Source organism: Desmodus rotundus, chromosome 7 (genome assembly GCF_022682495.2).
Source record: "Desmodus rotundus isolate HL8 chromosome 7, HLdesRot8A.1, whole genome shotgun sequence".
In the NCBI taxonomy this organism is placed as follows: Eukaryota; Metazoa; Chordata; class Mammalia; order Chiroptera; family Phyllostomidae; genus Desmodus; species Desmodus rotundus.
This window is the reverse complement of record NC_071393.1, coordinates 14,945,570-15,177,955: the sequence shown is the minus strand read 5'-3', so window position 1 is coordinate 15,177,955 and position 232,386 is coordinate 14,945,570. Positions and strand designations below refer to the sequence as shown.

Genomic DNA, 232,386 nt, shown 5'->3' with positions numbered 1-232,386 from the left:
CACACGTGAAACTGAGCTTCAGAGTCTGGTAAGAGCCAGAGTCAGGATTTGAACCCTTATCTGTCGACACTCAAGGTTTGGATCCTTAACCGCCACCTGTCCCGGCTCCCTGAAGGTAGAATGTTCTAGCTGAGGTCTAAGTAAGAGCACTGCCCTGGGTGAGGGGTCCTGGATGCCCCTCAGAGGAGATGGTGTTTGAGTTGGGCCTCTAAGGTGGGAATAGGGGGATGATGTTCTAGATGGAAACGCCCCCAAAGAAACTCACAGACTGGGGAGAGACATGCCACAAGGACAAAGGGCTCAAAAAATTGAGGTCAGGTCATGAAGGAACTTCAGGCTGTGCTGGGGACTTTGGGCCATGTGCCAATCAAGATGGGGAGAAGTTGGAAGTTTTAGAGGAAGAGACAGACATGATTGCACCTGTGCCAGGAAGATAAGCCTGGGCCCAGCGTGAAGAACGAGAGACAACAGATTCTTCAAAGCAGGGAAGCTGGTTAGGAGGCTGTGGCACAAATTCATGGCAGGTGTGGGAGGAGACTGGGGAGGAGCAGGGTCAGGGGCAGGTCAGAGCCTCACCTCTGTTCGGGGCAGAGCCTGGAATGGATGCTTTGAGTGGGACAACAGTGTAAGAGGAGGCAGGTGGGACCAGCTGTGAGCCAATGGCTCTGGCCTTCAGCCTGTTTCCAGGGAGTGTGGCAAAGACGGATGGATGTTAGAGAGGATGAGGTGGAGAGTAGGGTGGGACAAATCGTGGGCCAAAGGACCAGACCTAGGAAGACCCCTCTGTCCTTGCCTTGGCTCCCCAGTACCCACCCCTTGTCCACTGGGATGCAGGCTATGGGGTATTTCTTTAGCTGGCCCCCGCCCGCAGCTCCTTGGCATCTTCTGTGCAGGAGAACAGGGAAGAATCATGGAGGATGAGAGGAACCAGATGATGGGTTTTGGAATCTATTGAGTAAACTTATTATCAAAATTCTGGAACAGATTGTAGGTGGTGAGCCCTTGAAAATGAAGTCCTGGGAACATACGTAGGGGCTCCGAGAGCGCTGCCTGCCGAATGCCCACATTTCCACGTCTGGGCAGGATTGCCAGCCAGCAAAGTGGCCACTTAGGGAATATGGCTGTCAACGGGGGCTGCCACTCTGCGAGCAAGCTGGGGAAACGCGTGTGTGAATGGTGGATAATTAGACAGAATCTCAGTTGACCACACAGCCAATCCCAGGGCCTGACCCCGGACACGGCCATCCCAGTGGGGCTATTCGGCCTGTGGGGCTCAGTGAGGGGCTGGATCTGAAACCTTAATCAGGAGCTTGGATGGAGACTCAGACAGTGAACCAATTCTCAGATACCCCAACACTGGGAAGGAGTGTGTCTGTGTGTGTCTGTGTGTGTGACAGGATCGAGGATTAAAAGTTCTTTCTCGACAGGGAAAGTGGTGAGGCTGAATTTCAATTTAGAGTGTCGATGGCACAGCTGCTTGCTGGATAACTGTGTTAACCATGGTGTTTATTTTCTATATTCTGATGCATTGACACCTAGGGCCTCGCCGATTCTGGAGAAACAGTCCTTCCCAGGAATTGCCAATTCCTAGACAGGGTGAATAGCTCACCCATGAGTGGGACCGGGACGCATGTTGAGGCACCCACTCTGGCCCCTTTTCAAACACAAACCAACTAATATAGAGCCCACACTGCAACCACCTCCTCTATTGAGCTCTCACACTTGGGGCCACTGTCTGCCTGCCCTATTCACCCTATAGCCAGGTCACCAGACTCCCAGGGACAGCCCCAATGCCCCAGAGCCCACGGAACTTATTCCAGCTACCTAACCCTAGGCCTGCTTCCCCTGCCTCGCTGATCCCTTCCTGCAGAAACCATAACTAGTGCTTTTGCCACAATTCCTCCCTGTCCCGCCACCTCGTGACCGACCCCAGTGCTTCTCCCCCTGGCCCCTATGGTGCAGCATGCCCCCTCCTTGGGGACTGTGAGTAATACACTATCTTTCCAATGGCAATTGTTTCCTGTATCTGTTGGAAATGCCTCAAAATTTTTATGAGTACAATATATTTTAGAATAATAACTCACGCCTTGGGGTTGGTTCATGAAAGTGGACGTAGAGTTTTCGCTGAGCTTGAGGTCCCTGGAGGTAGTAATGGGGATAGAGTGTCCGTGTTGCCCTGCTGTGGTCCTCTGGCCACCACTGGGCCATTGTCCCGGCAGTTCTTAGATGCAGACCCATGGTGACAGATGGGCTGAGACCAGCTGTTGTAGGATCGTGTCCCTGGGGAGGTTGAGGGTTATGACCTGGGAAGGCTGTGAACTCATTGTGGACACAGCAATCAAAGAGGCGGGTGTGGGAACCCTGCAACTCACCTAGAATTTCTCCATCTTCTCCGTGAAGTTTTGGTCCAGAAGCAGCACCTTCCAGGTGTGGCTATTGTGTTTGGAATGAACCAGATTATAGGTGTTGTCAAACCTTAAGACATTTGCATTGAGGGTGTAGGGTAAACGGAGGCTCCCTTGCCCAGTTTTCTGGGCAATAAGGGAAGCAGTTTCCCATAACCTTGAGAACAGACCTGATAAAAAGTGTTCTCATAGCCCTGCAACTGGGTCTGATAAATGGTTCCCATAACATAAAGTGGGCTCGCATGCGCAGAATCTCGCTGTGTTACACAATATATTCTGGCACCCTGCCGGCTTTGTCTGTATAAGGGAGTGGGGGCTTCCCACTGGGGACACACAGCTTGCAGTGTGCATGGGCCACCCACCCTCAAATAAAGGGCATGTCAAGCATCCCCACAGCTCCACGACTTTTCCTTCCGTCTGCCCGAATCCAGAGTGAACCTGCTGGGCCTTGACCAGCTGCAAGACAGAGGGGCATTCAGACAGGATGCCCTCCCTACCTAGGACCTTGGCCTCCATGGTGGTAAGTCCCGGACCTGGGAGCCATTGCCATGACTGAGAGCCGACGGCCAGCTTCACTCTGTGCCTGTGTGATCCAGGCACCTTACCTAGTGGGACCTGGACGCATGTCGAGGCGCCCACTCCTGCCCCTCAGCTGCAGCTGGAGCTATTTCCTGCCAACACTTACAGACACCCACACTGAAGAAGGTGAGGCTCCAGCCCTTAGGCACCAGGTGGGTGTTGTAGCACTGGTTGGGCAGCACCTTTGTCACCTCCCCTACCCGTCGCTGCTCCCCTTTCTGGATCCTCAGAAAAACCCCAAAGCCAATGTCTGTCCCAGCTGATGTGAGCTCCCTTCTGCAGGGGACAGGGCCCCGCTGATAACCATCTGCCTGGGCTCCAGGCCCCTCCCCACGGTGCCCACGAGCACCGTCCCTGCCTGAGCAGGCAGACCAGGAATACGATCTCCTTCTCCAGGTGCAGGGGAAAGCCTTGGCCCACAGTCGCCGTGTGCTCCTACTGCACCCTCGCCTGGTTATGCAAGTAGTAGCTCCTGGCACCTTGCCCCCATAATCGATCTGTGTGTGAGGGTGGATGTGTCGGCACTAGACCACGGCCATCGCCCTTCTGTCCCTGACCTCTGGGCAACCTGTACCTTGATCAGGTACTTGAGGTTGCCGTAGGGATCAGTCGTGGTGCTCCCAGACTCCACAGGTAGCTGATCAGGGCCAATGTACTTTGGCAGCTTTAGCTTTCAGTTGCCTGTGGGAGCAAGAGGGGGGCTTGATGGAGGTTCAGAGAGGCTTGACAGAAGGCAGGGGGGCAAGCCCAGGGCTGTCCTGTGGCATACTGTTCCTCCTGTCTGGTGTGCTCCTGGTGTCTGCCAGGACGGAAGGTGAGAGGCTCTTGGTCTAGATTGAAGCCTCAGGATATATTCCTGTGTTGACAAGTTCCTGCCCCCAAGCCTGCCCCTCCAGACTGGTACCCTGCCCCAGCTGTCCAGGTGGTGGCCCACAGGGCCACATTGGTAGGGACTCAGACCAGGACCTCCTGGAACCTGAGGCTAAGGATAGGTTGACTCTGACCTGGGCTTCCCTTTCCCTTGATGATTGAAGTCAGCCCCTGCCCTCAGCTCCTGCAGCTCCAGCACCCTCAGAGCTGGGGACCAAGATCGTGTCAGCTCCACCGCCACCAAGATGCTCTGAGATAGCAGGGTGGTCCACAGGCATAGGGCATTGGGGGAACAAAGTGGAAGAAAGCAGAGGTGAATGCCCACATACGCTAAGATAGGTATGGACTGCTTAAGCATAAAAGTAACCGAGAAATCAATGGGAAAGCCCCCCAAATATGACAACATTACACTGAGTCAAAAATTTAAAATAACAGGCAAACTACAAACTTGGGAAAGTGTTTGCCACAAATATGACAGGAAAGGTCAATGTGCTTAATATGTAAACAGCACTTATAAATCAATAAGAAAAATACTTTTCTAGAAAATGAACAAGAGACTCTGGGAGGCAATAAACAAAAAAAAATTAAAGCATTAAAAAATTCTAATCTCACCAGTCAGAAAAGAAATAATGTAAAACAATAATAAATATCATTTTCCATTTTAAAGATGGGAAATGTCTTTTAAATGATTAATGGATAGCCCTGGCTGGTTCAGTTGGTTGGAGCGTCATCCCATACACCAAAAGTTTGCAGGTCCAATCCCCGGGTCTGGACGCGTTTGGGAAACAACTTTCCTTCCTTCCTTCCTTCCTTCCTTCCTTCCTTTTTATCACCCATCTTTCAACATTTATGAAGAGCTAAAGGTGTGCCAGGTATTGGCCTGGGCACTGTGGGCTGATGTGTCAATAAGACCCGGTCCCAGGAGAAGTCCACTCTTGGGAGCTTGCAAACAAGCAAATCGACAGTTCTGGCCCTGAGTGAGCAAACTGAGATGGGGGAGCCCGGAGGCCCGAAGCTAGCCTGAGGGCTGGGGTATCGGGCAGAATGCCCAGGAAACAGCAGGGCTTGCTTTGAAAACACGTAGCAGGATTAGGCCTGCAAAGGGAAGGGGGCCTTATGACAGGGGGAACAGCATGTGCAAAGCCACAGATTCGCTCAGCTGCAGGACTCCCCGCAAGGGTGAGGGGGGATACGGGGGGGCTCCAAGCAGAGGAGAGATTGGCTGCAGGGGGGAGGTGGCTTGTAGGGGTGAGCCTGGGGAAGGGAAGCAAGGGGGGGCAGGTGAGGGGCAGAGGCCTGACCTAGGGCAGGGAGGGGGCGTGAAGAGTGTGTTAGCGTCCAGAGAGGCTGCTTAAAGTTATGGTTAGAGTGGCTCAAAACAACAGAAATTTATTCTTTTACAGTTCTGGAGGTGAGAGGTCTGATATCAAGGTGTTAGCAGCGCCATGTTCCCACTGAAAGTTTAGGTAGAATCCTTCCTTGCCTCTTCCAACTTCTGGAAGTGCCTGTTGACTTGGCTTGCAGCTGCCCCATACCGATCTCTGCCCTTATTTACTTGGCATGGTCCCCGTGTGTCTGTCTTCACATAGCATTTCCACTGCTTATAAAAACACTGGCCATATTGGAGTATGGCTCACCCTCATGACCTCATCTTGATTACATGCACAAAACCTGAATTTCCAAATAAGGTCAGTTGGTCAGTTATAGGGAACTGGGGAGGTTGGCACTTGAACATATCTTTTTAGGGGATACAGTTCAACCCATAACATAGAGGAACAGGTGAGGTTGTCCCACTGAATTTCTCCCCCCGGGGGTGGGGGGCAGCCCCGTCAGACCTACATGTGACTGGTCACCGTGGGTGACCCCAGCTAGACAGAAATGTCGGGACTGACCAAGACCAAATTTGGAGCCATGGCGCCCCCTGCTGCCCAGTGTAGCAAGAGCAGCCTGGTTCCTGCAAGCTACAAGCAGCAGAGATCCTTGGAGACCTCATACATTTTTTTTCTTTTGTTTTTTAGAATCTTGTCATTTATTTTCATATCTACCTTCCCTATAAATGGATCTCTTTTTTAAAAACGGACTTTAAGGAATCACAAAATTGATGACTAATGGTTTTCATATTTCAAATTACATATTTCTTTAATTTTCTTAAAATAAGTATATACTATTTGGAATTCACACACACAAATGATTAAGAATAATAACTCCAATGCAGACTCATTCCTACCCATCCTGAACCACAACAGTCTGTAGAAATAATAAGCCCAAACCATCGACATTGATAATCAAATGAACATCCAAGGTCAACAGCACGGCTGCTGGTCTGACCAGCACACCTTGGAGCTGACCACGGAGCCACATTTCCCAGCCTCTGAAGTCCCTGAGAAAGGGCCATACGGGCTCCTCAGCCAACTCTCGCTGTGACCAGTGGCTGAGAGCTCCCTCTAATGGCAACATGGGTTTTCTTTACTGATGGGCGCTGAAGACAGCACCCTTAAACACCTGCAGGAAGTCAGACTAAAGGCAAGCCTGGATTTAATGAGAAGGCAGATGATAGGGCAGTTCTGCAACTTGCTGCGAATGAGCCATGGTGAATATTATTATAAAGATGCAAGGAACTGGGCAGGGAAGGAAGCAAACGGTGGTGGTGGCAGACTGTCTTAAAATTCTTTATAAGGCCAAGATAGACTTAAATACGAGCTAAATTTAGATATAAATAAGAGGCAATTAAGAAGTTAGACCTTAAGTGGTCTCTAGGGTATCAAAACTCACCCTGGAGGTGACAAGGGTTCCTGTACAAATTTGTGGGTCTCTGAGATACTGAGCACTTAAAGACTATGCTAATCAATGGTTTAAATGAATATAGATGTTAAAATGCGCGCATCCTAATAACCTCCTTCACGTGATCTGTTAAGAAGCTGGTATGCACAGTACTGTTTGAAATTCTGCCTCAGTAAGTATCTCACCATCTTCAGCGCAGAAATAGTATGACCCAGACTGATCATCCTTGTTTACCAAAACCACTTCCAACCTGGAAGATAAGGAATCACCACCACCAGGGAGAAGAGGAAGAACAGATTTCCATCATTTTTCCCCCAAAGCCGTCTGGGAGAATGGTATCATCACCAGCCTCCTGTGCACCTAGGAGACAGCACTAAATGGCACAAAGTTGTCCATATGTACAAGTTCAGGTCCAGCCACCCAAAGGCAAGAACGGGCCTTTTCCGGTGCCCTGCCAGGCCTTGTACAAGCAGCCTGGTGCCCAGCTCTGCCCAGCCGTGTCTTCAGTCTCAGATGAGGAGTCAATTAGGACAAGTCCAGTTGGAAAGAGGCCCCAGGAGAGGCTTCTTAGATTTGAGAGCAACTTTTTCAGCATAAAACAATTGGATTAAAAAGAAAGGCCCTCGAGTCCCAACTTTCATCTGCTGAAGCTGATTAAATTTAAAGACCAAACGTGATCTTTTAACACTTGACCCACAGCCATAGAAGAGAACTAAGCATCCCGTGGTCAAGGGATGGGAACAACCATGGGGCTGTGACCAGAGGCAGGCAGACCCCACCGGCCGGGTCCCCCACCCCCAAGGTCATCACTAGGAGAGGATCGACGTGTGGCTCCAATATCTGGTTACATTTGCAACCCCGCTGACCAGCCTTCCTTCCTCCTTGGCATGTTTTTGTGGCTCTACTCTCCCCATTTTTTTTATCCAGATTCCAACAACCAGGTCCTTGAAGAATTTTTTCTGAGGAGTCAACTGTATTCTTTGTTTCAATGGCATACAACGTTTTCCCTGCTGCTTTAGAAAATAAAACACAACATATGATTAAGCATACAGCAGACTAGGGTAAAACTAGGTCGTGTAGCTTAAAGAAGGGACTTAAATTTACTGAAAGCACATCCACAAATTATACAGGAGACAGTTTGCTACATAAGGGCACTGCTGTTTGCAGCCACAAAACCACACCAGCCTTCAAGCTCCTTCCCTCATTAAAAACAGCAGTTCGTTTTTCGATAGAGTTTAAGTTGGGGGTGTAGTTTCTCTTTACATGTTTCCTCAGTTTCTCTTGCTCCAGTTTTCTCTGATGCTCCAGGAAGTTTGTGATTATAATCTGTTGTGATGTAAGGTATTATCCCTTTCAGCCCGTGCTCTTGAAGACACATTGTGGACTGGAAATGGCTCTGACCAGCAAACAATTCATACTTCTTAGCTCTTCCGGGGGCACAGGAGTGAGAACGGGTAAAGCCTCTTCTTCACGTCAGTCCTTCTACAAACTCTGAACTCCACATAATTGCAGATTGGAGTCTGAGCCAGCAGGATGGACCCATTTGCACATCCTCTGACGTCATCCAGGATCTGGCAAAGACCAGCCCAGCTGGCATTCTCAGCATGCAGTACGCGGGCAGGAGTCACACTGGCATGAATGATCCAGAGGGCAATTGCTTGGGAAGGGACCTGATAGAATGTCAGACTACGTGAGGCATGAGTGGTTTTGGCCCTGGGGGTTGCAGCTGGCCAAGGTTACCTAACACGGCCTGTCACAGAGAGCTCTGTTACCCGAGTCTCTGGTGCTTGGAGTTTTTTCTAAACACTAAGTCCAGCTGGAAGTGCATCAGTTTACGTCCAGCGAACACCATCAGACTCTTTTCTTTGTCAGCAAATTCCAATTTCTCTGCAAATTCGGCCAGGTGGAAACTTTTGTTTCTGGTTTTGGATTTGCTTTTTGTGTACAGGCCGTCGCTGTCGCCGACACAGTCGGAGGAGAGGTTTGGCGTCTGTTTCCCTCAGCCAGACCCGAACTGAACACCGTGGCTGGGAGGCAGCGATCTGATCGGATCCGTGAGGAGCACAAGTCCATCTGTCGCCCGGCCCGTTGCGCTGCAGATAAAAAGGGACTCTGTCTTGTAGGAGCTGAACACATACTTTATCATCTTATTGTAATTCTTATAGTTGCTTTTACAAACAGGTTTCCTGAAATATACCTTTTTTTTCGTTTTTGTGGTGTCCTCTGGTGGGTGAAAAGGTGGTCCTAGAATTGGTTCTGTAATATTAAGTCAAGAAACGCAACCGGGAGGGGTAAATTCTGTCTGTCCCAGGTCACATTCCAAATAGTCAACACAGGAGAACTATTTAACAACTGGTGAATCGGGTGTCTACTCAATGTTGCTTTTCCAGCGTCCTGAGATCCATAAACCAGAATCATAGGGCAGAATGACAACATCACAAGAGACTTCGACTAACTTCAGGGCTTAAACAAAGGCCGTATTTCCGCCCCCTCCTCTTTTCTCATGCCGACAGACCCGAGGCCAAAAATGCTCGGTTAATTTAGAGAGTGGGACTCTCTTGCAGGAAAATGTAAAATAAACGTGGATGGCTGATGATGAAGTTTACAGTGGAGGTTTTCAGATTTTCTAGCTTCACAAAGGAACCCAGATGAGAAAAATTCTTCATCAACCAACATCTGTCAACCCGGTTAAGATGAGATCTGAGCAAAGTTTGGGCTTCCCTTTCATCCCCTTGCTTTTCTCAGGATCGAGTCATGCGCTGCACTGATAGTGAGCTGAGAGCGGGTGCAGGAAGATGAGACATCCCAGGAAGGCCGACCTTGGCTAATGGTAAAATCGAACACCTCCACGCGGCCATAAAGGCAAGTCACTGGACAGATACCCCTAAAAGTAAAACTGTGCTCAAGCAGCCGCAGCGGCAGCAACACGAGGACAGGCCAGGTTCCCTCTGGCGAGATGCGGAGGCCTCGGGGCAGGGTCCTCATCAGGGTCAGGCTGAGGACCCCGGTCCAGGCAGCCCCCTCCTGCCAGTCCGCGCATGGCTGCCCCACAGCAGCCATCACTGCAGCCTCCTTGGGCCGCACCTTCCCGGGGTCCTGAGCCCAGCACAGGGGCAGGAGGATGAGAATGATGGGGGCCTTACGGGCTCCCATCCAAGGGGAGCAGCAGGGCCCTTGCTTGGGCGCAGCAGCGAGTGTCCCATGCTGGCTCAGAGACCTCAGGCTTTTTCTGCCACAAAGAGCCTCAGTCCTGAGGTTGAGGTGGCCAACTGGAATGGTGCTGAAGACCTAGAGGCCGCGAGGACCAGCCTTGGCATCTGGTTGACCTGGTTTTGCATCCTGTGTCTATGGCGGCCTGGCTGGGTGACCCTGCTCTGATTGCTCAGCCTCTCTGTTTCAGCCGCCTCCTGAGCGAGCAAAGGGGATTGTGTGCACGTTCCCACAGGGCACAGGGCTGGGCACAGAGTGATCGCACAGTACCTGCAACTACTGCCTATGACGGGATTAATTATGTTAATAAATGAGTTAGTAACTATAGGAAATGCTAATGAAGCAACATATTCTTAGCATCTACTACCTGCCAGATTTGGATCCCTAAGGGCCTGGAAGTGCCAGGATTAATAATAATAATGTGATCACACACACATATATATATATATATTTTAAAAAGCTCATAGATATGGAGAACAGATTGGTGGTTGCCAGAGGGGAGGTGGGGGATAGGAGAAATGGGTGAATTGTTTTTTTAGTTTAAATAAATTTACTTTAAAAACTAATATATAATAATATTATTATTATTGGCATTTCTAGGCCCTTATTTGTCCAAGGAAATATAATTTCAGGGTTCCCACAAACCCACCCAGGATGTTACTGTATTGCACTACGTCACATCTCTCTCTAATTAATAAAAGGGAAAGAATATTATTTCATGAATTTGAGGTCACTAACATCTTTTCCTGAGAATAGTCTTAAGCTATTGCCAGTTTTATGTATTTATTCATTTTTGCTTAGTTCTCTCCATATGGATTAAATGAAGGCTTCAAAGGCATCCTTATTTCCTGCTGGCAAAGAACACTAATGAGGGTACAGGCAATGAAGTGGGGTCTGACTGCTCCCAGGCTGACCCCCTGTCCTGGTGGCCCAGAACTGAGGAGTTTCCTAGGATGTCAGGCTAAAACTGGGACGGTCTCAGGAAACAGACCCTTGGTCACCCTAACCCCTTCCCGCCCTGCCTGGGCCAGAAGCTCACTGCCAGGGGAAAGACTGACTGAAGCCCAGGGAGGGGTTAAGAGTTGATTGATCTGGCTTTGCATTCTGGCTTTGGCACTAATTAGCTGTGCGACCTTGGGTAGGTCACTTAACCTCTCTGAGCTTTGGTCTATATAACAGGAGTGTGGCAAATATTCTAATAAGGTGTGTGAATACTTGTCTTGCAGCCTGGAACAAACAGGTCTCCAGTAGAGTCACACTGTGGTTTCTGTCTTTCACATCTGGCTGCTGGCCCCTGGTTAGAGACCCAGGAGTCCCAGAAAGGGCCTCTGCCCCCCTGGGGAGACTGAAGGAGGCAGGTGGTTGGAATGGATGTGTCCCCACTCTGATGGTCATACCAGATGTGCCTTGGTTGCTTGGTGCCTCTCTGGACAGGAGCCCAGGCCAGCTTGCTGAGTGCTGTATGGCTGGGGCCAGCTCAGGGCTGGGGGGCACAGCAGAGAGCTGATGAATACCAAATAGTTTTTGGTTAATAAACTGAGCCTAGGGCAGAAGGGGGAAACTCAGGGCCATGGGGATCACAAGCAGAAGGTGAGGCAGGCTGGAGTGGCCAGTGGGGACTAAGGGACAGGTGGATATGGGGTAAACAGGCTCTGGAGGTGGAAGGGGTTTAGGGTTCCAGGGGGATGGGTTAGTTCTGGGTTTGATGCGTGACCTTGGGCAAGTCCCTTCCCCTCTCAGAATGTCAGTTCCCATGTCTGCAAAATGGGAGCATTACTGTGCCTGCCTCAAAGGGTTACTGTAAGAATGAGATTGTGCAAGAAACTTGTAGCCTAGGCCCGGGGCCTGCTGCTCAACGTCCCACAGAGGGCGCCCCAACTCCCTGTCACACACACACATACTTGGACTCTATCCCCGTGTGGCTGTACACTCTGCATGATCCAGTTCCTGCTCCAGTCCTATCACTCACTTGCTGTGTGATCTTGGGCAAATGACTTTCCCTCTCTGAGCTGCCTTCCTTATCTCTAGCATGAGATAATAACAGTCCCCATGTCATTAAGTTTTGATGAAGATGAGCTGAGATAATGCCCACAAAGCACTTAGCCCAGGGCCGGGCACATAACCAGCGTTCAGCTGGAGTAAGCAACTGGTACAGTCCCCTGGAGGATCTCTCTCTCTCTCTCTCTCTCTCTCTCTCTCACACACACACACACACACACAATTTTCCAGGTCCTGGTAGCTTGTGGGAGTCCTTCAACCACACAGGGCTTCAGTATGTAGCAGAACAAATTTTGGTGCACACCAAATCCTTGCCACACCATGGGACTCTGTCCCACAAAAACATTCACACAGGCACCAACCATGCTCTCTCGTGGACCCCCGTCCCCACAGTCACCCCTGACCTGGGCGCCGGCAGTCACCACGACTGAGGCTGATTAACAAAAACACAACATCAAATGCCTTTACTTCTGAAGTCTCCCCTTTCAGGGAAGGCAGGAAGTAGAAACAAGAAAGGGGATTTAATTTTAAAAACTATAATTAATCAAACGCTGATCTCAGGCCCTCTCTGCATGCCTTGGGCCCAGTCCTGGCCAGCTGCATCCCTACGGCAGCCCCACCTTACCTCGGGGACCGAGGTGGCACCAGGAGGGGAACCGGGAGGGCCAGCAGGTTCCTGCCTGGCCCCTCCTCCTCAAGCGAGCAGGCTGAGGGGCCACTGGGGGGCAGGATGTTACCACTGCAGAAAGTCTCGAACGAGCTTCCAGAGCTTGGTGATCCAGAGGTTGACGCCGAGGTCCATCAGGTACTGGATCTCGGGCGTGAGCATGCGACGGCAGAGCTGTGCGTGTCGCTGCCCAATGCTCTTCTTGAGGTTGTAGCCCAGGATGGACTTGGCGCCCAGCGGCTGCCAGGGCTGCATGGCTGAGTCCTGGATGGCAGCGGCATCCACAGCGTGGCCCCCGTCGATGCAGATGCGTCGCATGTGCTCATTGGCACGTCGCAGGGCAGCCACCTCTCGGGCCATGCGCTCCCGCCCGAACGCTTCCACCTTTTGCCAGAAGCTGGCATTGAAGTGGCGGTAGAGGCGGGCATCCAGCACATTCCAGGCCGTGGCACGCCGGTACAGCTCACCCGACAGGCGGGGCACGGCCGAGGCCCGGCGTGCATTGAGCTTGAAGTAGAGCACGTCCTCCAGCTCCCAGCACAGCAGGTCCTTGAGTAGCACCAGTGACTCGTCAAAGTACTCCTGCAGGAGCACCAGGTGGAAGCGGCGCTCCACCTCCAGGATGTGTTCCTGCACCTGCGGGCTGCTGGGGTCCAGGCCGCTGTCGTAGCCCAGGTCGAAGAAGAGCAGGTTGCGGAGGTAGTGGGCGTTGTAGCCGTTGGGGTCATAGTAGCGGTCAGGGTCCTGCAGGAACTCGGCCAGCTTGTCTCGGCCTGACAGCTTCCAGGTGAAGGGCACCACCGAGCCGAAGTAGTGGAAGGAGGACTCGAAGAGGCGGGCGGGGTCACGGAGCACGGTGATGAAGGTGGCGTTGGGCGGCACTAGGCCCCGGACCTCCTCGTAGTGGAAGCGCATGTGGTTGCAGATGATGTTGAAGCAGGCCCCGGGCCGGTAGTCCTGCACCAGGGTGCGGGCGAAGAAGGCCGGGTAGTCGAAGTCGTTGCGGCCATTGGGGAAGGCGAACTTGAGCCCGTGCTTCTGGCCGAAGCGGAACAGGATGTTGAGCAGCGTGCTACTGGCGGTCTTGTGTGTCTTCATGAACACGATGTCGCGCCGTGGCTGGCACCCTCCAGACGAGCCGTTAGCGGTGGTGGCCGTCTCTGGCTCAGCCGGGGCCGGGGAGCAGGATGCTACACCTTCCGGGGTCCTGCTGGGCACAGAGTGGTGGGGAGAGCCTCAGTGGCTGCGGCCTGGTGCCAGAACCTCAGGCCCTGGCCTCTGGACAGCGGGTTTGTAGGGGACACTGGGGTGGGGGAGGAAGCCAGGATGGGGGCCAGACGGGCCTTCATCCAGGCTGCAATGCCTGGGCCGGCGTTTGGCCTGTCCCACCTCACGTTCCTCATCTATGAAATGAGGAACACGGCAGACTCTATCCGTGAGGTCGGTGTGAGGGCAGAGTGAGAGGACACGCTAGTTCTTGTCTCACCTGTAGCCACTGCGTCCTTGTACATTTATCGGGAATTGTCATTCGGTTGAACCACAGGAAATTTTGTAGGCCAAAAATGGTCAATTTTTGATGAGAAATGTCAGTTATCAGTAATTTCTTCTAGTTCAACTTAATGCCACCTAACTAAGGGCACGGGCTGTGCCAGGCCTGGGCTGAGCAGCCGCATGGGGAAGTGCGATAGCCTCATGGTTAGGAGCCAGGCTTGGAGGCTAACAGACCCCAGTTTGAATGGGGGCCCTGTGCCAGCTGAGTGCTCTTGGACAAGCCACCCCCACCTCCCAGCCCCACTGGAGCCTCAGACAATGCCAATCCAAGCCCTGCACACAGACGGCGCTATCTGATTCTCATGCCGCGCAAGGCAGGCTCTGTTGTTATACCCGCTTCATGGGTGAGGACACTGAGACCCAGGGTACACAGTGAGTTCTGTCCTCAGTGGAATTTCTGCCCAGCATAGCACGGTGCAGGGTGTCCCCTCACCCCGCCCCCACCCCTTGGTCGCCCAGGAGGGCCACTCACACAGAGGGCAGGCCAGCGTGCAGCGGGGGTACTGCATACGAGTACAGCAGCAGCAGGAAGCTGGTGAAGAGTGCTCCCAGCACCAGCCCCTTGGCCATGGACTCCCAGCGTTTCCTCTGAGGCAGCGGCATCTCAGACACCTGCGGGGAGCAAAGGGCAGAGCAAGCATCAGAAAGCGGGCCCCAAGGAGTGCCCACCACTGCCCCAGGCCCAGCAGGGTTGAGGGGCAGCCTTCGGTATTGGGCCCTGCCTCCGCCAGCTCTGTGGCCCCCCAGCAGGTCCAGGCAGAGAGATAACCACGTGGAGAGACACGGTGAAGGGCTGCAGACAGATGGTAAAGCCGACACAGGGCCAAGCTGGAGAGTGGGGCAGAGAGAAGTTTCTAATGCCTGGTTCAGTGTTACTTTTTAAGCTGAGTGGGGAGTGGGTACATGGGTGTTCATTAGTTCACTTTCTACACCGTTTTTGGCTTCACTGAAATCGTTCACTAAAAAGGAAATGAAGACCCTGTCCCGTTGCCCGTCCCCCCAGGCTTGGGGCCAGGGCTGCCTACAGGGAGAGGGAGAGGCTATGAATCCCACACCTCTCAAAAGCTCAGCCATTCCCACCGTCCCCTGTGCCGCCCTTCCTGGCTGCCCAGTGATGAGCTGAGGCTCCTGGGCTCTTGACTGGCCGCTGAGTCTGTAGGGGAGGCAGGAAGACACCGAGGCTCAGAGTGAGGGAGGCGAGTGCTCAGGCCACACAGCCAGCCAGGCCCCGGCGCACACACCACCTCTCCTCCAGTTGCCAGCAGGCAGGGCTGCCCAGGTAAATTTGAATTTCAGATAAACAACAAAATCGATTTTAGTATAAGTCTGTCCCAAATATTACACTAAAAATTATTCAGTGTTTATCTACAAATTTAATTTAACTGGGTGTCCTGGATTTTTGTTTGGCATTGGTTTCGGGGTGGGGTGGTAACCCTATTAGCGGGGGACTGAGGTATGAGCCTGCTAATGGGTGCGGGAAAGAGCTGGGACTCGGGGGGCCTGCCCACCTCCCCTGGGCTGCAAGGCTAAGGCACAAAACTTTCCACTCCCGTTCTGGCACATGTGGCACGGGGCCCTGGGCCCCTGAGGCCACGAGAGGTCACGGGTGCTGCCCCATAACTACACGCATTGGCACGTCATCACTTCCCCTGGGGGCAGAGGCCAAATAACCTGCCTGGAGGAGAACCCCACATACTTCCTCCTGGAAAAGTCACTCAAGAGACCCACAGACCCTTCCCGGAGAAGGGGCACTCAGGCCCACTCCACCAGCCACAACAAGCCCTGTGTCCTCTGCTCATCATCCAGAAATGTCCCCACGCAGGAAAGGACATAAAAAAGCGATCAGCAGAGGGAGGATCATACAAGAAGGAACGTGGTCTCCCCCGTGACAATGGCGCATCTCTGTTCACTCAGACGGGCAAGGCAGACGAGGTCGGGTGGACAAGAGTGTGGGCGAGTTTCTGGAGGGCGTTCTGTCAAGGGAGGAAACTACAAGCTCTCCGAATACCAACTATTTTACCGAAACACTTGGGCAAAGTCCCACGTGCAAGAGTGTTCATGGCAGCTTGGTCAGAAAAACAAAAAAGCTGGAAATAACCTTAGCTTGCATCCACAGGGGCTGTTACACAAGTGGCGACCCATTTCCAAAAGGAGTCATTTGTACCCATTTAGAAAAACAAGGCAGGACTAAAGGGCCTGGCTCGAAAGCACACCGTGATTTCCAGAGCACGGAGCCCACAGACGCGCGTACGTGTGAGTAAACACACACGGAGCCCGGACAGAAGCAACTGGGGGGCGGTGTTTTATTAACAGTGGTACCCTCTTCAAAGCCAGGGGAGGGGTACATGCGGAAATATTTTTTCTGTATTTTGCATTTCTGCAATGGTTGCATTTTTTAAAGGGGCATGTATGACCTTCTTGATCAGAAAGACAATCGAATATATTTAATATATTTAAATAATAGATCAGAAAGCTTGTGAGGTGGGGTAAGCCACCTGGGATGGTCTGGTCATGGAGGGGCCCCAGGAGTCTCAGTCACAGGAACCCTTTGGAGCCTCCATTTTCATCTGTAAAATGTGGAGCTGGTAGCCCCTCTCACTGGCTCTTCCTGAGAGAGCCGGGGCAGGCAAAGTGGCTAATACAAAGTAACTAAACACAGAGAGGGTTGGGTTAGCTGCTCCCCTCCTCAGCACCCGGGGATGTCTGGGCCTGTCTCTGTTACCCTCAGGGTGTGCCCCCTGAACAAGGAGTGGCTGCAACGCCCCTCCCCCCCTCCCCCATGTAAAACCTGCACCGTGCCTCAAGTGCCCCCACGGGCCTTCCGTTCCCTGGGGGCCCTGGGGAAAACTAGGCAGAGCCCTAGGTCAGGCCACAGCCTCAGGCGCAGGCCCAAGCCCTGAGCGGGACATTTGAGCCTCAACTTCTCTGACTTTAAAATGGGGAGGGCTTAGGATTCTTGCCATCAGAAAACCCCCAGACCCCCTGCCCCCCACAACCTGAGCAGCCCCACTCACCAGGGTACTTTCTGGAACTCTTGGAAGCTGATGGCAGAAGCTCTGGGGCGAAAGCCAGGCAGTAGGGGGCAGACCAGACTCCAGAGCTATCAATCAGGCTCTGTCTGGCCCCGCCCAGGATGTTCCCCAGCCTCCATCACTGCCTCACTCAGTCACTCATTCATTCTCCCATCTGGGTTTCCTCAAACCGTGCCTGGCCCTGCCAGGGGCCGAGCCCTGGGCCACCGCACCTTCTGGTGTCACTTTTGAGCCCCTAGTATGAGCCAGGTGCTGGGCAGGGGCTCCTCCAGAGCATTTCACTGACTCCACTCAACTATCTTAGGAGGCAGACCCCACTGTCACCCCCATTTTGCAGATGAGGAAACCGAGGCTCTGGAAGGGGATGTGACTTGCCCAGGGTCACTCAGCAAGGCAGGGTTCAGGGCTGGAATTCAAACCCAGGTCTGCCAGCCTCCGACATGCAGCTTCCAGCACTGTGCACGGCAGCCCCTGCCTGATGCGTCCCGGGCCCAGCCCCAAGCCCTGGGGAAGAAGAGTGTGTGCAGCTGGAAGTTCCACCACAGAAGGCTGCGGTGTGGCTGTAGACCTCTGTCGCAGCAGCGCGGCAGGGTCTGGCCTCTGTGGGCTGGGCCAGGGCGGCCAGGATGAAGAGTGGGGAAGCAGAGAGGGCCCTGGTGGCTAGTCCCTCCTGTCTCAGCAGCATGAGACATCCAAGGTTGGTGGTTCCCTTCCTGCCTGGCCGCTGCGAACTTGGGCACATGGCTCACCCTCTCCGAGTCTCAAGTCTCCTGTGTACAATGGACACACAACAGCAAGGTCAGGGAAGACAGTGCCCTTAGTGACCCCAGGCAGAGCCCTGGGTAAACTGAGGCCCAGAGGTGGGCTGGCTGGTGGGGAAATAGTTATGAGGCTATGAGATTTCAATGAGAGAAGGCATGTGCACAGGCGGAGATCAATACGTATTAATGATTATTATCACTGTTGACCAGGCCCCGCTGCAGGCAAGCCCAATGGTGATTCAGCCCCGAACTCTCCGAGCCTGGCACCTGGTGAATGTTTGATAAATGAACCCTCGGGACCCTCAGGGCAGAACGTGGCCAGGGGTAACATATGTGTGAGAGCCACATGTGTCCGTCTCACATGGGAAAGTCACACGGAACCAGCACTTTGGGGCCACGGTCCTGGGTTTGAATCCCAGCTGTTGTTCCCTTGCTGTCTGCCTTAGGCAAGTCTGTGCCTTAATTTCTCCTCCCACATGATGATACGAACTCTCCCTTCATCACAGGGCGGTGTGCAGACCCTCTGCCTCCCGCAAGGAAAGGGCCTGGCACAAGGCTGGCACAGAGCAGACACTCACTGAGCCCGGGCTGCCGCCACTGTTAACATCATCATTACTGTCACCCTCCCAGGGCCCCAGTCACGGCCCTTCGAGGTAGATGCCCACTTACCCACAATGGAGGGTTACAGGCCACTGACATCCCCAGGTCTAAAGCCACGGGATCCTGCAGACAGTCTCAGTGTGGCCCGAGCCTCACAGCCTCCAGTCTGGAAGGCAGTGCAGCAGGAAGGCTGAGGCTCAGAGAGGGCAGGGCCACCCTCAAGGTCACACAGCACGGAAGTAGCAGAGGCAGGACTACAACATGGGTCTCCTTTCTCTGCCTACAGTGGTAACAGTCCCAAGGCAGACGGTCCCCCTTCCCTAGTCCATCCCATCTATTCGTGCCCTTCTGGTTACCCCGGCCCTCCATCCGTGCCCATGGCTGGCCCCAGGCAGGCCCAGCAATCCTCCAGTTTGACTAGACCAGCACCCTCCAGAAAACGAAGGAGAAATCGGACTGACCCCCCACGGCGTGCACACAGACAAATGAAGCCAGGATGGCAAGCTTCCTGTCAGACAGCATCACCACCAGGCAGCTCTTGGTCCCAGGGTGTCCTGCTCCCCCAGGGACCTCTGTGCAGGGGCAGAGGAAGACGCACTTACCTTGGCTCTTGACTGGCTACCCCTTTCCTCTCCCTGCCTGAGCCACGTCTGACTCCCAGGCTGCCTCTGCGGTCACTGGGAAACAGGAACGCTCCAATGACACCCAGTAGTGTGCTGGCTGGCTCCCTCCCACTTAAGGGGTGTGAATATTCATGAGTTCCCTCCCTGGGGATAGCAGGTGGCATGTCCCTGTACCCTGCAGGTATACCCTCTGCCCCCTGGGTGGCCCCTGACCTTCTCTGGACCTCAGCAGCTGGGCAGCTCCTTCATCCAAGGGCTCAGCAAGGTCCCTGGTGTCCTTGGGCCAAGGACACAAGCAGCCGCAGAGCCCTGCAGAGAGCCCAGGATAGGCTCGAAGGCCTCGGGAGTGACAAGGAGGCAACTGGAGTGGGGAGGCGAATTGCTCCTTGAACCACAGCTCGTTTACCCCTGCCCTGTGCATCAAGCACCGCTGTTACCCCACTCCCCAGGTGAAGAAACCAAGGCTCAGACAGGTGAGCTCACTTGTCCAAGGTCACACAGTTAGCAGAGGGCGGACAGCCGGACAGAGTTCAAACGCGGACTTGCCAAACTCCAGGGCTCAGAGATGCCGAGGCATGACCAGAGAAAGGTCTGTTTAAACTCTGGGGCAGCCCAGTCACGGAGCAAATCACCCCAGAAGGCCTCCTTGAGGGCAGCTCCTGACCAGGGCTGGGAGGATGGGCCTGATGACATTTCACCTCTCTGAGCTCCAAATCCTTCGTCACAGAGGTACCAGTACAGAACCCTGCCTGTCCTGCCTCCACCTGTGTGAGGGATGGTGGCACAGGTCACCCTGGATGAGCCTGGAGGGATTTGGGCCAATCAAGGATGCTAATGATCCTTCCTGAGGTCTCAACAGGAAGAGGCAGTTTTAGGGTGCTTGGCCCTAGACCAGAGGGTACCTCGGGCTCGGCGCAAGCGCTGGAACCTCTCACACCCCACTCTTAGCTGGGTTTAGGTCTGCTCTCTCTCAGCTTTGCCCACAGACAAAAGTGCTTGGGAAAGCCCCCTGCATCCTCCCTTCAACAATGATGCCCATAGCCCCCAGCATGGCCCAGGCGCAGGGCTCTCGGTACCCAAGTGTCAGCATCAATTAATAAAAATCATTATCCCACACTGAGCACTTTAATAGGCTGAGCCGCTGCCAGCCCCTCCCAGGGAGCAGCAGGCATCTGACACTTTGCTATGATCTCTCTGCCCCCAAAGCCCCGCCCAGCTTGGGAGCAGCCCCCCATCCCCAAGCACCCATGAGATACCAGAGCTTACAGGACCATGAGGAAGGCCCAGAGCCCTGATCTGAGTGCTGATTGGGACCAGGCACAGGCAGAGTCGTTTCCTCTTTCCTGGATTTAGAGAGCTTGAAGGTGGATGTGTGGGATGAGTCTGGGCAGAGCTGGCATCAAACAGCCAGGATGGTGGTTTATGAACATGGATTGTGGACCACAGTCCAGTCCCACATTCAGGACTTTCCATGCCTCATGCACCCCCATCATCCTCTCAAGAGGTCCCTGTTATCACCCCCACTTTATAGAGAAGGGAGCTGAGGCTCAGGGGTGGGGGAGTGACAAGCCCAGTGTCACACGGGGTTAACAACCTCATCCGGGTGGGAGTGGAGCTCAAGCTCTTGAACAGGAGGCAAGCTCATGGGTGAGGCTAAGAAGAGCCACGTGAAGCAAAGCTTTCCCGAGTAGGGAGCAGTTAATGCAGAACCTGCACCTCCAGCCCCGCCAGGGAGGAGGGCTCTTCCCCGCGTGACATCATCTCTAGCTGGTTCTTTTATTTTTTAAGATTTTATTTATTTATTTTTAGAGAGAGGAGAAGGGAGGGAGAAAGAGGGGGAGTGAAATATCAATGTATGGTTGCCTCTTGCACACCCCCTACTGGGGACATGGCCTGCAACCCAGGCATGTGCCCTGGCTAAGAATGGAACCAGTGATGCTTTGGTTCCCAGGCCTGTGATTAATCCACTGAGCTACACCAGCCAGGGCTGGTTCTTAATTATAACAACAGTCCATGCTCACTGAAAAAAAAGAAAAAACTTTGGACAATTACAGAAAAATGTAAAGATGACAATGAAAAGAGCTCCATCCCCAGACATTTTGTTCCTGTCTATATATGCACATAGATGATTGGAGGGTTCTCTTTTGGAAAGCTAATTTTGTTTAACGTGCTTTTTTCTCACACATCGAAGGACTGTAGACATTGTTTTGTGACCGCAGTGAGTTTAAATTGATCTGTCCCGCAGGTATGCGCTGGGCACCTGCACTGTGCCCACCACTGGGGCTCACGACGCCAGGTGCACAGAGCTGGGGCTCACAGAGAGAGGAGCAGACGCCTGCAGGTGCCGTGATGGAGGACACTTTGGCGGGGCTGTGGGAACACAGACTAAATACTTGATCCAGCCTGGAAGGTGGGAGGGACAGGCTCAGGGAGGCTTCCTGGGGTGGGAGTCTTCAGGGGCAGAAGCTGCTGTTATGTTTTCCAATTTCCAAAGGCAATCAGTTCTTTTTTCCCCTGGGTGCATGGCTGAAGTACGTTTCCCATCCTCCCCTGCCGTTCAGTGTCCTCGTGACTGAATTCTGGCCCAGGGACTGTGAGCATAATGACAGCTGATGGGTAAATGGGCAGAACTTCTGTGGTCTTTCCCCTCCACTGGATGAATGGGGATGGCGTCTAAGGATCTGGAAGTGGGAGGGGCGATAAGATGGGAGGAGCCTGGGTCTCTACATCACTGCTCACCAAACACCGGATTCGATTTTATGAAAATGACAACTAAACTGCAATTGTGTTTAGCCTTTCAAACTTGGGGCTTGTCTGTTACAGCAGCTGGCATTAACTATGCATCTGTTACCCTAAAATGAGTCAGGCAGGAAACAAAGCATGTGCAAAGGACCAAGGCAATTGAGAACGTAATGAATGCTTAGCCTGGCTGGAGAGTCCAGTATACGTGCATGTCAGGGGTTGTGGGGCAGGCAGGGAAGACTAGAGGCACAGCTAGAAAGGGGGCAGGGGCAGGAAGGACATGCAGGGCCTCGGGAAGCATGCTAAGGAATCTGGCCCAGGTCCTGTGGGCAATGTGGGGCCCTGGGAGCGTCTTCAGCAGAGGAGTGAGGAGGTAAGATTGCCATCAGGCTGCTAGACAGAAAATTAACCACAGGGGTGGGAGTGGGAGAAGCAGGCAGGCCTTGACGATGGCTGTTCTGGCTGTCTAGGTGTGAAATCACCCGAACCAACAATGACTCTGGGAATGGACTGGAACCATGGCATGGGCAACATTTGGTGGGTGATGGGAGGTGGAGAATGGGAGGGAAGAATCCCCGTTGGGGTCGCTGGCTGGGGGTGGAGCTAGTCCCTGAGTGGGGGACACTAAGAAAGGAGCAGATTTAGCATAGGGTTGAATGGGCAATGTCACTTTTAGTTCAGGACACGTCGAGTCTCGACAATGCGTGAGATGCTTGCATACTGTGCAAAGAGCACTGGGACCCCTGCTGGGAGCGCAAGAGGAAGATCTCAGGGGACAGAGACTGGGGACCATGTGCACAGAGGTGGGAACTGAGGTCAGAGGAGCAGACAGAGTGACCAGGGAGGCTGAGGGAGGAGAAGAACTTGCACTTGAGAGCAGGAAGGGGGTAGATCTCCCTGGGGAGACACAGATAAAAGGCCCCTGAAGCCACTGGCTGCAGAGCATCCTGTGGAACCACCGTCCCCAGGAGTCGTTCCGCACTGTTTGCACACAGGAACAGCACTCTGGCAGAGAAAGTGGCGGGACGAGTATCCTAGGGCTGTTCCTAGGACACTCTCCTGGGGACACTGGAGGAGACTTTTAAGAGCAGAGCAAGATGACACATTTGACAGCAACTATTATAGTCCTACAAGTGCCCATCCTCAGATCCAGCAACTCCACCTGTGGGAATTTGTTCCAAGAAGATAATCTTGCACAAGATCTCAGATGGAGCATAAAGATGTCTGTTGCGGTATTATTTAGAAAAGGCAAAATTTAGAGACCAACTAAATGTGCAACAATAGAAAACAGTTAAAAATATTAAGTGACATTCACCCCATGGTCTATTATGTACTCATTAAAATGATATGTTCACAACAGATAATAAAATGAAATATATATACACATATATGTATAAACATACACACACATGTAATTTTGTTTTACAAACAGCCTGAATTACTTGGGGAAAAAGGTAAAACAAAAGATGAGGATATTTCCATTTTGAAAAGCTACATTCTGGCTGTAGGAGGAGGGAGAAGCGGCTGGTTTGAACCATGCCCCACCGTGCTGTGTGACCATGGTAGGCACGCTGCCCTCTCTGAACCTCAGTGTCCTCAAATGGGGAAGAGGCAACAGGGCCCGGGACAGAGAGGAGGCTGGGAAGCACGGGCTGCGCAGGTGAAGGTTCAGACAGGAGAGGTTGACCCTCTGACCAGGAGCACTTGGTGCAGAGACTTGCAAGGATCTGGAAGCTTCCTCATTCTGAGCCCCTCTGGAATGTGTTGCTGGAGTAAAGAGGGCAAGATCGCCACGACCGGCGCTTCAGCTGGACCCCTACTTGCTGGCTCCCAGGACCATGTCCACACTGTCAGCCCCGGCATGCTGCTCCTACTGCCCCCTTCATGCGGGGAATGGCTGCCAGCTGGGTCCCAGGCCTGACTACAAAGAGGCCAATGTTCTTTGATGATTCAGAAAGCTATTTTTGATCTTGCAGGGTCACCTATCTCTACCTTTTCAAATGGCAACCACATCTGTGACCCCTATAGGCCCTCCCAGCGTCGCCTGCTAGTCCATGCGGCAGGTGAGAAAACTGAGGCTCAGGAACGTGTGGAGGGGCTAAATGTCAAAGTCAGAACTAGAAGTAAGCTCATAGCTCTTCTCCACTGCCTTGTCTGGGCACATTCACCACCTCTCCTGATGGCACCCTGTCACCCCAAAGCGGCTCTAATTGTGGAGTGACAAAACATAGGTTAACTGAAAAGTCAATCACTTCTTTATTGGCTCCAAAATTACTGAGAACCCTGGAGGTGAGTATGGGGGAGCTGGTAATATCATTCTCTGTACCTTCTAGCATGACTGAAATGTTTTTTAAAGGAATGTCACACCCCTGTTTGCATAAAAACAGGAAACAATGTAAAGGGTTTTCAAAGGTGCTGGGCACTTGCTATGCACAATGCCCTGAATCCACCCACCTGCCTCTCTGCTCCTGCAGGGGCTGAAATGCCCTGGCTATGCATCCCCGCCCCACCGCTCCCCAGCTGGGCCACCTTGGGCAAGTGACTTCCCCTCTCTGAGCCTGTTTCCTAAAAAATGGGGATCCTGCAGCCCTTTCAGGGGCTTGCTGTGAAGACCAAATGGGACGAGGCACACACAGCTGTTTGCACACACCTCAGAGAGCACTGTCATCTCCCCTAGATGCCCCTGGCAGGAGAAGCAGGACCTGCCAGTGCAGACTCCTGAAGGCTGCCCTTCCTACCAAGGGCACCCGTATTCCCAGGCTCCAGACCCAAGGTCCCTAATCCCTAGATTTTGTATCTGAGGAAATTGAGGCACAGGTAGGGAAGGACTCACCTAAGGTCACATGGCAAGTCAGGACACCTCTGGGACCAGGTGTGGGGGTGCCCAACCATACCTCACCTTTGCCCTGGAACCAGCAGGAGGAACAGAAGGTATCGTTTGGGATCCCACGACCTCCCAACCATCACTTCTCACCTGGCAATTCCACCAGCACCCTGCCCACTGATCCCATGGGCACCTCTGCTCTGTCCAGTCTTTCCTGCCTGAAGCAGGAGAGGGCTCCTAAAAGGGCTTGTCCACATTCCTCACCTAGCCAAAGCAAAGCAATAAGCCCTTCAAGAGCCTGCTGCCATGCCAGGGATCCCACCATCTGACCACCATTCTCCCAGTTAATCAATCGCCTCTCTCACTGGGGTGGCACACGCAGTCCCTCAGATCCCAGAGAGAGGGAGGGACCAAGGGGAAACACTCCTCCCTCGCTGGGAGACACGAGGGCATTGGACCCAAGCTCTCAAACATCAGACCCGTGCCCATCAGACAAGGGGATGCGCGGGAAGCAGGCAGGCTTCTTCGTCCACAGGGAGCTTCCTTCAGGGAGGGATCTGCCTGAGAGAAGCAGGGCATGAAGCTGCCCCAGGTGGCAGCTGGGAACAGGGCTCTGTTGTCTCTGCTCCCAGAGTAGCAGCCTGCTCACCCTGCGAGTGTCAGGCAGAGCCGGGAACCAGTGAGGCAGGGGGGTGGGACCCTTAGCTGGAAGTTTGGGGAAGCCCAGGAGGCTCCAAGCGGCCAGGACCCCAGAGGGATGCGTAAGTCTTGGGCAGGGCTGGGATCCTGAGGTGCAGGCTGGGGCCAAATTCCTGTGATTTACAGCCACCTTTGAATTATGGGACCTTGGGCAAGTCCCTGAACCTCCTGAGCCTCATTTTCCCCTCAGGATAATGGGGACAGCAGCGATGTCTCCTTTGCAGGGCAAGGCATAGTGCAGCAGCACGGGGGTGCTCTGGCCCAGGCTTGCTCTCAGCCTTACCCTCTCTGGGCCTCAGTTCACCTCCTGATAAAGGGAGAGACTGGATTCTCCCAACTGGACTGTCGTGAAGACTTCCAAGGCACCTGTCACCTTGGCAACCCAGGAGATCAGGTGTCAGGCCCCTCACCTCCCTCCCTCCCACTGATGTGGGTCACTGCATCGAGATGTGCACGCATCCCCTCTCCTGTTCTAGGCAGGTGAGGAGGGGACAGGGTCCCCATTGGGAAGGGGCCACAGTCTCGCTCTGTGCTGTGACCAAAGTGCTGGCTTGGTACCAGGCTCCTTCCTGGGCACTAGTCCAGAAAACGGGGGAACTGTTGGGTTTTCTAGGGGAGTAGGGTTTGTCCCATTCCCACCAAGCCTCTCCTTGGTGGCCTTGGTCCCTCTGTGCTACAGGACAGGGCCTTCCCCAAGCAGAGGGGTTCAATTCCTTACACGGGCCCCCAATCCCTGTTCTGACAGCCCCTCCTTCTGGGAGAGGCCTGGTGGGAAGCGGGGAGATTCCTGGCCCTCCTCCTCCAGAGCAAAGGCTGTTGTGTCCAAGATTAATCATTAACGGACTTCCAGCTCCAGCCCAGCTCCAGCTCCACCCATCCCACGTCCAGCGACTGGGACAACCCTGAAAATGGGGACCCAGGGGAAGATACCAAAGGCAGGATGAGAACCAGCCTGCGCCATCCTGGCCCCAGCCCACCCACCCGCCGCTGTCAGCAGGAACCCGGCCCCTGGAGCTGCAGTGTAGCACTCCCATATCACTGAGGTCTGAGAGTCTGGGCGGTGCGGTCCCGGTTGGGAGGTTGGGATGGTGTGGGTCGGGACCCAAGGGAGTAGACAGAGATAGAGTGACAGCTGGCAGTGGGTGCTGGGCCCCCAGGACGTACCTTGTCCCCGTTCTCCTCGGGCTTGGCGTGATGGTTCGGCCCGGGCCGCGCCGCCCGGGCGCTTACTAGGCTGCGGGGCGTACCCGCCGGAGCCTCCTGCTCCGCGGGGTCTGAGCCATGCTCCCGCCCCGCCCCCCGATGCCGCTGCGCGGGCTCCAGCCAGGTGCGGCTGTCAGCCTCACCCAGCCCCCTGCACCGCGGCCAATGGGCACTCCGGACCCTAGTCCCCTCCCGACCCTTCCACGCGGGCCCAGGATGCACAGAGGCCGCATTCAGCGTGTCCCGGACAGCATCGCGCCCCCGCCGGCGGCCCAACAAGGCTCATTTGTCTCGGACGCGCCAACAGGGCCATTGTCCCGCCACCAGACCCCGAGGCTCGGCTGAGCTCCCAGGATCTGAGGGGATTCGAGGGTGCCTGGGAAACGGGGTGGCGTGGTGGTGGTGAGGCCTGCCCTGCTCTGGGAAGGAGGTGGCGGCTAGATGAGAGGATTCAGTGGAAGTTTTGGTCCCCTGCTCTAGTCAGTGCTGGCCAGGGACACATTTTTTGATTTCTGAAACACAGATGCGGGGCGGGGGTGGTGCCAGGATTTCTGAGGGTAGCTCAGGGCAAGGGACCCATCTCCAACTGGCCAGCTCTTTGAGGTCTCAGCTGACCCCACCTCTCCAGGGCACCCATCAGCGCTGAGCACAGTGCCATCAGCATGCAGGTGCCCCCCTCCCATCCAGGATGCACCCTTTTCCAGCTGGGCTCCCCTCCTTCACCGCAGAGGGCCAAGGATGGGGACTAATGCCTGTCTGTAGCCCCATGTAATGCTTGGCTTCAGCTGCAGGCAGTGACAAAGTAGCTGGACGCCCAGTGAGGCATGGGCCATGTCAGCCCCACTGCCCCCACCATTACTGGGCGACTCTGGAATGGGGAAAATTCCACATCAGCATGGCTGCCAGATTTTTCCATATCTGATGGGCCTGCTCTCCAGCCCTGCCCCAGCCCCAGGATGCACATGCACCCAGGCAGGCGGCAGTCATGCCCCAGGGCAGCAGGCTTTGGCTCCAGGAGTCCTGACCCTGCCTGTGGAGACACCACCCCACCAGCAGCAGCACAGCAGAATGGAATACAGGCCTCGCCTCCCCTCAGCAGAGACCCAGCCAGGACAGTCCCTGGGGCGTCTGCTCCCTCAGCCAAAGCCTGCCCGAGACCTCACCTTCCCTCTCCACAGGTCGGGCCTGCAGCCACTGCCCAGAGAACGTCCAGTCTGAGCACAGTGAGGGGCGGGGGGCCAAGGCCCTCCCTCAGGTGCCTCCCAGTGGGGAAGGTGGAGCCCAGTTCCAAACCCATACTTCCTTGCCCTGAGCCCGCTCCTGACAGCCCACTCACTGGGGTAACCCAGGGAAGCTCTTCAGAAACTCCCTGCCTCACCTGGGAGGGGTTGTAACCATTCTGAGCCCAATTCTGGCCCAGCTCCTCCGTGAGGCACTGTCAAGAGCGGGTGGGAACCTGTAAGGATGGCCCAGCAAGGGTAGCACCTCAGGCTGCTGCAACATCCATACTGGGGGTTACTCAGCAGTTCTGCCCAGGAGCCCACAAGATAAAGCTCGTTCCCTCAGCTCAGGCACTGGCTCTTCCCTTCTGGGCTGACTCAAGCAGCAGGTAATGACAACCCCAGCTGGTCTGCTGAGTACTTTGTTAAACACCTAACACCACTGAGTTTGCATAGCTACCACAGAGCATCGCCATACGGCCCTGGGAAGCAGGCTCCAGAATTTCTACTCCTGATTTACACAGGGGAAGCAGGTTCAGAGTCTGGAAAGCACAGGGGCCAGGCTGCACACTAAGGGTGGGGTCCCGGCCCAGAGCCTCTGCGCCTACCCTCCAGCATCCTTGGACATCCAGAGTACCCTGACCAATGACCAGGCCCTTCTCTCTAATACCCAGGCCTGTCCAGCCTGAAGCACAGGGCACTAGGTGGCCCTTCTCTAACCTCAAGACGACTCATGAACACAGAATTCAACTGGCTGCAAAACTCTAGCCATTTAGTAACATGCTTCCCCACCTCCCCCCATCACAACACTGGGAAAACCATGGGTCTAACCACGTGTGTGCGGGGAACTGTGAAAGCCAAGGTGAATGGGAGCAGCTGGTGAAGGGCTGGTGGGGCCCTGCTCCCCATGTCACTGACTTCTAGGAGATACAGCTGCGCTGGGCACAGACACCTCTTCTCTGCCAGAGCTCCATCCAAGGGAGGCTGGGGCTGTCCATGGGCGCAGCCAGAGAGCATGAGAGGAGGCCAGGGCCGGCAGGGGGAGGAGGGGAACGAAAACAGAAGACTCTGGGACTCCGGCCTGCCACCAAGCCTGGGTCCTCTCGCCTGCCTGTGCCAAGTCCAGCTGCCCAGAGCTGGCCTGGCCCGTCAAGAGGCTGCTGCCACTCACACTGGCCTTGCCTTCTTGGCCTTCTTCTCAGACCTCACGGCCTCATCGTGGGCTTTCCGCTTCTCCGCCAATTTGTTGGCCTATGAGGAGAAAGAGGGGAAATCAAGCTGTGATGGGGGAAGTGAGCAGGGAAGGAGACTCCTCCCTTCTTCTACTCGAGGACACACCTTAAAAGCAGAGCTTCCAGAAAAGTTAACAGACAATTGACATGGAGAAAAACAAATCTACGTGAACAACCTCAGGAGAGGAAACGAGCCCTCACTTTTGTCTTTAAGACTATTATTTCATGGGCCCACAGCGAGTTAGGAGGATCCCTGGCTCCCAGGGCTGGAGGCAACTGCCCCATTTACCACCTCCCCTTGGGAAAGCTGGGTACCCTGGAGAGGGGTCAGGCTGCACAGTCTTCCCCCAGGGCCATCTGGCACTACCTATTACAAAATAGGCAGGCCTTTCAACCTGGCAATTACATTCCTCAGAACTAATCCTACCGAGACTTTGGGAGGCAGGCAGGGACAGTTCAAGACTGTTTTCTAAAAATGACTAAAAATGGAAAACAGTATAATCCCATCAGAAGGAAACAGGTGCTGTGGTTAAATAGAAAACGCTGCCAGACAATCTGTACAGGGTATGGCAAAAGTAGGTTTACAGTTGTTCCTATGGAAAATAATAATAAATAAGCAGTAACACGAGAATGAATTCTGGTTTGTGTACTCACAATAGTAAACCTGCTTGTGCCCCACCCTACATGTAGCTTGATGGTCCAAAAATAATGTCTATTGTTACATGCACAAAAGAAACCTGGGTGGCTGTTACTACAGATCACCCCAAGGGCAGGCCTGCAAGCCGCTCCTGCGCCCTCCATCACAGAGTTCAAGATGTACACAGAACTTTTATTTTCATTTAATTTTTTTTTTTTTTTTACAATGTACACCCCTTATGTGGCTTTGTAGACAAAAAAAAAAAAAAAAAAAAAAAAAAAAGCAGAAGCTTAACCAAAAACTCTCACAGGCCTCCCTGCTTTAGGCACTTGGGTTAAATGGTCCTTCATTAAAAGCAGGCCGGGTCTCCTGGGAAAGATCCGTCCCCAGGCCTGAGCAGATTCAGAAACAGCCAGGTGTAGGAAGGGGACTGAAGCCTGAAGAGAACCCAGTTAAGAGCGCCAACACCAAGATGCCACACGGGCCTGGGGGAGGACCTCAGAGGCCAGGTGGGCAACCTCAGAGAAAGGCTAGGCGAGAGCCCACAGTCTGTCCAGGGAAGAGCCAGCTGGCCTCAAAGGTCACCTATGTGGCCACACCTGGCAGATGGCAGGAACTCACCTCACGGATTTTGCGCCTCTTGCCAAACATGATCTTGTTGTAGAGGTACTTCTCCCGCTTCTTCATCATCATGATGGCTAGGCGCTTGGCCTCACTCTCCTCCTCTTGGGCCAGCCGCTGCTTGTCCTCCAGCTTCACGGTGCCCGCCATCACCTTGGGCTTCTGGGAACACAGGGTAAATGCTGTGGATGCAAGTCCCCACACCCACCCCTGCCAATCCCCCGGCTCCTGCCCTTCTGGGCCAGGGCTGGCACCAAGATGGCCAGTGGGCTGCTTCCCAGTCATGCCCCGGTGAGCTCCCTATACCTTCCCCTCCATCCTCCGCTCCTCCAGAGCTGTCAGCTGGGCCTCTTCCTCCTTTTCTGAACCAGCCTCCAAATCTTCTTCCTCTTCATCACCATCACTGTTGTTGTCTTCTTCCTCCTCCTCTTCCTCCTCTTCCGATTCATTTAAATTTCCTATAAACAGCCAATGGCTTCTGAATGCCCTGGGAGCCTGCTCTTTTCCTGGCCAGGCAAGAACCGGTGCCAGACCCCACCCTTTTCAGCCCTGGGGACATTCCAAAGGCAGTGCAGGGCTGTCCCAACCATGCCCCACTCTGGCATCTCTCCCCACAGTCCCAGATGCCTTCAGAGGAAATTCCAGGACCTGCTCCCCACTCCTGAGCTACGTATGCCTCCTATGTAAACCACCCCTCTGCTCAGTTACTCTGGACATCAAGAGCTCCTCACTGCACCGACACAGACGCTCTCTTCTCCTAAACCTTAGCCCACGGTGAGTTTGAAGGGGTTTGTGCCTCAGCTGCCCTGCTCTCTGGAGCTTGCCACCTTTGTAGTCAGCAAGGGAAGCAGCCAGCTGAAGCCCAGGGGCAAAGACCAACACGGAGGGGCCTGCTCACCCTGCGCCGCCCCTCGCACTCACCAGGGTGCTCTCCCCGCTGCAGGGCCAGCAGCTTCAGCTTCTCAGGGGGGATGTAATCTCCTTCTTTCTCCAACACGAAGGGTGAGAGGTGTGGGGGCAGCTGCACCCCAGGGAAGTAGTCTGCCACAGGGAGGAGGAGCCGGGCATTCACAGAGTCAAACACCCACTGCGGCTGCACGTAGGACCTGGCACAGAGTGGCGGCAGAGAGGGGTCATGGGGGCCACCGGAGGCCCCACCACACCCGCAGAGGCCTTCAGACAGACCTCCGCACTCAGAACCCCAAACAGGCAGAGGGAGACCAGGGCCCTGGGGGCCTACCTGCCGACGAAAGGCGTCTGCTGCCCGGGCCGGTCAACAATCTGGTGGGTGACGCAGGAGTCCATGACATCATATGTGGCCCCGATGCACACAGACTTGTCCCAGGACACATCCCCTCCAAAACTCCTACAGGCACAAGGGGAACCCACGGAAGTACCCAGGCATGAGGTGCCTACGCTGGGACCTACAGGCCCCTAAGCTCACCCTCCTAGGACATAAGTGTCCCCTCTTTACCCCAGGGTCCCCATGCTGCCCTAAGCTGGTGAGAAAGTGATGCCAGCTGCACCCTGATGAACCCGTCCTGTGCGCTCGGGGTGTGCCGGGCACTTTCCAAGCACCACTTTGTCGATCCCTCACGACACCCTGAGAAGTGGATGCTGACACCATCCCGAAGTCATCGGTGGGAGTCCACGCCTGCGCTGTGCAAAGCAAGACCCCACCCAGAGTGTGGCAGAGCCCGTGCTGTCGACCTCCCTACCTGATGATGAAAGCCAGGGCCTCACGGGGCACCTCGCGGTTCAGGAAGAACTTCAAGCCCTCAAAGAGCTTCTTATGCTTCTCTTGGGCCTCCAGCTCCCTTCTGCGGTCCTCTTCCTGCGCCGCCATCTCCTATAGAGAAAGAGCCCAGGCCTCGAGCTGTCAGGTCTGCCCACACCCACAATGCAGCGCAGGGCCTAGAGGTGAACCGCCCCCCACCCCAGCTTCCTTCCAGATCCCTCAGTCCCAACACCCCTGCCCCCTCCACCTGCTCCTCGAGGAAGGCAACACGGTCCTCACCCCATCAGCAGGGAACTCGTCCACCTCAGGCTCCTCCTCTGCAGGCACCACCACACGGGCCAGACTGGCGCCAAGGGCTGCCAGTTTCTACGGAAAAGAAGCAGGGCTGCTGCTTGCAGGTGGGCAGGGGGGGCCTTAAGTAAGGGGGTAACCTAGGTAGGGCAGAGGTAGCGGTGACAGTTCTAGGACATCAGTGGGATTAGGTTCTGAGGGAAGTCTCGAAACCACAAATGTAGCCGTGCCCACCCCCAGACCACGGATGACCCTTCGGGGGGACGTAGGGCTGATGCCCTGGAAGCCTTTCTCACCTCCATAGAACTCTCAGAGTCCAACGCGTAGCTGTCCTCATGGGCCGTCACCTCTGTGTGGGCCTGCCCCTCAAGCTAGGAGGCAGGGGGAGGTCAGAGGAAGAGGCTGCCCACAGCCCCTGCCTCCATGTGGGGAGAGAAGGGCTGTGCCGCTGCACGGGGAGGAGGAGGCACTGGGCTGGGCCTCACCTTGGGTGGGTAGTGCAGGTTGAGTGACTGGTAGAGGCGGAAGTTGACGAAGCCCAGCAGGGTGGTGTAGAACTCAGTGAAGGTGGCCATGACCCTGTAGTCCACGTCTGTAGGGTGCTGGGGGGCACAGGAGGCACATCAGCAGGGTAGGTGCAGAGATGACGACAACAACCCATGCAAGGTGAAAACTCCTCCAGGGCAGCCCTGCCTTGAGATTCTGCCCCACAGAAAAGGGCTGTATGGCGTGTCCACACCCAGGAGCATTCTGGGCACCAGTGAGGCTCCGGACAGGGGTCCCAAGGGTTAGGGGTGTCCTGGAGGCCTGTGCCAGATCCCCAAACCATGTAGGGGGATCTAGAAGGGAGCAAAGGCAAGCCTTTGTCACGCTGTTCCCAGGACTGACAGGCACCCATCCCCCTACTCAGGCTTTTGTGCTTGCGGAGGCCGCCTTCCCTGACCAGTCTGGTCAGAGCTCATGCCTTCTATTACCCACCCCACAATCTTTGTTTAATGTCTTCTCTGGGACTAGCCCACAAGTGTCCAGGGGACAATATTCCCAGAGCCTAGCAGCACTGCTGGCTTAAGCTCTGGCAGGAGCCTTGGGACAGATATTCAGAACTGAGTGACCCGGCCTCAGACCCAACCAGAAACAAAGGCACAACCCGAAGACATAGACCAGTTAGGGTAGCCACCTGACTCAGCCTCAGGGAGCTCTGGGGAAATGGTGGGCAGAAAAGGGCTCCCCTTAGCCCTTGAGACGATACAGCAAAACAAGGCAAGGATCCGAGAGCCAAATCAGAGCACCTCGACTCGAGCAGCACTGTCCCCCACAACCAGCGAGGCTAGCCCAGCCCTGCTGACCCCCGGGACCGGGACAGGAGGATGTGCCAAGCAATGTCAAAATCAGTAACGGTCACATCCCTTTTGTGCTGGGCGTGCCTGTGACTCTCCATCCTGCCAGCAGGCAGTGACCTGGCTATGCGGGCACAGGGGCTAAGAGGTACCCTGCTTGTGCCCACACTTACACCTCTGTCCTTCCGGAGCATCTGCAGGACCCCCGATGGGCCTGGCATGCACCTGGGCAGCTACGCCATTTCCTTCAGCACAGTGTTGAGTGGGGTTCCGCCCATCTGCCTGGGTCCTACTTTGAGGGGCCCAGCAGTGCCACTAAGGGGGAGGGGACACATCAGAGCCTCACCTACAACCCAGTACTGGTCCTCCATCCTCCTGCTGAGAGGAAGCAGCAGCAGTGAGCTGTCCAAGGAGGAAGGAGAAAGAGGCGGCAGTTCCCCTCCCCCAGGCCAGCTGTGTGGAGGCTGGCCTCCACAGGGCCCTATTCACCCCCGGAGTACACACAAAGCCCAGTCTGAGCAGCACGGGGGTGGGACATCAGAGAGGAGGAAGAAGCAGGAGGGCCAGAGAGGAAGGAGGAAAGGGAGGGTGGCGAGGCAGGAAGGAAGGAGGAGGAGAGGAGGGACAGAACAGGGAAGAGGAAAGACCCACGGGTTCTGGCACACAAGCCTGTCCCAAGGAGTGGGAGCAGGGACTGCTGAGGGCCAAGCCCGCCTCCCACCCACATACAGGCTACAGCCTGCACCAACCGTCACCGCTGCTCCGCACTCAGAGTGGTTCTGGCCCTCGAACCACCATCAGCCCGAGGAGAGGAGCCCAGAGCCTGGCTTTGCCCTGCAGCACCTGATAACCTGGTGGCAGACCCACTGTCCAGCCAGGCTGGCGTGTCTGCTCTCCACTGAAGGCGCCGGTGCACAAGCACGAAACCGGGCCAAACGCAGGCCCACAGAATGACAAGTCAGGTGCTGAGCCTGGCTGAGACCCTGTGGAGGACTAGAGGCTAATGATGCCCCCATAAGGAGGCAAAACCAGGATTTCCCTCCATGGACCCCTGCCAAAAACTTCGGTCTAAAAGAAGATAAATAAGAAGTAGTGCCATGCACTAAATTCTTCCCTGTGTCCACCCTCCCCAATGTCCCCAGCCTCCCAGCCCTGTGTCGGGGATGGGAATGGAGGAAGCTGTGGAGTTAAGCAAAGCAGCTTGGCCAATGTCTGGCAGCTGCCAGCAACAGAGCAGGATGAGGACCCCAGTGGGTGGGAGAATAGGGCTGGGTTTGGCCATGGGCAGACCCTAGCAGCCACTCAATCTTCATTCGGCTCCCCAAAGGGCACCTTGAAATCCTCACAACAATGCTTAGAAGGTGAAAGCACATCATAAACAGAGAGGCACAGAGAGGTGAAGGAACATGTTCAAGATCCACCAACTGGGGGATGCTGGAGCCAGGCTGGCTCGAGTTCTTATTACGATGCTGCGTAGCACATCCCCACCAGACCCCACACCTCTAGCCAACACTCAGGAACCCGGCACACACTGGACTTTGCAGGTCAGCAAACCCCCCCCTTTGCTCATTTGCTCTTATATGTCTGGGAGCCAGAGGAAGAACAGCCCATTACAAGCCCCTCCCCATGGGTACACTCACGTCGTGCGAGAAAGCATAGGGCGTGATCCACACAATGGGCTGTCCTAACACGTCAGCCTGGTAGTAAATGCCTTTGATAGACAGGAAGACCTGCGGGGAGAGGAGGAAAGCGTGGTGAAAACCAAGGGGACAATGAGGAGACAGCAGGTGGGGCCCTGCCAGGCTGCCCTGAGCTCACCTTGCGCAGAGCCCGAGCGGCGATGACATAATGCATGAACTCCACAGTGAGCCTGCGGCACAGCTGAATGGTCTGCACGTGGCACTTGCCGGTCCGAGGGAAAGTGGAGAAGAGAAAGCACATGGAGAGGGCATCGTCCAGGTCCCGAAGGGCGTCTATGAATGTGGGGTACCTACGTGGCCAGAAGGAAAGTACTTATAGGTTCAGCCATGGGCCGCCCTGGAGGTCCCATTCCCCATGCCAGGCCATGTCACTGCCACCTCCTGACCATAAAGCCAGGCAGTGCCAGCTTCCCCACAGCCCTGGGAGGAACCATGGAACCAGAACATGCCCACTTAGCTCTGAGAATCCGAGAAACCCTGCGGAGTCCGAGATACCCACTGCAAACCAAGGACCCGGGCTCAACCCACTACCACACATTGTGGTCAGAGAGGGCAGACTGAGTCGATGGCTCTCTCTCTCTTTCAAGGTGGAACCTTCAGATGAAAGGAAATCTGTCTGGAGGTCCAAGACAGAAAGCAGAAAAATGTGACGCTGCCCTAGTGGACCAGCGTGGAGGGTGGGGGCAGGCCTGTCCTCAGCAGCACTCATCACCAACCACTGGTCACCAGAGTGGGTTGTCTGGCTTCTCACCATCTAGACCTCCGTCTGGTTTATAGAACCAATTAGAACCAAACAGGAATGCTGGAACTCGGCCCTGGCCAGGAAGAGCCAGGGCGATAACATACTTCCAGAAATCCTGTGGCAAGTCAGGAAGCTGACGTGAACAAGCCTCCTTGGCAGGATCCAGTACTGGGTGCTGCCCCGCTGAGGGATGGAGGTGCGGGTCATGGGGAGGACACTGGGGTACAAGTACTGACACCCGAGTTCCTGTCCCGGCTGTGACGTAGGATGGTTCACTTTGTCAAGCTTCATCCCAGCAGTTTCATTTGGAAAACGACAATATTGGACCACACTGTTGGTTTAAAACTGGGCTCTTGCAGCTTCCTGGAAATATTTGGGGACAAGTGGATAGACAAGGCTTCAAGTCTCCCTCTCTCAGCCAGAGCAGCCATCAAAGCCTCTGACATCCACACTACCTTCCAGGAAGCTTCCTTTTGCAGAAAGGGTCCTGTTGCTTCATAAAGGGACTCTCTGAAAGCCACAGGACTAGAGGTGGCCAAGTCCTTCCAGCCCTGGATGGCATCACTCACTGAAAATGAGTCAGGAGGAGCCTGCTGGGTCTTCAAACCCAGACCAAGATGGAAAAAAGGCTGTAGGGACTTCAAGCAAGACAACAGGAGCATCTAGTTTCCTGGCGCAGAGGCCGGAGCCTCAGTTGGCCTCTCTGGTGCCTACGAGTTTCCTCCCTCTCCACCTCCCAGCAAACCCACCAACCCCGGCCCTTTGCAGAAACAGCACCATTTCTGAGCCACCTGTTTTTCTTTCTTAACCGATGGCTAAAGAGATGGGGGGACGGAGAGGGGTGACATGGAATGGGAACACCACAGCCACACTGGCTCTGGGTTTGTGCAAGAATCCAGACACTTGCTTTTTTCTTGTGCATTTATCTTCACTTGTTTCACACAACAGCTATGTCATAGTCGGAACAGGAGCTATGGTCATCTCCCTGTCATAGGGGAGGACCTGCTCAGAGCAGAAACTGTTCTTGGACCACCCAACTCATGGGCTGTGGAGCTGGGGTGAGAACACCAGCTGTTGAGCTCCTACGCCAAGGCTCCCCCTGCACTAGCCCATGGCTGGGCTGGCTCGGTGAAGCCAAGTCTATCTAGCCTGAAGCTACGTGTTCCCAAGCCATCGGCCCCCAAGAGAGGATGGACGTGCACCTAGCCCAGGGTTTCGGAAGCTCAGCACTTTAATGGTTTGGGCCAGGCTGTTATGTGTTGTGGGGACTGTCCTGTGCACTGTAGTGTGTCTGCAGCATCCCTGGCCTCTACCCACTACAAACTAGAAAACCCTCCCATCCAAGTCATTCTTACCCACAGTTAAGAACCGCTGATTCAGACAATGAGTAAGTGGGACTGCTGAGAAGGCTGGGCAAGGAATAGTTAAGGTCAGGTGTCCAACCGTATCCTCCAGGTCTGACCATGCACCTGGTATGCATTCCCCAGGACTCTGGCTCTCTCTTACCCCAGGGCCTTTGCACCCGCTGTTGGCTCTACTTAGACTGTGCTTCCCCTCAGCGAGGCCTTCTCTGACAAGCCTGTGACTACATGTGTCCCCCAGTTGTCATCCCTCATGGCATTCATTATGACTTGCAATCATTATAGAAATTTGGCAGTTTGGATTTTGGTCTGCCTCCTCTACCAGGATGCCAGCAGCTTGGGCGGTCTTGCTCTGGTTCCCCGCTGTATCCCCCCAGTGCTCAGACTGAGCCCCCAGCTCACCGCTCCTTGACAATGTGGTCTAGCTTGTAGTGGGGCTTGTTGTCCTTCAGACGCTCCACAGTGTTCCACTCACTCTTCCCATAGGCCTTCCGCAGCTTGCGGACGAACACCTAGAAGAGAGGAAAAGGCAGCTGATGTTGGGGCCCGTTGGGGCTCCTGGAGACCTGTCTTCCGCATAGGAGGGATGTGTGGGGTAGGAAGATTCTCAAGGCCTCCTGAAGCTGTCTGATTGTGCCATCTGCTCCCTCAGGCCAGGATTTGCAAAACAGCTAACTCTAAGGAACATCAAAACCGACCCCCTCTCCCAAGCCCTGACCGGTGTGGCTCAGCTGGTTGGGCATTGTCCCACAAAGCGAAAGTTGCCGGTTCAAGTCCACATAATGCCGTTTCAGTTGACAGAAGGAATATACGACAGTGGCCCCATAAATTATGACGGAGCTGAAAAATCCCTATCACTATTGATATCCCAGCCATCGTAACGCCATAGCACGATGCAGTACTCTCGCATTCGCGGTGACGCTGGTATAAACAATCTGCAGCACGGGTGTAGAAGTACAGCACGCTGCGTGAAGTACACGTTACTTGGTAACGGTAATGAATGACTGTGTCACTGGTTTACGTGGTCACTATACTCTACTTCCAATTTTAGTTTAGAGTGCACCTTCTCTACCTGTAAGAAAAAGCTTGCTCTGAAACAGTTGGCCACGTTATGCTGGCAGCTGCCTCATACATCTCAAGCTTCCTGTGTCTGTATATTGCATCATTTTCTCTTGGGCTTGACTTAACCTCATGTTTCTTTGCACAGTAACATGCTATAGACTTGTGGCCTAGGAGCAACAGGCTATTCCATATAGCCTAGAACTATATAACAATGGGGCTAAGTCCTGAGAAATTCATCGTTAGTGATCCTGACTGTAGTTTTAAACCCAGCAGCAAAACAGGGCCAGCCACCTACCTCAGTGGACGTAGTTGGACAAGAAGGCCAGCAGCTAGTGGTGGCCGCTAGGTGGCACCCCAGCCCTCCATGGAGGGCCTCAGCCAGGCCCTGCTGTTCTGCAAAGGCTTCAGTAACAGCCGTCTACTTTCAATTATTTGCATTTGGTATAAACAGGTTTTTCCTTTACCTGTGGTATTTGAGCATTTAATGGTTTATGTTTGTGGAATGAAAAGCTTGGTCTCTTCCAAGCAATTCCAGAAAGAATCTGAACAGCGGTGGTGTTTTGGAGCAGAGAACACACCTGAGAGCTCCCGAAACAGCACCATCTTTGTCTCAGAAGTGATACATTTACTCTTTTACAAAAGAACCAGGGGAAAAGTACTACAGGTAAAGCATTAATCATTTGCCAGGTCCCGTGCAAAGTGATCTCAGTCAATCCTTGCAACACTCCTCTCAGGTAGAACTGTCACCCTTTAACAGGCTTGCTCAGAGAGACTAAACCGCCTGCCTGCGGTAACAGCCAGTGGGCCACAGAGCTACGACGGGCCCACCCACACAGACCCTAGACTCGGGCCTCACCTTGTATTCCCGGAACTTGTTGACGATGGGTTCATGGAGGAGGAACTTGATGTCTTTGATAAGGTAAAAAGTCCGGGCGGCCGTAGAGCCCTTGTTAACCTTCTTCTTGTGTTTGGGCTCGTGGGGATAAATGCCCTTCAGGATGCACAGCCGCCTGGAAGACAAAGGCCATTCCTTCCGTCCCTGAACGTGCTGAGCACTGGTCAGGCTGGGACTGGAAAACAGCACTGAACAGGGAATGTGGGGGCCTGCCCTTGGAGAACTCACATCCTAGAGAGGAGCCTGACAATCACCAGTTGCCCAAAATCACATACTAGAGACTGTTACAAACACCGGAGAGGAAATAATCAGGATGTTCAAGGGGCCAGATGTCAGGTACCCCTTTTAGCAAGGTAAGTCAAGAAAGGCCTTGCTGAGAAACCAACATTTCAGCCACATAAAAGTGGGAAGAGCACCCTGAAAAAGACAAAGACTGCAAGGGTGGACAGTGCGGGCACAGGTGAAACACTACGAGTGGGCCAGGTGGCAGGGCCTACCTGCCGTGCAGGAGTCTGGGCTTGACTCGACAGGAGCTGAGAACCCCTAGCTGTAGGGTCAGGGGTCTCTTCAGCCAAAAGGGAGGGGACGAGTGACAAAGACCCAGGTAGAGAGCAGCAGTGTGTTGTACCAGTGGGCTCATTCTGATGACCCAGGGTGGCATAACCTCTGTCTCCTCCAGCTTCCCCATAGACCACACCTGGCAAAGAACAGCTTATTAAAGCATGGCCAGGCGACAACGAGGAGGAATACAAGAATTCCAGACTGAGTTTGTGGCAGCGAAGCGAAGACAGAGATGCATCTGAGTATTCCTTGTGTGACTCACTCCCCAAGCACACCCAAGGCCCCCCTATCCTACTCCTTTCCAACCCACCTGAAGTCGGGCAGGCTCAGTTGCAGCTTCTTCCGGGCTTTGTTTCGGGTGATGTAGTTGGTGGCAGAGCCTCGTTCATACTTAGGGAGAAAAAACAATTATCCATTAGCAATGACTGACATCAATCTCTGGGCATGTCTCCTGCCACAGGCAAGTATCACTCTGGCAAGTGGCTGAGAGGCTCCCGGGATAGGAAACACTGTAGGGAGGGGCCCACCCACCTGAATGAGTTCTCCTGCACTGTCCTGGCAGAAATCAACATAAAGACACAAATATCTGCATGGTGCTGGGGTCTGTGAGGTTGCTATGGATCAGGTGCTGGGCCAAGCATTAGTAACAGCTCTAAGTGTTGGCCATTACAATGAGCGATTTCCACACATTATCTCATTTAATCCCCACAACACTGTGAGGTGGGTGCCATCTAAACTCCCATTTGACATGGGAGGAGATGTCTGAGTAAAACAACCTGCCCGGGCCACATAACTTTTGAAGGTCTGGGGCTGGGAGTCAAACCCAGGTCTGAGTCCAGAACCTGAATGCCTAACCCCCTAAGCCGGTGTTCTCCACTTTTTCTCATTATAAGCACCGCCTACCATCAGAAGTCTTTTTAGACCTTTTCTCCCTTAATTGCTCTCTCTTACCGCCCATGAAATGTCAATACCACAGGAATACTGTAGAACTATTTATGTAATGTGGTCCTTTTAACATCTAAGACCCCCCCCCCCAACAAATTTTTGTTCCCTTAGGGAGAATACGCGCTCTAAGTGGCAAAGCCTCTCCCTTCTCCATTCATTCATTCAACAGACAGTAACAGGACCTCTACTATGTTCCAATCATGAAGCTAGATTCTATGAGGGCAATGAAAACGGAAGGCCTAGTCTGTACCTACTCCCAAGGAGCATATTGTCTCCAGCAACCATAGGGATGTCTACGATGCCAAGATGCTGCCTCACTCTCCCATGTCTGACTCCCTGATAAAGAGTAGCAGGGCACTGTACCAAGCACTGAGCAATGCTAACCAAGTATGTCCTTTCTAAACACGATCTCCCTCTGCAGTCAGACACCAGGGGCCTCCATGGTCAGGAGCACCTCTAAAGAAATAAACCTGCAGCCTCCTGAGGGGTATGTTTATGAATAACACAGTCACAAAACACACCCTCTATTCTTTCCTTCAGACACTTATTGTCTATCAGGCTCATGCCAAGTCCTGGGGATACAAAGATGGGTCTCAGACTGTCTCAGAAAGCTGTCTTCACTAAAAGTGTCTTCCATTGCCCAGTTCTCAACTGGGGTGATTTTATTCCTGTGTATGTGGGGGGGGGCATTTTGGGTAGTTGGGTGCTACTGGTATCTAGTGGGTTAAAAGGTCAGGGATGCTGCTAAATATCCCATAATGCACTTTTCACAACAAAGCCTTTTCTGGCTCAAAACGGCTGTGAAACCCAGCTTTAAAAACTACCATAATTTGTTTACATATCTGCATTTGTGCCAAACAGGAAGACTTTCCACTTTATATCTTTGCAGTTCCAAACACTAGCGTTTACTGGGTGCTCAACAGTGTGTTGGATTAAACACAAATTGGCAAAAGAAACTTTCAAGCTAAAAGAAACACTTCAGGCAACTACATCTTCCTCACCCTCATCCCTTCCCCAACCTTTTCATGACACCCACCTGATTCTCCACACAGCACCAAGAACTCCTTGAAAACTCGATCATGTCACTCCCCATTTAGCTGACTCCTACTGCACTTAGAATAAAATCCAAGCTCCTACCCGTGGCTGACAGGCCTTCCAAGATCCGGTCCCTATCCAAGCCCAATCTCAGCAGATGTCATTCTTCCCTTGGTTTATTGTACCCCAGCAATCACGATGTCCTTCTGATTCCTTGCTAACAGCAACCTTTCCCACCTAAGGGCCCTGGTACTTAGTTTCCCTGCCAGGCTTGTTCAATAAGCATTCCTGTGCCCCAGAGCCCATCTGAGGTTTTCTGGACTTTAGATCATTGAACAATCTTTGAGTTCTATCTGGTTATTTTAGTGTTCATCTTCCCCACTAGAAAATAAGCTCGAGGAAATCAGGTACCGCATTGGATTGTTTAGATTTCCATCCCCAGTGTCCAGGGCAGGGCCTGGTTCCAGAGGGAAGGGAATGACAAGTTTCTGAGATGATGAATTCGACGTAATGGAGAACTTTACAAAGTGTTTATTACTCTCTACTTAGTAAACAGCTGTCCTTCGACTAGGCCTCCTTTTGGGGTAAAGCTATACTTGGTTATCAACTCTCTTACATCCCTACTCCCCGGTTCTTTCCCGGATTTCACCGGACTGATACTGCCTTCCTCGCCCATCCTCGGACCCCTTCTCACAGCTGTCACCCGTCGCGTTGATCCCAATCATTTCGGTACCCACAAGGCCGGGGAAAAGCGCAGTCCCCAGGCTCCGTCGCGCCCCCGTTTCCCACCTCCCGAGGTCCCCTCGCCAACCCGCCCCGGGATCTCCGACTCACCTTCTTCTTCTCTAGGCCTCCCATGGCTCCACGCTGAAAAGGCTATTAAGTCCCGCGCAGACTGACAGCGCCACTTCCTCCCGCACGTGCCCTTCGTAAGGCCCAGAGGCCCCAACGCCGCTGGTCTGCGCAGGCTGCCCAGCAAGGTGCCCGAGCGAGTCTAGGAATAGATGGGGCTTTCCTCCTCAAGATTTAAGGAGGAAAAAATCAGTAAGACTGCTCTTTTGAGTTCTTTCCCATCTATGAGTATATTACAGACAGTTTTAACGTTTAAACGAAGGGAGAGACTCAGGCACTTCCATAATTATCCCGATGACGAACGCATAGCGTCAGAGCCCCCGTTGCATGTCGGGACGGACGGGGCTGTAGGCTTAAAGACAGCGCAGGGACTTCTGGGATGCAGGGGGGGGAGTCACGCTTCGAGGTGCGTGAGCGCGTTGTGTTGTTATGGTAACGTTGCTAGGCGGTGTCGGAACTTAGCACTCGACTCTCAAAAGCTGCCGCTAGGGGCACTAAATGAAGTTGCCTTCGGTTAGTAGCCGGTCACGGGCTTTTCAGTAAGTTCTTCCGATGTTGTGGGGATAAAATAAAGCAAAAGCAGACATTTATCCTACAGAGGCAGAAAAACCTGAGCGGCAACTTATATTTCCTGGTTGAAAAATGACGAAAGGCCAAGCAGAGTTATAGAACTCATAGTATTTTAAATGTACATTTAATACGTTTGCGCTTTTAATATGTACACATGAATTTTGTGCTGTTCCTCAAAAGATAATTACAAAATCTATACAAATATTCTACACCAAAGTGATGTAGTTTCTTAAGTAGATAAAATTTTAAAGTTCTTTGATGTTTTTTTCGTCACTCTTCCAAACTCTGTTTGTAGTTTGCCTCAAATTTTTAAATTTGAGGCCCTTGTGGATGTGACCCGGCCCAAGATCATGGTTATAGAACTTACCCTTTAGAGGAAGATGCATCATTGGCCAATGCTTGCTTTGAACAATGTGAATTTTATTATCTACTTTAAAGCTAAAATAAAATTAAAACCCAAGAACTCCACAGTGAAAAATGAAATGAAAACTGGGGAGGGGAAAGTGAGCTGGCAAAGACTTTGGGAACTACCAGGGGCACGTGGTGTTCACAGAAGAAGACAGAGTGTTTCAAAGAGGCGTGGGGCTGCTGAGGGGGATGGAGAAACAGACGGTGTGAGCCAGAGGCAAATGTTTGGGGGATTCAAAGAATGACAGAGTCCATTAGGACTGGGCGAGAGGAGAGGAATGGATCTGAGAGGGCAGTGGTGGCTGTTTCGTGCAAGGATTACAGGAGCAAGGCCAGCGTCACAGGCATGTGCCCTAGGCAGTCGCCCACGGCCACACGGGGTTGATCCAGTGCTCATTGCTGTCTTTGAAATGCATAACGACTTTTCACCAGGGCACTCTGCATTTCCATTTCTCATTGTCTCTCTCAGATCACGCAGCTGGTCCTGCACAGGCGGGATCCCATTTTGCTCACGCTGAAATTGCGGGGTTGTGGAAGATACAGGCAAAGGTGTCTAGGAAAGTGGCTGTACTTTCGGGTCTGCAGCTCAGGGTAGAGGTGATGTAGTACTAGATTTTACAGATACGGAACTGAGGCTCAGGGAAGTGAAGGGACTCGCCTCAAGATCACTCAGCTGCTAAGCAGTGGAAAATGGACTCTGGTTAGGCAGCCCTGCTGCAGAGCCTGCTGAAACCACACCCCACTGCCTAGTGAGTGGTGGATAAGCCTGGGCGTGCAACACTTAGTTCCCTCCTCTCTGTCTTTGCAGACTGCTGTGTGACTCCAGGACCATGCAAGGCAGTTTAGATATAAAGCAAAGAAGTTTTTAACCACTAGAGCCGTCCACTCACAGAATACTTTGTGACATACCAAACCTCCATCTCCATTATGGTGAAGAGGCCCGGACTCTGCAGGCAGACACACCTGGCTTTACCTTGAAACTATGATCAAGCCACTTTACCTCTCTTCTTCATTTGTAAAATGGGGATGACACCCAACTACATAGGTTGTTGTCAACTTAAACATTTTAAAGTTATTTTTAAAAATAGATAATTGTGGTAAAGGCACTTTGGAAGACACTCTGGCCATTTCTTGCATAGCTAACTGTGGTCTTACCATTGAAGCCAACAATGGCATTTCTAGGTACTTCCTCCATTGCGGTGAAGGCTAAATGTCCACACAAAGTCTGCACATGAATGTTTATGGCAGCTTTACGCAGAGTTGCCAAAATTTAGAAGTAACCAAGATGTCCTTCAATAGGTGAATAGATGAACACACCGTGGAATATCCATGAAATGGAATACTATTCAGCGATGAAAGGAAATGAGTTATCAAGCTATGAAAGACATGGATAAATCTTGAATGCATATTGCTACACAAAAGGAGCCAGTCTGCAAAAGCTACACATAAGACTTCAATTTTATGACATTGTCCAAAAGAAACTATATAGAGTTAAAAGATCAGTGGTTCACAGAGGTTCAGTGCTGAGGGGGATTTTTAAGGTGGTGAAACTATTCAGGACTGGGGGATGTATGACACTCTGCATTTGTCAAAACCCATGGAATGCCACAGCGCGAAGAGCAAATCTTGTATGCAGATCAACAAAAATAACTTAGGAGATCAGCAGAACCCCGGGGTGGAATGCAAAATGTCAACCTAACAGTCTTACAAATGTGTGAAACAACTTCACCGAAGAGGGTGGGCGAAAAAGGTAACGACATGAGTAATTGGTCCGTAATCACATGGCCATATACTATGCGAGGGTTTATTTCTGGTCTCGCAGTTTTATTCTGTTGGTCTGTATGCGTATCCTTATGCCACACTGTTTTGCTCACAGCCACTTCCTAATAAGTTTTTGAAATCAGGAGTGTGAATGTTCTAATTCTGTTCTTCTTTTTCCAGTATTGTTTTGACTGTTAAGAGCCTCTTGCAATTCGACATGAATTGAAGATAAACTCTTTCAGTTTTGCAAAAAAATGCCATTGGAATTTGATTCTGGAGAATGACTGTAGGCTACTGTGGACTTGACCAAGTAGTATCACAGTTGCTGTGGGAATGGTGTTGCTAGAGCAGATTGTTAAAGCTTGAGGCATGTGGTTTGCTGCCGTTGATTTAGTGAGTGCATTTTTTCCCATTCGATTTAGGAAAGAGGATCAGAAACAGATTTCATTCTCACAGAACTGACAAAATATTATTCAGAGTTTTACTTATGGTCATTCTTTTGCCCTCTCTCATAATACAGTCTGAAGAGATCTGGACCACTTGGACAGCCCACAGAACATCACACTAATCTGTCACCCTGGTCTCATGCTGATCAGGCAGGACAAGCAAAGAAAGCGCTCTGCCCCAGGCCCTGGCTGCAGAGCAAACAGCGCCGCCCTTGGACCATCACATCCAGCCAGCCCAATGGTTTGGAGTCAGTGCTGGGAAAGATGCAGAGTGGAGCTTATGGCAAGCCCCAGTGGGAGAATCACAATGCAGAGCTCTGGAATTCTGTGGCAAGGTCATGCCATCCACTGCAGAGAATTATGAACCTTTTGAGAAAGTTCCTGGCCTGGCCCTGGGCCCTGGTGGACACACCATCAGTACAAAAGACAAATAATGTATTAATATTACTTAAAAGTAATTTTGAACTAGCAGACTCCCTAAAAGGGTCTTGGAGACCCCCAAATATCCAAAGATCACACTGTTTGAACCGCTCTCTAGGGTTTGGGACTAAAGATTTTCTTTTTTATTCTCTTTCTCCTCCTTCTCCTTCTCCTCTCTCTTCCTTTTCTTTCTCCTCCTTCTTTCTTAAGTCTATTTTCTAATTTTTTATGCAGTCAACATGTTACTTATGACATTTTTAAAATTTAAGATTAATTATGGAACAATCTGAGAGTAACCAGAGGGGAGGTGGGAGGGGATAATGGGGGGAAGGGGGAACAGGATTTCAGGAACAACTATAAAGGACACATGGACAAAACCAAGGGGGGGTTGAAATCGGGAGGTCGGTGGGGATGGCTGGGGTGGGGAGGGAAGTGGTAGTGGGGAAATGCAGACAACTGTACTTGAACAACAATAAAATTAAAAAATAAAATAAAATAAAAAAGATTAATTATGAACACCTTTCTACATTAAATGGGCTGTAAAATAAGAATTTTGTATGTCTACATATTTAATTAATAAAATGGATATTTCGTATATAACCATGTAGTCATGTAATTGTTATACCTATTCTTCTCACGCTACCTTCCTGCACACAATTTTATTTTTCTCTTTTGAATTCTTTCTTTGGCTTTGTCCTAGCGCAGTCAGCCTGAGGCCCTCAGGAACAAACCTTCAGTCTGACAATTAGCTTTGTTGACACACTGCAATGCTAGAGACTGCCCAGCAGAGGAGCTCGGGGCGTCTGACCACACAAAAGGAAAGAGTATTAAAGTTTTGCAGAGAAGGGTAGGGTTAGGTGAAATGCAAACCAAGTGATGTTTTGATCGGCTCCAGGTGAGCTGCAGGAGAAGGGTCAACTTCAGGTCCGGACATCAAAGTCGACCCAAAAGCCCTGTTTCCTTGAACACTGCAAAGTTGAGATACGTGTGGAATGTTGTTCAGTCCGGAAACTTCTTACCTGAAGCTAGGTTTCTGTGTCACGGTGACTCAGCCGCTCCAGGCGTGTTTCACTTAGTAGTAGCATTTCAAAAAGCAAATCGCTGGTAGTTTGTGATTCTTAGGGAGAAAAAAGGGAAATCTTAATTTTAAAAAAAGGCATAGCCACTCAAATAACATGGCTCTTGGGACAGTTTACAGCTGTAACATGACCTTGGTAGAAGTAATGCTTCCTGCTAGTGTTGCAGCAGCTTTTGAGACACAGGCAGGCGCACTTTCCTTGCTCGCTCCAAGCTCATTTTTCCTATTTCAACTATAGACTCCCAAATACAAATCCTGAACCAAATGATTTAGGCATCTTTTTTTTTTTTCTCACTTTCCCTTACTGCGTTATCTAAAACAGCCCAGCCCACCCTCTGTCATTCTAATGGCTATGAGAAATGCACCTCCTCCCTGATGGTCACTGAGGTACCGTGGAGTCCTCAGGGATCAGAGGAGACCTGCCCAAAGGAAGCTGCTTCTCACCAGAGGCCAGGCAATCAGGAGCCTCTAACTATGGCCACCTCTTCCAGGCTGCCCTCCAGAAGATGGCAGGAACTGGCATCTCCACCAGTCACCACAGGCAGAGGATTGTGGGGCCGGGGCAGTCCTCTCCTGGACTAAAGCAGCTCCGCTGCACACACATTGCTGAGGCTTCTCTGGAGTTCTGAACCCAAGGACCTGCAGAAGCTGGGCCTCCAGCTGGTCTCCTTCCTTCTCCAGAATCTTACCCTGATGGGCCACACCGAGCCTTTCTACACTGGACAGTCTAATTTTAAATGTATAAAGTACTCCCGTAAACAGGCGCACTTCTCTGCCACAGTCCTGTGTCACCTGACCACAGGGATACCTTCTGAGAAATGCTTCGCTGGGTGATGACGTCATCGTGCGACCATCACAGAGCGCACTTACACAAATCTAGACAGCGTAGCCTACTGCACACCTACATTGCATGGCGCGGCCTACTGCTCCCAGGCCACAGACCTGTACGGCATTTTACTGTGCTGAGTACTGCAGGCAACCGTAACACAACGGTACATATTTGTGTATCTAAGCCTATCTAAACGTAGAAAAGGTACTGTAAAAATACAGTACAAAGGATAAAAAATGGTACATCTTCATAGCGCACTCACCATGAACGGAGTCCGCAGGACTGGGAGCTGCTCTGGGTGAGTCAGCGAGGGAGTGGCGAGGGAGTGTGAAGGCCCAGGGCACTGCCTCGCGCTGCTGTAGACCTTATACGCACACACTGCACACTTAGGCTACACTAGTAAGTTAACCTTAGGTTACTATAACATTTTTACTTTAAAAACTTACATTTTTAAAGTTTTTTTGACTTTTTGATAACACCTAGCTTAAAACCCAAACACATTGTACTGCTGTACAAAAATATTTTCTTTCTTCATATCCTATTCTATAAGCCTTTTTCTATTATTATTGCCACATCCAGTTCCAGTACGGTCAACCATGTTGACAAAGTCCAGACATGGGGGATATGTCTTCAAAGAAGCGTGTCCTGGCCTGGAGGACGTGGCTTTACTTGGGATCTGTGTGTGATTTTGTTCTTTCTCTTTAATGGAATCTGTATTTTTACTGCCTTAATCATCTGGAACCTCCTGGAAATGATCACCCCTCTTAGAATTGACCAGCAGTTGACACAAACAGGATATAATCAGACCAATGCGTCTCTGGTCAACAAGTCCCTGAATGTCTAAAAGTCGTTAGAGTAACAGCCCCTCCTTTACCTTGAATAGGAATATATATCAATTAGACAGCCATAGAAATAAGAAAAGCTGGTTAGCTATTAAGCATGTAGAAACAGTTATTATGAAGTTAAAGTTTATAGTACACAGAGAAATATTTACTTTTGCCCTATGAACAATTTCTGAAAATGTCTAATCGTCTGATTTATGACTCTCCTGATTAAAATAATCTTTGTTCACTATAACTGAATCTATGAAAACTTTAGTTGAAACAATCCTTGTTTAATATAATTAAATCCATGGAAACTTACATACTTTTCCTGGTTACCTTTGTATTAATTTTTCTGCGTAACTGATCATGCTATGCACCTGCAAATGTTAATCTATGCCAATAAGGAAAATATAAAAATCCACTTGTATTTGCAATAAACGAATCAGTGCTTCACCTGCCTCTGAGCTGTGTAGTTGCCTGATCTCCACGCGCCGACGCCTCATAGCACCTTCAGGACCCCCTGGACTCTGCTGCGGCTGGACCGCGGCATATTATTATTATGACTTTAAAATTTGTTTTGTTAAAAACTAATACACAAACACACACATTAGCGTAGGCCTATGCAGGGTCGGGATCACCAATATCACTGGCTCCCACCTCCACGACTTGTCCCCCTGGGGGTGTTCAGGGCCAATAAAACACAGGGAGCTGTCTTGGCCTGTGGTAACAATGCCTGGTTCTGGAGGACCTGCCCGAGGCTCTTCTAGAGCAGGTTTTACTCTTTTCAGAAATACGTCCTTGGTGGTTTGCTTGGTTTGTTTCGTTTTTCCACCATAAACTTGCCTGTAAGCAGAGAATGCACCGTGAACTTTCCTGTCTATTAATGACAACCAGTTGATGTTGGAGTGCATGCTTTCGAATTTTTAAGGAGCTTGAAGGCTTTTGCAAAACCCTTTACTGTAGATTTTCTTGGGGGGGGGGTGTTGTTTTCCTTTTCTTCTCCTGTAGTTCCCTTTTCTCTGCCTCTTCTTTAGCACGTGTTCCTGTTCCAGTTCCACCAGCTCCTCGCCAGTCATCTCCTCGGGAACCACCTCGAGGAGCTCCTCAGGGTCATCCTCATCCATACCCAGGTTAAAGTTGTCTGCTGCCTTAATCTCAGCCTTGCTGATCTTTGTAACATTTGCGCTATGATGGTATAATGGCTACAACATCACTGGGCAATAGGAATTTTTCAGGTCCATTATAATCTTACGAGACCCCCATTGTATATGTGGTCCATCATTGAAATGTCGTTATGTGGTATATGACTGTCATTTATCTATCCCAAGAGCTTGCCTTGTGATAAGTCAGGCACAAAAGCAGATTATTTTGAAAGAATGAATCTTGGCCATTTGCCATAAAATCATTGCAATAAAACACTTATTTGGAAATGATTAGAGGTGTTTTACAGGCTTAACATCTTCACAAGCTGAGCTGGAAGGGTGCTTAGTTAGAATAATCCTGTCCAACTCTTTCATCTCACCCAGAAGAAACTATTTTAAATTAGAGAGGTTAAGTGACCTTGTCAAGGTCACACAGCACGGCCAGCGTGAACTCTCGTACATCAATTCTTCTGTGGGACTGGGCAAATGAGAAATCCTTTGTGTTCTTTCGGTGCACAGATTTTTTTTAGGTTACTCTTAAAGTCCTGACAAAAACCCTGCTGCTCATGGCTTTGTGTCTCAAATGATTAAATTCTGTTTCTTAACTTGTTTTGTTTTGTCTCCAGGGAGCTCGGATGATTAAGAAAACTAGCTGGTCGAGTCCAGGTCCAGACAGCCCCACCCCTCTGGGCGGGCAGATAACAGCTGACTCCACTCATGTGACCACCACAGCTCCTGGTTCTGCTCCATCCCAGGCCCCGGTAGGCACTTCCAGAGGCCCATTCTGCGAAGGGCAACAGGTAGGCACCCCAGTACTGCCCATGCACTGCTGCAACAGCCGGGGGGGGGGTGGGTACCAGCAGGTGCAGTCAAACTGACTTGGGCTTACCCGACGGCAGGCTCTTCAGGCAGCAGGACAGAATGTGGCTGGCCTCAACAACATCCCCCTCCACCCTTACTTGCCCTCCCCCTCTCCTTGCCCCTACCTCCAGGAAGACCGCTCTGCCCTTCCTTCCTCTGTTCTTCGGCCATCCTTTCCCCTCAGCGCCAGACATTTCTCTTTTTTTCTCTCTGCTGACTTAGCAGCACACTGCCGGGGCGTGGAGAGATTAATCAGTGACAGGAAGCTGCCTCTTCGGGAGCAGTGACAAGCTGTGGTCAGGACAGACTCTGCAAGGCCAGCTCCAGGAGTGTGCAGCTCCCTGCCTGCTGCTCACCCGCCTGCCGCTGCCATGGGACACCTTGGGGCCCTCCTCTTCCTGCTGGGGGCCCTGGGGGCTCTCGCTGATATTTGCCGTAAGTAACTGGACCTCCCCTGTGCCTCTTGCCTCCTGGGTCCTTAGGAGGGAAGACTATTTTGTCTGAGCCCCTCATTATATAGCTGGGGAAACCGAGGTGCTGATGTTGGGGTTGGTACAACTTACCTGCCTGCCCCTTTGGGCTCCCAAAGCAGTTAGAGCTTGGCTGGACCTCAGCGTTTAGCACATTGTATTGAGATTAATTACATGTCTGATTCCCCACCAGACACGGTCACCTTCGTTAATTCCATCATTTGTTCATTTATCCATTTGAGACACATTGATGGAGCCTTGCCTGTGTCCGGTATGGTCTTAGGGTTTGAGGAAAGAACAAAGAGCAAGCCAAATCCAGTCTCTGTCCTCCTAAAGCTGCTGTCCTAGTGGAGGGACAGACAAAGGAGGTCAAGAGGCAAATCAGTGCTGTGTTTGGGGGCTGAGGTAAGTGCCAAAGGAAGGCACAAAGGTTGGGGAAGTATTTCCAAGGCTCTGGAGGCAGCAAGGCAACCCAAACACAAAGGAGGAAAAGAAACTGGCAAGGAAAGGAGAAGGGGACAGGCCTCCTGGGCAGAGGGAGGTGAGTGTGGAGACCCTGGTGGGGAGACGAGTCCCAGAGGGCCAGGGAGGGCCATGGTGAGACGTTTGAATTATATTCCTTATGTAGTATAAGGGCCAGGCCCCCTGGGGCCTGTCAGGACCCATCTGTGAGTCTGAGTGCGCAGGTCTGAGGCTACCTGGGAACTGGGGCCAGACAGGAAGCAGGGCCCAGTCAGGAAGCAGAAGCTAGGAAGGGAAGCCTCTGAACTCTGGGGCCACCCACCTCTTTCCTTCCTCTTGTACTCTGCCTGGAGCATTACGCTCTACCATACACCTCCACCACCAGGATCTCTTGTGATCCCTGGAGAAACCGAGAGGCAGCTCCGTCATGTCAGGTGATAGATGATGGCTTCATCTATCACCGGGACATGGAGGGGCTAGGTGACCTGCCCAAGGTGCTCCAGCTTTCCAGGAGTCTGGCTTTGCCAGACTCAGCCCTGAGAACTCCAGAGCAAGGCCTTAGGCTCCACAAGTGCAGCCAGACCCCTTAGCCCTTGGCTCTTGGTTCCTGTCTAGATAGTTCCCAGGGTAGACCAGGGACCTGGTCCTCAACCTCACTGATTGTGAACGCTTTAAAGTCCCCTTCCCATGGAGCCTGGAGAGCCCTGGACTGGGCTTGCGGTTGCATCTAGCTACTACTGAGTCACTTAGTCACCTCCAGCCTCATTCCCTTACCTGGAAAATGGGCCAAGAGTTTCCCCAGCCTTCCTCCTTTGTGTAGGCCAGGATCCCGTGCCCCTGCTTTGCCAGCGTAAAGCTCTGCGAAATTAACAGGGATGCTGCACCACTGTTTGTGCAAGGTGGGCTCCTGCGCTTCGGAATGTCAGCGCCGGTCAGAGCTGCGTGGCCCTGTGAGCAGGAGGCTCTGGTGGGGGCAATGCTAGCCCAGGGCCACTTTTATTAGCCTGGGTGACTGTCTGGCTTCTCTCTTCTGAGGAGGCTGTTTATGGCTCCAGCCTTTCTTCTTATCACTTCTAACCCCAGGCCTGACTCATCTGCCAGAGGTCAGATCCCAGGGTGAGGCAGGGATTGCTTCACCATTTTGAAGAAAAGAGAAATGTGGAAAGGACAGATGATGACCAGAAAGACAGGCTGAGCGGAGGAGGCAGACACACAGAAAGGTGCTAAGAGATAGAAAGGGCAAGAAGAGAAATTCCTACCTCCCCCATCCTACTCCCCTACCTTCCTGCTCTCATAGCAACAGGCATCTACAACTTTGGGGACGACAGGCATAAGATGCTGGGACCCATCCCGGAAGAGACGGGGCTATGTGAGAGGAAGCCCAGGAGGTGAAACCAGAAGACTTGTGCTGCTGTCACTACCAAAATCAATTAACTAGAGACAAGGGTTGAATCTTTATGGGCGTTTTATTCGGGTGCTGGTAATCTGAGACGACAGCGGGTTATGTACCCTCAAAAGCTGTCTTAACCTCTCATCTCAACCGACCTTTTTATAAGGAGAAGAAAAGAGTAGGTAAAGGGTTTGGGGGAAAAGGTTAACCAGTTGCAGGCGATGTTCCTAGTAATTCTTTATCTGCTGGCCAACAATTCTTTATCCGCATCGCAGTCGCCAGTGTTCCCTCCCTGGAACACAATGGCTGAGACACTGTCTCCAGATACCATCTCCATGGCGAACTCCTGGGGTCGTGTAGGTCACGCATGCCAGTTCCTGGAATAACAGCTTTCCAGAGCATTAAGCACTTAAGCCTACCAACTATAACTAAAGCTAAAACCTTTAACTCTTGAGTCCCCCTCTAAGAGGTACTCTGCCTGGCAGTTCCTTTGGGAGGGGCAGCCTGTGCAGTATCCTGGGATGGGGCACAGAGGACACAGGTGGAACCCTACAGTGACCTGGAGGCAGTAGATGGGGGAAAGTCCAAGGTGACTGCAAAGCTCAGGCTCCTTCCCTAAAAGAAGAGATTGGATGGAGGTCAGCAGGATCTGGGAAATAGGTCAGTTGCAGCTGGGAAATATTCCCAAGGCTTCAGCTTCCTGGGTATATCCAGGTATTTTCATATTTTAGTTACACAGCGTTAGGTAAATTCCAAAGCACACAGATAAATGGTTGAAAATGTGATGGCTTTTGAACAATACGCCTCACAGTCTCGGGTCCTTGTTGCCTAAACAGAGGTGGCAGGAAAAGGGTTATTTTGAGATCTGCGTAAAGGAAGTTCACCAGGCAGTGGCAGGTAGCCAGCGGGCAGTGTTTGAAACTGGCTGTGTTACACGTTCCCCACGTGGGTTGAAGTTTTTGGACACGGGTTGAACAGGTGGTCAGCAGAGTGTCACAGAGCAGGAGCTTTGCAGGCAGGTCCATCCTTGGCTCAGCAACCTCATGTAAGACGCAACTTTGAACTTCTGTTTCTTCGTTTGTGCAAAGCAATGATGACAGTACACACAGCAGGAGGCCGGTGTGAGGACCAAGTGAGGTCAGGCACAGTGCCTCGGGTACACAGCTTGGCCTCCGGTCTCTGGCACTCCTCATAGGCAGAGTAGTTCCCTGGCAAGGCTTCCCCACCACCCCTCCCCGGTCCACTCCAACCGCTCTTTCAGGACACCTGCCTCCCCCCTCTCCCCTTGTACCCCCACTGCCTTTCGTTCCGGCCAGATTTCCCCATACGAGTAGGGTCTGTTCTGGGTGGAGTGGGGGTGGGGACATTTATTCCTTGGAGAAGGCCCTGGTAAGGTAAGAGCAGTTCCTTGCTGGCGTCGGCCCCTGCGACCTCACTTGGCCTATTTTCTTTCCTAAGACGTACCGGAGGTGGACAGCAAGCTGGTGCAGAGTCTGGGTCAGCGCCTCTTGCCCTGGTTGGACCGGCTCTCTCCAGAGCACCTAAACCCCAGTGTCTACGTGGGCCTGCGCCTCTCCAGCCTGGAGGCCAGCACCAAGGAGGCCTTCTACCTGCACAGCCTCAAGCTCAATTACCAGCAAAGCCTCCTGGAGTATTGCCCTCTCTCTTCTCTTTTCCCCACGCCCTGCTCCACATCCTAAGAGACAGGAGACCTGCCTTCTGGTTTTGCACCTGTCACTGCTTGGTTGGGAGACCTTAGACAAGTTTCTTCTCCCCTGGGCCTTTCTTCATCTATAGAATAGGGATGGTTTGACTGGAATGAAGGTACCAGTGCAGGGTCCTTGTGCCGTTTCACACCCACCCTCCTGCGTCTGAGGCAGACATCACTAATCCATGACCACACTCTTCCATAGCGAGCCCAGAAGCAGCATCTGACTCTGCTCCCTTTCTAGGGGGATTAAGGGGAGGCCTGTTCTGAGGTCGAGTGGGGGAATTTGAACGAGAGATGAAAGAAGGATCAGGAGTACCATGGAGCATCTCCTTAGTGGATTCCCTCTTGAGAAACAGATGCAGGGCAGGGAGAAGAAAGATAGGGAAGAGTGCATGGTGGGTGACAAAAATGGTGGGGCAAGCACAGGTCATTTGGATGGGAGAACCCTCAGAGTTTGTCCTTTAGTTTAATTTTTCATCTCAATAAAATATATGTGGCATACACCGCACCACTCACATGGCTGACTATATCTGCTTTTAGGGGGTTCTAGCAGATTTTCCAGCTGCTAGGATATTTTCTACTTTGCAGTGTTGGGGGCTGGGGGCGCCCCAAGCCATGTTTACCTGGGGAGCACTTTGTCCTGGGAATGTTGCTAACTGGCTTTGTCCTGGGTTTGCCTCCAGCGATGACAACAGTGACCTCCAGACCAAGCCCTCCATGGGCCAGCTGGCTCTCTACATGCTCGCTCTCAGGGCCAACTGTGAGTTCGTCGGAGGCCACAAGGGCAACAGGCTGGTCTCACAGTTGAAGCGGTTCCTGGAGGAGGAGAAGAGGGCCATTGGTGAGGGATGCAGTCTGCCAGGGATGGGCAGGGCTCATCAGAACTTGGGTTTTCTCTCTAGGCCTCTTTCCAGCCCTTCATCTGCCTATCTCACTATCCACTTAGAGGCCCAGGCCTGCCCCAGGAGCCAGCCATCCTGGAACAAGCCTTTCCTACACTCCACATCACTGTGCCAGCAAGTTCTATTGCTCAGCCACCAAGATTGACCTGACTATCCACTTCTGGGACAACAGCATAGCCTTCTTACCACTTACTCCTCATCCCTTCTCTGTTAACTTTCTTGCCTCCTGACTTGACCAGCACACACAGAGCAAGCATGGCAAATATAAATCTGATCTTTTAATGCTGCTTAAATCCTACAGGGGCTGCTCACTGCTCTGTTCACAGCCCACAGGCCCAGCCTGTCTGCTATTTTGTCTTCTCGGGGCTCTGCCCACCCACTTTCTGGCTCACATGCTCACACCACCTTCCTCCATGGGCTCCAGCTGCACTGGCCTTCTCTTAGCTCCCAAATCAGGGTCTCTGTATATGTTTCCTGTCTCTGGAAGGTTTCTCTCCCCTTCTGGCTCTGACTCCCACGGTCCTCAAAGACCTTTGTTGTGCCGCCGCCCCATGGACCTCCGTCTACATTTCAGTTCTGACCATGCTCCCGTGGCTGTGGATTGTATTATCGTCAGAGGCCCCAGCTGCACTGTGCCTGGCCTGTTGTCACTGTATTCCTACCTCCAAGCACAGCACCTGACACTTAGCGGGGCCTCAGCAAGTAAGGGTTAAAGGAACGAAGGGTCCCATGACCCAAAGGAGGATGTCGGAAAGTATAAGCCATAGGGTTCTGTGTGCTGGTGGGGCTAGTTGCTGGGAGGGGGCAGAGAGGCAACCCCTCAAGCCTGGCGTGACCCCCTCGCCCCTTGGTTTTCTCCCTCTCAGGGCATACTCACAAGGGCCAGCCCCACACCAGCTACTACCAGTATGGCCTGAGCCTCCTGGCCCTGTGTCTCCACCAGAAGCGGGTCCATGACAGCGTGGTTGGCAAGCTCCTGTATGCCATGGAACACAACCACCATCTTCACCAGGGCCACCAGTCTGTGGGTGAGTGGGCCAGACCCTGCGAGGCCTGGCTGGGGCTCCTGCAGCCCACATCCCCAGATGAAGGCCTCTACCCCCTGTCCCCATGCTTACCTTTCTCTGGGACCCGTCCTTATCCAGTCTGTTAGGAACAATATGGGGCTCGTGTGGGGTGCAGTGGCTGTGACCGGAGCTGGAGATGGACATGGTCCCAACCCCAGCTCCGTCACACATGGCCATTGTAGGATGTCCTGGGCAAGTCGGCTGGCCTTTCTGCTTCAGTTTCTCCCATAAAATAACCTGGCAGCAGCATCTCATTAAAACATGCCTTATGAGTCAAGAGCTTAGCATAATGCCTGGTGTGGAGAAAGTCTGGATAAATAGCTGTGATCTGTTATCACGTGAGCTGGAGAGCCTGAGACCTGGATTCTGGATCAGCTTCCTCACTGTGTGACCTTGGGCCTCCCACACCCCTTCTGGTCATTGTATTTCAAGGCCTGGTTCTGTGAATGAGTGTGGGTGTGCCTCCCAGAGGGTGGGGGAGGATGGAGTAGGTTAGAGGCGTGGTTAGAGGCCCAGAGAGAAGAAGGCAGTAGGGCCTCTGCCAGCAGGCAGCTTGTTCTGTCTCAGAAGCTTGTAGAAAAACATCCCCAGGGCCCCCTGACTGGTGTGGCTCATTTGGTTGGGCAACATCCTGCAAAATGAAAGGTCACTGGTCTGATTCCTGGTCAGGGTGCATGCCTGGGTTGCGGGTTTGGTCCCCAGCCAGAGTATGTACGGGAAGCAACCAATCAATGTTTCTCTCTCACATCAATGTTTCTCTCCTTCTCTCTCTCCCTCCCTGCCCTTCTCTCTAAAAGCAAATGAATAAATTAAATCCTTTTTAAAAATCCCCAGGGCCCAGGCAGTGTCCTGGACCTGTTAAAGCAGACCACCTTGGGGTGAATCCAGGTGTCACTCCGTGTGAAACTCACCCGGTGATTCCAGTGTGCAGGCAGGTTTGGGAATGAGTGGTGTAGGCTAAAACCTTTTGAACCTTCTTCCTCCAGTCTCTCCCTAACCTCTAACTACCAAGCAGCAGATAGGGGCAGGGTGACCAACCACCCCAGTTTGCCCAGAACTAAGGGGTTTCCCAGGACACTGGCCTTACAGTGCCCAAACTGGGAAAGCCCTGGGCAAACTCAGCTGAGTTGGTGCCCCTAGCTGGTGGAAACTTTCTAAAATGCTGATTGACCATGTTGATCCCCTTCTTCAAGCTCTCCCGTGGCCACCCATTGGCCCCCGCACCCTACCTGGGCTGGCTCCAATTGGTTCTGTCCCCTGCAGATACAATGGCCATGGCAGGCTTGGCCTTCACCTGCCTGGAGCGCTCCAACCTCAACCCCAATCTGAGAGACCGGATCACCCTGGCCATCGGGACAGTGAAGGAGAATATCCTGAAGGCCCAGACCCCAGAGGGCCCCTTTGGGAATATCTACAGCACCCCTCTGGCGCTGCAGGTGGGAAAGAGACTCTGGGACTGCGGGCCCCCCTGGTGGCTGGTGGGAGGTGGGCTGCTCGACTGTTTTCTCCCTGCTGGCTGACCCACCTCCTCCTTCTCTCCCCCATTCTGTCACCAGTTGCTGATGACCTCCCCGATTCCCGGGGTGGAGCTGGGCACAGCATGCCTCAACGCCAGGGCTGCTCTGTTGGCCAGCCTGCGGGATGGGGCCTTCCAGAATGCTCTCATGATTTCCCAGCTGCTGCCTGTCCTGAACCACAAGAGCTATGTGGATCTTATCTCTCCAGACTGCCTGGCACCAAGAGGTAGCCAAGCCTTTCACGAAAGCTTGGCTGTTTTCAATCTGCAGGGCACTCACTGAAGTCTGCATGGCCCAATGAGGGGTGGTTCTTTGGTCCAGATTTGCTGAATCAACAGGGGTTTGTGGGTGTGTGTGGGACACACTGGCAGCTAAGAGGTGGTCATAGCTTCTAGAAATTCACAGGGTGGGGAGGGGGACACCAAATGGAGAGCTCGGAGTGGGCCAGGAATCTTCAGTCCTACTGCGTGCGATAGCCAGGACAGAAATGCTTGAATGAATGAATGAATAGATGGGGAGTGACACATTTTGGTTAGCTCTTATACATAGTGAGTCCCAAGTAGCAGCTCGAATCAGGGCTTTCCCTGGGAGAGGGGCTTGAGTTGGTAAGTGGGATTTGCCAGTGGAGAAGAGAGCAGAGAAGAGGCAACAAGAGCAAAGGCACAGAGGTGTAAAGACTGGAATGTGGGTGAAGGGTCTTGCTAGAGAGCGGGGTCTGGGAGAATGAGCTAGAGTGGCAGGCAGGAGAATGAAAAGGAAAGGAGAACCCCAGGGAGAACAGGGGAGTGATATGAGCAAATGCATATTCTAGGAAGAGCCCTCTGGGGTACTATGTAGCAGATAGTTGAGAGGGGGTTACTGGAGGCAGAGAAACCACTGAGGGGCCCAACCCTGGGGGCCAAGGGACGGGGCGGCCTGGGATGGCAGCCAGGTTTCAGCTGAGCAGGTGGCGGTGGTGTTGACTGAGATGAGACCGTATGGAAGGCGGAGGTCCTGATCAGTCGCTGTGTCTTCAAGGGAAGGAGGGAGGACTAACTGCCAGGCCCCCTGCCCTCACACTAGCTGATGCTTCCTCTCTCCCGGGTACAGTCATACTGGAACCAGCTACAGTGGCCCCCTCCCAGACTGAAGTCTCAGAGGTCATCCAGGTCATGCTGACGGTCCCCAGTATCTGGCCAAGATACACACACTCTGTCCTTGTCCCTGCTGGGTCCTCCTTGGAAGATGTGCTGAAGAAGGCCGAGGAGCTCGGAGGATTCACGTGAGACCCCCACTCCCCGTGCTCACCCCACCCGACCGCACATCCCTGAAACAGGATCATGCCTAAATAAGATGGGAGTGCCTCTCATGTTATCAACGGGGAATCTGGCCCAGAGAAGCTCAGTGCCTTCCATCAGGCCTCCCAGACTTCTCTTCTGAAAGATGTGCCTCAGTTCGAGAGGGCCCCAATTTCTGCCCCTAGTTGGATTTCCCAGAGGACAGCCTCCTGCAGCCAGGGAGGGCCCACAGCTGTCACTTTGGGGTCATCTGGGCCCAGAAAACTTCAGGCCAGGAAGTCGGAGCCAGAAAGAAAGAGAAAAGAGAAAAACAGAGACAGACAGTGTGCAGAGAGAAGCACTCTGACCAGCCATGTGACCCCCCCTGCCTCTGCCCCCCCAAAGTTAGGGATCACATGGCCCCACAGATTTAGGGAATGACTGGGGAAAGGAGGTTGTTTTGTGACACTCCCTAAAAGAATACTTTTGTTCTGCTTAAGTCACCCTGAATGAGTTTCTGTTTCTTAAAATTACAAATCACCTCCACTCTAAGACCTAAACCATTGATAAGCCTTTTGGAGAGAGGAGGGACATGACCCACGACGTGCTGAGAGGACCCTTTGGCTGTGATGTCCAGATGGACTGGAGAAATACAAAGTCGGAAGCAAGGAGTTTTCAGAGGGGGTGCGATTGAGGAGATTCTTGGTTGTCAGGGCCAGAAACCTAACTCCAGTGCTCTCTGGTAATGAGGAGCACGGTGTATGTGAGTCAGAGAGAAGCAGCCCAGCCACAAGAAGAGGGGAGCTCCACTGAACCACAGAAACTTCCAGAACCAGGGACCCAGTGCCACCACCACGTGTCCCCATCCCCCCCTTCCAGTTTCTCTCTGCACACTGGCTCCTTCCTCTCTCACTGGACATCGGCATTTTGTGTGTGAGGCTGGCAGCTTCGGATTCTCACCCCTGCAACCTCAGCCCTCAGACGGGCCAGCTGCTGGGTTGACAATGTAATAATAGGGGCCCCTTCCTGCAGACCACGGTCATGGTCAACACACAGGGGATGAAGTCACATGAATGGGCAGTGTCGGTGGGGCTGGAGAGGAGGGTGGAGGTGAGGCCCATGGCAAGGGAGCCCAGGAAGAGTGTGTCTAGCACTGGCTCTGAGTTCCGGTGTGGGTGAACTCCACTTCTGCCCTTGGGTCCATGGGAGCAAAAGTCACCTTTTCTCCCTCTTTTCCTGTCCCTTTGGTAGGTATGGAACACAGGCCTCCTTGTCAGGCCCTTACCTGACCTCCGTGATGGGCAAAGAAGTAGGGGAACGTGAGTTCTGGCAACTTATCCGAGCCCCCGACACCCCGCTGCTGCAAGGTGAGTCTGGTGGCCAGCCACCTCTGGGTGTGTCCCCCACCGCAGCCCTGACCCAAAAGGGAGGCACCGCTAGCTCACCATAGCTTTCTCCCGAACCTTCCCGGGCCCCAGCCTTGGATAATACTGATGCTCAAGTTCGCATAATTTATTACTGAATTCTTAGGAATTTTTATGTAAGGTAGTGTGGCAACTCTAAGAAATTAGATAGGCAAAAAAAAAAGTAGAAGAAGAAGAAAATTCAAATCACCTGTAATTCACTACCCAGAACTAACATCTTTTAATTTTTGGTGTGGTTTCTCCCAGATAGTTTTTAAATATGTAAGTTTGTCATTTCATAAAAATAAAATGGAGGCATATCCTATAGCAATGTTGTCCAATAGAAATAAAATGTGCACCCCACATGATTCTAAATTTTCTAGTTGGCGAAACTAATATTAGCAATATAATCTTATTTAACCCAGTATATCCCAAATATTATCATTCCAAGATGAAATCAATGTAAAATTATTGATGACATTTTGCATGCTTTTTTGAAACTAAGATTCCAAGCGCTCAGTTGCCATGTATGGCTAATGGCTGGCATATCAGATGGTGCAGCTCTATATACTGTTTTGCAATTTATTTTTTAAATTCTTAATATATTATAGATGTCCTTCTGTGCTGGTATGTGGAGATCTTCTCATTTTTGGTAATGGCCACACAGAATATGTTATCCACTAGGGCTCTTTGGGCTGCAAGTAGCAAGAAATGCAATGCAAACCAGTTTCCACAATGTGACATCTATCAGCCCTCGTGACTGGAGTCCAGAGGGAGTGAGGACTTCAGGCCGTTGTAACCTGGGCTCCAGCCCACTTCCCTGGGCCTCCGACCCCCTCTCTTGGTTGGCTTCCTCCTCCAGAGAGGTCCTTCTGTGTCTTCCCAGGGCTGTTCCCTTTTAGGACTGTGGACACTTGTCTGACTTCCCAGCAAACCTCTCCTGGTGTCTCGAAGGTGGAATGGTGACACAGACGCATTTTTGGGTCCATCCCTATTGCTAGGAGATGACCCAGGTTCGGCAGCCTCCATTGGCTAGAGAGGAGGGATCACCACATGACTTGCTTAGGACAATCAGGGCCCACCCCAGTGCCGTGTACCGTGAAAGGGGGCATGGAGCAGGATGAATGGACCTCTGGGTTGTCTCCAGTTTTATGTCTTGTGCCCCAAACTGTCATGAGCGTCCTTGTGCAACAGTTCAGTCACCAGACAGCCTCCTAAACGTCATTTGTCCCTGTTCCTGCTACCTGGAACTTCAGCTGAGCACTTACCATGTACCAGCTATTGGGCCAAGTGCTCTGTGGAAGGTGGGAGCTTTCAGAGGAAGCCCCGTAAGGACCACTACCTTTCCCTGCCCCGCTTCTGAATAAACTGATAAATGAAGCAAAGGGATGGCAGATGAAAACCCCAGGTCCGGCCTCTATGGCTGATAACGGCTGGGCTGGAGGATGTAGCCTGGGGGAGAGCCCGCTGGACTCAGCCATGGAGCAGATGTGGACAGTTGTGTCCTCTGTCTCCTGTCCCCTTGCCCTGCCCCCCGACTCCTGCAGGAAGCCCACACCCATAGAAAGGAGGAAGGCCTGGTTGTTGATGTCCTGACTACCCTCATTTCAGAAATGGGAATACCAGCATCACAGAAGTTAAACAATTTGCCCAAAGCCACACCAATAGTGAGTGACAGAGCTGGGGCTTGAAGCCAGGTGTCCTGCTGGAGCCTGGGTCACCTCCAGTGAGTGAAGGCTGGCTCCCAGGAGACTTCAGCTGTGGTCCTGGTTCTACCTCCACACCACCCTGAACAGTCTCTCTTCCTGGCAGCCCCTCAGGGACTCTGAAGACAGTGACCATCAGGCATTGTCGGGGTCTCTGGCTCCTTTCACCTTGGTTATCCAGGGCACTGTCCCTCACTCCCAACTTCTAGAGACTGCCCCACTGCAAAATGAGGCTGTGGGCCCCAGGGACCCTGGGTCATGGCTGAGTTCAGTCTCCGCACTCGCTCTGGACAGCCCCCACTTTCCTACCACCAAGCCCTGAGCAGAGCGAACAAACCCTGGCCTCAGGGAGGAGGTCCAGAAGCTGAGATGGGAGGTGGGACACTTTGCCCTGTTAACACCCCTGCTCAACCTGTTTCTGCAGGGATTGCTGACTATAGACCCAAGAATGGAGAAATCATCGAGCTGAGGCTGGTCACCTGGTAGCCCCCCAGCTCACCAACCCCAGCCGCCTCGAACAGTCTCCGTACTTCTGCCCTCCGTCCACACATCCCTGAAACCGGCACGTGTCTGACCCTGCCACCACCTCGTGTGTACTTGGAGCCACATCCTCGGATCACCTGACCACCACCCCTGCAAGGCTCCTAAGCCACTGCCCACCTGGGAGAAGGGGGCCAAGCACCTTCCCTGGGGTGTCTGTCTGCCTGGGTCTGGCCCAGCCTGGCCCTGCAGACAGCCCGTGAAGGCCACTCAGAGCCTGCAGGACATGAAGCATCTCAGACTCCTTAGCACAAGAAGTCTGCTGGCCACTGGCATTGAATACCACCTGCTCTGAGATTAGGGTCCCACAAGGAGACCTGTACGGCCCAGGGGCCGGAGCCCTGAGCCTGCCTCTCCAGTGCAGTCAGTCTGGCGGCCCCAGAGCTAGCTGTGACATAGCAGCGGGCAAACACCCTGCGGCGCTGCTCAAAGCCTACCTTCAGAACGATTAAAGTGTTGATTATATGTGCCCCAGCATCCTGGTGCCTCCTGCTGGGGAGCAAGTGCAGGTGCCGTGAGCAGAGAAAGGGGAGGTTCCTCTGGGCAGGGAACAGAGGAGGGTGGGTGAGTGTTCTGGGTCTTGAGGGAAACAATGCTGGCAGTGGCGACGTTGATTGCCCTTTAGGGAGCGTGTACTTGCCAGACACTTTCTTGTATAGCTTTGAGGTCGTTGATATTTTTTGTTGTCGTCTCTCCTTTACAGATAAGGAAACTAGTGTTCAAAGAGGGAAAATGAGACACACCACAGTGTCGAGCACAGCTTAGGAGATAGACAGACCTGGCCTGGGTGGCCTCTTGGCTCCTTCACTCAAACACTGAAAACTGGAGGCTTCAATGATTGTTATGATTACATGGCGGAGACCAAATTCAACTGGAGGCCCAGGACCCTGGAGCTTGGGCTCTCACCCCTGGCTTGTCCCCAGTGCAATCAGGACACCAACCCAGGCCTTAGCAGCCAGGGTGCGGGGACCCTGCCTCTCAGTCGGAAGGCTCTGGGCTCAGTAGGAAGTGGGGTTCAGGCCACGGAGACATCCTACTCACCCCATCCCACTGAAGTTAGGAAGGGGGCCTGCCCTCAGAGGGGCCCCTGATTGGCAGCCCGTCTGTCAGGTTTCATAGTGATGCGCATGAAGTCCTCAAAACCACAGATGAAACCCGTGCCTCTTCCTAGAACTCCAGCTTCAAATATGTAGGGTCCAGGTAGGTAGCGGAAGTAGGCAGTTTACAAGTTCTTTTGTATTGAAACAAACATCAAAGTATCGGAAAGCCCAAAGGAAAAAGTGGCCTCTGTTCTTAAGGTGAGGTGTCAGTGTCCAGAACCCAGAGGGCTTGTTCACGTGTCCTTCCACAGTCACGACCTGGGGTTCTTCCAGGAGGACTCAGGACCCACCCTGTGACTCTCCCCGTTACAACCCTGCCGCAGAGGAGTAGCGGCTCAGAGAGGTCTGCAGCTTGCCTCAGGTCACACATTCCGGAGGGAGCAGAGCCCAGATCCTCACCCACTGACCCCAGCCTTCGGCACTTGCCAGTGCACCACCCTGCCACCTTGCCACCCCATGAGACACCAACTGAGAAAGCCACAAACCCTTCCCACGCAGGGGAGAATGGCTGTGCTGCTCCTAGGCCAGGTTAGAGAGAGGGCGGGCGGTAAATACTGGGAACGGCCCTGCACTCAGCTTTCAAGAGTCCATGCGCTGGGTATGACCCACCCTCTGGAGAGACTGTCTTAAGGTGTGTTTGACCACTGAATCTTGATGAAATCAAAGGATCTTTGCTAAAAAGCCCCAGCTCACCAGCTTGGGAGCAGCCAAGAGCAGCAGTAGGGAAATGGAAGTTGGGGCTCAGGTTTCTGTCACTTCCATTATCCTCAGGCCCTCTCTGTGTGCTCATATCACCCCCGGTCTGCGTGTGGCCCCAACAGTGACTCTGCCCCCTCTCAGTTCAAGTCCCCAGCCCCTTCTTAAGTTTCTGTCTGTGCACCAGAGCCTGGCGAGGGGTCTGACCAGCACAGCCCACCTCTAAAAACCGGGTCAGGTGTCTGTGTGGCACAGCTGGCTGGGGCCTTGAGAGTGGGTGAGGGTGAGAACAGTCGTGTCCTGAGCCGTCTGCTGAATAGAGGCCCTCCCTGGGGACCAGGGACCAGGACAGTGTTTAGCTCGTGTTTAGATCCAGAGGACTGCAGACAAACCACTTACCCCCCTCAGCCTATTTCTCACGCCCAGGCATGGGATGGTGCCCTGGCGGACACAGCATGTTTATGCCTGTGACCTCATCAGAGATCACGGACAGGGAAATTGTCGCCCCAGTAGTGATTTGTCTAGGGACATGCAGCAAAAGCAGGGGAGGCCTGTCCCACAGCCTCTGTAGCCCTGTTGCTAGAAATGGGTCCATCCCCTCTCTTGTGCCTCCCAGAATCCCTCCCTGAATCACCTGCTTCCACAGGTGGCCCCCCAAAGGGCAGCACTCAGATATGGGGCATTTGGGAGCCTGTGGGCAAGGGCAGGGTGCTCTGGGATGTCCCGGGCTTTCAGGTAGACCTCAAAGAGTGAGAGGGAGCCCCTTGATACCCTCCATGAAGCTGCGTGCCTCAACCCCCTTCTCCCAGAAGGGAGAGCCCAGGTTAAAAACTGGGGCTCTGGAGCCAGGCAGACCTGGTCTAAATTCCCCAGCCCTACCCCGGGCACCTAGATTCTGAACCTCACTGAGCTCTCTGTGGCACCGCACTCCAGGGGTAACTGCAGAGTGGGTGGGATGGAGCCCTCTGTGGCAGGCAGCCAGTGGTGTAGTATCTGTCTGCACCCTGACCCTTCTGGACTGCCATCTGGGATCACCTGCTGGGTCACCTGCTTTGGGTTCTGACCTCAGCCTCCCTGGGCAGCTCTATCCACCCCGCCAAGGCACCCAGGCTTCAACTTGGTTAATCTTCATTCTTCACAGCTGACCCCTCACCAGGCAGGGCAGGTGGGAGCCACTCTGTGGCAGTCTTGGAGGAGGTGTAGGCAGATTTTCACTGCCCACCACTCCCCCATCAGCTCAGCTCTGAGAAGGTCAGGGCGTTTATTGTTTATAAAAATTGTTATTGTTTTTTTATTATTAAAGGAAACTCACTGGAAAACTGACAATCCCACAAAGAATATAACCTTTAAGGGGCCCCGATTCCTCCTATTCAGTAAACGTGGGGGGAGAGCCATGCCCACTTGGCTGGCTCAGTTTCCCTCCTACAACCCCTCGTGGAGAAACCCTGTCTAAATATCCCCATATTTTTGTCCTTGGCCTGGAAATCCCCTGCCGTACATTTTAGTATATTCAGCAGTGACTTGCAGGCTCCAGCGGGCGTCATAATCACCAGAGGCGAATGTGAAAATTCAGATTCCTGAGCCAACCATAGAGCGTCTGATTGAGTAGGTCTCCGGTGAGGCTGGGGCTTTTAAATTCAGATCCAAGTATTCTTATGAGGGTTGGGGACACTTGCAGCCATTCTCCAATATGGCCACCAGAGGGCGCCCGAACCGGGCTAAGTGGTCACTCTGTGCGGTATCGTTCCGCCAGACAGGTTGCTGTCATCAAAGACAGGCTAGGGATGAGCCGAGTCCAGTGGGGAGGAGCTTCCGCAGAGAAGGAAATCCCACGTCCGGAAAGACTCTGGCAGCCGGCACTGGGCACCTCGCTAGTGCTCAGAGAGGCCAGTGCAGAGCCTGAAATCTACATCAGCCTATTCTGCGCTGGGGCATCCCTCGTTCAGACGCGAACGCTGTGACCCAGGAAGGGGCAAGGGCTCAGTGGCAGCTACTCTGCCTCCCAGCCAACCCAGGCCTCTTTGTCTTGCCAGGGCTGAAGGCAAAGGGTGGACCCCAGTAAGTCCAGTTATGAGTCAGCTCTGAGAGCCCAGGAGATGGGACAGGGATGGATGCTGGCCAGCGCTACCCTGCTTCTGCGATTATAGCCTTAGTGATTCAGCTTCCTCTGCCTGCCTAGAGGGGGGTCCGCTCTGGGCTGGGGAGAGAGGAGGTGCTGGGACTAGGGAGGAACAATGGAGAGGCCTTAAGGGTCCCCGTAGTCCAACTCTTCTGAATGCTGAGGTCCCACGAGATAACTGTGGCTAGAGATCGGTCCTGGGAGGGGGGCCCCTGGGGTGAGGGGCCTAGAAGATGGAGTCTCCTGTGATTCTGGGGGTTTTATTGGGCTCTCTCAAAAAAGATGCTCCAGTGTCTCCTTCCCTGTTTTGGTCTCTATAGGAGACTCGCCTTGGTGGGGAGGGATCTCATCCTCCACCAGTTGGGGGGAGGAAGGACAGACAGGCTGACCACTTCAGCTGCGGAGGGAGTATACTGAAGGAGGGAATAAAAGGCGGATCGAGGAGTGTGGTGGAGAGGGGAGGCGGGGCTAGACATCGCTCCCGGCTCTCGGGACTTGCCCAGACCGGGGGCGGGGCCAGGGGCTCAGCCCAACTTTCCGGGTGGGGCGCGGGAGGTGGCGGCAGCGGAGGCGGGGCCAAGATCGTGGAGCCTCGCCCTCCTAGCCGGGCGGGCTGGAGCCGGGCGGGAGCTGCTGCCTGATCCGCAGCCGCAGCCCGAGCTGAGCCGCAGCCGAAGCACCGGGAGCTGGAAGATAGGCCCTGCCGGAGCTCACTGCCTGGCACTGTCCGGAGCACGGGCCTGGGCACAGTCCGAGGCAGCGAACCGCGACTACGAGGCACCAGTGGACACCGGCGCAGAAGGCTGGATCACCCCTGCCAGGCCTGGGCTTGGCCTGAACACGCAGGCGATCCTGGATTCTGGACCAAAGAGGAAAAGGAACAAGGATTCCATCCAATATAGCGTGGGCACTAGGCAGGAAGAAGAGTAGAGACTTCACTTGGCACGGGGCAGAGGTGCCCAGAGCTTACTAGGCCAGGATTGAGCACCGGAGAGCCTGGTATCTCCAGCAGCCGCCACCTGGGCTCTACCTTGCTTGAGCAGGGAACATAGCTCTTGGACCTCCGCTGGCACAGGCCTGGCAGAAGAAGCGGTTATCTCACCTGTCTGAAAGGAAAGTCGGGATCTGAGAAACCAGGACCTGGCCGGGACCAAAGTGGGGCTCTCTGGTGGCTCAGAGCTGGTTACTGGGGAGCTGGCCTCCTGCCCCAGCCCCACTGGTCCGGATGTGCCGCTGTCCTCTGGAGCACCATGACGGCAGGATGACCTCTGCGGAGGCAGTGGCAGAGACTAGCAGCACTCGGGTGGCTGGGTCCCCCGAGTGGCCCCCTGATACCCACCAGGCCACTGGGCGGCCTGGCCGGGCCCGGGTGGCCGTGGCAGCACTGGTGTGGCTGCTGGCAGGAGCCAGCATGTCCAGCGTCAACAAGTGGATTTTCACGGTGCACGGCTTTGGGCGGCCCCTGCTGCTCTCAGCGCTGCACATGCTGGCAGCAGCGCTGGCATGCCACCGGGGAGCACGGCGCCCCATGCCCAGTGGTACCCACCGCCGAGTGCTGCTGCTCAGCCTTACCTTTGGCACCTCAATGGCCTGCGGCAATGTGGGCCTGAGCACCGTGCCCCTGGACCTGGCACAGTTGGCCACCACTACCACGCCACTGATCACACTGGCCCTGTCGGCGCTTCTGCTCGGCCGTCGCCACCACCCGCTGCAGTTTGCCGCCATGTGCCCACTCTGCCTGGGAGCTGCCTGCAGCCTGGCGGGTGAGCTCCGGTCACCGCCTGCTGGCTGTGGCTTCCTGCTGGCCGCCACCTGCCTCCGCGGCCTCAAGTCCATTCAGCAGAGTGAGTGCCCGGGTCGCTGTTTGAGGAGGTGGGGATCGGGGCGGGTGTGCGGCCTGGGTGGACCTGTGAGGTATATGGTTGTTATCCCATTTTACAGATGAAGAAACTGAGCCTCATGGCTTTGGAAGAGGCAGAAACTGAGGCTTAGAAAGAGCCAACAACTCAGTGAGTTCCAGGTCCCAAATGTAGACTCTGGAGGCCCAACTAATATTTAATAATAGTTGCCATTGACCTGTGTTCCATATTTTGTCCCCTTCTCTCACTGGATCCCCATACCGCCCTGATCAAGGGAATCACTGTACTGTCTTGTCCCTGTTTGACCAGTAGACAGAGTTGCCCTGGGCCAGGTGGCGAGTGAGCGGCCAAGGCACAATTTGAGCCTGGCATTCAATCTCCATGCTGTCCAAGATTTCTGTCCACAGCAGAAGGCTGTGGCCCCAGAGGGAGACCTGGCAGCGGGGACTGGGGAGGGAGAAAGAGGGCAAGGCCTCGAGCTGGGGTTTGGAAGGCCAAGGGTTTGGCTGAGTCTGGGAAGGGCCCATGTTTACTGGGAGCTGCAGTGTAACAGGCCATTTGCTGGGTGTTGACCTTGAGTCATCAGAGTACCCACCACCTCCCCCCGCCCATTTTACAGATGATGGAACTGAAACCCACAGAGGGTTGTGATTTGCCCAGGGTTGCCTCACCCCTGATGGCAGGAGACAGGGGACTCTGAGCAGAGGGTGGGGGAGGCTCCAGGCCTAGACCCCACTAAATCACTCTGTCTGAGGGTGGGGGCCTCCTTCCTGCCTGTCCTTCTGAGGGGAGTCTCTGTCACAGTCCTACTCTCTCTCTCTGCCTAAACCATGGGGGAGGCCAGGGCACCCACTCAGGGCAGGGAGGCCACACCTCTGCTCATACTGGGTGACCTTGGGAAGCCCTGAGCTTTGTCTGGGACTCAGTGTCCCCATCTGTTTGGTGGAGAAGGATTGGAGTCGATGGAGTCCCAGGGGCCTCTTGCTCTCCCTCCCTTCGAACTCCGAGATCCTGTGACCCAGGCATGTGAGAAGGACGGGGTGCTCCAGTGGCACTGGGCTGGGGTTAGGGGGTGGCCATGGAAGGTTGAAATCAGGAGTCAGCCCTGTCCTGGCATCTTCAGAGGCAGGACCCGGAGGCCCTGTCCCCATCCTCCCAGGTCCTGTATCAGGGACGAAGCCTGGTTCTATTTTTGCCCTCAGGTTATATGAGAGCCAGTGACTGAGCTCAGGACTGAGTTAGTTCTGGGCATGAGTTGGCCGTGGGAAACCTGACCCCATGGGCACACCTACTCCTCCACCCCCCAAACCAGGCAGGGCCACAGGGCCAGGAAGGCTGTAACCTTGAGGCCCACACCATGCCTGCTGAGGTCCAGAGCTCCTCACCCAGAAGGAGCCCCGGCCTGCAGAGTGGGCTATGGCTGGCCAGGACCCAGGCACACAGGCACGGAGTGGCAGGTGCCTGACATCAGGCCACTTCTTGGCCTTTCCCCAGTGCCTCCCATCTCTCCCTTGTTAACTGCCTGGCCCCTGAGGTGGGTAGAGTGCTTGCTTCAGGCTCCCATAGCACCCTCTGCTTCCCCCATCAAGACTCCGAATGCCCCATATTGTAGCCACTTGGTTACCTGTCTGTGTCCCCTCTGACAGGAGCTCTGAGAGGCCATGGACTAGGTTGGGGCAGCTCCCTGTTCCTAGCACCTGACCCGAGACCTGGCACTAGACAGGTCCTCCTGAAGTGCTAGATTTATCAGTGGTGCTGACAGCAGAATTGGCAGGCTGGTTGGGCTGCATGGCTCAGGGTGCTCACGAGGGAGCTTAGGAGCCTGGGGGCCCCACAAAGAGAGAAGGGACCCAGCAGAGATGGGGAGGAACAGATTGGAGCCAGGGGCGTGGCATGCGTTTTGGACAAGAGGAGCTTTCTACTTCCAGAGGTTCCAGGAAAGACGCCAGGGCCAGATTTAGACTAGAGCAGACTCCATAGGAGCAGAGGGTGATAGTGCAGGGAGAGGAGCACCCAGGCAGCCATGGGCAGGGCCAGCAGCCTCCCTCCCACCTGGGCCAGTTGCAGACTCAGGGGATATGTCGGGGAGGAGCGATGCCAACTTCCCACTCACAGACAGGCTGGGAAGTGGGGCATAAACTTGTTCTCAACTGTGCTCACCTGCATCAGGGAGCAGCCTGACCTGATCCCTGCCCTCTGAGCTATCAGGCTGGTGGGGAGACGCCCTCAGAAACAGGCATCACAATGACAGGAGGGAAACTCCAGAGCCAAGGAGGACACACAGGTGTGGTCAGGGCAGTTACTTACAGGGGAGACCAGAGAAGGCTGCCTGAGGAAAGAGGCGTGCAGTGAGTGATGACAATAACAATAACATAATCACAGTAACAAACACTTGCCAAGCCCTCACTGTGTGCCCATGCTGTTGCGCAGGTCTTCACACAGCAACAACAGGAAAGGGCATTCTGGGAGCAGGAAATAGGCCGTGCCCGGGCACGGGGCATCAGCCAGCAGGAGCAGGGTGTGTGGGACTGAGACAGCTGCAGTGGTGAGCAGTCACCACTGGGCTCCAGGCCCTGTGCTCGGCACCTCACACAGCCCAGAAGGGGGGTATCGTCATGTTCCCAATGCTACACATGGAGAGACGACGCTTAGAGAGAGGTTGGCTTGCCCAATGCCACGCAGCTAGTGAAGGATTGAGGACAGGATAAGCCAGTAGCCAGCAGAACAGGGTCTAGAGAGCATGCTTGTCTGCACGTGGCAGAAGCTTAGGCATGTTCAGATGCTCAAAACAAAACGCCTTTGGAGAAGACGAGGTTGCAATGGAAGGCTTGGGGGTGGGGCTGCAGAGGAGGGGTCACTGAGGAGTCAGGGTGACAGGCTGGCATTTTGGGGGCTCTGGGTGGGATGAGCCACATCTGGCAGAGGATTACCACTCTTTCCCTGGGCTGCGGGGGAGTGAGGCAGAGGGCTGGGTGGGATGCAGAACAGGCTCAGAGGCTGAGTGAGGAGGTTAAGACCTTCCTGTCTGACGTTCTCGCAGAGGTAAAGTTCACCTGAAATCTTAATCACCTTTCGATGAAGGGCCCTCTAACATGCAGGCCACAGGCAGCTCACACGGTGCTAAATTTGGAGTGAACGAGCGGGAGGCATTCCAATTATCTGTTCATTTCTAGAAATGCTCAAGCCAGAGGGACGGTTGCCTAGAGAACAAAGCCAAAACATCAAAATGAAATAGAGAGATTTCCTATGCTAAGTGTGGCCTCTGAATAAGCTCCTCGGTGGCTCTTCGGAAAGTGTGTGTCAGAAAAATGCACAGAGGCGCGGAGAGCCCCCGGATCGATTACTCATCTGTCTCCACTAAAACCCGGACAGGTCCCAAACCTCGTCCTTCGTGCGGACACTGCCATTCTCTTGAGCTGTGTCTGACTTGGATGATGGGCCCCGTTTCCCTGGTGAACTGGCTGGGCGGTAACGTGTATGCATGTGCATAGACACGCAGAGGCACGCATTCACACACGCACGAGGTGGTGGGTTCCCCTCTTTCTTACACGCTAAAACATTTCCCCTTAGTGCTGGATTCATCTCGGCAAGCCTCGGCGTTGGGAGCAAAAGATGCTGATCAGTGAAGAACGGCCAAGGGCAAACAATGACGTTTTTGTTGTTCTCTTGATCCCAGTGGTCATGAGTGAATGAAGCAATGAATGGACCTAACATTTGACTCAAACAATTTATTATTTTAAAATTCTTTTTTTTTATGTGAAGGCCATGTTGTTAAGTAAGTGGTAGAGCTGGAGACTTCCGCAGGCCTGTCCCCACGATGGTGGTGGGAGCTTCACTGTGGGGTGGTGGCTGTGATAAGGGCTGAGATCTAGGAAGGTGGGTCAGGCCACTGAGTGCAGGGCCTTCAAAGCTGGTTAAGAACCTAGGCTACTGTTCCCCAGGGCCTGGGGAACCCCTGAAGATATTTACTGGGGGGAGCCACACTTCATGTTTACTGATCATTTGAATATCACTAGTGGGTGATTGTTTTAGCTTCACAGAAAGCAGTTTGAACGGGGTGATAACAGGCCTATTTATTTTATTTTATCTTTTTACATTTACTGAACACTTACCTTATCAAGGACGTTATGTATGTTATCTGTTTTAATCTTTATAAAGACCCTGCACATTAGGTTTTATTATCACCTAGCTTTGCAGATGAAGAGACCTAGGCCTCCCCAGGTGAAGTGAAGCCCCAGGTCGTAGCTAGGAAGGAGTGGACACAAGTCAGCAACCCAGGCAGTGTGATTCCGGATTCTTGATTAATCATCGTGTGACAGAGCAAAAGCCACTAACTCTGCCCGAGGGGCTGGGCCACGCTTCCTGGGGGACGGGCCTTTGAGGTCATGCTGGGTTGGTGAAGTGGGGGTATTCTGCCCACAGGGTGCTGATTGATGGCTGCTGTCCTGGTTGCAGGTGCCCTGCTGCAGGAGGAGAGGCTGGATGCGGTGACCCTGCTGTACGCCACCTCGCTGCCCAGCTTCTGCCTGCTGGCAGGTGCGGCCCTGGTGCTGGAGGCTGGTGTGGCTCTGTCGCCTGCTCCCACTGACTCCCGCCTCTGGGCCTGCATCCTGCTCAGCTGCCTCCTGTCCGTGCTCTACAACCTGGCCAGCTTCTCCCTGCTGGCCCTCACCTCTGCTCTCACCGTCCACGTCCTGGGCAACCTCACTGTCGTGGGCAACCTCGTCCTGTCCCGGCTCCTGTTTGGCAGTCGCCTCAGCGGCCTCAGCTACGTGGGCATTGCACTCACCCTTTCAGGAATGTTCCTTTACCACAACTGCGAGTTCGTGGCCTCCTGGGCTGCCCGCTGGGGCTTCTGGCGGAGGAACCAGCCTGGCAAGGGTCTTTGAGACCTGGGAGAGCACATGGGCTATCTGGGACAGCCTTAGCCCAAATCTAACCTTGGCCAGTGGCCATGGGCAAAGTGGAGAGCAGGCCATAGGAGAGAGAGGCGCCTTCAGGAAAGGCGACCTTGGAGGCTGGAATGGGGCCTCCCAGAGAGACCTGCCTGTCCCTGGCTGCCTCTCCTTGTCACAGACCCCACTCACCACTGGTTGGTGGGTCCAAGCCTGGCACAGTCACTGTGCTTGTTGGAGTAATTCTTATTGATATCAGTGACTATGCCAAAAACTGCTGGCCAAACTTTGAGAACCTCACGGAGTTCTGGTGACGATGACGATTCTTGTCGGTTGCACAATCCTTCCTCCAGGGAGAGGGGGAGGCAGCTAGGGCGCCCAGAGAGGGGCTTCTTGCTGCTGGGCTCCCCTGGGGAGGTGGGGTCATGTGTGCCAACCCCTGGCAGCTACTGTGGCCTCACCCCTGGGCCCCCCAATTTTGGGTCTTCCGTACTCAAATAAACTATTTTTGCTTGTACACCTGTGTCATTCCTCAGGGTTACAGCCAAGGAAATATAGGGAGAGTGATGGCCTCTTGCCACCCACAGAAAAACAAGGACATCCTCCCTTACCCTCTGTGACCTATCCAGGCTCCAACTTAGCCCCATTGTCTAAAGTCCCTCCACTGGCCTGGCCACCATTGCCCATCTTCTGGAGGGCAACAGTGGCTTCTTCCTTGCTGTGCTCTGGGCCCTCCACTCCAACTTCCACACAGCCCCAGAGGGATCTTTCTAAAAGATCATGCCTTCTGTAACTCCATACCTCTCTTGGGAAAAAGTCAGAACTTCCTGCCCCAGACCACAAGGCCCTCAGGATCTAGCCCCTGCAGGCTCACCAGGCTCCTGTCTTGCTTCTCCTCTCTTTGGTCTCCACCTTCCAGCCTCATGACTTCCTTCAAGTCCCCCATATTGCCAGGCCCGCTCACCAGGACCTTTGCACATGCTGTGCCCTCTGTCTGGTGTCCTCTCTCTACACGTCCTTCTCCCTTTCATGACCAAACCCTTGCCTGGGGGAGAAAACCAAAACATGCAACTCTCTAAAAGAAAAGCCAAAAAAGGAAGCCTGATGAAGGAAGGGTCTTGATAAGGGGCTATGCCCAGGCTGTGGGTGCAAAGGGCAAGGAATCAGGGTGTGTTCATGGAAGAGGGAGCACTCAGCAGGGAGGATCTTGTGGGCTGACCCAGGGGACATGCAGGGGAGCACGGCTGTCATGTTGAGAAGTTAGGACAGCAGACCTAACCCCTAGAGCCATCCCAGTCCCCGCCTTGACCTGCTGGCTGAACTCACCTTCACTTCTCTCCTATCTTTTGCTTGGCCCTGTGCACTTAACTCCCCCCACCTGCCCCACCAAGCTGCCTCTGCTGGAGACTTCCTATTAAAAGCAATAAGGACTTCACTAGTGTGGCTCAGTGGATTGAGTGCCAGCCTGTGAACCAAAGGGTCGCCGGTTCAATTCCCAGTCAGGGCACATGCCTGGGTTGCAGGCCAGGTCCCCAATGTGGAGCTCGCGAGAGACAACCACACATTGGTGTTTCTCTCTCTTTCTTCCTCCCTCCCCCTCTCTAAAAACAAATAAAATCTTAAAAAAAAAAAAACAAAACAATAAGGACTGTCTGGATTAGGGAAAATGGGGACCTAATTCTGCTTTGCTCACTTCCTACTTCACTGTGTACACTGTGTACCTTAGGTAGGTAGCCTTACTTCTCTGAGCCTCAGTTTCCTTATCTGCAGAGTGGGGCGGATGATCTCCCCATGGATTCCAATGAGGAGCCCGGTGGGCAGAGCCAGGGAATAGAGGGGTGATGGTGTCAGCTGGCTTGGTCCCTATCTTGGGCTATCATCTTATCATCTACTTTCTCTGGCCCCATCTGGAAAGTGAGACAGTATCCCCTTTCTGTGTGAGGATGGGAACTAGACTAGGTTGGGGCTGGGATCCAGGGGGCCTGGGACTCAGGGAGGAATCATTCGTTCACACAGCCAGAATTCATGGAGGACCGCTATGCCAGCCGGTGCAAGACAGCACAGCCTGAGCAAGGCTGGCAATTACCTGGACCAGGAAGGACGTGTGCTAGGTTTCCTGGCCTTGACCTTCATCTAGGCTGGCCTCGAGGAGGGAAGTGGGCCCAGGATGAGTCACTCTCTGTACACCCTCCCTATGACTCAGAGATGCTGAAGGCTCAGCCCTGTCCCAGTATAGCCTGGGCACCTCCAGGATCCATTCTGTGGCTTGGACAGACGATAGTCAGCCTTGGGTGGGCAGAACATCCTCAGTACTCAGGACCCTTTCCCATTCAAGGCGGCTCCCTGTCGTAGGAGGAGCCTCCCTGCAGCACCCTTGCCTGGGCTCCTGGGCCCAGTGGAATGCCTGGCTTAACAGCGAGCCTCCTGTCGAAAGCCAGCCCCTGGTGGTTGTGGGGGTGGGACAGGGGGGAAGTGGAGCAGTGCTTGACCTGGGGGCTGGCATGTCACCAGACTCAGGACCACTCAGCATTGAGGTGATTTCCCCAGGCTCATAGCTGAAGTCCGCCCTATCACTCCTCCCAGTAGTGGGCAGAGAACACTCAGCTGGGAGTCGGAAAGCCTGGGTTTAACTCCCCTTTCTCACGACATGACCTGTCTAGTCTCTCCTGGCTTCACAGCATCTTGGAAGAGAGGATCCTAGGGCTAACTAGCAGGAAGGGCTTAGAGGGTGAATCCCATTGAAAGGCCACTGCCCCTCTAGGCTCTGCCTCTTCCTAGTTCTATCACCTCAGGCAAGTCACTTCGCCTCTCTGAGCCTCAATCATTGTCCCCAGTCCCTGCTGGGAAGTCTCCTTGGCATAACAGATGTCACCTTCCTTGGGAAGCTCTTCCCTGCCCCACCCTTGCTCTGCCCCAAGCCAAGCTGAATTAAAGATCACCCCAGCTCCCTGCACTTCCCCAGGCAGAGCTCTGTGCACATTCCATCCTCAGAACTGCTTTATCACCTTTTCTCCACCAGCATGGGCTCTGGGAAGGCTGAGACAACTGCCCTGCTCACCACTGTCTCCCCACACTGGCCCAGATAAAGTAGGCAGAAGAGAATATTAGTCAAGAGCAGGGGCCAGCCCTGGTCAAATCCCAACTCTGGCATGTCCAAGCTATGTGTCCCTGGGCAAGGGCCTTCCCCTCCTGTGCCTCTGTGAGGTGGGGGCAGTAGAACCTAACCCCATCTAGCTCCCAGAAGCTGTAAGTGCTTAGCAACAGTGCCTGGAAGCTAACAGGTCCTCAAGAAAGGTTAGTAGACAGACTCGCTATAGACACCCAGGCACCGCCCAGTTCCTCCAAGGCTTCTCATGCTACCCCCACCCCCAGCCTTCTACTGTACAGTGAGAGCCCCCAGGGCAAGCTCTTGCTGGAGCAGAGCTGGATGGATACCCCAGCTCCCACCACCTATCCCTGCCTTGGAGGAAACAGGGGAAGCTAGGTCTTTGCTGGGCCTTTTGCTGGGCATCCTGCCATTGTGAATTCAGAACAAAGCTGCTGCCTTGTTCAGCCCCAGCTGCCAGAGCCCCCTCCTAACCTCCCCAAGGGGCCCTTGGATTGTCATTCCAGGGGGCCAGGGCAAAAAGGACTCTCCTTGCTTTCTACTCTGCTCCGAAATCAGCTTAGGGATGCCAGAAACTCGCGCTGTTCCTGCTTGGTTGCAAATGTTTCCTGGAAATAACACAAAACACAATGGAGAGCCATGGAAGGTTTTCAACACGCAAGAGCCCTGATAGTCAATAAACATTACTTGATAATGGACATTCAGTTTGGTCTGGGTCCTATGTGGAGGAGGTAATGAACGGGCAGGGAAACTAAGGGAGAGCTATTGTTGTGGTCCAGGTAAGCAGATGACAGTGGGGACAGTTTCTTGCGTCCAGCGCATAGTAACATCAGTTGTATTGGCTTGGGGTAACGAATCACCCCCAAACATTATGGCTTAAAGCAATAGATAGGAATTATCTCACAGTTTCTGTGGATCGGGAATTTGAGAGTGGCTTAGTGGAGTAGTTCTGGCTCAGGGTCTGCAGGAGACTGTAGTCAAGATGGTAGCCCGGGCTGCAATCACGTGAAGGCTAGACATGATTGCATCCGCTTTCAGGATGGGTCCACTCATATGGCAGGGGGCCTCAGTTCTTTGCCACGTGGGCCTCTGCACAGGACTCCTGTGACATTGTGGTTGGCTCCCACCAGAGTGAGCGATTCAAGGCAGCCCAAAGCCACAATGTCCTTTCTGACCCAATTTTGAAAATCATACTCATTTCTCTAATACTCTCATTTATTCATTAATTCTAATATCTTCATTTCTCTAATGTCTTGTTGGGTACAGATGAACCCCATTCAGTGTGAGCATAAACACCAGAAGGAGGAGATCACTGAGGTCATCTCTGAGGCTGGCTACCACACCAGGGAATGTTGAGTGAGCGATTGAGCAGGACACAGCCTGGGGCCATGGGGAATTAATCTGGAAGCTTCCCGCTCCAAAGTGGAATATCTTGGCATCCCCACCTCTGCATCATCCCTGACACAGCACCATACCATCCTGGCCCACAGCAGGCACTTGGCAAATGCACACGGTGATGGGCCTTGGCCAGGTGGCTCCATTGGTTGGAGTGTAGTCCCGTATACCAAAAGGTTGCTGCTTCGATCCCTGGTTTGGGTGCATATTAGAGTCAACCGATCGATATTTCTCACTCATGCTGATATTTTTTCTCTCTCTCTCCCCCTTTCTCTCTAAAATAAATAAACATATCCTCGGATAAGGTTTAAAAAAAACCCTTGGTGATGGGTTTCAGAGCTCCACATTTGGGGCCTCAGCCAGTTGTTTCTGTAATTAGAGGCTGGAGGGGCACATTCTTATGGCCGCCACAGAAGGCATTGTGGCTCCTATTGTACAGAGTAAGCAGAATTCCAGAAAAGCTCCAGGGTCTGCATGAAGTCACAAAGCAGGATAAGAATCCACAACTCTTGACTCTTATCCCAAGCTCCTTCCCAGGTGATATAGATCCTCAGTCCAGAGATGGAGGTTGATGGATTCTTAGGGCATTTGGACTTAACATCCCAGGATAGGTAAGCAGGGCTGTGTACTTCAGGGTCAAGAGTTACCTGTCACTGGGATTTGTAATGAGTTCACCATGTCAACAGAGGTCATTCAGGGAAATCCCCAGGGCCACCAGTATGTCCCTATTTATCTGACAGGGTATTGTAAATTTCACAGAAACTTCTCAAACCAAATTTAATTGACTCTAATTCACCATAAATAAAGAGATTCTGCATTTTTGCAGTGGGAAAGTTAAAGGTTCATGAAATCAAACAGAGGCCTGGGATTCTTGCTCCAAGCCAGGCTTTTGGGCTGTGAGGGCCATTTCATTCTCCCCGGTGATGGACTTGCCCCAAAACTCCAACATGACTTTCTTTTCTGGGGTCGTCTGATTAAAGGGCCACTCTACTCTTAGTCTCAAAGAAACAGAGTGAACTATTTGGGAAAAGGACTTGGATCCTCTCAAGAGCCCTCCACCTCAACCTCTCCCACTTAAGATGTGAAATCCTGGTCCCACCACATCCAATTCTGAATATAAAAAATATAACTTAGAAAGAGAGATCCAAAATTATATTTCCTCAACTATAAAAATATGCATAGAAGGAAGGAAGTATACCGCAATACCAAAATGTTGACTTGGTTACTGCGTGAAGATAGTACTGTATTCCTTTTCCTTTTCCCACAAATGAGCATGTGGGAAAAGTAAATTTCTCAGGGTTCTAGTGCTGAAGAAGATAGAGTGAGCATAGCCTGTCCTCCTCACTAAATACCACTAAAAACCCTGGACAGAGTGCGTGAAGCAGCTATCTGAGGACTGTGAAGGAGAAGTGGTAGGTGGATTGGGAAAGGAACCAGAACTTGAAGTATAAACCATCTGGTGGCAAGTTCCCTGTTTTGTTCCTGTTATCTCCTGGCCTGGCCGAAAAGGGAGTGTGAGTCCTGGAACTGTGCATTGGACACGAAAAGAATGCCTTGAAAAGCCCTGTCATTGTCTTCTGAGGAGTAGGAAGGGGGGGGGGGCCCTCTCATCAGGACAGATAGAATGCAGGAAATCACCTTCTTTTTTTCCGTCTGGCCCTGCCCCCAGACAAACCTCAAGCTGAAGTTAAACTTGGCAGCAGCAGTGGCAGTGGCATCTGGAAAAGTACCTAAAACTCTGAGGGGAATCCTTTTCTCTGACCAAAAGAACTGTGGCTTGAAACGTATGTGTGTGTATGTGTGTGTGTAGGAATCTCCATTTCCTTTTTTCTCTCTTCATATTGTCACTTGGCCCCAGAGCAGATCTAGTCCCCGAATGTATGCAGCAGAGCAGGGCGACTGAAGACCCTGATTTCTAGCCGGAGGACTAGAGAACGAGTGGCCGTGAAAACTAGAGAGTGGGAGGAAGGCCGTGGAGAGGAGGGAGCTTGAGAAGTGGATCCCATAAAGCTGCAATACGAACTGCTTGGCTCACATGGGTGGGTCTTACCCTAAACAATATTCCAGGGACTTTGAGAACTAAACTTGCAGGGAGACCGCCCAGATTTCAAACTGGCCCCCGGGTGGCACAAGCTTCAGACAGATCTGACTTACAATGTAAGTTTGGAAAACTGAACCAATATTGGAACTCTGGTCCTGTTAAAAGACAAAATTCAAGTGAGTAAATTTTTAAAGATCTTACTGGCTTTATTCGATGATCCATGAATTGACCAGCATCCAATCTAGCAGATAAAAAGGAGCTCCAATGAACTGTACAGAATAAAAGACCTTTAGAGGCAAAGGGGAGCAGGAACGAGGAAGTCATTCTAAGCAAAAAAGTGGGTTTGTTAGCAAGGTTATTGGGGATGACAGGGTCTATCAGGCAATTCCTGATTGATTGGTTTGATATTACATTTCTGGGAGAGCTGAAACTGTAATTAGGCCTTGATTTGGTGACATGGGTTTTAGCGTAAGTGACTCCATCTTGGACCTGTTGTCTTATTTTTAACAGCCCACAGGAGGCAGATCAGAATTGAACTGAAATGGGTCAACTCCTAAAACAAAACCTCAAAATTTTCCAAAGGATTTAAACAAGGCCTAGAGTATCAGAACATCACATTCAAATGTCTAGAATACAACCCAAAATTATTCTACATACAAGAACCAAGAGAGTATGAACACATGAGACGACCCAGGTGTTGGAATCATCGGAAAAAGTTTTTAGGAATGAAAAGATAGTCTCAGCAGAGAAACAGGAGATACAGAAAATAGCCAAACAGAAAATTTCAAACTAAGAAAATATAATAATCAAAAATTTTAAATATGCTGGGTGGCATTGGTTGCAGAATAGAGACGACTGAGGAGAGTCGTGAACTTGAAGAACAGATCAATAGAAATTATCTGTTATAGGCAGAATGCCTGCCCCTGTCAAAGATGTCCAAATGACACTTGGACAAAATCCATAACAAAAGGGACCTTGCAGACAAAACTGACTTTAAAATTGGGATTATCTTCATTTTCAATGTGCTGAATCTAATTACATGAATTCTTAAAAAGCTGAGAATTTTCTCTGGCTGAATTCAGCAGAAGAAAAAGTCAGAGTCCTTCAAAGCATGGGAGGGCTTCAACCCACCATTGTGGGAGAGGGCCACACGGAAATCACTGGAAGGAACGTGGCAGCTTTAGGAGAGAAGACTAGCCCCCAGCTGATAGTAAGAAAACGGGGTCCTCTGTCCTGAGACTGAACAGAAGTGAATTCGGTCAACAACCTCAATAAGCTTGGAAGTCGAATCTTCCCCAGAGTCACCCTAAAAAAATGCACTTCATTTTAGCCTTATGAAACTCCTTGATTTTGGTCTTGTGAGACCCCAAGCAAACGACTCAGCCAACCTAACTTCTGCCCTACAGAAATAACAGGTGTTCAGTCACTGAAGTTTGTGGCAGATGTTATGGCAGCGAGAGAAAACTAATACGTTATCCAATATGAACAGCAGGGAGAAAAAAAATTTTAAAAAATAAACAGAGCCTCAGGAATTGTTGGACAGTATCAAAAGGTCTAATGTTCATCTCATCCAAGACAAAGAATTAGAGGAGAATATGGTGGAGAAAACGTGAGTAACAGCTGGGAGTGTTACTGTGGACGCCGAGTCGGAGCACCGGTTTATTTCAGGGCCTACTGGCGGGGCCCGCACATGTACCCTGTTGGCACCTGCCCCTGCGGGCCCCAGTGGGTGAGCCAGACCAGGCCACTGGCTCTGATAGTCAGTGACCTAAACGAGGGCTTCCGGGGAAGCTGGAAGTATGCCCCTCGCTTTAGGACCCCCAGGTTGCACATAGATGAAACAAAATGAGAGCTCTGAAAAGCTTTGAAGTCTAGGTGGCCTCTGAGGTAGGGTCTGAAAGGATTTAAAACTTTTTTTTTTTTTTTTTACACAGGATGACTCTTTGAAAGAACACTTTGTAACAGTAAAGAACTATGCACAGATGGGGGAAATGTCATTATGAGGATGACTGTGCTGACTTGGGTCACAGGAGGGTCACAGCATCAGTTATGACAGGAGCTCCTAGTTATACTAAGCACCTACCGTGTGCCAGGCACTGTGCTAAGGAATTGTTGAATCTTCATGACAACCCTGTGAGGAAAGGGCTGCCACTGTTTGGACAGATGAGGAAACAGGCTCCAAGAGGTCCAAGGTGAAATGGGGAGGGGGTGACAAGGCTAGGTTCAGGTCTGCAGCTCCAGATTTCCAAGCCAAGGCCTGTGAGAGGAACCTCTGAGGCCTGATTCCGGGCCTCTCCACATGTGCCCCAGAGAAAACTAATGCCCCCTTTCATCAAAGACTGGCAGGGGATTGTCAAGGGTACTTTGAGAACTTACCATGTACATCAGCCCTCAAAAAAGTTTAAAAAATTTTGATATGGTGGAATGCTTTCTTTGAAAATTATTTTATGTGTAAACCCAATCCAGAAAACCGCCCCTGTGGCTGAAGGTGGGAGCAGGGTGGGCATGGGGCCCCCAGGGCTCCCAGAGCACTGTTGGAGGTTACTTATCCAGCAGGCTGGCCCTTCCTGTGAAAAGCAAGGAGGTGCCACGATGCTTAAGGCTCTGGCTTTGGTTCTGAAAGCACGAGGTAGGGTTGTGGCAGATTCATTCCTGGTTAGTTGGTCTGGGGCAAGGCTGCAGGGTTCCAGTCATGCCATCTACTTTGAGCACTGGTCCATTTGACCCAGGCACCACCTGCCTTACTCACTCTCCCCTCCAGCCAACAGCCACGACCTGTCACTCACAGGGTAGGAGACTTATCTTTACCATTTTCCATTTAGTGAGTTTAATCTTTAAAGATATAGATTACAAGATTAAAAGCTACAGCACACTTCCTTTTTTTTATTGCTCCAATAAAAGGCATCATCTGGTTTTTTCTGTATCACAAAAGGAGAATGTTCAAGTTCAGATCTTAGTGTAGGACTGACAGCAGATCTGCACCTCTGACCCTGGTGCAGGAGCTGGTGGCACGGCTCACAGTGGAACCATTAAACGGACTTCCTTCTCGTAGATATCAGGGATCAAGCCCATAGAGGAGTTGACCATGTGCACAGTGTTCTTGCCAAATAGCTGGAACTCATAGCGGATGAGCTGCTCCCAAAAGCCATTGTTGGGCCGGATGATGGGCCGACAAGATTTGGTCCACGTGTGGGCATCCAGCAAGGACATGGTGTGGTACTTCATGAGGTAGGCGAGGCAGAGGGCAGCTGAGCGGCTCACGCCAGCCACACAGTGGAGCAGCGTGCGGCCCTGCTTCATCTCGACACTGTGGATGTGGTCAGCAATGGGGTCAAAGAAGTCACAGAGACGCGACATGGGTGTGTCAGCCACAGGCACCTGTACGTACTGGATGTCCTCATATAAGGTATTCACCACCTCCACTGAGACATTGACGATTGAGGTGATCTGGTTGCTGGAGAGCATAAGTTTGTTGTTGGCGGCCACCCCATTGCTGATGTACAGGCTGCTGGTGATCTGTGAGAGGCCACTGACCGAGGGCTGTGGGAACTGAACGGGGGATGTACTTGGAGGTGCTGTCATCAGGCCGATGGGTCAGCGGCCAGTGGGACATAGAGGCTGCATCTTTCTGCTAGGCTGTGTTCATGGAAAACTGCAAGGAGGGAGAGAATGTTTAGAGGGCAGGAGCTCGGCTGGGCCCGCAGACCAACCCCAGGGGGTTTCTGGGAAATGGATGGATGGGCCTACAGCAGAATTCCCCAAGGTGGTCCTCTGACCATCACACTAGAATACGCAGGGAACTTATTAAAAAATGCAGATACCCAAGCTCTTCCTCAAATCCACTGAGTAGGCTGTGGGTGAGGAGCACGAATATACACTTTCGCCATGCTTCTCAGGAGTCCTAACGTGCATTGTAGGAAAAAGGACCAACCCCTGAGTCTGGCACTAAAGCTTTCCCCACATTTTTAGTTGGGCAGGCCAACTGCTGAGCCCTGACCTAACTCGCCACCTAGGCTCTCACAGCCCTCTTCTCCCTTCTCTCCAATATCCTCTTTCCTCCCAGCCCCTCTAAGTGGGAACTCACAGGGTCCCCTTCCTCTTATGACTTTATGCTCAAATCATGAGACTCTGAACCAGTTTCCTGAAACCAGAACTCAATGTGCCGGGAGTCACTGGGGTATAAGAGAGAGGAGGGTCTTAGCTTCCCCTCTCCAAGAACCATTTCTTTGAAGAGACAAAACGTGCCCATGTACAACAGTCCTACTTCATTAGCCGTACTCCTACACTTTGCCTCTAAGGAGAGCCTGAGCAAGAGTGTCGCTGAAAGCTTCCTGGAGGCCAGAGTAAGAGGTACCAGACCACCCCCAACAGGCATGTGCAGAGAGGCAGAGGGGCTTCCTGTAGGCTTGCCATACCAGCATGGTGCTGTGTACAGCAGAACTGTAGCATGCTCTCCATGGTGGAGCAGAACCTCCTGCCTTCTCCTGAGAAATCCCAGGCCCCTTACTCTCCTAGTCTTGAACAAAGCTTAAAAATAGCCCATCTTCACGTTTCACTGAAATTGGAGCATTTGGATTCAGAGCACCTCTCAAACCAAATGGCAGTCTTCACCTGGCACAAACAAATAAGGAGCTGAACTTCTGTTCCCCTGCTTAATATATTTCAGTGGCTGTCCACTGTCAGAGTGAGACGGAGCCCCTTAGCTTGGCTGTCAAGGCCATTTATGCCTTGGCTCCTGCCCATCTCTTCATCTCCGTGTTGGCCTTCCCTATGTCCTGAAGGGCCTCAGCTGGGCTGAGCCACTTGCAGTTCCATACAGATATCTGGTCCTCTCTGGCCTTTGCCGCTCTCCGTCCCTTTCCTTACAAGGTTGTCAGATCCTAACCTGTTACCTTCCGCAAAGGACTGGCGAACCAGAGGTGTTAGCCAAGGATCACTTCCCGAGGGAAATCTTCCAGGATCACAACCCTCTCCTACATTTGATCAAGTCCCTGCTCCAGGCTTTCTCAGCCCCGTGTGTTCTCCTTCTTAACACTTCCTGAAGATGCGGTTTTGCCCTGATCTGGGAGTTCTATTGCAACATCACTGTGTCTTATCTTCACTCCCACTGTGTCCGCAGTAAGCTCTGTGTCCCCACAAGTAGCTGCTAGATGAATATTTGTTGAATGAAGGAATGTTTCCAACCATGACTGCCTTTTGAGACTTCTGGAAAGGATGAGTTCTCTGGCTATATTTCTCTAGAATTTTGGGGAGGGGTTGGGTGGAGGTAAGTGTGGTTCTTAGGCTGTTGGAGAGGAAGGACAAAGGCTGCATAGGCAAATCCTACCTACTGATGCCCCAGAATCAAACGTATCAGGCTCACCCCAGGAAGAGCAGATAGGGATGGTTTGTCCTTAAAAAAAAAACCACAAAAAAACCTCCCTCCCCCAACCCAGTTGGAAGCCTAAATGTTCTGCATCCTTCTCATCCAAAAACCTAGAGAGAAGTGGACTGACGCCCTCCCACGTTAGTGCCCAGTGGACAACAGGAACAGGGGAGACTGCTGTTCATCACAGCAGTAAAAAATTGCAGGACACTGCTCTTGAGCATGAGGTTTGTGATGGCAGGAGAGTCATACTCATTAGGTGCTGGGGATACTGAAATGTACAGGACAGCCATGGCCCTGTCTCTTACAGAGCTCACGGCATAGTGGGAGAGACAGACATTAAACAGGCAATTACAGGTGCAACCCAGTTGGAAAATAGGGTAACAGTGCCTACCTTAGAAGGATCTTCTAATGATTAAATGAGGTAACCCTGGTAAAGTATTTAACACAGACCCTGGCATAGAGAGAGCCCTCTAGAAATAATAACTATTCTTGCTCTTGTTAAGGAAGTAAACCTGCAGGGCATTGAGCGAGTGAAGACTAAAGGAATTTACTTCTGGCCCAGGGCTAGGAAGTTGCAAAGATCACCTGAAGAAATGACACAAAGATCTCCAGAATGTTTAGAGTGAGGGGGGAGGAAAAGTGGACAAAGAGCAACTCCACTGCTGCTCAGTTTCACTGTTTTATAGCCTACAAAGCCTTTGGCTTCCCTCCTCTGGTTGGATCTTCAAAGCAACGTAATAGGCCCATGTCTGGAGTTAATATCTACATTTTACACATGGGGAAACTAAGAGAGAGAGGGGAAAAGGACCTGTCGCCCTGACCGGTGTGGCTCAGTTGGTGGGGCATCGTCCGGCAAAGAGAAAGGACCGCGGTTTGATTCCGGGTCAGGGCACAGGCCTGGGTTGCGAGAGGCCACCGATCGCTGTTTCTCTCGCACGTCGATGTTTCTCTTTCCCCCTCCCTCTCCCTCTCTCTAAAATATATATATATATTTTTTAAAAGGACCTGTCTAGGGTCACAAAGCAGGTCCGAAAGCCGGTCCTCCTGATCTCATTATGTGTGGGAAAACTCGGCAAACACCGTGGGGCGTTGTTAATTCTGGGTTATACACGAGGAACAAAGTCCACTGGTTGACAGGAGCAAGGTGCCACTTCCAGGTGAGAGCCAGGTAGGTTTCCTGGGAAGTTGCCATTGTAATGGGCTTCCTCATCTGCTGGGTTTCAAGACCCAGATGGTCTTACCGCACTCCCGCCGGCGCGAGGGCAGGTTCGTTCAGGAAGCAACCGCTCCCAAAGACTCGGAAGGGGGTCTCGGGGAGAGAAGACCGGTCAAGAGCCGGGAGCCACGATCCCTAGCGGCCCGGCGCTCTGGTTTCCCTAGTAATGGACCCTCGCCTTAGGGAGGAATTCGCCGTGCCGAGTCTTCGGAGAAATCTTGGCCTTGTCTCCCCACCCTGGAGCTGCCCCGCCCGGACTCACCCAGTTACTGGCGCCAAGATGACACGGGGGGCCAGAGCGCCCTACTCGAGCAGTAGGATCTGCTCAGCCGGCACAGCCCATTCCGTTGGCCTAGCCCGTCTCCATGGCAACTACCGGGCCGCACCACGGCAGCCGCCGAGGGACAATCTTCGTGTCCTCGGCGTTACGGGCTCCGGACGCTTCCGGTCCTCCGGGCTCCGCGCGCTTCCGGTCCTCCGGGCTCCGCGCCACCCTCTCGTCTCCCGGGCAACGAGCCGTAGTTAGATCAGAGTCTCCGCCCCCGCTCCCTGCGCTTCCGCGCTCGTCCACCCATAATGGCTTCCAATCTCGCTCGTGTTCCTGAGCCGTTCGCTGACGAGGACAACGAGACTGCCCAGCAGCAGAGGCCCTCGGTCACATGGAACTTAAGCTTGCCCACGGTCAGTACGGCCGCCATCCAGACGACCCGCAGTTCTGGCAGCTATTCGGCCTCAGCCTTTTTGTGGCGCCATAGGTTCGGCAGCAGACCCGAAATCAACTTAGGGACCCAGCCTCGCATCATCTTCCTGCGCCCGCAGACCTCGCAGCCGCTAGTGCTCTTCAGGTGCGGCCGGGGTGCCCGGAGCGATCGTCAGACACCTCGCGCCCCCGACTCCTCAGCTGGCCCCTGGGGTCCCGGCTGTCTCTCGCAGGGTCCGGCTCTTTCCTAGACCGCAGGAGGGTCGGGATTCCTCACGGCCCAGGGCCCCAGCTCCTTCCCCGTTCAGCTCTTCCCACCGCCGGGAGCCTGAGCCCCCTCAGCACTGACTCCGGGGAAAAACCGGAAATCCCACCTGCAGCCCACACACCCATCAGGCTTAATCTCGCAGGCTTGACATCGCGTAGTCCCGGGGTCCCCAGCGCCCGTGGGGCTGAGCCTTGAACTTCCTTAGAGCCTGGCGAGGCGCAGGTGCCCTCATGCCTGACACCCCTCTCTGCCTCCGTGTTCTCCAGCGGCCCTGGGAAAACTCCAGTGCCTTCAGCTTGGCCTCAGTCTGGCCGAGTCCCTAGAGACCCCAATTTCCCCTCCCCACTTCCATTTCACACCTCCCGCCAGCATCGTCCAGGCTCCCACGGAGGCCTTGCTTTGGAAGGCAGTTTGGTTCAAAATAACCATTTCTTACTTGAAAGGAAGTATTTCCAGTCACTGCCTTTTTTTCCTTCCTTCCCAGGAAGTACTGGTAAATGTGGTGCACCACTCAATCGGTACAGAGTATTTTATGTCTTTAAATATTTGAAATCTTTTTTTTTTTTTTAAAAAAACAGGATTTGGGGCACTTTTGTATGTGACATCTCGATCTCTAAACCAGCCTTTTTCATCACCTCATGCCTTTGGTGTCAGACAATTGTAAATGGGATATCAGGACCGTTTATTTCCAGTAGTTTGTGAATGTAAAAACCGTGGATCCCAATTGGTTGAAAATGAATTAGAATTTTTTTAATCCTTCGAAATGTTTTCTTTTAAAAATTGTGTTTTTTGTTTTATAAAAGTAGTATACAATTATTATAACAAGCTCATACAAGACAATCAATATGAATGACCAGAGACAATCACTGTTAATATTTTGTATATTATTCCAGATCCATTCATATATGTTTTTACTACTACATGCTTACACATTTTGGGGAGGGGGAATGTCACCAAAAAGTTCACTATTTTGTAGCCTGCTTTTCTCACCACTTCATACCCTATCTGTTTTATTCATAACTGCAGAGGATTTTATTGAATGACCTAACCACAGTGCATTCAGTTGCTTCCCTTCTGTACATTTAGTTTCCACATTTTAGAAAGAAAATATGAGCAATTATTTTGAAATGGGCAACAACATTTAAAGGTGCATAATTGCAAAACCACTTTGTGTTGTAACCAAATTATCAAAAAGTGAAAAGTCAGTGCTTGATATTATCCACTGTTGACCAGCTCCTCATTTTGACCAAATCCTTATCTCTGGTTTTACCTGGGTCCATTTCGCTCCACCCCACCCTATCCCATGCCATCTCATCTTCTACCTCCCACCCGCCAGAGTCTCCTCAAACATTGGTCCATCCCATACTTCTCTCACTTTGACATTTTCCAAACCCTTTCCCCTTCAAATTCCCCTATTAACCAACCTAACCTCTGTCCAAACTCTTTAGTTTCTTTTTTCCTGTCTCCTCGCCCCAGAGCCCCCTTAGACCTGGGCTCTGGAGCAAGTACCCCCACCTCAGCTCCCCTCAAATTCAGCCCTTTGAACCCAACCCTACAACCTCTGCTCCTCTTCTTTAAGACCCCGGTTTCCCAGTTCATTCTGCATTTTCGCCTTGAGATGGCTGCTCCAGCGGACTGAGTCCTTGCTGATACTTCTCTTGTGGACTGCTCTTTCTACTTCCTTTTCAGGATGGCTTTTCCTCTCAGCATCCGAGAAGCTACTCCTTTTGCACACATTTTCCACAAGAAGAAACCTAGGCCTCCCTTGCTCCTCTGACAATTATGACAGAGCTGTGCCTCTCCCAAGAAGCCTGTGGAGGCCTCAGCCACAACCCCAGGACTCCATCATATCAGGCTCCAGCCGTCTCAACCTGTACCACCTTCCTCTGCCCCTTTCAGCTTAATGAATTCCAGTGAAGCAGCTGCAACAAAATTTTTACCCAAGAGCCACTTATCTCGGGTGATTATTCGTGACAACCTCAATGCACAACGACTCTATGAGATGGAGGTAAAGTTCTCCCAAGCTTTTGTGTTGTTAGAGGGTGTCAGTGGCTGGGCCCACATTTATGTCCTTCTCACTGATACTTTGGGGGAGATCACAGGTCTTAGAGGTGGTAGGGAGCCATCATGATGCTCTAATGCAAGTCCCAGTTTATAGAGGACACTGAGACTCTGGATTGCTGATTTGCCCAGAGCGTCACAGCTGTTCCTGTGCTGAGGGAGCCTGGGAAAAGGATTTCATGTTTCGGCTCTAGTAACATTTTTTTCCCCCCTCAAAGCACACTATTGCCCTGGCTGGTGTGGCTCAGTTGGTTGGAGGGTTGTCTGGTGGACTAAAAGGTCATGGGTTTGATTCCTGGTCAGGGCACATGACAGGGTGGTGGGTTTGATCCCTGGTCAGGGAGAGTGTGAGAGGGCGACCAATCAATGTTTCTCTCTCTCCCCCTTCCTCTCTCTAAAAGCAATGAAAAAAAAATGTCCTTGGGTGAGGATTTAAAAAAAAAAAAGCCCATTACCTTTCTATTCAGGGAATCCGTGAATGGATTCCTACTATCTCCCATAAAAAGGAGTCTTGGGTCCTAGAGCTTGAAATGGCATCAACACAGTTCAGTCAGTTTTTTCCTTTGGGGCTTATTCCCCATTTTTCATATGAGAATTGAGGATCTTCTAGTTTTTGTTTATGGACGACTAGGGTTTGACCTCGTTGAGCTGCTGCCCCCTTCTTTATTCTGTCGAGCTTCCCTCCATGTTCCAGGGCCACAGCTGGATGGGCCCATGGGATTCCAACATTGAAAAGAGAGGAGGAGGCCTGAGAGATGGTGCCAGACCCTCTTAAGGGCCACAGAGACCAAAAGAAGAGTAGAGGCGTGGTTGTTGCTCCCCCTGCTAAACTTCCAGTGACCTGCTGTGGTAGAAATAGGGTGGACTTGGAGATGGGCAGGCCAGCTTTGTGTGACCCTGGGAAGTCACATTTTTCTCAGTACTCTCTTTTCTCCTTTGTAAAATAGAATCTATTAGGATTCTCTCAGTTGCAGGTAACACAAACCGAAGTTGAACTAGTTCAAGCAAAACAGAGAACCACAAGTTCACGTTATCGAGGATGGGTAGGGTAGGGTCACAATGTTTGGGATGAAAGAAGTCAGGGGCTCCAATACCAATGGATGTGTCTTCCGCTCTCCCTTTTCATCTCCTTTTCTGCTTCTTTCTGCATGTCGGCATCATCATCAGGCTGGCTGGCTGTGGCCTTGCTGGGGAGTGTGGCCACAGGAAACTCTTGCCTGTAGCCCAGAAAGGAACTGGGAGTGCTTTCACTGTTGCTTGAGTTAGACAAATCCTGGAAAAGGACTCCAGTTGGCCCAGATGACCCATCCCGCACCAATGACTGTGGCCAGGTGGTATGGGCCATTTGGACTGGCCCGGGAGAGGTTGGGTCCAACTCCCATAACCAGTGGGTGGGGGAGGTTGCACCTTTGGCAAGTGGGGTGAGTATCTCTGAGATAGTGTAACTGGAAACTCCCAAGTTTTATATGTACCAAAGGGCTGTGCCATCCAGAAGTTCTTTTAAAGCTGAATTGAGCCCTTGTGTATCTTAGGTATTTAACTTTCAGTATGTATTATTTCCCCGTTGAATAGTTCAGGAAACTGAGGCTCAGAGAGATGGAGTCATTAAGGTTACAGAGTGCATCATCGCAGAGCTGCACAGCCGGGTCTGACTGACCGTGGTGCAGGCTGATCTCCCCTAAGGACTGGGACTGTGTTCTTGTGTGTAGACCCCGTGGGCTGCTGAGGGCCCAGCTTGCAGGAACTCAGTAGAGTTGAAGCTTGAGCGGCAGCACGGCAGTGTTTCTGTCTTCTGGTTCTGCTCACTTGAGGGGAAGAGCAACTTTGACTAGCCACTGATTTCTTAGGATCTTAAGGGGGACAGTCAAGATCTAGTGTCTTGGGAATCCTCTGAGCACACTCTGAGAACAATGATGCTGATATCTCTTCTCCTCCCCAGGTGAAAGAGGGCCGTGGCTTTCAACTGGGGATGGTTTTGCCCCTCAGGGGACATTGGCAATGTCTGGAGACATTTTGGGGAGCACAAGTGAGAGTGGGGTGGTGTTACTGACATTTAGGAGGTAGAGGCTAGGGATGCACAGGGCGGCTCCCCACCACAAAGAATTACGTGGCCCCGACCGTCAATAGAGTCAAGGCTGAGAGACCCTGATCCATAGTAAAAATCAAGCTCAAGGTGAAATCACTGGCTTAGGCCAAAAAGCCTGCTGTTACAGGGGTGAGCTATTAGAAAATAGTGATACAAAGCAGCCACTTAACTTCTCAATGGCTGTATCAGCATCATCTCGGGTACATGATAAAAATAGAGATTCCTGGGCCCCATCCAAACCTGACTAAGCTAGAATCTCTGGGATCTGTATTTTTATCAAGTAACTGAAAGGGGTTTGCACTATGCCCTTTAGTGTCCATATTTTCTGCTACCCACCCTCCCTCTTTGTCCTTTGCTCCCAAGATCCAATCAGGCACCAACTCTCTGTGTCAAATAATTATGACAACATTGGCCTTATGGAGCTCTCCTTTGCTTACATCGTACGTATTTTGAGACAATGTCAGTGCTTAGAATCCCCAGGAGAGTTTGTTAAAGGGTGGACTCTCAGGATTACCTCCCGCCTGGTTCTGTTTCAACATGCTCAACACTTCCCAATCCTTCAAAACCCAACCCTCCCCCACAGTTTATAAGCCAAGTCTCCATGGGGCTTTTCTTGCCGCCTCCCTTCTTTGAACTCTAGGCTTTTTAAAGGGATGTGCTTTACCTTGCTTGGAAATATTTGGGCATGTGTCTCATCTCCATGACTATGTTGTAATTTCTGTGAAATCATGCAGCTGATCTTTTTCTTCAAATCCTCTCCACAGCTAGCTCATTGGAATAAATAAGTGAACAAGTATATAAGACAGTGGATGGAACATACAGAGTGTATATAGTCTTATTGGGGACATGGCAAAAATGATATAATAGAAGAAATAACTAGAGTTCAACGTGATGTAGGGGATGTCCCACACAATGTGGGGAAAGCACTAAATGAGTAGTAGGGGATGGTGGTAGGTGTTAGAGAATGGGAAAGGGAAGGAACAAGATGTACCTGTTCCCTACACCCTCCCGCAACTCTTTCTGATCAGTCTTCTAAGAGAGGTGGGAAGGTCAAAATCAGGGTCCTAGGCTGCGTCCTGTCAGAAGGTACCCTAGGAGTTATCTAGCTCGATGCCCACATTTTACAAATAGGGAAACTGAGGTTCCCTGTGAGTCACATTATTGGGTCCAGCTGGTACATCTTCCACCCCCATACCAGCAACACAGATGTCCCTCTTTGTGAAGTAGTTTCTATCCTAACCTCATCTCTTTTTTTTTTTTTTGTAAGATTAAAGCTACAGAAAAGACCAAGAAAAAGATGAGCCACTTGCATGACCACCTGAAAAAAAAGTTCATGATGGACCAGATCAGGAAGCTGGGGCGCTGGAAACGGGAATCCCTGAACATCCGGCAGCACCTGGACAGCTCCCGTGTAGCGAAGTCGCTGTATTCTAGCAAGAAAGCCAGCCACTCTACTCAAGGCCGACGATCTACCCCAGGACCATGACACATTCGGCTGACGGGAGGAGAAGATGTAGGAGCTACCGGCTAACACCATCGTAGAACAATAAACGGAGACCAGCAGGCAGTGGAGCACAAAACCCCCTGCAATTTGGATATTTCTTGCCCTGCCCCATTCCTTCTGTTCTGGTAAAGGAGACCCTGATAGTCCCCTAGCTGCCTAAGTGGAGGGGGCTTAACTGAGCCAGCGTTCATGGTTAAAGCAAAGATTGGCCTTCAGTACCCACGTCTGAAGTGAAATGCCAGGCCAGGTGCACTGGGCCAATGGTACCTTAGATGGGAAGGGCTCTGTAATGCCGAGCATTCATTCCAGTGGTAAGGAGGTCGGGGTGGAGCGTCAGATAGGCCTGGGTCAAGTGCTACTTCTCCATCAGCAGTGTGACTTTGTAAACTCTCTGAACCTCTGTTTCCTTATCCGAGAGAATGGGGGAGTGGCGAGGGACGACCTCCAAGAACTGGTCACACTGGACTACCTCCAAGTGCCTGGCCCAGGGCCCATCATTTCCAACGGCTCTCATCACGATGGCTTCACATGGCTTCCAAGCTTTCCAGTCCCCATTCCCTGGCCTGCCTGCTGTCCCCACTGTACCCCGATAGTTCCCCACATTGTGCCTTTACTTGCACAGGTCCCTTCTCTAGAATGCCTTTTTATTGTCCCCAAGGCTCTCAGGAAATTCATCCTTTAAGGCTCATCTCAATGCTGTTCCCCTGTAAAGCTTCTCTGATCTTGCCTACCCCTGTCTAAACCACATGGGTTTCCCCTCCCCCTTGAACTTGGATTACCTGTGGTGGCTTCACTCTGCCATGTGTGGTAGCTGTGTGGATATTTGTCCCAAACTCCTGATTAGATTGTACAGTCTGAGAGCGGGGACCAAAGATCCTCCAAGATCCAGTTCAGGCCTCTTCTGTGACATTTCCCCCCACCTGGTCCCAATAGAAAAGGCCACTCCTTCCTGTGCCCACACTTCTGCCTGCACCAAGCATGTGGTCGGCCATTTCTTGTTTGCTCCCTGTTTCCCTTACCACACTGTGAATGTCTTAATGGCATCTCTGTAACCTCAGTGCCTAGTAAACAGGGTAGTCAATGTTTTCGGAATAAATTACTATCTTACTCCTTTTTCTGTTACAGCTTCAGCACAGTGCACAGAGTAAGAGCCTGGTACATATTTTTCAAGTTAACCAAGTCCCCTCACTTTACAGATGAGGAAACAGAGGCCCAGAGAGGCGACCTGACTTGCCCAAGGTCACAGCAAGTTAGTGGCAGAGAACTAGAAACAGGCTTTCCGACTACTGTGGAGTGGTCATTCTGCATCGCCACAGCTGCTAGGTAAGGACCTCAGTCCTCTTGGTGGCTTTCAGAAGTGTTCCGTTCCCTGTCCTCATGCTCATTACGCCCTTTCAGCACTGCTGCCTGGCCATTGGGCAGGCTTTCCTCTGAGCTCGGGCTCGGTGATCCCCGGCTATGGGACCAGAAGGGACGGGAGCCAGGTGTTCTGATGTTTCTATTTCCCCCCAAAGGGTCCTCCTTTGAGAACTGGAGCATGCTACTCTTCAGCGGGAGCCAAAACAGTCTTTTTCTAGGTTCTCGTCTGTTTTCTTGGCTGAGCACAACTGATTAGAATAATTGATTTTAAATACTTAAATCTTGTTATACAAGCAACTTGACCATATTTGTCTCCCCCCCCCCCGCCCCCCGAAAGCTTCTATTAGATTAACCATTGCTAGCATTTTGGTATATTTCTTCTATTTGATGTATTTGTTTCATTTCAACAACAGTCTTTTTCCTTGACACAGTACCTAGAAGGGAAAGGTTTGGAGATCCTTAAGTCTTCAGGGGGCTTGCAGGGCAGGCCGGGCCCTGGTTTCTCCAAACGCTCCCCAGGAACTCTCTATCTCCTGGATCTCCTAGGCCTCTCCGAGCCTTGTGCTCATCTAGCCGCCAGCCACATGCACCCTTCTTCCCTGGATGGCTGGCCTTAGCTAAGGGTCTTTGCATCTCATGCTGTGGTCCAAAGGACTGGGGACCCCGGGGAGTTGAGTGGGTGGGGAGTTGGTATGTCAACCTAATGAGCCACTTTATAAGCCACTAAGTAATTCCTGCTTGTGTGGACTTAGTCTCCCCCCTTTTGCGTTAAAACCCAGAGGGGGTTGTATTTGAGTAAGGAACGAGAAGTGATGCAGTTCCGGAGAGGCCACTTCATTACTGGGCGTGAAAAGGATGAGCGGTAAGGAAAATCAATGAGGGAAGAATGGAGGGGTGTTTGATGGGAAGATAATGTTCAAGAAATAGAGTCTTGAGGCTCGAGGGGTTGAGATTCTTCGGTGGATACCTACCCACACCCGGGTCTCTTGGTTTAAATGAAACTTTACCTGGAAGCCCATTCAACTAATCAAAACCATCAGCATATTCATATTTATTGAACACTCATGTGCAAGGCACAGCTCTTTTTAAATATGATTTATTGAATCCTTCCAACAACAAAGTAGTAATTTTATTTTCCCCGGTTTATAGGTCAGAAACTGAGGCTCGGAGGCTAAGAATCCTGCCTAAGGTGGCTAATAAGTAAAAAGCCCACCTCAAGCCTGTCTCACTCCAAAGACTTTCTAGCAACCATGTGGTCGGCTCCCTATCCGTATCACTCTAGTTGGAAGTAGAAGGCCTGGGGCCTGGAGGCCCCTTGAACGTGATTTCACAGATGGTATTGCAGAAACCTCAGCTGTAATGTCAATTACCCGCGGTCAGCTACTTAACAGCTGGACAAAAAACCCAGGTTTTCCTTCTAGGTGGCTAAGAAGAGATTGCCATCCATTCTGGGATAAATAGTCTCTTAGGGAGAGTTAGGGTGGGCTCTCAGAGATGTGGGCAAGGGAAATGGGAAGTGGAAGAATGGGACACAGGAGTCCTGACCACGGCCATCTGTTAGGAAAAGATGCAACCCGGGCCTTTGCCGCGGGGGCCAGGACAGATCCCACAGTGACCACAAGGGGTCAGTAGACGCTTGTGTGCTCGGCTAGGATCCGTGGGAATGCACGTGCCCGGTGTGTCCAAGGTCTGGGAGGGAGGCCAAGTCATTTAACTCCTGAGGACTCCAAACACAAACAAGAGGCAGGGACACATCCTGTCCCAGCCCCTTGTTGACTGGAAAAGTGTTACTCTGGGTACATAAAATTCAGAGCCTGGTCCAGCTGCTGTCTTTGGAGCTCTGCAGGGCTGAGGGAGCAGAGCCAGCACAGGCTTTGCACAGGGATCCCTACCTGCTCCAGTAGCTTTTCTCTGGGCTTCAGCTCTCCCACCGGCAACTGGGGTGGTTGCTGGTGGCTGGTCTCTGCACTTCCTTCCAGTTCTCAGGATCCAAGACATGGCACAGAGCTTTGCATACATAATGTTCCCTATATATCTGCTGAGTGGATGAGAGCGACTTCTGCTCTGAGCAAAACCAGTAGGATCCAGGCTTATACAAAATATTCATCCGGGGTGAGTTTTGCTTTACTAATTAATATACCACTTGACAAGGTGATTCCTAATGAAATTCCTTTAGCCTCTCTGCTCACTGGGAGCATTTCAAATGTTCTTTCATTAAAACACTGTCATTCAAATACACATCCCTGCTGGGTTCAGCTGGGTCTCTCATTTGCTGGAAGGACCCCCCACTCAGGAGCTTTGTGTGACGGTCTTTCTCAGTTCTCCTTGTGGCTCACCACCACTTCATTTAGCATTTATTGAGCTCTTCATATGGACCAGCCACTCCTGTACCTGGAAATCACCTGTGAAGAAACCTGACTCAAATCCCCTGCCCTCGTGGAGCTTACACTTGAGCAGTCCGTAGGGACAAATAATGAATCAGATTTAAAACTCTGGCCGTTGGTGGCTGGTGCCTCTTTTGGGCTTCACAAGAATATGTTTCACATTTGCCTTGCTCAACCCTTCGGCCACTGGAAATGCTACCCACAAGCCTTGAGGGCCCCGTGTGTCCTCATTCCCGCTGCTGCAGTGAGGTTTTATTTCTGTGCGCGGGCCCTGCAATCAGATGGCTGAGTTTGACGCTCAGCTCTGCCTCTCAGGGGAAGTCATTTCACCTTCTCACAGCTTCCGCTTCCTTGATTGAAAGCCAGGAATAATTGTAGTACCTACCCCACAGGCTTGTTCTCAGAACTCTGTGAGCCAATGTGCATCAGGAATTGGCTCGAGGCCTGGCGCCTCAGGGGGGTAAATGTGAAGTGGGTTGTCAGGACAGTCGTAATTGTGCTGTACTTGGAATTGGTGTGTAAACCTCTACACATAGCCTGGTGCGGGACCGTGAGCCCCAGAATAAAGACCTCAGCTCTAAGACCCTGGGCAACATACACCCCATCTCTGGGCCTGGGTGGATTTCTCTGTTTCCTCCTATTTCAGCTAATCCCTTAGGAGGAGGAAGTTGAACTGAAATACATTCATAGCCTGTTAGGGTCCCCAAGTTAGAGAGTGCCTGTCGGGAACCTGGTCATGGAGCAATGGTCACTGGACACCCAACCAAGCTTTCCTTAGGTAGTTCTAGGAGGCTGAGTGCATCGTCTCTACCAGGAGGAAATGGTCATGGGGAAAAATTGTTCCTTAGCTTTGTTCAGAGGGCCACCTGGGAGGGTCAGATCCTGCGGAACTAGCTTTTCAACCTTGCTTCCCATACTTCTTTCCAGAAGCCAGATCTCATGAATTCTTTCTCTTCTCCAAAGAGGCCCCTCGATTTTTCACCTGGGAACCTTTGATCCTACTGTTCGCACTGCTGGAGATAGAGCCCTCCCATATCTCCGCCTGAGGGAATTCAGCTCATAGCCTTCGGGGCTTGGCTCCTGGTCCACCGTTCTCATTGAGCTTGTCCTGAGGTGAAGTCTTCCCTCCTAGACTGGATCCACTTCATCCATCTCTTACTTCGTGTTGTTGTCATCCACTAACCTGCCTTTGCTCTCTCATTGGACCAGGAGCTCCTGCCAAGCAGGGGCTGAACGAGTTGACAAAAGGGAGGCTTACTACCCCTTTCTTTGTGAAATTTGCATCCTGTACCACCAACCGTATTCTCTGGAGCTTCCAGGTTATTTCCAAGGAGTTTTCTACTTCCTTTTTCCTTCTGTTGTTTTATAGATTCTGCATACTCCATACTCTGTCACAAAGGAATCACTGACTCCCCAGAAAGGTTTTCAAACAAAACTGAATGGTTTCTATCACACCACCAAGAGGGCAAAGCAAAGCTTGCTCACTAACACTCCTCCTGGGGCTGATAGCAGGAATTGTTGAGTTGGATCGATACCGTGTTTTTCACGCTGTTGAATTTATGCACTTTGGGTAGGGTCTGAAAGCCACAGCTCCCACTACGGCCTATTGTCCTAAAGCCAAATGCACTCACCGCACCCCTGGCCCCTAAAGATACGTGAGTTTGAGATCTCCCCAAGGTATTAGAACATAGGTTCCTTTAAAACATTTAACTAGTTTCACCCTGACTGGTGTGGCTCAGTGGGTTGGGTGTCATCTTGAAAAACCAAAGGGTCGTCAGTTTGATTCTCATTCAGGGCACATCCTGGATCGCAGGCCGGTCCCCAGTTTGGGGAATGCAAGAGGCAACTGGTAGATGTTTTTCTCCCTCTCTTTTCCCCTCCCTTTCCCTCACTCTAAAAATAAAGAAAATCTTTTAAAAATACTCAACTAGTTTCTAAAACTTTTAAATTGTAATACCTGCACTATATACAAAACTGAAGTATAAACGGTATATAATGACAGGAGAAATCCCCTCTTCCACTTCTCCGGGGCCACCGTGTTCATAGTTTCTATTCATCTTCCAGAAACGTTCTAAGAGCACAGGTCCTTGATGAAATTTATGGTCTTCATAGATTGTATGTAAAATTTTAAGTGTAAGTGCTGGTTTGTATATCCTCTAAGTTTCATAATAATATTAAAGGGGTCCATGATCCCTCACCTATTTTGAACCACTGACTTTGAGACTTCCTGCTGGGAGTTTTTGACTAGCACCCAGGTGTGCTGCTCATTTTTCTTGAGACCCCACTGAAATAAATACAGAGAGCATTCGAAAAGTCTTTGACAGCAAAGAGAACTACAATGAAGACTTTACTCAACAAATATTCATTAGGTTCATGCCACATGCCAAGTCTTCTTCTAGGCCCAGATGATAGAGCAGTGAAAGAAATTAACAAATTCCTGCCATCCTGGAGCTTACGTTCTAATAGGAGGAGACAGAAATAAACCAAAGAAATCATTTAGACGGTGACAAATGCTGTGGAGAAAAAGAGAACAATTAGGAGGACTTGTGAAGGTCAAGTTGGGGTGTTTCCATTTTAAATAAAGACAGATCACTTATGGATGAGCGATTTCAACAAGCCCTTGGAAATATGGAAAGAGGATGTGAGCGCTTGATGAATAAAACAGGTGGAAGCAGCAGCTGGGAACACTCTCTCAGCCAACTAAAGAGGAGGTGGGAGCCAGCTGGCTTGAAAGAACCCAGGGAGCCTTTGGGCTCAAAGTCAACAGATTATGGGAGAGGGTAGGAGGGAGAACAGGGAACTAAAATAGGGGATTTTATTACTAAAACTGGTTGGTGAGTCCTAGGGTGAGTCTTGTATTGTTATTTGTATGCCCTACACATATTTTACAATGCTCCTTTGTATCTACGCAGTATATAATAAATATAGACTCACACACAACCTGGGGCAGGGAAGGAGGGCAAACTGCTCCAACCCACTGCCCTACCCCTCTCTACACTCAAATTTGCAAAGTACAGGTAACATATTTCCCAAGCAGAAAAAGTATGGCTCTTCTTTAAAGTGATTGAACTAAATATCCGAGGTCAGCTAGGGCTTACAGCATGGATGTTGGCACCACAGAACTGAGCCCTCCTTATTCTGGTAGTTAGGACCCCCCACACAGAGCTTAGGGGAGCGTCTGCACTTCCTGTTTCTAGGATCTTCCAGTCTGTTCAGCTCCTGCCATCACTTCTTATAGACGTGGTCCCTGCACAGGCAGTCTTGTCTCAAGCAAGATCAGGCATAATCCCTGGGTAAGGGGAAGGTATAAGACACGTCGGATGAACACAGGGGAGCCTGCCTGCCCAGAGGTCTAGAGCTGCGAGGGCCTGGGCAGAAGCCCAATCTCCAACCTTTCTACTTGTATTTCTGATTGTGGTAACCATCGACCTGCCTTTTTAGGATGGATTCTTAATCAGTGATGTTTAACATTTTCTAGGATCAGACTCCTTTGGGAATCCCATGAAACCTATGCACAGACACGTAAAACTCTGCAGACTATTGCAGAAGCATCACAGACCACCAGCCAAGATGACCAGGGATGTCCATGAGGTCCAAGTTAAGAATCTGCTCTTAGACAACATTTCTGTATTTGTTTACACAGAGCCTGAACTATGCCGCCGCTTGCGGTGCCCTGGCACGAAGCGGAGGCCAGCTGGCCCACGAGGTGGAGGCGGCGGTGGCTTCGAGCCACTAAGTCCGGTCGCCGCGGGAAGGATCCACAGACAGGTAATGGCTGCCTTGGGGGGCGGTGGGCGTCCTCCTCCGCGTTTAGCGTCATCGGGCCGGGCCCCCGAGCTTCGGGCGCATTTATTGGTTTGTGAGCGCGGCACCTGCTCTCCGCCTACCCCGCACCTCCGCTTTCCTGGGTTTCGGGAGCGAACTCCTCCTGGACCCAGGCCCGCGAGCAGAGGCGGCGCTGGGAGAGGCTGCGCTGGGAGCCGGCGGGCCCCGCATTCATCATTGTTCCCCCGGCGCCTGGCACGGGTTGGGGCGCGGGCAGGGATGGTGGCCTGAAGCGCGCCGTCGCTTCCCAGTCGCCCGCCCACCCGGCTCTCGGCCCCACAGGTGTTCCACGGGCGCCTTCCAAGTGCCGGCCTCCGAGCCCGGCGCTGGCGACGCCGGAGAGGGCCCGCCCGCCGAGCGCGACGAGGCAACAGCCAGCAGACGCAAGCGGCGCAGGGGGCACGGGACAGCGGAGGGGCCCGCACGCGCCCACGCCCCGCGCCGCGCGGCCCTGGGGCCCCGGCCCCGCCCGCGGCCCCGCCTCCCGCCGCCCCCTCCCCCCGGCTCGGCCGCGCTCCGGTCCGCTGGCTCTATGGGGAAAGCGGCCGCTCTGTGCCGAGGCGGCGGCTGTGGCGGCCGCTCCCGCGGGCTCTCGTCTCTGTTCACGGTTGTTCCCTGTCTGTCGTGCCACACGGCGGCACCCAGCATGAACGCTTCCACGCCCGGCTCCGGAGTGGAGCCGAAGCCTCAGCCCCAGCCGGTGCCTGTGCCGGAGCGGGAGTCGGCGTCCGAACAGGTGTCGGAGCCAGTTTCGGAGCTGGTACCGAGATCGCAGGCTGGGTCCCAGAAGACGTCTTCTCCTAGGCCGGGGCACAAACCGGAATCTGAACTGCTGCTGGGGCCGGGGCCGGGGCCGGGGCCGGGGCCGGGGCCGGGGTCGGGGTCAGGGCCCGGGCAAGAGTTCGCCTCAAGTGCAGGGGCAGTCCACTTCACCAAGGCCTCATCGGAACAGTCGCCGGCTCTGGGGCCAGGAGTGGGGAGCATGCCCTTTACCAGACCCGAGTCAGGGTCGCAGCCGGTGTCAAAGCCCCCACCTCCTCTGCGACCTGGACAGGTGAGGATGCCTTTGGGAGTTTCAGTGTCAGGAACCGGCACGACCTCCACCATCCCAATGGCCTTGCTGCCTCTGGACAGCTTCAAGGGCTGGCTCCTCAAGTGGACCAACTACCTGAAGGGCTACCAGCGCCGCTGGTTCGTGCTCAGCAACGGGCTGCTGTCTTACTACAGGTATGAAAGTGCCACCGTGGGGCACCTGAGTTTGGAGGAGGATGATGATGCTGTAGGGATGGTGACAGAGGGCATTTGGGGTCAGAGGACACCACTAGTAGCCTAGGGATGTTTGGGAACATGCACTCAAGCAGAAGTAGTGCCTTCAGCGAACCTCCCAGGGCTGCGTGCCCTGACCTCTGGCAGGGGAGTCCCCTGTGGACATGACTTCCGGCAAGCCAAGTGCATTTCAGGTGTGAGCGGAAAGGTGGAGTGTGGGAGTGATCTGGTGCCTCAGGTCCCCTCTGGTGTTGGTAATTGTGGGACCTGGGACCCCCAGCCAGAGTCAGCCCCACAGAGTCCTTGATTCAGGAGCTTTCTGGTTCAGGAGCTAAGATCAGTGTATTAGGGATTGAGGGAGACTCTAACCTTGTTCAGTCCTTGGGGCCCATTCATGGTTACCTCCTCAGTTGGTCACTCTCCCACCTTTCCTGATGCCTGCTAGTTGCCACGTCTTGGGCTGGGCACAACAGACTCACACTCACAGATGTATGAGACACAGCTCCCGCCCTTGGAGAGCCCATCTTGGCATTCTGCGGAGACTCAGGAAGCAGCTTGCTGTGGCCTTCCTTATTCCAGAAGCCACATGGGATTCAAAATTGTTTAGTGGTGGGATATAGCGAACCCTGTCTGCGCACTGACATGGTTGGAAAGAGAAAGATACTGAAGGCTTTCTCTCCTTTTTTACTATTGCCTTGGTATGTTTTCTGGTGATGGTTGGTTTAAACTTTGAGATCTCAGGTCACTCTGTATACTGTTGATTCTCAAACCTGGGAGAGCACCAGACCTCCCTGAAGGGCTTGTTGAAACACCACGTGCTGCCCCACCCCTCCTCGCACCTGCAGGGTTTCTGACGAAGTGGATCTAGGAGGCACCTTAGCTTGGGCATTTCTACGAGTTCCCAGGTGAGGCTGCTTCCAGCCACAGTCCGAGAAGCACTGCTCCGTTGTCAGTGCAAACAGGAGGGCCCTGCCTTGCTGTGTGCTCACATCACTTGGCCAGGCAGTATCCCTTCCGGCCACCCAGCATAGGACTTAATATGGTCTTTTCTAGACTTTTTGGAACATAGCTTCTAGAGGATGGTTGAGTGCCCCAGAGAATTTGGGAACTCCACTGAACTTAAGTGATGGCTCCCATTCCAAAATGGGGATCACCTGGCTTTAAGTCCGGGCAGGGGAGAAAGCCGACATGTGCTTCTAATATTCCCTTCTCGTGCGGTGTATTGAGGCCCCTCAGCCCACTCAGCTGTGCCAATCAATACACATCACACAGAACATGGCGTCCTTGGAGTTAGGCAGCGGAGCAGAGAGATCCTTTTCCAAGCGGTGTTTTTATCCCATTTATCATACCGTCAGGTAAGGCAGCATTTTACCGACATGCAATGATAGGGATCATCAGTGATTTGGTACAAATATCACTTTGTTTTCTTAAAGGCAAGGGATGTAACACATAGGGCATGTCGGTTGTGGACCACTCACAGTGACACTGTCAGGTGGCTCCAGGATTGTCCTGTTGTACAAATGAGGGGTTCTGAGGCTTAACAGGGAGACAGTCGGTGCTGGAGAGAGATGCTGATCTGGGCCTTTTGCACTCCGAAGTCTGAGCCTGTTCCAAATGCCCACGCATCCTTGAGTTCAGCATCTCTGAGTTATCTGAATTGTACCAGGTACTGCTAACCTAGAGGAGTCAAGGTAATGTTTACGAGTACAGGGTCCCACAGTGGCAGGAAGTTCTAGTGGAAGGAAACCCTGACCTCATGCATTTGTTTGATTTTAATTGGAAGAGCAAAGATGTCCCATCTTCTTTTCTTAAAATGGCTTATACATGCATACCTCATTTTATTGTGCTTTGCATTATTGCACTTCACAGGTGTTGCATATTCTTGTTTTGTTTTATTTTCAGAGTACATTTATTAAAGCTGGGGACAGTGATAGGCTAGAGGGAGCAACAGCGGAGAGCCTAGGCGGGGCTGCTTTGGCTCACTGGAAAGAGAAAAGGGGCCTAGGAGACAGGTTCGGGGGGTTAGCCCGGGAGATGTTGTGTTTGTTAAAAATTGAAGGCAAGACCCCCCATCAGCTAAAAGATGATGACTCACTTCATCGTGATACGCATTTTATTGTGGAGCCACACCTGTGCTATCTCTGGTGTATGCTGTATAGGCAGTTGGCACTTAAGGTAGTTTCAAATGTGCACATTCTCTCTCTGGGTACCTAAGAAAACTTCTTATTGCTTGTTGATAAGGTTGTGGGGACAAATACTGGTCCGGGGGGAGGAGGGCATGGGAACAAGTTTCCTGCGCGTGTGAGCTTGCACAGTTCAGCTCTTTGGTTTCCAGTCTGGACATTTGTAGGTTCTAAGGTGGACAGAATTGTTGCTTGACTCCCCTGGGTGGGATGAACGATTCCGAACATTTGTGCTGCCCCATGCTCTCATTTAGTCCCATGTAAGACAGGCCATGAAGATGTCCTCATTCCCATTTTATAAGAAGGGAAACTGAGGCTGAATGAATGGACTTCAGTGGCTTACTCAGAGGCACCCAGCTTGCAGGCTGTGCCTGAATGCTACAGATGAGTAAGTCTCTGTGTGCAGAAAAGACACTTTGAAGTAAGTGGAGGCAGAATTACTACTTTTTCCCATGTACTCCAATTTTGCCTTCTAGAAAACACTTTTGTCTGCCCCTTCTTGTGCCTCTCAGCACTTTAGATGCTTGTCACCACTTTCTGGCCCCTGCTTCTGATCCTGCCTCCTGGGGTCAAGGACGGAGTGCCCTCCAGGCCTGTCACTCAGAACTGACAGCAGCAGGGTGGGTTATCCAGGGCCACGTCTGTGTGCCCTGCACCACACATGCGCGCTCTCTCTTCCCATGCTCCCCAGACCTCCAGCTCGTGGTAGCTCTCCAAGTGCGTGTGGTTGGAATAGAGGCAAGATTCAGGTGCTTGTGAGCTAGAACAGAGGGAAAGAATTTTTATTACCTCTCCTTAGGGGCCAGGCAGAGTCAGTTTACCTGCTGGGGTGATGTGGCTGGTAGAGAAGGAATCAGAGTCATTTCTTTTACAGACTTCCTTTCTGGAAAGACCACTCCAAAATTTTTTCTTCTTCTTCTTCTTCTTCTTTTTTTTTTGTTAACTAAGTGAAGCCTGGTGTTTGGAGAAAATGTGGGCACATATTTCTTGTACTTTCTCTGCGATCCCATCCTCCAACCTGCCCCCACTTTCATCCCAAATCCTACTCACCAGCCCCTTTCTTTCCTTTTTATTGAGTTTTATTTCACCTACATGCAGTTCTAAAAAACCATATTTTTATTTCAACTATCTTTAACTTCATTTAAAAAGCGTATTTTACAGCATATGATTTTGGGGGACTTACTGTGATTGCTTTGTAACAGTTGAGAATGTGAGTACCACTTTTTATTTGTGCACTTTCCTCTTGGTGGGCGACTACAACATTTCTTGGACACGTGAAGGAATTTCTCTTGGGTGAAATTGCTGGGATGTAGACAATGTGAATGTTCGCCTCACGTTCACCAAACTGTTTTCCAAAGCGTTTGTACCAATTTGTACTCCCAGCTGCGATTAATAAGAGGTTTCTGTGGATCTGTATTCTTTGCAAAACTTGATATTGTCAGCATTGACTTTAATCAAATGGGTATGCTATGGCGTCTCCCAGTCTTGATCTGCATTTCAGTTCCCATTATTTTTATCTTAATAGAAAAACCATGGGGGGTTTGGATTAGACTTTCTCCATTGACTGTGGCTTCCTAGGGTTCTTCTGCCCTGGATTTTGCTTGAGAAGCTCATTTGTTCACTTAAGCTTATTCTAAGGGAGAAAATACATAATGCTAAACAGCTGGGCTTAGTAACGTTTATATTATCAGGAATAAAAAATGCTTTTTGTAAATATTGTCACATATAGAAAGAATTTCTGGGAAGTATGGGTAATTGTTAGCAGGCTTTTATTTTTCCAACATTGTGGTAGGAACATAAATAAATAAATAAATAAATAAATAAATAAATAAATAAATACAGGAGATGAGGTTCTTATCCTATTGCTTGGCATCCTTAATCACACATCTATTTGGGTCCCAACAAGGAGAATATGGTTTTGTGCTCAGTTTTCTTTTTTTGTGGGGGTGGTGTTAGCTCACATTAAAAAAATTCATTCCCCAGTTCTGATCTCACAGGAAACATGAAATTAAAATATTTCATGAAATTAAAAAAATACTTGAAATATGAAATTTCATAACTACATGAAATTAGGAAAAAAATAATAAATGATGTGGAATTTTCAAAGGTGTTTGGCTTCAGCAAGTCCTTTAGGAGATAGTGTGCCAGGCATTAGCTTTATGCATATTAATGACAAAAGTGATTCGGTTAAGCAAAATTCTGTTTTGTTGTATACCAGTTGCCTGTTTGGTGACATTCTAAATGACATTTGTGCACCAGGGAAAGGTTTCAAACAGAAACATTTGTTGTTCAGACTGATCTACGGGTGGGAATGGCTAAGCCAGTTAGCAAGGAAGGCCTCAAAGAAACTGGTCCGGGTCTCTAAGAAAGAAGGCTGCAGTCAAGTGAAAATGCACTTGGAAAGTCCTCTGGCTAAGGAAGGCCACTGAACGTTTGGTGACCTGGACCCTTTTTGGGGTGTTGGCTAGGTAACAGAAGATGTCACACCCAGACATCTTCGCCTCTGGGACAGATCGTGTACTCATTCCTCCAGGGAGGCCAACCCTCAAAGGCAAACTCTCATGGGGACTGGGCCCCAGGGAATGGGGTTTTCAATGTCACTGTAGGTAATCCTTGAAGGATGGAGATGGAAAAAGACTATCCAGTTGCAAAGTGTCCCTGAAAATGTGAAGTTGGGAGTTAACACGTCTGCGGGTTAAGCCGTTGGGGTCTCCACCCTAGAAGGGGCCTTATTATAGTGCATTCAGCTTTAATTTGAAATATCATTCGGTGTTTTATACCCCGAGACCATTAGGAGGCTGAAAAGGAGCGCACAGGTTGATAATATGTAAGCATTTGTTTGAAGGCCATTAGCATATAGCACAAGCGTGTTGCAGAGTCCTGAGTGGATTAGCAGCGTGTTTTGAAGGAGCACGATGCACAACAATGTCCTTAGCAAGGTCTAGTGACACAAATTGTAGTTCCCCCTCACAAAACCTGCTCTTCCTCCTAACTTTCCTTTCTATGAATAGCTGAAAACCTCTGAGTCATGCTTGCTGCCTCCTCCCTTCCTCATCCCACATCAAATGGAATCGACACACCCTGCTTCGTCTCTCTCCCTTGGTCCCTCCTCTCCATTCCTAGTGTCACATCATGGTTCAGGTCCGCCTTCTGCTTCACTGGTGTCCCAGCTTCCAGCTTCTGCCCTGGACAGTAGCACCCCGCTGTGGTGCCTGCTCCCTACCGATAGCCCTGGAGTCAGCTGCCTTGTCTTTTCCAGGATTCTCTTTCGGTAGTTCTGTGCCCTGTGTTAGCAGTTCCCTGGTTTGGATTTCTCCCATTTGAAATACCCGCCGTGGCCCCTGACTGATCCAAGGACCACTGCGAGTTGACAGGGAGTGTATGTGGGCATCTCTGCAGACAGCCCTGTGTCAAAGGGACACCATGGCCCAGTTCTTGGCATCTTTGTGTTGGGCATAGAGCCTAGCATGGTGCTTTGCCACTGATAAGCCCTCAGTGGCTTGGTTCATCTGAATGGTTGAGTGAGTGAATGAGAGTTGCCTGGGATTCTGTGGGATTTCAAAAAGCCAAGGATGTTAGCGCAAGTTTGGTTTTTCTTAATGTTTTCAATTTCCAAAACTTGTTTGCTGAAGTAAGGTGGGGAAGATTAATAATTGGAGATTGCTGGCTTAAGCCAGGAGGGCTGAAAAAGTGACAGTTATAAAAATGCAGATCATCTGGATGTTCTATGTTGACAGAACCTGAATGTGTTGAAATAGCCTCCTCTGGGAAACAACCTATATCTGTGGTCCTCACTTGTATTTACCTGGCATTGCGCGAGGTCACGCTGTCTATATAACTAGAATGATGTCACGTTGAAAGTGTGGCAGTGGCTGGAGGAATGGGGAGGGAAGGTAAAGCTTTTAAAAGGGCTTTTCACAGCCGCATAGCTCTTTAACTGGTTTCAGGTGTGCTTGATGGTTTGTCTTGCACACGTGAAGTATTCAAGACCCTGCGGGAAGCAGGCCACGGGTCAGAGGTGAGGCCTCCACTCTGTGTTAGATCCAATTGGCTAATAGGCCCTCACATCTCCGGGATTCTCTGCAGGTGTCAAAGTGATTTCTAGTTTGCAGTTTTGGTGAGGAGTGCAGGCTCTTCCTTGTTTTTCTGTTAAGTGGAAGAAGAAGTGGGAGGTCATGGGCAGCACCAGGACTCAAAAAGCCTTCTGACTTAGCCTGTGCCAAGATGTCTACCCACCACATGTCGTGGAGACCCCTCACTGGGGTCTTGTGTCGAGGTCTCTGAGACTAACTCCAGGTCTGATGACCACTAGGACTCCAGGACTCACCCGTTAAATCGTGCTCACGGCTGTGCTTTATGGCAGCAAAGCACAATTAACAAAGGGAAGGTAGGCCCAGGGTGAAGTCTGGGGAAAGGTGCTGGCTTCCAGGGGTCCTTCGCCATTATAGCCACACAGGGGACACTAATTCCTCCAGCAACAAGTTGTGACAACACAGGTGAAATGTTGCCCACCGGGGATGATTGTTAGAGACTCAGTGCCCAGGGTTTTCCCTGGGAGCTGGTCACATGGGCACCCTCAGGCACGTTGCCAAAGTTCAGACTCCCAGAGGGAAAGCCGGTGTTCAGCACAGCCCGCACTGTATAAGCAGTTAGGTGCAGTCAGCCACCCTTACCAGTTAGGGAAGGGGGGTGCTCTCCAAATCCAGACTCCCAGACTCCAGCCAAGGGCCAGCCTTGGACACGGGCCTTTCGAAGGATGAGCAGTGTCAGGCCCGCTGCATTAATTCTTTTCTGCCCACGTCTGAGCTTCCTCTTTGCAGATTTCAGTGATATCCGTCAGGGGTAAGGGCCAGTCCTCACTGTGGTTCAAGGTAAGAGAGGAGTGCTTACACTTGGCTTTAGGTGGCAGAGTGGCTTCTAGTTTCCTATCAGATGAAGCACATGGCTTTGTAGAATGTCTAAACTGCCGCCGGGTCTGCTGCTGTGTGTGCTGAGGGCCTTCTCTGCGCAGCCTCTGGCCATGTAGTTGGTTTATTGCTTCCGAGATACTTTTCTGATCTCTACCTTCCCCAAAGCTTTTTTTAAAATTGACTTTTGGGGGCAGGGCAGAGAGAGAGAGAGAGAGAGAAAGAGAAAGGGAGGAAGGGGGAGAGAGGGAAAACAAACATCAATTCATTGTTCCACCTACTTGTGCATTCATTGGTTGATTCTTGTATGTATCCTGACCAGGGATTAAATCTGCAACCTTCACTTCTCTGGGTGATTCTCTAACCAACTGAGCTTCCTGGCTTTTGGTGGCTTTGTTTTTGCATATGACTGAGGTATACTTGCCACATGGGCCTCATTTATCTGCATGTACTCTTGTGACTTTGGTAGGATGTCTGGTGTGAGTTCTCTAGCTGCTACTGACCCTTGCACCTTCTTTAGGGAGGGTCTGTTAATCCAAGCTTGGGCCTGCTGAGCAGTCTGGAACGTTGTGACAGCAGGAATACACCAGCTTTGGTTGAATCATTTATTGGGGACCAACAATGTACAAGGCAGTGTGGGAGACAGACCTGCATACCATCATCAACCCAGTGCATGGGAGAGGAAGAACAGGAGGAGGGAAGTCTACATCGGTCCTGGCCATTCAGTAAAAGGCCAGCAGGTTCAGGCCAAGTGCTGTAGGGGAGCTCCCAGGGAGCTGGGTATTCAAGCATATGGCTTTCATGCCTCCTGCAGTCTTCTGGGATGTAGTTGGCAAACTATGTGGATAAAGAAAGCCAGGTCCGTGAAGAGGGTGTAAGGTTCCTTAATCTGCTTATTTCAAGCAGAAGTGGAGGAAATTGAGCCTGTTTCCTGGGCAACTACTCAATACTGACATGTGGGGAGGAGGAGATGGTAGGAAACACTCCGAACAAAATTGAAATTGGCAGCTCGATGTGTGGTGAATCACATACCAGGTGTCGCCACACAGAGATGTGGCTTTAATCACATACATGAAGCAAACTGTCAGTGAGTTTTGGGGTCATGCTGGGTGCTAGGTGCTTTTTTCTTTGAAGTGTGACTCTTCCCCGCGTCTGTTTCCATTTTTAAGAGTTCTCAGAGTTTTGATCACTTAGCTTCACTGCTTGACACCTCATCACGTGCTCAACCATAGCCCTGTGCATTTAATACCGAGTTAACAGCCTTGACTCACACCACTTGATCTGCGTCGCTGAGCCATTGCCTAAACCAAGGAGAGGGCAGATGGCCTTACTGAGCTTGCACAGGGAGCTGCCAGATAGTGTTGTCCTCTGAGGCAGCAGTAGGTGCTGCCTTCCTAAAACATGGCGTGCGGCTTCCCTGGGCTCACCGCTCTCTGCCCTGCTCAGGCAGGCCCCTCTGCCATTTCTCCCCCTCACCCCGCTTCCCCGGGCGTTGATCCTTCTTCTGCCCAACTCACCCTGTTGCCCCTCGGCAAACCACATGCCTTGCACTCTCCCCTCCAGATCTCTGCCCCTGCCACGGTCCTCACCCAGGAGAACCCCTTCTCATCGCTGCAGACATCCTAGCAGGGCGATCTTACTTCCAGGTCACCTCAGCATGGACCTACCTGGACTCCCCTGCAATGAGCTGGGCTGGTAGGACCATCCTTCCTCTGACACTCTTGCGTATTATGATTTGGGTGTGCACCCCCATTGGCTGGGATGTTGGGGGAGCCTCCCCTCATTCTTGGTACCCCACGTGTTACCTTTATTCAGGAGATCCCCTGCCTGGCTCACCTTTCTTCAGGATTGGCTCAGGAGGCTTCATAAGAAGCTAGTTCTGTTCCTTGATGATCAGATGCTTGCCAAACGCTCAAGCAGTTGGCAAGATCGGCTGCCCACGTGTACTAGGTTTATCAGTTATCTATTGTTGTATAACTTTGAGGCTTAAAACAACAAAGATTTTATTATTGCTCGCAGTTTCTGTTGGTTGGGAATTCAGAAAGGGGTTGGCTGGACAGTTCTGGCTCAGGCCCTCTCATGGGGCTGCAGTGAGATGGTGGGAGTGGGATTGGCAGGGGCTGGTGGAGCATCTCTCTGTCTCCACAGAGCCTCCCTGTGCTCTGTCCACGTGGGCTGGCTTGGCCTTCCTTATTGCATGGTGGTGTCAGAACAGCCACACTTACCCGGTGTCTGGCTTTCCTCAGAGTGAGCATCTCAGAAGAATAAGGTGGACATGCACGGACCAGAGCTGAACCAGAGACCACATTTTTAGCAATATAGTACTGTTTCAATCACTGGACCAAGAATTGAGCTGAAAATATTTCCTAGTAATTTTTACCCTCTGAATCAACAACATGGGGCATATCAAACCCAGAAATTAGGTCGACAGTTGTCTTGATTTTTTTTTTTTTTTTTTTTTTTTAGGATTTTTGGTTGCAAGTAGCAAAAACCTTTCAGAGCAACTAGGGCAGGAAGGGCGAACGGTTTTCTTGTGAGACCATGAAAGAGTTTTACAAAGCTTGCCCAGCCATTTGCACACTTTTTTCATTTCTTATGTCTACGTCTCTTCTTGTTTTCCTCTCTGTAGTCTGGTCTTCTTGTTCTCGTTCTTCTCCTTGGGCCACGTGGCAGAAGACGGCTGCTGCCCACAGCACCCTGCCTCAAGCCTGCGCACCCTCACTCTGGGCCACATTCCACTGGCCGTACCAAGGCACACGGCCCTGTCCGAGATATCAGTGGGGTGGAAACATACCCACACCCCATTCTATTGGGTGATTCTGCAAAGTTCCATGGCGAAGGCTGTGGACAGACATGGGATTTTAATTCAGGGAGGGTGTTAAGAATTGGGCAAAATGCTTCAGTCTATTCCAGGTTCTGACCTTCCTTCCAGCAATCCCACTCTTTATCTGTAAGGTAGGAAGACTGGATTAGGTGATCTTGGGTTCCTTCTAGCCCCAGCTTCATGAGAATTTGATGGGGTACCAAGTGGAAGAAGTAGGGGGAAAGATTAGATGTCATAGACTAGCGGCCCTCAACCTTTTTGGCACCAGGGTCTGGTTTTGTGGAAGACAATTTTCCCACAGACTAGGGGTCGGGGGATGATTCAAGCGCACCATATTCAAGCTCACCTCCTTCTGTGTGGCCCGGTGTGGGGGATGTTGGGGGACCCCTGTCATAGACAATGTATGCCTGGCATGGGCTTGGCAAATCAAAATGCTCAGGAAATGTCTATTGACTTAATGGCTTGACGTTAGAGTCCAGGTGTCCGAGAAGCTGGTGGCTGACCTGGTAGAGAAAGAGCGGGGGATGCTTTTGGGGCCCAGATGTTCACTGGCCTTCTTGCCCCTGGGCCCACAGGCTTTTGGGAGCAGGAGTTGCTGTCGCAGCATCAGGTGCTTCTGTCCCTTTTTTTCCTGCTGCTGCTAATGGATTTGGTCCAGGGACAGTAAGGCCTCTTGCTCCTGAGCCCCAGGGGAGTTGGGAACAGAGCTAAATGATGTATTCCGATTTCCAGGTCTCTTGGGAGACTTGCAAGCAGACTGAGTGGGGGCACCACCTTTTGCTGAGTTGTTCACATGCTGTACCATGAAAGGTGCCTGCCTAGAATCCTCCAGTTTTAGAAAATGAAATTATTTTGCTAGATGCAGGCACAGAGGAGATTTTCTTCTTCTGAGGCCTGCAATTCTCCTAAGTTTGAATTTATTTTGCCCATCAGCTTGAGTCTTCACCTTCTGGAGACGGTGTAAGGCATTCTTAACCTCTGAGGATTCCTGTAGTGCCTTCTCTCTCACCTGAGTGCCTTGTGACCCACCTCCCAGACATTACCGCTGGCTTTGGGCTGCAGCCCTCCTGCTTCCCTTCCCCTTGCTGTCCCAGTTTGTACTTGGTGGCACTGTGTCATTTATGTGAATGTAAAGCAGCTTCAGGGCAGGACAAGTAACTCACGTTTCATCTGCTTCCTCCCAGAAGGCCCAACACACATTAAATCAGTGTTTAGTGACTGTTAGCTGGCCACACATGGCACAGATATGTCTTCAGTGCCCGGGAGGCTGACAAGCGAGGTTCTCCAGGTCCCTGGTTAAGTTGCACGGTGTGGTGGTGGAAGAATCTCTAGGTAGGAAAGGAACTTCAAGGTCATCTAGTCTAACCATCTCTGTGTTCGTTGACTTCTTCCCATATCGTCTCTGCCCCATTAGCACCAGACTCTGAGCAAATCTCTCAGGTGACAGAGAGCAAATCTTTATCTCCCATGACAAGCGGGTGTGCCTAAGACAACTCACTACCCGTGGCGTGAGGCCTTCGGGTTTGCAGGCTGCTGTTGTGCTTTGACAGGAGGTGAGCTGTCATTTCTGCTTCAGCTGAAATGTGGTGGGAGTCACTTTTATGTAAGACTATTTCATCTAGCATTAGTATCAGCAGTGCCTGTAATGCTGGAGGCCATGAAGAGAAAAAGTAGAATTCCTGAATGAATTCCATGTCTTGCCATCAGATCCGTAAACTCACAATCTGTGCATTTAGATTTATAACTGGCCTTGGTGTGTTAAATTTTGACTCAGATGTTTCCTTAATTAACCTCTAATTCATAGCATTTCAGTCTTTTGCTTGGCTTGGTAACTGGGTTTCTTTTTTAGAACCTCCTTGGCTTGGCATAGTATTCTTTGGGGGTATATTTTCGTGCTGCTGGATTTGTTAACAGCTCCCTTGTAAAAGGAGGAATCTAGGTTGCTGGGACATCCTGGAGATTGTGGCTGCAGCTGTAGAGGTTGTGTGATGATTAAAAAAAAAAAAAAAAAGTCTATTCAAGAATCCCGCATTGTTCTGTGTAGGAGAATTTGGATTTATGGGCCTACGGCCTCACTCAAAATAGATCCAGCTGTGTGCCCCCCGGGACCTGTCATCCTTCCTTCTTTTCCCAAGGCCCTCAGCCTCATTCCTGCACCTGGCTCGCTGAGACTCAGGAAGCCCCCTCCGTCACCAGAGTCATTCAGCACTGCTACTGGCCCTTGCTCTGCACAGGGAAAAATTTCAAACACCTTTGATCTTAAGCAGATTTTATTGTTTTCATAATGGAAGTTTTCAAAGACATAATAGGAGAGATGCTGGTGTAATGACCCCCATGTCCCCGTCACCCAGTGTCAGCAAGTCTCCCCTTAGGGTCAGTATATGGCCTGCCCACCCTCACTCAATCTGAAGCAAATCTCAGACATCTTTAATTTTAATAACTGAGTTAAAAAACAAACAAACAATTTTAGGCCCTGGCTGGGTAGCTCAGCTGGTTAGAGCGTTGTCCCGATACGCCAAGGTTGCGGGTGTGAATCCCACTCAGGGTGCATACAAGAATGAATCAATGAACGCATAAGTAAGTAAAGTAACAAGTTGATGTTCTTCTCTCTCTCTCCTCCCTCCATCCCTTCCTCTCTAAAACCAATTAGAAGTCAGTTTAACAATAATATTTCTATTTTAGTATGTATCTCTTTAATATGAAGGCTTTTAAAAAACAGCATTACTGTCTCTGAAAATTTACCAATTCCTTAATATTATCAAACATTCAGTCAATCAATATTAAAACTTTCCCATTGATTAAAAAAATTTTTTTTACATTTTCTAGAAATCAGGATCCAAATAATCTCTATTCATTGTAACTGTTGCTATTTTCTCTCAGATTTTAAAAATAAATCTTTTGTTTTGTTTGAAATGATTTCAAGGTTAGAGGACAGTCACAAGAATAGTAAAGAGAACCCCTATGTACCCTTCCTTCCGATCCCTCAATGGTCATTATACTATACGTACCTTATTCTCTCTCTATATTTATACTTGTATTTAAAAAAATATTTAACAGTAAGTTTCAGGCATGATGCGCATTATCACTTAATACTTGAGCGTATATTCCTTAAAGCAAGGACACTCTGCTATACATATCCAAAGAACAGGCGTTGATACAATGCTATCATCCAATCCATGGACCCCATTCCTATTTTGCCCGTCGTCCCAATCATACCCAGTGTAGGTACAAGGTCTATTCTAGGATCGTAGATTGCACTTGGTCGTTGTGCCAGTTTAGCTTCAGTCTGGAATAGTTCTTCCATTTTTCTTGTCTTTCATGACCTGGACATTTTTGATGAATACAGGCCAGTCACTTTGTAGGATGTGACTGGACTTGGGCTTGCCGGGCGTTCCCTTATGTTTAGATTCAGGCCTTGCATCCGTGGCAGGGATACCCCAGGACGCGCCACTGTGTGCTCCCCCGTGCACCACCTCAGGAGGCTCCTGACATTGCTTCATTCTACCGCTAGTGATGGAACTTCTATGGTTTGGTTAGGGTGGTGTTTGCCAGATTCCTCCACTGGAGAGTTAATTAATTTTGTAATTCTTAATAAGTAATTAGAAAGCATTTTTATGGGGAGACACTTTGAGACTATGTTAAACCCTGTTCGTTAACAAATCTTCACCCACTTGGTTGTAGCATCCTTTGGTGATTCTTTCCTGAATCAGTTATTATGATGGATGCCAGTTGGAGAGTTTCTAGTAACAGCATCCCTTCTACATTTATTAGTAATAAGCATTGTACTATAAGGAGTTTATTTGTATCAGTATGAACTCATGTATTTCTGTCTTATTCAATGTGTTACTATCTGTAACTGCTACTTATTTTGATTCTCAAACTGCCCCCGCTTTGGCCAGGAGCGGTCCTTTTAAATAGGCTCCTGTGTCATTTTCACGTTCCCTGTCACTCTTTGAACACTTTCTTACTTTTGGCGCAACAACATTTTCCTTGTTCTTCTTGTACTGGAATCTGCCTTTTCTACAACGAGCCATGGTTCCTTTTAGTGGACAATGGTATCTAGAAGCCAAAATCTGGGTGCTAGGTGTGGTCATCGTTATTGGGACATCTTTTCTTCTAGATTCTCTTCACAGACAGTTTTTTCCCCCCTAACCTTCTCCTTCCGCATTTCCAACTGCAGACTCTGACAGTAAGAGATCTGGCTCCAACTGTCCTCAATATATTTACTTATCTGTTCAGTCCCTGCATAAAACTGTCCCCCCTGGCATGCTGGTCAAGTCCTCTTAGTTCCTACGCAGTCAGTCGTGCCGGCAAACGTTTTTTGACTTTAGTGTTATTACTGACCGTGCTAGTGACTCTGGCCAGTGGTCTTTGTGATGGAATTAAACGTGGTGAAAGCTGAGTTGATTCATTTAACAAGTATTTACTGAGCACAAACTGTGTGACCAATACTTGTTAGATTCTGGAGATACAATAGTGAATGAGACAGCTACAGACCCTGCCTCAGAAGGATAAAGCATTGATAAGAATATTGATATGGGAAGAACAGTAAGGGAGGAAGCCTGTGGGGCTGAGGGAGAATAGCGTGGCACATAAGGAAAGTTTCTTGAAAGAAGTGGCATTTCAGGCCAGGGGACTAGCGGGCTGGATTGGAAGCAGTGGGCAGGGAGGAGCCAGTCCAGAAAGAACTGGTAAATCTTATTCAGGAGAGGACTCCATCCTAAGGAAAGCAAAGAGTAGTTGGGGAGTTTAAAGCAGCATGTCGACAGGAGTCAGAGTGAAGTTTTAGGAAAAAGCGCAGCACAGGAGTGGGTTAGCAGGGGCAAGGCAAGATGCGCACACTGATGAAGAGGCTGTGGGTGTGGTCCAGGCGAGAGACCACCATTAGCCAGCGCAGGGCCGAGCAGGGCAGCTGCAGGAAAGGGATGGGCGTGAGAGATTGAGGGAGGCGTGCTGGAGAGGACTTGGACTTCTGCTGGGTGAAGTCCAAAGGTGAGATGTGAGGCAGACAAACCTCACAATTTAAAACTTTAGTTTGGGAGTATATTGTTGGTTATTGTCACATTGGCAGAAAAGGTAGCACGTTCCTACATTTTCTGCTTCGACATGACCTTTTCATCTAAAGCATTTTCCTAATATCCTGTGACAAGCGTTCCACTTAGTCTTAGAACCGCCTTTAATGTTGCTGGGTGGTGCGTGGCATTCTGATATTTTGATGGAACCACAAAAAGCATCTCATGAATTTTTAGTGAGGAATGTTGATGGGATGGGTGATGTTAACCCGTTATTGCACCTTCAGCGTGTGAGGTCAGCAGAACTTTGTGGGCGGCTGGGTCATATCCCTGGGCCCGTCCACTGGTTGTGTAATGCTGATGCATTAACTCACTCAGCCAGCTCATCATCTCAGAGCTTCCCCCCTGTGTCAGCTCTCAGCTGGGCAGAGAAAAGACAGGCCAGGTCTGTGTCTCATGGAACATAAGTTTAGCTCGCGAGTGGCAAATACAATGACCAAGTAAAGCAAAATATTTTTTCTGGATCAATACCCGAGTATTCTCCACGGAAAGAGCCCTGTGCTAGTGGTGAAGAAATCCATTTCCAGTGTGGCTTCGTTGTTTACCGGTTCTATGGACCAGGACACATGATTTACATTTTCCTGGTCTCCCCGCCTTTTCTTGGCTCTAAAATGAGGCATTCATTTCCTCCTACAAGTGCCTGCCATATAGAATATGTTTGATAAAGTATTTGCCAAACACATCAGTGTTTGCGTTGCCCACTTATAAGCCCTTAGGAGGGTCCACGAGAGCCGTGTGTGTGACAGATGCTTATGCAAAGTGAAGTATTGCCTAGGTGTGCGGTGACTGGTGAGGATGCTGTGCTTTACTGTCCGTGGTGCCGTGCGTGCAAAAAATGAAGTGACATGCACTTCAGTAACCGGAGAATGCCTCTCTGGTCTCTTTTTTTTTTATTTAAAAAATCGCATTAGAAAAATCCTTCCTGTAGAATGTGTAACAGCTTTTATTTGACATTCCTCAAGGGAAGCTTTAAGTGGCCAAGAATGAGGCCAGAGGCAAGATAAAATGGTGTCAGGTCTCACAGTGACAGTCTCGTCCCCAGAAGCAAACTCTGCACAGTAGATGCTTCTGTGTGACGGGCCACTTTGGATGCTGGGCGGTTTCTGAATGGTGCCTTTCAGCCAGCTCTGAGAGTACAAGTAAGACCTGGGGGCAAGTCCGTGCAGCCCGGCAGGGTGGGCGGGCCTGGGTCTAGTAGCCTGGTCCCCCTTGGGACCTCCAGTGAGCGGCCCACATCTCCTAGCCTCAGCCTCTGCATCTGGAACAGGGAGGTAACCTTCCTACCCTTCTTATCGCATCTTAAATGGTTCATTCACGTGAGGCACTTCTAAGGTAAGCTGTCAGGATGTCCTAGTTAGACTGAATGAACTGAGCTTCGTTACTGAGACCCAGAAGGGTCCTAACAGCGCTCCTGTGGCCCCAGAGGTAGAAGAACTGAACACTGCTGCTTCCCTTGCCCCTGTCTCTTATACGACCTTCTTCACTGCCCTCCCAGACTCCGACTGTGTGTATCCACAGGTTCTTAGTCAAGAACAGCAGAAAACCAGCTCGGGTATATTAAGCAAAAAAAAAAAAAGTGTTACTGGAAGGCTTGTCAAGAGCTCATAGGATCCCCCAAAAGGCAAGAGAACAACTCTCAGAGGAGAGGTGAGAACAAGGCAGGCTGGGAAGCCAGACCCATGACTGAGGTCATGTCGCAGAACCATTCTGGAGACACACTGCCACCCAGGCACTGGACATTGATGTCGCGCGGGCACCTCTGCCTCTGCTACCCTTGAGAACCAGTCATTGCTGCTGCCGCCACTGCCAGGAAAGAATTCTCCTCATCCCTGTTCTTTTCAGTATGAACTTCTAATGAAGTACAATCTTCACAGGGAAAAGTAGGCAAGTAAGTGCGCAGCTCAGGGAGCGCTCACAGAATGAACACCCTAAGTAACTACCCCCACTGAAGAAATAAAACATGACTAGCCGCCCCCCCCCCCCATCCCTGCCCTGCCAGGAGCTTCTTCTGGTTGCTTTTCCACCAAGGATAACCGCTATGGCTTCCCACCCAGAGCTTAATTTTGCCTGTTTTTGTGCTTTCTGTAAGTGGAATCACACAATGCATTCTGTTTGTGTCTGGCTGCTTTTGCTCAACATTGTCTGTGAGGTTCTTCCAGGTTGTTTGTTATATGTAATCTCATGCATTTATTGTCATTGCTGTATAGTGGCCCACCGTTTGGAAAGCACCAAATGCATAAACCCCCATTTGTTTAGCCATCCTGGTGTGGACAGACGTGTGGGCTGTTCTCAGTTTGGGGCTGCTGGGGGGGGTGCTGTAGACATTTCATACATGTCTTTTGGTGGCCAGATGTGCATCCCTGATGGGAGGTCGGTGGGGGTGGCATTGCTGCATCATGGGGCATATCTGTGTTTATTAATAACTGAAGAGGATATCTATCCTCTTTTGTGAAGTGCCTGTTCAAGTCTTTTGCCCATTTTAAGATTATGTTGTTAGCTTTTTTTCTTACTGATTTTAGGAGTTCTTTATATTTCCTTGATACAAGTTCTTTGTTGGCTGTTTATTGTGAATATCTCTCCCAGTCTGTGTTTTCTGAACACACCTTTTTGCATCTCTAGATCCAGATGTAAAAACCTCTGTCAGTGCACAGAGGTTTTTTGTGATCCTCAACAGCAAACAGCAAACCTCGTTTGCTGTCATTCCAAGATGTCTATTCCCAGGGGAGGTCGCCTTTGGGATGGCGCCTCGGCCAGGACTCAGCCACACACAGCAGAGACGACTCTGCTAGTGCTAGCAGAAAGGCGAGCTGTCAGGTTGAGGCAGCTTCCTACCCCCTGAACTGCTGCTGGGGTCTGGCTTATATAGCGCTGGGTTTCTTCATGCCGGTGCAAAGTAGATTTCTTTGTTCTCCAGGTTCCCGCTGTGGGCTGGCACTGACCGGTGCAGGCCCAGGTGCGTTGGTTTGGGAATTACCTGAAGAGAAATTTTAGGAGAGGCTCAAAGAGTAACTGGAGTAACTGAAGAACATTGCCATGTGTCTTAAGAAAGGTTCAGTCTGTCACTGGGAGGCTGGAGGAGCAGCTGGAGGCTGGCAGGCAGGAACTTCTGGGTCCCCTCTGCTGCGATGGGGTGAACTGCTAACGTTAGTGCAGGGAGCCATGGAATCTTGAAGCCGATGGCTGCAGAAGCTCGCTCCTGTGTCACAGTTCCTGCCATGGCAACGGATACCTCTTATCCTGCTTGCTCCCCTCTTAACTTGCTGTCACATTTAAGTCTTGTGTGATGCATGTCAGTGGAAGAACCTGAATCCTTGGAATCTTTGCTGTGGGCCGCTTTTGGTTCTCTAGCCTCTGTGGTATAAGACGAGGGTAAAAGTCCGAGCAGGATGGACAGTTCTGGGGCACAGCTGTTCCAGTGAGGAGAAGAACCATGTGGGTGTCATATTAGCTGAATGTTCTGGGTGGGAACTGTGTGGAAAGTTCAAGTGTAGCCCATGATTGGTATGTAGGAATAAACCAGCCTAGCTGCATGTGAGGCTCCAGAAGGTCCATTCATCTGTTGAGCCATCGTGTCAATGTCCTAGGGCTATTGTTAGAAAGCTTGATATTGTGGAGTTGTGCACCTGAAACCTGTATAATTTCATTAATCAGTGTTGCCCCAGTACGTTCAATAGAAAGGGGGGCGCGGGTAAAACACCATACACTGGGTGGCTTAAAACAATAGAAATGTATTGGTTCACAGTCCTGGAGGCTAGATGTCCAAAATCAAGGTGTCAGCAGCGCTTCCTGGCTTCCGGCGCTTGCCAGGAACCCTTGGTGTCCCTTGACTCGTAGATGCTCACTCCCACCTCTGCCTCCACTGTCACGTGGCATTTCCCTGTGTGCCCGTGTCTCTCTTCCCCTTCTTACAGGGACAGCAGTCATACTGGATTAGTGTCTACCCTAATGACTGACCTCGTCTTAACTTGGTTATCTTCAAAGACCCTATTTCTAAATTGGGTCACATCTTCAACATATCTTCCTGGGGGACACAGTTTAATTTACAATACCCATCATCATTCCGGGCTCATGGCTGGACCCGCTCCTTCAGCTGCTATGGATCTCTGGGCTTTCCCAGAGCCACAGTCCCCCAACGCCACTGTTGCGGGTTGGCCGGGCCCTCCTAGTCTTTGCCGGGGCAGAGGCTGCCCATTGTTTGAGACTCTGTACCAGTGTACCCACTGGTTCCTCTGGGACAGAAATGATCATTCTGTTTCCTGATCTCCTACCCCCGACAGCTCATTCTTTCATTTTGAGTTTGTGTTTAAAGCCAGCATTTCATTGACAACTGATATGTATGTAACATAGAACATACTGCATGTGGGCAACATACATACAGAAAAGTGGTAGATTATAAGGGTATATGGCTCAATAAATTTTCATAGTGAACATGCCCTTTATTTTGAATTTATTTCCCTCTGCTTATTAAATAGTAGCTTGTAATTTATAGGCCTGTTTCACAAGATGAATCGTTCCTTGAGGCCTTAAAATGTGTCTAATTTATCTTACTATCTGTGCTTTCTCCAGTTTCTAACACAGTTTCTTTATATAGTAGCCCACAGGAAGTACTTGCTGAATTAGAATTTAGAAGATCCGTGGTGGGGATATTTACGAAGTGACTCAGAGTCAGCTTGAGCTGGAGTTGAATGAAAGTCATACACGGGCTTTGCCCCAGATTAATAGCTTTTGTCTTCCCATGTGTCTGGTTTCAAATTTGCTACCCTGTCTTTTTTTTTTTTGTCCATGAACATTTTTGTGAAGGTTCTCTAGAAGACATAGCCCAAGGCAAAGATTAAAGAGCTCACTTTACTTGGGAGATGCAATCCCAGGGCAGTGATGTGGAAACAGAACGTGAAGCAGAGGAGAGAGAAAAGTGACAAGGTAGTGCGGTGCATGAATGACCTCGCTGGGCGCTGCTCCCGTGAGCTGCGGAGACGCGGTGCGCAGATCTGGTGCGTGCACTTCTCCAGAAGGCATGCGAGGAGAAAACACGCCTCCGCGCAGTCCGCAGAGGGAAGAGCGGAGGGGGGATTTATCTGCCCCATTCACCTCCATCTCCCATTTCTCACTGTGGCATTTCATGCAAGTCCAGAAGTGGAGGGACAACTGGGCAAGGCTAAGGCGCCAACCGAGAGACAGAGAAGGATGCAGTCGAGGGAATCCCAGAAGGCACTCAAGGTTTGTGTCCAGTGCTCTCCAGACCTCGAGCGACTTAGGTCCACCGTGGCCTCCCATGGTGTTGGCTCACCTGCTGTGATGTGGGGACTTACATTCTCCTGAGAAGGTGAAGACATCTTTAGTCCTTCTCTGAGACGAGAGGTGCAAGTCCCAGTCAGTGACAGAGTCCTCTTCCTGGTGTCTAGCTGCGGTCACCTGGGAACTGAAGCAAGAAGGCTGTGAAACAAGCTCATTCTCTGCTGTGTGGCTGGTCCTGACACTGTAATTGATACTCATCATCTCCCTTCGTCACCTCCTGTACTAGATCCTGTTCACTTTGCCTGAGCACTCCGGCTGGTCTGTGACGTTTATTTACCCTGAGGGGTCTGAGTTCCCTGTTGCCTTACCCATTAACAGCCATTACCAGCCATGACCAGACATGGAAGTATTAAGAGATGACCCAGGGAAGCCCCTGGGCTCCATCCAGACATTCTTCTCCCTTCCCCGTATGTGCCACTAACCTAATTCTTCATGGCAATTAGCTTAAGTGACCCCAGCGGTATAGTCACTCTCTTTTTGATCTGTTCGTCCCTGATGTGAGGAGCCAAAGGTGGCCAGGTGGTAGAGTCAGCTTTTTGTTCAGTGGGAAGCCTTATTGTGTCACATTCCCTCCCTCAGCCCGGAACTAGAACCTCTAACCCAGCTGAGGCCAAGTGCATGAGGACAGGAAGTTCAAACTCTGCAAAGGGTTGCTACGTGTGATGGTGAGCAGGGACACTCCCGGCCCCATCTGCTGCAGTTATGGAGGACTTGGCAACAAATGTCAGTTGTCAGTTCGAGGCGTGGACTGCATCCTGGAGGGCAGAAGCTCAAGCCCGTAAGCCATCTCGCCAGTCAGGCCCTCAGCCGAGCCTTCAGTGGGCTGTTCCATTGTCCGTCAGACTGGCTGCCCCCAGGAATGGCAGCGCTTGTGGTGAGACCAGTGAATTCCCCAGTCAGTCTTTGGTGCACCTCCTTGGCCGAAATGGCTGACTTGGCCTGAGGCCGTGTTGCACGGGAATCAAGGCCAGCAGATGAGGATTCGGTAACTGTGGACAGTGGTGCTGCAGGAGGCCCTCTCAGTACCAGGAAACTCATTGTAGAAATTAAGGACAGGCTGCTTACCCCACTCAGGTGGGAGGTGGCCCCAGGGCCTACTAGGCACTGGTTCGTCTTGTGGTAGCGAGGCCGCTGAAGCTGACCAGGCTCAGTGCAAATAGGTGGTTCTGAGTTGTGCGCTTCCAAAGGCCCCAGCTGGGGGAGGAGTTGCCACTGCAGCTTACCGTGTGCGTGCCGTGAGTGGGGCCTGAGCTTTCCCACCCTCTGAGGTTTGGGGTCGTCTGGAAGGTAGACCTTCAGAGCGAGCCTTTCCTTAGCCAAAACGTGCCGTGGGAGAAACAGACCCTTTTAAATGCAACGTGGATAGGTGCACCACTCCCAAAAGCAACCTGAAATTTAAGATATGTCCCTGAATTTTAGGCCCTTGCAGGACTGAATTGGAAGCCATTGAAAATTTTTAATTGACTAAACAGGACAAAAAATATCACTTGGGCTACTGGTGGAGAATAGTTTGGCCACAAAACATCTAAATGAAAGAAAAAAAGCACAGCTAAATTCTGGTATGAGAAAGTACATTGAAACTTGATCATTTTAAAGGGACTTTAGACCCCAATTCACACCTGCCTTTCTATGAATTCTTCTACATAACAGAAAAATAAAACTGAAAACGGAAGCTCCTCAAGTCCTGAAATGAAAAGTAGCTCTGATTACAATGCATTCGAGTTAAATTTAGATTTGGGTACTAGGTGGATGGTCCAGCTTATCTGCTGTATCTTCATTTTCTGAAATTCTCTTGTTACTTTTTCATATCCACCTGTTCTTGTTTCATTTTTTACCTACTTTTGTTTTATAAATATTGATCCTTTTATTGGATGTTATTCCTTCTTTTTTGAGAATCCTAAGCCTATTTACATTAATCTTTTATGTTGTTCTAATAGTTATGTTCCGTCTCAAGTGATTCATCCTCTGAGCATTGATTTTCTCCAGGGATTTTTGTATTTTGGTTTTTCAGACTTGTCTTGACTGGGAAATTCCCTGCCCCCTCCCTGCCCCGCCCCACCCCGCCCCGAGCCTCACTCACCACTCTACTCTTCTAGGGCTAGTGATTTTTATAGAACCTCCACCTTGGAGAGCCCACTCCAGAACCAGGCTCTATGCTGGGGGCTGGGGGCTTCTATCCTTCAGTGACATTGGGAATATCTCCAGCCCAGTCGCTAAACCTGAGGGCAGGGCAGTTCAGGTTCTGGTCACAAAACCTCTTATCATCTGTGACCCTGGGAAGAAATGATGGCATCATTAAATTTTATTTTTATTTCAAAATAACTTAGACTCCCAGAAAAGTTGCAAATATAGTACAGAGTTCCCATACGCTCTTCATCTAGCTTCCCCTAAAGTTAACATCTTACCCCACCAAAGTACAACGATCAAGACCATGAAAGTAGCATTGTTATAATACTATTAACTACAAAGTTTATTTGCATTTCATAAGTTTTTCCACCAATGTCTTTTTTCTGTTTTATACTTCAATCCAGGATCCCACCTTGCATTTAGTGACTTTTCTATTTCCATATTTCCATCTAATCTTATTAAGGAAGATCTGTCCCTTCTTCCCCGTATAGTTGTTCCTTCAATTATTTACCAGTATCAGTGCAGACTCCTGGCTATTTATCTTGGCGATGGGTTGTGATCCAATACAGCAGCCACTGGATGTCTTCCAGCGCAGCCCCGATTTCACACAGTGGCCTGGCTTCCATCTCCCGCCATGCGCAAGGCACTTTTATTCTCTTTTCTATGGGAGCTTCTGGAGCTTCAGGTCATCGTTGTTTCTCTCCTGGCATTAGGCCCAGGAGGCCCACCATTTTAATTTTGGGCTAAGAAATCTGTGTACTTTGTGTGGCCTGCTTGGTCCCTGTCTGATTTTCCAGCTTCATTTTTTTCTCATCTACTCTCTTAGTCTCAGTGCTCCAGCCACATGCAGACTTTTTCTCTCCTTTGAAAGCTGGAAACTCCTTCTTGCCTCATGGTCTTTGCCCCTGCTTTTCCCTTTGCCTAGAAACTGCCACCTCCCTGCTTCTTTTTTGAGCTAAGCCGCAGTGTCATTTTGGGTTACCGTATTTTGCCGAGTATAATGCACACTTTTTTGCCTAAATTTTTGAGGGCAAAATAAGGATGTGCATTATACATGGGTATGATGATTACATAACATACCCCATTCAAAAATGTGGGTGCACATCACTCACGGCGAAATATGGTAATTACGATACTATTTAACACCTGAACAATCTCTAGCCTGAAATGTCCTTAAATCTAAAACCGTAGGCTTCCAACAGGCATGCCCAGCACTGACCATTTTGTAACTTAGAATGAGTTTCCTCCAAGTGGAAAATGTCAGCACCCAAGAACTCGGCCTTTCTTCAGGTACAAATTACGTCATCTTCTCTAAGGAATGGCAAAGCAAGAGGGAATCAGAACAGGCAGCAGCCGTTCAAATGCGAGACGAATGTCTTAGCAAGTGCCGTGTCATTTGACTTTAAAACTGGCAGAAACATTTAAAAAGTGACAGACGATGACAGCCAGGGAAAAGAAATGAGCATTAAAGGGCAGCAAAATTGCCAAATGAGCTCCTGCCCCGGCACTGTTACACGCCGAGTGGTTGCTCTTCCTTTTCCAGCACCCTCTGTGGAAAGAGAGTCAGTGCGTCTCGGGGGCTTCTGAATTTCCTCTGAGTCTCTAAGGGAGAGTGAGTTAAGCAGTTGTGAGAGTGGGATCTCAGCTTGCAGACACTGGTCACAGTTGTACGTGGCTTCCACTTTACTTACCTCCACTTCCCCTTACTTTGGTACCATTAGCTCCATAACCTTAAAACCAAACAAACGGCCATCAGTCCCTTGTCATAAGGTAGTGTGTGTTGACCCAGCCCTTGCCTTTGCTGTGGAGCTAGAGGAGGGTGCTGGCATCCCGGCTCTGTGGATCTCGGTTCCCACGTCACGCCCAGCGGGGGATGCCTTCGAGTCCACCCCTGGAGTTCTGGGCCTCTAATCTCAGCTTTAGTGGCACGTTTCTATCCTGGTCCATCTCTGTTGTTCTAAGACTTACTGAGAGGAGCCTGAGATGGAGTTAGAGGGCTGTGCTGCCTAACAGGGCCCGGGGCAGTCGCCCTTCTGCACCTCCGGATGTCTGCAAGGGCTCAGACCACAGCCGGCAAGCCCTGCCCATGGCACCAATGCAGGCCCTTCTCCCTCTGGCACTCTGCCCACTGAATGCCCCTTGGCCAGTCTCTACCAGTCAGTCCCAACAGGCATCATCTCCCAGCTCTGACTCTGGGGCCTCTCCCAGCTCCAAGGGTCCCTGAAGCTTTCTTCAGTCTGGAGCTGTTGAGTTTGGGAGCCTCAACCCATTCCTTCTCTTGCATCCTACAGAAATCAGGGTGAAATGGCCCACACCTGCCGCGGCACCATCAACCTGTCCACCGCGCACTTTGACACGGAGGATTCTTGCGGTATCGTGCTGACCAGTGGGGCAAGGACCTACCACCTCAAGGCCAGCTCGGAGGTGGAGCGGCAGCAGTGGATCACCGCCCTGGAGCTGGCCAAGGCCAAGGCTGTCCGCATGATGAACAGCCATTCAGGTAGTGAGCGCTTGGTGCAGCGGGTGTACGTGCAGTGTGATGTGTCTGGAGAGAGCGGGAGTTGAAAGCATTTGGGGGATGGTGGCAACCAGGTTACTCCAGACTAACCTTGGAAGGTCGAGGTGTGTGTTTGTCCTTCCCACTTGGCTCTGTGGGTCCTCAGCAGTGAGGTGCTTACGTGGTCAGGATGGCTGGCAGTTCTAAGGATGGAAATGTTTGTGGTGGGTGAGGCCTGGGCCCCTTTCTTTGGAAGAAGCCAGTTTCTGGACTTGAGAAGACCATGCAGGTGCTGCAGTGGGTCAGCCAGAGAAGCAACAGTCAGGGGTGGGAGCCCAGGACCGCGCACTGTGCCTCAGGCCAGACTTTCTCCCAGGTGCATGGCCCACTCATGTATCCTGAGCAAGACATTTTATTTTTTACTTTAATACATTTATTTTTTTAAAAATACATAATGTCTTTATATGATTCATAAACCAGTGGCTTCAAAAGCAAATGCAGCGACTTCTCCCCTTGTCTTTGCCCCCAGCCACCCCTCCCTGCTGTCCTTCCCAGAGGCAGCCAGAGCTACCAGTGTCTTGTGTCTTTGCGTATATGTTTAAGCAGGTACTTATTTTAAAATACATGCAGTTCCCCACTTTGCTTTTTTTCCCCATTTAACAATATGTCGTGGAATTTTCCCCAATCAGCACCTAAAATCTCCCTCCTTGTTTTTACGACAGTGCGGTGTTTCACCGTATGGATGTCCCATGGTTCATTTAACCTGCAGCCTGTTGATGACCATGTGGCTTTCTTTGCTCTGCAGTGAGTAACCTCACATTTCACCTCGTGTGTGTACAAGTGCAATTGAAGTGTGTGCCCCAGGAAGTGGGGCTGCTGGGTACATGGGAGTGTGCATTTGTATTCTGAGAGCTTGTCAAGCCGCCTTCCCCGGGGGCTGCTCCATTAGATGCCCGCGACAGTGTGTGAGATGCCTGCCTGCCCACAGCCTTACCCGCCCCAAGCAATGGAGCCAATGTTCTGTTGGGCAAAAACTGAGTCTACACAGGTAGAGAGGAGGGATTGGGAAGCTGTGATCCTTCCAAATTTATAAGCAGAACAGTGTATGTTTCCACAGGTCTGTGCATTTTTTTTTAGGGAGGCAGGACTCTAGGTGAGAATAAGGCACAGCCCCTGCTCTCTGGGATTATCTCACTGGCTGGTGGGGGAGCCAGTGAGTGCTGTGGAAGGAAATTGAATGCAAAGTAGGATGAGGGGCTAGGGATGTCGGTCACCATGCCCCATCATACCCAACCTCCCTGCCTTGCTTCTCCCCCAGCCCTGGCTTCTCAATGCAAATCAAAGGTCATTGAATATCATCAGTCTGATCTTCTCCTTCAGTCTCACCCATTTGGAGCATGGGTCCCCCCACCGCAGTGACTCTTTTCCTTGGGGTCAGCACTCATGTGATGCTGAGCTTGGTGAGGGGTCCCGAGGGACCATTCCATTTTGTGGTAAAGGAGGGCAGCAGGGCCTTCTCTCTAGCGTGGGACAAGTGGTCTCAGTGGAGATGCCTGTGGAAGCCTCTGTGGCCAGTGATGGGACTGGGCTCAGGACAACGCTGTTGGCTAAGTGTGGGGACACCGGGGCTCAAGGAAGAACTGGCTTCCTCTTTCCAGTCTCTCCCAAGTAAAATAAATAACACATTGCTTCATTTTCTAGGAAGTTCTGAGCATAATGTAGCAGGTAGCATTTATTGGATTCGTCATTCTGGAACAGTCTTCCTGGACAGCCAGTGGGAGGGGTTCTTTTGCAGATGGGCGAAAGTGCTGGTTAACACCCAGGCAGTGCTAGGGACTGCTAACCTGGACTCCTCTAGGAAAAGCTGGGACCCTGGGAAGGGAGTAGCCTCAGGCTCCCCTTGCTTCACTTCACACCCCTGAGGCTTGTCAGGCTGGAGATGCGGTACATGTCATGTGTTCCCACGTGGTTAGCCTTGGGTAAGGACACGGGACAAACATTCAAGTACAACTCAAGGAGCCATGTGCTGCATGTCAGTCAGAAGTGGCAGGATTCCTCTCCTTTCGTCTTTATGAAGCACAAATGAACTAATGTATTGAGGGAGAAGCCTTCAGGCAGGCACTGTGCTTATAAATATAAAGAGGGGGCCACCTGATTATTTCTTGAAGAATGGTGCCTGCGAGGGCCCCCTCTGCAAGGCCCCCCTCTGCAAGGCAGGAGCCTTCTCCCACAGTTCTCCCAGGCTGACGCTGGAGAGTTGCGGTTTGTAACTTTTTGCTTGGAGTCAGCTTCAGGTAACCCTGAATGTGGGAAGTCTGCCTGGTGAGGCTCTCCTTGTCTGGCTGATGGTGACCAGTGGGGTCAAGGGCACAGACAGTACTCCGGACCGATCCCTTCAGGTCGTCCTGAGAACTGTCTGTCCCTTCCCAGGTTGTAGAACATGTATCACCCAGTAGGGAGCCAGCTTCCCATCTGCTGTTCTGCAGCATCTCTGCCACCACCAGATCTCATCTCCTCTTACCTGACGTCTGCAACGGCCTCCTCACTGTCTTCGTGCCTCCGGGCAGTTCTTTAACCAGAAGGCCGTGTGAACAACGGGGATCTGGTTGTGTAACCGCACTGCTTACAACTCCTTAGTGCTGTGAACCGACGAGACTTAACAGACATATACAGAGCGCTCCACCCGACTGCAGTAGGATACATTCTAACACACAGGGAGCATTCTCCAGGAGAGACTATATGTTAGGTTCCAAAACAAGTCTCAGTAACTTTTAAAAGATTGAAATCGTATAAATTCCACAGCAACGTACTCTTAAACAACAAATGCATCAAAGGTAAAATCACAAGGGAAATTACAAAATAGTTGGAGGCGAATGAAGATGAAAACACTGTACCAAAATGTATGGGATGCAGCAGAGGCAGTACTCAGTGGGAAATTTGTAGCTAAACAAAGATACATTTAAAAAGGAAGAAAATCTCCAATCAGTAACTAAACCTTACGCCTTAAGGAACTAGATAAAGAAGACCAAGTTAAACCCGAAGCCAGCAGAAGGAAGGAAACAATGAATACCAGAGCGCTGGAGACAACATCTACTCCTGCATAGCACGTGGCCACCAGGCAGCCATACTTTTCATCCCACCCAGCATGCCAGGCCCGGGGAGTCTGGGAGCGGTGAGGGCGTGGAGCTATGGGTGGCTGATGGCTGGGGCCTCAAGTGATGTCCTGGGTGGCTAATCCCAGGACATTTCTGCTAGACTGGTGATGGGCAGGGCCCACTCTCACCAGAGAGACCAGAGCTCACAGTGGGACCAAGCAGCTTTTCAAGACAGTTCGTTCTTATTTGTGAATTCACAAGCCCTTTCCTGTGTATTACTGGAGAAGTCCATGTGAGGAAGGGCGTGCGTGGCGTTTTCTGATGTTCTGAAGAGCAGCAATTGGCCCAGATGGTTTGCTATTTGAGTAGCTTCTGAAGTGTGAGGTTTGACTCTGGAACGCTTATCCGGTGTCCACAGCTGCCATCTGGTGGTGGATCCAGGCCCTTCGGAGGGCCTGCTGGGCCTGGCAGGGGAAGCTGGGCAGATCTGGAGGGCAGGGGAGAGCCAAAGAAAGGCTGTAAGTCAAACGTGCATTTTATTTCCAAATTAATGTGCAGTAAATTTTACAATTTTTCGTGCAGTTATATGCATTTTTACACACGTATGGATTCACGGCACACCTCCACAATCAGGACCAGGGCTCGGGGAGGAATTCTTAGACACCATGTCTAAGACATGGAAAGCGTGCTCCGTGAAAAAAACTAGTAAGTTGGACTCCAAAATTGAAAACTTTCGCGCTGCAAAAGTCTGTCAAAAGGATGAAAAGACGAAGTACAGAGAAAATATCAATATTGGCAAGCTACTTGTCTGACAAAGGATTGGTGTAAGAATATACATAGAACTCTCAAAACTTGACAGTCAGAAAAAACCTAATTATAAAGTGTACACAAACAAGAACAGGTATTTCACCGAAGAGAAGACCCAGACGGCGGGTATAGCGCAGTGCAGAGCGAGATCGCTGTGAGATACCGACACACACTTACCGAACAGTTAAAATGTAAAAGTGGCGAGAGCACTGAATGCCAGTGCGGGCCCGTCTGGCATATGTCGCCGTTGGGAACAGCCCGTGTGGGAAACAGTCTGGCAGTTTCTTACAGAACTCAGCATGCACTCACCGTGTGACCCAGCAACCACACCCCTGCACGTCCATCCCAGAGAAATGGAGATGTGCAGTCACCCAGGTTCATAGCGTTGTTTTGAACAGCAGGATATTGGAAACGACGCAGATGCCCTTCGGCGGGTGGGTGGGTGAGCGGCCCCTTCACACAGGTATGTTTGTACAGTGGAGTACTACTCAACGGCAGCAGTGAGCGAGCGATTTGGGTGACTCTCCAAGGAATTATGGTGTGCGAAAGAAGACGTTTTTAAAAAGTTATGTGATTCCATTTATATACCTTTTGGAAAAGGCTAAAACTGTGGAGATGAAGAACAGGTGGCCAGCCGTGAGGGGTGCAGGGAGGGTGCAATACAAACAAAGTGATGGTTTAAGGAAGTGTTTGGGGGGTAAGGGAACCCTGTATCCTGACTGTGGAGGTATGTCCTGAATCTGTACGTGGGTTAAAATGCACATAACTGTACAAAAAAGGGTAAATTTACCGCATATTAATTTGAAAATAAAATGCAATTTTGACCAATAGTCCTTTTGTGGCTCTCCACTGCCCTCCAGATCGGTCCAGCGTCCCCCGTGCTCACTGGCACACTCTCTTGCTGCCAAGCCAGCGTGCGTGCTGCGTGCTGAACCTCTTGCCTGCAAACCCTCTTCCCTAGCACCCAGCCCCCCTTCCCATGCCCTGTTTCCCCTTAGGTTTGCTTAGCCTTCAAGGAGAGACTGTTCTGGAAACCCCCCCTGAGCCAGCCCCCTGCCTGGACCAGATGCTTGCTTTCTGCAACCTGGCTCAGCCCTTCACACACTGGTCACAGAGTGGTTAGTGCAAACATGGCCTTCCCAGAACCTCAGATTCCCCATTTGTCAGTCCGCTGGAGGCTTCTATTATGTAGCTCCCAGGGTCCTTCCAATTCAGAGATTTCTAGGTCAGTCGGAGCCAGCCTTCCTGGGTTCAAAACCATGGCTGCCTGACTGTGTGACCTTGGGCAAGTTGCTTGCTGTCTTTTGTCTCATTCCTCTGTAAAACAGGCCGACTAATAGCACCACCTCTTAGAGATGCGGTGAGGATTAACCTAGATAATGCATAAAAAGGACTTAGCCCGGGGCTTGGGAAGCTCTCAGAAAAAGTTAGCTGTAGTTACTGATAATAGTCACCTTGGCAGCTTAAAAATAACACAGGTTCCCAAGTTGCCCTGCCCTGATAAATCTGAATGAATGAGAGCAGCACTGGGGGCCACCTGCATTTAAGAAAAAATTCTCCCTGGGTATGATCGCCATATTTAGCAAAAATACAGGTCACCCAGTTTAATTTGAACTTCAAATACACAACAAATAATGTATTTGCGTAAATGTGTCCCATGCAGTAGCTGGGGCATACTTGTACTAAAATTTATTTACTGCGTATCTGAAATTCAGATGTAAAGGGTATCCTGCATTTCATATCCCTGCTTTTAACTATATCCCCAGGACGGGGATGGGGCAGCCCTCAACAGCCCGCCCACCTGAAGGCTCTGCTCCTGACTCCGGGTGGGGACCAGAGTTGCACTTCTGTCAGAAAATAGAGAATATCCTTTCACTTGACACAGGGGGGAGCCAGAGGGTGGTTTGTGCACTTTCTTTGCTGCTGGACTGGTGTCCAAGGAAGTACCAGCAGGTTGCCTGGCTCGCAGCAAACCTCCCTGTGCTTCAGAATCATATTCAGATCTTCAGGTTCGTCTCCCCGCGGGGTGCTGGGGGGTTGTAACAATGGAATACAGAGCCGGCCAGCTCTCTGTCTTGGGCCTTACTTCAAGGTCAGGGGGCCAATCCAGCCCCTCAGGGGTTCCCTCTCTCCTGCCCTGCTCCCCCAGACTGCCTGCCCCCCCACCATTGATGTCATAGCCCTATTCTGATATCACAGCCCAGCACTTGGAAGGTTCCCAGGCAGCCCAGATTCTGCCCTTTGAGCAGCCAAGGCTGACCGACGTCTCTGCAGGGAGTGCGGGGGGCTTGGGTGGCTGGGGGCCCTCGGTACTGACCCTAAAGAACATCTGGGCGGCCTGCCATCCTTTTGCTCCAAAATGAAAACCCTCTAAAAGGTAGGACTTGGAAGGCCTTCCTGCTATCCCTGTTGGCTGTGGCCCCCCAAGGTGGAAATAAACTCCCGGGGAGTGTGGAGTTGTTCTGGCTCTGTAGACAGTTCCCGGAAAGCCTGCTGCCTCTGTGCCTTGGGATGCGAGTGGCTGGGGAAATGGCGGTGTCTCCTTGGTCCACTCAACATTCTTCTCTTCCTTTTGAAGGAATGGCTTCCTGAAGTGAGGGCTGTCTTACTTGTTGGGGGGAGTTGCCCCTTAGTGCTTGGAAAATACCTGCAAGTACTGTGCCATGGTGAGTTCTTCCGTGGCCACCTCCTTTGTACTCCCTCTCTAGGGACTGGGCAGGGACACGGGTGTATACTCTCCTCGAGACACAAGGAAAACATAGCCGCATGCAATCTATTAACTCTCAGACCCCACAGTTGCGAGGAGAAGCCCCATCTGCTTAGCTTCTTAGAAGGTACAATGAAGTCTCTTGCGAGCTCATTAAGTTAGTGAAATACTGACTGGCACGGATTAAACAACACAGTAACTTTTCTCTAACTTGGGTGGGCATGAAATCCCCCAGGGTGAGTATGTTAACATTCTCAGGAGAGGATCACCCAGATTTGGATCTGGTGGCCAGGTGGCTCCCAGAAATTCCCATTTTTAATAAGCATTCCATTCGGGGCTCGCGCCAGTCCCCCATGGCTCTCGTTTGGAGAAAAGGTCCGTCCAGTCTCCCTGGATTGCTTGCCATGGCCGGTTCGTTTCTCCCACTTACAGATTCCATGCTTTCCGTGGAATAATGAGGGATTAATTCTGTGCTACTATCCCTTTTCATCTCTGGATCCAGAGACGAAAAGGACTGTGTAGGGTGTTCACCGGGTGCATTCACATGTAAATTCTTGGCCCCTGCTTTCCAGGTGTAGGTGCAGCCATCTTTTCTTCCCAAGAAGAGGTGTTGTGTCTGTATTGGGGGTGCTGTAGCCTCCACTGATCACAGACTATTCACGGTCCTCACCTGACCCTGAGAGGGTAGGAACATGGGTCTGCATTTCGGGTCAATGAAACAGGTAGTGGTAAAGGGTGTTGCCGAGCAAAGGGGCTGGTTTCTGGTGGCCCCGGCCTGGACATTTAATGGTACCCAGAAGGGCAGCTGTTGCTCATGGATGGATGGGTCAGCCACCCAAGATGGGTATTCCCTGCCCACTTTGGCTGTGAATTCCGGCTTTCCCAAGAGTGCCACACAGCCTTCAGAACAAATAAATGCAATCTAAGCCTAGTGTGGAGGGGACGCTGGTTTCTGGTTTGGAGCCCTTTGGATTAGGCAGGGCTCAGTGTCCAGGAGTCCAAGCCTGGGGCCCTTGTGGTCTCAGTTCTTCCCTCATGCTTCTGGTCCAGGTGCCAGGCACGACCCACCCTGGCCCTTGGTTCTTGGCCCTCAGATTGCAGGACAGAGGGGTTGACCTCACCCGAACCCTTCAAAATGTGGATGGTCAGGCTCTCTTCTCCTGGACTCTTCTCTGTGCTCATTCATACCTGGGCCACCACGTGCTTTTACTTTGCAGCTTTAGCAGAACCTCATGTGTAGTTGTTGCTCAGTAAACACGGGTCAGTTGAAAGAGGGTAAAAGGTAAAAGCCTTAGGTAGGACAGTTGGATTCGCAGATGATGCAAAACCCAGGGATGGGATTTTAAAAACCTTTGTTGTTGTTACGGAAAATTTAAGACAAAAACAGAAGTACAACAGAAGCGTCTCAGGAACCTGCACATACCTGTCACCCAGTTATCAACTCAATCTTGTCTCTATGCCTCCTCCTTCTTCCCCATACTGTATCATTTTGAAGCCCATTGCAGACAAGGTGTCATTCCATTTGTCAATATTTAAGGATATATCTTTAAAAGATAAAGTACCCTTTAAAAAAAATTAGCATAACCAAAGTACTGTGAACACATTTAAAAATTTAATACTGCATTGGACTGAGATTTATTTAAAGGATCCAGTACTCTCCCTGGTGTCCTAGAGGGTGCAAGGGGGCTGGAAAAGGGCAGGGAGGGGCTAAGAAACGGGGACACGTGTGCGTCCAGCAGAGGAGGCTGGGATTTATTCAGTCCGAAGTCAGCATTCCTCCGCAGGGAGAGAATCCTTCCCAAAGAAGCAGGCTTGGCATGGAGCAGGAGGTCACTGAAGGATGGGGACTTCTGATGGCGTGGACTTGCCAGGGGGCCCTGCAGGGTCAAGGATGGGACCTGAGTTGGCATCAATTCTCAAGTGTCCACGCTAGCAAAGTCAAGAGCCACCAGAAAAGAACTTGGAAAAGTAATCAAATTTTGTTCTGTAAGAGGTATTGACAATTTGGATTTAGATATGATCCTGTGACCCATGCGGATGGCAGCGGCTTACCCGCGAGGTGCCCATACAAATCAGTGCCAGCTGATAGAGGCTCAGCGTAAATGGGTCACCAGCGGGTTTGAAAGTATGTGCAGGATTCAAGGAGACTGGTTCTCAATTCCCAGAGAAAGTGAGTTGGATTTTCACGATGAGGGGGGCAGGCACTGTTTGTTCTGACCTCACCTCTGCCCACAGGAGCCTCTGTCTGCCTGCTAAGCCCAAGAGCCAGCCCAGAGGTGGCCCCCTTATTTCAGTAGAAAAATAGGCATTCTGAACTTTTTTTATTGGGAGGGGGTCCTTCGTAAGAGGATGAGTAGGATCAGAAGGTCAGAGTCATTTGACAAGAAAAAGTAGACAAAAAGGTCAGTCTATATTTGCCATAGTCTCACCATTAAAGGTGGTTTAAGTATCATTTCCCTGCCAGGGCAAGTATCTTGATTATTAATTGCTTTCTTGGTACCTAAAGGGCATAATAGCACTTTCCTTTGCAATTAGTTACAGATTGGAAAGGGTTAGGCTTTGTTGTCACGTGATGTGTAACCTGCTTGTGGAGCTGCAGGCCTGAGCTCCAGGCTCTGATGCAGGCAAGGCTGTGGCTCACCCACTGTGTCACCGGTTCCCAAGGCAGAGGGTGTTGGGGGACAGGTCGGAATGTGTGACCTAAACCCAAGGCAAGTGGGGCTGGGACATCTCTCAGGGTACCTCCTGCATTTCACACTGCCAGTTAGAGGTTTGATTTGGAGATAAACTTGGGAAGGTCAAGGCTAGGTATTCTGGGCCATGGAAATTGAAGGCTGGCTCTGTTGCATCTTCCCCCGCCCCACCCCACCAGCAGTTGCAGAATCTCACTTGCATGGTGGCTTGAAGGGTTGTGACTAAGTAAAATGGGTGCAATGTTTGGGATGCTGGCTTTGCCAAGTCCTTTTGTGACTTTGGACAAGGCCCTCAATCCCTCCAGCCTCAATTTCTCTGCCCATTGAAGGGAAGAATAGTCTATCACAAGAAGGTTGTGAGGAAAAGTAGCAACAACAATAATAAAGTAAAAGAATACAAAACAACTTTAGGGAAGAGAGAACCGCATGGTGCAGGAGACAAATACCAGGTGTCACTACCACCTGCTGCCCCGGATCTTCAGGTTGAATCCCTAGTCGATGACAGAAAGGTGTGTGACGGTCTCACACGTGTCAGGATGTGTCCTGACTGCACTGGAAACACCTTTATAGACATGGGCCTGATTTCTAATGTCTTTAAGATTATTGTTTTGTCATGGTTTTCTATTCAGGGTCAGTTGGTGGCAGGGAACAAAACCCCGTTCAAATGATCCTAAGTCAAAGTTAGGGGCTGAGCTCAGGGTGCGTCCTGGAGGGACAGGACGTGTCAGCAGTGGCTCCCTCTAGCTTCCCCATTTCCGGCTGTCTCCCGTGGCCCCCTTCGTTTCCCTTCCTTCTGCAGACTGGCTTCTTTGTTCCTCAACAACTTCGTTCTCCCCTGGGCCCGACCTGGCTGTGCCTGGCCTCGTGCTGCTGTCTGTGTCCCAGCTTCACATTCCTGAGTGGGAGGCTCCAGGGCCGCCTGGAGCAGGCACCCAGCCCTGGTCCCATCGGGCGTGGCGAGAGGTGGGCAAGGTCATGCCAGAGGGGCAACCTGAAAGTGTATAATGAGGGAACATGAAATCCTGCTTCCCTTTTGGGTTCTCCTGAGATGCTATCTCTTCTGCAGGCTCTTCCCTGACTACCTCCAGCTTCCATCCAGTGGTTCCCCACTGCCCCCACCAGGAGCAGGAGCAGGAACAGGAAAAAAAAAAAAACCAGGAGGGCTGGCAGCAGCTGTAACCTGTCAAGGCAGCGCCTGCAACCTGGGCACTGCCCTCCGTAGACAGATCATTGTAGTGGGTTCATGTGGGACCAGGAAGGAGACGGCTAGTCGGGATTCTGGTGGGCAGGTTCTGGTTTTAGATGACTGAGTGGTAGGTTTTCCTCTCCTGCCAGCATCCAATTTATATTTTAGAGCCTCTAGAGCCTTCAGATGAGGACTGGGGGTGGGGGGGGTCCTTATGGAGCCATGTTTGAAGAGCATTACTGGGAGTGCGGGAGGCCAGGAGGGACTCCAAGGTGACTCCAGGTAGCTAAGCCAGAGAGATCGAGGTGGGAGCAATGGTGTCCTTAGCAGTGAGCTGTCTAGAGGTGGTTGCCATGTTTAGCCATCCAGCTGCTGCTGTTCCCTCGAAATGCAGTGGGGGATGGGGATGCTTGGCTGTAAGTGACAGTACAGGTGTCTGAGCTCTGCACCTGTGCAAGATCAGCATAGAGTATTCTGTATCTCCCGGTGGAGGGACAGCCCCGGACACCAGCAGCAGGGGCCTGACCATGGGGGAGAGGTGGCTCCTGGGAGAAGGAAGAGTTCCTGTAGGGCTGAGCCCCACTCAGCTGTTCAGCTGTGGTTTGTGGACAAACCGACCAGCTTTGGATTCCTCCTCTCTGCAGCAAGGAGTCTCAGTCCTGGCCCAGCGGACCACAGGGTGGCTGTGAGGCTGGGTGAGCGTGTGCAGGAGAAAGAATTGCCAGGGTCACCACTGGGGTTCCTGTTGTCATTGGCAGGGTGTCCAATAGACTTGGGCTGTCCTCAGCCCACTGTGGTATGATGGCCTTCATGGGGAGCATGGTCGTTGGAGTAAGTGCCAGGTGCCAAGAAGCTAGCTCTGAACCCTGAAAAGATCGCTGTAAAACCTTTACTGAACAGTATTTCAATAATTTCTTTATGCAGATATATACATTAGATGTAGGTATATACTTCATATCTGTGGGAAAATTCCCAATATTCAGTTTTGTAACTGAATCGTTAAACTCAACAATGTGACATCACTTTTTTATAACTTTAGGTTATGGAAACTTTCTAATAAATTACATCCGTGTATATATACACCTACACCTACAGAATCCCATGTTCTTATCACTCACCTTTTAACAATTAACTTATGGCCAATCTTACTTCATCTCAGCTCCATATTCTATCCCCCCCATTATTTTTTTTTTTGTGGTAAATACACATGACATCAGATTCACCATTAGTGGCATTTAGCATTCAGAGTGTTGTGTAACCATGACCTGTCTCTAGTTCCAGAGCATTGTCAGCACCCCCATACCCATGAATCTGCTTTTCCACCTACTATTTTAAAGCAACCACATTTTACATTCTATGTGTTGGTTTATATCTCTAAAAACAAGGACTCTTAAAATTCAGAACCACTGTCACACCTGAAATACCAAATCCTTAATATCATCACCTATTTAGATATCTGATAAAGATGTCGTTTTTAATGGTGTACAATATTCCATCAAACGGCTGCAGCATACTCTAATTAAACATTTTTAAACTATTTAGGTTGTTTGCACTGATTCCCTGTTATCAAAAAAGACACTGGGACCGGATTTCTGTGCTCGCCTTTTTTTTTTTTGCATTGATATGAATATTTCCTAAGGGTAAATTCTTAGAAAAGGGATTACTGGGTCAAGTGTGCACTTCCTATTTTGCTACTCTTGCCAAGGCATCCTCCACAAAGATTGTTTCAGTTCATACTCTCCTTTAGCAGACACGTGTGGCGTGGTTAAGGGAAGGTACTCCGGGAAATTCTTCTCCGTCGCTCCTGTAAATGTGCCACTACTGTTCCCTTTGTACAGAAATGCTTGGTACCCTGGGCTCAGGGTCTCCCAGCGCTATCACAGCTGGAGGCCATGGACTGATAACTGAATGCGGGAGAAAAATGTGGCAGCGCTCCTAGTGACAGCCCTCAGGGCCCTGCAGCGGAGGGAGGGCACACGGCTGTTGGGGAGAGTGATGGCAGCAGCCCGGGAGGGCAGGTAGACAGAAGGCACAATTAGTGGAGCTGGGCTGGTTCACAGACGTGCTCATCTGTCTGGAAGCTGGAGAAGCTGGTGGGAGGAAATCAATACTCTGTCTTTTGGAAGAGAGCGTGGCGAGGGAACCCATGAGAACAACTTTCCTGTGCTGTTCTCTTAAACTGGATTTCCTGTGCTGTTAGAAACATTATAGTGACATTAAAGGGAATTTAAAACAAATGAAAGCATTGCCATGTTCCCAGCCATTGCCATTGCCTCGGGGCCCCGCTCCTGGCATGCAGACCCCCCCACACACCTGAAATTATGTGACTGACTGTGAGCACATTCCCCTTTACTCGGCTTCACGGTGTTGGCATTCCCCGCTCTCTGCAACGCTGGGTGTCACTATTTTATGCTCCGTTCTGTTGATGAGAATCGAACCCCAGTTTTCTAACCCTGCTGTTCTTTGCTTGGACATGCGAGCCGCTCCCCGTGGTGGCCTGTTACAAATGTAACGCCCCCCTGAACATGTCTGTGAGTGTAGCGCCCCTCTCTCCTCTGATACTTCCTGAGGAAAGTCGTGTTGGGTAGGAGGTGTGAACGGTATTAAAGCTCTTGATTCCACTGTGCTCCAGCCCAGTTGTTTTCAAGGAGAGAAGTGCCTCGCGCGAGGGCCGTAAGATCGTACGTAAATCATAAGTAGCACAATATGTGTGTTGTCTAAAAATAATCATTCATATATTGTGGCACGTGATCACACTTGGTTTTTGATGGAGTACATATGCCTAGTGACTGGGACACCTGGTTTGTGGGTTCTTGGAGGACCAGCGCCACCTCTTCTACTCACTCTCTCTGCCCAGTACCCAGAACAGAGTGGCCGTTCCACAGACTTGGGCAAATGCTTCCAAAAGGTGGTCCTGGGCAGCCCTGCCACCTGGCTTGCTCCGATGTCTTCCTGCCTTGGCCTCCCTGTGCCTGCTGGGTGCGCTTACTCCTGTAATTACTGTAGCAGCTGGACAGGAGTGCTTCCTAGTAACCGGGACCCACATCCATCCAGCCCTCCCTGGGAGAGCTCCAGAAAGTTTCCTTTTTAAAAAAGTATCCCCAGTTTCTTTCTAGAATACAATAGAAATAGAGCCAAGGGGACAAAAGAGGGATTCAGTTTTGTGCTTGAGCGATGGGCAGAAGGACTGTGGACCCTTTGCGGGTTGGATCCTCTTTCCCCGGCGAGTGGCTTGTCCTTGCTGCCTGCCCTGGCCACCCACGCAGCCCCGCCCTTTGCTGCTTGTCTCCTCCTCACGTTCCCTCCCAGCGTATCGCCACTCCTCAGGCTCGCCTGAGGCTCTTCAGTATTCCTTTTCTCACCGTTTTTTGGTTTTAGCCCTGTATTTCACTTGTGCCAGCTGATTGCCATTCAGTTCGGAGCAAAAACCCGTATCTATTTGTAGCCTATTGAAAACCAAATGCAGACGCCTGAATTGAATGATCCTTTGGGCGGAGCCGTGGTGAGTGCAAAGGCCGGTTATTGAACAGCTGCGAGGCACCGGTATCAGTGTCTGGCTCCCAGCATCGATGCTGCAGTAAAGATATCGTAGTCTCCATCTGCTTGCAGAATGTGGCAAAGTGACTGTGCGTAGCAGTTCCTGGGGACAGAGTCAGCCACCAGGGAGTGACACCGCTGCTGAAACTCTCATCTGTGAGTTTTACCCGGCCCTACCGTGTGTAACCTGGCACTTGGGAGGTGGTGACAGGGGCCACTGTCATGTACCCTGGCCACTAAGATACCCTTACACTGCTCTCATTTAATAATCCCTTTGGCATCTGTGTGACCAACTTCTGTCCATTCGCCTCATTTCAAACAACCCAACGGTAAATGCAGTGTACTGATTTTATTTTAATATTGACATTGTTTCCTCTATCCCACTAATTCACACGCAGAGGAGTGGAAGTAGCGCTCTACTGAAAAGCAGCCATCTCACTCCCCTCACCTTCCCCTCGCTCAGCAGCCATTCCTACACTGGGTTAGCTCCGTGTCTCCTGCCACACACGGAGTCATTCGTCCTTTGGCGCAGGCCCCAGCGTGAGTTGTGGGTGTGGAGAGGCCAGCGCAGGAGCCTGGAGGCCTCTTGGCCAGGGTGCCTACTGTCCACCTCCCCACCGATAGGCTGCCTGACTCTGCATTTCTTTGCGTAAAATGCTCTGAAGTGGGTTGAACCATTCTGACCTTGGGCTGCTTGGAGGGAAGGAGACCCACTAAAGGACATACCCCATGTCCTTTCCCTGCACCCAGGTGCTGAGGCTGACTGTGAGAGGTGCTGGGTTCGGTGTGGGGCACATTGGGGGCATCTTCTCAGTGAGTTGAGTTGTCCTCTGAGAGGGTGGAAGCATTACCTCTGTTCTTGGAGGAGGACCTCGGAGTCTTGCCCGAGATCATAGTTAGGAAGTGGTAATGCTTCGATCAACACCTGTCTGCTCGACTAGACTGTTGGCACCAAAGAACGCCAAGTGCAAGGCCTGACTCGCAGGAGGTGCCCAGGAAATGTCCAGGGAATGCATGGTGGCACCAAAACCCAGACAGACTTCTGAAGCTTCAAAGCTGTGCCTCGCTGCATCCCCTGGATGAGAACATAGTGAAGGACAGGAACAGGTAGGGCTCCTTTTATTATTTGGTAGGGGACACCCCCAAATAGGCTGGTTTTCTCAGAAGGTGACCTTGGAGATCTCTAGTTCGTAACTTGAAAGAGGTAACACAGCTTCCCCAAAACCCAGGTGCTCTCCGGCTGTCTTGGAATAGCAGCCGTTTCTCTGCATGGCCCCTCAGGGAGAGGGAAAATCGTCCCCATGGCATCAATACAAGTGGCAGTGATGATGGTGTAGGGGGGCGACAGTTTGATCAGCTGCAGTGTCCCCGTCTGCTGAGTGAGAAAGAGGAGGGGGTGACCCCGTCTCCTTTTAGCTACGGTTTCCCCAGTGCCATGTTAATCACTGCGAACTTGCTGCCAAAACACTGAGCGCAGAATCCTCGTGGGTTCTGTTCCCGTGGCCCTGGCCTCTCAGCCGAGTTGCTACCTTTTTTTTCAGGACCTTCAGTCCAAGTACCAGGTGTGCTCTGGGGTGGCAAACACACCAGCCACGGGCTCTGGTGTGATTTAATCTGACAGAGTCAAGAGGAGCATGAAATGATTTTTCTGTGGCTCAGACTTGCAAAGCTCCTGCAATTACACGTCTCTTTTCATGTAAAATTAGATTATCGCTGTGGCTCCCATGTAATGAGTCTTTAATGCCTGGGACCGTGCTAATTAATACGTTGTAAATGTTGACTTTTGATTCAGGCCTTCTTTGGAGTGGACAATTAATTTTAATAGCTTTGGACAAATCTACATGGGATATCACGAAAGGGCATAAAATGGCTAGGCAGTCCCGATTTACGGGTGTGCCTGAACCGTCTGTCGGCCGTCTCAGAAACTATGCCGCAAAGAAAAAGATGAATATGAAATGTTTGCTTCTGGTGTTGAAAGCTGGAAGTGTCAGCTTTTGATTCTTGCTGGAATTTTGATTTTCTCCCGGAAAAGAACTGCACTATTTTTAAGCGTAAATGAAGGCTCTTGGAGGATTTATTGGGCTATCTCTGAGATGCATCCCAGAGGTTGCAGAGAGAGGTTCTAGAGGGAAGCCCAGCCCTGACCAGAGGGAGAGGGCCCAAGCCCGGCAGTTGGGGATGGGCCATGTCTTCTGCTCATTCAGACGCAACGATTTCAGGGCAGTGAAATCAGCCTCCTCTTAAAAACAGGGCCTGGCCCACCTCTCCGGATGGCACATGTCCCTCGCTTTCCAGGAACCAGTAGCCAACACAAGTTAGTGAGATTTCCTCTCCATTTACCCCACCGACGCAGCTCAGATACTTGGCAGAAAGAAACTTACAGAGCACATTAAAATCAGGAAAGAAAAAAAAAAATAGAAGAGTCCTAAGACAACCCAGCGCCCCCTGTGGGGTTCACCGCATACAACAAGCATTTGCTTAGACTCCCAAGTCTGCTGGTGGACCCTTGGGGGAGAGACATGGTTTAATTGGAGGCGGTTTGGATGCAGCCTTTCCAGAAGGCAGCAGAAATGACCAGAATGTGGACAGCCTTCAGGTCTAGCCCCGAGAGCACAAGGGAGGGTGATACTTCCTCTAAAACCGTGATCTGCCCTCGAGATTCTTTCTCTGTAACAGTTTTGCCACCTCCTCCAGTGGAGCTCTGTTTCCGTTTTAGGTGCAGCTCAATTTTAGTTCCTGCCGTGTTATTTGGGGATAAGACCAGTGTGAATCTCAGTGACAGCACCTCTCTGTACACGTGACAATGGCTGTCATCAGAAAGAAGCAGGATGGCAGGGAGGGGGTGACTCTGTCTCCACGCCAGAAGGTGACTGAGCTGAGAAGGAGGACGAGAGCCCCTGGGCTTGGCAGATGTGTGGTTTTGTTGCAGTGGCCCATTGTGTGTGGTTCCTTGGAGGCCGTGGTGGGCTGGATGACACACGGGACTTAGTCTATGTCCTCTTAAGTTTTCCCCTCGGCATCAGGCATTCCCGAGTTCAGGAAATTCTTTGAATATGTAGCCCCACGAAAATGCATGGCACCGCTGTTGACCCCCTTTTTAGGGAGACAGAGGGAGAGAGGTTTCACCACTTGAAACCGCATTACCCCTGTGTAGCAATTTTGTTTGCTTGTCTAGTTTCCACGCACACGTGGTCCATGACAGGAAAGGGGACAAAGCCAGCGGCTCTGTGTTAGTCTTCCGAATTTGAGGACATCTCAGTGTGGGTGTTGTTGGATTTGGGGGGTGGGTGTGTGTGTGTTCCAGACATTTTCTGCCGCTGCTTGCTCCCAGAAAGTGTCTGCCCAGAGCTTTCAGGCAACAGTTTGGCGAGACTCTAAGCAAAATGCGAAAAGCAACCCCAAAGAGATGTAATACATTGTATTTGAGAGACAGAGAAAGGGAGGGAGAGGGAAAGAGAGAGAGATTAGGGGACACTTCTAGGTTAAAATTGTTTTGTTGTAGACGTAACTGGCTGAGAATCCACTGGCAAATGTGGTTAAGGGTCATTTCGAGACTGATAAGTTCTTGGATCAACAGTTTAAAATCAGTTAAGGGATGTTTCTTCCATTATCTCCATGCTGGCCTCATTGTGTCGCGTGGCTGCCCTGAAGCCGAGGGGAATGGGATCTGTGTAATTAGTTTTTAAGTTCCATTACTTGGAAGGACTTTGACAGTCAAGGCCAAGGCAGTTCCTGTTTCAAACACTGCCCTTTTCCAGGTTGCAAGTGCTTGTATCTACTGTTGCACATATGATCAGTCTTGTCTCGTTACCATATTTATGTCACAGGCTTCTGAAGTACATCGTCAGCGTTCGTTACTTGTACTTTATGGATAGAGAAAAACAAACTGTGGAGTGGCAGGTGGCCTCAGCTGCTACGGAGCAGCGAGACTGGAGGGCCATAGTCGCCTTCCAGGGCTGGGGACAGGCCAGCAGGGGTCTCAAGAGCCTTTGCAGTAAATAGTTTGATTGAGAACCCAGCTTGCCTCCAACTGTGTCCCCAGATCAACAGGTAAATAGATAATATCACTAAAATATAGCAATAGAGTCAGAGGGCTCATCGTTAAATAATCCATAGTGTTTATCAAAACAGCAAAAAACGACGTATTCGGGAACAACAAGCAGACTCTTCAATCCCCATGGTTTGCATGATAAGAAACAGTTTATGAATGCAAATATTTTTTTCATAGACCATCTACAGTACTGTTTACCGAAGAAACTGAGGGTATAAGCCTTCCTGCAAATGCTTCCTGCAGGTATCTGTTTGCAAGCCCATGAGTAAAAAGTTTGCACTTATATTTCTTAATGAACAGTCCCTTTTGGAAGTTTAATTAGTCATTGTGTCTGTGCATGAATCATTCATAATCTGGGTTTGCCACCAGCACATGGCAGTTTAAGTCAGATGAATAAAAACAATATTTTCTTAAAGATTTTATTTACTTTTAGAGAGAGGGAAAGGGAAGGAGAAAGAGAGGGAGAGAAACACTAATGTGTGGTTGCCTCTCACATGCCCCCCCACTGGGGACCCTGCCTGCAACCCAGGCATGTGCCCGGACTGGGAGTCGAACTGACAACCCTTTGGTTTGCAGGCCTGCTCTCAGTCCACTGAGTCACACCAGCCAGGGCTAGAAAGAATATTTTTAAGCAAAATGTAAAATATTCTTTGGCCAATCATCATTGGTTGACAACATGTTTTAAAGAGATACAAGTTAATCAGCAGCTGTTTGGGGTTGTCTTCTTTTGGGGCAAAAACAATCAATGTGAAACACAGAAGCCTCAGGCATTTTCCATACCAGTGTTCTGAGGGCCTCCGCCTGCCATCCCAAGGCCAACTTGGGAGGGTGTGGCCTGGGGCTGGGGGGAGAGAGAGAAAAAGAGAGAATGAGAATATGAATTAGATAAAATTCCAAAGGAGGTTTGAAATTATGCTATTTTTGGTAGTACCTGTGCTGGATTTGCTCATTCAGGAACTATTGTGTGCCCCTCAATAGTACTATGAACACTTTCCTGAGAACTAACCAGCACCCCCCCAAAAAAATAAAAAAACAGAACACAAGGACTCTTGTAGACTTTCTGGAGAGGAAGGCTGCCTGGGCGCGGAGCATGTAGGTGGCAGTGTAGATGGTTAGAATGGTTTTCTGTTGCATGGTACTGGCAGGGGGTGTTCTGGGGCTCAGGGAAATGGAGGTGGAGGCAGAGGACAAGGCGCGGAGCCATCCCCCAGGATGGTAAGCGTCTACACCAGCACCACGGCAGCAGGCCCAGCACTGCAGCACCAGGGAGAACTTCTGAGTGAAGGGCTCTGCAGTTCCTGTAGACGGACAGAGAAGCTGGTTTCTGGGCGAGGGACAGTGGAGCAGAGGCTCAGAGTTGACAAGGGACAGTCAAGGTCATGAGGCAAAGACTTGAATATCATAGCAGGAGAGCAGAGCTGTCAGTAGGGGGTCTGGGAGATGGGGTAGAGAGGGTTAGGCTTGGCCATTGAACTTGGTCAGAAGCAGGGTGATGGCACTTAGGAGGCACCTACAGGCAGTACCAGGTGTCTTAGGAAGAGTCATGTGGCCATCCAGGCCCTCAGTAGGGTCGGAAGGCAAGAGTTGGCTGAGGGAGCGCTTGCAGAACCTGGGCTTGGCTGGTTGTGAGGGAGGAGGAGGGGACACGCTTGTGTTTTCAGGGCATAACAGAGGTGGCAAAGCACAGCTGGGCTGGGAGGGCATGGGGCAGATTTGGCTGGGATTTGATAGCAGCACTGGGGGTAAAGGTGGCATTCCAGGCATGTTGCGGGTAGTTTACTGGTTGTGAGCCGCAATGGCAGTCCTCGTCTGCCCACCAACGTGGGAGTATGCAGAGGGAGGAGGAGGAGGACCTGGGGCAGAAGTGTCATCCTGCCTCTGTGGATGAAAGTCAGGGGAGTGTATTCCAGTTTTTAGGCTTTTCCAGATCTAGAAAATAACTGAATAAGTGAACTGAAATTTAAAATCTTGCCCTGTGGTTTGGATCATTTCTGTTAGTTACAAATTCTGAATCTTTTGGGGTTTCCAGTATAAATGTGGGCATATCATGTCAGAAATTCTGACAGTTCAACACAAAGCTAGCGAGGTGCGTGTGTGTGTGTCGAAGTGAGCTTCACTGGGCTCCTGGAAGGTGAGGATGCAGGCAGCTGGTGATCGCTGAATGTGCCGTAAGTTAGACAATTAAAGGAGTTAAATGGAAGGAATCCTTTGTCATCAAATCCTCAAGAAATTCCATCCCAAATGAGGAAATGCACAAAGACAGACTTGAGACCCTCCTTTAAGTGTCAGCATGTCCACTTGGCAAATGTTGGGTGTTTGGAAGGGGGTTGGGCACCCCATTCTCACATCTGATGCCTGGGTCCATTGCAGCAGGAAACCCACCTACCTGGTGCTCCTGGCACCTGATTTGTTTCTTGTCTTTGGGTTTTGATGGTATGCTACTTTAAAAGAAAAAGTTCTTGGAAGTAATTTTCAAAGGAGAAGATGTTAAAAGACTGTAGAGGTAGTGGTTTTGTTTATTTATTTATTTTTTTGTTACCACATACAGATCGCAATTCTTCTTACTTGATATAAAACTGAAGGGGCCCCTGCCCGCCCCACCTCCCACCACCTGCCACATATCCTGAGTGGTGAATGCCCACCCCTGTTCCCTCTGTGCCCTTCATGGATGTTTCAGCTCTGTGCTCTTTGTGTAGTAGCCATGGCCCATGCGTGTTTGAGCAGAGTCCCTCATGCCTGCTTGGGCAGCAGTTACAGTATTAACCTCAATTTGAGTCATTCCATTTGGTCTTTCCCCTTCAACGTGGGGACTCAGCTAAATGGTAAAAGTGAAGATGTCTTTGAATTAATGAGGCATAAAAGTTGTGGTTACTTTAAAATGAACTAGGGAGGAGTTGCTAATTCAGTCTGGTGAAGAGAAAGGTCTCCTCATCTTGGACCCCAGAAAGGCCTGAGGGAGGCCATGAGGTGGGCAGGGCCTGGGGCGACTGTCCAGTCTGTGGATTCCCCTCTGGAATCAGAGGGTGCCCCGCCCCACCCCTTTGGCCCTAGAGGAGAATCTGAGGCTCACTGCAGGCATAGGTGAGGGTGACCTAGGTCCTATTTCTGGTCTGCGGCAGAGGCAAAGTCAGAGCCAGAACCCCACCTCAGTCTGGGACTCTCCTGGTTGGAAGCGAGGAGCAGGGGGAGGGATTTGAACATAAATGAAAAATGTGGAAGTGGTTCTGCATTTCCATCTGTTGGTTCACTGATACTCTGACACCAAGGATGTGGGGGAGGGAACTGAATTCCAGGTGGAGATGGGACCTCAAAGGACCTCCCTCCCCTACCTCCTGAGACAAGCTCTAATTGGTTAACTCCTTGCAACCCCAGGGCATAAGACAGTGGAGAGGTGAGGGATTGGGCCAAGGGCTACCCAAGGGCCACTCCCCGACTAGGCAGGCCCAGGAGAAGGGCCAACCTTCTTTGGCCTCGATTGGGCCGTGATAGCACTGTTCCTTAGTGCTGGGTCCGGTTTCGAGCCATGCTTGCGTATTTTAAGAGGTTGAGCTATAGTGCACCAGTGTCCCGCCACGGAGAGCTCGTCTTTGTCTTGCCAGCTGGGCGGGAGGAGAGCGCTGACCCTGCTCCTCGAGACGGGGCTGTGTCTGGTCCTCCAGGGACTGGCAGGTGGCCTCTTGCAGCACCCTGTTCTCTTGGAGCACATCCCTGGGGGACAGAGGCAGCTTCCTTGGGCGGGTGGGAAGGAGGCTGGAGGAATGAGGACGCAGCGTGCAGCGCCCCTGCCTCGCTCAGGCTGACGGACCGACTGGCGGAGCAGGGCTCGCAGGTCTTCTCGGCTTGGCTGCGCTCCGAGAGCGCGGGCTGGCCGCTGTCCGCGGTGCTGAAGGGGCGCCCGGGAAGGGGAGGCGGGCCCGGGTCTGTGGGGCAGCACACACCCAATCCGAGGACCGCCCTCCTCCTGGGCTTGGCGCGGCGGTGGCAGCCGGCACTGCACCGAGATGGACTGAGAGCACAGCGACGGGAAGGCGGCGGCAGCGGCAGCTGCGAGAGTCCCCGCAGCCTCGGGGCCGGACCCACTTCCACACCCGGGAGCCCCTCTCTGGGGTGAGTTGGGGCAGGCGGAGCAGGGGTGGGGCTGATGGATCCTGGAGCATGGGATCTCTTGGGCTTTTAAATTTTCCTTCCCCGTTGTAAATTTCTTCCAGCCCTCATCTTGAGCATCTCATAGGACTGAGGCTCAGCCCTCTGACTTGGTACTTCCCCAGTCCTGGGATAGGGAGCAGGCCCCTCTGCCCTCACAAGCCAGGGGACAAAGGGTTTAGCGAGAAGTCTAAGGACAGTCACAAGGTGTACCCTCCTCCCATCCTAGGTACGGCCCACTGCATGGCACTGGAAAAGGCTCTTTGCCCTGGCTGGTGTCCCAGGGGAAATATCTTACCTTCTCTGTGCAAGGGGCTGGCCCCAGGGAACCTAACCACTGGAATTCGGCCCAGGGAGAGGCCAGCCATCTTTTAGCAGGGAAGGCAGGCTTGAGCCTTTGCGGGGACTGCAAGCCAGAGGTAAAGCCTTTTCCCCACCTTTCTCCCGTCTCCTTAGGCACCTGGGCTGCCGTGGCCAGGGAGGGCTTTAGGAGTGAGGGTCACTTCACTGCACCTGGCTGTTATGAGTGAGCTGGACTCAGGCAGAGGAGCTCTGGAGTGGAGACTGGGCAGGCACTCCCTGCTTGTGTGTGTGTGTGTGTGTGTGTGTGTGTGTTTTCCCAGCACGCAAAGGGGATTTTAAACTCCGGTAGCACCCGTCACAGGAAAAGCCCTTCTCCAGCCAGCTTGTGCCTCTGAGTAAGCAGTTTGGGGTCACACTGGGCAGCTACCCAGCCAGAGAAATCTTGGGCTTCCTCGGTCCTAAAGCTGCCCCCCTCCTGCCTTGAGCCATCTGCTGAAAGGGGAAATGTGTTTAAACTTGATGGGTCACCTCTGCCTTCGATCCCACCAGAATTCAGTTCCCATCTCCATCACCTGGCAAGGTCAGACAGCTAGACCTCTTGACTCCTAGAACCTGATGGGCAGACTGTTGGGGGGGCTCTCCTACCTTGACAAAGGGCTTTTGATGTGTTGGGATGTGTGGGGGTGGAAGGAAAGGGGGTGGAGGTGGAGGGACCATCCTCCAGAGCTCCGGAGAGGTCTAGTTGTGCTAGTTCCAAGCTGTGTGAGGCGCCTGTTCTAACCTAATGTGTACAAATGAAGCTTCTGAATTATTATTCAGGCTCATGCTGGAGGACTGGGTGTGTGTTTTGTTCTGTCTGTGTAGCCTAAGCTGTGTGCATCAGATATGACTCCGGTGGGCAGTTTCCTTAAATCATGGGATGTCTGACAGTGCCGATGAAATGAGAGAGAGGGCAAAGATGTGGGAGAAGATGTGCCAGTTTTAGGGTCAGCGTGAGCCGCATGATGCTGCAGTGCTGGGGGAAATGCATGCCAAGAATGTGCTAGAATTACTTGCGTAAAGCAGACCACTTGGTAGCCAGGTACCATTTGTCTCTGGCCAGTGTTCTGTAGAGATGAAAGGTCACAAGGGGAAAGTATAAGAACTGCACATCTGACATATACTCAGTTTACATTAGTCTTGACCACTTGTTTTCGTGGTCGAGAAAAGCGTTTTTGTTTTGGGTGGGTAGTTTTTTGTTTTGTTTTGTTTTGTTTTAACCTATCACGTAAACACTTTGTATTTCGGCCAGATGAATAAATCTCTTTAGAGAGTAGTTGTCTGGAAGGATGTCTGACTCATAGCTATACTTTGACATCCTTGCTGACTCGCTCCATAAAAACGGGAAGTCCAAAACGTGTACTGGAAGCCCAGCTAAGCGGCAGGCCGTTGCTTTCGTTTTGGGAAAACAAAGTACTTGAGCTTTGCATGTTGTTTGTTGTGAAAATATGCTTATAGCCCAAAAGTTTGCTGTAATTAGATCAAGTTGGGGTATATATATGTATTCTACACCTGTAATGAAATCAGCCCACCTGTTTTTATTCATGGTCTGGCCAACTTGAAACCTCCTCAATAATTAAGGTGGGCTCAAGTTCTCCTGTGTAACTGAGGAAGGTCACATTCGAGGCTGGCTGGGCGACCTGCAGTCGTAGATCCAGCTCGCAGTCTCGGTGCAGAAGCGCTGTGCTTGGTTGTATCAGGTGCAAGCCTGCATCTGTGCGCACACATAAAATATGCACGAAAAATCCGAACAAAACCTTTCTGCCTGGGTTTCTCAAGGCCAAGGCAGAAATTAAAGATAGGGTGATGAAATGGTTAGCAGTAGAACAAATTTCGTTCTAATGAAAGCAGTTGATCTTGGGACCCTGGTAGAATGGTGTTAGGGATGGTGGCAACAGCTGTTTTTCTGTAAAGGAGTAAAAAGAGGCTCAGCCTTGGCGATTGAAAGACCTGGGTTCCGATTCCCACTTTACCTCTGAGTAACTCTGCCATGATTTAGTCTCTCTGAGCCTCAGTTTTATCATTTGTAAAATAGAGGAAGTAAGAGCTGCCTGGTATGTAAGCCAAGGACAGGATTGTAGTTGCCCAGTATTATTCTTAATATCTCTTGCCACAGTCCGCCACCACTGGTGATTAGAGGAATGTGAGCATGTTGAGACAAAATCCTCACACACTGGTGTCTATACTCAAACCGTGAGGGCCATCAAAAGACTCGGTGGTTTGCCTTGGGGTAGCCTGGTCCTGCTATGATGGTGTGCCCACGGTGGGGACTGTCCTCGGGTCTGCTCTCATCCAGGGGCTTTGGCTGGCCAGCCGTGGAGCTTGGGCTAAACACCAGTGGACTGTTCCCTTCAGGAGAAATGGAGCCTCCAAGGCCAGGAGGAGTCTCTTTTAGAGAAATCCCTTCAAGAAAGGGGAGGTTGTTGCAGGGAGAGGCTGCCATGGTGCCCCCTGAGGTTCTCCCCGATATTGGGTTTTCCGCCAACCATGTGTGTCGTCTTCTGTCCCACCTGATCATGGTGATAGCAGGTAACACTGGCTGAGAGATTACTCTGGGACAGGCTTTCCTGTAGTCATTCCATCCTCATAGCAACTGGGAGATAAGAACCGTTACCACCCCTAATAAAACTGATGAGGAAACTGAGGCTCAGGGAGGCTAGTTCACAGGTGTCCAAGGTCTGACTGCAGCACCTGCCCCTCCAGGCTGAGGAGAGGGCCTTGCAGATGAGCCAGCGGGTCACCCTGATCTCCAGGCTCAACAGTCCGATGCTCTGTCTTCACACTGAGGTGACAGCACCCTCCCTTCCTGGCCAGTCAGAGCATCCCATCCTCACCCAGGGATGGAGCTTGTGATCAGGCCACAGGGACAGCAGCCACAGCTGGAAGCAGACCTAGAAGGTGGAAGGGTCCTTGGAAATTAATGAGACCGACTTCTCAGGATGTGAAGAGCCTGCGGCCCAGAAAGGGAATGACTGCTCCGTGGTGGGTGGAGGGGGGGGTGTCTTTATTTTATCCCCAGGGCAAGAGGCCCTCCTAGTGGACTGTTCCAGCAGCACCTCTCTGGGCAGCCTGAGGGGTTGCTGGTGGTTCTGACAGAAAGGGCTTTCTAAATCCAGGGACCTCTGTGGGTCCCAGAGATGCCCCCACGGTGTGCAGCTCCCTCTGGCCCTGGCTCCTCTGCCCAGGAAGCGGTTCCATCTGGCCTCTGCTGGCACCAGGTTGCATTTGCAGACTGCACTGATTTCATTTCCCCGGTGAGGAGGTAGTTTAAAGGTTATTCAGTTGAGTTTCTAGTTCCCTTGGCTTGAGACCTTTCTCCAAAAATGCCTGCTGCTAACCGCCTGGAAACAAGGCATTGATATAAAAAGGCATGCTTGTTGCCCATAAACCTGAATTACTTATGAAGTGTGTAGATCTCTTATAGCTACTTTGCACAGATGCCCCACCTCAATGGTTATTTAATGAGCATACCTGTGAGCTTGCTCTCTTAATTGAAGGGCATTTCATGAGGCTAACCCAGCTGCCATTTTTGCAGGCACACTACTCTCCCCGAGCTACTGTTTGGATCACTGGCCCCCCTCCTCTTCTGTCTCCTGCCCCTACAAGCTTCAACTCCTTCCTCTCCTACCCCCTGAGGCCATGCTCTCTGTTTCCCTACCACATTTTCTCTGGATGCTGTCCTTTCCCCCAGGCCTTGCTGCCACAACCCTGATTAAATTCCTTATTATCGCTGACTTTTTGCAATATCCTTTGACCTAGCTGTCTCCCAGCAAGGCAGGCATTGGGTGGGCTCCTGTTAGACTCGCCTTGGATGCCTTGGGCAGGTTCATCTTTCAGGAACACTGGCTCTGCGTGCTCGTCACTGCTCTCCTGACAAGCCTGCCCTGGCCCCCTGCCGTCTCCAGCATGAGGACAGATGCCTCGCCCTGACTGCAACGCCTTCCTGCAGGCTGACCCAGCTCCCTGCATTGCAAAGCACAGAGCCAAGGCCTCTCCTGCAGCCTGGCTCTCCCTCCTCTCCCACGCGGTGCTCTTCCTTCTGCCTGGACATGTCCCTTCCCTCTCCCACCTCCTCCAGACCCAGCTGCAGAGCTGCCTCCTCCAAGCTACCTCCCTCCTCTGCACCCCACCCCTGTCCAGACCCAGAGCACACTAGCTCAGTCATTCATTCCCAGGGATCAGCTGAGCCTTGCTGCAAGTCAGGTTCAGTGCTGGGTACCAGTAATGCCAAAGTATGCGTTGTCACTTGTATTGTGTCCCCCCCCAAAGATATGTTGAAGTTATATCCCCCAGTACCTGCGAGTGTGACTTCACTTGGAAATAGGGTCTTCGCACGTGTAATCAAGTTGAGGTCATGGGGGTGGTCCCTAATTCAATAGGATGGTATCCTTATTGAGAAGAGGGAGATTTGGACGCAGACACACACCCAGGGGAAAGGTCAAGTGAACACACAGGAAGGTAGAGGCAGAGATTAGAGTTATGCTGCCGTAAGCAAAAAATGCCTGAGGCCAACAGAAGCTGGAAGAGGCTGTGGGGCTCCCTAAAGCCTTAGAGGGGGTTGTGGCCCTACCAGCACCTTGATTGTGGACTTCAGCCTCCAGAATCGTGAGAAAATGAATTTCTGTTGTTTGAAGCCACTCAGCGTGTGGCAGACCGAGGAAACTAATACAAGTGAGGAGGTCCCAGCCTTCGGGGTGACCATTTGCAGGGAGACAGACTCCTTACGAGTCAGTGTAATGAGTGTCACGGGAGATACGCAAGGGTGTGATGAGAACCCTGAGGAAGGACCCTCCTCCAAGTAGCCATGCATCCCCTCCCTCTCTGGGTGGCAATTGTCAAGCAAGGCCACCTTAGGGAGGGGAGGCCCACAGCCCAGTGCCCAGAGATGACAGGAGCCAGCAAGGGAAAAAAAGGCAGGTGTCCCAGGCCAGATGAGCAAAGGCATGGGGTAGAGGAGCAGCAGGTGGAGCTCAGGAGTAGGGAGTGAGTGATTGCTGAGGCCCTCAGGCTTAGGCTCTTAGGGGCTATGGTTTGCTAAGGAGTTTGAACTTGAACTTGCTTCTGTGGGTATCAGTGAATCATGGAAAGGAAGTGACAGGGAGCAGATGGTATTTTTCAGTAAATTGTCTCATGTTGACATGAAGGATGGATCAGAAGGGTAAAAGTGTTAATAGAAGCTGAGACCTTGGGAGTGAGCGAGGGGGTGGTTCCCCCGGGTGGAAAAGAGGCTGTGGATTTGCAAATTATTTTGAATTTAATGGCATCAGAACTTAGGGACTCATTGCATGCAGGGGCCCGAGGAGAGGGAGAAACCACAGGAGCTGACTCAGGTCTCCTGCCTGGAGCCTATAAGCAGATCTAGAAGGTGGAAGGGTCCTTAGACATTAGTGAGGCTGACCTTTCAGGATATGAAGAGCCTGAGACCCAGAGAACTCTCTGGAAAGGAAGATGTTGCCATGAGGGAGCAGAGGAGAGATGCTGGGCTCAGTCAGGGACAGGTTGAGCGTGGGGGTGCCCAGATGGCTGTGGAGGTCTGAAGCTTGGGAGGGAGGACCGTACTGATGGTTCAGGTGGGAAATAGGGTGTGGAGCCACAGGCACGGGCGCCATCGCTTCGGTCCCTGTGTGGAGTGGGGAGCGCATGGGGGTGAGAACTGACTCCTGCCTGGGAGCTGGGGGAGAGAAATTTGGAGGACGACGGTGTGTGGCCACAGCACCAGGAAGCAGGGGGTTTCAAGAAGGGGCAGTTGGTGTGACTCAGGCACACCACAGTGAGGACCCTAAGGAGGACATCTGACAGGGCCACTGCTTTCAGGAATGACTTTCTGAGTGGCAGCACGTCTGCCACTTCTCGCCTTCCCCGTGTCTTCTGTTGACACTTGCGTACGGCATCCTCTCCTTTTCTGGCACCTCTCCTGGTGTGTCTCTGAGCCATGCAGCCCAGAGCAGGCCTGGTGAGGGGAGCACAGGTGGATGCCCGGACACCCATACAGCAGCCTCTCCTGGGCCTCATCCCTGTGCCAGGCATTACTGTCAAGATCACGGTGTCTGCGGCTATGAGTGTCTGACAGCAGCCTGGTGACTAAGGGTGGGGTGAGGCTGCACCCCAGCCTGACGTCAGGTGCCTGAGCCTCCGGCCCTGCACCTGGTTGTAGCTGTGTCCATTCTTTGCAGGGCCCGTCACCATGGGCGGCTCTGCTCCTCCGCTTCATGGGGATTGTGCCACGGGTGCGCCAAATGATCCAGCCCCTCTCTGATTGCTGCCTGCCAGGTTGGTCTGTGTGCGTTGATGTGGTGGCTTCTCTGATGTGACTTCTGGGCCCTCCTGCCCCCAAACTCCCCTGTTATGCACCTTCCTTCATGCCTGACCTTCCACCATTAGAGAGTCTTTTGTGGGGTCTCATAGGTTTCAACATAAGCAGGAGTTGATTCTGGCACTTTCTTTCCAGTAGTAGTTGGTTGAGAAATTACTTTAGTCAAGAATCAGATTGTAAAATATCCAAATGATTCTATAATGTATAAGGTAAAATTTAGTCATCTTTCATGCCCTCCTTCTATCTCGCCCCCCTCCCAACAGATACGCACCCTTGTTAACAGTGCTGCTTTTCCACAGCTTGCCCCATACGTTCACCAAGCCACGTGAGTGCACATCCCCGCCCCACCTCAACTTCCATATTATATAAATGAAATCGAGTCCTGCATGTTGATAAGAAGCTTGCCTTCTCCCTTACCAATGTATCTGAGATCTTTACACGTCAATACAAATAGACCTCTCTCGTTTTAAAACTAAATCGATAGAATTCTGTAGCGCATCATAATTTGTTTAATCGTTTCCCTCTTGATGGACAGTTAGGTTCTTTACGTGTTATCATTATTCCAGAGAGCGCTCTTAGGGACCTTCGTGCACATGCCTCTTCGAGCACGTGCGTGTACGTTTATCCATAGCGTAGATTGCTGGGCGTGGAATTGCGAGGCTACAAGGCATGCCCGTGGCAAATTCAGCAGACACTTTCAAACTGTAGGCTAAAAAGAATGAACGCGTTTATGTCTCCCAACAGTGTGGATTTGTCCACAGAGGCTAGCCCATTGTTCCTTTTACTCTTGTTCCTCTGATGGCTGAATGGAAAGGCATTTCCTTGCTCTGTTTTCCATTTCCCTTATTACCAATGAGCCTGAATATACTTTTATCTATTTATTGACAAGGCATATATATTTTGGGACTTGTATATTCATATCCATTGCCATTCTACTGTTTAGATATTTGTATTTCTTTTATACTGAGTTATAGGAGCTCTTTCTAAGTTCTGGTTATTTTGCAAGTAATTTTCCCTTTGTTGCCTATCTTTTAACTCTGTGTATGGTGGCTGTGGTGCTATGGGAATTCCCAAACACTTATGTTGGAAGATCCGTCACTCAGAGGCTCATTTTTTCAATAGTACGGAAAAATGGAGCTTGGAGGTTTGTAACGTTGCATTCTTGACCCTTCTCTGGTCTGTTTGCTCTTTGATCAAAACTCCTTAACTTCACTGAACTTCAACTTTGCCAACCCCATTAGTCCCCTCCTGCCCAACCTCGCCCCCAGCTGCCGCAGGGATCACGACAGAAGCTTGGACAGAGCCACATAGCCGTTCTGAACGTCACAGTTGAATGAATTTACTGATGGACATGGAGATCCGCTGCTTCAGCACACGTCTCGTCCCAGGCAGTGGTTTTCAGGGCCTCAGTGCCCTGTCCCAGACGTGGCTCCCCTTCCCAGGTGTTTTCTGAGGGCATGCCTGTGCTGGGGATGTCAGCCCATGGCTCTGCCAAGGGAAGTGTATGTGTGTGCTTGAGCTGCCATACCAAGTACCATGGGCTGGGTGGCTGTCACATCCAAAATATTTTTTTCTCACAGTTCTGGAGGCCAGAAGTTCAGGATTATCAACAGGTTTGGTTTCTACTGAGGCCTCTCTCTCCATGGCTTGCTGATGGCCACCTTCTCATTGTCTCCTCACGTGGTCGTCCCTTGGATGTGTCTTAATCTCCTCTTCTTATAAGGACATTGGTCATCTTGGATCAGGGCCCACCCATGTGACCTCATTTTACCTTCATCACCTCTTCAAAGACCCATCTCCAGATACATTCACATTCTGAGGTAATGCAAGTTCGGGCTTCAACATATGAATTGGGGGGCGCTCAGTCGGCCGGTAACAGGGAGACGGCACTGGTCTGGGTGAGAATCAGGGCATTAAGGCTCAGGGAGGCTCCTGCACTTGCTTCAAGTCACTTAGTAAGTGGGTTGCCGATCTGAACTCAGGCCCATGTATTTGACCCCTAAGCTCAGGCTCTCCACCCGCCCTGCCCCCCAAGGCAGCCTGACTGATGTTAAGACTGTTTTGGTTCCACTGCCCTGACTTCCTGCTGGCTGATTGTCTTCCTGTGGCCCCATAACTCATGCTTCTTGCACAGGGTACCAACTCCCAGCTGACTCTTCTGTACCTCCTTTGTCCCCTTGGAAAAGGATTTCAAATAATAATTCAACTGACTGAATGCAGCTTGTTCAACTGCTGCCGTTTTTGTGGGGAAGACTGCATAGTAAGAAAAAGAACATTTGGAATGCAGGAAATTCTCCAATAATCTCACACCTTCACAAAACTGGTTTTGATGTGTGCACGGTACCCTCTCCCCTCTGACGTACGCTTATATTTCACGTCTTCGGCATCACAGTAAACGTGGCACTTCACGCTCTGCCTTTTTCACCCGCACTGTAGCCAGCAGTGTCCCTGTCTTTGTAATGGTCATTTGAATGGCGGCATACTGGTCCACCAGGTCGATGCACTCTAATGTTCGGACGCATCCTCCAGCTGTCGAGCATTTGAATTTCCCATCTGTGATGTTATAGACAGCGATGCAGTGAATGTCTTTGTATGGGAAGCTCTTTGCTTCTCTTGAATCACTTTCTGAGGAAAACCTCCCAGGAGTCGGGTCACTGAGGTAAGGGCAGCAGCAGCCTCACGGTACCTTGACGAGCTATAACATCTCTTTACGGAATTAGCATACCGAAGTCCCATGCCACCAACAAGGAGTGACCATGCCAGCTTCGCTGGACTGTCACTGGCATCAGCTGTTAATACATTTTGACCATTTGAGTATACGAAGGGTGCCCACCTCAAGGTTGCTTTAATGTGTGCTTCTTTAATAACCAGCAAAGAAAGAACGACATTCTGCAATAGATTTGTATTTTCAATTCTTTTTGTTGTCACTTTCTTTAAAAAAATAGAAATCAGTGGATTGAGCGCCAGCCTACAAACCGAAGGGCTGCCCGTTTGATTCCCAGTCAGGGCACGTGCCTGGGTTGCGATCCAGGTCCCTGGTTGGGGACATGTGAGAGGCAGCCGATGGATGTTTCTCTCACACATTGATGTTCTCCTCTTCTATTTCTTCCTCCCTTCCCTTCTCTCTAAAAATAAGTAAAATCTTTAAAAAAAGGGAATCCTTGCAGTCTAGACAAATGGGTAGTAGTCCCTTGGGGAATACCAACTCTTTGATATCTTGAGGAGTTCGTTGGTGCAAGGAATATTTAGACTTCAACGAGCAAAAGGCCTTTGGGTCAATAACAGACATGAGCCATCGGAGGCAGCCAGCTGGACCTGTCACTTCTGGGAGCAGATGGGGCTGAGAAGAGTCTGGAGTCCTCAGAGCTCCCTGGCGGGACCTGACAAGGGTTGTTTCCAGGTCTCCGGGTGACCTGGTTCTCAGGCAGGCCACCCCTTCCAAACACATGTGCAGGGATGCCATGCAGCCCCTGGCTCACCCCAGAGCAAAGCCTGCCAGCCTCGGGTCCCAGAAAGGGGGCCTCCACCTCTCCAACTGCCCCTAGCAACAGAGGGCACACACAACGGGCAGGGTCAGGCCTAGGCTTCATCCCTAGTGAAATCTGTCTCACTTGAATGGTACCCTTTCCCCCAATCTATTTTTCTGATCTAAAATGATCAATGATACATTGCAATTTTTTTCCCTCGGAAGTTTACTTTAATTGGCTAGCAACACATTATCATAAATTGCTCTCAAATTACTTCTTTGGCTTCGGTGCAGAGTCATTTATTAAAGAGGATGGCAGTCGGCATCTATGCAGGGCTATTCTTAGAAATTGCTGTTTTAAAAGGGCTTCGTTCTTAAGATCCCCCCACAAGGAACTTGTGTGCTAGATAGACCCTTGGAGCACTCAAATGATCAGACAACACAGAGAAGGTCAGTGCCTCTCTCCTGTACACCCAAGCCCCTTGCTAGTGATGGCCTGAGGCCCAGAGGGAGAAGCAAAGGTCTTTAATTCCCGCAGTGGTGGAGGGCTGTGGCCAACTTGGGTCCGGAAGCCACCATCAGACCTTGGCCCTGCAGAACTCCCCAGCCTGTGCTCACCTCTGTGTGGTGCAGTCAAGGTCCAGTCAAGGGCAGTGGTGCGGAGCAGAAGGGACTGCATGGTGTCATGCAGAAGAAGGTTGGGAGGGGGGCAGTGATGGAAGGCTCAGGAAGGCAAGAAAGCGGGGTGGGTGTGAAGGTGGGGCCAAACAGGGCTTCTGGTGAGAAACTTAAGTTGCTTTCATCCGTCAGTTCATTAATCCATTGGTGCGATGTGTTTATTCCCACGCTCATTCATTCAGTGCGGGACTCCCATGGGCTGGGCCACACTGCAGGCTGAGAACAGTGAGAAGAGACCACAGTGTCTGCCATCAAGGAGTTCACAGTCTGTCATGGGAGAGTTGGAACCTACAGCAGGGCGTGCTAGGTCCTGGGAAAGAAAGGAGCCCAGGGCATTCCGGCAGCCCGGACTCAAGGAAACACGCCTGTGGTCCTATTATTTTAACATTTCTATAGATGCATAGTTTTTACATTATACTCTGTTGCATGATTTGCCTTTCTCATCTCTGTATTTTGTTTTTTAAGCACAGTTTCTTCTTTCTGCAGAGCCATCACATACGTAAGTCTAAATGGCTCCGTAATATTCGTGAAGTTGACAAAATAAACATTCACCTCCTGTTAGACTCTTAGGTTGCTTCTAGGTTTTTGGGACAAATGACATTGGACATGGAGGCTTGTGCTCCTTTCCCATCATGTACCCAGGGCTGAAGGGCGTGGACTTGCTTGTGGTTCTCCTCGTGCACTGCCATGGGCTCTCCTCCCTCCCCTGCCCTCATGCTAGTTTCCAGTACTGGTTTGGGCAACAGATACACCCACCCGCAGACACACACGGATATGGTTATGTGAATTTCAGTTGAGTGTGTGTGCGCCATGTTATTGAGCGAAGGTGGGAAGACATTGGAAGCTGAAGCTGATTAACAGTGTTCAGGCAGCAAGTGAGAATGGGGAGCCTGGTCGCTAGGGAGGCTGTTGCAGCAGCAGCACCCAGGTGGGACCTGACCAGAGAAGTGGTCACTGTAGACAGGAAAGGGAAACCAAGGACTTTGAAGTGACCAAATCCTGTAGTCTGGGTGCGGGGTCAGATAGAGCTTCGAAGGAGGGTTGCAGCTGCCTTCAGCGTTGCCAGCGCAGGGTATTTGGGGTGAGTGGACCTCAGGAAGGTTGCAGAGTTGGCTTTAGAAGGTCGTGTTTAGTGTTGGGGGTCTTTTTCCTGGACCTGTTCAAAAGATGCCTTCCATGCATGCAGGCAGATGGGGGGCAGGTGAGGGGATGGGGTTCAGCGTCACCTGCAAGGGGATGGGAGGGAAACTATATGAGGCCCAGGGCAGTCAGCAGAACACCTGGAACTATCCATTGGTCATCATACGCTCGGCCTCTCGGCTTTCTTGCTGCTGGGTAACTAAGACTTTCCAACTAATGTATCTTCTTCTTTAAGGACAAATTGGCACCCTTTTGGGTGCCCGTTAAGCTAGGTTGTAGATTTTTAAGTATTTCACATGAGCAGAATCTGATCACTGTTTGATGTGACTTATAGCTTAAAATAATTACATAGACAGGAGACGTTGTGTGTGTTTGCCTTAGTAAGACTGCATGACCTGCTTTCCTATTTTTCTTTACTGTTTTAGTTTCCTCCTGGCTGGCTGTTGTTCCCTATTTTCTCCACGACACAGCTGTCAGGCCGCCATGGCTGTCGGTGAGGGTAGGGAGACAAAAGAGATAGCGTCAGTGACCGCAGCGTTGACTTGCTGTGAGAACACCACAAGGCACGCAGCCCCTCTGCCCTCCCCTTCCTCAGCTCTGAGACGGGGCACAGCCATGCGTTCAAAAGATTCTTCCAGCTTCCAGATCCCATGATACTCAGCGTGTCTCATTAAATATTCTGGGTCGGATGCATTCTTGCCCATGTGAGTCCTGTGAAAATCACCTGTATGTGTGTGAGCATTTCCCAAAGCACTGAGGACACTCCTCTAGTCTCACCTCATTTTTCCTCATGAGGTCCCTGGCAGCCCAGGAAGCAATTTTCTGCTTAGGGGACCCCACAGGGCATGATTTGGAATGTGGCCTCCAGGATCAGCCAGAACAGGCCAATTCCAAGTGTTACCGGACAGGGGCCTGGCCCTAAGTGGGTCTGCCCAGGGCCGGTCAGTGGGCTCAAGAACCCACTGTGTGGGAGCATACATTTATTTCACCTGGGGACAAAGAAACAAGGAAGGGCTTAGCACAGAAGAAGCAACAGGAGAGCCTAGGCTGGGCTGCCTTAGCTCACCAGGAAGTCAGAGGAAAGGGGGCTTTGGGCACAGGTTCAGGGGATTAGCCTGGGACATGCTGCCAGCTGCCCGTTGCCTGCAAGGGTGTCCAACCCTCGGCCTGTGGGCCACATGCAGCCCAGAATGGCTATGAATGCGCCCAATGCAAAATCGTAAATTTACTTAAAACGTTTTTTTGCTCATCAATTTTCAGTGTGTGTGTATTTAATGTGTGGCCCAAGACAACTCTTCTTCTTCCAGTGTGGGCCAGTGATGCCAAAAGGTTGGACACCCCTGCGAGAGTTTAGGAGACATGTACCCTCGAGGAAAGAAGTGGAGGAAGATGAAGGAGAGGCAAGTGCCAAGTGCCAGCAGCACGGGCTGCACCCCACAGGGAGAGCACTTGCCCTGGGTCCTCTGTCCTGAGGCTTTTCTCTCTCTCTTGCTGGCAGGAATCTTAGGGGAGGTCTCAGGGGAGGGTTCCAGTAGAATATTCCTCAGTTCTCCAGGTGTGCCCTTTCAGGGTCATGGTCCCCACTGATTGGCCAACGACAGGGCAGGGGTCTTCCGTCCCTGCGTTTGGCTCTAGCATTGTCTGCCTGGTTTTGCTGCTTTTCTGGGCCTGGAGCTGAAATACAACCGAGGCCTAGATGTTATCTCTAGGGAGGTGACGTTTGATTCTGGCTATAAGTTGCTCAGCCACTGTGTTCGCTACCTGCCTCAGTTTCCCTATTCCCCTTGCCAAGGAATTTTCCTACTTTCTTACTGTCCTGTCTCACAAGCGTGTTGATCCTGGGCAAGTCACTTCACCTCCCAGCCGTGGTTTCCTCATCTGTAAAAGAGGAAACAGAGCTGTTCTGCGGGGATTAAATGAGGAAATGCAGGTGAAGCTAACAGCCCTGCATTCAGTCAGCACTCCATCACTGGTTACCGTTTGCATCCAAATGATGGTCTTCCTTTTGTAGCCAAAAAAACCAAGACCTAGAGTGGCTAAATGCCTTATATCGCCTGGGACAGTGACTCTTAATGCAGTTGCTAAGGATTAATTCTGTAGGTGGAAGGAATGCTCAGTTGCTTCAAAGACCTGGACAGGACAAATGGGCCCAACTCTGTCTTGTCTGAGTCTATTATTACACGTTATAATAGGAGCTCATTGAATATATGAAAACCTTTAAATTGCAGAAAATTGATTCAATTTCAGTACATTACAGTTGATAAATTCCATTGACTGAGCCTCCTGTGAGGTGGTGGTGTTTTGGGGGGGAGTTGGGGGTTGCTTTGTTGGGGGTGGGACAATGGCTAAACCCCAATGCTGGGGCTCGGAGTCTGCAGTCCAGTGGGAAAGACGTAATCAGGGCAGAGTGAGGTGGGGGCCAAGGCCAAGGACTGGGGCTGGTCCCAGCTGGGACTGCCTTGCAGCAGCTGTCTGTTCAAGCCAAGATGTCAGTGTGATCAGCAGAGAGAGGGAGGGGAACAGGATGGACCACAGAGGGGAGGAGTGACAGAGTCTGACGTACTTTGGAACAGGGTCTGTTTGTCCCCTAGACTGTTGAGCATAGTCTAGGGAGGTGGTGGGGCGCTGAGTGGAAGTAGGAGACCTGAGGGGAGGCTCTGGAACAGTCCATAGGCGTGATGGTGGCTTGTCAGGCCTCGGTGGCAGCAGTGCGGGTGGCTGGGGGTGGAGTGTGGGGGGAGAAGGGAATGGATCCTGGCCGCGCTCTAAGGGTACAGCTGTCAGGATGTGTTAACCAGCTTGGAGGTGGGTCTAAGACAGAAAAGGGTCAAAGATGACTCCAAGGTTTCTGTCAGGAGCAGGAGGAGGGTGGCACTGCTGCTCGCTAGCTGAGGTGGGGAGGACTAGGGGGAAGCTGGGGCACATTGGGGGCTCAGATTTGGAGAGTCGGGTTTTTGATGCCTTTGATGCCCATCACATGTCCCTTGGAGAAGTCCTGTGAGCAGCTGGACAGGCCTGTTGTGTTCAGGGAGGTCTGGGCGGAGACAGACATTTGTCCCCAGATGCCCACAGCCCTGTGGTAGCGGCGCCAAGGGAGCCCAGTTCCCTGGGGCCCCGCCTGTTGCCTTCTTCCACGACAGTGGCCAGGTAGCTGCAGGTGGTGGGACACAGGTGCACCAGCTACTGCAGCGGAATCATGGGTGACCCTGATTTCCTGGAATGATCATCAGGGCCCCAGCCATCTCCATTTCCCACGTGCTCTCAAGGGCAACTTTCCCTTTGAAAGAAAGCAATGCCAAGCCTGCTGCTGCAGCGGGGCGGCACCTTTGCTCAGATTTTCCCATTAGCTGTGACGTTTAAATGGGGAGCCCGCCTGGCGCTGGGGTGCCTTGGGGTTCGCTGTGGGAGGGGGGGCGGAGGCCGCACTGGCACTCTCAGGGGAGGAGAAGGGGGCGGCCGCTGTGTGGCTCGTGCTCCACTTGGCTCCCGCGGCGCGGACGGGGTTAACGGGCTCGTTCGGGTGGCGGGCGGCAGTGGTGCATTGTGGTAACGCGGCGCTGGGACCCAGAGTGCCGGCCGCCTCCGCCGGGCGGCCCACCGAGCTGTGCATCTGTGCGAGTCCCTGGGCCCGGAGCCATGTAGCGCCCGACTGCTCGGAGGCCGCCCCGCCGCGGGGATGAAGGGACGCGGCTGCTGGGAGACGGCCTCCGTGCGCTCCTTCTGCAGCTCCGGCTGCCTGAATAAATTTAAGAAGGGTTAGTGTTGCCCCGCTTCCGCCCAGAGGCCCAGGTCCCCCCGCATTCCCGGCACCAGGCTTGCTGCATGATCAATCCACGCGAGCTTCTTATGTCACTCCCTCGTGGCGTGGGGAGTACGGGGAGCCTCGGGGAACCCCTGTCCTGGTACCTCGCTGGTGTGTGCTTAGAGGTTTCCCTTTAAGCGCAGGGCATTGAGAGGGGGCTGCAGCTATAGACGTGTCTGTCTAATTCACCTCCCTAGAAAGGAACCGAAATGTAATCCGGAGCTTTCTTAAAAGAAGGGGGAAGCGGCAGTCCGTGTTTAATCCGCCCATGAGTCTGCTTGGGGCCCGCACGTCCTGGAGCCTGGGCAGAATGGCTGCTTTGGCCGCAATGGCCTTGTCCTGGGGTTACCTGAGCTGTCAGCCGTGCTGGGTGCATGGCCCAGCCCCCTCCCCTTTGCCCTTTGAGCGAGCTGTGACAGATCGGAAGAGTCACTGTAAGTGGCTGCCTGGGTTTGAGCAATGGCCAGCCCTGAGGATGCCCTCTTGAGGGATAGTGGTCCGGAATGACAGTCTCAGGGTGTTGCAGGCACAATTGATTGCCTGAGAGCCCCTTGTCAGCATTTGGGGGGGGGGGGTAGAGGGGTGGGGCTTAGCTGTTGATTAAAGCAAACTCATTAAGCACTGGCTTGAAATTCCTGAATCTTGAAGCCTTCATTACTGGAGATTTTGCATGAGTGAAACTTGCTGTGTTTACCTTAATGAGTGTTTCTATTATACGTTGAAAGTCTAAGGGAAAATCAGGGTTCTTTGACCTGCAGACTTAAAAGACAGAGTTCGTTTTACTTACCACTAATTTATTAAAAGCGGCTTCTTTTAGACATTAACACCCTCTGATCTGTAATAAAACTTGTAATTAGCTTTGCCTGCTGACAAACTTTTGCTAGTCAGTCACGCTAACGATAGCTTCCTAAGGCCCTGGCCCAGTGCAGGAGCCCTGGAGTCAGGTTTAACCATGCAAACTCTCCTGAAAAAACCATCCGAAGTCTTAGGGTGTTTGTAATTGTAAACCCTGGAGATTTATCTCATGGGAGGCTGATCCCATGGCTCTGTCTTAATCCTTTACAGAAACTTGCAAGTGAATTTTGTCCCAAGTACGATTGACCGTGATTTCCAGTTCTCGTGTGGGATATAGTGTCATTTCTAATGCAGTTGTGTTCCTTATGCAGAGTTTAAATGATGTATGTTCCTGTTGTTTGGGTGGATTTATTCTGAGGAGGAAGTTTGGAGTTAGAAAAAAGAAAAGAACAGAAAGTATGCATCAGCTAGGCATTAAAAGGCTTTTCTTCTTTCGTCCTGCCTGGTGATTTTCCTGGTTGCCGTTCTCTGGAAGATTTGCTGCTACCAAGAAGCATCGGGACTGGGATCTACGTATTTTCTGCCTGGTTGTGGGAGGGATGTCCACCTTTGTCAGGCGGGACCGAGGCAGTCGCACCTGAAGAATGGTGACAGGGCAACCGATTTGATTGCCAGACCCTCCGGGCCAGGCCTGCCTTCCTAACCCTCTTGTCACTGTCCCCCTCTGCACAGTAGGTCTGGGGACGAGGGATTCAAGGAGGAGGTGTGTTGGGCCTAGTGCTCAGACAAGGGCCCGGAGCAGAGCTTGCTGTGTGGCAGGAGGAGGCCCAGGGGCGATCTACAGAGTGTCTCCCTTGGGCACCTTGTGTGAAGGGCGCCTAGGAAGTCCAGAATGGAGGAGTTTTCAGGAGAAACTGGGAATCTCTCAGTGTTTAAATGTTGGCCAAAATACATATTTTAAACACTCAGGCAGGACAATGCCTATATACCTTGGCAACTAAAGAGCGAGAGAGGCTGTAGGAGCTGGCTAGCTGTCAGCTTTGGGAGGTGGGAGCCTCCTGGCCCCTCACACTGCGGGTGTGGCAAGCATGGGGGTGGGGCCTATGCCCCCAGCATGCAAATGGGATGCGAAGGGCCTCCTCTTACCAGACACAGGGAAAGGTATTGGGATGAGAGGTCACTCCAGACAAATTTCCCCGTAGAACAGGGTCCCAGTGAGACTGTGTCATACCCCTGAGCCCCCCTTCGTGCAGGTCGGAGGGAGCTGGGCTTGCAGCCTGGGGACTGAAGTCCAGCCAGTGACCATTTCAATGGCAGGATGGCATTGGGGCTTAACCAAGGTCCATCACGTGGGCTGTTACTCTGGAGGTCCCGTAGCGTAGCTAAGGCATCAGGGGACCTGGGTTCTTGCCCAGACAGCTGCCAGGCTGTGTGGCTATGAGCAAATCCCCGCCCCTCTGTGGGCCTCAGTTGCCCCCACCCCCATAAATTGAGAAGGACTGGCCTCCGCCCTGCTCTCAGCCCTGGGGACAGGTCTGTTGATAGGAGGCTGCTCCTCAGTGGGCAGTGGCATATTCAAACTGCTCCTCCACCACCTGCCTGACCTTCAGCTAGCTTCTTAGCCTTTTTGAGCTTCAATTTCCTCATCTAAAAGATGGTATTAAGCCTACTTACCTAGCTGGAAGGTTGAAATGGGATAATATGTGTATCTAAAACTACTAATTAATCAGTCTCTCTCTCCACCTCTCCCTCCCTCCCTCCCTCCCTCCCTGCCCCTCTCCCCTCCAAACAGAGCCAGGCACCGCAAATGGGGAAATGCCCATTTGGGTCTCTTGTAAGCTCTGAATTCAGCCCTTGGCAGCTCACTGCTTGGCCTGTGTGTGCATGCACACACAGACAGATGTGTCTAGGACCTCTGCATCTTTTCCGGTCAGATTGTAAAGCTCTGAACTTGCAGATGATAGGGACCCCTCACCCTGGCCTCATCATAGGTCAGGGTCAGGTGGCCTTGGGCATCCCTGCTTATGACAGTGCTAAGGTCGCCACTTTCTAATTTGGGACCTCAAAGAGCTGCTGTGTGCCCACCAGCCAGCCTCCATGTTCCGACTGGCAGCACTTTTTGTTACGTAGATTGCTGGACTGAGCTTGGCAGGGGAACAGGAGGGATCGGGGATATGAGTGCCAGGTACTTGAATGGTCTGAGGGCCTGTTTTGAGAGGGGGTGGGGTTGCATCTTTGTGGCTTGGAACAGGCGCCGTTCTCAGAGAAGGAGCCTCATGGAACATCAGCTGAGACTTGGGTGTAGCGTCCTTCAAAAATTTACAGGTAGGGTCCTCTTGGGCCTGGCTTGCCAGGGTGTCTGCTGTCACATTCCCTGCTGTTGACGTCTGCTGGAGTCCTTGGGAAGAAGGACTAATGCCTGAAGTGAGGGACTGGCTCTCTGCTCTAGCCACCTTCCATGGGTATGCAGAGTAGCCTTCTGGTGCCAGGGGATCAGCATCTGCCGCCTCACCAGGCCTGGCGTCAAAGTACTCTGCTCTGCCCATTTGGCCAGATGTCCTTGCCTATCCCTCACATTTTAATAAATCCATCCTTGCAGGCCCAGTGCCCATTTCAGCTCCTCCTGAAACTTTCCCTACCCGCAAGGCTGGCAGTGACCCCTTTCCTCAGACCTCTCCTGGCCTCCCTTCTGCAGCAGCCTGGGTTGTTTGAATGCAAGTTCTCTCTTCTGAGGCTGTATGTCCCCACAGGTGGAAGCCAGGTCTCACCTGTGTCTGTGATGTGCCCCAACCACCACCTGCAGCACTCAGCACTTTTGCATAATTGCCATTCCATAACCAACCTACCAGCATAGATGTGAACAGAGGGAAGGGCCATCTGAGGACAAGTGGCAAGCACATGCTTGGCTGGTGTTTTTCCCTTCCAGCTGGGGTTTCTCCTGATTCACTGGGACTCTCCCCAACTCAGGATTGGAACAGTGGGTAGAGTCTGTCCTGCCTCCCCTCTCTGGTCCCATTATAGTGAATGGCTCCCTTAGAACAACTTGGGGGAGCTCAGAGATGTGGGAGGTGGAGGCTCTTAGGTAAACCGAGGCATCGCAAAGAGCTTCCTGGAGGAGGTGACACCCAGCTGGGTGTTGGAGGATGAGGATGAGTAGGCAAGTGGAGGACAGGGGCAGACAGGTGCTCAGTTAGGTTTGAGTGAGGTGTCAGGGCCTCATGACAGGTGAGAGGTGGGAGTGACCCCCACTGGTGGGCTGGACCATAAAGGACAAGTGGGCAAGAAGGGGCTTGAGCTCCGTCGGCTGTGGAGGCAATGTGTGGCTTATGGAAAGGAGGCTTCAGGGTAGCACCTACCTCGTTTAGTCCTTTCTGCACCCAGGGAGGGGAAGTACATCTCGCCTCATAAGAGTTCACTGTTACTTGGTATGATACCTGGACATGTGACAGTCTCTCATAGACATGTCACCTGCTGGGTCCTCTGTCTGCTTGCCTGTAGGGTTCTACAGGTGAGAATTCTACCTGGTGAATTAACCTGACAGCAGTAACGGATAGGAGCCCCTGCCTCTTCCTGGCACATGGCAGTTGCACATTATTATGATCGTCACTTTGTGGGTCTCGCCCACTACCCTCGTGTGCGTGCAGATTGTTTCACACGGAGGCACCTTGTGACACAAGGTGGCGGAGCGGTGTTTTACCACTGTAGGTTTCACAGAGGCTAAGGACAGTTTCGGTGAGCCAGCCTGCCAAGGCAGCCATGGGCTCTTGCGCCTGGCACAAGTCTAGACTCCGGAGCCAGATGAGACCTGGGGGTGATGCGGCAGAGGCCACTCCAACATCTCGTCTGGTGAAGCCAGGCTGCCTTGGAGCACGTGCCCCTTGGCACACGTGAGGGGGCTTCATCAGTGGTTGTGAGTAAACCGGTGATAGCCATGTCACTCTACCGTGGGGGAAACTGTGCTAAAGGGAAAGAGGCGACTTTCCTAAGATCCCACAGGCAAAGGTAGGACCGGAGCCTGCACGCTCTGCCAGCACTGACCACGGGCGGGGAATATGCCAGACTCTCAAGGAGCCTGGCTGAGCGGAGGCCACAGTGGGTGGGGCTGGGGGCTCGATTTCTGGGGCAGAACCTGGGGCATGTCAACCGTGGTGATTTGGGGGGATTTCTTGTGGAAAGAGGCTAAATACCAGGGGGAAGTTTCAATGTGGGGTACACAGCATCCACAGCCAGGTGACAGGAACCCAGAGGGGCTACAGCCTAGCCAGCATCCTTCTGATCTCCCCACACCAGTGAACAGATGATGGGGCATGACCCTGGCTGGCCAGACTCAGAGCCCAGGAGGTGCTGGTCACACCACAGAGAGAAGATTTGAGAAGGTACATGCAATCTGAAGTGCACAGGAGCCCACAAGCTCTGAGGAAAGGCGCCACCAGGGGGCAGAGAAGTGGGCATGGAGCCCAGCATGGGGACCCACTGCGGGCCAGTATCTCAGGGGATGGGTTGGGTGGGCTACGTGCAAGGGTGTCCTAGGTTAAGGGAGCAGCATGTTGGAGGCACTGAGGAGGACCACACATGCAGGCATGAGGGTGTCCCTGTATGTGGGCAGGAAGACAGGTAGGGGGAGTGGAGAGCTAAAGGCAAGAGGAAGGGTGGCAGAGGGGAGGGAGACGTGGGCAGAGCAGGCCTCCCCCCACCACGCCCCGGTGCTTTGGATTAGCTGTGCTGTAGCTCACCTCTGCAAAGAGGCTTCATGTCTGTGCCAGCTCTGGGCCTCTGGGTTGCAAGGGGATCACTGTGCTGGATTGTGAGGGAGGACAGGGGGTCGTGGTCAGCAGTGACCTCTGCCTTGGGGGCAGCAGAGAATGGGAGCTGGCCGTGCGCTTGTGGCCATTTTCTCAAACAACAGCATGCCAGTGAGGCGGGTATTAGTAGTGTGGGGGTGACGAGGCTGTGACAGGCCCTGAGCTGCTTCTACAGGGATCTGTTGCCACCAGTGGCCCCAAGGAACCCAGAGAACATAGTGCGCTCTGTCAGGAGCCGGTTCACTTGCTCACAGGTTGCTGTGCAGGGCGGTGATGGGCTCACTTGGCGCCCCTTTAGAAAAGGGCACTCCTTCCTCAAGACCCTTTACTCCCACCTCTCCTGAAATTGTGGTAATATACTGACTCTGTCAGAGCAATACTCTCTTCTGTCATTTGTTTGCCACGTTGTTAAAAAAAATCTACAGTGTCTATTGTGAGCGTCCTTTCTAGGGACGTGCCATCGCAACCTGCTCAACCACATGCAACTGCCCTATTGATAGAAACATTTATCAGGAGCAGAGTTTGGTGGGTCTGGAGGATTATCAATGACCTCTGTGGCCTCCAGACAGAGAGAGAGGGCTGCCCATGTGCCACGCTAAGAGAAGTGACCCTGCGGGGGGCTTGGCACAGGCCAATGTGGGAGCTGGGCATGGAAAGGCCCTGGGAAGCTGGGAGGGAAGGCCCCAAGGTGGTGAGGAAAATGGGGAGAGGGGCCTCTGAGCCACTGTGGAGAAAGGGGCAGCCGGAGCCTGGCAGGACAGAGTTGGTCAGGCTGGAGCCCCAGGCCCCTCCTGCCCAGGACTGACAGACAGGCTTGCTCTCCACACACCTCCCCTCTGACCTCATCAAGGAGTGTCGCACAGCACGCAGCACCGCCCTCCGTGGACGTGAGTCATTCCTCGGACACCTGGTTTTCCTGTAAAGTGGCAGTCAGCTCAGACTGGCAGCAGCATCTGATCAAATAAGATGAGCAATATGAATAAAGATGAAGAGGGGCTTCAGGCTGCCAGAGATGAATTTCCTTTTATGTACTGCTTCCCTCTGACGTGTGTGTTGAAATGAGGCCTGACGCACATCTTCAGAAATAGTAGCTGCTCAGGCTGAGCAGTGTGGTGAGGTGGAAGGAAGCCACAGACTTGGGGAACAGAACCCCCTCTCCCGGCAATGCCCTTGGGCAGCCCTCGGGGCCTGGCATGCCCAGCATCCTGGCTGTAGGTGGGAGCTGGTTAGAGACAGATGTTTTTCCTGAGAGGCTAGAACTGACAGCCAGCCAAGCCCCCAGGGACACCCCTCCACCCAGGATATTTTTATTTCAGAAGCAGAGCAGTTTGTATGGGGTGGGCCCCTGGAGCCTTTGGCAGCTGCTCATCTGCCTGATGGAATTCCCTGCCCAAACCCACCCTCACCTACCCCAAACACACACACACACACGCACGCACACTTTGTTCTTGGCCAAACTCAGAGGTTCATCTGCGCAGTCCTCTGCCCCTCCATGTGAACATTCATTATTTGTAAGGGTTAGTTACTGTTCCGGCAGCAATTCCAGATGTTTCAGATCATGGTCTTTCCATAGCTCCGTTACTGTTTTTAGGTCTCTATTTTTAGTCTGCATTTTTCCTTCATGTGAGCATCCTTTCTACATCATTGGGATTCAAAAAAGTATGCCATTTTCACATGACTGTGTGTCTTAAGCACTTCCCCACAGTATTGCCGACTCAATATGTGTCTGTTCAACGGCTGGGGAGTGCCTTTTCCTCCTGTTAGACATTTCGGGTCCTCCCAGATTGTCAGAGCCCGACTGCTGCCTGAGCATCTTTGGCGTATAACATTCTTCTTTGTTTCTTCCTTCTGGGACAAATTCCCAAGTGTGTGATCACTGCGTCAGGGATGTGACTTCTTCCCTGTGGCACCCATTGCCCTTTGGCCGAAGTGTTCTGGTCCATGACGCTCTAGGGGCTGGGCGTGGACACCTGCCCGGCACTAGACTTCCTTCGTCCTGAGAGTGATTTTTGACCAGGCATAAAGTTGTGCCTTGTTAGTGTTTTAACTTGCATTTGACTAATCAAAACAGGACAAAATTCCCCCCCCCCCCAAGTTCAGTTATTATTTGTGGTTTCCCTTCCATTGCCCATCAGCTGCCTCTTCTCCTGCCCTTGTATGGAAACCCAAAGGGAAGCAGTATGAATGTTGCTGGTTTATGTTGGATATGGCTGGAACCCAAGCCAGACAGGACTTCTCGGAACCCTGGCACCGCTGGCACTTTGCTTGGAGGGGAGGGCTCAGATAAGCGGTCCCTGGGACTGTCATTCCCTAGCAGGATCTACCAGGTTCCTGGTTCAAAAAGTAAGGATTTTAAGACAGAGACAGCTGAGCAGTAAACCAAGTGTGGGGCCCCTCTGACTTCAGCCCCCGGGTGACAGCACGGATCACGTGCCTGTGATGCCCACACTCCCCCATCCCCTGGAGTCATCCAGTTGGAAGTGGAGTTTGAAAGTGGATGCCCAGCTGCGCTCAGTCCACGTGTTAGCTTTCCCCCAGGGCCACTCCAGGTCCAGGCATGGACTGGCTTCTGGTGGGGCTGCCTGTGGCCGCCAGAAGCCAGTGGCCCTGCTGCTCTTGACCTGTGTTGGCTGTGCACCCTCCCTGGTGTTCTCAGCCCTGGCTGTTTCTGTGCCCACATTCGCCGCCCCCTACCTTGACGCCTACCAGCTTTTTCTGGTGGAGAGCTGGCCCTTCTGCTCCTCTCTGCCTACTCATGCCAGGCAGCACAGGAAGCATCTCACCCACTTTTCTCTTACCTTCCCCTTCCCAAACTTTTGATTGCTTATTAAAAAAATACAGTTTTATCACAGTCATTTTGTTGGGAGGGTGTATTGTTTAGGTATTTTTTTTCTTTTAGCCAAAATAAAAATTAAACTGCATTTTTTAGGACTTGAATTTTTCTTGGAACACTGCGTTTCTGAGATTTCTCTGTGCTGTTGGGTGTACCAGTTGTTCCTTCATTTCCACCGCTTCTGATATTTTGTGTGACTGTATTACAACTCGTTCACCCTTCTCTGTCGGCGGACGTTAGGTATGCTTCCGATGCTCGGCAGTAATGAACTTTGCTGCGATGTGAACGTTGCCGTACACATTTCCAGGCACACATGTGCAGAAGTTTGCCAAGGGTATACCTCAGAGGGCCATTTCTGGCTGTGGCGTATACGAATGACGAGCTGTAAGGAGTAAGACCACTTTGTTTCCCAAAGTGGCCGCACTGCTTCCCATCGTCAGCGGGTGAGTTCCTTTGACTGCCGTGTCTCCAACACTGGGCCCTGAAATGCGTTCTTGCAAGTCTAATACCCCTTAAGTGACGTTTTTGTATCACCTTCATTTGCACTTTCCTGATAGCAAAATAGCATGAGCATTTTATTGTTGGGTACGTTTCTGCTTCGGGAAATGCGCTTTTCTGTTGGGTGCTGTCTTTTTCTTCTGTATTTCTTCTGTGTCTTTATATGATGTGGATATCTACCATTTGTCAGCTGTAAGCTTTTACTTTGTATTTTTATCACTTTATTTATGATGTCTTTTGGTGAATGTATCGCTTTTTAAAAAATAGCTTTATTGAAATATAATTTATATACTGTAAAATTACTCATATAGAGGGTACAGTTTCCCCTTGCAGTATAACCCCAGATGTGCAACTATCATCACAACCTCATTACAGACCATTTTTGTCCCTCTGAAAAGAAACCATGTGCCCATGATCGGTAAGTCCCAGCCCCCCTCTCTCCACCAACCAACCCCCAACTTTACACAACCAGTGATCTACTTGTCACCTCTGTAGATGCGCCGATTCTGGGTATTTCATACGCGCGAACCTCTGCGATGTGTGGCCTTTAGGGCCAGGTTTCTTTTACTGAATGTTTTCAGGGTTTGTCCGAGTTGCAGCGTGTACGAGTACCTCGTTTCCCTTCACTGCTGTGCGATATTCCATTGTATGCTTACACCACATTTCATTATCTGTTCATCACTTAACGGGCATTGGAGTCCTTTCGGCTGGACTTACGAACAATGCTGCCGTGAACACCCGTGTGTAAGTTTTCGTGTGAACACACGTTTTCATTCGGAGACACCTCAGAGTGGGATTGCTGGTCTGCCTTCTAAAGGGACTGCCAACCCGTTTTCATAGCGTTTTGCATTAGTACAGGCAGCAGTGTATCAGGGTTCTAATTTCTCCACCTCCTTGCCGACACTTACTTCTATATTGTTATTACTGCCCTACCAGTGGATGTGAAGTAGTATCGCTTGTAGTTTTGATTCTGCATTTCCCTAATGACTGATCATGGTGAGCATTTTTTCACGTGCTTAGTGACCATTTCTATTTCTTCTTTGGGGAAATGTCTATTTAAATCCTTTGTCTATTTTTATTGGAGTTATTTGTCTTTTTATAATTGTGTGAGCTCTTTCTATATTCTGGACGCTTGGAAGGACCATTAATGGAAATTGATCAGCGAATGCAGAAAAATCAGCTAAGAAAATAATGAAATCTCTAATTTAGGGAAGTAGCCAAACCTAACCCCAACCCCAAACTTAGTTATGTTTTCTGTGATTACATTGAATACGTTAAATCTCATATCTTCTAGAAATTAATTTGCCTATTTAGTTATTTATTAGTGTATTCAGAGTTCTTAGTTTTCCATACTTCATTTGAATTTTTCTCATGATGAAGTTTATTAAAGGGCATTAGAATGCAATAAAAATTGCTATTTCATATTTCAGTGACAATTTTATCATTGAGTCAAATGATTAAAAAGTATTCTAATTTCTCATATATCTAGTTAATATCTAAATAGCCATAAATTTTGATATCTAACTTCTAACATCTTATCTCCAAATTTCTGTACTACATTAAACAGACATCTGGATTAGAAGAGAACTTGACATTTATCTTTCCAAAGGAGAGGCGCCAGGCAGAAAAATAAAGCATACTTAACTGTCTCTAGCAGTAGAAACTCCTATCTTGGCTCCTTTCAGTTACAGGGCATCTAGATGTGCTTTATAATTATAAGTGTTGATTTTTCTAACAGTTTCTAACAGCCTGTCTGCTAACAACAAGGAAAAGTTGACTTTTTCTGTAGTGTGCCCTGTAAATTGTAATAAAACAACATGAGATCACTAAAAATTTAGTTTAATTTTTTCCATTGTTATTATTTTCTGTTTCATTGATTTCTGCTCATTATAATTTTATTTCTTCTTCTCATTTTGAATATAATTTGGTCTTCTTTTTGGAGCTCCTTAAGGTAGAAACTTAGATCATTAATTAAACCCTTCTTCTGTTTTCTTGAATAAGCATTTAAAGCTATGCATTTCCCTCCAAGTGCCACTTTAGCTGCATCCCATAAATTTTGATCTGTTGTATTTTCTTTATAATTTACTTCAAGATGTTTTCTAATTTCCCTTGTGGTTTATTATTTGACCTGTTAGTTATTTCAAAGTATGTGTTTTCATTTCCATGTACTTGGGTATTTTTTCTTATCTTTTTGTTATTGCTTTCTAGTTTAATTCTGTAGTAGCCAGAGAACGTACATTTTATCATTTTAAATTTGAGACTGATTTATGGCCCATTGTATGCTCTGTCTTGGTGAATATTTCATGTATTGTTGAAAAGAATGTGTATTCTGCCACTGTTGTGTATAGTGTTCTATAAATGTCAATTAGGTCAAGTTAATTGATAAAGGATGCTGGAAGACTCACATCTTCTAAATCCTTATTTGTTTTGTCTGTTTCTATCAGTTGTTAAGAGAGTATTGAAATCTCTTAACTGTAATTGGGGATTTCTCATTCTCCATTCATTTCTGTTTTGCTCCATGTACTTTCAAGCTCTGTTACTAGTACGTGCACATTCAGGAATTTGTGTCATCTTGATGAATGGGCTCCTTTTGTCATCATGAAACTACCCTCTTTATCTGTGTCCTCAGGCCTTCTTTCGAATGTTAATAAGGCCAATGCAGCTTTCTTGCAATTACTGTTCCTGTGTTTCTTTTTCCAATGTTTTTCTCTTAAGTCATTGGTATCTATGTATTTACAGTATGTTTCATGTAGAAAGCATATGGTTAGTTATTTTATCTATGCTTTTATATTTAAAGGGGTTTTATTATAGATAGAATACAGTGAGTCTTGCTTTGCTTTTTAATCCAGTCTGAGTCTCTGACTTTTAATTAGATTGTTGAGACTGTTCCGGGACAAATGACTCAGACAAAGTCCTGGGGTAGCGAAGTGGAGTTTATTTACGCATGTGGACCCAGAGGAGGCAGTCTCCAAATTCTGGGCACCAGGGCAAGACAAAAGCCTGCTTATATAGGCAGGGGCTGACCGTTACTATGGGCACGCAAATGTGGGGCGGAGCACGGTGCAAGGCGGAAGTGGGCGCTAACGGAAGCAGAAGGCGGAAGTTAGCGTGGCGGCTTATGGCTGGTCATGACTTTCTTAAAATGGAGTCTAGCTTTCCTGTCACAAGACCATTTTAAGTTAGTATAATTATTGATATGGTTGGGTTTAAATCTACCATTTTGCTATTTGGTCGAATCTATTTTTTTGTATGTGTGTTTTCTCTTTTCCTGACATCTGGGATATTATTTTTAGTATTTAATGTCTGTTCCTTTATTAGCTCATGACTATACAGCTTTCTTTTCTTAGCGATTGCTCTGAGGTTCACACTACACATCTTTAGCTTATTTCAGGCTTCCTTCAAAGCATATACCATTTCAGCTGTAATGCAAGAGCCTTACAGTGATGTCTTTGCATTGCCTCCCCCCTTCCTGCTGTGTCCTGAAGGTGATAATAAACCCTCCAATACAATATAGAGCATTTTTCTTGCTCTAGATGGTCAGTTATCTTTAAATGAACATTTAAAATGAGAAAACCAGCATCTTTAGTGTTTACTCACATACTTATCTTTTCTAGCACTCTCTCTTCCTTTGTCTGGACCTCAGTTTCCATTTGGTATGGTTTTCATTCAGATTGAAGAACTTCCTTTAACATTTTTTTTTTTTTTTTTGGTTAAAGTTCAGGTAGCCACAATTCCTTGAGGTTTTATTTGCCCGAACACGTCTTTATTTTACCTTCATATATTTAAAAAAAATTTAATTATATTCATGATAATAAATCCAAAAGTTAAACTTGGTATCTTATCAAGTAATAATATTTTTTAAAAACAAATCTGATATGGCTGTTAAACAAAACTATGGACAGTATTTTTAGATCAGAACCACTTACATTTCTAGATTTAAGTAAGCCAAATTCACAATTCAACAATTTTTATTAAATTGAACAGAAGAAAAGCTACAATTTCCACCAATGGAAAATAGGAGAACTCTATTTCATAGATACTGTAGTCGGTAATGACCTCTTCTGTGCCTCCCCAGGATCTTCCAATATAAACAAACTTACCCTTTCAGCAGAAAGGACACAGCATCGGCTGTAAACAAAACGGAAGAGTATCGCGCTGAGATCATACCATATATAGTCAACTACCAAGAAAGTTAAATAGATTTATCTGAAACTTAAAGAGAAATTTCTCATTTCATTAACCAGTGACAATAATCTTCACTTATACACACTCTCATTTATAATAGGAAACGTATGTGAATGGTGAACACTCAGTAAACAAGTCTCCATAATCACACCTTGAGTGCATTTATGACCTAACTATGGAAAGGTTTTCTAAATAGATCTGCTCTTCAGTAGAATTTAATGACATACTAAGTCTTACATGGATCAATCATGCAGCAAGTAATGAAAAACACCTTACCTACTTAGCCTAGATTAGCAGTATACTAGCTGAAATATAACTTGGTCACCTCTCCACATTTGAGGCTGTTATAGCAGAAAGTTGCAGGTATTTGTTCATTTTAGTCGGGTAAAGCAGAGATATTTCTGGGACGATGGAAAGTAGTACAGTTGGCCATCAAATGTTTTTCCCCAAGGACCCTGGCCTTCCAGAGTCTAGTCTTCTTTTGACCTTAGGACTTTCTATGTCCCCTCCCCCTGTGTTGTACACCAGCTCCCATTGGTCTGAAGTGGTTCACATGGCTAGGCAAAACATTTTATTCTAATATTCATTTATACTTCATTCCTTCCAGTTATTAAAGAGTTTTCGCCTAAGATAAAAGGACAGCTCTGACTGATATGGCTCAGTGGATTGAGTGCCAGCCAGCAAACCAAAGTGTTGTTGGTTCGATTCCCAGTCAGGGCACATGCCTGGGTTGCAGACCAGGTCCCCAGTAGGGGGCGTGTGAGAGGTAACCACACATGGATGTTTCTCTCCCTCTTTCTCCCTCCCTTCCCCTCTCTCTAAAAATAAATAAATAAAATCTTTAAAAAAAAAAAAGAACAAACACATATAACCCAGGTTTATGGTAGTTACAACTGAGTTGATTCAATTTTGTTTTCTTTGCTATTTTTTGTTGGTTGGTTTAAAAATGTAGGCCAAGATTCTCAAAAAGCAATCAACAATCCTATGGAAAATGTAAATGATATAAGACCATGTAAATTAATCTTTTAAGGTACAGTATACCAAGGCTAAAGTAGAAATAGGAGAATCATTTAAAATGTGTTTCAATTTCATTTGAAGGTATGAAAGATTAAATTTCTCTGAGTCTTAAGAACAATGACATTTAACAAAGAAAAATCTAAAAACTGAGGAAACCTTAATTTCTTTAATTTCGTAGACTTTTTCCCTAGTTATATTGTACTATTACCAATGGAATTTTTTTTTAATTTCAGAAATTCAAGCAATAGTCATTAAATTACTGAGTATAAATCCCAATAATAATCTATATTCAAAAGCTATGGGCACAGACTAAAAGCCAACTGCATATTTGTGCTTGAACTGCAAAAACGAACACAAGAGATAGCGCTGCCTGTCACGTGACGCTAACCGAGGCTGTGGGCTGTGTAAGCATGTCAAGTAACCCTGTTGTCCGTGCCTTTATTTTTATGCAGCCCGTGAATACAGAGATTTAAAACACCTTTGAATCAAAAAGAAACTGAAACCTTTACACTTTTCTTCTGTAGTACTTCATTGCTAGATTTTTGAGGAAGATGTTTCAGACACAACAAGCTAATGCTAGCTTGATCAAAGTCATCTACAAAAAAAAAAAAAGGTCCCTCTCACCTTTCGACAGAATACACAAAGCTGTAACATCTGCCCAGGTGGACACTCTCTGGCATGTAATCTTAAAGAAGTGGGAAGTACAGCACGGGGAGAGAAGACGCTTGCAGTGCTCAGGCATTCTGCCACACACGGCGTTCGTAGTGTAAATGCAGGGCCCCTCGTCTGCGTACCCACCCGAGATATTCCGGAGGCAGGGGAAGTGAACAGAGCGCCGGTCCCTTAAACCACACTCGAGCGAGTGGTTGTGATAGGCGTCCTGCCCCTGCGTAGCTCCACATTGAGATCAGGGCCAGCTTTGCCTGCCTTTTATTGAAGCAGCACATCCGCTTGGGCTTGTGGTGGCGTTAGGGTGGTAGTGCTACGCGTTGTGCCTTCCATTTGCTGCGTTCGAACGTCCGGTGTTTTGCATCGGTGTGCAAATTTGTCCATCGGGGCAGCATCCGTAGACTTCACTGCGCGCGCCGCGGACTTGGTCACCGAGCCCCTTGTCGCCGCAGCACCCACCCGCATTCGTTCCCAAGGAATTAATTTCTTGGTTCTTCTGGCGGGTTGCATTTTCGGTGTGTGCTCCCGCGGCTTCTGTGTTGCCTTTCTGAATGCCCTGTTTCATCTTGGCCTTTTCTGCCTTTTCTTTGCCGCATTTCTTGGCATTCCTATGAAGCTCCTTTCCAGCAAATTCCAAGTTAAGTAGGTGCTTCTCCATACTCGGCATTGTCCCACAACTCTTGCGAGGCCACAGCCTGGGGCAGTGGCACAGGTTTGATGCCGGGCGCTGAGTTCCATCCTCGGCCCGACCTGCGCCAGCTGCGCACCCAGGTCTGCGACCCCACTTCCTGTTTCTACACACAGCCGGCTCTCTACCTTTATTTTGAAGGGCATTTTTAAAATGAGATATGTAATTCTAGGAGCGTTTATGTCATCACTGTAAAGAAACTGTTCTTTTGTCTCCTGGATTGCGTGCTCACTGCTCCCACATCCTTTCTTGGGGCCCCAGTAGCCAAAGTCCAGAGTCAGACCTCACCCCCCAGAACCCAGGCACCCCTGACATGTAAGGGGGGCGGAAGTGGTAACCAGGGCACAGGAGTGTGAGGACCCTGAGGGGGACGTGTCTGGCAGAGTGCTTAAGGAGCTGTAATGTGACTGTGTTGTCAGCAGGCAGTGGCTGCTGCTGGTGCCTGGGTCTCTGTCTCCCTCAGGGCTCACCTGCTCTAGAAAAGGGGCCTTTTGTAAGACACAGCCATTCCAAGGCCCCGGGACCTCCAGGCCTGAATGGCCTTTGATATTCCTCAGCACAGCCCCCCAGAGGCCTCACAGTCCCCCACTGCATGCCCTACCAGTCCCTCCCCCTTCCAGTGCGGTGGATGCAGTGGGAAGACACCAGGAAGTCGTCAGCCACAGGGTGACCTATTTCAGGGGAGCCACACCAGCCTTCCCTGGAGTCAGTATGAAATGCGTCTTGGGTGGAAACTTGGCCCAGAGATGTCAGATCTCTGCAGACTGTCTGGTTGTAATTCAAGCCCACCCGACGGTGGGGTTTCGGGTTTTGCCAGATCGTGTTCTGATCCCTCATGGGCTGCGTGGTGCACACGCATCTTTGGGTGCATCCAGGTTTCTTCCTCCACCCCGTGGCATAGGTGAGAGGTCCTTGTGCCTGAAGTGGCTCCGCAGTAGAGGAGAGGGTCCCAGCCTGGCTCAGGCTGTGAGGGGCCTCCCTGTGGGTGCGGCTCTTGAGCAGAGAGGTCCCCACAACTGGAGGAGAGAGCAGAGCCAGCCTGCACCACCTGAGGTGGGCAAGTGGCCCTCTTCACAGGCTTTGCTCTGATTAGGTTCTTCCTCCCCAGTTATTACCTTCTCACCTCTTCCTCCCTCTCAGCCCACTCTTCTCTCCCCAGGCCTCACAGTGGCTCTCATCTCTACCCGTCCCCTCACCACGGTTCCCTGAGGCTGTATTTCCTGACTAGCCTCTTCACCAGGACTTGGCTGTTTGAAACAGCTCCCTGTAGCTTTTAGGAACAGTCACCTTCAGTTTCTTGTCAAATACTATCACATGTTTGAATTTCTTTTTGTTTGTTTTTTTATTGTTGTGCGATTATAGATGTCCCCATCCCCCCTCCCCATTACTCTCCCCAGCCCTACCCACCCTCACATGTTGGAATTTCTAATTTCCATGTTTTTTTTAGAAAATAAAGACCCCAATTTACTAGTTTACAGTAAGAAATATAACTGTCAAGGATCTGAGAATGAAGCTCGCTGGCCCAGTAGAAAGCAGTTCTCTGAAGGCGGCTGGGCAAGCGGGTGGTCAGAGCGGGGCTGCTGGAGGCAGGGCCATGGCCTGCACGCTCAGCCTCTCAAGGAAAGGGCCAGCTCAGTCCAACCTCATTGGTCTTCGCCCACGCTGCTCTTACACAGCTTCTTTCCCAAATAGGGACTTTTCTGGGGCCTCGTTATTTTCAGATTGATTTTCCTTCTTGGCAGCAGCTGCTCAGATAGCTTTCCTCGCTGGTCCTGCTGGTGGGTTCCCCCTAAGGGGGGGGGGCAGTGACTGCAGTCAGCAGGTAGGAGGTGGAGAAGAGAGGCCGGGCGATGGCAGTGGACCTGGGGGTGGAGTACAGCCTTCGCAGGAGCAGCTTCCCTGCTGACTGACAGGGAGGAACAGTGCAGAGAGGTGGGGTGCTGGTGAATGACTCTCCTGAGTCTTTTCCACTGCAAGCCTCCTCCAGCCCCTTTCCTTCTCCCCACTCTGGCTCCGAGCCCTGGGGCCCGGTTCCCAGCTGTCAGGTCTGGGTCTGCTTGCCAGGCTGCCGCAGTTCCTCTCACAGTCCGCTTTCTACTCCATCACAGTGTCCCTCGGACCCTGGCCGCTGCTCTGGCTCCCAAGGCTTCTCCATAAACAACCACTCTGTCTCTAACTTGACTAAACTGAAGGGGCTGCTTTAGCCCCCTGTTTCTCTGGGGCATGGATTTGCCTGTCTACCTTACATGGCGCAGAGTATGAGATTCCAGCAGGGACGGACGGGGTCCTCTCCATGGCTTCCCACAGAGCCCTTCCCAGGGTCAGGACCCCCACCCACCAAGCTGCAGACAGAGAAGGTGGGGGAGCACTCCAGAATGTCTACAGGGCGAAAGAGATTCCTTGCAGGAGCTGTGTAGCCAAGGCCAGCCACGGTCTGGCTGAGGTGGGCCGGTCGCAAGGGCGTTCGGGTTGGGATTCACATCACTTTGGATTCCTGCATTAGCTTGAAAGTCAGGGCTGGCACGAGGCATGTCCTGAACCCAGAGTCATCGTCTAACCCCAAGCACCTTGCTGCTCCTCGCGGCCCACACCTGCACACTGCCTTGCGGTTCACAAGACACTTTGCTCCCCCTTCCTCTCCGCTCATCCATTCATTCGACAGGTTTGTATTCAGCACCTTCTGCACGCCCAGCTCCAGGACACGGGGAGCAGCCAGGCAGGCACAACCCTTGCCCCTGCAGGGCCCATGGCTCCTTGGCGGCGGGAGCCCTCTCCCCACGCAGGGCCCCCACCTCAGCTCACTCTGCGTCATTAACACCAAGAGCCAGCTGCACGTGGAAACTTCTCGAGTGTGATCACATTGGCATCAGATGATTTCCAAGGATAAGCAGCCGTGGCTGTCCTGGGGCCAGGAAAATGTAAATTAGCAGTTTCCAATGACCTGCTCAGCAGTGCGGCGCCGTCTGGGACAGATCAGTGGGTTCTCGTGTATGGCCTGCCACGCCTCGCTGTGGAAATTAGTCCCACTTGCCTTGAAACAGACATTTGTGCCGAGCAAAATGAAACACTCATGCGGGGGGCTTCTGTGCAGTAAAGACTCCCCTCACTGGTCAGGCAGTCAGCCGAGTGAAGGGGTCCCAGTGGTGCCTGGGGACTTGGTGGGGAAGTGTGGGGTGGGGTCTGTGCTTTCTGAGGAGCTGAGCTTGGAGTTGGGCTGAGGGAGGTGCCTCCTTAAGCACCAGCAAAGGCAGGAGGAAGCCCTCCCGCCGTGTTCCCACCATGGCCCCAACAGTGAGTGCCATGGCGAGGCCGCAGCTCGTAACCCAAAGGCCTATGGGACAGCTGTGACCAAGTGACCGAGTCACGGAGACTGGGAAAAGCCCTATGGACTAGTAGGAGAAAGCAACACACAAAACCGTACTTGTGTTGTGGGGACAGAGGCTAGTCTTCAGCACAGAGACTAGGAAATCGTCGGACTCCCTGCACTGTCGGGATAAGGAGAGAACTGGGTTTCCATTTCTTTGGCTACCCAGAAGGCAGTACAAGGCGCTGGAGAGAGGGAGCCGCTGGTCTTGGCGTCAGCAGGCCGGAGGAAGGACAGCAGCGTTGCTCTGGCTCCCAGCCCCTCCCGTGCCCACTAAATGAGGGCTCCGGGGAGAGCAGCAGCGGGCCCCCCTCGCCCAGTCAGTCCACACAGGGAAGTGGGGTGCAGTATCACAGCCTAAGCCTAGCTGGCATGAGGCTTGGCCCTCCTGCACCTGCCTTGGGGTGGCTAGGGGGCAGCCCACCTCCCGGACAGGGCAGGGACCTGCCTTGGGACCTTCCCGGACAGGGCAGGCGAGTGAGCTCGCAGGCCCTGGGGAGGAGGGCCAGCTCCCTGCAGGGCTTGACCCCTTGGCACTGCATGGGGAAGGAGACCCCATGGAAACCCCAGTTAAGTGTGGAAGCTATAGTGGGCTGGGCTCTCTGCCCACTGGAGGTGGCTGTGGGCAGTTGGTTATCTTCAGCATCACAGCAGATGCCATAATTGGAGCACGCCTTCTATTTTTATGCTCCATTTCTGCACCGGGGTTTGTTTCCCTGGAGGAGGCGGGCCCTGCTCCCAGAGCCGTTAGTCATTCTGAGGATGCTGTGTGGCTGCGGGGTCACAGCCTTCTGCTGGCACCCGGTTCTGTGGGCGTCCTAACACCCTAACGTCACTCATGCACTTATTCATCCTCCGTGTGTCTCATGGCTTTGAACCCTGTGCTCTGGCCCCCTCCCGTGAGAGGAAAGAAGCCTGTTCCTTTGCTCTCTGAAGCGTTTGCCCGGCCTTCCACTGCTGGCTGGCCTCTCTACCGTGCCAGGGGTCCTGGAGAGTGTTTTTTCCTGGGAGGACCAGAGCTTCAGCCACCGCGGATACAGCCCTGCAGACCCGTGTTTGTGGGGTGAGGTGTTTGCCGCTGCAGCTCTGAGAGGATGGAAGCCAAACCCGTCCCCGAGGCCCCTCCTTGTCCTTGTGGATAGCTGTCCCTGGGGAGGGTGCAACCCCTGCACCCCTCTCCTGGGGAACTTGCTAGAGAGCCCCACGTGGTTGCATGGGGTTCCGATGCCCTGGACACACCTACGTTGACACCAGTGAGGGAGGAGGGGAGCCAGGCCCCAGAGGGGCCAGGAAGGTCAAGCAGTCGCTGGTATCTGGCCTGTGGTTTCCTCCCGCCTGCCAAGGTTTCACAATTTATTATTTATTATTGTCTGATTTTCCACCAGATTAGATCCTGACATGCCTTCTAGTGTCCTCAAGCCCCAACTTCTCAGCATTAAATCACCTATCCCCTTGGCGGGAGGGGCGTCGCCCTGCTTTCCGAAGTTGAAGTTGTCTGTCCATCACTGGTTGCTATCTCTGCAGAAGTCCCTGCAGGACTAGCGTCCTACTCTGGGAAAGGCAGAGCTGCTTTCCTCCTGGGTCCCCCAGTCGGGAAGGGTTGGCAGGGCCTCAGGGGACCCAAGGGCCCTCAATGGCTCCCTGTCACATCGTACCTGGTCCCCATGCTTTGTGTTCAGGTGCCGCGCTTTAGGGGTGCCCATACCCAGTGCCCTGGCCAGGCACTCCTGCTCCACCTCGCCCTGGAGTGGCACCCTCTTCCTGTGCCAGCCACCACATCACCCTCCCACCATGTGTGTCCACAAGGCAACCACCTCCTCCCAAAGGCCTCTTGGAGGGCATCCCCCGCCCCCCCCTCCGGCCTCAACACATTTCTCTAACACCCCTACCCCGGGGGGCTCCTGTTTGAGCCCCTCCCTTATCAATGGGCTCCCTGTTATTCTGGGAGCTCTGGGAAGACCTCTCAGTCTCCTTCTCCCCATTGTCTGAGTGAGGCAGAGTCTCCTCCTGCACCGGGGACCGGAGGACCAGCGCCACCCCCCAGGCAGGGCTTGCCTCCCCTCCCACCCATACCAGGCTGGGTTGGAGGGTGCAGGCAGGCACAGGCTTCGCTTCATCTCAGGACTGGGGGTGGGAAAGCTCCTGTAATCTCTTGACCTCCAGGGCCTGGGATGGCATGCCACCAATCGCAGCTCTGACACCTAGGAGCCTTGGGGTCTTAAGACACCATCCTTAACTCATGCCGCCCTTTCCTTTTCTGGGTATGATTCCTGCCGCATGCCATGTCCCCCGTGGGAATGGCACAGCATGTAGGGGCACAGAACAGGCAGTCACCGAGCAACCCGACTGCTCGCTCTCAGAGCCACTGAGGTTATCTGACGTCCCACGACTTGCCTTGAAGCCTTTTTCTGTCTCTCCTCGGTGTTCAACTGATTGCTTTCTGGGATCAAATTGGGCAGCTTAACAAACCTCCTAAATCTAGCTAGAAATCACCAAACCGGCTGTAACAATGTTGGAGGTGCTAACGGTGCAGATTGGAAACCGCTGGGCTTTGCCAAGAGTGCAGCACTCCCACGGTTCTCACTTGAACTGACACCTGCTGCGTTTCTGTCTCCTCAGAGGCCCTGCAGCGGGGTGTCTCTCTGCACAGCCAGGCTGCAAAAAAAAAAAAAAAAAGGCTGCACGTCTGCTCAGTGAGTGTCCTTCGTGCTCAGGATGGGATCAGCTCCCCCTACCCAATGGGGGTGGTCTGGGAGCCCCAGGGAGATGTGGCCACCCAGGGACTGAGGGACTGAGACTACCAGCTGGAAAGCTCCTAGGGCTCAGGAATTAGGAGGGAGGGGAGGGAGCAGTAACTGTCCCCATTAACGGTGCTGCTGGCCCAGAGGAGCACGGCTGGGTCAAGGTTAGTTCTGCTGGTGGCGTAAGTGCTCATAGGCCACTGCGGGACAGGTGGGTCTCGGGACCCTGGTGCAGTGGGTGACCTGCCTTGTGTGTGGGGGTCCTTCACCACCCTCCCCTCCCTATGCTCTTTTCTGTGGAGCGGCGGGAAAGCAGGACAGGGCCAGTGGGGCCAGACTCGGGTGAGCAAGGACACACAGACACTGAGACAACATGTACCCCTTACTCCCGTCCCCACCCCGAATCAGCCAGTGACATTCTGCGGCTGCCTTAGGATCCGTCTGTCTTGCTCCACGCCCCCTACAGATGGCTGTTTGGGTCTCCTAGTGTGGCTGCCTCCTCCCCCTACTCCCAGAGTGGGGCAAGTCTTCTCTCCTTGTCTTCCCCCAGGAACCTCCCCCCAGAGCCCTGTGGCCTGGTGCCCAATGTGCCGCTGGGCCTGCAGAGATGAGCAATCTATGACCCCGGTCCTCCCAGAAGCCACTGAGCTCTTTGTACATGTTTGGATGTCATTCCAGGTGGCTGGAGACTGGTCAAGAGGCCCAGCTCTCAGGAGCCCAAGAGAGGGTGCCCCAGGGCCCAGGGCAGTGGCTCAGTTGCCGTGGCCAGTGCTGGGCCTCAGGGGAGTGGCTGTCGCCACACAGAGGACAGGAGGAAAGTCCAGGAGTGGTGCAGAAGCGGGGAAGCACCGGGGCCCTCGGTGTCCACCAGTGTCACGGGAGGGGCTGAAGAACTGAGGAGGAGGGAGATGAGACACTGGCAGACACTGTGCTGGGCCTTCTTGGTCACTGGACACGGGGTCTCCACCTTCTTGGCCCCTAGACGTAGAGGAGCCACCTAAATGTCCCTCCCTGCTCAGGACCCCACTGGGGCTCCTATGCTTGTCCCCCCCTCCCAGCGACCTGTTCCCTTCCCCTGCAGTCCTATCCCTCTGTCAACAGCCATCTCAGCACCCCTCCCCCCAAAACTTGGGGGTGCAGAGGGAGGGGTGAGCACTGGGCTTGCCCACGCCCTTGACCTTGCGTGCCCTGAGGCCCACCATGAGCCAGAGCTGTTCTCACTCATCTCCAGCCATGGTGGTGAGGGGGAGGAGACCCGCCCAGTCATCCTGCGTCTTGAGCTCAAGGAGGTTGTGGGCATGTGAGGGCAAGGACATGCTCCCCAGAGCAACAAGCAAGACACGATGCAAAACGGGGTGGCCGTGGGGCCTTGACTCCCCACCTTGTCACCACCCTGCCCCCATCCAAAACCAGCTGTGCAGCCTTCTGGTTTCTGGGTTTCAGAAAGCTGCTGCCTGGCAGGACTTCCCATCCAGAAATTTGATCCATTTTCCTCTGAAGGTGTAAAAAAGCTCCACTTCTAAAAATAGCTTACCTGGCTGCTGAGCTGACTGCTTCCATGGCAACCCACTCCTCCCCAGGAGACCTCCCACCCCCGAAAGAGGATCCCAGCCCTGGCACAGGTGCCCACTGGGTTCTTCAGCCAGAGCTGGCTCTTAAAGGGTTCAGGGGAGTGGGGGCAGGGGGCAGAGCAAACACATAAGGGGCTCCCACTGGTTCCACGTTTCTATGATTTGAAGTAAATTCAAGACTGGTTATTTGCAAGAGTCAGCTGTGCTGATGAAGGTGACAGAGATTGGTGGGCTGATGCTCTAAACAGGTCGTGCACTGGGGGCGTAATTTCCTTCCCTGGAGAGGTGTTAATACCCCCAGTGTGTACACGGGTGCACTTAACCAAAGCCACATGGGGTGGGAGCAGGACTGCCTGACCCAGAACCACCCCCTCCCTGACCAGTCAGGAGGCACAGGTGCCAGACGTTGAGGGGAGGACAGAGGGACTTGTGAGGTCTCTGTGTCCAGGTAGGAGCCTCAGTGATTAACCAGGGAGCGTCTGGGGACCACGTCCTTGGCCAGTAAATCAATGTGACGTGTGACGGTCAATGGCAGAGTGAGAACACAGCCCGGTGTTTAGCTCAACCTCAGGTACTCAGTGCAGTCCCTTAATAGTGACCCCCAATGGTATCCATGTCCTTATTCCCAGAACCTGTGAATCTGTTATCTTACATGGTAAAGGGACCTTGAAGATGTGATTAAGGATCTTGAGATGGGGAGATTATCTGGGATTACCGGGGTGGGTCCAATATAATTACAAGCCTCCTTATAAGAGGGAGGCAGGCGGGTCAGAGTCAGAGAAATTGTAAAATGCTGCTCTGCTGACTTTGAAGATGGAGGAAGGGGCCACAAGCCAAGGAGTGTAGGCAGCCTCTACAAGCTAGAAAAGGCAAAAACCTGGTCATTCATGGCCTTGGAGCTGCTGGGTGCTGCCATCAACATGTCTGTCTGGGTTTAGGGGTCCTGTTCTCTCCAGTCCCTGGCCTTCTGTGGTCTGGCCCCAGCCCTGCCAGGCCTCTGGCCTGACTGTCCCTGCCATCTGCCCATCATGCCACTTGCCACCAGTCTTGTCTGCTCCCATGCCCACATACTCCCTTTTACCAAGGGATGAAGGCCCAGGCTCCTTGGCTTGGCCAAAGGCCCTTCACCATCTCTACTCTCCATTTAGCTCCTCTGTACTTCACTCCTCCTTCTCACACCCTTTTCCAGCTCCCACCATCCTGTGTGTGACCTGCCACCTCCATGCATGCCCCTGAGAACTGATGGGCCTCCTGTGATGTGCCCAAGATCATTCATCATTCACTCACCCACTCACGCCTTCTCTTGCCTCTCCCTCCTTTCCCTCCTTCATTCTCCTGAGCTCACTGTCCGTCTCGGAGAGACTCGAGCTGCCCATCCCCAGAGAACAGACTGTGCTGGTCTGTGATTGCCGACCTAGGTGTCTTCCCATCCCAAACCCCAATGACTTAGCCAGCAACCTGGGAGCAGACAAGCACATCCCTATGTCCCTGGAAGCTGGACTTAAACTTGGACCCCGAGAGCTGCTTACTAAGGTATACTGCTTAACAAGTTGAATAGAAATGTGGTTCCTCCCCCTCAACCACCATGCGGGAGGACGCGCAGAGTTAGACCTCTCATTGGTTCTTGGTTAGAGTGCAGGGGCCTTCATTCCGGCTGACCCGCAGCTAGCACGCCCCGCGTGGCCCTCCCAGTGTACAGCGGCAGCTGTTCTGGCTGGTCATCGGTGGCTGCCCATTCTGGTTGTTGGACAAACTGAACCTGGAAAGGTGATAGGAAGGTTGCATTGTAAGTAAGAGTCCTAACTCTGAAGCCAGACAGATATGGATGCTCCAGAGTTCCCTCGCCTTATAGCCCTGGGCAAGCTCAGTGCAGCTTTCTGTGCCCAGACCTACCTCACTGGGTTATCAGCATGCGTGAACAGGAGCAGAGCCCCCCCACCCCACCCAGGACCTGGTATTAGCTATTGGAGCCTTTCTAAGGTGATCCAGAGAGAGGAGAGGCTTCCATGCTGACCGACCTGGATTCAGATCCGGCTCTGCCTCCTTAGTGACCTGGTGGCTTGTCTTCCAGGAACTTGTACTTTCTCACCTGCAGAGCAGGAAGAATAGTCAAGGTCTGCTAACCCCCATAAGGCTCAGTGTTCACATTCATAAAGCCAGCGGGCCCCGGCCTGGCCTGGCACGTGTGGTCTCCAGGCGCTGGTCATTTGGGGGTTGCAGTTGTGTGGGCCCTGGGGGAGAGGCTCCTGTCCCCAACCTGGATTCTGGCCCAAGGCTCCTCATGGCTGCAGGGACAGAGTATGCAATGGATGCCTCCCCCCAACCCCCGCCTCCTCCCAGCTGGACCCGACGTCACTGGCTGGCCTGGCACTGCCACCAGCACAGGGCGCACTCAGAGCCGCGACTCGGCCGTGGCCACCCCCACACATCCTGCCCACCGTGGGAAAAAATCTGTTCTCTCACAATATGCACTTTTTAAAAAATTTTATGTTTTGGGTTATAGACTTCCTTTATCTACAAAAAAAAAGTTTCTTGCTGATCACTTCTGAAACAAGGCATTTCAGAAACCCCTCGGCAGTTACAGGCTCCGGAACCCCCAGGCCTGTGTTAGCCTCTTGGTTGCTCTGTGCTAGGCATTAAAGTAGGAGCAGGGCCCAGGCCAGCTGCCCACTGAACCCCCAGAGGTTCCCATAGCTCAGTGACCACTTGGCTGGCAGTGGGCCAGGATCTAAGGCACCCCAGACTCCCAGGAAGGGGTGCACCTAGGGCGCCTGGGCAGCTGTGCAGGAGGTGGAGGTGGGGGTGGAGAGAGAGCGCCCACCTGGCCTGCTCATGGGAAGAAAGTGGCTCTGGAAGCAGCACCCTAGCTGGGTGGCCTGGGGCACGACTTCCCTCCTCTGAGCCTCCGTTCCCTCATCTGTCCCCTGGGAATGGTACAGTCTCTACCTTGACGGGACCCTGGAGAGGCAGCGACAGCCAGTGTCTATAACAGAAGGCATTCCGTCCATGAGACTGGCCTTGCTCCCTCAGCGGAGGTGGCTCTGATGACATGCAGCAGGGCCAGGTGGGGCAGAATCAGGGACAGGGAGCTGGGCCTTTGGCCTGGGGGTCTTCAGGCAGGCTTTGAAGACATGGGAGGCATTGGTTGGGTAGGGGAGAGACCTGTGAGGAGTGGGGAGAGGTGTCCCCGGCAGCAGACCAGAACTTGGACCCTCTGAGCTGCTTACTGAAGTATACTGTTTAATGACAAGTTCAGTTCAGGTGAGGTCAGGCGGGACACAGTGGGAAAGGCCCCAAGTAAGAGCGCTCATGTGTTTGCAGGGAACAGGGGCAGTTTGGTTGGCTGGGGGAGGCATAGAGCAGGGAGCGCTAAGTGAGGTTGGCAGGAAAGTGTCGGTCGGTTTGGGCTAGGCCTGTGACGTGGGGAAGGGAGCTGGGCTTTATCTGGGGTCTCTGGCCCTGGGATGAGAGCTGCACCCACACAGCATCTCTACCTCTCCACACATCCCAGCCCAGGGGGGCTCGTGCTCTGCATGGACAGGCAGGTGCCTGTAGGCCTACCCCCTCCAAAGCACAGCCCCGGCCTGTCATTCAAGCTGGTCCCTCTTTAAGTCCACTCTCACGGACTCAGGAGGGCTTGTGCCCACCCCGGGAAGGCTGGTGGACACCTCACCTTGCCTGGGAGCAGGAACCAGCAGTGTCTAGGGCTCTGTCCTTTCTGAGTGGGCCCAGGCTGGGCGGGCCTCTCCTGCTGTCAGTGATAAACACAGCCACTGTCTCTCCCCACAGATGACTCAGGGGATGACGACGAGGAGACTGCCACCCCAACTGACAAGAGTGAACTCCACAACACCATCAAGAACCTCTCCTTGAAGTTAGATGACCTCAGCACGTGCAATGACCTCATCGCCAAGCACGGCGCTGCACTCCAGCGCTCCCTGAACGAGCTGGACAGCCTCAGGATCCCCTACGAAAGCAGCGAGAAGCTGAAGGCTGTGAACGAGCGGGCCACACTTTTCCGTATCACGTCGAATGCTATGATCAACGTAAGTGCCCACCCACACTGCTGAGCCAGCACGGGGCTGCCCAAAAGGGAAGTGCCTCCCTGTCACCAGCACCTGAGGGAAGCTGGGGTGCTTGACAGACCAGGGCTTCGTTTCAGGTGGCTTCGGGTGTTCCCCAAAGCTGGTTCTCTCCCACGCTCTCTGTCCTCTATGTTGTCTCATCCATGCGGGCGTTGCTGGGTGAGGACGTTCTTTTTAATTGTCTGGTGGAAACCGGAGCTGGGTGTGGAATTGGGTTGAGGCCGCAGGAGGTCGGTCCTGGCTGAGGACAGCCAGGGCTCCCAGCTGAGCAGCCAGCTGTGGCCACACGGTGAGGACATGGCTGCCACGTTGGCCCACAACGGCTGCTACTGCTCTTTGGAGTTACGAGGCAGATGCAGCAGGATTGGGACCACAGCGAGCACGCACATGTGGTAGAGGCATCGGGGGTTCCATTAGTCAGGAGACCTTTAGAGCTGGGGCTGCCGTGGGTCAGGCCGAGCTGACAGTAGCCAAATGAGTAACTACAGTCTGTAAACTGGCAAGTCACAGGAGTGGCCTGTGGCATGGGGTTCTGGAAGCCACACTGCTGTGACAGGGAGCCAGGAGGGTCTCTCCATGGTGGCAGACAATGTCATGCTTAACCATGCTTCCAGGCCCTTCTCCTTTCTGCCCGGTGAGCATTCCCCAGAGGCATGCATGCTCCTTCAGGTCTCCGCCCTCCAGATACAGGTCTGACCGCCACAGCTTCCTCCCAAAGACAACCAGGGGCACACCCAGGCCAGGGCTGGCGCGCTGGGAGCAAGGGGCTCGGAAAGGGGAGGTACAGGGAAATGGAGTCCACGCAGAGGCAGTGGCCCAGGTCCAAAGAACATGGTTCAGGCAGGCTAGAGACAGTGGGCAGTACTGGTGCCCAGGTGAGCTCCAGGACAGGGACCCAGCCTCCAAAGTAAGGGGGTGAGACCAGAGCAGGGTCAGGAGTCAGAACCGGGCTCTCTGTCCAACACCAGGAAACCCAAAGGTGGGGGAAGGTGGAGCCCACCTCAGACCAAGGTCCCCAGGCGAAACCCTGGGCATCCAAGCCTTGCCCCAAGTCTGCTTCACTGGGCCTGTGGGCAGCATGATGGGGAGCTAGGGGACCAGCCCCACATCTGCCACCCACTCTGCTCCTGCCACAGACAGGCTTGGGCCTGAAGCAGCCCGGGAGACAGGAGGAAGCCTCAGGACTCCCCACCCTGCGGCCTGAAGCTGAGGAGTATACTTTTTTCCCAGACTTGGGAAACACAGACACAGGTCCTCGAGCTCAGCAGGTGTAAGAACCTATGTCCCTCATGCTCAGGGGTGTGATTGGTGCCCACATGCCGAGGGGCTGCTGGGCCGCAGCATCGTGGGGCCTCCCTACATGCTGACCCATCGTCAGTCTGCATCATGTTTTCCTGTGACCACCCTTGCGGCCCCCTGTCCTCCTTACCGCCCTTCGACTCTAGGGTCCCCGGTCCCTGCATTCCCGGCATGTATATTAAGCATTTAATAGCATAACGATGCGTTCATGTTTCCCCATCCATCCCCGAAGCCACTGCCGCCCACAGCTTCCCTGGCACTGCCTCCCGCCCGCTGAGATGGAAGCCACTTTGTCTTAAGTAAGCGGCTTTGCTTTCCCCAGGTAATGAGCTTCTCCCTGGCGTCTCTAGCGCAGTGTTTTATTGGGCGCCATGGGCTCGTCTGTGCTTGTGAGTCGCAAACACGGCTCACCGTCCGAGTGCACAGCAAATTGCCTCCTGGGAAGCACAGCCCCCAGGTTTGATGATGACACCTGTTTTCAGTGCCGGCACCAGGAGGGTCGGATAGGAGTGACAGGAGAGCCACGCTGTGGGTGGGGCTCTGCCACCTGCTAACATGCTCCAAGGAGGGGACAGAAGCCCCACATGGACGTCACCATGGCCCAGAGGCTTTCTGAGCTCCCTGTCAGGAAGCTGGTCCTCCTGGCTAGAAAGCCCTGGAACCAGGGGCGCTGCTGAGCCATGCTGAGCCCGCCGTGTGGAGTTATTTTGACCTCTGCCCTCTCATGAGGCTTTGTGCCCCCTGAGGTCAGGTTCAGGTCTTGCTTGTGTCCCCAGCAGTGGCCCAGTGGGAGCGCCCAGTATGTAACATTTCATAGCGGGTCTCATGTCTCAAGAAAAACATTCCAAGGAGCCCGCATTGCACACCTGCCTGCTACATTACCCTTCACAGAGCCATTCCGGCCCCACTTCCTCACCTGAACGAGGTCAGTGAGGAAGCACAGGCTCTGCATGCAGCCCTGGGCCACAGAGCCACCTGTCACCACCCGCTGCCACCCGGTCACCTGCCTTGCAGAGAAATGACCTAGCCTGGTTGCTGAGAAATAGGAACAGTGCTTTATGAAATGAAGCCACGGGAACATCATACTGAGCCCCGGCCTCCTCCCCTGCTCTGTGGTTTCAGTTGGCAGGACTTGGAGTGGGGTACTGGGTGGGCCTTGGACCAGCCCTCTGGGGACAGCATCTGAGCAGGTTAGCAGCACCAGAGTGAACTCAGGGTAACCCTCCCCCTCAGCACATAGCGAAGCCATGACCACGCGGCTTGGGCAGGTAGGGAGGTCCTGCCTGATGGGACTCGAACCCAGAGCTGAGCAGCTGCCACGGGCCTGCACCAGGCGGGGACTCAGCCCTGTCCCTGGAGCTCACAGTCCAGAGGACTCTCCCAGTGACGCTCCGTCATACGTGGGTTCAGCAGTGTGGCCTTCTTGAGGAGTAGCTACGCAGGGGTAGCAGCAGCAGCTCACGCTCCCACCTTTGAAGACCAAGTTTCTAGAGGGGCTGGGAGGTGGACTCAGGCCAAGCTGACCACAGCCCGGCAGGAGAGTGACCCTGGGATGCCAGCTGTGTGTCCTGTCAGCCAGGGTGGGGGCAGCAGAGGGCAGAAGCAGTGGCCACAGAGCTGGACCCAGAAAGGTGAAGAGGGTTTCTCCCAGGCGGGGAAGGGAAACAGTAACAGTGGCCACTTCTGGCCGTCACTGTGTACTGAGTGCTGAGCTCCTTACCCACTTCCCTGTAAGAGGTGCCCTGGGACAGGGACCCACACTAGTTTATCTCTAAAGCCACCCACCCTTCCTGGGCCTCTGCAGACGGTTCTCCAGTCATGGTGGCCCCATGGGTAGGACCTGGCTGTTGGGCAAACCTCCCTGACCGTGTGGGTGGCAGCCTCACCACGCTGCTGCCTTGGAAGGGAGAGCAGACACATCTTCTCTTAGCAGCAAGGAAGAAACTGAGCCCGGGATTCACACAACTCCTGAGCGCCCCCTATGGGCCCAGCAGCTCCTCCCCAGCTTTATCTCCTATGCATTCCCCACCAGCCACCTGCCCTGGGGTTCCTGCCACCCTGGACAGCTCACCAGATCTCAAGAGGCCAGTCCCTTAGCCACTGCCCACCTGTCCCACCTCAGATGGAGTTTACTTTTTCTGGGAAGCCACCCACCACACACGCACGTACACGCACACATGCCCACAACTGCTCCCAGGGCCCCTTCTCACAGTTCACCCAGCCCGGTCCGCCCTGGGTGCCGTCTTCCCTCCCAGGTGGCAGCCCTTCTGCCCCAGGCCCAGCTCTTGAGGGAGGGGCTGGGAGGTGCTGGGGTGGGCCCCTGGCCAGTGAGGAGCCAGGACAGGAAGAGGAATTAACATCCCATGGTCACACTGTGTACTAGACCTCTGCACGCTGATCTCACCTCACCCATTCCGCGTTACAGTGGGGAAACTGAGGCAGCTGCAAGGGATATGATTCCAGAAGCTTCTATAACCCGCTGCCTCACAGGGGAGAAATAAGCTCACCTCTCCCTCGTGCTGGGGTGGGAGGGTTAGGAGACCTGCCCCTGCCACCCCCACCCCTTGCCCCCACCCCCACCCCTGCTGACCACCACGCTGTCTATGGATCTGGCGTCTCATGGGCTTTTTTACTGCAGCATCTTGGCACGTCTTCCCTGCCTCCTGCAAGGACAGGGCACAGTCTCCCTTGCAATCCCAGTGGCCCGGAGCTTCTGTGCCTGGCACTGTGCCCAGCATACGGGAGCCTCAGCGAATGAGAGTGAGCACAAGTGAGCAGGTTGTGAAAGAATGCAGGAGCGAATGAATGAATCGCTTAGCGTCTGGCGAAATTCCCCAGTGGGTGATTTTGTGAGTCTGATCAAAGGCAGCCCAGCAGTTCCCTGGTTGGATTACTGTTTGGGTAACTGTGAATTAGCCTGTCACTTAGGAGGAAGCTCACAGCACTAGAAATGACTTTGGGTCTTAGACTGAGAGCCGCGGTCCGCCCGCATACAGGTGCTCCGCTGGCCCGGGTGTGGGGACGGCAAGCCTGGCAGCCGGGCTGCGCCTGATGTGGCAGCACTGGATCAGTCAGGCGGTTTAAGGTGAAGGATGATGGAACTGGTACATGTCACTATCTCATGCTTTGGGTATTCGTTTTTACAAAGTGAAAAAGATAAATTCAAGTTTCATTCTTTTTCCTATGACTCTACCTTTGTGGAGAAGCAGAGTGCCCTGGTTTGAAGGACAGGCCTTGGGGCTGGTGGCAATGTGACAGCAGCAGCCTGCCCCACTTTCTTCCCCTGACTTTGGTCCTCACAGCAGCCACAGGAGGTTGGTGTCATCACAGCTTCCTTGTCCTCGTCATTCGTATCATTCAGGCGCCGCCCTGTGGCCCAGAGCAGTCATTTTGCCCAAGAGTCCCAGGCCCAGCTGCAGGAGGCCTTGGTGTCACGCAGCCGTCAGCCTCTGGGCCATCCCCACTGGTGGCCACAGGGTGTGTGCAAAAGGGCTATGTCATCTATCACCACACCTTCTAATGGGGCCTGTGGCCGCCTCTCCCCAGGCCAGGGCCAAGAGGAGATGTGCTGGGTGTTACCAGGCCACAGGGTGAGTGCGGAAAGGTTACAGCACTTGTCGGAGGGCCCAGACACTGGCGCTCTCCTGGCTGGCCTGAGCTGCCCACGGGGGGCCCTTGAGTTCTAGCCTCAGGGCACTGCCCTGGGCAGAAGAACCCATGGTACTGCGTGGTCGTTCTGGGGGCATACTCGCCTCCCTGTGCCAGGCTCCCCTTCCTGGCCTGTGGGAGCAGGTTCTGTCTGCAGGCCCAGGCAGCTGAGCCTGGCCAGAGAAGCGCTGCTTCTGTGCTTTCACTTCCACTTCCCTGCCCCCTGAGCCCTTGGGACCTCTGTGAGCCACCCACCCACATCTCCTCTTGGCTCTGGCCCAGGGAGAGGCGGCCACAGGCCCAATTAGAAGGCACTGAGAGCTGTGTGGCAGGTGGTGGTGGTCGTCTCCCTCTGCAGTGTGGGGCTGCTCGCTGGGCTTGTTTCCCCACGGCTGCTCCTCCAGGCCCCAGAGGTGGGGCTGAGCAAGGCAGACTGCTCGCCACATAGCCCCACAGCTGAGCTGGGAGAGGCTCCTCAGAGTCAGTGATCCGTGCAGGACCCAGGACGCGGCCCCTCCAACTACGTGACCCTGTGGCCCTTAGGAGCCGTGAATTCAGGTCAGCCCAGCTCACCCCCACCTGAGCACTTTGTGACAGGGCAGCACGCTGCTGCTGGTGGACACTGAGGCATGGGAGGCCCTCCATGGTCCCTCCATGGTCCAGCCAGGTCCTGGCCTAGGCCCTGGGCATACGCTGTGAGCAAAGCCCAGGAGCTGTAACCATGGAGACGATGGGGCATGTCAGAGGCAAAAAGACGGAGAAAACAGCAGGTCTGGTGGGGTGCAGCAAGAGGTCACGGACAGACTGGCTGGAGGGGAGGGGAGGAGAGGGGTGGGGGGCCAACAGGGAGGTGGAGAGAAGAGCCTGAATCAGGCAGGCTGGGGTGACTGTGGGAGGGACGCCTGGGGAGATGGGAACCGGTCACGGGAGGCCTTACGTGTGGGCGTGGAGAGCACTTTGCCCTCCACTCTGGGTGAGGGGCTTGTGCAGCCAAGGAAAACGGTCCAACCCGCATTTCAGCAAGAGCTGCCACTGCTAGGAAAAAGGGCTGTTGTGAGGCGGGGCGGGTAGGTGCAGGCCCTTTAGGAGGCCCCTGTTGTTGCCTAAGGGTGAGTGGTGGCTTGGCCTACAGGAGAGGAGCTGGACAAGCGGTGGCTGCTGCTGTGTGTCCAGGGAAGGGCCAGCGGGGTTGCTCCAGGGGTAAGAGAACAGGGCCACCAGGAGGGGCTGCAAGGTGTGGGCCTAAGCCACTAGAAGAATGGGGGGCGGGGGGCTTGCTGTCTGACCCTGTCCCGGCCCTCAGATTGGGCCGTGGGCCCACTGGTCGGTCCCACGGATGCTGGCAGCATGCAGGCCCTTCCCCAGGGACAGGTATCATGCAGCCAGCCAGTGAGCAGAGCCGATTGGAGGGCAAGCCCCACAGGAGACCAGAGGCGGTTGAGGTGCCCAGTGGGGGCAGAAAGCAGCAGGGAGGCTGACCACCGGGCTCCCCTCACGGGGCCCAGTGGAACAGACGCTGCACTCTAGGTGCCCCGGTTCACCAAGGCAGGCCCAGGAGGGTCACATTTTGGCGCCTCCAGTAGAGCCCGCTGGGCAGGACAGGGGTGCGGACCCAGACAGCAGGGGCTCGGGAAAGCCCCACGCAGTCAGACCGGGAGGGAGTTGGCTCCAACCGCAGCTGGAGGAAGCCGCAGAGCAAAGTTCAGCGGGGGCATCAGAGGCATGAGGGTGGGGGAGGTGCAGAGGCCAGAGTGGGGCACAGGGGCAGGGGGGACAGGTTGAGGGCAGGTGCAGCAGGTTTGCTGACGCAGAGGCAGCAATGTAGAGCCAAGGCCTCAGGTTCGGGGTATCGTGGATTTAAAGACCCAGATCTGAGGAGTATTTACTGCTAGAAGCTCTCTGAGGCTCCTCTCAACCCCACTTGGCAATCACGCGGACTCCTCGCACTCGCCCAAGCAGGGCAGTGGGGAGGCCGGGGAGCTGCCCCACCTCCTGCTTCCAGGGCCCTGGGCAGGTTCCTGTCCAGCCAACCGCTGTGCTGCTGCTGACAAGTTGCTCATTTGAGTCCTGGGGAGATGAATAAAAATAGATTCCAGAACGGTCTAAAATCAGTTGGCAAACTGGTGGCCAGATGGTGCTATTCGATGTGCGAGGACTAAGCTATTTTGAATGTGGGAAGGGCTATTTTAAAGTTTGAATCAAAGTGAAAAGCTGCCTCCCTGACGCCATGAGTCCATCAAGGAGAAGCTGTGACTGTCCCTTTGGTGTCGGGGAGGGCTGGCGGGGCCCTGTGTGTGCCGGGAAGCCTGTGCTGAGTGCCACATGAGGAGTGGGCACAGGCAGATGCCCAGCCCAGCCCAGCCCTGGGAGCTGCTCAGCCTCTAGGGGCCAGGAGGGCGGTAGATACACAAATGGTGGCTCAACTGGTCCTGACCCCGAGGAACCCCTCCCCCATCTGAGCCCAGGGTGCCGTCACAGCATCAAGGGCCCCACTCGTGCTCTTGGAGGCCTGAGATGCCCGTGTTCCTTCTCGTGTGGCAGCCTCCGAGCCTGGCAGCCCTGGCCCAAATCTCAGCACCCTGCCCCTTCCTGCCTTCACGCGGTGTGTACTGAGGCCAACCTGCTGTTCCTCAGTGGGAGGGGAAGGAGAGACCCTGTTGGCCCTGGTGTGTCCCCTGGTGCGAGTTTCTGGCCACACAGAGGGGCTCCAGGAGACCAGGACTCCACACGACTTCCTCAAATTCTTCACCTTTCAGATCGTAGGCCAGTGGGGGGCGGGTCCGCAGTAACGCTGGCCACTCGAGGATCAATGTGGTGGGGTACACGGTAGGCGGGCAACCTCCGCCCCAGCCACCCACCCGCCTGGGGACCCCCAAAGCCTGAGTGTTGCTGCAGACCCAACACGTGACCGTCATATATCTGGCAGGTCCAGGCTGGCTGCAGGTGGAAACACAGCCCTTTCTCCCGCCCTCCCTGCACCCAGGGTCACTGGAACTTTCTGTGTGCTGTGAAGACACAGCCGGTCACCAAGCCGGACCTGTCAGCCCAGGGGACCCTCTCAGCCCAGCCTAGAACCTCTGGGCATTTGGCCCATCTCCCGCCTCCTCTGTGAGTCCCAGGGCCGCCCACCCCAATGTCCAGCCACTCTCTAGCTCCCTTTTCATGCCCCTGCCTAGGAGGGCAGTGATGGAGCAGGAGAGTGCCTGACGGTTTCCAAGCAGCCACTGCGGGGCAGGCCCCAGTGGGGTCCTGGCTCTGCGGACCTTCCCGAGGGCTTGAGAGGCTTCTCTGGAACACACACAGGACCAGCAGGGGACCCAGGCTGGCTGACCCCACACCCTGCTTGCCTGCCCACATTTGGGGAGCAGCGAGGTCATTGTCAGGATTAGGATTAGGAACTGCAAAAGCGATTAGCGTTTGTCCTCCTGGACACAGCTGGGCAAAGGCTTCCTGCTCAGAGAGGCTCTGCGCCTGTCCCATGGGGAGGGCCATTAGGGTGACCAGCAGCAGCTTCCCTTGGAGCTCACACAGCTTGGCCCCAACCCAGTTTCCTCTGGGTGAGGGCAGCCTCACAGCCCCTCTTACCAGGCCGGGCTCTGGGAAGGGGGTCCCCGGGGGGCAGGCAGGGCCCACCCCATGTGGGAGCTGCCTTTCTGCCCTGGTTTTTTGGTTCTCTCTCTCCTTTGAGTGACTTAGTAGGCTCCCTCCCCTCCCCACAGAGGGAGAACCGCTCCACCTGCAGGGCCCACACCTCTTCGTCTCAAGGAGCCTCTCCAGAGCCTTGGGGGTGGGAGGAAGGGACAGGGCCAGGAGCCTGGAACCCTGTTCCCATCCTGGGGATAGTCACCCTGATGGGCCACAGAATCAGGGATTTCTTAGGAGTCCTGGGGTTCAGCCCTCTGTCCCTTGAGGACAGCAAGACCCAGGGGGTCATGGGCTTGCCCAGGGCGGACACTGAGGCGGTGCCCATGAGGGGCCCAGATGCTGGGCTCCTTATTCTGCCTGCTCTCTGCCCCTTGCGTGATTTAGGAGCAAGTGTAGTGGGGGTAGGAGGCTCCGGGTGGCCCTGGCGCGGCTCCTGCTCAGGCCTAGGCAGGAGCTCTGAGGGTTGTGGCAGAGCCTCAGGGGAAATGTGACCCTGGGTTTAGAGCCTGCAGCAGCCAGGCCCTCCCTGGGAGCCACCCCCAACCAGGCCCCTGCTGGGCCCCAGGCCTAATCCAGCTTAGTGAGCAAACTGTAGTGCACCGACTGACTCAGCATTCCCCAGCAGGTGGCAGGGCCAGGCCGGCACCTGCCCCTCTGGGCTGTGTGGCCAGGATGGGGCATGGAGCAGGGTGGCAGTGCCAGAGGAAACCCTGGGAGTTGGGGGTGGATACCAGGTAGGTGCATTGGAGTGGGGGGGACGGTTGGGCTCTCCCCAGCCCACAGGGTGACAGGGGCAGCTCATCTGCTACAGACGGCCTCCCCGCCTCCCACAACGGTGGCAGTGGCAAAGACTCGGGTCCAGCCACACGAGCCCCTAGATACTGTGGCACAGCAGCCTCAGCCCTGCCCCCTCTTCAGGCGACTGCAACAGTCTGATCACTGTGTACACGGTCCAGCCACATGTGGCCAGAAGGAAGCCACAGCTGGCCCAGAGATTTCTCTTCTTGTCTCCTTGTTGCTCTACAGCAGCCTGTCCTGCAGTGGCAGCAAGGAGGAGGTGACACAGCCAGCTTACAGCCAGTGGCCCTGGCTATGTGGGCAATGTCCCCAGCAGCGGGACCAGGGGCTGGGAGGCAGGCATGGCCATGGTAGGGCTGGGTCTGGTGGTTTGAATGAGGTTAATCCATGACACCCTTGCTAGTGAGCCTCTTTGGGAGCCCAGCTCCTGTCCGGCACGGCCACAGGATGCCACACCGCCTGTGCCCTCAAGGGACACCCAGATGGCCATAAAGATGCCAGCTTTACAAAATAGTGACAATGCTGGTCCCTTGCTCTGGGAGACTTGCAGGTAGGGACCAGGGGGACTTATGCCTGGGTCCTTACACATAGCGCTTTGTGGCTCTGGCTGAGTCCTTTGGCCTCCCTGAAAACGGCTGCCTCAGTACTTGTGAGGAAGCCCCAGACGGCCCTGACCCATGGTAGCTGCGTCGGAGGAAGCAGGGGCGTTTGGGATGAGCCAGAGAAGGGGAGGAAGATGGTATGCCTGGTGGGGAATACTCACCGGTGCGGGGAGGGTGGGGCCCTAGGAGACAGGGCTGGAGAGGGTTTAGGGCCAGGTCCGTGATGGGCTGTCAGTGGCCCTGGTATATACAGCCCACCTGCACTTTCCCTTGGAAGAGAAAATGGTCGTTTCTAAAATATTTAGAGCTCGAGAATGTTGGGGGTAGGAGGCAGAGAGCCTAATTCATCTTGTGGTGTTACCGCACTCAAGGGGTTCGCCGCCGTAGTCGAGAGCTAGATGTGGTCGTCGCAAGGCTGAGTTCCATTTACTTGCAGCAGGTGAGGGAGAGGGGACTCACGTCCAGAGCTCTGCCGTCCAGAGGGGAGGCTCAGCTGCTGCACACATACACTGTTTGATCAATCAGTGCCCTGTGGAGGTGGGGTGGGGGAGACAGGAGGGGAGCAGACATGCCCTGTGCTCACAGGCCCCTGCTCCCTCCCTCCCCAGGCCTGCAGGGACTTCTTGGAACTAGCGGAGACACACAGCCGGAAATGGCAGCGTGCGCTGCAGTATGAGCAAGAGCAGCGCATCCACCTGGAGGAGACGATTGAGCAGCTGGCCAAGCAGCACAACAGCCTCGAGCGGGCCTTCCGCAGCAGCGTCCCTGGCCGGGCCGCCAACCCCACCCAGAGCTTCAGCGAGGGTGAGAGGGCCAGGGCCGAGGGACTCTGCCCATCTGACTAGCGCGCTCTGTCCACTCCACCCTCGGCCTCCCCCTCAGCCCGCTGGCTCTGCCTGCCAGGCCCCCAGTACACCGCCCCCTGCTGGGCCCACACAGTCTTGCCGTGGCCGACTCTGGCCGGCCTCTCCGTGGCTCTGTATTCCCCATGCCTGCCCCTACATGGCAAGTCTCCTTGTTCTCAAAAGATAAGTTAGGTGAGCCCAACTGTCCCCTCTGTGGCAGGGCTGCCAGGTGACCACCTCAGGCTAGGAAGTCATGGGAACCCTGGGAAGGGCAGAAAGGGCGGCTGGGCCATGGGCAGACTGACCAGCATTACCGAGAGATCAGGGAGGCTTCTGCAAGTAAGGAGCCTCCGCCCCAGAGCGCTGAGAGGGAGGCACAGCCCGGAAAGCCGAGTGAGGCGGCCACAGCCGGGTTACCAGGACCCAGTGACCAAGCAGGGAGGGGCCCTTCAGGCTGTGGGCTTCCCCGGGCGGGTGAGACAGCCTTTGTGAAATTGCCAACTGAGGCAGCAGCTCTGCCTGTGTCCCTAGGAAGCTTCCTGACTCCCAAAGGAGAGGACAGTGAGGAAGATGAGGATACCGAGTACTTCGACGCCATGGAAGACTCCACATCCTTCATTACCGTGATCACAGAGGCCAAGGAGGACAGGTGGGCTCTCCCGGGGCCCGCTGCCATGGAGGGACCCTCTCCTGGGTCAGCCGTCCCTGCCTTGGTCTTCCTGTGCTCCATCTGTTCCTCTTTGCATATGGGGTTTTAGGTCTCGGTCCAGATGGCGTTTTTGCTTTGATTGGTTCTTTTGTTCCGTGGGCAAAAATGCCCAAGTCAGGTTTGTATCAGGGTTTCATTTTAAATGGAGATGGAGAACAGGGCGCTGGCCGGATTCAGGTCCATCCTGGAGTGGGGGTGGGGCTGGGCCTGGGCCTGGAGGGCCGGGGCTCCCTCCATCTCACCCAGCTGCTCAGGGTCCCAGCCACTCCCTCTACCATGTCGGCATCCCAGAACAGATGAGATGCAGGAAGTCTCTCTTTATTTTCCAGTTCCCAGCATTTGTTTTGTTTTTCATAAAAGCCTGCTCTTCCAGAATGGTTCTAAATGCACAATTGGGACACTGACGATCACTGAAAGCCATGTTGTCGGACCCATTCTGAGGCCCTGACTGACAGGTGCCAGTCCCTTACCCCAGCTGGCCTACGTCACGCCTCCGTGGGGCTCCCTCAGAGCCTGAGGCCATCAGCCACAGTGCCCCTGCTGCTCTGGCTGACCGTCCACCCCAGTCTTCATGAGCCTGCCCTTCCGGAGCCCATCTGGGGGGCGGTCAGACGAGCAGACAACTCGGTGAGGCGTCTGTGACAAAGGGGCCTCGAGACTCCAGGAGTGTCTTCCCGAGGAGGGACCGCCCCCGGCCTCGTCCTGCCCTGGGCGAGCTGGAGGCTGTGTGCAGGGACCTCAGGTGAGGGGTTTGCCAAGCATTTGCTGCCATGAGGCCTCAGTGAGTGGGAGCCCCTTCAAATCGCTACCCAGGGTCCTGCAGCCTCATATGGGTGTCATGAATTGAAAGACACCCCCTTGGAGAGGGAGCCTCAGCCCCTCGGACCTCTCTGCAGGGTCTCTGCAGGTGGCCACGTCCTGGGGAGGATTCTTGGGTTTGTCAATAACCTGCCTTTTGTGTCTCCTGCAGAAAAGCTGAGGGTGGGACCACAGGCCCTGTGGACTGGACCCCAGCAGACAATGTAAGTGAGGGGGGGACCAAGAGGGTGACTGGGCGGGGGACGGGCACTTGGAGCTTGGGGCCCCTGGGGTGGGCCCAGCACCCTGGCCGCCGTCGGGGCCCACCCGCAGCTGGTCCTCAGACTCCCCTGGGAGGGCCAAGGGTATGCTCTCGGCCTCTGCTGACGTACACACTCTGCTTCTCTGGCAGGTGCTGGACGGCGCCTCACTTGTGCCTCAGGGCCCCCCCAAAGTCAAGAGGCGTGCCCGCATCCCCGACAAGCCCAACTACAGCCTTAATCTCTGGAGCATCATGAAGAACTGCATTGGCCGGGAGCTCTCCAAGATCCCCATGCCGGTAGGGGTCGGGCCAGGTGGCCACACTGGGTCCCTGGGGGCTGTTTTCTTGTGTGCGGACAAGAAGTAATGGCCTCCTGTGGGTCATTTTCTTACACCTGAGGAACGGACGAATTGTTGACTCATGTTCAAGGGCACTGCCACAACCCCCCAAGAGCAGAGGTCTCGGGCGCTGAGGGAAGGGGCCTGGAAGGGGCTCTGTTGGTCAGAGACTTGGGGACGCCCAGAGCGCTGCTGCACCTGATGGGGCCTCACGATGTCCTGGTTGTCCTGACCTCGTAGATGGGGAATGGCAGGATTGGGCTGTGTGTATTGACAGGCCCTCCCCTGTGCCAGGAGCTGTCCCTGGTGCCCCCTCTAGCAAGGTCACACAGTGGGCAGAGGGCAGGGCTGGCATGCTCCTGCTGCCCGGCCACAACAGCCTCTCCACAAGGGAGGAGCCTAGGGGCTCCAGGCCAGCCTTGGTTTCACTGTGTGAACCAGGACAAGTCCCTTCACATGGATCTAGCCTCGGTGTCCCTATCTGCAAACCGGGGGGAATAACGGCACCCACGTCCGAGTGTCAGGGAAGCCCAGGGTCACAGACTAGCACCACAGGGGACAGGTGGCTCTGCCCTGCTGAGGCTGAGATGGGGGCCGCTCCCCAGGGGCTCCGAACAGAAAACTTGCTAATAGTTCAGAATATGAGGAAGGCCCACTCTGTCCACTGTTCACTCGTTCACTGATCCCTGTCAGGACCGGTCGGAAGCGCTGGCCTTCCTGGCGTTTATGCCGTAGTGTGGGAGACTGAGCAAATGTATGGCAAGCGTGCAAGGCACAGCAGGCCAGGAAGCCGTGAGGTCTGTGGAGAACACAGGCAGGAGGGCTTGTCAGAGAAACCTCCCTGAAAGCATCATCTGAGCAGCAATGTCCCTGAACGTCGGACAAGGGCAAGGGTGCTATGCTAACACCAGGTCTGAGCTGGGAGCAGCTGTCTCAGCTGGACACTCTGGCCTCACCCCCGCCTGCCTGCAGGTCAACTTCAACGAGCCCCTGTCCATGCTCCAGCGGCTGACGGAGGACTTGGAGTACCACCACCTGCTGGACAAGGCCGTGCACTGCAGCAGCTCGGTGGAGCAGATGTGCCTGGTGGCCGCCTTCTCTGTGTCCTCCTACTCCACCACCGTGCACCGCATCGCCAAGCCTTTCAACCCCATGCTGGGGGAGACCTTCGAGCTGGACCGCCTCGATGACATGGGCCTGCGCTCCCTCTGCGAGCAGGTGAGGCTGTTCACACCCTGGCCAAGCTGCTCCTGCCAGGCCTGGGGGTCAGAATGAGACCAGCAAGACACAGCCTCTGACCCTGACGTGCCCATGCCCAAGGGGCTGTCAAGCTGAGGCAGCTGGGCCTCTGGCAGCAGGGGCAGGCCCAGGGACACGCTGTCCCAGCAGGCCTGCTAGACAAGGTGAGGGCCACCGTAGGAGGAGAGCTTGGTGAGGACAGTGTGTGGAGGGCTCCTCTCATGGCTGGGTACCGAGGAGCAGTGGTCAGGGGACATTTGTGGGGCACTGCTGGGGAGTCCAACTGAGTTAGGGCATGGGGTCACCCCTGAGCTGGCAGGGAAGAGCCTGCACCTGGGGGCCCTGGTCAGTGACATAGTGGCCTGGAGTGTGAGGAGCACGGGGGTCAGCTCACCTCCCCTCCCCATGCCTTCCTGGCAGAGACACAGTCTACCCATGGGACAGGGCCAAAACCAGGCCCACAAGCTGGGAGCCTCGGCAGTGACATCTCAAACTGGCCCGTGGCGTCCTTGTGTGGAGAGGGGCAATTCTGTGGGTGCTGAGAGGACCCACACAGGTGTGCGGGAAGGCACCTGGGACAGAGCTTCCAGGTCGGGATGCCGCCAAGCATGGCTCTGGGCCCCAGGTTTGAGCTCGGAAAGTAGATGGTTCAGTCTGGCGGTGAGCCGCAAGGCAGGCGCTGCTGCTATGTGGACCTGCAGGAGGCGGCTCTGGCCGGACCTGGGAGGGCAGAGCCCAGGCACGTCTATAAGGTGGAGCCTAGAGACCTGCTGATGCTCTGGATGTCGACAGAGAGGAGGAGGTGGCAAGGATAAGCCCAGGTTCTAGCCTGAACTAGTGAGTGAATGCATTACTTTGTTCGGCAGAGTTGATCAGGTGCCCATGCTATGCCAAGGGCTACTCAGGTGTTGAGGGTGCAGCCAGCTGGGAAGTGATTGTTCTCATGGGGCAGGGGGTGGGGACAGGTGCTATGTATGTTGGATGGTTTTGGCTATTTTTGCAAGGGGCTGGTCACGGAATGGGTTTTTCTGACACACAGGGATGGCAGAGAGGAAGATGGGCAGGCAGCCAGGAGACTAGTAGCTGGAGGAGGCATGACATCTTGTTTTATGGGGACCCCCGGCTGCCAGGGTGAGACAGCACAGAGCATAAGAGTGTGGCCTGGGGACACGGGTACAGAAGGGGTGGATTCTGGGTGCATTCTGAAGAAAGAACAGCTAGGATTTGCTCGGGATGAAATCAGGTGCATGAGAAGGGGGGCAGGGCCGACTCCAACCCATATGGGGTAAGCAGCTAGAAAGACCAGACTGCCTGCCTGATGATGGAACTGATGACAGGGAGCCCCAGCGCCAGCCCCTGGGGTCACATCCCTGAGTCTGCTAGCAGGCATGGGGGGCTTTGGGCCATAGGCAATGGGCAGGCTCAGGGACACTCACCCAGTGCACAGGAATGGGTGACGGGTTTGGCCTGTGCTTCTGAGATGTAGGAGGGAAGTGGCGGTGCCCCTTACGGAGATGAGAGGTACAGGCGGGGGCACCAGGAGCCCCGGGCGGTCTGAGAGCTGTTTGAGTGGAGGTGTCCCTGGGCACTGTAGGGCGCGGCTCAGTGCTGGCTGATGCCATGGGGTGGGAATGAGGGGGCCTGGGGAAGAGGCTGCACCCTAGGACCCTGTGACCAAAGGAGCCACACAGAAATGAGGAAGGACAGACAGGGAAGGCTGAGGGAGGGTGTCCTGGCAAGGAGACAGCAATTAGTGGAGCCCAGTGCTGTGAGAGGAAGGGGTGGAGGTGTTGGGGGCCGTGGCGTGGGTGAGCAGAACTCGCGGCACCACCAGCTAGGCCTGGAGCAGGTCACCCACCTGGACCACCCTCCCTGGGGCCAGGCTGGACAGGAGGCAGGGCCCAACTCTGCCCCTCAGTTAAAATGGCTTCCTCGGCCTCTTCAGTGTAACAGTAACATAGGCGTACCCCTCTGTGGGGGTGTGGAGAGGAGCACCCTCACTTTATCAGCCCTCAGCACAGCCTGTCACAGGTAACATGACGTTCGGGAGGCACAGGCTCTGTCCTCACCCCCACTTCACAGCCCAAGTCTCACGACCACAGCGTGCACAGGACGGCTGCCCCCACTGCCATGCCCTTGCTCCTCCCCTGGGAGCACTGTCCTTCCTGGGGGCCTTCCATGGCTCTGTGATCCCCCAAGGAGCAGCCAGGCCTGCTGTGCCCGGCTGGTTGGGGGCAGGCCTGGGCCCGGGTGCAGCAGACACTCACGTCCCGTGGGTCTGGTCTCAGGTGAGCCACCACCCTCCGTCAGCCGCACACTACGTGTTCTCCAAGAACGGCTGGAGCCTCTGGCAGGAGATCACCATCTCCAGCAAGTTCCGGGGGAAATACCTCTCCATCATGCCGCTGGGTGAGCTGGGCCCTGGGCTCTCCCAGGGCAGAGCACCTTTCTGGACAAGGGGGAGGGTTTTGCCAAACCAGAAGCCAGCTTGGGGCCTCCAGGGGTGACATTAGTTTCCCTGCTCCCTCCCCCCAGGCTTCCTGGGTGTCTCCCTGGCCTGTGCCCCCTTCCCCAGTCTGCATGAATACTGCTTCCAGTTCTCAGGACCCTGGAACTGCGGGTGAGCAGGCTGGCAGCACTGGCCATGACATCTGACTGCGTTTCTCCCTTCCAGGTGCCATCCACTTAGAATTCCAGGCCAGTGGGAATCACTACGTGTGGAGGAAAAGCACCTCGACTGTGCATAACATCATTGTGGGCAAGCTCTGGATTGACCAGGTCACAGGGTGCCCTAGGGCAGGGGGGTGGAGCCTGGCCATAGGCCACTGACCACTAACTACCCTCCCTCACCAGACAGGGGACATTGAGATTGTGAACCATAAGACCAAGGACCGGTGCCAGCTGAAGTTCCTACCCTACAGCTACTTCTCTAAAGATGTGGCCCGGAAGGTAAGCAAGGCCACCTCTCAGGGCCTTGGGGGCTGGCCCAGAGCAGGCCTGTGCCTATGCTCATCCTGCCAATGTCCACAGGTGACAGGCGTGGTGAGCGATGGCCAGGGAAAGGCCCAGTACGTGCTGTCGGGCTCATGGGATGAGCAGATGGAATGCGCCAAGATCGTGCAAAGCGGCCCCAGCAGCCCCAGCTTGGACGGGAAGCAGAAGACAGTGTACCAGACACTGCCAGCCAAGCTGCTGTGGAAGAAGTACCCGCTGCCGTGAGTGGGGCTGCAAGGGACCTCTGAGGGCAGTGGGGCTGGGTGAGGAGCAGGCAAGGGGCAGAGGAGTCTGCCTGGCCAGACAGGAAGCAAGGGGTCCAGTCCACGTGTGTGGCTGACATCCTGGCACGGGAGCCAGACACCCAACTGTAAATCAGTAACATTCCCCGACGGTAGCACGTCCTGTGCAGAGGCTGCAAACAGTTCATGGGACAGAGTCCCCACAGTCCAAGGAATGAAAACCAAGAAACAGAAAACTATAAAGATAGCATCGGCGCCAAAGCAGAAGTTCTACAAAAGAAAAGTAACTGAAACTGAGAACTACACAAGAAGGTTTAATGGACTCCATCAACTGAACATAGGTCAGAAGAAATCATCAAACCCAGGAGACAAACCTGGAAAAGAGAAGACGCTGGAGTGAGAAGGCTTACCTACCACCTGGTGACCCAGAGCGAGTCCCTGAAGCAGCGCCATCGGCAGCCCTGGAGCCTGTGACAATGCACAGCCTCCACTGGGTCCCCGGGGTGTCCCTGCAGATGTCCAGTTTGACAGCAGGATCTGGCCTGGAAGGGAAGAGACCATTATCTGAAGGGAAAACAGCAGAAAACTTTCCACACATGAATTTATATACAGTGAAACTGTCAATACGACTTAAAGAAAATACTCGGCAGCCAGATTTTGAAAAGACACTACTACTCAGCAACAGCAGACTCAGCTATCACCCGGTGGCCACAATGGGAGCTTGAGGACAGTCACGTGAGATCTTCCATGTACGTAAAGACTCCCTGCTAGAAGTTGAAATAGACATTTTCCAACAAATAAAAACTCATTCTGCCACTGGCAGGCCTGCACTAAAGGATATGTCTGCAGCAGAAGGGAACTGATACCCGGTGGAAAATCTAAGATGTATGAATGAATGAAGACCAGAAACTTACGTGAATCTAAGTGAACACTGAATAAACCCAAATAACAACATGGAGTTTAAAACCTAAACGCAAACCGTAACTGCGATCATCTAAGTAGAGAGGGATAAATGGAAGGAAACTTCTTGAAGACCCTCACGCTACCCAAGAGGAGGGTCAAGACACGCGTTACCTTTTGACGGTATGAAGTCTGCATGTTGTGGTTCATAGAGCCCTCACTAAAGTAATATGTTCTAACTGGAGTCTCAGTAGACAAGGAAATGAATAAAAATGAAGAGGAGCGATAGTTAAATAATGGGGATTTCCAAATAAAGAAATGAGAGACCCCGGGTTGAAAGGGCCTGTAGAGTTCCAGGGACAAGAGACAGAGAAGACTTTTGCCTAGACCACGCTGTAGTGAAAGTTAAGAATACCAAGGAGAAAATTCTGATAGCTTCCAGAGAGGAGTGAAAGATGTCAAGGATGAAGAATCAGATTAACATCAGATTTTTCAACAGCCAGAGTTGGAGTAATATTTTCAAAGTAATGAAGAAAAGTAATTAGAAGGTAAAATTTTCTATCCAGCTAAGCTATCACTCACATAATAGGCACAATAAAATGAGGTCAGCAGGGAACAGCCTCCGCAGGTTTGACACCCTAAGATCCACCATGAAAAAGATGTCCAACACAGTACTTTAACAGGGGGAGAAAACACCAGAAGGTGCTGCAATATACAAAAGAAAAAGAAGAAATATTCCAGTATAATCCAGAACTGAAAGCAGATATTGACATGATGGGATCTGGGGAGCTAGCGAAGAGCACCATGGGATGTGAAGGAGTGCTAAGTTCTTACCAGAGGGGAGAGAGAGAAAGAGAAGGGCCCTTGCCACCAGGGGAGCAATGGGCAGTGGCAGCTCATCCCAGGCTGACCCCCTGGGCCAGTCTCCAAGGCCCCTCTTCTCCGACTCCCCAGGGAGCTGACAGCAGCCCCACCTCGGCTCACTCCTGTTTCTTCTTCTTTCCTAAGCTTTCCTTGTTTCACTTTCCCCAGCTTTAATAAACACACTCTCAAATTTTAAAAAGTATAACAAATAAAAACTGTAAATTAACACAGCAGAAGCAGATCCAAGAATAATAAATAGATGAAACTCACCAGTTAAAAAGCAAAAACTGACTGATGGGATTTTATTGAAGTCCAGATACATGTACCTTCTGAGAGATATCCAAAATATGAAGATGCAAAGGTTGAAAGTAAAAGATAAATATATCTGAGAATATATACCAAAAACTTATATAACAACTGTATTAATATCAGGTAAAGTAGATTATGTTTTTAAAGATACTGTTTACTTTTTAAAGATTTTATTTATTTTTAGAGAGAGGGGAAGGGAAGGAGAAAGAGAAACCATCAATGTGTGGTTGCCTCTCAGACGCTCCCTACTGGGGACCTGGCCCACAACCCAAGCATGTGCCCCAAGTGGGAATTGAACAGGCAACCCTTCGGTTCACAGGCCAGCACTGGATCCACTGAGCCACACCAGCCAGGAAAAGGTAAAATAGATTTTAGGACAAAAGCATTATTAGGGATGGAAGAGTTGCTACATGATGAAAAGTTGAATTCTTCAATAAAATAGTTTCAAATAGTAAACAGGTAATGAAACAGCCTCAGCAATATACAAAGCACATATCGGTAGTAAAGGGAGACACTGATAATCTCCCACTGTGGTGGTGGATTTAAGAGATTTCAATACACCGCTCTCACATGTTGATAGGTCAATGGGGGGAAAAATCACCAGCAAAAATGATGGACATCGAAACCACACAGGATATGCACAAACTTACATTTGCAACAATCAGAGAACATACTTTCTACTCAAGTATACATGAAATGTATGCAAAAAAGAATTGTGTGCTAAACCCTAAGAAAGCTTCCTTCAACAAATTTATAGAGGGTGGCATACAGACCACAATGTATGGTAAGGCCATTAAGGTAGAAGTTATGAACAAGATGACAAAAAGTAGGAACTACTATAAAGGATGCACGGAGAAAACCAAAGGGTGGGTGGAATCAGGAGAGGGAGGTGGGGAGGAAAGGCAGAAAACTGTACTTGAACAATAAAAAAAAAAAGATGACAAAAAGTCCCCACATATTTGGAAAGAGTTTTAAGTTGCTAAATAAATCATGGGTGGAAAATAAATTAGAATGGAAAATTTTAAATACCTGGATAAGAATGAAAAGATAACAAAACTGGCTGGATGTAACAAAGGCAATACTTTCAAAGAAATGTATTGACTTAAATAGGTATACAAGCTCGTTAATTTTGAGGGGGGGGGGTTTCTTTTCTGAGTTTCTACCCTAAGAATTAGAGAAAGTTCAACATAAAAACCCAAGAAAAGAAGAAAATATACTTTAAAAATAAAAGCAGAGATTAATACAATAGAAAAAAAGTAAAAGTAGTTTCAAAAGCTGAATTTTGACTCTTTGAAAAACAAAAAACTGACAGGAACTACTGGCAAGACTGTTAAGAGAAAAAATAGAAATATTAATAAAAGTTCCATATGGCATATGAAGCACAAAGAGATAAAATTCAGATGAGGACAAATTCTTTTAAAAAATAACTTATTAGAACTGAGTATAGAAGAAATAAAATGCATGAATAGTCCTATAATAATTTAAGAAACTGAAGTAGTTTTCAAATTCCCACAAGGGGCCCTGGCCAGGTAGGTCAGTTGGCTGGAGCATCAGCCCCTACACCAAGGTTGCACGTTTGATCCCCCGTCAGGGCACAAACAGGAATCAGCCAAAGAATGCATGAATATAGGTGGGACAACAAATCAGTGTCTCTCTCTCTAAAATCAATACATATTTTTAAAATCCCATAAGGAAAACACAAACCCCAGATAATTTTATAGGTGAATCCTACCAAATTTTCAAGAAATATAGGATCCAGCAGAAGTAACGTCTGCTTGAGTGTAGTTGGTAGGGTGGTAATATGGGTGTAATAATTTAGTTTTAATTTGAACATTTCACTTAAAATGTCATATGGTATGCTTAAGTGTGATATTCTTATGTTACAGAATTACACCCTTATTATTTTGTAATAAAAGATTTTGTAATAAAAAGGGGTTATTGGTGCGGGACCCTGTATGTTACCCTAATTTTACACAAAATTTTCCAGACCATAGAAAAAGAATATTCTGCTGTCTTATACTGAAGCCAGGGTAATCCTTATACCAAACCAGGCTAAGAGAGTAGTAGGAAAATAAAAGTTTTACCCTATTTTACTCAGGAATATATAAGCAGAATTCCAAAACAAAACATCAGAAAATCCAACCGTGTGGAGAGAGGATAACATTCTTAAATCATGTTGAGTTTACCCTGAGTACGCAAGGATGGTTTTGTATCAGAAAACCCAGAAATTAATTCAGCACAATAACAGATCTCCACGGACTCAGAAAAAAAGTATCTTAGCTGCCTTGATATAAGATTAATACACAAAAGTCACCTGCATTTCTGCACACTAAAACAGCTAAACAGTACAATTCAAGAGAAAACACAAATTATCCTATCAGAGACCACCAAGGACCTTCTAATAAAAGGTATAATATATTCACTTCAATGTTTCTCTCCCTCTCTCTCTCCCTCCTCTCTCTAAAAATAAATTTTTTTTTAAAAGACTTTAAAAAGTGAAAAGAATATATAAGTTGGAGAAGATAATCACAATACTTACACCTGACAAAGGATTAGTATCAAAAAGTGTTTTACCACAATTAAAAATAACAAAATATATAAAGAACTTCTAATCAATAAGTAATTGAGAAAAGCGCAAGAGTCATGGACAAGAATGCCGTCAACGAGAAAAGCATGTATGGCCGGTCGTCTCATGAAAATGATCAACGTCGCTCACAGCCAAGGAAATGCAAATCAAAGCCACAGCGAGATACCGTTTTCCCTTCATTTAATTCAGAACACTGACCGAGTCCGACAGAGCCGAGCCCTGGAGACGATGTGGGTCCACAGTACCTCTTACCCATCACTGGCGGGAATGTGCTTGGTACAACCACATTGGAAAGCAGGCCGTCCTTACCTCTGAAAGAAGAGCATCACAGACCCCATAGCGCAGCAATTCCACTGCTGGGCACGCACTCCAGAGAAATTCCTGCAAAGGTACAGCAGGAACATGCATGAGACAACTCCACAGCAGAAAACTGGAAACAAGTACATTTATCGGATGAGCAACTGTGATGAATTCACAGGGAGAATATCATACAGTAGTCGAAACAAATAAACCACAGCACGTTGGCAACAATATAAATTTAAGCAGTATATCGATAAAAGTTAAAAAGTCCTAGAAAGTTAAATACATTCTGATATTCTTTTTATACAACTAAAAATATGTAAAAAATATAGGTGAATACACAAACACACTTAAGACTACTTAAAGATGCAGTAAAATTTTACTAACAGGAAAGCAAGGGACTGACGAGCCCAGGAGACTTGCTGAGGGCCTGAGAAGGGGACGGATGGGCGAATTTTCCACACAGTCAGATGTACGTTTTGCAGGGTTACCCCTTTTGTGTAGGGTGGTGAGTGTGCATTAACAGAAGTAGGCCATGCAAGGACCAATAAAGAGAGGGTGTCGTGTACCCAGGACTACAACTAATCCATAGCTGTGCACCAGAGGTCAAAAAAAGGAGAACAAAAAGGAACTAGATCGATTTAAGTCCATTAGAGGTCTTAGACTTTAGACAAGTTTTTAAAATCCAACTATATGTGGTTTACAAGAGATACGTCTTAAAAAATAAAGATTGGAATAAAAGGATGGAAAAAGGTACATCCATAGAAATACCAAAAAACCCACTTGGCCATATTAATATTGAAAAATAGACTTTACAACAAAAAGACGAGATAAGAAGGACATAATGATAAAGGCTCGATGCACCATGAAAATAAGTTTAAAATTTTCATGTACCCTGTACCTAGTAACACAGCCTCAAAATACATACAGCAAAAGCTGGTAGAACTATAGAGAAATAGACTCATTTGCAATCAAAGTAGGCAATTTTAACATAACCTCTCACAAATGGATAGAAGAAGCAAAATTTTAAAAAGTCAGGAAGATGGAAACAGTGGAACAGACTGACAGCGACCAGAGGGGAGGGGATACTGGTGGAAAGAAGGGGAAGGGTCTAGTCAAAGGACATGTATGAATGACCCATGGGCATGGACACTGGTGTGGGGATTGACTGGGGGAGTGGGGAGGTGGGCAGAGAGGACAAAGGGGGGAAATTTGAAACAACTGTAATAGAATAACAATGTAAAAACTATAAAATAGTAATAAATACAGTAGGACTTTGGGGAGATTAAATAAATAAACATACCTAAATTGCTAAAAAAAAGTCAGGAGGCTAAGTGTGAACCATAGAGCCCACTGGACATTGCGCACCACTGCACCAAACGACCCTGTAAAACACAACCGCCCCCGTTACACGTGGGACATTTGCAAAAACCGACCAAATCCTGCACCGTAAAGGCAATTATGCTGGAAATGAAAATGACGAGAAAAACCCTTCTAAGTTTAAGAAGTATACTTCCAGACAATTCCACAGGTCAAATAGATATGGAAATTAGGAAATACCTACAACTGCATGCTGAGAGTATACACACCAAAAACGGTGTGAAATACAGTCTTAACGATTCTTTCCCTTATTAGAAATGAGCTAAACATCCATCCAAAGAGGTTAGAAAAAGAACAGCAAAATAAACTTCAACAAAGCAGAAGGAAGACTATAAAAGCAAAATCAATAAGGAAAAACCTAAAACAGGGCCAAGAAAATTTCACCTTCCACCAATGAAGAAAATGGACAAAACTGACTTGCGTTGAGAAGAGAAGGCACAAAAAACCAACATCACAGCAATAATAATGAGAATATTGTGAAACAACTTTACACTAATGAATCTGAAAAAGTGAACAAAATGGGAGAGTTCCCAGAGAAGCATAATGTAACGAAACAGATGCAGATGGAGGCGCGGGGAGGAGAGAGCAGCAGAAGGGAGAGGCTGGGCTTTGAGGGCTTCTCGGGTGCGCACGCTGGAAGGCGCAGTGGGGAGGGCCGTGGAGGGGGGCGGTGTGCTCACGCCGTGCACCACACAGGGAGAACGCGGAGAACATGTACTACTTCTCCGAGCTGGCCCTGACCCTCAACGAGCATGAGGAGGGCGTGGCGCCCACCGACAGCCGCCTGCGGCCGGACCAGCGGCTGATGGAGAAGGGGCGATGGGACGAGGCCAACACGGAGAAGCAGCGGCTGGAGGAGAAGCAGCGCCAGTCGCGGCGCCGGAGGCTGGAGGCCTGCTCGCGGGGTTGCGGCGCGGAGGATGGTGAGGCCAGGGGATGGAGGGGGTATTCCAGGGGGCGGGAAGGGGTGCCTGGGGGCCCGGGAGGGGCCCCCTGCCCACCGCCCACTGTGCCTGCCCAGCAGAGAAGGAGGCCGACGGGTACACGCCGCTGTGGTTCGAGAAGAGGCTGGACCCGCTGACTGGGGAGACGGCCTGCGTGTACAAGGGCGGCTACTGGGAGGCCAAGGAGAAGCAGGACTGGCACATGTGCCCCAACATCTTCTGAGCACCACCCGCTCCTGCAAATACAGGCCCTGCACAGCCTGGCCCCCTTTTACTGAACGCACTCAGTTTAGTACTTAACGGCCCTCCCACCCCACCTTTTTCCTTTCCTTTTTTATTTTAAAACACTTTTTGGGGGCTCCCACCTTGGAAGGAGGACGTGCTGGCTCGGTTCTCTCCAGCCCCTGAGTGCCCCTGGTCACCTGTGCCCCTTCATTATGGACTTGGGCCCCATCGGCCCCAGCTCCCAGTTCCCACAACTCAGGCAGCTGGCCCGGGCTCTGGACTGCCCCGTCACCAGCCCCACCCAAGGAGGAACTGACCCCTCCTAGGGAGCCGCTTTCAACTTTTTTAGAAAACCGATCTCCACTTCTTTCCAGCCAAGATGTTTAGTAAATATTTTTAGTACAGCACTTAGTAGACAACTTTCTAAGTGTGCTTTCTTGCCACAAAAGTGTCCTGGCAGGAGCCCCTTCTTTTTAAGACATCAGGAAGCCAGAAAGTCCCTTTGAGTCCAGAGCATTTTGTAGCTCAACATAGCAAGACTGCCCCCCAGGAGCCCAGGACCCCACAGAGAAGGGACAGGGAGGGGCCGCTGGGCCCAGGAGAGCACAGGCTGTCTCTGGAGCTGCAGCCACCGTGGGGGAGTAGGACACTGAGGGCCCCCATGATTTGAGGGCAGCCTAGTCGCGGCCGTCCAGGGGCTGCTCCCCAGCCCCAAAGAGGCCAGGAAAGGCTGGGGGCAGGGCCTGCAGGTGCTCCTCACCCCAGAACCAGGCCCCAAATCAGCAATAAGAACAAACCCTCAGCTCAGCCTGGGTGTTGCCCTGGGCACCAGAGACCTAGCATCTGGCCTTGGCTTCAGGCACCTCTGGGGTGCCCCATCTCAGCACCCCGAACCCTTTATTTGCCTGATTTATATATATAATATATAAATATATATAAAATAGCTATTTTGCTTAAATTTCTATGGTATGTGGAAAAGAAAAAATGATGAAGACAGGGCTTCACCCTGTCTGAGTTTGGCCCTCCTGTCAGCTGTGCCCTCTCCTTGGATCCCCTTCCAGTGGCGTCTGCCAACAGTGGGGGGACTGGGCCACTGTGGCCACTGTCCCAACCCTTAGTACCCCCCACTCCAACCCTTCCCACTTCAGCTTTGTCCTGAGAATCCACCACAGGGTTTTTCTTTCTACTCCAGGACTGGTTTTGTTTTTATAAGGAAAAAACATGAAAACACCACCTTGTGAAATGCCTTAGGGTGCCCACTCCAGAGTCAGGGCGGCAGGCAGCCCACCAGGCCTGCAGCAGAGCTGTGCACTGTACCTCTTCTCAACACTGTTCGTGGTGAGCACCTTCTGACTGGTAATAAAAACCTTGGATTTGGCGTTTTCCATGGCCCTGTCCCTGAATCTGTGACTGGGGGGAGCAGCGTTGATACAAGAGCACAGGTGACAGCCCACAAGGTGGTGTCAGGCAAGAACATGGGGCTTTATTCTGCCCGTTCTGAGCAGGCAGCAGGACATCGGTCTGGTTGGGAGGGATGGGGTGGAAGACCTAGTGGATGGGGTCTGGGCCAGGAAAGGCTGTTTTAGAAAAATGTGTAAGGACTGAGTCAGCATCTAGGGATGGGGTCATGGCTTTACCCGGCCCTGCCTGGAGCCAAGCTAAGGTCCCACCACCCTCTGGTGAATTACATAGTTGCTTGACAGTGGTTACCTAGCACCTTCTGTTGCCTAGGTTGCCAAGCAACCCAGATGACTAGTTACCAGGACCGGGCTGCTGATCTGGCCTAGTGGGCCCTCTTCCCACTACTGCTGCTTCCAGGTGAGGGGATGGAGTGGAACAGGCTGCGCTCAGCGGTCTGTCCAGCAGCCGTCACTGAATGGAAAACCTAATAGAAAGATTCTACCATGTGAAACGTAAACCATGTGAAAGCAGCCTCAGAATACATCCAACAAAAAGATGCAAAAGGGCTTCTACAGATAAACCTTAAAGCTTTACTGAATGACAGAGAAGACTTGAGTTCACAGGAAAAATGCCATTTTCATGGATGGGCAAACTCAATTATGTTGGTTCTTCCCAAACCTATAAATTCAACATGGTCCAAGTCAAAATTCCAATATTTTTCAAAAACTTGACAAGGTGACTGTGAAATTTATATGGGAGAGTAACTGCACAAGAAATAGCTAAGGCAATTCTTGAACAAGACAGGGAGGTGCAGGGTGGACAATGGGGACTCGACCTGCAGATACCCAAACATACTAGAAAATTACCAACAGACAGCTTCCTTTCCTCCCACTCTGGCCCCACCTGGCACACCATGTGTTTGTCCTCTGTCTGCCTCCTGGACTGTGAATTTCATGAGAGTATGAATCTTGTCTAGTTTATACACTGTAGCACCCCCAGTGCCTGGCATTAGTAGGCGCTCCTTAAATAGGTATTGAGTGAATTAATTTCAGACCAGAAAACCCAGCTAGAGAAAACATTCAGGGGACACCCCTGGGGCAGCTGGGGTGTGTGGCTGCAGCCTAAAATTGTGAGCGGGACTCAGAGACACAACTGGAAAGAACTGAACCTAGGGACCCAGGAAAATCCTGCTTCCCCCAGACTCCAAAGTCCAAATCACTGCTCCTGACAGACTTGCCAGGGAGGAGGCCTGAGGCTCTTTCCCCTCCAGGGCTGGATGGGGCTCGGCATGAGAGGGATGGGGAGGAGAGGACACCGAAGAGAAAAATGTCAAAGTGCTACACAGAGAATAGAAGCAGACACGGTGTGTTTTCTCTTTTTATGAAGCTAGCCAGCGTACCTTTACCAACGAACGCCTGATAGAGACTGCACTAAATATGTAGTTCAATCTCACGAACAGAATTTTCATATATCCAAATATGACAACAACAGAACCCAGCCACAGTCAAAAGACAGACACCCCAAACTGGTAAGCCTGTGCCCCAGCTGGGTTTACCACAGAAATGCCAGGGTGCTTTTCATTGAAAATCATTACATCAACCAGCAGTTCAAGGAAGACTTCTCTTCCTGGCAGTGTGGTAGCCTAGGTGCCTGGATAATCGAAAACTAGACTCGCTGGGTAAAATTTTAAAACACCTTAAAGGCATCCATGAGCTAGAAAGAATGTAACAAATACTCAGGCCGGAAGTCACATGGGTGTAGAAACCTGGAGAGAGAGAGCTCTGAAGCCTGCTTCTCTCCCACAGCCATTTACACAGCCCAGTGGGCCTGGGGGTAGGTCTCATTGCCTCAAATGGCCATCCCAAAATAGGGCATCCGAAAGGAGATGTCCCCTAGAAAGCTGGATCGCCAGAAAGCTAAACATTCAACATAATAGTGAATCGAAAATAAAACACAGGGAAAATTGCTTGTTTTAATAAATGTTAGCCCTAGACAGAACAGGGGGGAAAATCCCCTAAGAATTTATAACCAGGAGTGGGCCCTCACTTGGTTTTGTAGTCGAATTACATACTCCCTGGATGCCCCCAAAAAACTTCTAGCAGAGAATACCGCGTGCTCCCAAATGCAATGTCACCAGTCACATGAGAGAAGCAAAGAAATCCTGTGGAGGATCTTCCCATGATGAAGTTGCAAGAAAAATGAGCAGTTCACGGCACACTATCTCCACACACACAGACTCAACACGCAAGCTGGCCCAGGAACAGACGGGCTGCCTGAACCGACAGCAGAGTGCGACAAAAAACTCCTCCATACGATGAGATTATCCGAACATAAAATAAGCATGCTAAATATATTTCTAGAAAACAGAAGGGTGGCTTAAAAATGAGTGTTTAAAAAAATACTACAGAAATTCCAGAAATTGGGAAAAATCACTAAAAATAGTAATTTTGTAACAGAGTGCACAATGAAGAGAGTGACATGGAAGTGGGACCGGAAGGAAGTATCCAGAATGCAGCACAGACACAAAGAGGTGAACAAACATAAAAGAGAAGCTAGAGACACGGAGGATAAAGTGAGAACTTCCCACAGGCCTCTGATCAGTCTTTGTCAAGGAGTAGGAATATCTTTGACGAGTTAATGGCTAAAAAATATCAAGAGCTCATAGGAAACACCAACACACAGAGTGAACCCTAATCAGGGTCGATAAAAAGACATCCGCCGCTAAATACAACACAGCGAAACTGCAAGGCCTTTAAAACGCCAAAATGCCAAAACCTTAAAAGCAGCCAGATTAGGGAGGAAAAAAACCCTCCAAATTTACCTTCACAGAGCATCCGACTGAGAGTTAACCTCCAAAGAAAGAAGACAATGAAGTGTTATCTCCAAAGTAGAGGAAAAAAATATTAGCATTCCCAGTGAAAATGTCTTTCAGGATCCAAAGGAAAATAAAGACATTAACAAAAACTTAGTGAAAACAACATTAATAGTGTCTTGTGCAGCTAAACTTTGATGAGTTAAACATCATGTAAAACATCTTAGAGTAATTACTAAAGGAATAGGAATACTAAATTTCCAAAACAGAGGGAAAACATTTATGTGGAGGAGAAAATCTGTATCAAAAAGAAGACAGGAAAGGAATGCAGATAAGGCGGAATAAAAATTACAGCGTATAGAAACAAGCCAATAACCAATGCATCAATAACCACACAGAATTTCAGTTAAATGTTTCAGATAAAAACAATACCTGGAGTAAAAACATAATCCGACTATAGGCTATTGATAAGAATACACAGGAAACATAAATGCAGGCCCATCTCGGAGATACTGTGGGTCCAGTTCCAAACCGTATCAATAAAGCAAATATCACAATAAAGTGAATCTCAGGAATCACTTTGGTTCTCGGTGCCTATAAAAGTTGTGGCTACACTATTCTGTAGTCTGATAAGTGCATTACATCTAAAAATGTACATTCCTTAATTTAAAAAATATTCTCTTGCTAAAAAACAAATACCATCTGAACCTTCGGCTAGTTGTAATCTTTTTGCTGGTGGATGTTCTTGCCTCAACGATGAAAATTCAGTGTCTGTTAAGTGCAGTAAAGCTAAGCTAATAAAATGGGGTATGCCTGTATTCAGAGAAAACTTTAAGACCAAAAATATTACTAGATGCTGATTCCTAGGAAAAAAATGTCATTTTATAATGATAAAAGGTAAAATCATAAAGTTTTAAAACCCTTGTGGCACCCAATAACATCGCAGAATAAAGTCGAATGGACAGTCACAAGGAGAAACATACATCCAAAATCTAATGGGAGATTTTAACACATCTTTCGCTGTAATAAGAGCTCAGACACACAAAAATATCGGCAAGTTTTCCAATAACACAATTAACAAACGTGACGTTATGGAAACGGCATTACACATAACCACCGAATGTATGTTTTTGAAACACACATGAAGATTTATGAATATTAACCACATATTTGGGCTGGTCATAAAGCTTTAGTAAATAGCAAAGTACTGGTTGGTATACAGACCACAATGAAGACACTTCAAAATCAGTAATAAAAAGATAATTAGAAAAAAAGTTTTTGAATATTAAGAAATACAGTTTTAAATAACTCATGGATCAAAAGGGAAAAGAACAAATCAGAAAATACAGTTAAAAATTAAAGTATTACACAGCAAAACTTGTAGGACACAGATAAAGGAGTACCTAGAGGAAAATGTATAGCATTAAAAGACATTGTAAAAGGCTAAAAAATAACAAGTTAAACATCTAATCTGAGTAAGGAAATGAACATCAGGATAAACTCAAAGGAAGGACAAGAAATAAACATCAGAAGTTAATAAAAGATACAACAAACGTGATGGGGGGATCAAGAAAGCTGAGGTGGGTTCTTACAAACACTAAAACTGAGCAACGCTATTGGTCAGCAAGGCAGGAAGAGCAGGAAGGACGGAGGACATGAACGAACCAAAAACAGTATTTAGAATGAAAAGAGGAAATAAAGACAGATGCCACAAACATTTTAAAATAAGGATATTATGAACAACTTTGTGACAATCCGTTTGAAAACTGAGATAGAAATCCTAGGAAAATATAAGTTAAAACTGGCTCCAAAAACCAGAAAAACCTAAATAGAATTATAACCATATTTTTAAAAAATTTAAAAGTCTTCCCTCACACATATGCACACAAAACTGTAGACACTGATTACCGAGAAATAACCAATCTTACAGAAGCTATCATAAAACTAAAGAAAAAGAGGGACATCCCTTCTAAGTCATTTCTTGAGGCTAGTACACAACCTGGTCACCAAAACCTAACAAGGACAGTATGAGGAAGGAAGATGACAAACTAGTGTCATTCGAATGATGGTACAATACAAAACAAAATCCTAACAAACCTACCAATATAGGAAAATTATAATCCTTATTCCAGAAATGCAATATTAGAAATGCAGTACCCTAAGAAAAACTAAGCAATGTAATGCACCACACTAACAAATTAAAGGAGAACACGATAAAATTCAACATGCACGTGGCATTTAAAAGGAAAAATTGTTAAAATATAGGAATAGAAAATAATATCTTCATGGCCTCAGGTAGGAAGCATTTTTCTTTTTTTTTCCAGGAAATGAAAAAACTTATTTTTGTGTTTAAACATCATTCTCCCACTATAGAAAACATGGGCCATGCCCACTTCCTCCCCCTCACACCTCCCCACTTTGAGACAAATTAACGACAACGGTGGTTTGGGTATGGCTCACCTGCTGTCAGTCCTGAGTCGAGATCTCTGAGTTGGTGTGAGACAGGCTACCCATCAACGCCACACCCCTGTCCTTCATGAGGGGAGAGTCTGTTGAGTTCAATTTCACATTGAAATTTCACTGTTTTTGGAACTAATTTGGAGTTCTTTAATGAGGTAACTTTAAAATAGAATCAAAGGGATAGTGCGCACCTTTCACTTAGTCTTTCCAGACTAAAATAAATTTATATATATATATATATATATATATGTTTTTAAATGATTTTAGAGAGAAAGGAAGGAGGGGGAGAGAGAAATATTGATTCGTTGTTGCACTTATTTATGGATTAACTGGTTGTTTCCTGTATGTGTCCTGACCGGGGATCTAACCGGCACCTTGGCATATCGGAATGATGCTCTCTCTAACCGGCAGAGCTACCCAGCCAGGGCCTACATATAAATATTTTTTATCCCTCTCTTTTAATTCTCCCCACCCATTCCCAACACCCCATCCCTCTCCCCTCCCCCCACCACACTGTCACCATGGAGATTGCGTCCATGGAAATAGCCATTCCGAGTTCTTGGGTCTTGCTTTCCTGTGGTGTCAGAGTTTGAGTGTGATGTGTGAGGATTTAGGAGGAGGTGCAGGCAGACACAGGGGGCGGGGGGTGGCTGCACAGCCGCGTCTTTCCAATCCATCACAAGGGTCCACCACCTTCTCACCTTGGGCTTGGGGCACCTCACGGAGAAGGGCTCTCGTACCAAACAATCTGTGTCAATGGCACACAGGTAATGGTAGCAGAATGCACAGCCTTTGTGCAGCAGCCCAAGGTGGCACCTGCCTCCTGGCAGTGGGAACATTTCACCTTTCTGGCTATTTCCAGCACTTCCTGCAGGCTGTAGAGCCTGCCACAGACCAGGTAGGTTCCATCCGCCCAGAGAATACAACCTTCATGGACTCAAAGTTCATTACTGTCAACAGGTAGTTCAGGGATTTGTAACTCCAGCTTGGGACCACTTTCTGAAGTGGGGGGGCACTGAGGGCTCTGAGTACAAAACAGGCCTTTCACTGCTGCCCTCCATGGTGGTTTTTTTTTTACAGGGGAACCCCTAGGCCAGGGACTGAGGGCCTCCGGTCCCTCAGAAGACACCACAGTCTTCTGAGTGGGATGGTCCTTTAAACCTGGGGTGGGCAGCCAGGGTCCTCTGCTCCTGCTGCTGCTCCTCTCTCGGAGGCACTGGGAGCGCTTTAGTGGCATACCTTAACTCTGCTCTGCCCTCTAAGAGGTGGGTTCCTCGGGGAAGTGGCTGCATAATCTTGGAGATAAAAGGATCCAAAGAGGTCACCCGTGTTCCAATGACTGGCCCACTGAACGCACAGACAGCAAACCAAGCGTCCGACAACAGAAGACTGTCACCACAGGTCCCCGCAGCAGGAAGGACAGGGTTGGGAGAGCCTTGCTCTCAGTGCTGCTGGGAGGCAGGGTCAGAGACCTCTGCCCCTTCCGACCCTCACCAATTTGGTCTGTTCTTCCTCAGCAGCACTGATGATTGCGCAAATGGCTCCAAGTTCACCGTTATTTACACACAGATACAAGGGGGAAAAGACCTGTTCTCAGCATCGCTTTCATCCAGGGGCTGAGTGGCATATTAGTTTGATCTCAGGTTCTTTAGGGTTCTACGGTAGGAACTGCCTTGCCTGTTGGGTTTTCCACTTCCAGGGAAGCATTTCTTGAACATTACAAGAAATGCAAACAATGAGAGAGAAAAGATTAAATTAGCCTATATTAAAATTAAGCTCTTCTACTCATCAAAAGATTTTAAAAAGAGTAAAAAAAAAAAAAAAGTATGCCAAAGACTGAAAGAAATTTGCAACACAGATAACTTATAAAGAACTGGTATCCAAAATATACAAAAAATACAAAAGATTAGAAAAATGGGCAAAAGTCTTGAGCAAACCCTTTATCAAAGAAGAAATCTAAGTGGTCAATACACCTGAAGGAGTGCTCATCCCCGTTAGAAATCAGGGAAATGCAAATTAAACAATGAAATATCACTACACACCCATCAGATGGACAAAAGAATCCAGGTCTAGCAATATCAAATGGAGGGCAAAGAAGCAAAGCAATTAGGCGCTTAGTGCCAGTGAGCTGCTTCTGAAAAGCAATTTAGCATTACCTAGTAAAGTGGCAATGGGCACGACCCACAACTCTCTCCTCCAAGGGCTCCAGCGTACAGAGAGAGTGCTGCAGGCATGCCACCCGAGACAGAAACAAGAACAGCCACACATGTGACAGCAAACTGGAAACGACCCAAATGCCTGTCGCAGAGGCTTGGATGTTCAAGTGCAGGTGTGATTCACGCGTCGTCTTTACTGTGTAGTAAGTATTCATCAGTGACAGCACACAACAGTGAAGATGACTGGATTACAGCCACCTCCAACAAGTTGGATGAATTTATGGAACATAGTATTGAAAATAAAAAGCAAATTTCAGAATAGTAAATAAAATGTGATGTCCGAAAGTTTAAAAGCAGGCAAAATACAACAATTTAGGAATACAAACCAAGTACATACAAAGCATAAAAAAGAGCAAAGAAAAGATGAACACAGAATTCAGGATGCTGATGACCCATTAGCAGGGAGAAAAGGACAGAGGATCCAGGAGAGGAAGACAAAGATTTATAAAGTAGTAATAAGGCTTTTTCTTAAACCAGTTCATTGTATATTCTTCTTATAAATATTTTACAAATGCAGTATTCTTTTGTAGCTATTCAATGTTTAATAAAAATAACTGTTAAAACAGCAGCTTAAAGGAGAAAAACCCCATATGGTTGTATGGATCGATGCTGAAAAGGAATTTGGCAATGCAAAAATGAATAAAGAAACACCTCATCCCAGAGTTGGGAAGTCACGAAGGGAAGGCTCTCAAACACTCACTACTTGCCACAGCTGCTTCTCCACACCCCACCACAAAGCGGCCCACTTCACACATCCCCACAGAAAGGAGGAAGATTTTTCTCCTTGCCCAGCAACAACTCACCCAATTAGAAGCCACCACACCCTTAACGCTCCATCTTCCCCAATGAACTTTTGTCAGAACTGCAAGTATGTTCCTCCTCTTTGTTCTCCAGACTTGCCTATGGTTCCCCATAGCTTGCTTGTCCTGAATTGCAATTCCTCTGCTATTCCCAAATAAACTCATCTGCTAATAATCTTTACTGTTTAATTTTTAAGGGTGACAGCAGTCTCCAGGGGGGCACAACCATATTTCATTCTGTGTCACTGGTGCCCTCCTGGCAACAGACTCAGGCGGCACTGGCAGCCACAGCTCAGATCCAGGAACCCCATGTGCTCTGTTCTGCTTTTGCAGGAAAGCCTAGCCCCATCACCAGATGAGGGAAAGAAATAAAAGGCATCCAAATTGTTAAGGAAAAATAAAACTCATTATTTGCAGTTGACATGATACTCTACAGAGAGAACCCTAAAGATTCCATCAAAAAACTATTTGAACTGATAAATGAATTTTGTAAAGTGGCAGGATGCAAAATTAGTACTCAGAAATTGGTTGCGTTTTTATACACCAAATGATGATCAGAAAAAGAAATTAAGAAAGCAATTCCATTCACAATTGCATCAAAAAATAAGTAAAATACCTAGAAATACATTTAACCAAGGACATAAAAGACTTGTACTCAGAAAATTATAAGACATTGAAGAAAGAAATCAAAGATAACAATAAATGGAAGCATATACCATACTCACGGATAAGACAAATTATGTCCATACTACCAAAAACAATCTATAGATTAAATACAATTCCTATCAAAATACCAATGGTATTTTTCACAGAACTAGAACAAATAATCCAAAAATGCATATGGAAGCAGAAGAGACCCCAAGTAGCCAAAGCAATCTTGAGAAAGATGAACAAAGCTGGCGGTATCATACTACCTGGTATTAAACTATACTACGAGGGGGAGGGAGGTGGGTTCAGCTGGGGTGGGGTGGAGGGATGGGGAGAAAAGGCATACAACTGTAATTGAATAACAATAAAAATTAAAAACTATACTACGAGGCTATAATAATCCAAATGGCATAATATTGGCATAAAAACAGACACACAGATTAACGGCACAGAACAGAGAGCTCAGAAATAAATTCATGCCTATTGGGTCAATTAATCTATGACAAAGGAAGCAAGAATACACAATGAGCTAAAGATAGTCTATTCAGCCCTGGCTGGTGTAGCTCAATGGATTGAGCTCGGGCTGTGAACCAAAGGGTCGTTGGTTTGATTCCCAGTCAGGGCACATGCCTGGGTTGCAGGCCAGGTCCCCAGTGGGGGGCCATGTGAGAGGCAACCTACATTGATGTTTCTCTCCTGCTCTTCTTCCCTCCCTTCTCCTCTCTCTAAATAAATAAATAAAATCTTAAAAAAAAAAAAAGATAGTCTATTCAATAAATGGTATCAGGAAGCCTGGACAGTTACATGCAAAAAAACCAAAACCACACCGCCTTCTTACACCATATACAAGAATAAATTCAAGATGGATTAGAGATTTAAATGTTAGGCTTGAAACCATAAAACTCGTAGAAGAAAACATAGGCAGTAAACTCGCTCACATAGCTCTTAGTAATATTTCTGTTGATATATCTCTTTGGGCAAAGGGAAAATAAGGAAAAAAAAACAAATGGACTACAATTACAACTTTTCATCTAACTGAAAAGTTTTTGCACAGCAATGGAAACCATCAACAAAACAAAAAGACAACCTATTGAATGGGAGAATATACTCACCAATGATAAATCCGGTAAGAGGTTAGTATCTAAAAATTTATAAAGAACTCATACAACTTAACACCAAAAAAAAACCAAACCCCAAGACAGACAACCCAATTGAAAAATGGGTAGAGGGCCTGGACAGACATCTCTGCAGAGGACACACAGATGGCCAATAGACCTATGACCAGATGCTCAAAATCACTAATCATGAGAGAAATGCAAATTAAAACCACCTGAGCTATCACCTCACACGTGTCAGAATGGCCATCAATAAATCCACAAACACAAGTGTTGGTGAAAAGGTGGAGAAAAGGGAACACTTGTGCGCTGTTCGTAGGACTGCAAATTGGTGCAGCCACTATGGAAAATAATAATGGAAGTTCCTCAAAAAATTAAAAATAGAACTACCCTAGGACTGGAAATTCCACTTCTTGATATTTATCTTAAATCCAAAACACGAATTCGAGAAGATATATGCATCCCTATGTTCACTGAAGCATTATTTACAATAGCCAAGATATGGAAGCAACATAAGTGCCCACTAATAGACCGGATAAAAAAGAGGTGATACATATATATTACGTTGGACAAAAAGCCTGTTTAATTTTTTTCCATAAAATAAAACACATTTGTCATTTTCACCAATAACTTCATTGATTTGGATACTTTGAGCATGTCGGCCATTTCCCACTATTGGCTTCTAGTGGGTAGAGGCCAGGGGTGCTGCTAAACACATCCCAATGCGTAAGACAGCCCCACAGCAAAGAATTATTTGGCAAAAATGTCAGTAGTACCAAGAAACTTCACAAAACACTTTTGAAATGTTCGATCAGTCACAGCACCTTCTCCATGCACTGCACAAATCTTTCTTTTCATTTCAGTTGAATTTTTACCTTTCTTAAAATAATAAAGTGTACTTCACCAAAAATGTTGTGGATTTTCTTCCATCTTCAATATTAAGATGGTTACACAGAAATTAAACAATTTTGATAAGTTTTTTTTAAACGCTGACATGACTGCTGTCACAATATAATCGAGCAAGATTGTTTCAAATGAAGTTAAAGACAACTAAACACCACTAGAGCCGTCACACGGAAAAACGTAACGGACTTTTTGATCGCCAATACAACGTAATGTTACTCAGCCATAAAAAAAGAATGAAATCTTACCATATGAGACATGGATGGACTTAAGAAGGTATCACGCTGAGTGAAATAAGTCAGAAAAAGACAAATATCATGTAATGTCACTTACAGAACAAAATAAGCAAAACAGAAACAGACTCATAGACACAGAGAACAAACTAATGGTTGCCAGGTGGGAGGAGGGTTGGGGGGCTGGGTGAAAAAGCTGAAGGGATTAAGAAGTATAAACTATAGTTATAAAACAGTCACAGAGATGTCAAGTACGGCATAAAGAATATAGTCGGTAATATTGTCATAACTACATATGGTGCCAGGTGGGTACTAGACATAGGGGGGGTATCACTTCATAACTGATATAAATGTCTGACCACTATGCTGTACACATGAAGCTGATAGGAAATAATACTGAATGTCAACTGTAATTGAAAAATAAAAATAAATTTTAAAAAACAGAAGGAAACTACTTCCACACTTTAAAGGCCGTTTGCCAAAACAGCTGACATTCTGCTCAATTGTGAACATGTGATTTCCATCCACCTCACGTGTGGACTTCAATCCGCACGTGAGGTGGATTAGAAGCAAGACAGGGATAACTACTCAACGTTGTTTCAGAGTTCTGGTTAACGCAAACTAGCAATTAGCTTGGTATACTGGCAAATCGACAGACTGTGCCTATAAAACACAGGTTTATTTTTTAAACTACCAGAGTTCATAAAATAGAAAATAGATTATAGTAAATCGTTAGCTTTTTGCTATATTAACAATCCGGAATAGAGATGGAAAAAAATATCCCATTTACAATAACAAAAACCATAAAATACTAGGAATAAATTTAATGAGAAAGTTACAGAACCCATATGAAGAAAGTATAAAGTCATATGGGAAACCTAAAAGAAGTCTAACAAATGAAAACCATTTTTTATCGTCTGGAGAACTTTTACGATCATAAAAATGTCACGTCCCCCAAAACTTACATCTAAATTTAATTAATTATTTAAATCCCAGTAGAATTTTTGGTTTGGGCAAGAATGGGAGAGAATTCAATAAAGTAACTTTAAATTTCATGTGAAAGAACAAATTCTAAGAGTACCCTGGAAAAGTATTTTAAAAAGAAAAATAGTGAGGGGACTAACCCATCTAGATACTGGTGATATCCAAAATTCTAGTTTCAGGTGGGATCTCACCCCTCACATAAGAATTGCCCATCCAACTAATAACAGGATGTCTCTCCATTGGCCTAAGGGGGACCCTAAACCCAACAGATCCAGAATCAAACAGAGCAGAATATAAATAATGACCAAGGTAGTTCATCTAATAAATGAAGCTGGCGTAAGTGAATTTCCATCTGGGAAAACAAAAAAAAACAAAGCTTGACTCCTGCTTTACCCACTTGTCCTGAAATATGCTCCACAAGGAGTGGGGGTTGGCACAAAAACTTAAAAGCATTGCAACAAAATGTAAGAGAATGCTACAGGGTGGGGTGGCCGTGGCAAGATATTTTAAATCATGATAGGAAACCCCCCAAACCTAAAAATGTCTGCCTTTCAAAAAACACCATACACCAAGCCAAAAACAAACCAGCAGAAAAGGAGCCACCGTTGCGAAACAAAGGGGCCGCAAGTGCAGAGAGGGGTCAACAGGCTGGCAGATGGGAGCTTCCAGGAAGCTTACCTGGAGATGGCTCTTTTGCAAGGTAAAGCATGCAGCTTCCTTTCCAGGTCTTCTATCCTGCAGATATGAAAGCACCACACCTTAAGGACATCCATTTAAAGAAAAAGAAAAAAACGTTTTCCGTAGCGACCAAAAAAAGTTCAAAAACAATCCAGGTAAAAGGTTTCATCTGCGCTCGAGGTTAATATGCAGACGCCAGAGGAAAAAAATCCCCATTTTTCTGCTTGGGGTATGAAGCAGCCATTGGGGCTGCAAGGCCTTCCACTTGCCCTGGGATGTGAGGAGACCCTCACGGCCGCTGCCCCCAGGC

General features: G+C 51.2%; 7 protein-coding genes and 2 pseudogenes across 13 annotated transcripts; 4 read left to right on the top strand and 5 right to left on the bottom strand.

Moving 5' to 3' along the window:
* Positions 1 to 5,997: 5,997 nt before the first annotated feature.
* LOC128781440 (polynucleotide 5'-hydroxyl-kinase NOL9-like) lies at positions 5,998 to 11,374 on the bottom strand (annotated as a pseudogene).
* A 781-nt stretch (positions 11,375 to 12,155) lies between these two features.
* GAL3ST1 (galactose-3-O-sulfotransferase 1) lies at positions 12,156 to 19,306 on the bottom strand. Of its 2 annotated transcripts, none has more exons than XM_024567213.4 (4): positions 19,291 to 19,306; positions 19,057 to 19,131; positions 14,534 to 14,673; positions 12,156 to 13,720 (listed from the first exon to the last, which is right to left on the bottom strand). In XM_024567213.4, the coding sequence occupies exons 3-4, from the start codon at positions 14,662 to 14,664 to the stop codon at positions 12,577 to 12,579; spliced, it is 1,275 nt and encodes a 424-aa protein (XP_024422981.1). In that variant the 5' UTR covers positions 14,665 to 14,673; positions 19,057 to 19,131; positions 19,291 to 19,306; the 3' UTR covers positions 12,156 to 12,576. The 2 variants fall into 2 exon arrangements, with proteins under 2 accessions (XP_024422981.1, XP_024422983.1); XM_024567215.4 differs by having other exon boundaries at positions 12,283 to 13,717; positions 19,291 to 19,305.
* A 9,204-nt stretch (positions 19,307 to 28,510) lies between these two features.
* On the bottom strand, positions 28,511 to 51,340 carry PES1 (pescadillo ribosomal biogenesis factor 1). 2 transcript variants are annotated; one of them, XM_045200726.2, is made up of 17 exons: positions 51,239 to 51,340; positions 47,399 to 47,496; positions 42,757 to 42,940; positions 40,253 to 40,332; positions 39,343 to 39,496; positions 37,827 to 37,936; positions 35,440 to 35,611; positions 35,262 to 35,351; positions 32,770 to 32,886; positions 32,581 to 32,655; positions 32,273 to 32,359; positions 31,974 to 32,104; positions 31,496 to 31,621; positions 31,177 to 31,361; positions 30,562 to 30,713; positions 30,256 to 30,417; positions 28,511 to 29,016 (listed from the first exon to the last, which is right to left on the bottom strand). In XM_045200726.2, the coding sequence occupies exons 3-17, from the start codon at positions 42,778 to 42,780 to the stop codon at positions 28,933 to 28,935; spliced, it is 1,749 nt and encodes a 582-aa protein (XP_045056661.2). In that variant the 5' UTR covers positions 42,781 to 42,940; positions 47,399 to 47,496; positions 51,239 to 51,340; the 3' UTR covers positions 28,511 to 28,932. The 2 variants fall into 2 exon arrangements, with proteins under 2 accessions (XP_045056661.2, XP_024422816.2); XM_024567048.4 differs by lacking the exons at positions 47,399 to 47,496; positions 51,239 to 51,340 and having other exon boundaries at positions 42,757 to 43,112.
* A 75-nt stretch (positions 51,341 to 51,415) lies between these two features.
* On the top strand, positions 51,416 to 64,006 carry TCN2 (transcobalamin 2). The gene is made up of 9 exons (XM_024567060.3): positions 51,416 to 51,548; positions 54,894 to 55,086; positions 55,830 to 55,987; positions 56,915 to 57,076; positions 58,379 to 58,551; positions 58,672 to 58,858; positions 59,722 to 59,893; positions 61,140 to 61,255; positions 63,422 to 64,006. Exons 1-9 carry the CDS (start codon positions 51,485 to 51,487, stop codon positions 63,481 to 63,483), a joined length of 1,287 nt encoding a protein of 428 aa, XP_024422828.1. The 5' UTR covers positions 51,416 to 51,484; the 3' UTR covers positions 63,484 to 64,006.
* Positions 64,007 to 67,912: 3,906 nt separating this feature from the next.
* On the top strand, positions 67,913 to 74,723 carry SLC35E4 (solute carrier family 35 member E4). Its single transcript, XM_024566968.4, has 2 exons — positions 67,913 to 69,296; positions 73,767 to 74,723. The coding sequence occupies exons 1-2, from the start codon at positions 68,678 to 68,680 to the stop codon at positions 74,198 to 74,200; spliced, it is 1,053 nt and encodes a 350-aa protein (XP_024422736.1). The 5' UTR covers positions 67,913 to 68,677; the 3' UTR covers positions 74,201 to 74,723.
* A 6,189-nt stretch (positions 74,724 to 80,912) lies between these two features.
* DUSP18 (dual specificity phosphatase 18) lies at positions 80,913 to 87,723 on the bottom strand. 2 transcript variants are annotated; one of them, XM_045200522.3, is made up of 2 exons: positions 87,358 to 87,546; positions 80,913 to 84,400 (listed from the first exon to the last, which is right to left on the bottom strand). In XM_045200522.3, the coding sequence occupies exon 2, from the start codon at positions 84,328 to 84,330 to the stop codon at positions 83,764 to 83,766; it is 567 nt and encodes a 188-aa protein (XP_045056457.2). In that variant the 5' UTR covers positions 84,331 to 84,400; positions 87,358 to 87,546; the 3' UTR covers positions 80,913 to 83,763. The 2 variants fall into 2 exon arrangements, with proteins under 2 accessions (XP_045056457.2, XP_024422739.2); XM_024566971.3 differs by lacking the exon at positions 87,358 to 87,546 and adding an exon at positions 87,595 to 87,723 and having other exon boundaries at positions 80,914 to 84,400.
* A 151-nt stretch (positions 87,724 to 87,874) lies between these two features.
* On the top strand, positions 87,875 to 99,596 carry C7H5orf52 (chromosome 7 C5orf52 homolog). The gene is made up of 3 exons (XM_024566969.3): positions 87,875 to 88,177; positions 90,200 to 90,308; positions 93,715 to 99,596. Exons 1-3 carry the CDS (start codon positions 87,909 to 87,911, stop codon positions 93,931 to 93,933), a joined length of 597 nt encoding a protein of 198 aa, XP_024422737.1. The 5' UTR covers positions 87,875 to 87,908; the 3' UTR covers positions 93,934 to 99,596.
* A 2,452-nt stretch (positions 99,597 to 102,048) lies between these two features.
* On the top strand, positions 102,049 to 219,215 carry OSBP2 (oxysterol binding protein 2). 4 transcript variants are annotated; one of them, XM_045200517.2, is made up of 14 exons: positions 102,049 to 102,746; positions 127,485 to 127,693; positions 192,603 to 192,859; positions 203,499 to 203,694; positions 204,267 to 204,384; positions 205,415 to 205,466; positions 205,655 to 205,801; positions 206,815 to 207,060; positions 209,370 to 209,490; positions 209,756 to 209,859; positions 209,935 to 210,030; positions 210,112 to 210,296; positions 217,354 to 217,580; positions 217,682 to 219,215. In XM_045200517.2, the coding sequence occupies exons 1-14, from the start codon at positions 102,052 to 102,054 to the stop codon at positions 217,822 to 217,824; spliced, it is 2,796 nt and encodes a 931-aa protein (XP_045056452.2). In that variant the 5' UTR covers positions 102,049 to 102,051; the 3' UTR covers positions 217,825 to 219,215. The 4 variants fall into 4 exon arrangements, with proteins under 4 accessions (XP_045056452.2, XP_045056451.2, XP_045056454.1 ...); XM_045200516.2 differs by having other exon boundaries at positions 217,679 to 219,215; XM_045200519.2 differs by lacking the exons at positions 102,049 to 102,746; positions 127,485 to 127,693 and adding an exon at positions 165,499 to 165,603 and having other exon boundaries at positions 217,679 to 219,215.
* LOC112310423 (charged multivesicular body protein 1B2-like) lies at positions 180,624 to 181,116 on the bottom strand (annotated as a pseudogene).
* Positions 219,216 to 232,386: the final 13,171 nt, after the last annotated feature.

Bases quoted from the DNA above. Each gene is read 5' to 3' on its own strand.
- GAL3ST1 (XM_024567213.4), bottom strand. From the start codon at position 14,664: ATGCCGCTGCCTCAGAGGAAACGCTGGGAGTCCATGGCCAAGGGGCTG. The intron at 13,721-14,533 runs GTGAGTGGCCCT...CTCTGTGCCCAG, and splicing joins CACGCTGGCCTGCCCTCTGT to CAGGACCCCGGAAGGTGTAG.
- DUSP18 (XM_024566971.3), bottom strand. From the start codon at position 84,330: ATGACAGCACCTCCAAGTACATCCCCCGTTCAGTTCCCACAGCCCTCG.
- TCN2 (XM_024567060.3), top strand. From the start codon at position 51,485: ATGGGACACCTTGGGGCCCTCCTCTTCCTGCTGGGGGCCCTGGGGGCT. The intron at 55,087-55,829 runs GTATTGCCCTCT...GTTTGCCTCCAG, and splicing joins TACCAGCAAAGCCTCCTGGA to CGATGACAACAGTGACCTCC. The intron at 57,077-58,378 runs GTGAGTGGGCCA...TGTCCCCTGCAG, and splicing joins CCAGGGCCACCAGTCTGTGG to ATACAATGGCCATGGCAGGC.
- SLC35E4 (XM_024566968.4), top strand. From the start codon at position 68,678: ATGTGCCGCTGTCCTCTGGAGCACCATGACGGCAGGATGACCTCTGCG. The intron at 69,297-73,766 runs GTGAGTGCCCGG...TCCTGGTTGCAG, and splicing joins CCTCAAGTCCATTCAGCAGA to GTGCCCTGCTGCAGGAGGAG.
- C7H5orf52 (XM_024566969.3), top strand. From the start codon at position 87,909: ATGGCTTCCAATCTCGCTCGTGTTCCTGAGCCGTTCGCTGACGAGGAC. The intron at 88,178-90,199 runs GTGCGGCCGGGG...TGCCCCTTTCAG, and splicing joins CAGCCGCTAGTGCTCTTCAG to CTTAATGAATTCCAGTGAAG. The intron at 90,309-93,714 runs GTAAAGTTCTCC...TTTTTTTGTAAG, and splicing joins AACGACTCTATGAGATGGAG to ATTAAAGCTACAGAAAAGAC.
- OSBP2 (XM_045200516.2), top strand. From the start codon at position 102,052: ATGGGGAAAGCGGCCGCTCTGTGCCGAGGCGGCGGCTGTGGCGGCCGC. The intron at 210,031-210,111 runs GTAAGCAAGGCC...CAATGTCCACAG, and splicing joins CTAAAGATGTGGCCCGGAAG to GTGACAGGCGTGGTGAGCGA. The intron at 210,297-217,353 runs GTGAGTGGGGCT...TGCACCACACAG, and splicing joins TGGAAGAAGTACCCGCTGCC to GGAGAACGCGGAGAACATGT.
- PES1 (XM_045200726.2), bottom strand. From the start codon at position 42,780: ATGGGAGGCCTAGAGAAGAAGAAG. The intron at 39,497-40,252 runs GTGGGTTGGAAA...TTTGTCTTCCAG, and splicing joins CTGAGCCTGCCCGACTTCAG to GCGGCTGTGCATCCTGAAGG. The intron at 32,887-35,261 runs GTGAGTGTACCC...TGTGCCCCCCAG, and splicing joins CCTATGCTTTCTCGCACGAC to CACCCTACAGACGTGGACTA.